The sequence below is a fragment of the Colletes latitarsis genome, chromosome 10, assembly GCF_051014445.1.
Source record: "Colletes latitarsis isolate SP2378_abdomen chromosome 10, iyColLati1, whole genome shotgun sequence".
Taxonomy (NCBI): domain Eukaryota; kingdom Metazoa; phylum Arthropoda; class Insecta; order Hymenoptera; family Colletidae; genus Colletes; species Colletes latitarsis.
In genome coordinates this window covers 24,895,799-25,184,156 of record NC_135143.1, presented here as the reverse complement: position 1 = coordinate 25,184,156, position 288,358 = coordinate 24,895,799, and the positions used below count along the sequence as shown (strand labels likewise).

Sequence of the window (288,358 nt, the reverse complement as noted above, 5' to 3'; positions counted from 1 at the left end):
CAGAGAGTGTCAACGATATCGATTCAAATTTCTAGAACATCACCAATTAGAAAATGCTTTGTAGATAAAATCGTAAAAAGCATGTTTTACGTTTTTTACTGTTTCATGACTTCGAAGAGTTTTAATACGGGTATCTGAGGGGGGTCAGGATTTATCGTTTAAAGAGGTCTGGTTTGAACTATGTTTGCGTTGAACATTACCAGTATCTTGTCGGTGATACCAACAACTTCGTCGACGAACGAGCCTGTGTTCCGTAGAATTCTCGAACGAGGTCGAACACCGACAGACCAGGGTATGTTCTAGCATCGCGGTAATTACTGTCCTGTAACAACAAGGTTCTACGATTCGGCAGCAATTTATGTCCCGACGATATATCGGGTACACAAACGTACAGATTTTTGGTTAACAGTGAAGTCTGTTGTTATAAAGATCGATCCAAGGAGGGTTAATCGCAAACCGAATTGCTTTCACGGATTAACAGGTCAATCGTACGTTGATTTCTTGAGTAATCAATTGTATAAATTATTGGAAGAAGTTTCATTACATGTTGTACGTCGCGTGTGATTTATTCGTGACGGTGCACCGTTCCATTTCAGTCGAGTAGCCGGACAGTTCTTGAATTAACGATTTTCTAATAGATGGATAGGTCCTTCGGGCTCTATTACTTGGTCTAGTCGTTCCATTAAATCTGAATTTTTATACAAACATTTGCTTGTTCAACGTCCATTAGAGTACTTTGGTAGCTGTCCAAGGAATACGTTATATGTATCTCTAAAATTTCAAAATGTTTTTCTTATCGGATCGTTACATATGATCAGAATTTGAGAGAGTATGTATTTTTTAATACTAAATTTTATCAATCAAAGTAATTATCATTCTACACATTTCTCCTAACGTGTTTTAAGTTTTCCAATTCCATTTTCGTAAAAATTTGGATTTCAGAAATTTATAAATCCTTGACAAGTATTCTACACGAAGGAAGAATTCGAGATATTTAAAAAGACGAAAGTCAGTGATAAATCCGGCGAATTTGGAGTATGAGACAAAGTTTTGTGTTTTAATATGGAAAACTTCTACACTATTGAATATACTTGTATGATATAAAAGAAGACAAGAAAGGACGTATTGTCATACAAATGACAAGCTTTAAAATGATACCTCAAGAACATTTACAAACGAAAACGCTTCGAAGAATTCATATTATAAAATCATACCATACGTAAGGACCTGATAGCATGAGAATCATCCCCTGTGTGTACCTAGACTGTAAGTGTGTATTTGTTCGAAAAGGAATGTTTTCTCGATTTTTTCCCCGGACTCGTGTAACAGCCCTCGTGGCTGGGAAGCACAACGACGGTGTCTCTCGAACGGAAGAGCCGTAATACGATTTAACAGTGATTTAATAAGTGGACGGTGTGTGCACGGCGAAGAGAATGCCTCCGATATCGGTCCTCTCTGTTCCGCGTCCTTTTGGAACGTTATCTCCGCCTTTCTTCCAGTTCCTCCTTCCACTCTGTTGCGCGATCCTTCTCGGTAGAACTCCGCTGGACGCCGCCAGATTGGCGCCACGCACTCCCACCCACACTGGCGTGCGGTCCGCTAAAAGAGGTTGCACCCGTACGTGCACACGGCGGCGGCGTTGCTCGGTCCGTGCAAGTGCAACGTGTGCATCACGTACATCGACGATGATGTCAGAAGAATTTGCACCTGGCGGTACGCGCTTGTACGCCGTGGATCGTAACGCTACATCGTACGCGAAGACGAACGAAAGGAGAGGCGAATTCCTTGTCGTTAGAAAGTACCTACGTACGAGCGAGCGTCGTCTAGTGGCGGTTACATGGGAAATCCTGCGCCCGATGGAAAGTCCTGGACGAAACTTACCAGGGCTACGTCTCACTACCGGGGGAATAGAACCGGCCGAATGCAGAATAATTATCGCGGTTGGTTTACGGTGCTCGTGGCGCGGTATCGTTTCGCTACCGCCGGAGATAACAACATGGGAGGCGAATATGCGCGGCATCTGATACGCGTCAGGCATAAGAAACGACGAACACGTACCGTGCGTTCGCGAGAAGCTGCCTAGCCGGAACTACCTCGCTTGCGCCATCTATCCCCACTTTCTAGGTACGGCGCGTGTTCGACCAATAGCAGACAACTAGAGTGGGGGAGGATCCAGGGACCAATCGGACCCGCATTCCTTTAGCTAGCCAACTTCTCGCGGATGCATAATAGCATAGAGGAATGACTCGATGACTAGGCAGGTTGATTGGTTCGGATATTCTCTATTAAGGGCGCGCTGGATCACACATGTGGCCCTGTAACACCTACACACTGTCCTCACACGCATTGTCATGGCTGAGTCAGCATTTATTTGCTAAATAAATAGAACAGAGTTTCGACCTAAGTATGTATTTAATTAATATAGTTTTATAAAACGAAAATACTGTTCTTAGCTTGACGGTTTTCTGCTAACTGAGCTTGAGGCTCGGAAAAAGAACGGAATAAGCGATCTACTCCCCTAGTTTTTGAGTTATTAAATTTGTAAGAGCTTAACCATCGAGTCATCTCACTATGATACGACACTGGTTATTAATAAATCCGGTAATAATCGACAGGGAAAGAGGAAGAGAAGGTAAGAAAAAGGCAAGGATATGGACGCGTGACTGATATATGTTCGCGAGTGCGGTCTGTCGCGACAGGTAGACCGCCTCGAATGCGATCGCGAAAGGGAGACAGGAACGGGAAGAAGAGGGTAAGTGAACGAGATACAGGTTGATCGATTTGGTAGACAGGTTACCGGTTCCTCAGGGGCGGCATCAGTGGATCTTCAGAGGTCCCGGAGAGGCTACTGAATTACTGACAGCCAAATAACAGGCCGATCCCTGGCGCGATGTTCCACGCGTTGTCGGCGCCCTTTCTCTTCCACCGTTCCTCTTGCACGGCCGACGTCTCTCGCAGCTCCGCTCGGACCTGCGGTGCTCGGTTGTCCCAATATGGGCCAACATATTATGCATATCGGCCATCGTGCCTCTTATCTAAACGACGTAAGTACGGGCGCTTCTCCTTTGGAGAAGCCGCCTGCAAATGTTCATCGTGTCCCGGTGCTTATCCGAGCCGCTGCCATTCGTCGGATCAACTTGATTAGACCAGAAGCCTTCGGACAGCTCCGTAAATGAAACGTACCTATCTCGAAACTAGCGAGACAATCCGCCACCGGCTACCGGGTACCTACGCCAGCTAGAAACTAACGGCGGTAATAATTCCAGATTTCAGCGCTACCGACAAATGGACTCGCTCCTATTTCGTCCTGGCGTCGACTCGGTCGTTGCACTTTCCCAGCCACCCTCGATACCAAACGATTCTACGTCAGGAGGGGGCAAACATCTAAAAACTATTTAATTGTAGATCGTCTCTACCTATATTTCGAAGAGAGCAACGGCGTCTCTATTTTCTAGAAATCGCGTGCAAACGCGTGCATCGAACCCGCGATCCGCTGGATCTCGGAGCGTTTGCGTTCGTGTACTGTTTGTACGTGTTCACCGATGTAATTATAGATTGTGTCTCCGCGCGACCTCTGTGCCGGATCTTATCGGAGCATCGTGGAAAAGTATCGCGCGCGATCGTAATTATTGCGCCAACCGTGGTTTAACGAACGCCCGGCTTCAGCGGCCGATCTAGACGCGCCGTTTCCAGATCGACGCGTCGATCGGTTTCTCGCGCGCGTAGGTGAAGCAAGAGGACGAATTCGGGTGCGGCTGTCGAGAGAAAGGTACAAACGACACCGATTATACCCGCGTGCATTAAAACGGATCGTGGCAATTAATCGTCCGCGCTTGTTTTCCTATTTATATGCAAATCCAATTAGAATTAAAAATTGCTCAGACCACTACCGGTCCGATCAGATTCGTGGATCGCTGGCTTCACCTGGCATCGTGGCTGGTATCGAGTGTCCGATGGATGCGTCTTTGCGCGACGTATTTTGATACGTTTTGTCGCCTTGTCATCGATAACCCGCGATCGGTATTGTCGATTCGGTGATTTCGGACGCGCGCCTACAGTTCCTCGGTGACTCCGTACGACCCAGATGTGGCGAGCAAACATTAATTTGTTCCCCGTCGAATGCAATCGAGCCTCGGGAGAGTTTAACCGAGTATGGCAGCTTGTCGTGTCGCAGTTAGTCAACGGTGAAGCCCGGACCACCCCGGTTTGCTCGGGTTGCTCCGGTGCTGTCTCTCCTTCGCTTTCGTTCCTTGGTGCACCGACCTCCGCGCCTCTCCCCGTCTCTCTTGCCAACGTACGCGTTTCCTGCTTACCCCCTTTGTGCCTATCCCTTTCTTGCGCCTATGTGATTCATAGACCGGGCAGAAAGGATCCTACACGCGGGTGTAGATACCCGCGCGGTTTCACCGTCGTGGCGAACGGTCTACCTGCTCCTCTTGGATCGCCTCGAGATCGACTACGATGGAAAAAGATTAGTCCCCACGGTGTGTACGAAACATTTATTTCCGTTCATCGTTAGCGAGCCATCTATCATTTCCATTCCGCGTATTCGCGTTCCCGGATTTTTCGACGTTCGTGGAAAATAAATTAGTCGTCTGGCTCGTTACGACGCGATATTGATGGCCAGTTTCGGTACCGGCTCGTTACATGGAAGGAGACGATGATTGTACGCGGCGAATCACCGAACCTCGCCATCTTAAATTGTTCGTCGCGCGGAGGGCGAAATTTTCTTCGAACAATACATAATCAACGAAACGAATTTACAGGTACAAGTAAAAATTGTTTCGACAGTTGACATCAATTTAAAGAAAAAACATAACAATTAAAAAAAAAAGGACAGCGTAACAGCTAACTGTGCAGGGTTATTAAAACTAGAGCGTTACATGAAAGAACAACGCATCCTCATTGTTGAACAATATTTTAAAAATAATTAGTCACTTTCTAGTCGTGTAATTCCCCGTTTTGGTAATCAGGATTGACCGCCCAGATCATGCGATTTAACCTCGTTGGAGTTTTTTCTTCGAGATTTTCAGAAATCTAAGGTTTATGCCAAGAAGCCCACAACCATCCACGCCTTAAAGAAGGAAACAGAGCGATGCATAAACAAAATTCAGTCACATTTATGCAAAACGATCGTGAAAAATTTCAATAAAAGGGTGCATATGTGTCAGCAAAGCCATGAAAGCCATTTACCAGATATGCTATTCCATACACAACCCTATAGTGTATACTTCGTGAATCAATATAAAATTTACAATGTTTAATTAACCCCTTAACGTAGGTTTAAAAACCTGTGTTTTCTATCAAAATTACTTCTAGCGTGAATTTTGGGGCATCCTCATATCGAATATACCCAGATTATAGTTGATAAATCTATTCAACGTTCGTGAAAACGTTTAACATTCCTGCTCGCGCAAGGCTGTAAATCAAGTAGATCGGTGAGAAACGTCTTCTAAATAGAACAGCGACGCTTAATGAGTTAAGATGATCGAGCGGGACATTGTACGCGGCGAATATGAATTACAAGTTACGTACTGATCGCGAGATGGAATTCGACGGTCGCGAGAGACGGAGATTTCAGTTATCCGGCGTTAATTGATATCACTGTCTTCGTTCGTTCGAGTCGCACGGAGGAATTCACACGTTCGAAATTTGTCACGGCGCTCCCATCAGCACCGATATGGATATTCGCGATGAACGTACCAGAACGTTGCATCGCACGAGGTATCGCGCGAAAATTGGCTTGGTCATCGTAGAGCATCGACAGAAATATCAAGGCTGCGAAAGTACGTGGAACGCGCTAACCAGCCACGATGACAATGTTCTTCTCGCGCTTTCTCGCCACGATTACGCAAATCGCAGGATCGGCACCGTGAGATAACAGAGGCTTGGTTCGCCATTCGGAGAGGACTGGAGGATAGTTAGAGCGTTAAATGCACTCGCTCGAAAATAGAATGCAAACGCGTACTTCCACGAGAAAACGGTCCTAGCGATTTTACGAGATTAACGATACGCGCGAAACATTATAGTTATTGGTTTTATAAATTGAAACGATCAATGTTGTGTGCCTGTCGATGCACTGCACGTACGAGCACGCGTTACCGAAGTTGCGGCGGCGAAGCGAAATGATTCCGTGGCTAGTAAATCACGAGTCCTGAGGTCGATTCTCGTTAAATAAAACTTTTTTTTCCGCCCATATACGCGGAGCATAAACGTAAACATAAACATCTTGAGTGCGACGTTTGGTCCATTCGCGAAAGATAAATCAAACATCGATTCTGCCGTATCCCTTTCGACGAAAGCTATTACGGGCCGTAACGAATAGAAAATAATATAAACGAAACTGTTAATCGTTAAAATACTAATAGCATCTCGTCGGGTATTATTTATTATTTGTATATTCCTTTTATTTACGATAATTATCACCTTGCACGATGTTTCTATAATAAGATTGCAGGAAAATAACGATCATCCCCTATTTTGCAGACCCCTGAAAGCACAAGGCATTAGGTTGTTATTTTTTCCAGAAAATTGTAAAGTTCGAAGCCCTATCGAGGAATTAGAGGAACCGATTCCTTCGATAGGGGGCGTGAATAAATTTCAATAAAAAACTGTCGCTGCATGCGCGGCGGCCCTAAGCGGCAAGGACCAAAAATACAATCATCAGGATGGAAGTATAAGTAGTTAACTAAGTAACAGTCGGCAGGAGATAACAGGGGACAGAAACGCGGTGGCTTAAAGCATCCGATAAGGAGCACACGCACAGGACGCTTAACGATTTCATAAACGAGATAGCGGCGTAGGATAGAGCTAATTAAGCGATATAATCCTTGGGTTCTGATGGCCGTTAAAGGCAACATCAAATGTACACTTATCCACCGCGAAAGATACTTAAGATAACATCATTCTGCCTAATTACCAATGACACTCGTATACCAAATAAGATTATAATGCGCTTCGGTGTCTAGCGCTCTACGTTTTAACACGCTATAAAGTGAGCCATATCTCTGACAGATACATAAGCATGAATACCGCGTATGCACTTTCAATTTGCCGAAGCAATAGTTCCGGCGAAAAACGCAATCGCTGCGCAAAACCAGCAATTACAGTACTCACGACTGCAGGCTTCGTTGCAACCAGTAATTCTCGTTCGACCAGTTCCATCCGGAGACCAGGTCCTCGTTGGAAATCATTCAATAATTAACCGGACGCTTGTGCTCGATAATTCTTCAAATTTCCAGATCTTTTGTCTCGGGTTCCTTTTTTTTTAAAGATCGACGGAGCACCGGATACAGCCTCTGCATGGAACTGTTACGAGTATCGGATTGTTGAATATTTATTTGCTAAATAAATACAACAGAGTTTCAACCCAAGTATGTATTTAATTAATGTAGTTTTACAAAACGAAAATGCTGTTCTTATCTTGACGATTTTTTGCTAACCGAGCCTGACCCTCGGAGGGGAAAAAAACGAGATGCTCAAGGGGTATGTGCGATAAACGAGTGTCCTCCTCAGGTAGTACTGACCTTTGCAAGGGAGGGAACTGCACCAATGGATAAAAATTTTCATTAAAAATACATGCATGCAATGCTTATTCTCAACACGGATCTCGCAAATACGACTATCGTCATTTTGAAATATCGTAACTTTTCGGGATGAACTTGTGCTATCTCCTTTCGTTCCTCCTCCATAAAAGTTAAGTTGTAAGTTAGGAATTAAGTCGAATTAGATCCGAGCGAATAAAATGGTCGATCGAAAGAGTTCGTAAATAAAATAAAAATTACTACCGTGCTCGCCGTAAGCATGCTCGCTACGATAAATAGGCGGAGTCGGTGTTGCGGAGTGGTTGTACCTGCAGAGGACAGGTCCGTAGCCAGAAGTTGATCCACGATTATGGCCGTGGCTGTCCTTGTTCTTTCGATCTGGTCCGATAACCGGGGCACTCGGCACGGAGGATTCGTGGCGCGGTTTTCGGCCAGAATTGTTTTCGATGTCCGGCCAATCTGCCTCGACCCGGAATGTGGCGCGCACTGCCGCGGACTACCCGCTGAGCCACCGATTTTTCGACTCTTAACCCCGCGATCCGCACGACAAACGGCTTCCCGACCGCGAATAAATTCTCCGAGCCATCGGCCGAGCGCAAGGGGAACCGTTCGAACAAAAATTTCCGTTCTGAGTTATGCTCTTCGAGGGATGAAAAAGTGGGTCTGATAATAATTGAGGTACAAACAGACCCATTGTCAGGGGTGAAATCGAAAGACACGCCTCGATGACGTTGACTAGACGATTCTTTCCTCGCTCCGACTACCGAATTTAGGTCCTAGACACTTTGCGATACTTTCCCTTAAAAGCTTTTACTACTAAAACCGAACAAATTTAAAATAGCATCGTACAAGTTCCGCAGCGAGATTGCGTTTTTTCCCCGATTCGCGATACAAACGATCCCATTGTTCCAGGCGCGAATGGGTTGCTTGGACCGTATGAAATCGAAGGATACACCTCGATGACATTTTCTATCGCGGGACACCCACACGCCGATAGGGCGAGCGCAGGTGTGTCCTTCCGTTTCTTTTAGCCCGTTCTCGCCACCGATCGACCACTCTTTTGCTCTACCATGTAGACCACACGGGACCAAGGAATGCAAGCCACTTTCTTCGTCTCTTTATGGAAACGCGAGAAGTGTGCGAATCGGTTCCTCGGCGTTCCGTGGGTCCGAGAGCGAGCAAAGAGAGAAAGGTGGAGCGAAAGAGAACGCGAATTATCGTACGGGTTCGCGAGTGCGGACCGCACCTGCACGATTCCTATTCCTTACATGCAATATCACTGTCCGTGATTACGCTCGCGCATACGTGCGCGAACGGCGAACCGAGCGCACCTGATTACGTTCCACCGACGACCGATCGCGCTTCGAAATAAGCTCGCGTGCCTATATGATAAACGTCCAATTCGTCTCCATTTACTCGACATTCTTTTTCAAACCCCGGACGCCTTTTAAACGAGTTCCCTGCGACGCCTGGCGCGATGCAACTACGCCGTACGCTGCGGCGCTCTTAGTTATCGGCCTGCAGGGGTCCCCGACGCCACGATTGCTCCAGAAACTGGTTTCCCGCGCAAAGATTTCGTATCTCTTAACGGTGATCGCCGCGATCTATACTCTAAATGTCATCGTTTAAAGTTTCGTCGGGATACGGGAGATATTTAGCGATTCGAAGGACGGAAAGTTCCACGGAATCGTCGACTACCGGAACCCCTTGGCTCGCTCGTGGTTAGACGAGGGCGTAGTTGATTCATAGCGCGGTCGTAGTCTCGGAAAAGATGCATCCTGGAAGGGAGATCGAGTCGCTGTCAGGGATTACCGGCCCCGGAGGATCCTCTTAACAACTGCTGACCGATCCGAGGGTTCGCGACGGGTGGATATATCTCGAGCGGACCGTGAATACGAGTCGTGGTACGCTCGTAAAAAGGTGAGCCGGTGACAACCGCTATGACGCGAAATTTACGACGTCGGGGTCGTAGCCCAGGTCGAATCGTGAACACCGCGGGACAAGTTGTCGTTGACGTTGGCAAAAACGTCCCCTGTTGCTGCTTCACCTCTGGCTCGCGCGTCTGTCTCGGAAGGAGACACCGAACGCTCGATATTCGTTTTCCGGATACGAAAGTAACACCGACAAGCTCCGTCCACGGTTGTGTCTGCCGCGATTAAGACATTTTTGTAATGAACGATGTAACAAATCTATGATTTACGGTTCCGTCGTAATAGACTCGAGAATCGATAATTCGTTAGAGTTTCTTGTAGCCATTCACACTGTCGTTCGCGACGATATTAATGCGACCAAGCCCTCGTCTCGTTTATAGCGTTCACACAGATGCGTATACACCACTATTCAAAAGTTTCGAGTCGCCTGTTCCGACGACAAAGGAGATTGATTTGATAAATTAAAACTCTAGAAAATATATAAAAATTTGTCTTCGAGACTTGTTTTTTTTTTTATAAATCTTGAACATTGTCGTTGGGTTTAATAGGTATTGCTGAATCCCACCTGTAAAGTAATCAAAATTCCACGCACTTGAAGAGAACGCAAAAATGTAAACAATACCCAGTATTTGCATGAAGCAATACAGATATATTACTATCGCAAACGATCCGAAACTTTTGAGCAGTGGTGTATGCACCACGTGAGCCTCCATGTTGTCTGACATTTCATTAATATTTCAATTACCGACTCTCGTTTACGATCTGGCAGCGACTCACTGCGAGTATAATGAAATGTGAGTTTATCATTGTGACCGGCGACATCTCGGTCAATCGTAAGCAGCATTCCTATCAAAATTCCGGAATAGATTTACCATAATAAAATCATTACCATTAATGTGCCTTTTATGACAGTGCAATCTACCGCGACGAGTTATCCAGAAGGATTCCAGCGTTAGCAGCTTCATCAATTCCAGCATTCTATTGCCATACGCGCATTATGCCTGGTATTACGAGCTTAATGTGTGTTTACGACTGCTTAGAATGCAAAATCAGCGGCAACTGCTAGAGCCGCGGTAGAAAGAGGACTCAATTCAATAAGTATCGCTACCGGATATTATACGCTGCTAAATGTTTACTCGATTTCCCGGTAATGTTCGATCGGCTAAATAAATTCTCTTGCAACAAAAAAGAAAACAGTTTAGTGCTCGTTATAGTCGTTAATAAGCACTTACTCCGCCCCTTTTATCAATTCCCTTACTCCGTACGTTACTTCGACGCTATCAAAGATCGAAATTAGTTTCGAAGGAGCGTGTTTCGCGCGGAGAGTTATTCCGAGTCCACGCGCCTGGAATTTAAGGATCCTTCGCGCACGAAGGAAACTTTAAACTCACTTCGCCAGCCCCCATGTGATATTTTAAGGTTCGCGCGACATCAGGAACCGTAACCCCGTGACCCCGGCAACGGCGGGAGGATAAATCGTTCGGATGTGGTCGCGAAGAAAATTCGAGGAGGACCCACGGCTGACGCGGAAGACGAAGTTTTTGTCCCCTGCGTCGGGATGCAGGTCCGCGTTTAATCGCTCGGCCGTGTAATTAATTGGCCACGGTAACGAAGTACGTGCACGGACCCGCGGGACCAGCCGGCGGAATTACAAACATTTATCATCTATTAATTAAGCGATTAGTCCAGCGTCGCTAACGAGTGGCTAGCGTGTGATGGAATTTCTTTGGCGTGCGTCTAATGCCGCTGGGTAATTTCTATCCTCCGAACACCGGGCTACGAGGCAATCAAGATAATCGGATTCTAATTCAGTTCATTATAAATGTGGATAGATTATGACTCTGTTTCTCAATTACTGTACGATACGTTACACGTTACTTTACACCGCGAATTGAAGTATGAGAAACATTAACCCTTTCGCAGCGGAGTCCTCCGAGCGTTCCAACGGCCAGTCTATACACCGCTGTTCAAAAGTTTCGGACTGGAAAATTGCAATTTAAGTACGTATTAAGATACGCACATCGAACTTGACTCGTTAAGAATACGCGAGGACTGCTTATATCGAGCATTCGACGAATCGTTCGATCGCGAAACGTACGATTTACCGTCGATCATTTCACAGACAGTAATATATGCATTTACGATTGTCGTGCCGCGGACCGATCAAACGTTTTATCCTTCGAGAGAGAATGACAATCGTTACACTTTATGTCTGTATAGATATTCGAACGGTGAGCGTAGGTGGCAAAGAGAAAAGACACAGGTAGATTCGCGAGGATATACGACGAGTCCAGCGTTTTGCGCAGGTTCATTGTCGGCCAGTTTCATCCACGCGTAACTTTATTAGCGATCGATCATATTTTCGTTGGTTCGAATGTGTATAAAATAAAGAATCATTTGCTTTATTAATACTCGATGCATAAAGCAGGAATAATTAAAGAACCTTTAGCGACTAAATACAGAGGATTTGTAATAAATGCGTATGCAGGGGGATTTCCTCGATTTCAAACAGGGGCCTTTGTATACGCCATCGGCGGTTCTTTTTCGGGGCGCGTGGGTGGCTCGTAATCTGGTTTTGCAAGACACCCGTCGCAATTGTCCGGTGACGCGCCGCCCCCACGATTTTCTCCGGTGTTGTCACATAGGAGGAACCCTAAGGTTCTCTACGAAGAACATTACGGAGCGCAGAATTTCGCGTAGGTTGCATCGTGTCGCCTATGAAGCGTGGCGCCACCGTGGCGGGACAATCCGCGTTTACACCGATGTGCCACGCGCTCGTTTTACAACTCGTGCACGCTACGTGTTTCTACGTGTTACAGTTCCACGCGAGGCGCGTTTATCAAACGGTTGCACAACCCTGTCGCGAAATTGATCATACAAAATACTCCGTTGCCGGCCATTATTCCATTCTTCGCGGAGCGTGGGTCGAGCAGAGGCCAGCGCGCGCTCGATTCAGTAATTGCGAGCAACGGTGCTTTTTTTCATCGATCCTCGCCCGATCGATGCCTCGACGATCGGAACCGTGGCGTTCGCGAGAGACCGATTCAGACTGATAAAATTATCAGAAAGAAAGATGACGGCGATTTCGTCGATAATGAACAACGAAGAGGCGTACCATTGTAACAGCGCCGAGGCAACGCGAGGGGGTGAGCGTGCCGTGATCGTGATCGATGTAGATCATTTCCTCTATCTATCCACGGCAATCCTCGCCGGCCAGCCCCGGTATACCTCCGCCATTCTACGTGTATTTGTGTGTATGTAGATACTTGGCTCGTTCAACGCGATCCGTTTCCGGGTCACGCCATGGCAGGTTGACGCCGGAGGTGCCTATACGTCGTTGTCCCTCCTAGCCGATATCTCGACTCTCTACCATCGATTAGCTGCTTGTGAATTACAGTCTCGGATACGTTGGATAGGCCCGTAATAATAATCATCATTTAATTGCAATAATTTCCGTTCTTTTCTAACCGTTACGACCAAAATAAAGTCGTCCGCCATCTTTCGTCGGTATCGCCCGGGAACGAGAAGTTGACTAGCGAGTCTGATCATTAACGGTATAATCTACTTCCTCCGCAGCTCCACCGGAGTTTGCGGGAAGGAGATTTATACTATAACTAATCAGACCCGACAACTTCTCGACGCTGCGCAACAGTAGTGGACAAAAGTTTTCTGAATGACTAACGAATGAAATTTATGTGTACGCAAATATTGTTTGGTTACAGAATCTGTAACAAGATGTAAAATACATTTACATAATAACACGATTAATGTAAATAATATCTCAGTGGATAGTTTACATCGTATGGATTTTAGAGAATTTCTGAATTCCGAAGTGGGATCTAGAGGCAACGCGGATTCCAGATCGGGAAGTCCGACTTTTATGGTCCGAATATGTCGAAAGAAACTTTTCACCGTGGTATCGCGTCCATTGTGTTCCCACATACATTAAATGGTTATCCAGTTTGCCGTCTCCATACCATGGAGAATACGAAAATGAAATTAGAAAGGAGCATTGTACCAAATAAATAACTTTCTTAGCCGCGTATATAGGTTTCCTTTTGTTGACCGTACAATAAGACCTGTTCCAAAGGCAGCTTTAATTGCATAGAAAGGATTTCTTGTGAACCAGTAAAGACACCTGCGAGCAACAAGAGCTCCAACTAACCGAGTCTTCCAGATTACGTAACGATTCATGCCTAACCGAGTGTGGGACTCGTAGTATTTCAAGCGGTATACGTCGAGACCCTTAGATTCAAATCTCTCTTCGACGAGCAAAATCGTATAAACTGCGAAGATACGATCTACATCGACCACGCCTCGGGACTACTCGCGGAGAAGAGCGAACTGTCTCTACCGTATACGTTGAAACGGTTTTTGACGTATCCTCGGGGAATTAGCATAAGGTGCGTCTCGTGGGCTTATCGAGAGTCAGTACCGCGTTTATTTTGCGTATAAACATGCTGAATAACGGAAGCCATCACTCTGCACTGACGGTAGACAATAGTCCCCCATGGTAGAGTGATACCTTATAGGATCTTGGCGTTCCATGTAGGTACTTCTTACACGACCAATTCCAGAGCTCTCCCGTTACCGTGTTTTAAGGATTCTTCGATGGAAAATCCAAAAGAATTTCGCGAATACGCGCGGGAAATTATCAACGAATCGAAAGAATTTTGAAAAGTTATATGGACGGAACGTATTTTCTTATCGCGTCAATCATCCAAATTGATGTAATAAATATAACAATTCGAATGCAACTTCCTTTTCCTTTTTTCTAGGTTTCAAAACTACTATTATAGAATTAAACTGGAATAAGATCGCAACACTATTGGCGGCAAGAATTGAAACTATGTGAACCAAGAGTTAATTATTGACAAAGTATTACAGATACAAAAGAGATACGTAGATGAAATTTGTAATGTGCTGGATGTTCTATGGAATTTTCTGTCTCGCTACTCGAGTCTTTAATTTATAGTCTTCCTACCATATTCCCGTCATACGCAACGTTATCGATTCGAAACGAAAGAAGACTTCAGCGCTTAAGCGTTAGAAATAGGAACTAAATATAGCAAGAATAATTATATTTCAAACGAAGTATAGAATAGATTGAGGATTCGAAAGTTTTCTAACCGTCGTTTGCGGTATCCTAGAACCCAATTATCGCTTTAGTGTCACGTGCAATTTGACAAATTAAATCGCGACACAGACCGTAACGTCACATACGGTGGGAATTAGAACTAATGAACAGAACCGCGATTTTCGAATATTCGTACGTAAACGAGGTATACGAGAAAACATTACATCCAACGCATCTTTTCGGCCCTCCTTTCTGGGGCTCTAGAGACCCATTATCGTTTTTGTGAATTTTTTTTCGAAAGTGCGTAGAATTTCGGGAGTATGTGTATTCACCAAAAATGATTGTAATTGACCCCCGCAGCCAAAAATAATTTTTTCAGAATGATTTGAAATTTTTTAATTTTGTCGAAACATTGGTCCATCTACTTTTCATAAAAACTCATTTTTGATTTTTAGAAGGAAAACACAACAAGCATAAAGAAAGTTCCGATATTCGTCTAAAAGGTGTTACAATTATTGGCTTCCACAGATTAAGTATTTAGGGAAATTCTATTATTAAAAAAAAATCATAACAAATGGATAGAATAAACAGAGTTTATGAGGGATATCATTCTGGAATCGTTGAGGAACTCGCAAGGAGTGTTGAGAAACCATTTCTTTCGTGTAATTTAATTGAAGAAAGCATAATAAATATGTTATCAAGGAATAACAGTATCTGTACAGAACAGCGTGTAACATTATTAAATCGGTCTCATCCGTAACGAATATAAAATTACATCTGTACAATTCGAGAATAAATAACGTCGCTATATATATTTTGTTATAGTAAAGTTTCACGTGTTTAAAGATATTAGGAAGGATTGTACTGTAGCGGTGGTGCAATGCTATACGAATACGATTTACAATTCTACCGTCTTAAACGAATCGTAAAAGAAATAAAGTTCTCAGACGGTCGTTCAAGCAATCGTTATTATCTACATAATTATTCCCAGCGTAGAAAAAAAAGGAAAAGGATTTTTACTACTATAAGTACTACGATAAGCGTCTCGCTGATCGATGCAGTGTAACATGTAAAATATGGTCGATTTTAGTTTCCCTTACCGTCTTCGGCAGGTAAGAAAATATAATGAACGCGAAACAATCACGACCTGGAATTAACGTGAAAATTAAAAATACTTTCTGTCGGTTGCCTCCTTACAGGTAAATTAATTGTGCTCCACAGTCATCTCGTATAACAAGACGAGTTGATTTAAAGATAATAGTTTAATTATGTCTAAATGTCTAAATTTTAATTGGCCAAGCAATAAAAATATACTCGAGCAAGTATAAAATACTTTCGCTAGAATTGTATATGAAGAACGTACCAACATATACGTTCGCAATAAATACGAAAAAAAAAAGATTGTCTTTTTGGTACGTCGTAATGGAACACAAAAGCGATTGTTGGCCAGCGTAGTTAAAATTCAGACAATCTGTGGACGCGCGTGCGGACTAGAGTTACCAATAAATTGTTGTAGCTCTCGAAGCACTTGGCAAATTTTTCTGAAAATTTCGTACGATTAGGTACGCATTTTCAACCACATTTTCTAACCTGAACGTTCCAACGCTTTTCTTTATATTTTATACCTATGTAACATTGTATAGACATTAACATACATGAATAAAGATTTTAATTAGAATAATATGAACAAGATTCGTTCAACAATCGTTCTGCCAGAACATCGTAGCAGAATTTGAGCTCGCCTGGAAATTGATTGGCCACTCTAATACGCGTTTATTAATATATATTCTTTCGACAGTTTATTTGTACAAGACGTAGAATGTTATTGCACTTAAACAACGCCTCTCTCGCCGCGAGTTATGTTGCTTCGCTATAAATGGACATAAATTGCTTCCGAGGGACGAACCACGCGACGGGGGAGACTCACTACATATAAATATTTTACGAAAACAGTTTTCGATCGAAGTTTCGTTCTATTAAGTTAATAAATAGCAGCTAGATGTGATCACATATAATAGTAACCGTTTTGTTGCATTAATCATAATTCTAGCGAGGATCAAGTTTTATCGAAACTAGCGAACAACTATAGTCGGATCAATTGGCCGTTCGAGGTCATTGACTTTCGCATTGCTCTATTTGTCGTTCCCTCTCCTATTGCGTTTAAGGAACAATTGTCTTTGTTTCGACTAAAAAGTGCAGTTACTCTGTATTTGCATACTGTTTCTACGATACTGTACAGAAGACTTGACAAAATATTTGGAAATGGAAGTGTTTCGCGATAAGTAAAGCCCCTTGGATTTCGCCTGAACGTTCGCGAGGTGTACTCTCGAGGACTTAAATGTTCGCCTAAAATACGCTCCTAATAAATGTCATGGTTACGTAAACTTCGATGCTCGATTATTCCCTTGTTTATAATATTGCTCTATTCCTTGTTTCGTGTAGCCCTAAAATGCGCAATTTCCTCGAAACGTAGCGATTGTCTGGAAACAGCATTGCTCGTTTTCATTTGTTTCGAGAATCGATATTAAAACAGAAAAGAGTTATTTACCAAATTTTGCACGAAATTATAAGTATTCCTCAGTCATTTTCCTATCGAGTACTGTTAAATACAATGTACTACTTATTATTTGTTTTCGACACGAACACAGACATTTCTATAGTAAGAAACAAAATGCTTCATTTTCTATGTATTTAGTCTTTGTCGATTATTTATAACTTTACAGACTCAAAGAATTTTCTCTCTTTGAAATCAACAGAAATTTCCCGTGTAGTCGATCGATTCGAAGCTTATTTCCCCCCTTCCCCAAAGAAATTTCTATCGTTATTACGTAAAAACATCCAAAACTTAATTTCCCTACGTGTATCAGTCTCAAAAGTACATCGAGCGAAAATGTACAAAATCAGTTCTTCCATTTTCATCTTTTCTAAGGAAAATCGCTCCGGTGTTTTGCTTCCTTGCAACAGATACCATTTCGTTCACTTCGCTGGTGCCTATAATATTATTCTAGGTTTATTTATCGTTCGGTAAATCGGCAGGATATTAATCTCCTCGTGGATAAACGGTTCAACTGTACTGGGAGTAAACAACAAACTTATCACGACATTCGCAGGCGAATCTAAGTGCCTGAAGCAGGGACCGATAAAACTATATTTTTAAACCCTAGCCTTGCACGATTTCAAATTTCTCTATAATTCGCTTACTAATACTTTAATTATTATTTATTTGTACGTGTGCATAGTCGAAAACATTTATAAAATCTAACGTAGAATAAATATATTTGAGATTTCATAACTCTTGGATGCCCCCACGCCGTGCCAATGAGTATCGGCTAACAGGGCTTAGGTTCAACCATGAAAACCGTCATAAATAATTGCTGTACGCCCCGTACAACGCGATTCTTTGCTTCGCGAGCGAGGCAAGGTAAATGTCTCCGATTCCAATCAAGGAATATACTTTCAGAGCTCTGTCTATCTATATTTTGTCTCTGTCTGCCTCCATCGATTTGTGAAATTACTGACCAACTAAACGCTGGTTTTCCTATACGAGCTCTTGGCATATTTTCCAAATATGCCGTCGGCGCGCCAACGAAAATGCATCATCGATTTCTGCCTCGAAATCCTCTGCTGCCTATACTGTCAAAGAATCGAGACGTCATCCGAATTTCTATTCCTCGGCAACGCGACGCCTTTTTTCTCCTCCATCTGAATGGACCCAGAGTTCTGGCCCCTCGTAAAATACTCTGACGCCATTCCTGGCTGAACGTTTACGTACCTGTGCGCTTTTTCCTCGTTTTGTTCGAAATTCTGAGGACTGCCGATCAGCCCCGAAGACGATTCTTCGGTGTTCAGCAACAGGGGCCTGGAACTCTCAATGTCGCACACTATATCACCCAACAACGACTCCTCTACCTGTTTATCGTCCTGGCAGTTTATATCGAGCAGAGGAGGATTTGGGATCTCCAAGGGACTCGACGTCGAGGATGTGGTCTGACGCGGCGTCGGCCAGGAAAGGGAGAACTTTCTGATGTTCTCCGTGAGTTGCATCTCGATCTGACCGGTATGCTCTATTTGCACGCTAGCCAAAGGAACGTCTAGGCAGGGTGATAGGATTCGAGGATTGGTCGCTAGGAAGTCCACGATCTCCGGAGCGGTTGGTCTCTTCGTATGGTCCGTCCTCCAGCAAGAGTACATCATATTTTCTCTGGGGAACGTGAGAAAATTTGAGTGCTTCTCTATCGAGGCTGGAACACAGAGTCCTCCTGATTTACTTACAATTGTAGTTTCACGCCTTTAGGAACGACCAGCGATTTTCCAGCTTGCACGTAAGTCAACACCTCGTTGTTGCTCATCCCTTGGAAAGGAAAACTACCGAACGTGATTATCTCGTAAAGTAGAACACCGTAGGACCAGACATCCGAGGCTGGAGTGAATATTCCGAGACCCAAGGATTCTGGCGCCATCCACCTTACTGGCAACATTCCTGAAACGAAGATTTCGTTCGTGGCGCGTAATCGCTGATAACTAATCTATAGTAAGAACTCCATTGGCAGCTAAATTTAATGCAGCTTCGATTCTATACCTTTTCGATTAAACTTGTAGTAATCATTCTCGTACATTGGCCTCGTCATACCAAAGTCCCCGAGCTTCACTACGCGTTGCGCGTTCACCAAACAGTTTCGAGAGGCAACATCCCTGAAGAGAAAAAAAAAGATAACTCGACAACAACGTCAAAAGAGAAACTGCGAAAACGTGGAAACAGTTTCTCACGATACTTGCCTGTGAACATACTTCATTTGCGCTAAGTAGCTCAGCGCCCTGGCGACGTCCAGAGCCATCGCAGTTAATTTTTTGCTAGAAATTTCGTCCGAATCTTCGTAACTGTGGTCGTTCACGAGATGCCTTCTCCCAAGAAGATACGTTTTTAAATCCCCGTAAAGCATGAATTCCATCACCGTCAGCACAGGCTCGCCCTTTATGCACACTCCCAGCAGTCTGATGATGTTCTTGTGGTCGAACCTCTTCATCACTTCCACCTCGCTGAGGAAGTCCAATTTCTCGTCCATGGTGCTTCCCGCCTTCAAGGTTTTCACAGCAACGGCCAGCCAACCTTTCTCGGGGAAGGACGCCTCGCCACCGTAAACTGTCCCGAACGCGCCCTCGCCAAGCTTCCGGTTTATCACCACCCTGTCGCGGGGTATTTCCCATTTGTCCAAGTCGGAGGTGTCGCTCTGTATGAAGTCCAAGCCTAGGGACTTTATGTACTTCTCGTGAAGCTTCACTTTCTCTTCGTACCTGACGAAAAGGAATAGAAAAATCATTCGGAATGTCGACGTTCGATCGAGGAAGCATCGAATCGAGTGGCTTACTTTCTCTTGATAATGATGAAACCTATGACGAGTACCACACCGAGGAAGCCGATGCCAAGAAAATTGACTATGATGAAGGCTATTTCGCAAGACACGTTCAAGAAATCAGCGAAGCCTGCGATCATGCAACGTTGGGGTGGTTCGGAGCCGTCGTCTGGCATGGCGTGCGACAACCACACGAAAGCGGAAACGTTCAAGTCCAATCTACCGCCCACCACTTCGTGTTTCGTTTCCGAGATGTTGGGATAAAAGTTACCGATCAATCGAGTTTCATTGTCGATGTACTGAAGAACGTTTACCACCGAGTACCTAGAAGGGCCACCTAGGAACTTGATTCTTCCCGACACCTAAAACAATCGATCGAACCTCCAATGTTTTTTAACGGATCTTTAACGCTTTATTTTTTACATACCCCGTAAAAATCAGTCTCGCCAATGATTTCCGTCAAGCGGTTGATGGTCTGGTCGTTGTGGAGATTGTAAACGTAACTCTGGTTCTCCTTCAGGAGTCGATCCGTCGCATAAGCGTAGGTCCACATAGCGTCGTACGCAAAACCAGCGTAATTCGAAGGTGGCTGATTGTGATTTCTACAGATCTCTTCGTAACGATCTCGCCAGTGGCGTACCGTTATTCCCTCCTGCATGATGTCGTCGTCCGGGGCAAAATACGCGTGAGACAGACCGAGATAGCCGTTTATAGACTTACTCATCTCCAGGGTGGAGCAAGGCACCTGTTCGCCTTCTTTGTTATAGTGATCGGTGTCGTACCATTGCGGTCGAAGCCAGAGGGGCAGGAACCACACGTAACCCTTTAAATTACATAAATAAATTTGCAATCGTGAGCCAATAAATAAAAAATTACGAGAGATACAGGTATTACGAGCTGAAATATTATAATATTTTCACCTGTACAGCTGTCATTTCCAGTCTATACGCCTCGCACATCACTTGCCGGGCTACTTGGTCGTAAACGTCAGCAATGATGATTTTCGCCTTCTTCTGTTTCAGATCTTGCAAGTACTGCAAGCAAATTCGTTTTATATCAGTTCCATTGCATTTAATCCCTTGCGAAGAAAATGCGTCCGAAAAAGACGTTTACAGTCGAAACGTTACCTTGGTCATCATGTCCGCCGTTCGTTCCTTTGGGAACTTGGCATTCGCGACGAACACGATCCCATTATCCCTGAGCATGTCCTGCATGTACGATATGTACTCCGTGTACTTCTGACCGTCCTCCGTCAGGGACGCCACGCGCCGCCAGCCCAATTTCTTCAACAGCTGCAGATAAACGTGCTTGTACTGATTGTTCTCGCCGATGGTTCTGAAGAAGTACGGATATTTCTCCCGATTGTTGAAGCTGGAGCCTTCCGCGCTGTAACTGATCACCACCGTCTTGTAGTGCTTCGAGATGTCGATCAACGGCTCGACGGTTTCCGAGCAGGCTGGCCCCAAAACGCCGATCAGCTTATGGTAATGCCGCTCATAGATGAAGTCGATGAAAGACTTCATCACCATGTCCGACTTGCACTGGCCGTCGTTGGCCAGCAACGTGAGATTGTAGTTTGGTAGCAAGGTGTTGTTCACGTTGATCGCCTCCATCGCCATAGCCGCGGATACCATGATCGATTTGCCAGAGTAGAATGACGCGCTCATAGGGAATATACCGCCCACCAGGAGGGTATTCTTGTCCGACTTTTCTAGCATCCAATTCTTCAGGGTGTAGTTCAGGTTATCCTTGAGCCAGTTACAGGCTATCTCTTCCTCGTCGACCGTCCCGGAGAGCTTATTGTAACGTCCTATCAGATCCTCGTACATGACATCGGTGAACGACGCGCGTTTGATCGCCTCGAACGCCATGTTCGCGATCGACTCTAGCTTCGCCCAGACCAGCTTGGTCAGCCTGTTCGACTCGTAGTTGCAACCAGATTCCATCAGTTTCGCGGTGCATCGCAGAAAATCGATCGTCACGAAGTCCCTCTCGTTCGGTATCACGCTGCTAGGCGTCCAATGCATGATCACCAGGGACCTGGCAACACACAAGGGGACGCGACTTGTTGTTCGGATCGAAATAAAAAGGTGACGCGTACGTTTGTCTGTTAGACGCGAAAAAAAAACACGATCCCGCCAAGCCCGTGGAGACGACTCGATAATAAAAGAGCAATAACTTGTGAAATATTTAACGACGCAGAATGTTTTCGCGACGGCGTGTTTGCGTTTCGCGGGATACGTTTATCCAGCCGCGTAATTATTCCCAACGAAACGCAGACGAAATAACGAAAGAGCAAACGCTGGACGAAGGACGAAAGCGTCGATGACGTTCAAAGGGACTCCGGAGCTACGCGAGGAAAATTGCTTTCCGCGTAGCCAATTTCTTAATCTAACGAGCATGACTAACCAGAGCTTCGCGCAAAGACGCGAACAAATATTTGTCGCGGCTTTCAAGGTTGAATTTACGCATTTGGAACGGCGAAGGATTCACCTTCGCTCCAAAACTCTGACTGAATTTTTCTGCGCTTCTTCGATACGTTGACGACAAAAAGTACTAACTTACTAATAAATAATTCATTTTTCTACTGTCACAGATACACTCACCAGCGAAGACTTTAACAAATGTAGGATCTAATACACAAAAGATAAGCAACCTGTTCCACGGTATTTCGTAATTTTACATAAGAATCCTTCGTTCGAGCTGCAACATTGAAAGGTATATTCTGGTACCTGTTATCGGCTTTTGTCGTCGCGTTGTTCACAGCCTGCATATATTCCCTAGTCAAAGTATCCGTTAGATGTTTCAGATGGGGCCCGACCCAGGCCACCTTCACGTAGAGTTTCATCTGCTCGATGTCGGGTACCAAGAAATCGGTGACGTCGGGATAACTAGTCAACAACAGAGCGCAAGGTTGCGCATTCTGACACCGTTCTGGAACGTACATTCCCTGCCGACACTCCTTCTTTTCGCAATAGTAGGCACCGGTATTCGAATCCATGGTGAACCTCTGGATCATCGACAACGTGGTCTCGTCCACTCCGAAACGAGCCGCTGTCTCTAACCTGGTGAAGGTTACCCAATTGTCGTCCAGCCTCGATAACGCTGTTGGAACGAACCAACCGAAGTGACCTGGCGGACCAACCGATCCGCATTCCTTCACGTAGTTCATGATTAGCAGAGGCATCGTGTCCATCTGGGGCGGTATCCAAACCTCCATGTTCACCATTGGCTGAGTAATTCTGCGCGACGTAACCGTCGATCAGTACACGTTGTGTTTCGAACAAATAAAAATTGAACTATTCGATCGAAGATAAAATGTTTACGTTTGGTTGCTCGAGTGCATCAAGACTGCGTACGTCGCATTGTTCAGTCTCTTGAAAACGTCGCCCGGAATGAATGTATCATCCTTCTCTATAAGAGCGACACCCGAGTACCCGAGCACCTCTGTCAAGAAAATCTTCATGATCATCGATGTCAGCCTCTGAGTCACTCTGCGGGAGACCTCGAAGTTAATGTTCAAAACTTTACCGTCCATGGCCACCTCTCTTCTCTTTGGATTAATTTCTGTCGAAGAGAAAGAAATCGGTTCGTAGGTATTTCTTAGGCATACGAAGCGCGACAAGAGAATCGTCCCCAAAAAATATTAGTCGTCTGTATTCTCTTGCCATGCTTCGAACGTTTAGAAAAACCAATTAAGTTGTTGTAACGACGATTTACCTTCGTACATAGTTAGACAACGACTAGGTACTACGGCTCTGGCGACAGCCAACAGGACCAACAGGCCCAATATAGATCCGACCCTTAACATCATGATTTTCTTATCCTGCAAAAAACGAAATCGTACCGTCGAAGAACACAATTTGCTATACTTTGATCATACTTTATACGGAGCGAACAATTCGATACTCCGATATGCCATTAGCTAGTTTTTGATAAGAATTATCTTGACTCGGTGTAACGCGTCATCTGGTACGAAAGCAGAATCGTGTGTCGCCTCGGAATTACCATCACAATGCCTGGTCGCTTCCGGGGTTGCGAAAGAAGAAATCTTCCTGACACGCAAGCGGACGAAATCCGCGCGTAGAGAATACCTTTGTCATTCAATGAACACCGATTTAGAATCCTGAGGCTCGCGAGCAAGCCGCTAGGTCTCGGTGGTTACGATCCGAGCTGACAATGCACGCGCGCCTGTATAAATAGCAACAATGTGCCGCGAAGGTAATCCCGCTGTTGAACAGCCTATGGTAAATTTAACCTCGAAACGAAGAGAAACGCGATCTAGGGAAGGAGAGAACGAGAAGAGAGAACCAAAGCAGAGGACTGACGCGATAAGTATCAACGACACTCGAACGGTCCAAAGTATCGATACGGTGTTATTGCTATCGGTGTGTTTCGTTCAGGTGGGGCGTGTGACGGTGTTTGGAGGGGAAGGAACGGTGGATGCCTGCGCGCCTCGACGTTTGTTTACAACGACGAACAGGAGAGCACGAGAGTCGCGACGACGAAGGTGACGAGAAGCAACGATCGCCACGTGCTATTATTAGCCATGGGCGGCGGCATCGCGAACGACGGCGGGCGCTTTGACTTTTCAACCCATGCACGAACGTGGGCGAATGAACTGCGCCGTTTCTGTACCTGGTCACGCGTCCCAACCGACTCCCGAAGTTACTTTTATTTTCGATCGAACCGCTCTTCGGCCGTTCCGGTAACTGGGACAAACGCGCGTATTCCCATGAACGAGATCATGACTAACACGATCGTTCGGAGAACGAAATCTAGCGCGTATCCAGCTGCACGGAACAATGTCGTTCCTGGAAGCAACCGGTTCGATGTTGCTCTCCGGAGACGCTGGAGCTTTTATCGATGACCGAACCGGTGCTTTTGCCCCTTCGAACGATCCCAAACACATCGCGAGAACCGATGTTAAACGATCAACGTTTTCCAAGTCTGGAACACAATTTTCCGGTTTGTCTTGGACAGCGTCTTCCTCGTGACCTTGTTTCACGTAGCTTCAAATGGGTATGTAGGTTCTTTAATAGCTGTTAAAAGAAACTGTTAAGTAAAGAGAAAACTAAACACGTGTTCGACATAGACGCAAATGACCTAGTAAGAAATGTCGATAAGAAAGACTTCGATAGTTATTATTATATGATAGAACACACTAGATATACAAAAAAAAGGTTCGTATTTGGGTAATGATAGCTCAGGATTTATACTTTTAAGTAAAGAGAAAACTAAACACGTGTTTGACATAGACGCAAATGACCTAGTAAGAAATGTCGATAAGAAAGACTTCGATAGTTATTATTATATGATAGAACACACTAGATATACAAAAAAGAGGTTCGTATTTGGGTAATGATAGCTCAGGATTTATACTTTTAAGTAAAGAGAAAACTAAACACGTGTTTGACATAGACACAAATGACCTAGTAAGAAATGTCGATAAGAAAGACTTCGATAGTTATTATTATATGATAGAACACACTAGATATACAGAAAAAAGGTTGGTATTTGGGTAATGATAGGTCAGGATTTATACAATTAAATGAATGCAAGGACTGTATTTAGCACGAGACTGATGTTTTGCTGTGCTTGGGTAAACCGAAGAGAATTTCAGTGCAGTTGTCTGACCCACACTGATTAAATTCACTTCCACGTGCCCCTGGGATCCTGAACCCGACTTGATCGGGGCAACCTCGTTGCACGCATGCTAAGGGGGTCTTTAAACCAAATGAAAGTACTAAAAAAGTTATAAACATGCTCTTTCTATCCGAGGAGTGAGAGTGGGGAGAACCTAGCGAACAAGAATAACACATTTTGCAAATTTGTATGACTGTCCCAGATAAGGAATACGGTAAAGAAAGATATGCAGGTTTTTCACGTGGAAGTATTGTTAGCGTCAATTGTGTTGCATATGAAAACATATGAATTCGACTGGCGCCACTTGACTGATACCACACAATTATTCCGTCAACAAAATAACAAGCAGGTGTTTAACTACAATGCTTAAACATAGAGAAGCAGCCTTCTTTGAACAACGATAAACATTCTAACCGTACAACAAATCACGTGAAACCTATTGTATATAGTAGAATGAAAAAATAAATTTTAATATTACACATTTTATGCGTTATTTTCATTTAGATACAAACTAGACTAGAGCAAACTGTGAGGTCTCGAATCGAGACTTTTGAACGAAACGTGTAAACTGAGAGAAGGATCGAGCCCTTGGACCCACCCACCCTTTCATTTATACCAACCCTGTTTTTGTGGATTGTTAATGCAACATACTCGAGGGTCGACAAAGTCGCATATCTCCCGCGAGAGAATTAGACGCAGCTGGTTTAGGTGTTTGACATGCTATCGTAGTCCGGTAAACTCGAAAACACGGATGACGCTGGTTATTCCACTTTGTGCGTCATTCGCCGCCACTATCGTTCAGATAATCAAATCGTTTACACGTGCTGAACAATCGTTATGCACTTCTTGAAGTAGATGAATTAATTTATTTGGAATGCTTCGGATTCGTTCGAGATATACGTGTCGTTTTTTTTTTTCGAAAATCCTTCGATTTCATGCCTATTGTATCGGTATAATTAAATTCGATCGTTCTAGTTTACTGTCCCTACAAAGGAAACGCCACACGGACGGTTGAGCTTCAAGAATACCCTTTAGGGTCACGACGTACCTAATTTATCGATAGCCGTTGAAGGTGTCATTGTTCTCCAATAAACAAAGTAATCTATATAAAAAAATGTTAAATTTAATAACAAAGCTTCTTCAAGCTTCAAAGCTATTTTCAGATTTATAGATCGATTTTCTATTAATATATTCTACACGGGAGAGCGATTATTTTTACTATCGTCATTATCGTACACATCTGCAGCACGGTACGTATTTAACTCGAGGTTGACGATATTAAATCTTTTTATCCGATGCGTTCCAGTTTCAATTGCGTATGCATATTTATAAACGACAGGGTACTAATCAATACAAGCGACGAGCATCAATTTTATCTCGCTTTCAGGAATTAATCGACGATGCGTGGAATACGCGTCAACCCTTAAACGACCATGCGCTTTTTATCCGCGTAAAGTACCCAATATCTGTAACGAACCCCAAAGGAGAAACTCAAGGGTTGGAAGGCTTTTTCGCATATATTAACATTAACACACTTATTAAATACGCAAATTTCCAGAACTGTTGTTTCGTGGGTTGGCCTTATCATTATCAGGCGTGCCTTAAAATGTGTGGGATCCTTAATTGACCCCCAGAAGTCTAGGTCAGGCTAAATTATTTGACTTCAATGAACTCAACACAACTTAAAAAATCATGATCACGTCATAGGATCGAAGAGATTAAAATGGAGGAGCACCCAAAATGGTACGTATTACTTCGCCTTAAGTGATCGAGCTCTTAGCGAGACAAGGGTTATTTCAAAAGGTGATTTAACTCCACGAGTCAATGACACATCTCTCGAACCGATCGAGTACTCCGAATATTCGATGACCGTGTCGAACAACGTACTTGACAGCGATACCGCAATTTATCGGAACTAGCGCAGATATTTTCATCGATGTTGCGTCATACCGTGGGCCCATCAAGAAGGAACGAACGAAGAATACCGTCAGCATCGACTCGGAGTTTCGAAGTGGGCGACAAATGACGCAGAAGATATCCAAACGTATACCAATGTTATAGCAATTTATTACCTTCGCGGAATAAAACCGTCTCGGCCTACGAGCCGTTTCGTCGTCGATGTATAAAACATTATGGGAGACCGCTTAACCGGTGAAAATAATTCGATTAACCTTCATCGTGAACCAGAGCTCGCCACTTAAATTATTTTACCCTTCTGTACGACTTACGCCCGCGAAGAAAAGGGAACTATTAAAACAATTCTTATCGGCGACTCCTTCTGTTGCTCGCTTATCTACGACGGTTCGCGTAATTCCAAATGTAAACACGTTTGCTCTAGATTTTCCATTGAGACCGATAGACGTATGCAAACAGCACGCAAACGCTCGGAACTTCAACTTCGCACCTGAGTTTCTTTTTATGCAAAACTTACCAAACACCTCGAATCGAATGGGATTTAGTGAGAGGAAATAATTGGGACGTCTAAATCTAATTTGATGCAAAACAAGAGTTGAATTCTTTTGTTTACGTTTGATATTTAATAATGTACGAATATTTAAGTCAGGGCAATTTCAAGGTGTGGCAAGAATCGTATAAAATGTTAAGAATGTCCGGATTGCGGAAACGAGCAGTTAAACGTGCAAAGAAACACGGCGATTGCATAGCATCGTATCATTTATATGTTCGATAAACGATAGTTTAGATAAAAAAATTAATTCCAAGGTCACGCGTGGTACAAGCAGTCGTATGACGAAGTTTGAATTGTAAGGTATAATTATAGAAACAGGTTTGCGCGTGCGGGTCATTGTAAAGCATTCTGACGTATTGGGTACAATGTCATTCTCGATGTAACAAATCGCCAGATTGCTAAAGGCTTGTTGATCTTTATACGTGCCGTATAAAAAATGATCGAAAGCGTTGGAGAAACGATTTATTTAGTATACGTTAATACGTTGGGTTGATAACCATAACCTAACTTAAAATTGGTTAGCATAAATACAGAGGTAAAAATAGTTGAATTGAAATTTATATAACGAAAGTTGTCAGGAAATTTCGACCGTAACTGCTGGATAAATTTAAATAAATCTTCTTACATGCTAATAAGCATCGATGAATTTTCAATAGATTTTCATAAATATTGACAGATATTGATAAATATTAATAAATGTTATTAAATAGTAATGAATGTGATGAATATTGATTGTTATCTTTTATTCAACAGTAATTATTATTAATAAATACTTGTTCGTTAAAAGTAAATGTAGCAATGCGTTCTGTACAAATATGAACAAAATGTGAGAGGAAAAATTCTGCCGAAGATATTGAAAACATGTTTAACGGTTATAATGAAACATGTAGTTTTTCATGAGCATTCGTCGGAGGGTTAGTATCAACATTTTAAAGATTTGCACAAGAAAAAGCTGCGCGTTCGCGATAGTAACGTTGCAATAATAAGAAGAAAGCAATCTGTCGTTGAATCGCGTGGCTCGAGGTCACGTTTCTATTTCTAGTTTTACGACAAAAACACATCCGAAAGGAAGGGAAAACATTCTGATGCCATTGGTTGTGCAAAGACTCTAGCAAATAGATAAATACGTTCATTAAGATTAGCGATAATATGCGCAGGTTGGTTAAACGAAAACGGAAGGAAGAAAAAAGACAGAGCAACGAGCCTACTGAACGTCCACGGTTTACGAAGTAAAACGCACTATGCAGTGTCAGACTTAAGCACTTGCCTGTGACCACCATCGAAACGATGCTGAAATCCCATCGATCGTAAAAATTATTAATTCTTTTATTACAGTTCAGTAAATTGAAATTCAAGACATAATCTGTTTTTTTTTCAATATAGGCATTAAGAACATTCCTGTTCACGACGTATATAACCGATAATTTATTTGTACATGCTCGTGTGTCTTTTTAAATTCTTCTGCTACCAATTATTTTTCCTCCTCGCAACGGGAGGCGTAATAATATTTTCTGCCCGTGGTTGTAAATGGAGCAAACGCGATTCCGACGCCAGGTGTCTTGTTCTTTTGCGCGCCGTGGAAATAAAGATAAACGTGTTTTTTGCAACGTCGGAATCTCGTGTTCGAAAAACAACTCCGCGAAAATGGCGAAACTTTCGGGTGTACGCGTCATAGCGGCTGCATTTTAAGAACGAAGTATGCGTCGTTCCGAGAAGCATGGTGCAGGTTGCCCTTACGAGATTACCGAGAAACGCGAACTAAAAAACTGTTACGACGCAATAAATCAGAGCCGAGAGAGGTTTACGGTTCGCGCGCAAAATTCCACGCCTGTGGCTCGAGGCAACAAGCGAAACTCAAGTGGAAACGCGCTGGCAATGCCATTGGCCTTCTGTTTTTCAATGAGCGGCCAACCAACGCGATCGCTTGGCCTTCCTGCGTCGCTGATAGCGTGGAAAACACGAGCACCTGAACGCGAGCGTGGTCGAGTGACCTAGAACAAACTAGAACATTTCTTCGATAGACCAAAATTATTTAAATATTCAGTTATTTCGTAAAATTCGATATCAAATTATTTTGTAATCGAACCTAACCCAAACCTACTAAATAAACGAAGACCCTGAACCAGACGGAGACATTATTTTTAACTCCGGAATATTCATTAACCCGTCCCCTTTAACATACACTTCAAGGCCATTGATATCGACGAGGTTGTTAACAATGTGCATATTTACCATTCTTCCAAATATAAAAAAGATATCGATTATGTGTTTCGTTTTTAATCTCGAGTGACCTTAAACTTTATTCTGTTGTACGTATATTAATGAATTAATCTTTTGTTACCTAACTAAATGTCAACAGAACGTGTGAATAAAATCTAAAGGAGAACCACCCTTGATATTTGGAGCCGCTGGAGGCTGGAGGATGTCTGAACCCCCTCGAAAGTATCTGTTATTTAAATTGTAACTACTACGAGCAATTTATTAAATATTTAAATATTGAAAACTCATCGAAACTTAAAATTCTAGGGCTAAGATTCTGAAATGAAAATCGTTGAATATCACGAATTAATTGCACACTGCGCTTAGGCGCACCTAGCGTTCGGGGTGGAATAGCGTTGGATCGAGATAAACGAAATGAAAAACGTAGGTGTGACGGGACGAAAAACGATGACGGAGAGGAGAAGAGGGTGGAACGTTAACGCAAAACAACATTCTTATCAATTGTTTTTCCCAACGGCGCGGAAATGCAATACCTCTTGCGCGGCGTGTACGTTGCAGCCGATAACCGGCGATATCGACGACGAGCGGCGACGAAATTATTCCGATAATCGCAAGAGAACGCAGTTTGTGCAGTTCCCGCGAAAGGGGCTGGGCACTTTCGAGAATTTCAATGGTGCAGACCGTTTTTTTTTTTATCAAGGGTTTTAACGTCGAAAACGTTCAGATTGCCGGGGTTCGTTCCGCTCTGTTTACCAAAGATACCGACTGAGGACACCATGAACACGATAATGGCAATCTCTTCCATGGGAACGAGCGCGTTTCAATTTAATCGGTAATCCAATTACGGCTTGCTCGACCGTTCCGGGGTGGTTTGCGTCATGGCAGGGGTTGCACGCTACCGGGACAGCCAATAAACGATCTCGTCGAGCATTCAAATACGTTCGCGAAGAGCCTTTACGCGCCAATTTTAATGAAACTTTCGACCAATTTCACCCAGGAACGTTTAACATATTTTCGAAAAGGAAATCGGGGGATTCCCAAATTAATCCGGCCTTTTCTGATTTATGTATCGCGAAGACAACAACTGTTTATGTATTAGGGGCTGCATTTTTAAAACGTTATCTCGCATTCGAAGGCTACTATTTAAATTCAAATTTAATACCGTGACTTTCTTGCTAAACTCTTTCATATTCGAAAGCCGCACGTGCCGTGTTGTTGCACGAGTCCCGTTGTACGTTTTAAAATAGACGATTTGCATATTCTTATGTAACATTTATCAAAACAATGTCACCAGGAACTTTGGGTTTACCGCCGTAAACATCTCTTGTAAACTTTACGAGACGTAGAATCAACTATTCAGATTTTTACTATTCCAAATCGTAAGTACAACGGGACTCGTACAGCCACGGCGCTCACGGCTTTCGAATATGAAAGAGTTTTGCAAGAAAGTTATCTGACACAGTATTCAAGTGAATTTGTATATTAACCTTCATCCGCGAGATAAGATTTTACAAACGCGGCCGCTGATATACGGGACGACTCTAAAAGATAGGACAAACTATAGGTTCTAAGCAAAGATGCAACGAATTTGCGAAGAAAACACTTGCATTTTTCGCGCATGACTTGAAACTATTATTACGCCGCGGTTGGACGATGTTTGTTTGACGATCGATTGGGGAATGAAGTCAATGCACGGAATGCGGGTCGCCTCGATCGAGGAACAATGCATTAACTAGATAATAGCAAAGTTCCGCGGACCGTTAAAACGCATCGCGTTTTCGTGATGTAATTGGTACGAAAATGCTCGCGTGCCCGGCACGAGCGTACGAGCGAACTATTCATATATGAATGCAACGCGTATTATAGAGGTTACTTTCAATCGCATCGATAAAAGTACGCACGAAACGGCGCTCGACTGTTGTCACTCGTTCGCGAATTGACGTCACGATGACACTTGTTTGTCCCGGCGACCGTGTGTGCACTTAATCGATAACGATAAACAACCGATCGCTCTGAAAATAACCGCAACGATTTCTCAATGGAGAAAGAAACGGACGAGCGTTTCGATAAATTCCTTCTCGCGTGTCTGTGTTTTCGAAAGTGGGGCTGCGAACCCTGATGTGGGCGGCGTCTTGCGATCCAAGGGAGGCGTCAAAGATAATATTTAACGTGGAAAAATGCGAACAACACGAACATCTCTTTCTATTGATCGTAAAACGACCGAAGCTAAGAACGATGTCGGGTGAATATTTTGCAGACTCCTGGGACTTCATAGAATAAAGCTACGATCATTTGCAATTACATTTTTACGCAAAACTAAATCTTGGAACGAAAACGGCGTAGAAACGTTACGTAGAAATCCAATATAAAAGTTTGTTCCGAAACGAGCACACGAACCATCCCTTTGAGGGTCGAATTGACCTGGGGTCCATCATTGGGGTATTACAGTTCGTAGACCGAGGGTTAATCCCCGAATGCCTAACAGCTGTTGGAGAACATCTGGCCAAGAAGGTTCTGTCGAGGCTGTCAACTAGAAATTCGTCAAGATATACTATTGATCCCGTGCAAAATATTCCAAGAATTTGTTTTAAAATTGTGGTATATGTGGACCCCATCAAGGTGGTCCATCCCCTCGATAGAGTTGCTATCCTTGTATCTACTTTGATCGTGGAAATTGAACGCTTACGAAAAAACGAAGCTTGAAGTTCAATTCTTTTCGTAGTGACGCGCATTTACATCTTAAAAAGTGCTTCTTCTGTCTTGCGCAGCATAGCTCGCGAGGTCTTACGAACGAACCCAGCTATTTGACGTCGATCGACTCGACCCAGAGAGAGCTCCGAGTCTCGACGCACGCGCAAGTTTGCTCAATCACTTTTCGACCAAACGAGACGAGACAATGTCAATAATCTCGGATTTCCGCGGCTGGTGACTCTACCCTCTGCGAAAACACGACACCGGGAGTGTCCAAGGTTAAGGCTAAGAGAACACAAGGTGATTGCGCGCAGCTTGATCTCCGGGTCGCGCAGCACAACACGCACGCTGGTTCAAAAGTTCAAAACACATGGCTTGTCTAAAATATGACACGTGTCATCGAGAGAGTCTTTCGAATCTAACGCAATAATAGAATACTCTCGCTTACACGTGGGCTAGCAACTTCAGAATTCGTAGCTGAGTGTTTGTTCAAGACAATCTCGTGTCAACTTCAACTTCAATCTATTTTACGATGAAATTCTCTATAAAAATAATTGCCACTAAAATAACTTTTTAAACCTTCCTTGGATAATCACCTCGTTTCAACGCAGTGTAAAAGCCTTTATCTTGCTACACTGTTTCTTAATGTTATCACTTTGCCATTAATCTTCTTTACTTATTATTGATTACTATTGCGTCTATTTCGTTATCTGTGATTCCCAGTTACTCATTCTGTAAGTGGTTCTTCACCATTGGGAGAGCTTATCTTTTAGTTTTAGTTTTGCATTCTACAAACTTACAGAAATTTGTATTTCACATTGTCACAGATTCACCTCTCTACAGCGTATTGAGACAGTTATGAGTTTCTGATAGCAGGTGCGGAACTTGATAAAACCAGATTCGATCAAATAAAAAGTGGAAACCCCGATGGAACACAATTGTGTAATCACATGTACACAGGAATTTTTATAATTTTAGACATCACACTGATAACATAGATAAGGGTGACATGAGTTTTTACATAATATTATACATAACTCGATTTTAATTAATTAAGGAAGCTCCTTATACAATTTCTCCCTACCACTGTAACACGTGTTTATTTATAATTTAGATCTAAAAATACTACTATCCTTATGAAAGGGACCAATTAATATACATTACTCATGTCGTTGAATATTTTCTTAATGTAAATTACTTCTATTCATAACTAAATACAGATATGTCAACTTAAACTTCCGTGCGTTTAAACGTGCGCACTTATTTAAAAAGTTGTTTTCGCAAGCGAAACCGAAGAAACAAACGGCAATAAAAGTCATCGTAAGAGAAAGAGGCGGAACATACCTTTTTTTTTAATGTATGGAAAGATGTGTTACACATGATCTGACACTGGTTTATAATTCATACTTCATTTGTTTATACGAACATGAGACTTTCTTAAGAGAAACGGTGCGTCACACGTACGTAACGCGCGAAAACGAAAGTTTTAAATAAATTTCACGCGGGGAATCAACAAAATTCCATTCGATTGTCGTGGATGCATTTACGCGCGTTCCTTTAAATATTTTAAACTACCGTAAACAGGTTTAAAGAATGTTCCTTTTCGTTCATAAATTGAAAAAAAGTTCGCCGACACTTGCGCTAAACGTCCGAATGGAGTCTACTTTGTTCTGTGAATCGACCTACGTAATTGTTCCTCGACTTTTCCACGCGCATGAGTTTCTGTTTTTACAATTGGCATCGTACGATGTTTGAATACAACTTAACGCTTCTCGAACGAACGACGTATTTACGACAGCGTGCTTTTACCGGCGCATGTCGTCGGTATATGTCTAGACTTTAGTTTTACGACATTTTAGTAAAAAACCAATCGAACGTGTGTACGGCTGAGGAGTGAAAAAGTCGAAGGACACTGCTGATTTCACGCGTGGCTCGCGAATTGCATATTTGGTAGTTCCGACCGAATTTGCGCCGATAAAAATAGATTAAACATTTAGAGCATGCTTGGTACTATATGCATATGCATTAGGTGAAATACAAAAGACTAGAAAGCTATTTGTGTACATCGCAGTTATGACTAGTTTCAACGGTCACGTGTCTGCCTATGCGACGATGTTCGCATTACAGAGATCATCTACATTTTATGCGCGAAGAAGTGATATAATAAAAGGACTGTTCTGTTTACTACTCGTGCCTGTTTCTGTGTTTTAGTAAATAATTGTACATTCTTTTATCAATTATGATGAGGTGACGTATCTATTTTTCTGAAACCATATCGCGATAAACAAGTCCCATCTGACCTTGTACGTCACTGCATGTCCTTTATCATGCGATAGCTGTTTGCAACCGAACACGTTGCAAAAATACGTCGGTACGCTAATGTTTGCGCTCCAACGTATTGATCTGCGTCCACCCACACTGTAGATAAGACGAATACAACCTAAATAGAAACAACGCTTCGCACGTTTTGCGTCCTTATCTTGTTTCTTTCGTATGTATATCTCCAACAAATAATACCGTGACCTTACAATTACCCTAATTTTATCCCTGATATCTCTTTATTCAATTCGTTCCGTGTATGTTGTTACGATATTCAACTATTGGAATCGATTAACCCTTTACACTCGGTTGTTCCCTCTGAAGGGACAACCAGCACAGAATTTGCATGTACCCTCTAAGGAAACACAACGATATTATTGTTTTGAAGTGATTATACAGAACCAAATACATAAGCGGAGAATGTAAAAAAAAAATATATTCACTTGGATATTTGTTATCTATTTCGTAAGATATTGTGTTTGAGTTAATAGTTAGGTGGTCGAAGAAAAGTCTCCGAGTGCAAAGGGTTAAAGTTTTAACTTGAATTTAAAACTCTGCTCTAATCAGTTAGATTAGGCTGCATCGTCAGGGTTACGAGGAAACTGCGAACGCGACATCGTTTTTATTTTAGAATGCTATCGTTGTACTTTGAAACAACGTTAAATCGGTACCTGTAACTTTAAATTTTGCTCCCCCGATGATTTTACCGATGGAATTTAAAGCTCGATTTCGACACGCGAGGTGCGCGTCCGCGGTAATGAAGTCAAGGTCCTACGAATAACTGCAACTTATTCCACAGAATTGTGACGACGATCAAGTCGCTCTGTCCTATAAACAAGTTTCATATTCATGCTGATGTCACGTAGTTCCCTACGCGGCGACTAATGTGCATCTTGCGTACGTCGTTTCTCAGTTTTTCACACGGTTGCCAGGAACTCGGTAAAGACGCAGAGCCGAATCACGGCGGACCAACTACGCGTCCGTGAACCGCCATATTCGAAAATTCGAGTTTCCTCTTCGCCACGCGTCGCCGTTACACAAGATCCCGACGCGCGATGCGTAGTTGGAGGGATATTTCCGATCGTTCGCGAAAAATATCCTTGAGTTCCTCCAACGCGTCGCGCCGCTAATTTCAAGCGTGTAAATATAATTAGAAACATTATTGCGATGTTGCTCGATGCCGATTCGCGCGGACTACCTTATTCTAAACTCGTCCGCGTCGTACGCAATTTCTCCGTGCGTCGTAGACTGATCGACCAAGTCCCGATTTCGGTAAACGAAAACCGTCAATTACGTTCAAACGATTTTTCATTTTGGACATCGAAGTGTGAGTTTTTTTTACAACTGAGTATACAGAGTGTTCGGTCAGCCCTGGGGAAAATTTTAATGGGAGATTCCAGAGGCAAAAATAAGACGAAAATCAAGAATACTAATTTGTTGATTGAGGCTTCGTTAAAAAGTTATAGAAACATGTCCGGCCACACAGTATATTTTCGGTAAAGAATTTTTTTCTCGAAAGTACGTAGGATATCGGGGATATGTCTATTCACCAAAAATGATTGTAATTGACCCCCCTAGATAAAAATAATTTTTTCACAATGATTTGAAATTTTGTAATAACTTTTTAACGATGCCTCAATTAAGAAATTGATATTCTTGATTTTCGTCTTATTTTGACCTCTAGAATCTCTCATTAAAATTTTTCCCAGGGGTGGCTGAACACCCTGTATATGTTGTACAAAGAGACTAAAAAAAATATGACTACCATACTGTCAAACAGCGAATATTTCTTGTCACATAATGTATTCTTCCTGCAATGTATTACTCTGTTCAAATGTGTTTCAAATTCTATTGACACTTGTTTTCACACACCTGTCTCGCTCTTCAAAATATTTCTCATTCGCGACAGAAAATAAGTGTATGAACCTTTACAATCCACTGATAATACTTTCAAGCAAATGTACTGGAAACTATAAAAATGTAAATTCCCACTGCTGGATGTTATTCTCTATTCCGTGTGCGTGTCTTATCGTTCTTGGCACTAGCCGTGTGCAAAGAAGAACAATAACAAGGATAATTCCTGATTATAATATCTCAAATATTAATGGAATTTCTGCATTAAAGCACTATCAATGGGTTGATATTTTCCTGATAAAAATGAATCCAAATACGACCTCACGCAAACTGTTTTCACTTATACGTGGTTCAAAGGTTCCCAAATATGTTTTGAACAAACTATGCATTGAATCGTCTATAAGTGTCGCAAAAATTTGTTCCGTATCTGTCTCCTAGTAATTCGAACGAGCCTCGACATTATTTCCGAACATAGTTCGAACCGGGAGAGATCAAATTTCTGTTCCGAATAACCCGAATCTGGTCAAAATTTGAACTGCACCATATCGAGCAAAGTGAAATTCAGTAAACTAGGTTTTAATATCCAATCTGAATTATTTCGGAGGACGAAAATGTAACGTAGAAGACAGGTGTACGAAGATAACGAAGAATAGAATTAACGAGTTGAAAGGAACGATTTCGCGTCTTTGCTAAAAATTCCTTTTCGTCGCGACGGTACATGGAATATTGAATAAAAAAAATTGTAAAAAGTTATATTGATTATTCGTTCCATCGTAGCCGGAGAGTAGATTACGCGTGCGCCTGGCGAACTGGCCGATCGCGGGGTGTCAAGGCCAGAGCACGCTATACATTTGCCGCGATGCAGGTGGGTGGATGTCATCGACCTGCATTGTGCATGTGTCTGCGGCGCGTGGAATGGCGTCGGACATCGCGCGTTTCGTTGGGTCGTCGACGTCATCGGGTCGGTGCGCGTGTCAGCTTGCGCGCACAAGCGAGATCTCGGTCGATCGAAGAGCAGTAACCACGTCGAGAACGAGGTAAACGTCCGTTCCACGCTACGTGCACGATTATGGCGTGAACCACGCTCAAAAATGTCTGACGCAATCCAGCGGAGAGAAATATTTGGCACGCGACGCGGGAACTTCTGCGAGCTGCGTGGCGTCGACGCGACGCGGACGTAACGGGACAACACACCCAGACGACAACAGATGCAGCACAAAGGACATTATTTGCGTTGGAAATTTAGAGAAACGTATCTCGTGACGTCTCCGTCATCGCACAATGGTACCACTAAATTGTCGGGAACCCGCGAGAAAAGATCAAATTCGACTGCCTGTGCAGGTAGGGTGACTCGAACTGACACTGGGTGACAGGATGAGAGGGGTAAATTTTTGCCTGTCCAAGGCGTTCGTTACGCAAGTGTATCCCACGTTCTTGAGTTTGAAAGTAGATATCTACGCGTATCGTACATATTACAGCTTGGTACGTGCGCGTCACAACGCCTTGGATGATAAAAAAAACAGTAGACAGTGTCCTGACACTGGTGTAGAAGTTGCATATCTTAGAAAATGTTCCGTTCAAAGGAGGACGAGTACAACGACCTACGATTCGACTCGCACGAGGGAACGAAAGTTCACGGTCAGTGATAATCGCTAAACTCGATGGAGTGGTTCCTCTTGTTGACGTGAAATTCTACGTTTCTTCGTAGGGTCAGTATCTTTAATAACTTAGTTATCGAACATTTAACTGCTCTCTATTATTCTTTTCGCAATGAAAACAAGAGTCGATAAGAATGAGCGTCCATTTTTCTCGCAGTGTTGAGCAAAATAGCTTTTTCTTTGTACGATAGAATGTTGTTTTTTTTTTTAAATTGTTTTTGTTGAGGATCAAGATGAAATAAAAATAAAATATTCAACGACACGTCCGCTACCACTGATTCTCGTCAGAGAACGACGTCACATATGCATAACAGCGATTACTTTATATTTTACGCCCGTATAAACAAATAAAAGTATGAACTGTAGACCCGCGTTACATAAATATGACATATTATTTAAAATATTCACCTAGCCTGTTTAATACATTTCATCTGCACATAGATAAAAGTATGGACTACGTTAACAAATATTTTTTTAAAAACTAGAGTCAGTCAATATTAATAAAAGTAACTAAATTGCAGAATTACGTAAATATCAAGCAAACGTTTCCTGTAAAGTGTGCGGAATAAGTTTCTTAAATTTCGTTTGTTTTGAAGGGGAATTGATTTCGATAATCTCGAAGTACTCTAAATTTCATTTTGGCGGGAAGGTTGACGTAACGTCATAAAGTAGTCACGTTCAGCATGGCAACGAACAAGATTGAGTACCGGTATTGTGTCTAGTATCTATAAAATTCGTTCCATTAGAGTACACTGCTTCTGCCTAGGTCATTTCTGAATCAAGGAGCCATTGTATCGCTATAGTCTCGTTTCAACGCGATTCGTTACGATCGACCGCAAAGCTAAACGCTACGCACAACGATAATTATCGTCGTGCGAAAGAAAAAAGCCACGGTCACGGCAATTTAACGATCATCGTCTTATGGCCAGTGGCATCGAGTTAACGAACGATTCCGACGAGCGTCCAATCTATAGTAACGACGCGTGGCTGTATAAAAAGTGCATATTTCTTCGACGTCGTCGTCGTAATCAGCCAGCAAAAACGTAAGCGTCGTCCCTGACATGCGAGTTCCTCGTCAAAAAGTAGCCTTGTGCTCGCTGTATTCTACTAATTCGCTTCATGCAATCGAATCGAATCGCTAACGCTAGAGGAAAATGGTAGAAATTGTCTAATTTGTCTGGCTGGCAACAAAAATTGTTTACAGGATATATTTACACGAATCTTAAAGGGAATGCAAAACGATTGATAAAATGTTACAAAGTAGCAGTTTTATTTTTATAGATTGCGATGAGGGACGAGTGAAAAGTTTCTTTCACGATCACGATGCTCTCTTTGCTAGATAAGTTTAGAAACCACATTGATCTCCGTTCACTGACTGTTGTTCATGATGCAAACTGCTACCGGATGACAACAAGATCCGTGGATTCTCTCATGCTCTAATCTAATCAGAGGGACGAATACTCGTTGCTTGGCGCATGCGACAACGTCGACTTTATCGCACAGTTAGGTCATTCCGTGACAAATCGGATTCTCTCTTAAGTAACAGTTTGGACTTAGCTGATATTTCGACACATTGCGGGGTTTTTCGATGTTTAAACATGTTTCGAAGCATTTCCCAAAATTTTGAACATCGGTTGATTTTACTCTCGTTACGAGCGTTTCAAAATACCTAGGATCTTGCTTTACGCGCTGGATTGTTTGAAAAACGAGTCCCGAAAAAAATGAAATCCCCTTTACGTTCAAAATTCTTGAACTAAAAAAGGAATCCTACTTTATAGTCGAGCCTCGAACCTCGAATATTTTGGAGACTCGAGCAGTCTTGCTTTTCGGAATTTCCGCAAATTCTATTATTTTGGACAATTTTAATATGTATGTATTACTGTTTTCTGTTTTGTATGAATACAAAATATTCATATATCGTTCTAGCGATACTTATGATGGTAGAATGTGTCTACATTGATTATAAATGTGTTTTATTTATACAAGTGGTGTACCTCGTGGAGAACAACGAGTAACGCCTGGTCCCCACTGGAGTGTCAACAGTGACTATTAAAAGTAAAATTCTATAGTGAACACAGCATCGAGAATAAGGGGGGTTCTTCTACGTGAACCAACCACGAGCACAATTTTATTCGAACAGCGAATTACGTATGAAAACTAACATTAGTATAGAAAATTCGATCGAACAATTTAGTTCTCATTTGTTCGTTGCGATGTATTTAATTTTATAATTGAAATTATTAGAGAAGAAAATTAACGTAAAATAAAAGTCCATTTCATCGTATTTTTTTAACAGATGCTGTTTTGCAAGTAAACGTCATGTTTTGCCCGATGATATTCCGTTCTTCACGGTTCGGTACCATTGCATCAGACTGTTTGCTTGTTTAATGAACACTACCAACTTTAAAATCCGATCTCGAGGATTCTTCCCAGGAAGCGGATTAGCAGTTTGGGAAAAATGACATGCAAGTTCTTGGTTTGTTTACCAGCCTAGATAAACGCAACAGACTGTATCGGCCACGACGCAATCACGATTCAGCATTAATCACGCACAGTCATGAGTTTTGAACAGCCATTCTGTGGTCTGGGAAGCTCGAAAGATTGTCGTGGAAAAGATATAACTTTATGTAAGCTTAAATACTTTTCAACTAACCCAGTGATAAAGAAGAGGTAATCAAATATCGAGAACCCCACTTTTATGAATTATAAATAGAAATAAAAATGTCAAAATTCCAACGATTCAACATTTGTCAACGATGCCACTTAAGGATTGATCTAAACTCAATTTTCCTTCTATAAAATACAATAGTTGCCGTCTTCAAAAGTCTACTTTCACACCGGATTCGCGTTTTATGTTTGTTCAGCTCAAGCGGCCGATGATCCTAGGTGAAAGAGATAAAATTTCGATAAGATCCAATTTCATTTCGCGACGAAAATGAAATCTTTTTATTTGCGAATAATGCTTCACGAGAATATTATCAATGGATTAATGAAGTTTGCCCGATAAAAATAAATTCAAACACGCCGTCGTTGTGAAATAATAATTGTCGCTTGGAATCAAGAACGGACGACCTTGACATACCTAGTTGTCTTACAAATGGTATTCAAATTCTTAACAAGGCTGTACTCATGTAACTACCTATGGCTCGTGAAGCTAGTGCGTATTCATGGAAAGTGGACCGACAAAACTCGACGAACATACTTAACGACGCCATTATTACAGTTTGACGAAATCAGAGCATTCACTGGGTCGCTCGAAACACATAAACTAAATACCCCAAAGACTCCCAAAACAATTTCGGACTAGGGAAAGCGTGTGATATAGACTCAGCACTTACGTAACTAGGATTACGTAAAAAAGAAAAAAATAGTTAACTACGAGATATGTCTAAGAAGCAACGAATCCCCTAAAAAATGTTCTTCTATGTCGTTCTCGGGATTGTAAAGACGCAAGAAAATTTTTAAGTTCAACGATGACGGGGAATTAAAAAAATAGTTCCATTAATCAGCGTCATCGTAATCGTAGAATGAGTCAGTGAACACCGCGAACACGGCCGCTGGTAACTCACGCGAGAATGGCCATCACCTCATGCACGCCGATCGCGAGAATACCAGCGGTCCTTCCACTGCCGATTATCGTACAATAAACCGTTATTCAGTAGCGTAGCTGAAGAGGGCGAGAAATTTTTGGGGGTGATACGTTTGATCGACCACAGTGAAAAGAGAGTTTCGTTTGGTTTCGTTGAAAGTAACGTTGAGGATATAATCCCGAAAATACTGTGTATACGTATTCAGTCTGCATTAGTTCGGTTTTTTAAATTGTCAACGGTTATTCGAGCCGAAGAGACATAAACTCATAACAGTCTAACGTTAGTATTCTGCTTCATTAGAATCGATAACAAATAGTAATCGGATAAAGCTAATTAGTAATGATTTTCAATTTGAAAATGTCTTGAATCGTAAGTAACTAGCACCAGATATTAAAATTAATTCACATAAATGCATGGACGACGATATGCAAACGAATGGACAAGGTCACATCTCATTAATACTATCATGCGAATATTGAATAAGCAACTTTATAATTATGACGCGAAATTTATTTCAAAAGCATTCTTACCTCGCGAGCTATGCACGAATAGGTCGTAGGTTATATATGGCCAGTGATCCGCGGTTCGTCGACTTACGATTTAGACTTTTGCGCCACGAAGAACGAGATGGTTACAGTATTCCCCGCTTATACGCCGCCAGTTCTTCCCCACTTAGAGGGAATACGAACTATCCCCGCGATTGTTATTGTTTACACGCGGGATCAGTGACCCAAGGTTGCGCGATAAGATACGCACGTGCAATCGAATTTTGTCCACAGATGTAAATTAATATTGTTATATTTGTTATTGTATCTTCATGAATATGTCAATGGATTTACGATGTTTCCCTGATAAAGATGACTCAAACGCGATATGCTTTCATTGTATTTCGTCGTATTGTATTGTTTACGAAGATTATTTGTTAACAGTCGTTCCACGTTTCCTTGTTTCTTTTACATCTCGAGAAGCTGTCGTCCGCGATTCCGCTCGATTCGTAAAATAAAACTAACTTGTCCGCGCGATGCAATCCGACTTCGTCAACGTGTAAAAATTTTAATAACAAATTCTTTGGAAAATCCGCCGTGACGTGACGACAATTCAGCGGAACGTCTTGTCAGATAAAGCGACCGATTTCCTTGGTGAACGGAATCTTGACGCGCGGCTACTCGAAGGCGGGAAAACGCTTTTGCATGCCTTCCAGTCAACAGGGGCTGAGTCACCGGGCAACCTAGATCCGATTTTATCTCCGCTGCGAAACGAAACCTCCGAACGCGACTTCCTATGCTGGGAAAACCGAGCACGAACGATTCGGCTGCAGGAAACCATCCATCGCGCTCTAAGTTATGGCCATTTCCCAATTTCGGAGCGTCGAGGACTTCGACCGTCCTGGAAATTGCTTTGTTACGAGACACCGACGCAGAGGGTGGGCATCCTGGCGCGCATACATTGGCGAACACAAGAGGAAGGCACGGGGACACGAACCCAGTTCATTGATAAAAAGAATTCTTCGCGAGTTTCAGTCCATTCTCCAAAAAAAGAGAATAATGGCTTCTCGAAAACACATCCCTCATACAATAAAAATTACGTTTTCCACGCGTAAGTTTTCATTATAATGTCCCAAAGAAGGCCTTCAACGTCGATGGAAAAATCTACGTTTGCTAAAATGTCTCTCGCCGCCAAAAACGAGTCTTCAGGTATTTTTCTCCCCATTTTAGTGACTTAAGGATACACTATGTTCGAGGTATGGCACGGTTTGGATAAAGGTTTTATTGTATTTGCTCGGCCTGAGGCCCATCGAGGGCCTTTTCCTCCCTCAGGCAGCTGGTTTTCTACCTCTGAACAATTCTTGGAATCTTACAGACTTTTTCTTCCGTAATAATTCCTAAATACACTGTATTTCTTTTATTAAAATGTCTTTGACTTTAGGTCATGGTCTATAAAATGAATACTATGTATACATTAGTATATTATGATGTCTACCAAGTCACAAATGTTGTAAGGAAATTCTAGAAAGATAAACAATTGGAATGGGGCTGAGGCCAAAAACGATTGAGAAACACTGTGTTGGAGCACATTCGCAACAGAATAAATCTCCAGCAAGAATACAGATGGTCGTATATAAGAACACGCTTTTAAAGATCATTTATAGCGAAACAATGATACTGGCTATACTTGTTTGTAAATATGCGAGGATAGTTATACAACTGCAACACGAATCTTATCTAATTAACCATTAGGAGATTAAGCTAACTCGACAAAGAACAGAGAAAGAACAATATCCCTTTGAAACGAACTAACAGTCTCTGAAAATTAAACACAGAACTTTAGTACCTTTTTTTTAATTGTTAAAACGCACAATCGAGAATATTGTTCGATGCTTAAAAGTGTCGGTGGTGCGCGATGGGTTGCACAATGCTAAGAGTAAAACGGTGTAAACATGATTTATCGAGAAAGACTTATCGAAATAAAAATAAATCAAATAATTTCGTGATCTATATTAATCTCGTTATGGCGTGACGATCGTTTTCTTTGAAAATAAAAAATACTTATTTTGTACGTGTTCGATTTCCTAACTGTCCCACGACGTTACAAAAATCATCTCCAGTGACAACCGTATATGTCTAGAGTTTCGTTTTAGTTTTGGCCATGGGTTCTACGAACTCATGGTGTTTATTATATAAAGATAAGTGTTCGTCGCTAGGCCGAACTGTGTTTCACTCTTTCTTCTGCGGGTGAACTGCACAGTTCAGAAACAGATCTCATAGAGAACGGATCTCTAAGATATACCTTTACGTATTTAATAAAAGTGAAATTCTACTATTAAATATTATTGTTTAATTTAAATCATACGTCCCATAATCCTACAATTCCAAGAGTACAGACACAAAAAATTGAAAACGAAAAGAAGTTCGGTGTATTACAGCCAATAGCGGATCTAGAGAAATGTATTTTTGAACCTCCTCTTCTTTACCATGAAAACAAACTATTTTCTGTCTATAAAATTGCGCGCTACGTCGAACGGAGCATACCCTGTATTCATTATGTTATTTCCTCCACATCGCGTCCTGAACTTTTCTTACGAGGCGTAATGTATTTTTATACTCGGTGTATAAGTTTAGCTGTGACTCACTGTGTGTATTGAAATTTATACACGCGGCGCCCTGGATTCGCGTAGGTACGATATGCACGCCAATCAAGGTGTTAGAAGATTCAATTTGTGCTCATAGAGGCAAAACACAATGTCAACGACAGACGAGATTTCCATGGAAATCGAAAACAAGATCCAACAGCCACGAGTCAAGACCAGTTCGTGAGCAAACAAGTTCTTTACGTTCACAAATCATTGACAGTACGATCGCAATTCAATCCTATCTAACAGAATACCATGACAATGACTATCGTAAGCAAGGTCGACCGATTGGAGCAGAGACACAGCCTGAAAGAGTGAGAGGAGGCGTCGACAAGGCCGTGCACGACCGATGAAACAGGAAAAAGTAACTGATTCTGTATCGATTATAGAGCAGAGATTCTCAGTGAGGACCTTACGATCCCTCTGGAGAAAAAAAAAATGAAGCAATCCTGATACTACGTTTTTTTCAACACATTCCTCGAGTGTCAAGAATTACGTTATCCACTCAAAGTCCACCGAGCAGATGTCGAGAACTGAGGAAACGCTGTTCAGCGTCATACCTGAACATCACTTAAAGCCTTTGACAAATTCTGGCACGTGGGGTCTTCATACAGAGTGTTCGGCCACAAAATTTCAAATCGTTCTAAAAAAATTATTTTCGGTTGCGGGGGTCAATTGCAATCATTTTTGGTCAATAGACATACCCCCGAAATCTTGCACATTTTCGAGAAAAAAATTCAGTATTGGCGGAACTTTAAATGTTAATAACTTCTTAACGAAGGCTCCATCAACAAATTGGTATTCTTGATTTTCGTCTTATTTAGGCCTCTAGAATCTCCTATTAAAATTTTTCCCAGGGGTGGCCGAACACCCTGTATAAACTGAAGAACACACTCTCTTGACGACACCCCTTTCAAGAAAGATACTTTTACCGTGAAATATACGGTCTCCAAACTTGCTAAAATCAACTCTAGTGTACCGCGACGCTTATTTGTACGGGGCCACGTAGACTTAAGATTCTAATTTTCTATGTAAATTATCTAACTTTCAAAAATTATTTTGATTTTTCGAAAATTCCGTTACCATTTGCGTGGGAGAACGTTATGTACACGAGTTTCTCGTGCGATCAGCTGACCGGGAATACAAGTGGCGCGTGTTGGGACATCGAGAGACTCGAACTGCTTATACGTCGAAAATAAGGCCTAAGATTGCAAAGTGATAAAGAACTTTTAGTTTTCTTTTCGCACTAGGAATGATCGTGTTCCAGTTTGTCTTGTAAAACACATTGTAATAGTAGCATTCTAACATCTTCGAGAATACCTAGATCGAGCGCATTTGTCTAAATATTGCGTAAAGGCTAGAGAAAACAATTTGCCTACCAGTCCTTCAGTCCTTCTAAACAACGAACCTATACCAAGATCTGAAAAGGTCAAATGCCTTGGCATGAACATAGATAAAAGGCAAATCTGAAAACATCATCTTCAGCAAACAAGATAGTAGATGAAAATAAAGTTGAATAAAATTTACTGGCCACTGGGGTCATCGATAAAAAGTTTCGATTGAAAACAAATTTCTCCTAAACAAAATCGTTCTAAAACCGGTTTGGACGAATGGAATTCTACTCTGGGGATGCACTAAGTCGACCAACATTTTGCATTTTCGAATATAAGTATATTTTGTTAAATATCGTTGATATTGATGACTTCTCTCTTCGAGACACAGTCATCCATATACAGATACACTTATTGCAATTATAATTTGCAGATTGTGGAGACCAGTTTAGTCGTAAAAAACAAAAAAGGAAGACTCCAAGAAAAATGCGATGAAAACTGATCTTGGGAAACAAAGAGTCTCTAAAGGCACCGCGCCACGCGTCACGGCTATCAGACGAAAATATTTGTTCGCGCGGGAGATATGGACGACGTGCAGGCGGACTTTCAAAACATACGTCTGAACCGCACGACAAATAAACGCTCGGCGTTCATTCGGGACGCGAAATCTTATCGATCTTCGGCGAAACGAGCTCGATAACGTGTTCTTTTGCAATCACTATAGTCTTATAGCCACTGTTTACTAACCTGCAGACGCGCTAAACATCCTAAAGATTACCTTCCACAAGAACCGTACACTATTCAAACAAAAACACACTGTATAGAGGATGAGGGTGGAAGGTATATGCACATTACCCCACTTCATTTGAATTTTGATTTTCATTGACAAAACGATCATAAAAATGTAATTTTTCTAAAATCGAAAGTACTCTAAGTTTGAATCGTCACAGAACCTCCACCATTGCATGGCAGTTTCGTTTATTGGACGGTGTCAATAAGGGAAGGGTGTGATCGTCGAGCAACAGGTTGAGGGCAGTAACAAGAATAGTCTGTGTAGAGCTATTTCTGACTGAATCGGTTATCACAGAAATTGCGAGCAAGGTACTACTGTATCGTTACGCAAAAATGGAGTTGCTCCGTTTGGTCGACTAGTCGGTTCGCGCGCGAAAGTCGATATTTCGAATCGAAACGAATCGAGGAGACGATCCTGATACTTACTTCATCACGTGTAAATCACTTTGCAATCTCCCGTGCATCCACCGGTTTATTCGCTTTCCAAAAGGCCCATCAAATAGTTGAGAATGGCTCGCACGGCATACCGCGACTCACTGTACGTATACAGTCATACGTACGTGGCTCTGCCCGCGTCGTGTAAACAGAAGCATTACCACCGATGGATGGCTGAACACCGATGGAACGTTCGATTTCCACGCATTGCTCTTCCACGGAATTTCATGCGCCCCCGATTTCCAAGATTCACAGGCCGTTTATCTAATCGCTCCAGCGCTTCCGAACGAACGAACACTTTTACTTTTTCGCGCGACCACTCGAGGGAATTGTTTTGCCCGCGGCGAATCGCTCCTGTTCACTGGTCTCTATGTGTACAATTACTTTTTTTTTTTCTTCGCGGCAAACGGCCGAGAATCGTTTAGTTCGCGAAGTAATTCTCGCGTCGTACGCTTTGTCTCGCAAAGTCAAAACGTCGTCTCGCGATTCGTTTCGACGTTACGTTGCCACGCGTGCACGGTTATTTGATAATAAACAACAGTCGACCGCGTGAATTGGCACGACCGCCGGACGTACACACGTTTACAGCGCGGCTGTTGGCGCAACACTGACGAACTGCGTATCGGTCATAACTAACGGCGCCTTCGGCGGGCACGATGACTCGCGCAGTCGCGTGATCGCTTACTCGACGGAATCGGTCGCCTGTTTACCGCCAGAATTAGACAAAAGGGGCGAGCTCGTGATTAAGGTACTAGTCGGATGGCGAATGGTCGGTTTTATGAGATTTCTACTTTTCTATCGAACCTTCAGGTGGAATTATATTATTTTCGAACGCGTCGAGCAGTCTGAGTCCTTTATTCTCGGATCTGTCTTTGCGAAGAATAAATTCTGCGATACAAATGATAGGTGAAATATTCATCGATTCTATAATTGAACATGATTGGGTACACTGAGCAACAGATGATTGATTGTATCTTTCACGCTAACACCTGAAACAAAAGCCTGTGAATACATTTTGCCTTTGTAGAAAAGAAACCTAACACGATCACCAGTTTGTAACGCTTGAATTGATAATGGAAATCGATCGAATAGAATGGTTTGTCACACAAAGACCCAAGCGTTGGCCACTTTGTTCGTTCGATTGTTCCCCGAAATATAAGAAAATATCAATGTTTGAATGCTATGACAGGTTTGGTAACATAATTAACAGTATCGTTTGAATCTTGCGCTTTATTGGTCATATTTACTCATAAATACGTCTGACAATTGTTACAAGCGTCTCCATATAAACGTACGATGTTGTCTATCATAAGAATGACAAAGAATCGGTTTGATCATTGGAAAGATTGTTAACCTGATTTTGACAAGCTATGGCGTTGAGCAAAAATTGAAATAATATTAAGAGATACATCACAATGGATCCTGTGATCTACAAACAAACGTTCGCTGATGTAATTACCATAAATCTTCACGATATGTACTAACAAGAGAACCACGTGGAATCGTAAAGTTTGGAATTAAACGAAACTTTTATTTTTTCTCGTAAATTATCTACCTCTACTTATGGCAGAATGTGGTAAAATATTTCTCGATTCTCCGTCTATGTTGTTTCGTTAAAATCCGAACATTACACCTCATTCGTGTGATTGTTCTGTAAAAGTCGTTCAGCTATCTCACAAGAGTGTTACCTGCGTAAGAAGCGCTGCGTTCATCGTGACAACTCTCGCAGAGAACGTATTATCTCGCTGCAGCACTTGAAGAGAAAATAGCTCCAACTATAATTTTACGAGTAGATTATAAAGAAATCGACATCGCGCAATTGACAGTGTCGACGCCGTTAAACGATTACCTCGTATTTCACCAACCTATCAGTAGCATTGCTAAAGACATCGTGAATGGTAGCACCGATTTCCCGCGCCTGATTTTTCGCAGTTTCGCAAGCCCAAATTAACATCATGAATTTGATCATGGCGTAGAATGCGCTTGGAAGAAATTGTACATACGAAAACTGTGTCGTCAAATCCACAATAAAATTTTCGTTCAACCGTAGGAGAAAGAAGTACAAGTTGAAAGTGATAACGGTGAACGTCGTAACCGTCAAGATGACAATGTGCACGAGAAACGTTTTATTTAACAATTGAACAACGTCGCTGATACACAGATGTTTCTTCTCCAAATTTTTCACTTTCATCAACAACAAGGTATTCCCTTGTTCGTCACGTGGAGCCTCATCCGTCATTGACGTATTCGATTGCAATTCATCTTTCGTCCAAGGTTTGTTTAATTCTTCAAGATTTTCGTTTACTTTTCTGAAGCAAGCTTTCAGGACGCACACGCAATTCATGTAATACATGTCCAACAAAAAGGACACTGTCACTAAATATAAAAAAGTAAGATGTCGCACAGTAAGGTAGACATTCTCTTTGAAACAATTCGGTAAGTGGACGGCCAGAAATAGGAGGCCAAAAATGTCCTTCGTATGAAAGAGTTTCGCAAGATCGTTGAAATCTTTGGGTGATAATATCTGGGACATTCTGGAGATATTCTGAAGAAGACACAACGTCAACCGAGTAAGGATGTACATTACCACGACGTCGAACCCACCCAAGAATAGAGAAAAATTAGCGAGCAATGTACCGGGTGTGTTGTAGTACATTAGAGAGCCAAAATTTACTTGATAAATTGTAACGGATAAAACAGCTATGAAAATGAGAAGTATGAGAGTCGAGTAAACAAACCGTATTCTCGAGAATACGTATTTGGACGATTCGTATTTGTAGGGGAAAAGTCCAAAAACGAGATTCATGCAGAAGTTAAAGCACATTAGCGACTCGAAGTCCGTGGCTCGTAGTAATCTCCATGTTCTACGTTCTCCGAAAGGTGCGATTCTTGCGAAATTTTCAAACATCTCAAAATTCGAGCCTCGTTTCGACTGGCCACACACTTTAATCGACGAACGTGCAACGCGAATTACCTTGTTAACGACAATGCAAACAAACCGATCGCGTCTTCGTTTATTTATGTACATCAGCCGTTTTTTAAACAAACCACTTAACGTAATAATACATGAGATTATAGTACAGTTTGAAAGGCTGTTACGATGATTTACGGTCCTAGTAAGTATTTAAAAATGTAAGATGAAGATGAATAAATAATGCGAAAGTGGGACATTCAGCTGACAATGAAGAATATGCTGCTAAATCGTCGCCGCTGACGCGATGAGAATGCTTTTAGCGCAATGAAAATTACATGACGTTGTTAGTTTGTAATTTATGTCAAAAAGTCTCAAGTCATCCATGTTAATTAATTCTTCGCAATAACAAAGGATGTGCCATTAGAATAGCAATTTTTGACACTATCGCAGTATTTTCCTAGCCTGGGCATTGTGAGTCTTCCTTCAACGTGATTTGACAAGAAGAAATTGTATCAATGTACCTGTAAGTTAACTTACATTGCAAAACCACGATCATAGCCTGATCAAAACTAAGTTTGTGGGATCAATTGAGCTCAGTTTCAAACGAAGATGCTGAAATATTCCAACTTTGCCACTTGAAAAACACCAATGCTAGAACAACGTCTCGTAGAAGCATCTCGTGGCAGATTTAAGGTGACGTAATTGACAATGTCGTTCAAATCTTACTGTTTATCGATCACATTTATTCACAAATTCGCCTGACGATTGTTATATCTGCACATAAACGCACGTACACTAACTACAGACAACATTATGTTTTTGGAAACATTGTTAATCCAGATTTTTGCAAGCTATAGCGTCCAGCAAAAATTGAAATAATATCAAGAGATACATCACAATACCTCCTGCAATCTACAAACAAACGTTCGTTGCTGTGATTACGATAAATTTTTACGGTACGTACAAGGGAATCAGGCGAAACAAAAATTCAGAACTTAATAAGTAGTTGACCCTGCTTGGCCGTAATCGTAGGGGGTCAATTGCTTATTACGTATTGAAAAATAAAAACTAATCCCCTGAGCTAATCGTCTTTCCAGCTGTACACGATACTTTTCAAATGGAATGCTCTTTCCATATCAGTGGACGATTACGATTTTAATTGATAATTCTCTGTTCTTGTGTGATTCTCTTGTAAACGTCATCCGATTACTCTGCAATACTCTTCGCTTTACCTGCGTAAGAAGCGCTGTGTTCATCGTAACTGCTCTAGCAGAGAACGTGTTGTCTCGTTGCAGCACTTGAAGAGAAAATAGCTCCAACTATAAATTTGTGAATTGCTTGTCAATAAGTTGTAAACAAGTTCATCAGTCTTATATGGCACAATGCCAATTGACAGTCTCCGATTTTGATGAGCCTTGGCACGCAAACAGAACACTGCAAGATACATTCATAGAAGTATCAAAAAGATATCGATACTTTTAATATCTACGTCTAATAACAATGATTTAAATTAATTACTATGTCTAATTACCAAGTATCATTAGAATCGAAGATTGACAATCGGATTATGTACCTTATTAATGATATCAGTAGTCTGATCTCTATCATTGTTAACCCTATATGATTACCTCGTGTTTCATTAACGTATCAGTAGTATTGTTGAGGACATCGTGAATGGTAGTACCAATTTTCAGTGCTTGATTTTTCGCAGTTTCACAGGCCCAAATTAACATCATGAATTTGCTCATTTCGTACAATATGCTTGGAAGAAATTGTATGTACCAAAACTGTGTATTCAGATGCAGATCAAAATGTCCGTACATCCTTAGAATAAAAAAGTACGAGTTAAATGTGACAATGGTGAACGTCGTGATGACCAAGGTAACAATCTTTACGAGAAACGTTTTATTTAACAATTGAACAATGTCACTGATCTGCAGATGTTTCTCCATCAAACTTTTCAACTTCGTCAGCAACAGAGTATTCCTGTGTCTGTCGCCTGGAGCTTTCTCTACCCATGGTATTTCCGAAACAGATACATCATTCGTTGAAGATTTATTCAATTGTTCGAGGCATTCATTCACTTTTTTGAAGCAAGCTTTCAGGACGCACACACAATTCATGTAAGACATGTCTAACAAAAAGGACACTGTCACTAAATATAGAAAAGTGAGACGTCGCACAGTAAGGTAGACATTCTCTTTGAAACAATTCGGTAAGTGAATGGCCAAAAATAGGAAACCAAGAATGTCCTTTGTGTGAAAGAGTTTAGCGAGATCGTTGAAATCCTTAGGTGATAATATCTGGGACGCTTCCGAGAGATTTTTAATAACGTGCAGCCTCGAAAGACTAAAACTGTGCATCATCACAGTCGCCATAACGTCGAAGAATAAAACAAAATTCGTGTCGATTTTCGCAATTAGTGTAGAGTAGGACAAATTGTCAAAGTTCATTTTGTATAATATAAATAGCATGAGCACAACCAAAATAGGAATCGTAACCATGGAACAGACGAAGCGTTTTCTCGATAATACGTATCTGGTCGATTCCCACTTATAAGGGAAAAGTCCAAAGGCGAGACTGATACAGAAATTAGGGTACATCAGCGAGTCGAAGTCCGTGGCGTGAAATAGCTTCCATGTTTTGCGACTGTTATAATTTTCGATCTTCTCTAAGTTTTTGATCATTGTTCGATATTAGACTCGAGCACTGTGTCTCGATCAAGGATCGAGCCTTCTTGCGACTGACCACGTTTTTATGCAATTTGACCGACGAACGTTCAATTCATCGACTTTTCGTTTATTCGTCTACTCTTTTTAAAACGAACCACTTAATGTGATAGTGTATACTCGTAGATGAAGGACAGTTATAATAATTTACAGGACTTGGAAGTACAATTTGAAAGTGTACGATATTCGTAAAAAAATAATAGGAAATTGTGTCATTTTATCGTGAGACATTATCTGACGACGTAGGATATGATGTCGACGTAGCCGCGATGAAAGTGCTTTTATCATAATGAAAGTTACGCGACATCGGTTCGTTTATTCCAAAAAGATACACTGTTTAAGGTGACGCAATTAACAATGTCATTTTAGTCTCACTATTTATTCGTTACACTTACACTCGTTGCTTATAAGTAATTTTATAAATGCGCTCGACAATTGTTATCAACTGCATAAAAACATGTAACTTCGGCAAAATTATCAAGCCTGATTTTGACAAGCTATGGCGTTGAGCAAAAATTGGAATAATATCAAAAGATACATCACAATGCCTCCCGCGATCTACAAACAAACGATAAATCTTCACAGTACTATAAAGAACCCCATGGATTTCGAAATTTAACCGAACGGGAGTATCGAAAAATATTTAATCTGCTATCTTACCTGCGTAAGAAGCGCTGCGTTCATTGTGACTACTCTCGCAGAGAATGTATTGTCTCGTTGCAATATTTGAAGGGAAAATAGCGTCAACTGTTATGTTACGAGTAAATTGTAAGTAAGTGGTAAAGGTATACACAAATTCTAGGAACATCATCCAATTGACAATCGTCGAATTTAGTTTTACATGGATAGAACATCGAAAAACACATATTTGTTTTTCTCAGCTGCTATTCACATTCGACAAGCGAAGAAAAATAGTCAATTGACTGATGTCGTTAGTGATGTTAATATCTTTGAATAATTACCTCGTGTTGCACTAACGTATCATTAGCATTGCTGAGAGCATCATGAACGGTGGCACCAATTGTTAGCGCCTGATTCTTCGCGGTTTCACAGGCCCAAATCAACATCATGAATTTGACCATGAAATAGAACACGCTTGTGAGGAATGGCAGGTACCATATCTGTCTTGCCAAGTCCAATGTCAAACCATTATTTATCCATAGAATGTAAAAGTACAGATTGAAAGTGACGGTGACGAACGTCGCAATTGTCAAGACGATAATATGTATGAGAAATGTTTTATTTAATAATTGAACAACGTCGCTGAGACGCAGGTGTTTCTCCTCCAACATTTTCACTTTCATTAACAACATGGTATTCTTTTGTACGTCGCGTGGACTTTTTTCCACCCGTTGTGTTTCCGTATAATCTATATCTTTTGTCAAAGATTTGTCTATTTGTTCAAGATTTTCGTTGACTTTTCTGAAGCAAGCTTTCAGAACACACACGCAGTTCATGTACAGCATGTCCAATAAAAATGACGCTGTACGGAGATAAAAAACTGTGAGATGTCGCACAGTTAAGTAAACGTTCCCTTGAAAAAAATTAGGTAAGTGGGCAATCAGAAATAGGAAGCTAAGAATGTCCTTCGTGTGAACAAATTTCGCGAGATCGTTGAAATCTTTCAATGATAATATCTGGGATATTTCGGAGATGTTCTGAAGAACACACAACGTCGAACGAGTATGTATGCACATTACTACGATGCCGAATCCACCCAAGATTAGAGAAAAATTAGCGAGCATTGTACTGGGTGTTTCGCGATACATTAAAACACCAAAATTTATTTGATACATTGTAACGGACAAGATAGCTATGAAAGTGATTAGTATGAGCATGGAGTAGACGAATCGTTTTCTCGAGAATATGTATTTGGACGATTTACACTTGTAGGGAAAAAATCCAAAGACGAGATTCATGCAGAAATTAGGATACATTAACGAATCGAAGTCTGTGGCGTGCAACGGCCTCCATGTTTTGCGAAATTCCAAATTTTCAATTTTCGATACATTTCTAATCATCGTTTGATATTAAACACGAAAACTGTGTCTCGATCGAAGATCGAGCCTCCTTTCGACTGAGCACGCTTCACACAAACTAACCGATGGCATTCGACGCGAAATAACTTGATAGTAGGAATCCAAATAAACTAATTGCCTTTTCGTTTATTCATGGACATTTACGCATTTGAAAACGAATCACCTAATGTAATAATCCACGATCATCAATGTAAACCGGTTTGAAATGCTTTTCCAATGGTTTACGATCCTAGAAAGATAATACAATATGAAAATGTAGGATGTTCGTGAATAAATAATGCGAAAATGAACGTCACTTAACCGTCGGGCATTGGCCAACAACGAAGTTTATCGTATTAAATCGTCGACGTCGACGCGACAAGAGAACTTTTAAATTGATGAAATTTACTTGATCTTGTCTGTTTGTAATTTATTTCGAAAATGTACATCCCTCGAGTCGTCCATGTTAATTAATTCTTCGCGATAAAGATAAGTAAATTAAACTGTAGTTGTCGAAACCATCGCGATATTTTCCTATCCTGGATACCACGAGTCTTCCATTAACAAGGTTTGACAAGGAGGAATTGTATCAATATCAACAGATAAGTTGTAACTGTGCTCACTACCTGTAAATAAACTTACAATGCAAAATCGCGGTTCTACGACAACGTTCTCCAGATTTACCTTTGTCAAGAGGGTTGCATCTATCATAAGCCCCTTCGCGGAGAACGTGTTGTCCTGTTGCAAAACTTGCACGGAGAATAATTCCAACTATCCAAAAATGATGAAAGTGGAACATTAATTAAAAATATTCTTCAATTTTTATCGCGTTCTTACGCATAGATCAAATTCAGTTGGCCGCTCATTCTATTTCAAATTGTAGATAAAATTGAAAATATCAATTTTAAAATAATAAACCACTACAGCAACCCCCGTTGTATCATAGCATGTAGATAATAGTCTCGAACGGCTAACTGATTTCGAATCTACTCGATCGTTTTGCCTTACTTCCGTGGTCAATTTTTCGTCGAAAATGGTTATTAGAATTCGATGAATGTTAGAAACAACCTTTTTTGCTTGGTCCATGGCAGACTCGCAGATCCAAACCATTACGATCAAGTTCAAAAAATAAAACGTCACGCACAGGAACTGGAAAGACCACAACTTTGCTGCCTTGCTGTTTTCGATCACTAAACAAGAGTACAGATTAAACGTGATATCGACCAACGTCAATGCAATCGTGCCGATAACTTCCTCGCTGAACACTTGGTTTATTAGCTGAACAACAGCGCTGATCTCTAAATGTTGTCTCTTCAGGGTCCTTACTTCCGCGAGTAGCATAGAATTTTTCTGCGTGTGATATACCCTCCTTAGGAGATGGGGTTCGTCGTTGATCAGAGTTTCTCTCAATTTGACGAGAGACTCGTTTATCTCCCAGAAACTTGCTTTCACCACGCGAACGTTGCTCACGTACAACGAGTTCAATGTTGCGGTCACTACGAACGAATACCAAACAGCGAAATTGACTATCACTTTTCCCATGAATATGAACTGTAGGAAGAGAAATAGTGGAAGATATTTTATTGTATCGTTTAGTAATGTCCATTTCGCCGTTTTATAAAAAATTTCCGAAGATAATGATCGAGCCAAATTAAACACTCTCTGGAGCACTTTTAATTTCGATCGGCTTGAAGCGTAACCCGAACAAATGTTCATGAAACCGAGACCCATAATGATGTTGCAATGCACTCTTGTGGATATGAGATCGACTTGAAAGTCGGTCAAATTGATCTGGTAAATGCTGTAGATAAGAAGACTCGAATGAACAGCCATCACGAACGTAGACCAAATGAACTGTATTTTGGAGAACACGTATCCGGACGATTCGATCTTACAAGGTAAATAACCGAAAAAGCGAAGAAGCCAAACGTAAAAGTGTAACAACAATTTGAAATTTACGGCCCAAGGTAGTCTCCATATTTTATGAATTATGGATGTTTTGACCTTCATTGATCGACCAGACATTTGACAACTGTTTTGTCTAAAACAACGGCCACGCAGATTTTAAGTTTTACTAGCAAACTGAGATTTGCTATTTTAGAACGAAAGGAACTTAATTTTACGTACAAAATTTGCGTTCTACTTAAAAGGTTTTCTTTCCTACTAAATAGTTCCGAGCACCGGAAGTTCAAGACTGTGAAAAAGTTGAATGTCGAAGGCGGACGCGGAATGCAAAGTAATATAATGCCGATGAAGTATGATTATTCTGCCAACGTGGGACGTAAAGTGATGATATTTAATCATTTTTATGGATCTAATTCGATTAAAATGAGAAGAACCATCATTCGACGACGGAAACACGTTTTCCAATTACCATAATTTGATCGTAAAGGTCTCGTATGATTGCAACGAATATTACATTGCAAACTTTCCAGCGATGCATTAACGGCTACATTAAGCCAATTAGAATTAATCGATAGAGAGAATTCGAAATAAATTATTTTATCGGTTCTATCTATTTTTATCGCATGGTTACATCAGCATGTACTGCATTATTTCCATATCTTGTCATCAAAATTTTGTACTATCGATGATCAAATAATAACGACTGGGTTAACGAATTTGGTTATAATAATTTAATGTTTTCGAAAAATTCTGCTGTACTATTAAAAATTCGTCTCTAATCTATAAACTGCTATTATATTTTCAAGTATATATGTATGCCCTTAAGATTGTTATATTTTACGTCAATGTATATCGTGTGTAGATTATTTTATCAATTTCCTGTTGCTTACTGCATTGTTACTAGATATAACGCTTTTTACTTACTTGTATTAATTGTATTATATATATTTTATATCTTTCTATTCACATAAAGAATTTAAGAAATATATATGTATACACATATAGTATAGTGTATCTACAGATATACATGTCGCGTCCCTAGGCCGCGAGTATTTCTCTAGATCGCGTGAGGGCGGGAGCGAAAGGCGGGAGGTACGAACGCACACACGACAGATAACAAATAAAATGTTTATTTCTACAAACACAACAATGCCTAACAAGTAACAAACAACAATTAACGAACAAACGAGTAACAATAACGATAACGAACAACGGAAACTGATAACGATAGCGGATAGTGGAAAACAATAAAATGCAGAGCCTGAGACCGTGACGAAGCAGACGATGCTTTCGCGACACGTGGCAATCTCGAAATAATTCTACGGAGGTTTTTCGCGTAGCAATCACGTCCTCTACGAACAAAAATCGATTGATTAACAATTGCAATACTACCGGATGCGGCTACTGTTTTTAACCATTGCCTCCCTTGCAAGCGCAAAAAAAGGGCGTGGCCGTAGCTCCTGCTTCCGGCTACGCGGCCGCGACAGTGTCGCCACATCTATACATGCGTCAAATGTTTGTTCGAAATCAAATATCACTTGATCGATTGCACGACTTTCTGAAAAAGCCCTAAGAATCGTGGTTTTTCTATCATTCTTCTACGAAAAGAAGGCACAGCGTGTTTACATCTCCACTTCGGTTGCAGTCCGCTGACTGACAGGTATTGGTCGAAAACCATGACGAAGTCGGTGACAGCCAATCAGCGGATTGCAGCAGGAGTGGGGATGTAAACACGCTGTGCCGGCTGTGCCTTCTTTTCATGGAAGGATGATAACTCGTATTGCGTCGCGTAACGGCCGCGAGAATCCTCTGAAAATGTATCGAATTAACGTGAAATAACTTTATTGCATTTAAACGCATTATACAAAAGTACATCATGAGTAACAGTTCCATTGAAAAAGGAATAATTACTTATATTTACTTAGAAAACTTTGTGTCAGTACTACATCTTAATATTTTGTATTAATTTTTTTAACGTCACTAAATAGGTATGTATGTAATATTTATTTGTTTTATTGCAGAACATACAATAAAGTCGTTTTAAAACCTGGGAGGTATTTAAATGTAATTATTGGGCCCAATGGCACTGGAAAATCAACAATTGTTTGTGCAATTGTTCTTGGATTGGGAGGTAAACTTTCTACCATTGGGCGTGCAACTCAAATTGCAGACTATGTAAAAGCAGGTTGTGAAGACGCAACAATTACAATTCATCTTAAGAATGACGGAAACAAAGATATTGTTATTACTAGAAACTTTAATATACAAGGAAAATCATCATGGTTGCTCAATAAAAAACAATCAACCATAAAAGAGATACAAGATTTAACAAAAACTTTTGATATTCAGGTATTTAAAAATAATTTATATAAATGTAGCTTAAAATTTATTGTAATTTTCATTTTCAGATAGATAATCTTTGTCAATTTCTTCCACAAGACAAAGTGCAAGACTTTTCAAAAATGAATGCACAGGAATTGTTGGAAAATACAGAAAGATCAGTTGGTGATCCTATGATTATTGAACGTCACAAACAGTTAATACAGTACAGATCAGAACATAAAGACCTAGAGGTACAGATAGCCCAGAAACAAAAATTATTAGCATCAAAAACTCAGATATATGAAGGCATGAAAGAAAATGTTAGTAGCATAAAAGAAAGGAAATTAATTAAAAATAAAATTGTGAGATTGAAACAGAAAAAGGCATGGATATTGTATGATCATAAACGCAGAGAACTACTTAAAGTAAGAATACAAAATTTTTTAACAAATTTTAAGTACTCCAATACTATTTTTTAAATTATAATGTTCCAATAATTATATATACTTTTAGCTAAAAGAGAAAAAAGAAGCAGCAGCAACAGAAATGATATCTTTAGAAGCTGAAATGAAACCTACATGTGATTTAATAGAAAAGATAAAATCAGAAATTAAAGTACTCCAGAATTCTGTAACGGATAATGTGAGTTTATAGACTTTTTAATAAAAAATAAACTATAAGTGAAATCAGTTTCTTGAATGTCATATACTTTTAGAATAATAAAGTTAACATGAAAGCTGCAAAACTGAAGAAGCTGATAGATGATGTTTTGGATTGTGAAAATAATATCAAAGATTGTGAAAACAAGTGCAAGCAGAGAATTCAAATTGAAGAAGCCAGAAACCATGATATTGATGTTGCAAAGCTACAGAAACACAAACTTGACAATGATTTGTCTCTCATGTTGAAAGATATTGGATGTGGTGAGTTTTACGTTTTAATTTAGATTATAATACTTTAAAGTGGAACAGATATCCGCGGTTAATTGGTTCCGCGTAAGTCGAGACTCAGAATTAGTCTATGAAATATTCTGAAATATATACAAACTATTGTGAAATGTCTATTATCTTTTTCATTTAAAAACATTCATCTATAATTACATATATATTTTCTTTTTAAATAAAATTGCTCCAAAACCGCGTAACTCGAGCATTGCCGCAATTTTTTTCCGCGTAACTCGAGAGATACTTGTATATTTTCTAAATATTTGTTTTATAGAGGAAACTTTAAAAAAACAACAGCAAGAAACAGTATCCAAAATAGAAGAGCAGAGGGGTATTATTAATATGTTAACAAGTAAAAACGTGGCATTGAAACAAGAAGAGGAGCGTATACATTTTGAAATTAGAGGTAAATTTTTTACTTCTAATATGGTGTATAATTCGCATCAACACTTTATGAATCCCGTCTGCACTAGCACGAATTTGAGTCTTATTAATAGGTTATTAAAGACATTTTTGCAACTATTAAAATATAATAAAATATATCAGTATGTATCTATATACAAAATTGTACAATTATATTATAATTATAATGTTGATCAAATTAAAGGCTATTTTTTCGAGTGGCACTCGCGACCGATCGTCTTAAAATTTAAATGGGTTAAAGGGAAAAGGGAATGCATGCTATTCATTTTTAGCTTTGGGACTGATCTGTAAGGCGTTATGAATTATTGTGAATTATATAGTAACATTAAATTTATAGTTCAAGAAACGGAACGGCAAGTTCTTAATATCGAAGCTAAACGATTAGAACTTCTGAGAACAAAAAGTATCGATACCTATAAGGCAGTGCACTGGTTAAGAGAAAACCAAGATAAATTCTCTGGAATAGTGCACGAACCAATATTACTTAACATAAACGTAAAAAATGCTTCATACGCGATGTATTTGGAAAATGTTATCGCGTTTCGTGATTTAGTTGCATTCGTTTGTGAAAATAAACAAGATATGAACATATTACTACACCATTTAAGAGACGAGCAGAGACTACAAGTAAATGCTGTACATTCCGATCCTACAAAAATGGTTTCCATGGTACCAACTATTCCTTTGGAAAATATTAAAGCCTTTGGTTTTACTCATTACTTAGTATCGCTGATCGAAGCACCACCTACTATCATGAAATATTTAGTAAATATGTATAATTTAAACAATATACCAATAGGAACTACTCTTGTTGATGATAATATGGATCATATACCTCCTACTATACGTTGTTATTTTAGCAGTAAGTAGAATGAATGTATGTTTGTATTGCTTCACTAAGCAATTAAAATTACTAGCATATATTCTTTTATATTTTCAGAAACAAACATCTATTCGGTCAGTACATCAAAATATACAGGACAAAAATCGATTAGTATGCAACAGGTATTGAGTACAGGAATGTTATCTATTGTGTTAGATCAATCAAAATTATTGAAGATTGACGAAAAGATAAAATTATTACGAGAAAGAAAAAGTAGCGTTTTCAAAAATATAGAACAAATCGAAGAACAGATATGCGGACAAAATAAAGAATTAGACAAACATAGGGCTAATAAAAATAAAGTTCATCAAGATCTTCAACAAATACAACTTTTGAAATCTAGAATATCTATGGTTCAGCAAAAACTCATAAATTTAGAAAACGAACGAACCAGTATTGATCAAATAAAAGAGTCTTATACTAATGAAATAAAGGTTACACTTTTCCTATTATCCAAAGCAAAATAATAAATGCATATCAGTTTTCATTTAAAAATTAAAATATATAAATTTCCTAGGTGATATTGAATAAACAATTGGACCTTTATGAAAAGTATAATGTTAAACTAGAAGAATGTTCTAAATATATTACAACTAACCAACAAGACGAATTGGCGTTAAAATTGCAAAATCAATTCTTAAGATTGAAAGTAAATGAATCTCAAGATTTAAGAGAGAAATTTAAAGCAGCGGAAGATAAAGTAAGGCGACTTACTTCAGAAATGCAATCTATGAAAAATGAAGTGCAAAGAATGTATGATGATGCATTAGAAACTACCAATGGTATTAGCCCATCCGAGAAGGCGTTCGCGCCAATAAACAAAGTTTTTAATAAATTACCACCAACTCTCGAAGAAATTAATAAAGAATTAAATATTGCACAAGCAAAAGTTTTTTGTATGGGGCATGATACGGATGGTGAAAATGTTAGTATTATATAAATATCTAAGTAAGTTTTGAATTTAATGAATGGATAATACGATGATTAATATTTTTATGCTAGATATTGCACGAATATGAGAAAGTGGAAACAGAAATTCGTAATTTGAAAGATTTTGTTCAGAAGAAGACACAGGACGCAGAAACAACGACGCAACAGATGGAAGCATTACGGGAAGAATGGTTAAAACCTTTGTTAAATGTTATTGAGAAAATAAATTCAAATTTTAGTACATATTTTGCAGCAATGGGTTGTGCGGGTGAAGTTACATTAGCACAAGCAGAAAATACTGTGAGTCATCTTGAAGTAAAGCTAGATCGTATTTTTATTATTTAAAAAGCTATTGCGAGATTAATGCATACTTGTAGATGGATTTTGAACAGTATGGTGTAAAAATTAGGGTAAAATTTAGAGATACCGACCAATTACAAGAATTAACACGACATCATCAAAGTGGTGGAGAAAGAGCTGTAACCACCGCAATTTACATGATTTCGCTTCAAGAATTGTCAAGAGTACCTTTTCGATGTGTGGATGAAATTAATCAGGTAATTTTCACTACAAATAATTATGATTGTGTATGTCTAAATGACTTGTTTCTTTGCAGGGAATGGATGCAGCAAACGAAAGACGCATATTTAATTTACTTGTACAAATGACAGGAAGACCAAACAGTTCTCAATACTTCCTACTCACGCCTAAAGTTAGTATACATTTCGTACTTTTTATTCCGTGCAAGTATATTTCTAACTAGTGTATGAAATTTGTTTTTATTTAGCTGGTACCTGACCTAGAATACTCAGAAACTGTAACAGTGCATTGCGTATTTAATGGCCCATTTATGGCAAACCATACGGAATTTGACATGGATGAATACTGTAAGCACCTTATGGAAACCATGGGGAAAGAAAATTTAGATGACGATTAGCTATTAAAGATGTTTATATATTTAAGTATTACACAATACCAAAATATGTACAACAGAGTTACATAGTTATGTAAAACATAGTTTATATATTTTTGCAAAATATTTGAAATGCAACTAATTATATGGAAATATATATGTTGCCAGTACCTTGTCTTAGTAATATCTGAATTATTCGAAATATTCATTCACTTCCTTCCCTTCTTCTTTTTCTTTTTTTGAGCCTCTGGCCATGGAAAACCTCTGCATTTTAGTACATCCATAATATTATGACAAGTGTAGTAAGCATTTTCCATGACTTCCTCATTGAAGATGTCCATCGAAAATTTTGCCCTTCCACCACTTTTTCGCGATCTTTTTGTTCCCTTGCTTTTACCGCCGTTATTATTTTTACCGTTTTTCCCATTTTTACCGTTATTTTTGGCGTTTTTCTTTTTACCCTTTCCTCGCATCTTTCTAACTGTCTTAGAACGTGAAGAATGGTGAAATTCTTATATCATCGCGCTTATATTCGCAGTGGTTGCTAACGCAGTCGGTTATTTCAATAATTGTTGCTACGTTTCGAAGTTATATCGATAATTTCAGTTCTATTTCTCGCAAGAAGGAATATAAGTTATCTAATGGAAAATTAGAAGATAAATATGCACGCAAGTATTTCTACGATACGACACGGTATACTTTAGTCAGAATTAAATTAAAGTTCGAAGTCCCAGTTTTTCTACGAACCCTTCCATTACTAGGGCGTAATGCAATTATGATAAACGAAAGAACTTTCGTTGTGGATCGAAACAATCAAACTTCACAGATTTCACTAGAAATATCTACTATACGCGTTATAAATGAAAACACGAACCGTAACTATCTTATAGTATTTCTAAATATATGAAACGCGTTCAAGTATATATTTAAATTGATCAACGATCTTCGTGTACGGCGTTGTCTTAAAAATTGGGTCGGAGTAGACTTTAAAGTCGCTCGTTCGATCTGTAGAAACTCGTTTTCAAATCGAGCAACTATCGAAATGTCGATTACGCGAATAGATCGAATGGCCTTGATCTTAACAACATCCTGAAGCATTCTTTCGAAATACTCGCGTGAAATTACAGGTCACTGACACAGGGACACGACATACGTATTTCTGATTTCTTTCCCGAGGAATCCGTAACCTCGAGGTAGATTCGAACGTGTCCCGATTTGAAAAGCGCATGGAAATGCTTTGCCTCGAAATTGCGATCGACTTCGTTCAATTATATTCCTGACCTTCGTGTTAATTAATTGCGTAAACAATACAAAGGACAGTGACTAACGTAACAGGTATAATTAAGGAATCGTTCGGCTATTAACCATTTTTCTTTTTTAATGCGCACAATTGTGGAACTGGTAATCGTGAAATAAATTTACACGCAGCTGTACATTAAAATTGAGAGGCGAACGTGAGAGAGTAGGGCTCTTTGCGTATGCGAAAGAAAGAAACGTTATAAATATATCTACTGCCCCATGGACTCTTTCGTGGCCTGTATTCGAGACATGGTCATCTAAAAATTTCACCTCTAATCGTGTGCCCATATTCTCCCTCCCTCTCTCTCCCTCTCTCTCTTTTTCTTTCCCCCTCCTTTTCTTCGTCCCTCTTTCTCTCTCCATTTGTATTGAAATTTCGAGCAGCGCGGACAGATGGAGGTTTCGCGAACTTAACTATTGATAGGCACGCGCAAATCGACCGTTAAGAAGTGCCGGTAAAACAAACGCGAAACAGTCGTGTACTGTCCCAGTCACGAGTATCTTGTTTCCGTGCACGGGTGAGAGGTAATCGGAGCCCCTTCGTAATTCCCGAGTGCATGTCGCTCGGTACAGTTCTACGCTTCTTTTCGCACATCGATTCCCGTGATCTTAGCACCGTAAGAGACACGCGAATAAAATAGAGAATCCGTCTCGACCGACGAGACGCAAGGAAAAATGTCTACGGCGCTTCTCGCCGTGTTCGCCGTGATCCTATGCATCCTGTTCAGGATATTAAACGTAAACAGTGCACCGCAGAAGCCGTTGATCGTTTGTCAGGATCAAACGTTTTTCACCACGATTCTTAAGATCGCACCGGTCATTGTAGAACCGTAAGTTTCCGTTTTCTTTTACATTTGTTTCTTCGACCATACGCATATTACAGATACGTGTAAATCCCTTCTTTTGTATTACGCCGAGAGAACGAAAGTGAGGTTAGGTCGCTCCAGGACGCCGGATATTTTTTGTACGTACCTATCTATAGATAAATTTTACTTAACTGCGCGTAAAAGCGACAGCCTTTCGTCGATCGATAACTCGTACGCGTTATACACTTTTTGTTTCTTACGACGAAAACGGTGTTGGGAAACGTTTTGTCGAAAATCGATAGTATCCGTGAAAACTGCCAGAAACGATCGAAAGGCGTATAATGATCGCATGGGTGTGATCTAGTTTTCACTAGTAGACGTTAGTAACCCTATCAGTCTTTCTAAATTCGTCTCGAGATATGCGACGTGAAAAATGCAATTGTCAATGCGACGGAGCGTACAACGAATCTTCAAATACCTCAATGTAATGTTTACGTTGTGTTTTATCTTTTGCACGAATAGTCGAACGCGATACATATATGGTAAACCATTCTGAAAAATGTCAGGTAATTTATAATATAATTATTTGTAAGAACTGTTGCGAATTAATCTGTAGTTTGAAGTATCAATGACAGTAAAGCGTATATTAAACAAAATTTATAAAATAATTTTTATATTTCTTTTTTATAAAATATAAAAGAAGAGATTGAGTTCAAATTAGGGCATTCTTTCGAAAAAGACGTGTCTTCAAAATAGACTTCCACGGCGAGTTTAATTGGTCACATTCGTTTGCTATCACTTTAAATGCTAGTTTACGATCACACTACTCACTTGTCTATGATAAATATTATTATTATTATTTCTTATCTTTATAAATCACCTTGTGTTTTCATTCCAAAAGGTATTCGTTTAAAAGGGTACATTTTTCGTCATACTTCACGCGATCAACAAACGATACAGATTGGAAAAGATAGCCAACCTATCATCGACATTATTCTTCCATTTCGGGAATTGCATAATGATTTGTTCTGTTCTTGGCTATGACCTCACTGTACAAGCCTGCATCATGGTTATCGAAAGATAGTGACTAACATTTACGTTATCTTTCAATGTGACAAATACAACCTAAGGTGTCTGACTCATGCTCGTTTGCTAATATCGATTTTTTATAGCTGTTTCGTAGACGGTACTCGAGATTTTAATTTCTACACTTTTCTAGACATTGTTATCTTAAGTGCATAACCCTTCTCACGCATTCATTAACGTCACGCGTATCGATATTGAATAATTACTGACAATTTAGCTAATACGATTCCATAAAGAGACTTCCTGTATTTAGCGAGCGATCATTTCCTAGCAATCTCGATGCTTTCGCTTTTACTTCCGCAAAAAGAATGAAATCCCTTTTTCTAATTGCACGTGGCGTAGTAGAGTCACATTCAACCAGTCGTTGTCGCGTAACTTATCATTTTGCGACAATCGAAAGCCATTGCGAAAATGAAACTTTGCCAAACAAATAACTACCCGACAGAGAAGCTGCGATTAATCAAAGTTTATTTTCTTTCTATTTTAAATAGATCAAATTTTTTATTTGTACGATCATGGAAGAAGTTTTAAAATTACATATACTATGTCTAGCTTTACAATTTATTTATTTGTACGAGTACTGGGTTATTCCTTTTCCCCCCCCAATTCTATCGGACGGCGGTTATGGAATGCAACGGAAATGTCACGTGATCCATTACCGTAACGCAGCGCAAAAGGAAAAACAAGCTGAATGTTCACTTTTGATCGATTGTGCCCTGACCATGACTGTGAATGGCTATAGGTGCTGTAAGAGCATATGAAAGATACAAAAGTCTACGTTTACATCGAGCGTAAACCGAGTCAAGGAAACGTCCGGAGCGATACTGGCGATACCGTTCATAATTAAAAACTAGTGTTATTACTTTATGCATAAATAATCGTTAAATTTTCTTGTCGTCGTCGTCACCGTAGAAATGTTTTCCATCGATTTGTAGGAAGTTCCAAGAGCTTGCAGATCGCATTGTAAATTGAATATTCATGAGAAATGATAAATTTCACTTTTTTCTAGTGCCTAAGAGTGCACAACGAAGAGTTTCACTCCGCACGCTAGTTTACAAATTTTATATATTTTAAAATATTCTAGAATTTTCAGTATTATACAAGCACATTTATATAACCGATTCATACGTTTCGACTCGATGTTCGAGTTTTTTTATTTACTTCGAAGTAAAAATTTTATAACCATGGCACCCTTACTTTTGTTTTCACTTGGAAACAAGACGATTTATCGTTGTCGTTAATTTATCTTTCCTTGTTTGTAAACGCCTCGTGAGCGTTGCGCTAATCATGGACTTCATTTCGAACGAGAAAACTGCGCGCCATTTTTTCGGATCTTTGAACCTAAACCGATCACGGTTATATAAAGTACTGTACACAAACGCAGAAGGAACTCGACGCGATTATCACTTTGCGGCGCGTATGAAAAGATGATGAACGAGCGCGAATGTTGCACACAAGAAAATTTCCGGACGAACATCGTCCATCGTGTCGTTGCACAACGCACACATCGACGTCGGACATGTTAAATGTTCCTCCGTGGTCTGAAGATCAAGATCGCATCCAGAATGCATTGTACTTTATCTTTTGAATTAGTTTCTTTGTCGACTACAAAAACCATGTTAAGGGTTGCGTCACCTTGTTAAAGACGAGATGGCATGTTAATGCATTTTTTATAATAATATTACACGACCATTATGAATGAATTTTTTTATTACGAACGAGACACACGATAAGCTTTAAATTGATACATTGAGCGGAATTCGTATAAACCCACTTCAAATTTTACAAATTTTTCCTCTTATTTGAAAGTAGAAAACTGGCAACATTGTCAGAAAGCTTTGTTTTGTTTACATGGCTTCAATCGTCAACGTTCCTATGTTTCAATTTGTTTAACTTACTTATATAGTCAAGAAACAGAGTAAATTATCCAGAAATTTCCATGGTGGACGTGTAATGATTTGGGGAGCATTTTCTTCAAACGGAAAACCAAAACTTTGTTTTATTAAGAGCAAAATAAATCCAGAAAAGTACGTCGACATGTTGGATGCAGCATTAATTCCATTTTTGAATTTATATTTCAACGAGACAACGCAGCGATCCACGTTTCAAAATATTCCCGCGATAAAAATCATATTTATTTAGGTGCGTTTATACGAATTTCGCTCACTGTATGATTAATGGTACGCGCTTGCCAAAATTGTAGTGGTTATAAAATATATCTAAGAAAATGCATTCTAATATATATATTCTAATAATATTCAGCGAATGTTATACGATTTGAAAACGTCAAATGTCATAAAAAAATATCTACGTAAGGGAACAAACCATTTAGCCTTCGATTGAACCAGTTCCTAGATGTGTATAGTTACAAACCGGACGAAGGACTTATTAAGAATGCATGTCAGAAACTCTAGTCATACGCATCAACACTTCCCGTACAGACTACTATTTTAGGTAACAGATTTTTGACATTACAGTGAATCTTCGGTTATTTCTATACTTTATTTATTTATTTAACTACTCTATATCGAAGTTCGTAAAACGTCATTGACCTATGTATTATTGTCTTGCCTCGACGCTTCTCTTAAGAATGGAAAAAAATGTTAATGAAATTTGTTATTCAAATGTACATAACATAGTCTCCGTGTTATGTCCTAGAAACGGTTTTACGATATATTTTTAATCTACCTGTTGCCCTAAGGCAGACATGTCAAACCTATTTTGGCCCGCGAGCCAATTTATATGTTGCTATCGTGCTGCGGGCTACCGACATACAATTATTTTAGAACAATAAAAAGAATTTTAAAAGCAATTTGTTTCAGTGCTCTAAAAACCGAAGATAACGGACAGGAAACAATTAACATAAAAATATCTAAAACGATGCGTTTAAACTGTATTGACTCAGTTTGATGAATTCTACTCTTAAAAGGTATTTTGATAATAGTATTCTAATAAAGAAATATACACCGTTCAAAGAAAGTCAGGAGTTTGCTATTAGATAATCAGAAACGTAACTAAATATCACAAATGAAACAAGTATATTTATTTTGTTAGCACATCCGCGGAAAATTTCATTTTCATTTCGGTAATTTCGACTTTGATCACTTGATAACTCGAGTGGCAATTTCTACTTATCGCTCTGTGCGGTGATTAATTAATCATTTCATGCGTGACTTGCGAAGCGAATTGTTCGGAACGCAAAAAAATGTGCAGATCAGCATAGAGAAAATTCATAAATCAGTTGGCCTCCGTCAATACGCGAGGTACGCCGTCTAGAAATCGTAAAATTTTACACCCGGTCTACTTTACGCGAAACAAAACAGAAGATAGTCCTTTCTTATCACTTGTTGTTCCCGTTATCGTAGTCTCCTAACACGGTTTATTTAAAGGCTAAAAAAAAAAAAATTATGGAGCGTAGCTTCTAAAGTTTAAACCCAGTTACCAACAAAAGGAAATCTTTGTAAGGAAAAGTCGGGCCGACGAACTGTTCGTTTCTATCGTGTTTCTAATGTAAAAGTGTATTTTACGTGATTTTAATGTTAGTAATCCTTCACGCGCTTATGCTCCACTGATCCACTCTGACTCTTTGCGCACTGCTATAAAGAGAGGTTTAATAATCTGTTACTGACGTTTGATGTTCCTTTCCACTCGTGGGGGTATATTTACTATCGCATAAATCATGGAAATTTTTACGGAAAGAGAGACACACTTTCACGCGGTGAACAACTGTTTCACGACACAATGCGTTAACCTGACTCGAGCGAAATCTGCACATTAACGTGAAACTAGATCGCAAGTCAAAAACTTAATTGTTCTGTGGCCGTGGCGTTCAAACTACTTCAAACGCGATATCCTCCCTAGGGGACGCGTGGCAATAATTAACCCACTAATGCACACATGTTATAAACACGCCGGGCCCCTTTGCCCTATTTATTATTTTTTGATCGTTATTATGCGAAGCTTTCTTACTCTAAATACAGTAGACACAATGGTTTTTACACTGTGAAAGTCGTTTTACTGTTTGGTTTTTTCTTATGGAAATATGTAGTTTCAGTTCAACGCGATATAATCCTGCAATATTTGAGGCCATACAAGGTCAAACATGAAAGAAACACTGTTTATAATAGATAAGGCTATACATCGTATTGAATATGATTCACTTTGCCCCATTATTGGGTGTACGAAGACTTGTTTACCTCAGTGTTTCTCACACTTCACCTTTTCGTGTATCCCCGATTTTATTAGAAGCCAATAAAGGATACAAAATGATATTCCGAATCAAGAGAATATATTTTAGATTAAATTATGTCGTAAATTTTGTTCAAGAGCAATACGAACGATATAAAAAAATGGTAATTGCTTATACCTCGACCCAATAACGTTTCGATCCTATATAGAATGTACTCACTTTGATAACAGTTAATATATATTGCCAGTTTGTATTGCGCAACGTTACGAAATATTGCATAATATTGTTCGTGCATTTCAGATATAAACCAACAAGATTATGGGGTTTCAGTGGCCACGTACAGACTATCATTCATAGTGTTATTGGGCACGTCCGTTGCCCTTGGCCGATTGGGGAACGAGTGTACATCGGACTTCCGGATAGTACAACTCTTACTTACGATCTTTATCAACCATTGTCGAATGATTACGAAGGTCAGTTTTCTCAATCGTAACTGAAGTATTGCAACGATGCGTTGCGAAAGAAATATGAAAAGAATGTTTATTTCTTTAGCTTCTATACGATTTGCGGAAACCTCTAATCCAGTGTTTCTCAAACTGGGATTTGGAAACACGTGTAATTAAAAAAAATGCTTCCCGTAATATTTTATTTCTATTAAAGGAGACTTTTAACCTCGAATATAAAACAAAAATCGGCGTTTCTTTAGGAATTTTTCTCAAACTCGTCAAACCGGTTTTGGCACGGGGACCGATTTGTACTTCGCTACTACCACACGAACCGCAAATCTACAATTGTTTTGAAACGGTAGAAAACATTTTAAAGGCCATTTTTCTTTCATCAAATTTGTAGAAGGAATATAGAGACTAACTGTGAAGCATATAAGGTGCCTGAGAGCTAATCGAGTCGAAGATTTTGTGATTATTTATGATATTTTAAATGAACGTAAATATTTACATATTTCAAAAGAGATTTTTGAATGAAGCGCAGATTTCGTCTTAATTGAATAACCGTACTATCAGTGTCAAGGAAGTATCGAAAGATAAAAGTGTAAAAATTTGGAATAAATTTATGTAAATTACCGAGAAACAACAAATTACAATTCTGTAATCAACGAGATACGATGATTTGAAAGAACAAGCATTGATTGGTCCTATCGGTCGAGGAATGTAAGTCTCGATGGACGTATTCTGTAGCATGGAAATGTACCGAGACAACGACTTCCAAACCTCAGATGCTTTATACGATATAATGAATAATTTATGAGATACTGTACAGTTGGAATTTCGTTAAAGGAATATTGCTTACAAGTATAATATCGCGATTGATTGTTCGGCGAATTCCTCGTGGAATTTCGTCGACATCAAAGGGAAATGACTGTGTATAAAATAAGAAGTAAACAGGCACGCCTATTTACATTCGTTTATCATAATACAAACGCGCACGTTTTCCCACAGATGATATTACGATTGCCATTTGCCCTGGGATCTGCAACAGTTCCGAAAGCGTTTACATCAGAACTTTCGTGCACTTTGTGCAGTGCCATGGATACCGATGCGCTGTACTTAACCACATCGGAGTTCTTTCCAGCGTGAAAGTCACCGCGCCACGAATATTTACTTACGGTACGTAAATAAAGATCATAATAAAGTGGAATGTAATTGTATGCATAATTATTTATATTCGGTTGTCAAGCTTGGTGCCCCCCTCCCCCTCCCTCACCCCCGATATGTTGGAGATAATTCCTAAGCGACTCTGAACGATCAATCCATCTTGATTCAACCAGTGGCGTGGTTAAACTATATACCGCCCCAGCCTTAGGTTTGCCCTCCCTCCTAGTATCCACAAATACAGTACACATTAAATATTATTAAACAAGAAGCTAGAACGTGCTTCGCGATTGAAACTGTTTTCTAAGAATAGTTGGATTAGTGTTTCCAGGCGTTGAAAGTACTCATTCCCCAGTGGTTATCTTTTACATTGTATATTATTGATACTCGAGATACGAAAACACTTGAAAACCTGATATTGCCCGGCGTTGTCACATAATAACTCGATTAATGTTGATGAGAAATATATTGCGTGTTCATGGAATGTACGATTTGAAAGAATTATTATTTTAAAATACATCTCGGATAGTAATGTTATCTTGGTCACTCAGATTGAAATATGTATATGCCTAAATGACTCCATTGGTTGGTATTCAGGAATGATACAATTTGCATCCAAGACCCTCAAGCGATATTAATATCCGAAGGATCTCGTCTTAGCTTTACGACCGAAACGTTAATTGAATTTATGATTAACTTTCTACCCAATCTAAACTTTACAGGACACACTGACGACTACAACGTGATGATACAGAGCCTGATAGAGAAGCACCCCAATACAAAAATAATTTGCATCGGGTTTAGCTTAGGCGGTAACCTGGTAACCAAGTATTTGGGAGAACGAGGCACGAATAAATTACCCAATATTATCGGAGGCATATCGATTTGTCAAGGATATAATGCACTCGAGTAAATATATATATACATTATATTTCATACTCTGTATGTGGTGTATACAGAGTGAATTACCTAAAACAGGTCACATAAATAATAATTTAACAATGGTTAGAACCAAGCAAGATCGGTTTAATGTATTTTTTTCTACCGCTACAAATAGGAAAATTATTCAGATAGCCTGTTTTAGATATCTCGCCTTGTGTAGCCGGTATAGCTCATTTGTAAATGATATTCATGAATGATCTCTGTTCAGAGGTACGAAGTTCCTACTTAACTGGCAAAACTTCCGACGTTTTTACCTCTACATAATGTCGGAGTCGGTGAAGAATATTATCCTCAAGCATAAGAATATATTACTATCCGAGGAAATTAAACAGAGGCATAATTTGAATGAACGAGACATCATTTCCGCAGCGACACTGCCGGAACTCGACGAAGCGTACACGAGAAAGGTAAAGTATATCATAATGAACCTATTGTGTACTTTATGAAATTTGAACGCGAAGAAAAAATTACGCATTTTATATCCTTGTCAACTGTTCAGGTGCATAACTTCAGATCTGTGACGGAAATGTACAAATGGAGTAGCTCTATTTTTTATCTTGAGAACATTGCAACGCCTATGGTATTTATTAATGCACTGGATGACCCCATTGTACCTGAAATGTTGCTGGAACCAATCAAAGAGCATGCCAGTAAGTATAAATAGTTTTCCTTTTTATGTATAGTTACGAACAGTTCCAGGGTACTGTAGTAGTGCATTATATTGTAATACTACTGAATTTAATTACACGAAATTAATGTAGAAAGTAAATCGTTACGACACGCAGTAGTTAATTAAAACTTATAAGATTTCTTTCAAATATATTACGATAGCACGATAAGATCTTTTTTTAATTGTGAGTATAATATTTATATATATGGCATGCCACATTGATTGACCTGTACAAATATTATTGACATTATTATTAGTAACATCAATAAATAGTTCAGATAAGCAGACTTTCAGAAAGGCCATCACATCGCCTTTGGGGTAGGTACATAAATATGTATGATATACATATACAACTATTACATTCATTTGAGTATCATTTTTAAGAAGTTAACAATGTATGCTGTTTTCCTGCTTTCATATGCAGAGTTTCTTATGTGAATTATGCGGACGGTAAGGTGTTAATGTTGTTAATTATATTTTTTTTTTAATTTTAAAGGCCTCTGTAAGCACACCAGGGGCACATTCCCCTTTTACCCTTGTCTTGTCACGGTCCTGCACTGAATGACTAATATTAATTCAATGCCATTGTCGTGTTTTCTGAAGTTACAATAAAAAAAAACATGCGTAAACTGTTATCTATGACCGAGTCATGATCTCCATTTGGTATCGTTTGGAAAACCCAATTAATTTTATCTGAAACGTTTATCGATATCAGTAATAATTGCGATGGTATTTGCGCGGATAGATTAAAATTTTATACCCTAGCACTTGTCGTCGGTATGAAACATTAAAGATGTTAATGCAATGTGATTAAAGCAAAATTAAATTCGTTAACTAAGTTTCGTTCGAAAATGTAGTCTAAAGCAATTTGTAAACTTCTCTCGGAAGTCTTGAATTTTAGAAACTGTTCAGTTCGTCATTAATTATTTTGTATATTGACTATCGTTTTCTATTTCAGAAAAACACCCTAACACTTTGTACATAGAATTGGCTCATGGAGGTCACTTGGGATTCTACGAAGGAGGTCTTTTATATCCAAACCCAGTAACATGGTTGGACCGTACGCTGGTGTCCCTAGTAGGTTCGCTTACATTAGCACACGCGGACAAATCTCTAAAAACCTCTTAACCTAATTCTATATCATTGTCGCGATCGTATTGTAAGTAAACCATTCTAAACTGGCGCAGCTCATACCCGTGATCTTGTTCGATGATCTCGTGTTCGGCCTTGCTTCGGAGCATCGACGGAAGAAATGGAAACATGTTAAACGTGAAATATGGAGTATAACACGGTCTCACGATTCGTGAGATGTTAATTTTTGTAATCGCAAATACAAGCGACAAAGTTCAGTTAAGAGAGAAACGGTATATGTATATTATATTTTTGAAGGCCGCCTTAAAAAATTCATCGTTCCAACAGGAGCGAATTTTATTTACCAACTTTCTAAAACTGTAGCACAACGCTCTTGATAACAATTTATTTTTCCTCGGTGTCTTAATCATTGACGCTTCATACTCAGGGATCTTTAACAATGCGATTTGATAACGAAAAATTGGTAAAAAATCATGTGGTAGATATGATCGATTGTAGGAATGCTCGAATGCGACCATCATCGCAAGGTGAATTAATAAAAATCCGATACAAAATGTAGAAACGAATGCGTCGATGTCAGACTAAGTTTTAGGACCCATGGAAAACAGTAAATCCATTTTTTATAAACCCGAGAAAATTACAAATTTTATTATATTTCATATTAAAACCACTATCTAATACGAACAATCTAACATATATTAATGAATGTAATAAATTATTTTAGTACATTTACAAAAATAATAGAAGGTTTTATTTAATCATATTAATATTATAAAATAAAAACTTTTGTTATTTTTGTAAATGTACTAAAATAATTTATTACACTCTAAATATATAAAACATAGTAAAATATTGTTTTTGAATTTAAAAAGTAGTATATTTTCAGGATGTGCTATCATTTTGTCGCATACCGGTAATATCGTAACATAGGTAACTATCGGCCTCATTTGCTCTAGAAAAATTCTGTTCACATATCTTGTGTTCAATGATAAGGAACTGTCGCTAATTTGTAACTAACAGAATATCAACTTTATTAATACGGAAAATATGTTAAGAAGTATAATTTTTCTATGATTGTATCCTTAATGGCTAGTAGTTCAATTACTTAATAAGGTGTTTGTAGCTCTTTCAGTTGTTTGTTCTACAAAATATTCACTTAATATATTTTCCTATTAATGAAGTTCATATATCAAACGTAATACATAACCATTTTTTCACAAAGCAACATATTTATAATCAAACAGAGAAATGTTCTCTCAATGAACTTTGATATTTTATTGTCTGATTAGATTGACTTAAAGGGGATTACATTGAGCATTGAAAAGAATATACGGCAATTGGTTTAAACAAATTATTTGTGTAAGCGTAGACCGGACAAATGTTGATATTCGAAAGTAAGAACCGAAACTTTAATTTCATATAGAAAATCATGGTCCAATTATAATATTATTAAGCAAAGAAGAAACTTTCAAACTTAGAAACGATCGATGTAACTTAAACTTTGATACTAAGACAAAGCATCGTAATATAAAAAATAATCAGAAATCGTTTAATATTCTCTAACTTTCTATAAATGTCATTCATGGTATACATGATCATCTTCATAAAATAACATAAGACAATAGTCTAACAGACATTTGCGCAGCAAGAAGATAAGTACACAATTACCTAAGTATGTTAAAGATAATTTCTGAATTTTAATTATTTATTCTTAGCGTTAATCCGATGAGTGCAGTTAATTATTATTAAGTCTTTGTTTTGCTATTGTCAATATTTTTGTGAACTATAATTTTGGAGCTATATGCAGCCTTATGTATATTAATGCCAATAAAGTCACAAAAATTGTATGTGTGGCACATTAAAATACTTGCCATACATGGGCTTATCAGTGTTAAATTCACACATCAGCGTGGAATTGGGCCACATTAGTACATTGTTAGTAGAACTCGTTTAATTTATAAAGTACCATAAAATGTATCAGTACGCACCCATTAACATCTCAATGGTAGCATACTGTACAGTGTCGAATAAAAATTAAGTTACTAAAATTTCACAACCAATCAACTAATATGGACCAATCCTGCGCGGGACTGATCCATAAAGTATTAAAAAATGAATGGGATTAAACAGAGAACTGCAAATCACTACAAAATTTAATACATGCGCACATTTGTGAATTTAGTTAATTCTTTGAATTATTATAATTTATTTACCATATTATCATTTTAAATAATATATATGCTTACGTAGTACGCGACATATTCATTATCATGCTGATTACTATACTGTGCTATCGATCAACAATTTGCTTCAGTGATTCTAAACCATCGAGCGTCGAATAAGTATTGACTAGCGACTGAAAGACCACAATTATGTGTATTCGAAACTGAACAGCTATCTAGTTATGTAAACATGAGGTACTTGTAACAAACAGTGTCTTAGGCTAAATTCTGCTAACATAATTATGCCTGAAATCGATTCTGTTGTGTTTGCAAAGTTTTTCCTTCGACAAACAGATTGGAGGAGGACTGAGAAAACCTACCGAGACTATTTTCTGTTAAATTGACGCAATATAACTTGTTAATATATTAGGCGATTAGCGTTAGAGATAGATGTTAAGGACGTTTTATATTTCATCAGTTCAACTAAGATTTGCGACTTTCGAGATACTGCATTTTTTGTCACATAATTTGTCTGCATTGAAACTGAATTGTTTTCATGGAATTTCGTCGTTAATAAATTCGTTCCATACTTGTTTATATATAATGGTTAAACTGTGACTTTACAATATATAACAACTATGAATATTTATTTCCTATTGAAATATCTACCCTTTGTACACAAGTGTTGCTACAAAAGCGGCTACGAAACTTTTTCCCCAAACTCGCGTGCTATTGTTGTAATACTCTAATAATCTATGACCAAATAAATTTTCATTGACATATTGTACAAAAAGACAATCTACATAATTTGATTGTTTTACAATATTTGTTGAATTAATTTCTCCCAAAAATATGGTACATTTCTTTTCTTTCCATTTCTGTTTCTGTTTCTGTTTCTGATATTCTTATTGGAAAGAGGAATTTAGAATAAGAATAATAACTTCTTTAGATGAATTGTCTATTTTCTTTTTCATATTTTATATTTATGTTTACCAACATTACTTAAGTTTTGTATCTAAGGAATTAAGCTTCTAAGTTTTGGTGTTACTTGCAACATTACAAACAAGCTATAGAAAGCAATCATAGTGCTTATTATGATAGGAAATGAAATTACAGGCCAAGAGTTAAGTATCAATCGATTAATTTCATTGGAGTAATCAATCAATTAAAGAATGTAAATGAAAATTTAGTCGTCAGAAGTAAAATATGGTAAATTAGGAACGGCCGTTTCAGGCTGCGGAGAATCACAACCGATGCAGCTAACTCAGCTGCTTTGTGATTCATGGACCCTACTCTGAAAAGCAAACGCGAAAAAATAATCGGAAAACTAAAACCAATCGCGATCAAATCAACGTTACTGCAAACCGAAATTAATGTTTACGCGCAACACTACTCTGAAAAACAAACACGAAAAATCATCCGCAACTCTAATTAGATCTATACAATTAATGTAAAAAAAGTGCAAATTTAATTAGAGAAAGAAACGCGAATAATTCGTATATCGCAACGCTAATAGCAAACCGTTATCAATTTTCATTCGTGACACTACTCTGAAAAAAAAACACGAAAAATATTCATCGTTCGCAACTTTAATATTCATATTTCGTAACACTAATAAAATCGCGTATTAAATAATGCGCAACGCTAATTTTACTAATGAGTACAGCCGTTCCATATTAAAAAAATATTCATTTTCTACGAAGAAATAAAAGTTGGCATGCAACTCACCAATCGTAGAATGCAAATGTACTGGACGACGATGTTACCCTGTAGAAATCAGCGAAGTCATCGAAGTATTCTGGATCCAGTGATGAGATGTCAGGATTCTGTAAAAGAAGACAAAAAATATAACATTCTGTTTTTAAAATTATAGAGACTTAAGTTTTAATAAAAACGTTTCTGATAATTTTCAAAATTTGAAACTAACAATAAGAATTTTTTAACAATGTACGAAGATGCTCACATATTTTGCTCGTGGTCCATCGCCAAACACTCATCTTCAGTGATGCACTGACTCTAATACTTTACTGTCGCGATTCATAAAACACAAAGAGCCACGATGCTCTGGAAAAAATTTACGAACGGACAATGGACACTGACTCGACTGAACCTACTAGACGGAACAAACACAGATTCTACCGATCGCATTGTGCACGATCATCAAAATGTTTGGAAGAAAAAAATCTATTAACTAAGCACGTATGTAAAGTCGATAAAGGAACATAAAAAATTTATATACGCACGCCACTTGAATTTCAAATTCTTCCAAGCATTATGGCGTCGATTGCGTGCCGGTAGCGTGTCATGTCTTTGAACTGCAATCGCGGACTGTAACAAAAGTAAAACACAAATTTCGATCAGATGCATTAATATAAATGTATTACGAAGCGTAATAATAGCGATTAGAAGCGTTTAGAAATAAAATATACGTACCTAATTAGACGTGGAGCTGTAAACGATCTTACCACACGAATTTTCATAAAAAGAATGGCGACCCCGAAGCACAGTAACCGCCAACCGTTGCGAATTAATGGGTGGGGGGTGGGGTGAGGTAGTCACGTAGTCCGTTTCGATTCTCGATGTGTATTTCTGAAAGAAAGAAACACTGATGATACACTTAGAATTTGCGGCTGTAAAATATATACCGAAAAATACCAGTCAATCGATTAATTATTTAATGTTTCTTGATTATTTATCGTTATACTTTTATGACGTCACAATGCGCAGCATCCGGTTTTCGATCATTCGATACATTCGATAGTGTCTCTTAAAGATGAAATATCGATATATTACGCTATTCATAGGTAACTAGATCGATCGAAATTTTAATTAATTCTTTTCATATCAATTTTAATGGACAAAATTATTACAGTTACTATTGTTGTTGACTTTGTTGAATATATTGAATATGTTTGTCAGATTTATGTTTCTTAGACGTAGCAGACAAAAAATATAGAATACACAAAAACTAATACTACTTGTAGAATATTTCTTTGAAATAATTTTATTCTTACCATTGCTAACATAACTAACCTACACTCAGTGATTTGGTAGACTTGTTATGTTTTGAAGGCTCAGCTGTGTTTACATTCTCAGTTGCCGGCCGCGCGACTTCACCTTGGAGCTGGACGCACGAATTCCTTATCTGTGTGGCACGAAAAGCTATTACTTTTCAGGTCTATATAATGCCATTGTCTGTGCCCTTAATCTCTGTGTTACGAAAAAAGTATTACTTGTGACGTCTATTCAATACTTCGTTTATGCCTGTACTATAGACTAATAGCCTGAAGTGCATACAGTTCGTATTTTTTACCATTACTGTGTCAAATCCAACATTATCGACACAGAATCAAGATAGATTTTTATGTAAATCTAGTGACAATTAAAACAAATAACTTTTGAAAATATATTATACACAAAAGGAACATTTATATGAGAAACTTATTGAAATTTTGATTGAAAGTTAATATTTATACATTTTATGTTTCTATAATTAAAATTGTTACATTTCAATCGATCTAGTTATTTATGTATCGCATGACAGATCGATATTCGATGTTCAAGCAGTACCAATGACTGGATGCTTTGCATCGTGACGTCACGAAAGTATAACGATAAATAATAATTAATCACTAAATAATTAATCGATTGACTGGTATTATTCTGTATTTATTTTACAGCCGCAAATCCTAAGTGTATCATCAATGTTTCCTTCTTTCGGAAATACACATCGAGAATCGAAACGTTGGAATACGTGACCACCTAACCCCACCCTCCACCTATTAATTCGCATCGGTTTACGGTTATTGTGCTTTGTGGTCGTCATTCTTTGAATGGAAATTGGTGTGGTAAAATCGTTTACAGCTTCACGTCTAATTAGGTAAGTATATTTTATTTCTAAGAGCTTCTAATCCTTGTTATTACCCTTCATAATACATTTATATTAATATATCCGATCGAAATTTGTGTTTTCAAACACGTAGCACGGTATCGGCACGCAATCGACGCCTTAATGCTTCTGAATTGAAAGGATTTGAAATTCAAGTGGCGTGAGTACATAAATTTTTTAACTTTTTATCGATTTTACATGAGTACTTAGTTAATAGATTTTTTCTTTCAGAGATTTTGATGACCGCGCGCAATGCGGTCGATAGAATCTATGTTAGTTTTGTCTAGTAATTTGTCTAGAGTATCGTGTTTGTGTTTTATGAATCGAGACAGTACAGTATTAGAATCTGTGCATTACTGAAGATGAATATTTGGCGATGGTCCACAAGAATAAATGTAATGCATATTTGTAACGGTCACGTAATTTTAATGGCGTCGGTAGATATGGCTAGAAAATTTGAATTATCTATTTTACTGTATTTTGATGAAACTTTATAAATCTTTCTTTAAATATTTTTAAATTAAATAATTAATTTGCAATAATAAAGAAATAGTATTTCCTATGATAAATGTGGAAGAGTAAAGAGAATAATAGGAAAGTACACGGTGCTTGTTTAATATTTTTGATTAACTTTCTCATTTCTCAGTTGTTCTTTCAGGAATTTTGGTGACCGAGCGCAATGCGGTCAATCGAGTGGTTTTGCGTAGATAATTTGTTGTTCTTCGAAGCACAGTGGCTTCGTGTAGTGTATCCTCTATAGGTTAGGTACCCGCGAAGGTCGAGCCAGTGTCTTTTTCGTAGTAAATGTTTTCCAGAGCATCGTGGCTCTTTGCTTCATAATTCGCGACAGTAGATTCCCTTGTTCGTCGATTTTGATTTTCGGTCGCGTTACTTGACTGTTGTCTTTAATATCTTTTTCAATTATTCTTTGAAAATTAGAATTTCTCGATACCGCGGTTAGAATCAGTGCATCATTGAAGCGGACTTTTGGACGATGCTTCGCAAGCGTAAAATGTAAGTATATCCTACATTTTTTTATGAACGTTTAGAAAAAAATGATATTTACAAATTTTGCTATCAGTTTAAAATTTTCCAAATTATAAGAAACCTGTGATTAGTTTTTAATGCAGAGTCTTTCGTATTAAGTTAAAAATGTCCATAATTTTAACGACAGTTTCTAATTGTTTCTGCTTTTTTACAGCGTTTTTATATCTCATCATTGGATGCACAAATTTAGCAGGACTATGCAGACTTCTCTGATGACATCCACTGGGCAGGATCTTCATCATGGACTGGTCAGATGGGTATTATTTCAACATTGGTGAGTCGCATGTGATTTTTTTTCCTCTGGTCCACGTCATAATAATATCAAATTTCTATATACAATTTATTTGACTTTATTTGTAATATTATTGCGGGCAACTCGCGATTTCAATATGAAGGAAATCGACGTTCGACGCTTCGATATGCTCCCTTGTAAGAGTAATTCAAGGTCTGTACACTCTTAAATTTTACAAAACTTTAGGTAGTATAATTTTCTCTTATATATCAAGAAACAATTCTAAATTTGCAGCCATTAGCTCGGCGTTACCCACGATAGAAAAGCTTTTTTATCGTGGGTAACACCGATTACCAGGTCTCACCACGTGGAGGTTGCTGCGAGTGGAGACCCGAAGGGAGATAGATGGAATCAAAGTTCCATCGATCTCCCTTTTACAGCCTTAGAAACTAGATTAGTCATGCCAAGTAATTATTTTGTTTAAAAAAGGGGCGAAGCTAAATCGTGGGTGACGCGACGCGACGCGATGCTGAACCGTGCAGCAGATCTTCGGATCGAATCGACACTGCCCTTGGTAGATTGATTTCTATTTCTAGAAATCGATCTATCATTGGCAGGCGACTAGATCTTTCGGACAAACTGGACGGCCGATCACATGTTTCGTTCGACGAAACAGCGGTGACCGAAGCAAGAAACGAGAGAACGAGTCGAGAGAAGCTACTTGTTAAATAATTACTTGGCAATATTGGGAGACGCATACAATAGGGACTTAAAATTAACGTCGAAGCTCAAGTCTAGTCAAGTTGAAGCTAAAATTCGGATGATAGAAGGAAACAAAGTTCCTTGGATGTTGTACCAAGCAATTATATGGTTAAAAAGAGGGATGAAGCTAAATCGTGGGATACGCGACGCGACGCGACGCGACGCTGAACCGTGCAGCGGATCCGAGGATCGAACCTACTGCCCTTGCTAACTCGATCTCAACAAGAAAACAGAGAACTGCAACTCCGAATCGAGGTCTCCATTTCTCCAACGCAACCCGCCGGGAGCCCGAAGGACCCGACTTAGGCTGTCTGACAAAGAGAGAGTACCTGAGACAGAGTCGACTTCCGCTGGAAGGTATGCGTTTCCGCAGAATACGGAAACTCCATACCTTCCAGCGAAGTGCCGTTTTCCCTCAATCAAGCTTACCAAGGGAAGGCGATTAGATCTTTCGGACCAGATACACGGCCGATCACATGTTTCAATCGATGAAACAGCGGTGACCGAAGCTAGGAACGAGGGAACGAGAGAACGAGAAGCTACTTATTGAATAATTGCTTGGTAGAATGCGGACATATGTACAATAAAGAAATCTTCGACGTTAATTTTAAGATTCGCGACGAAGCTTAAATCTAACCGACCTAGAATTAAATGTCCCTCGGCGGATGTGGCGTACTCCCTCGATGTCCCTGCGAATAATCTGAAACTAAAATTGATACCCATATTAGTGACATACGAAAGGAAATTTAATAAACACCATGCAAACTAGACGAAGCGATGGAATAATTAGTCGTGCTGATGTACCTAAAAGTGAGAATCTATAAGATTCTCGATGCTAGACCTACCTAAGGAAGTGTACAAAATTTACACATGTTAGGAACAAAGTATTCTACCTATACTTGCGTAACGAGAGTATAAAGTCGAAGTAAAATAGCGAATGATTACAAAAATTGTCCGAAGAACCATACAAACTTCAAAGACGAACAGAAACAAAGATTGAAAATCCAACACAGAATTGAAAATCCAACGATGAAATCAAAGAATGAAAATACCCAAGAATCAAACAAAATATCTTATGTTAGCGAAATAGAATAAGAATAAAAATCTTATTCTAATTAGTGACATCGAAATTCATGAAATAACATACAAACGAAATACATAAAATAATATGGAAACAAAAATGGTACATAATCCAACACAATTATGTCAATTGAAAAAATAAGTCAGAAGTAGAAATAGAGGAGGACAATATAATAACCAGATAAAATCGGACAGTAAAAAAACACCGAATTATGACCAAACAAATAAAATAAACCGGTCAATTTTGTGATAATAATATAAACAAGTAAAGTGAACTTACTACTTGTTGAGCATTAGTTACCATTACCAAGCAAGCAGCACCAGAGGTCCAGCTGTAACATAAGTTAGACAGTTAGACAGTTCCATAACGTTGAATTGGTATCAAACGACAAGATAGAAGTGGGGAGAGCAATTTTAAATAGTTCTTACCAGTGGTCATCACGGTCCGGCACTGGTCAGTAGTGGTCAGTAGTGGTCAGTCGTCGGATCTCCACTGGTCAGCACTGGTCAGTAGTGGTCAGTCCTGGTCACTCCTGGTCACTCCTGGTCAGTCCTGGTCCTCCCAGTGGTCACCGCTCCACGAATGGCCTGACTTCGGCCCGCGAGACCCGATTCCCCTGGATGCTCCAGGGGAACTGAAGAATGTTTGTCCAGCGGTAGCCTTCCAGTGGGGAAGTCGAAGAGTGGGGAGACAATGTCAACGTCAAGAGTGAAGAACCGCTTGGTCTAAAGAACAACGCTATTTCGATTGGTCCCACCTCTTGACCGTTTCTGGATCTTCATTGGACCGCTGACCTTGATGACCTCATTGTTGACCACCAGTGACCATAAGCTAGTCATTGTTGATCATCGACCCATTAAAACTATTACAAAGATTAAAGCTTTCTTACGAGGATCCCCTTACAATTTGATGCATGATCTTTTTTACATTTTGTTCCACTTTGGAAAAGTGTATCTCATGTTCTAAGACACTCATGGTACAGCGATAGCGTTCTTCCCACTAGCGATAGGTCTATTCTTTACCTCGTTTATGTGTAATAGGTCGGAAAATAAAAATGCCTGGGGCAGTTGAGACTCAAAATCGTATGCAGGTTGACACAAATCGGATTTCAGCTGTTTCGAAAGCAAGAAAGAAAGACTCGCATTCGCCTTCTTTCTTGAATTCCCGAAGCTGTCCAAAGCACCTGAGCTCACGTACAGATGGCTGTGAATTGGTGTATGTAAATGGAGGGGTAAGCTTACTCTGGGCACCGATCTGCCGTCTGATAACACTGTTATGAATTAATTTTTAGATTTATCAAGACACATATGTATAACCTCCGTATCTGTAGTATTACTCATTTTCTATTCGTTAATTTTTGTTAATACGTGTCTTGTTGTACATCAGTTCGAACAATTGCCATACCGACCTGAAAATTCGGAGGTGATTTTAGCGGCCTCTTCTCATGGATGGTGGTCAGTTGAGAAATTCACTGAATTAGTGTGATACCCACACAGGCTAGTTGTGTGTAAATGCATATGAATTGAGAAGTACGAATTATTCACGATTCTTTGATTAGTTAAAGTTGTAAGTAATTTGCATGTAATCATCGAAGTGAATAATGTTAACAAATTCAAGAATCCTGTCATCTGCTATTATAAATCGACAAAAGTGTGAGTTATATTTAATTTGTACGTTATATGTATCGCCATCCATCGATATAATTCTAAAGTCAAGGTATTATACGTTGTTCTGGTAGGTAACCGAGAAATTTTATCCTTTTTCCTACCAAGTTGTGAATTTTATCCTCATCCTTCGTTCATTTGTTTGCATTCGTGGTTTCTATCCGAGGCATTCCTCGGATTCGTAATACAAGCTTCGCGAGACATCGGCCCTTCCCCCACCCCGTCCCCCAATTCGCGAGCGTTACCGAGGTGTCGCCATTTGTACTCTGACGATTAACGTAGTAAGACGCGTTAAGACGTACCGGCGTTTCGCGACCGAGGTGCGTAATTCTAACCTATTCATATTTTGTCATTATTACAACTCGCGTTTTAATTACGATCTCTTGTCATACGGTTTCCATTTATTATTTAATTACAATAAACGTTTATGTACTTTAATGGATCTTCATTTCGTTTTTGTTACAGTCTCTTATTGGAATTCGAAATGAAGAAATTCCCTTTCGAAATACAAAATGTGTCGGTGTATCGCGACCAACGAAGTACGTATTTCTAACCTTTTGATATATTGCCTCATTATTATCAATTATTGTTTAATTGTGATTTGATTTGTATTTTATTTCTGTTGCAGTCTCTGATTGAAATTCGACGCCATGGAAACTTTTATTGGCGCGTAAACGACACCATAACAGATGGCAGGCCAATCGACAAATTTTGAAGGGAATATTGGTAACGTTTAAACAATTATAACAAAAATTAACGGGCATATTAATATTTATATATTTTTATTTCATTATTAAATCGTTCGTTGCAAGCATGATCATAATTTTCTAATCGGCCATTGTTAAGATAAAATATAAATATCGTTAACAAACTTTTTATCCGCTTCGATATATATCGAAGTATACAAAAATGGCGTCGGTAGATATCAACGATAAATTGGAATAATTTATATTTAACTGTATTCTGATCGCGATTGAATATTTCCGAGCGTTATTTATTTAATTGATTGTTTATATTTCTTTCTTTATGAATTGTTGTAATTGCAATTTCCATGTATATTTCGATACAAGTCTCAGTAAACGTAGTAACTGCGGAGTTGGAATATGCTATTCAAGCATAAATAACCAACGAACTTTAATTCTTGCAAATTTCGGAATATTTATAAAAATTACGGGATATCCTAACATTCGATAAAGTAAACATAATCATGCTTACAACTCTAATTATGAAATTTGGTGATATAATATTTATAAATTGTAGATAATATTTTATCGTTGAAATTCTCATTGATTGAGAATATTTCGCCTTCGTGGCATTAACCTTTTACGTGACAAACTGTGTAGACAGCAGTACCAAGTAAAGCAGTATTTCTGTTGTCGAACTCTAATAAGAAAAAGAAAAGAGAAAACTGATAGGAAAAGCACACGTGTGCTTGTTGTATTTCTTGTCTCCTGTCCCTTTCTTTCCAGGAAATTTGGTTGGCCGCGCGCAATGCGGCCGGTAGATTCAGTGTTTGTACGTAGCAACAAGTTTGTTTTTCGGGGCGAAGTGACCCTGAGTCGTTTTCGTGTTAGGTTACGCGATAATAGCATCAGTGTTTCTTACGCAGTTTTTAAATTACTTCCAGAGCATCGTGGCTCTCCTTGTTTCCTGAATCGCGAAAATAGAATCATTTGCTCGCCGATTTCAATCTTCGGTCGCGGTACTCTAACTTAATACTTTCTAATCAAATTAATTATTTTTTCAATTTGAAATTTAAACTCCTCGTTACCGGAATTAGAGTCAGTGCATCACCGAAGAGGACTATTGGGCGATGCTTCACGAGCAAACAGTGTAAGTATAAATTTATACTTTCAAATGTTTAATTAGAAATCTCCAGAGTTTTAAGAATAGATTCTAATTGTTTTTTTTTTACAGTTTTCTTACAGTCTCTGGACCTCATTCTGGAAACCAGCAGCAGTACCCGGGGGGTATCGGGCGGTGGACCACGAGCGAACAACGTAAGTATAAATTTATACTTTCAAATTTGTTAACTAAAAATCTTTGTAATTTTAACAATAAATTCTAATTTTCTTGCATTTTTCTTACAGTATCTGGATCTGATCCTGGACCTGAATCTAACCAGCAGGACCATGCTGACTGATGGATGATTTCGAGAACTTCCAGTCATCATTAGTGAGTCGCATGTGACTTTTGTTCTTCTGGTCCCCAATCATGTTGTAGGATGAAAGATCCGAACCAACACGGGTAACCAGTTGTATACTTGCTATTTTTGACGAGTTAAGCGACCACGGGTATGAAAAATACCCGTGAGTAGTAACATCAACTGTTATATTTTTTAGAGTAGGTTTTAGGGTCTTCTTGCACTCGCGTTTCTTAATGTTACAAATAAATATTACACAAATAAATATAACACAATTTTTATAAAATATATAAAATATTTTTATCAACTTTATATGAATCATATGATCGAGAAGAAAATGAATTAATATAATGTGGAAACTGTATATATATTACACGATCGAGTAGACACATTAACATAAATTATTAAATATTGATCGTTTACTTAATTAATACATCGTATGATGTATTTAATGTGCAAGAAGGCATTTCGCGACAGGTTGATTTTTGAGTCAAAGTAACATGCATTTTAATACTAGTTACATATTTTAAAAATTTACTTTGACAAGAGAATCGACATTGAATTTTTTAAATAATTATTTATTAAATTTGTTTCGATAATGAATTTCAATTTTCAAAGTAAATTATCATAAAATCTTAATAAAGTCTTTCATTTTAAATAATTAAATTTCAATTATAATAGTTTTTTTGAATAATAGTATTTTTCAATATTAACGTATTTTATTATTGATATATTACATATAAAAAGTCGAGTCATTTTAACTAAACATTAAATACGAAATACCGTTTAGCTATTAACCAGTTTTTCTAATCAGGATTTTCAGACTAATTTTTCCGTGTTCGTTGCCTAAACTCATGCACGTGCCCAGGTGCTACTTGCATGAGCGAAGCCAATGGGCACGATGATTTAGTTTGTAAGAATTTCTAATAACATTTAGCGGCTGACATTGGTTAGTGAACTGTGCACGACGTATTTTTCACATGTGTGTGTGTGTTTAGGATGTGAAAGTGCGTCGTTTTAAAACTCATAATTTACAAATGATATTGTATTTCATAACATTACGTTTTTATGAAATCTAATAAGAATATAAAACTTTCGTTTGTTATTTTTATAATAATTCTTGAATACTTAATAATATTAGCTTTTGAATTTTACGTAAGTAAATTAATAATATCGATAATAATAATCGTTAAAATAGTAGAGAAACAACAAATTGACGACACAATTGAGATGGGTACAAGAAATTGTAGACAAATACATAAGAGCATATATAAAATATATTTTATCAACTAGTATCTTATATCAACGCATCTATATAAAAACGCAATAGTCATTAGCCTTTGTCAGACGATTTCAGAGACTGGTATGTACATTTAGAGTATGAATGGAGTGTTATGTCCGGGTGTCGGAGGAACCCCGGGGAGTCCTCTCTAGTTTAGGTCGCGCCCGGACATTCAGAATGAGAACCGTGGAGTGTTTGTTTGCTTGATTGAGTTTTGCAATTTTTTAAATATAGGGTTAGGTAGGTAGGTAACTTTCTGGTGTGTGTGCTTAATCTAAGTAGGTAGGGTCAGGGCAGGACTGTCCACATTAGTAATTCGGGTAGGCGCGTTTCTCGCGTGGCAGTTCTGTTCCTGTAGTTACGATTTCGAGGGTAGAAATCTTGCTGATTCAAACGGTGTATGCTGTTTCTTTTGGCTTTATTTTTCACTCCTCGAATCGCGCGACTCTTAAAGTCGATCTCTCGCACTCGCGGTCGTGATTAGGTCCTTTTCGAAACGTTCGTCCCGCTTGAGATTTACCACGTATGCTCGACCAACAATTCGTATATTGTTGGAAGACTACGTATTGCACAAAATCTCGAGCCCGGTCTTAAGTAAGTTTCAGGCATCGGCAGGACCGCCGAAGAAAGAAAAGGCTCTATATGAGCTGAAGAGGCCCTAACAAATTGTTTCAAGAGTGGGCTACAGCAAATGGCTTTTCATCTTCATCTTTGGATGAGGATGGAAAGTCATTCCTGTTACTACTTTGTCACTTAACTCGTCTGTAGTTGTAGTTAGTTTATTTTTCCGGCTGGCTCACGTATGCATGTACTTCGTACATGATTGCACCATACATGCCAGCCATCCCTCCCCTGTATTCTGTTGGCTGGCTCACGTATGCATGTATACATGATTGCACCATATATGCCAGCCATCAGGGCAACTCGCGGTTTTAATATCCATAGTGTTGCGAATGTGGAATAATCGCGTTTGCTTTTAGAGTTGCGAACTGTTATTTTTCGCGTTGCCTGTTTCAGGGTAGTGTTGCGACTTGACACGATACGCGATTGGATTTTTGCAAACTTAGGTACTAAATGTTTGCTTTAAAAATAGCGTTGCGAATTATTGATAAACGCGATTGCTTGTAGAGTTGCGAAATGCTATTTTTCGCGTTTGCTTTTCAGGGTAGTGTTGCGAACAATCACGATTCGCGTTGCTTTTTTACTCTTTTACATATATAATGGATGTCAACCGCGTTTGCAATTTTCATGTTATAAATTAGAGTTGCGATCTTGATTAATCGTGCGATTTTTTCTTTAGCGTTGCGATACTTTAAATGCCAAAATTCGAACCTAATTGTAGTACTAGTAGTAGTTAGTTTATTTTGTGGCCAGTACATGTATATATACATGTACCATGATTCCCCTAATTAAAGTTAGAGTTGCGAATAATATATAATATTCGCGTTTGCTCGTAGAGTTGCGAACAAATATTTATCGCGTTGATGTGTTAGTGTTGCTTATAGACACGATTCGCGATTGATTTTATGCAAACCTAGGAACCGGGAGTTTGCTTTAAAAATAGCGTTGCGAATTATTAGTAAACGCGATTGCGAATTAGAGTTGCGAATTACTATTTTTCGCGTTTGCTTTTCAGGGTAGTGTTGCGAATAATTACCATTCGCGGTTGCTTTTCTTGTTACAAGTCGCGTTTGGAATATTTTCTATTATAAATTAGCGCTGCGATTGTTGATTTGTCGCGTTGTTGCCCCGTAGTGTTGCGATATTTAAAACGTCTAACTTCATCCTCATATGTGCCACTCTATTGTAGTTTGAAGTAGCTTGAAGTAGTTAGTTTATTTTCTGCATGTATGTTGTAGCTGCAACTGAAGACGCCAGCACCAGATCCAGCATTTTTGGGCAACGCGATTTGCATTAGCGTTGCGAAACATAAATATATTTCCATTAAAGATAGAGTTGCGAATATACAATAATCGCGTTTGCTTGTAGAGTTGCGAATTCCTATTTTTCGCGTTTCCTTTTCAGGTTAGCGTTGCGAATTCCATACGCGATTGCTTTTATTGTTACAAATCGCGTTTGGAATTTTTTTATTATAAATTAGTGTTGCGATCTTGACTTGTCGCGTATTTTATTAATTAGAGTTGCGATCCAATGCCCAAAAGCTGGCCAAAACGCTGGCCACTGCACCCAGGATCATCGAGAAGCAAGCTGGGATTCTGCAAAGCCTCGAAAGGCTCAACATTGTTATTAAAATTAGTGTTGCGCATTATTGAATATGGGTGCACGCGATTTAATTAATAAGGGAACCCTGTGTGGTTCATTTAACGAATAACAAGCACCACTCGCGTATACTTTTTTATATTATAAATTAGTGTTGCGAAAGAAAGAATGGTCCACTCACGGATTGTTTGAATTTAAGACGAGTGAACGTTTACTCCAACTATCTCAAATACATCTTTTCTTTATATGTTTCTCAAAAGAAATACTGCTTGAAAGTACTGTTGTAAATAAACCAATTGTTTCATTCTCCATGACGTGTACAAATTTATAACTTTTATGTATATATTTTTATCACAGATTTGTAATGCATTCAAAAATGCTATATTATGATTAATTTTTTTGTAGATTGAATTTATGATTCCAATATATGTATATCTATATCACTAATTATTCATTATTAGAGTTGGTAATTTTTACGGGATATAATAACCTTTGCAACTCAATTGTTATTTATAAATAGTGAATTTTTTTATAAATATTCTGTATTCTTTGCATAAATCAAAGTTTGTTCGCGATCATTGTTTTAATGGAAAATAGAATGCTTGCATCAAAAGGATATGCAAATTGCAATTCGATATTTCATATTGAGAGTTAATTTCCGCGTGGAATCGAAATTTTTGTTCGTTATTGCTTTGTTTTTACCAGCCTAATTTAGTTTTCAATACAGTAAAATATAATTATTGCAATGTATACGTCTTGAAAAATTTTTCATTTGATAAACGAAACGAAAAATAAAATCTACGGTAATAAATGAATAAACTTTTCAATCTATTTCGTATTTATCTTAACACTGAGACGAGTTTAATTTTTCATTCAATTTCAATTGCGTAATATTTATGTTTTTTTAATTTTTTAATATCAATTTTTACTCGTGGAAGCTTCTTTTTTTTCTGTGCCCATTAATACACTTTTATTTCAGCTACTAATCTTTTGGACAAGTTTTTGTTACAGGGTACATAAACATTGAAGAATGAAATTGAAAATAGTAAATGGATTCAGACTTGATCGTTCTTAGGGAAATATTTCGTAGAATTGTATTTATTGTCTGAATTTCTGTTTCAGGGAAACATCGTGGGATTAACCAAGACACCAAGAAGAAAATATCTTTTCATATTTCTTTGTTTTGTATGAGTTGTATTTATTGGATATGAGTTTCTGTTTTAGAAAAACATCGTGGGATTGACGAAGACACCAAGAAGAAAATATTTCCTCGTATTTCTTCGTTTTATGTCGGTTATATTTGTTGTATATGAGTTTCTGTTTTAGAAAAATATCGTGGGATTGACGAAGACACCAAGAAGAAAATATTTCCTCGTATTTCTTCGTTTCTACAAATTGCGTTAGAATATAAGTATAAATGTATATAGATTATAAGATAAAGAAGTGTTCCCCGGCGTTCTATTAAATATTACCGAAGCGTGTGTGCACGTTTAAGTATGAATGATTACTATTAAGGTACATATTGGTATTCTAATATGCAAGGTCCGTATGTGCAGTTGCACATTCCAATTTTGTTTCTAAAAAACATGTGGTGGACTAGCTCACATGTATCAACATTTTGTTAGGTTTTCGATCTCTTCATCAGAGTTCGTACGTGCAGTTGCACATTCCAATTTCGTTTCCAGAAAACATGTGGTGGACTATCTCACATGTATTGACATTTTGTTAGGTTTTTCATCTCTTGATTGAGTAGTTCTTTTAAGAACTCACTCATTTTTAACTTTCCTGTAGCTTCTCTCTTAGATAGGTATTCGAATTCCTCGCCAAAGGTAGGGTGGTTGGGGCGAGGCTAGGGTGGGTCTCCTTACGCAGCAACCTCCGCGCGGTGAGACCTGGGGATTATTATTTACTATGCAATTAATATAATTATTAATTACATAGCAAATAATATGAGCTAATGGCTGCGTTCTTCTTATAGTTTCGCATACCTTCTTCGCCCCGGTTTGCGGTCTGATAACACCGATTTCGAGTCGCAAATACATTTTTACCGAGTTATTTTTTAAATAAACGATACATTACAATTCAAAATAAAAAAATAGAGGATTTGCGGCGTATTTTTCAATGAGGTTCATTCTTACGTATTTTAATAATCTTGATATCTTTAAATAATCTTAATCGATTGGTTACTCCAATGAAATTAATCGATCGGTACTCAATTCTGGACTGTACAGCTTTCATTTCGTTAAAGAATACTAAAATCTCTGTAATTTCAATTTTTGTCTCACTTGCACTTGCGTTTATTTCTAAATCTGTTGGTAACATTGCGAGTGACTCGAAAATGGTAATGGGGCTCTAGAGCCCCAGAAAAATAGGACGAAAAAATACATTGGGTGGAAGGTCTACTCGTATACTTCGTCTGTGCTCGTATACCTCGTCTCTGGTTGATGTATTACAGCTGATGGTAAGGAAGATTCTGCATGTTCCTCTAGCTCGTATGATAAATAAGAAATATAATCGTCGAATGACTAGAAACGAATTAATTTTTAGAAACATAGATGAGGTTTATAATAGACTTAATAGTGTGTAGGGGTTTGTCATTGACGAAATATAAGCTCCAGTATAACTGTTTCTCACTAAAGTAGATAAAGGATCGTCTATGGCTCGGTACTGACTGATTCTTGACGTACAAATTCTTTTCGTTCAATTAACCGTGTAACATCGCACAGCACGACAATTGGATTAATTGAACTAACTGAATTGAATGACAGAATGCATGTTAGGGCAAGTCGTTTTTACATTCCTTCTTTCCGGTCTTCTAAATTCCTAATACTTTTTGAGGAGAATGTATGTTAAAAAATAATACATTTGGCTATTCATAAAAATCTTTTTGCACTATTCATTGGAGTTTGTTTTTACAAATAGTTCCTTTTTGTTTTATACACGGGTTTTGAAAGTTCATGAACAAATTTCCTACTTTGCCATAAACAATATATCTTTGTTTACTCGGTGTTCTTTGGAACGCATCTACCGCGTAAAAAGAGAATTGAATGTATTGTTCTTGTCGCGAAAGATCGTGGTTGGCGAAACTTCTTCAGTCGTGGTACATTTCAGGATCCTCGTCCGAGTTCCAGTTCCTTTATTCGTCGCTTTTTGAAGGGAAGCTTTGCATTTAAAAGGAACGACATTCGGCGCGTAAGAGTATAGGATAAGAGCAACAAACAGAAATCGTTAAAATAAAAGTGTATTGGTTAAGCGCGTTTTCTGTTGACCTAACCGTCGTAATAAATGATTTATTCCACTATTCACGATTCATGCATATTTATAAAAAAATATCGACGACTTTGAAATCTCGGAAAATTCGTACTATATTGAATAGTTATGCAAGCGAAAAAATATATAACTAAGACAGAAAATAAACAGTCTTGTCATGAAAGAAAAAGGAATTGAGCAGCGTCTAGAGTCTAGCGAAGGGCACACGCAATCGAGGAATCCAGCTGTCAGACTATAAATCGTTGAATGGTTCGCCTTGTATTCAGAACATTTATTTGGACATTTTTCCTTGGCTGACCAACTTCGTTTATATTCGCGATGCAGTCATCGTAAGCGAGAATTCTCTACCCATTTTCAGCAAATCTCGACGAACAAATTATATTCCTACAGTTTTTAAATAATGAAGTCCCCTATTTTAACCAGCCATCCGTGTTTGACGACTATATTCGTCGTAGAAAAATGACAGTATTTTGTGTCACAACGACTATAACCGTCATGCGTAAAATTAGTTACCATTTGCTTTACTAGCGAAAATTAAAATATAGTCGTAAATTTCAATATGTTTAGAACCTTTGTAGGTCGAAACGAAATAAAACAAACAAGTGCACGCTCCGAAAAGAGGTCACCACATCTGACTGGTTAAAAAACAGATTCGAAGCGTCCATTTAGTTTGAATGTTACTGACTGAAACTTCAGTCAAAAAGGAAATCGTTTTTGTCGAACTTTCGAGCGGGGAATACTGTAAAAACGACCGCTCCCGGTATATTCCTAATTTTGCCGAACGAGAGCGGACATCAAATGACCCGAGTCTCGCGGCGAGGCGTCTGTTATAATTACTCTGTCTGCCCGGTTCCAGGATCTCTCTTCAAAACGGATGCGTCTTTCGTTGGTCGGAATGGTCATGGAGAAACCGCGAGCGAATATGTAGGCGCGGCGTGGTTGACTCGTTTAAAAAAGATCACCCTCGCATCTGTTGCTGAGCGCAACAGATCCTCGAGTCGGACGGAGAGGCTCTGCCAGACGGGAAAAGGAGGGAATCAGCGTCGGCGAACGCACGCTTGCACGATGCCACGCTATTTTTTTATCCCCTTTTTCTGCCCGAGTGACTCGTCCCTGGTGACGGCCGTTCGATTCTCTTTCTTGCGGATTTCCAAGCACTTGCATCCGACAGTATTTAACCCCTTGCTCCGTCACTGGCGCCACTATGCACGACGGGGCAGAATCGGCGTCAGAGAAATACAGAGGACCAACGATTCGCGACCCTTTTATTTGCTGGATGAAAATTACGGTCGAATTTTGGCAAATAAAACTACGGGACTGTTATTGGTGCACTATCGAACGATTTATAAACTAATTTTCAAAGTCTACGCAAAATTTACAAGTCGGGACTGCGAACCTCGCGCTATTCAATTCGTTCCGAGGCGCGCGCATCCGAAACACCCGCCAACCCCATTGTTTCCGAGTCTGATTCACCGATTATCCCCCTTCCCTCGGTCCCGAATCCGCTAAAAAAGAAAAAACCCGAGGCGTCTCCCATGACATCTCGCCGGGACGCAACAATTCGATTCGTTGCTCATTAAAAAGAGAAATGAAAAAAGGAAAATACCCCGTGTAACCACTTCTCCGGTCCTCCTTGCCTCGTGCGAGCCGGCATTGTGAGGCGACTTTGACTCCCGCGATGGTGGGGGATAGAAAAAGTGCGGCCGAGCGTTCTCGAGCGAGAACGAAACATCGTCGCGAAATACATCCGCGGGTGGGGGAGGGAGCAGGAGAGAGAGACGATTCCGTGGAAGAAACGGGAAAGGAGAGAGTGGCGAGAGGGAGAGAGCGGTTAGGATGAAATCGAGAAAGACGCGCCGTAGGAGACAGTAAAAGCGTCGGAGGGGAGGGAGGAGAGTGGGCGATCGCGGGTGGGGGGGGGGAGGCCGCGAGATCGCGCCATTGGAACGATACGGAGTCGTTGTTGGCCGTTGGTGCGACAGGGATGAATCTTCGACGTTGTCGGAGGGTGCGAGAGAGACCGGGCGAGGCACGCGTGCGAGAGAGGCGAACCGGGATACCTTCCCGCTGGAGAGAGCGGCGAAGCCAGAGAAAGAGGAAGTCGAGCAGCGGGAGCGCGCGAGACGGAACGACGGACCGCAAGGGAACGCGAGTGGCGGCTGAAACTGGCCGTCGGTGGAGAGGGAAAAAGCACCGGGGCTTTTGAAAAAGTTTTATCTTGCCGGCGCGCTCGGCCTTTCAGACGCTACCGAACGCCGGTGCGCTCTTGTACGGTGCCGCGTGTTCCCGGGTCTCACGCTCGAACCAGTTCCACGGAGGTTCTCGTACCGATTTTTCGCCGGTCCCCAGAGTTCGATTTCGCGCGGTCGTCGACAGTGCCCTTGAAAGGGATCGCGGAGAACCTAAAACCTAACCCGACCTCGTGATGCGTTCCCGCTGACGAGGCCCCAAACGGAGAAACCGACCAAAGTGCAACGCGTACGGAATCGAAGAGTGGACGGACGGCGTGGAAAAGGGCGAAGAGGTCGCGGGAATACTCTTCGCCGGCAGACAAAATGAGGGACCTCGTCTCGCCGAAGAGTTGCTTGTTCCTCCTGCTAATAGCGGCGGCCAGCCTCGCGAATGCCTTCGAGGTGAGTTTGTTGTTTCCGTCCTGCTAAATGGGCGCGTCGACGATGATGGGTTCATCGGTGTCCGCCGATTTCGCGGTAGCCTTTGCTGCTCCGGGGCATCGCCTTTATAAAACAATGAAAATCCCGGTATATCGAAGGAAACTCTTGCTCGTGAAATAACTACTATCTTTTAGTGGGGGCGAGACGAGTGTTATTGCGTTTCGTTCCAGATCCACCGGTCGTACTCGCCGGCGAAGCTTATCTAGCCGATCCTGTCTTGGTCGTGACACTGTTAATTGTTTAAACAGTCTTCGATTACTCGATACTTTATTAATTAGTTTGAACAGATACGATCCGCTAGATAAGCACCACCGATGACTCCAACTGGCAGAATTAGAACGAAACGCAGTAACACTTTGCACGGGAACTCCAATTTTTGTGCCAGCCGTATTCACGAGTCAGCCTTATCTAGTAGATTTTAAGTTAAACACTGCGCTATTAATCATTTGGACAGTCCTCGATTATCCGATAGTTCGTTAACCCTTTTGCAGTACAGTATTTAAAAACTACTTTGTCCAATCTATACAATTTTATTTATTGTCGTGTGCGGGTGTTTCTAAAGAGTTTCGTATTGTATATTGTTTATATTATATTCGAGTGCAGTATTGAGTCTTCTCAAAAACAAACGATCACGTGTGTACAAACGTATACGACGGAAAGTAGTGCAACTTCAACTTACTGTAACACTATGAGGAAAGGAAAATATATTTCTATATAAAATAGTTCATCCTAACTGTAACAACGTGTTTAAGAATGGATAAAAATTCGTAATGCGAAGGTCTGTTTCCGAGCCAGCTGATTCGTAAAGATTCTCTCGGAGGAGATGGATGAACACTCGGTAAGAAGGTGGCCGAGTATCGTGGAGAACGTTTTGGAGTCTCTCGAGGGTCCCTGGATCGTCAGGGGACCATAAGTTTCGGGTCGTTGTTTGGAATCTAAAGGTTCACGAATTATTTTTTGTTCGCGTACCTCTGTTAGGATTAAGGAAGAACCAGTGGCTACGTTCTACCTAAGAAGCCGCACGCCAATTGGCACGGGCGACGAATTGAACAGATTTTTTTGGCAACAGCCAAGTGGCCCGCAAAGTTCACTCACCGAGGAACGCGATTATTCGCAGCGTGTGTATCACTGTTACGTGGACCGATAAGAATCTTTGCATTCTTTTCAGTCTGGATCCCCTTATCTCATCGAGTTAAAATTGCGATTTGTTGAATATAATACCGGATATCATAGTTTCCTTCCGATATATCCGATCACCGATAGAACGATGTTCGATACGATTACGCTGAATGTTTTGCGATAGATTGTGCCTAGGAAAAGCAGTATGTAATTTGTTAAGTGTCCAAGAAAACAAATACGTTTATTGACTTTCGTATGGTTAAGGAAACTCGAAAATATTAGAAATTTATAAAAAGAAACAAAGTCATTAAAATACACGGACAGTTTGTCAATAGAAAAGAGTATTGGAAAAATGCTGAATTTACCGCAATATGATCTTAATTTAACTGGTCTTACTCCAACTTTATCTACTGATATTTGCCTTGCAGTTCCAAAATCTCTTCCAGATGTTCTAGTTGTTGTAGACTGAATTATTAGATGCCCTAGTCTAGATCTAATATCTGACCTCGAATTATTTGCATGAATGAATGCCATCGATCGCGAATCGGTAGATACGAAAGCTAATGAGCGATCTCTAATCTAGTCCTGATCAGACTGTTAATCGAATGATTTTATAAAAAATTCATATTTCCCGTAGCCTTGACGAGCTCAACTTTTATTAAAATGCTTTCCGTCTGCGACTTTTCGGTCGTTTTCACTAAAACACATGAAAAATCTATAATGTAAACATAGATGTATAAGAAGTAGGCAAACGTATTTTGTTCCTGTTATATTTGGAAATGAGGGTAGTTCAATTAATAAAAACTTTACACGTAGTCAATTATGAATATGTTAAAATATAAGAAGTTGGCAAACATATTTTGTTCCTGTTATATTCGAAAATGATTTCTTTTAACAAATTAACACGTTTAAACGGTATTTTTCGGATGACAACCTTCGTTTACATTTTGAGTTGTACGTTTTTAAGTTACTATACGCGTGTTTATTAATTTGATCGCGTCTTTAATAAAAGTTAAGTTTACCAAAAGTTACTTCACGAATCAATGACTGAAAACTTTCTAGACCAAAAATGTTGCCCCCGAAAAGGTGCTACACGAAGCAAGATCTAGCCACGTTGCTTATCAAAAGAACAATTGGTCGAGTAAAACTAGGACGAAAGTTTGTTTTACACGCCTAGTTTAGCTCATCGCGAGTCCTGCTAGCACTCCACACGATCCACTCGATCCAGCGATTGAAATTCTGTCGTAATCAGGCTCTTTGCTATGAGTAAACACTCATCCAATACTGATCTGTATGTAGTGTTCTGTGTTAAGTGGTCGATATGTTCGGTCAAGTTTATTAGCACATATGGATTACTATTTTTCTCAACGACTACATCTAGTATCTGTTATTACGTGTGGAATCTCGTGTTTGAGTTGTTAGTGCTGGTATAACTGCAATTATATCTTCTCGCCGCGAGAGTTAAGAGTGGAGGAGAATGGTAAATCGTTTTTCTATATTTGCCAAGGTCCACCGACTAACAACACTTAACCGTTTTAATGGCTGAAATACCATGCTAACGTGCATTTTGCTACCTATAGGTCGACATCTAGAGTACACATATAAATAAGTGAACAAAGTTGAGAATATGTAGTCAAAAAGTAAGGGTTTGACAGAATAATCGATCATGAGTAAATGTATCTTTCTTAAATATTTACATTCTAATTACCGTAACGTGCAAAAAAACGTAATAAAATTATTACGTGAGGATTTTCTTTAGCGTCCGTATCATTTAAAATTGCATCGTCGCGTGTGAGTCAGAGAGTAATAAAAATCGTAAAGGAAATCACGACCAACACCGACGTGATCAACAAGTACATGTGTCGATCGTGTTCCTCATCCCGCGCCCCCGGAATTATTATTCGCATCGTCACGAAGGTTTGTTTCAATACTCGTGCGAATAATTCGCGATTATATTCTGATCACATCGAGAACTTCGCCGAAGTGGATAAGTCCGAACACCGAGACACGGGGCTTGCGTCGGCAGCTCTGCTGAAACTGCCAATCCGTCGAAATATCATCCTTCCTCGGCGAATTTTTGCGTTTCTGCGATTTCATGTTCCCACCTGAAGATCGCTCGATCGATGGAGTTGCGTTAAATATTCATTTTTTCCTTTTAATTTATCTGTCAGGGTTTGATCATCGTTTTTGGATTTTAAGAACCCTTCGTTCCCTTCCCTTCGTCGGAAAATACCGTCTCAGGGCAATAGAAATTCCTTTCTGTTTTCGAAAAGATGCATTTTGCGGCGATTTTACGTGAAGACTATAAATCAAAGCGGTTAACAAACCAGAACAGCGCCTTCAATGAATTTGTGGACAACGAAGATAATTGCAATTACAAAATTTGTATGTATTTCTCGCAACAATTGTAAGCTGCATGACAAAATAATATTTTGATTAAAAAAGTGTCGATCGAAGTGCTTCCATCTTATTATAAATGAAAAAGTAGAAAAAGCTTACAGGAAAGAATTACGGAAAGAGCGAATGGAATCTGGTAGACCACGCTGAAACGAGTGGTCTTTTTTATCTTTTATTGGCCATCGGCGGAATCAGAGAATCGCGCTAGAGTTTTTACGGGGGGAAAAATAGTACTTTTTCAAAATAGATTTATACAGCTACAATATTTCTGCAATCTGTGTTTGAAATTCATACGTTTCGATAATATTGCTGTGAGAACGGAAAGAAAAGCTAACGATAAATTAGCCTCACGCATGGGTGTCACTAATATTTTCGCAGCATCGTTTGACAAAAATGAAGACCAACGTGCATCGAACCAGATTATTTTTTCACAGTCGCTTTAACAGTTTTTAAGAATAGCTATTCATTACAAATTTAAAATCGAGTGTATTTTCGTCGCAGAAAATTTGTCGTGAAATCGATAATTCTTTTGTAATAGTATTACGTGGCATTACGATTAAGTACGTAAGTAGTTATTAATATCTGGTTTTTACTGGCGATTGTCGTTAAAAATTTGCCATCGTAGGAAGATTAGGAGATTTTTCATTCTTTGGCCGTTCAAATTTGTTGGTTCTTAAATTATTTCTAAAAAAATTAAACAATCCTAGTCGTATAAAGTACGTAGGTCGTTGAAGAACTTGGCATTTCTCGTGCGAGAAATCGTATATTTTTACAATTTACGGTTAATAATAATGCAGAAACGAAATAGTTCGAGTGATCGAGTGATCGAATCGGTAAAATTTGGCAACTTCCTGATCGGTAGCCCCTGCACGTTGCACCGTATACCGACTTTCGTTTGTACATTACTCGTTGGCTGAATACCGTGAACAGAGATAACGCAATCACTTCAGAGTTATCGCGCGATAATTCAATAGGACATTCACGATCTGTGTATCGATCGGAGACGCAATTTGGTTAACGTTCGCGATAACGAACTCGCGAACGAATACCTAACGATACATCTTATTGTTAGGAGCGTTGGCTACCTGGTAATAATCGGTGGTCGTACGCTCAAAGTCGACGCTGGATGTATTTGTGGCATAATTCGTCGAGGATACAGGAGGATTCGGAGGGGATCATGGAGCATCTTGAATATTTGATAAATGGGAAGATCAATGAACAAGGGGAGGTTCTATTTTAGAATTTGGTTTATGACATTCCGGCCCAACTATCGAACGTAATCGAGTTTTCGTAGATACATATTTATGGCTTTCTTCGTTGAGAATTCTGCAGAACATTTACAATTATCTTGAAATCTTGATCGGCCGGAGGAATATCCATTTTCGACCGAATCGTGTTATATCTTAAACAAATAAACGAAAACTGACGCATTTCATAGATAGACATTTACGACATTTTTATATCGAGACTTTAGTCAGTTTTGGAGAGTGTCTTAAAAAATAAATAAAGGAATCTTTCCTGGGAGCGTTTAGTATTTAAAGTTGTTGTAGTTCGATAAAGGTTAATCAAAATTCGGCGAAGATCCTCGGGTGTTTTAAAATTTTAATTAACGATCGGCAACGGAGACGGAAGCCTGATATAGACTATCGACGATTGTATTACCGGAGGTAGATATCGAAAGCGACCCTCTTTATGCTAATAAAAGATACGTCTAGCTGCGTTCAATGAAAGTTTAGCAAGATTCGGAGCAGATCGTATGGTATTGTGAAAATAAATGAGCCTGGAGATGAACTAATGAAACGAGATCCTATTCTGAACGATGTACCCTGTCACTGTGCCAAAATTCTTAATGCTTCGGAAATGAATGTAACATCGACCAGTGTTGTCCCTACGGTATTATCAAAGATCGAACTAAATTTAATTCTGTGGCAGGACCACCAGCGATCTAGGATGATCAGTTAAGGGAAACGAAATGTTTCGTGAGCGAAATATAGTCGTTAGATAGTATCAATTAAATTTGTAAAGTAGTCTTATAATCTGTACTTCCGATATAGTAATCCTTGTCTCAAGAATTGAATCGCCGATTACTTAAGTTCGTTAGTTTCCAATTAAGTCTAATTAGATATTGTCGTAGACGCGAGCGAAATCTATTTAATTATCATTTGCTTGTCCGGAGTGGCGTTTCATTTTCCAGCAGTATTTCACGTATTCGATAACGCGTTACGGTTACGGGTTATCAGTCGCGGTCTTGGAGCGATTCCTCCGTTTTGATGATCTTGAAATCGGCTTATTATTTCAAGGAACTCGTATCTATGTCCGGTGAAACGTAACACGGTTGAAAGAATTTTTGCTTGCCACGGCGCTTCGATGGACGAGCAGACTGCGAAACCGATGTATATTGAATTAAAATAGTTATTCCGGGGTTATTGTGACGGTTACGGTTCACTGATGATTCGATTATCTCGAAACGGTCTCCCCTGATTCATCATCAACTTATACTTCTATGCAGTCAACGCTCAAATTTTCATAGCGTCTACAATGCTTCCGATCGTGATCTTATTTGTAACATGATCTTTCATTGACCAGCAATCAAAGTCCATTATACGCGATCATCTCTGCTTTTCATTAATTTTCTAGATCTTTTGAACTTTTCGGTTATACAGTCTTCTGTAGATTCTTTGTTCAACAGTAATTTGGCTTCGAGGACTCGTCACGATTTCTATTAATCGCAAACTGTTGGTTTCCCATCAAACACCGATCAGTATCTAAACTTCACGGCTGATACCGATTATGTCAGAATTAATAAAGTCATTGTATGTATTGATTTTCAGTTGACTTGTAAATTTGGTTTTACGCGGAAACAAACATGTATCGTTAAAAAAAGTAATAAGGAAAACATGATTACCATATCTGGGTGTAACTTTCCACTCAGACCGATAAAGTAGAGGCTAACAAAATTATTAACGAGCTTCCCAAATTTTGGGAAAGACTGCTTGCCGGTAATTTCTACAAGAATGTTATTATATTACGTTCGATGTTAGAAAATCTCTGATTTCATTTATTTTTAATTTGTAACGCGAGCAAAAGGGGCGTCCAAATTGGAAGTTGCATCGCCGAGCTAATCGCTTTAGCTTTGTTGAAGTGGATACCATTGGAGTCTGGTATCAATTTTATTAAAATTAATAAAGTTAGTGCACTGTTTAACCTCCCATTAAGTTGTCAGATCGTTAAAATATTTTAGCAACACAATTTTCTGAACATTTATTTTTAACTACTTTCGTTGTCCGTTGTCTGTCACGATCCCGACAATGGTATTCAAACGGAATCTACTATCCATTGTTCGTACCAAAACTAATCACTGTAGTAGCTCAGACTTTCATTAGTAAATTAACAAATACTTTAGGAATCTATGTTCTAGATCGTTTGGATATTTTAGTAATACACACACAGCCGGAAATTCATTGTTCATTTTCCACGTGAATCTGATATCGATAGAATCAAACGAAGTCAATAGATCGTTTGGAATTTCATTAACCCCGTAATACTTAAAAGGCTAGTTCGAGTTTCAAAGCCTCCCTGTTCCAACAGCTGTTTAGACGACGGCAGCGCGGCAAAATAGCCAACATTATTACATCGACTTTTAACGCAATCTTGTATATTAAACACGAGCCTGGTTACCCTTATCAACGATCGTTCCATCGATAACAACCCAGCAAGATTATTTTTATCGTCGACTCAGCATTGAAATCAACGCTAGGCTAACCTATTCTCGGAGCACTCGCCAAGGCTAATTCTCACCTGTGGGTTACTCGATTCAGAAAAAAAGTCGCTTTGCAGCTTATTAAACGTTGCACGTAAAATATATTTTCTTTTCAATTATTTGTAAAGGACCGTTCACTCTTTTTTATTTTCTACCTAAATTCAACCTGTCTTTGTTTTGTTATTTGGTACTTTAAAAGGTACGTATGTGGACGATGTAAGAATATATCATATTGTTTCGTCGAAAATACCAAGTAATCGTACCCCTGCATTCGCAGAGGCCTCCGATTGCTATCAAGAAGCTCCACAAGCGTAACAAGGTAACAAGTTTATAACAAACTGATGGGGGTTAAAGAATGGAATTTTCCAGCATTTGTACGGAATCGGTAACTTTTCAAATTATGCCCTCTTCGAACGAAGATTCCTCAGTTTCCCACGGAAGCCTTAAAATCTTGCAGTCTTCTCCGACCAACCTTCCCATCCTACGCGAAGAAACATCATATATTCGCGTATAAATTTTCGCGCGGAAAGGACCAACTCGTATAGAACTATCGCGTGTCCCTGTGCATTACCATATTTTTCATAAGGTACAAATCTTTCGAGGCTTTTTCTCGGCCATATCCCCGGCTATTCTAACCGAGAAATGGTCACCGGGATACGGACCAACCGACAAGAAAAAGAGATACAAACGCGGACGATATTATGCAGGGTAAACCATGTAACGCGATCACCTCGGTTAGAATGTTCCTTTGTCTTGGGTAATACGGTTCGGAAGCAGCTACAAACTGATAACGACACAATTTTTACGAGTCGTTCTCTTCTCGGTGTGATTTTTTTTACGGGCACCGCCAATTGTTTTAGGGGAATGCTTGTTTTCTCGGATAAAAAATCGATTTTCACGTTTACTAAACGCGTAGAAAAATGTTATTGGCCTGGCCAAGATAACGATTGTCCACTCGACATTGACCACTAAAAATCATTCGATAAAAATTGATAAATTTTATTGCTCCTCCGTGATATACCCTTCTACGTAAAGTTCGACGAATTATCGTGGCTGATATTTATTCGTCGATACTTGTAAAAACGTCTGCAGTTAAATTCTTTTGGTTTCTTTTATTAGATCATATGTAGGCCATCCGTTTCTGAGAATATTTTCTTCCTTTCCAGACTGGGTGTATTTCGGTTTTTTTCTCGATATACAAAATCTATTTTGTTCTGCACGATGGAGTACACTCTACGGAGTTTATTCGCCAATAACGAATAGAATATTTAGATTTATTTTTACTCGTACTAGTTCTTCCTTTAATGATTTTCATTCGTCTCGAGATTGATCGTATTATTCGATAGTTTTGTTGAAACTTACATGAAATCAGTATAGATTTTTTATATTACCAAAAATCCAACTATCAAAAAATAAGAATGAAAACATCCTTTTTTAAGCAACGATATGGAGAATGCGTTATAATGTATTTATGTGTATTATTTTTAAATTATTCTATGACATATTCTCACGTATTGATTTTTATTGTTTCATTGAAAGATACATATTTCTGATAACTGCTTAAATAGCAGAATTCGTTGTTCGGTGACGTGTACAGGTTTCGTATCTGTGTATTTTATATTCTTCCCTGACCTGACTAAAAATCATTTCATATTTCATATGGTGTTCATCGTAAGTGTCTTATCTAAGCAATTAAAACAGTCCTGTAATGATAAAAATGATTTATTTATGTTTCTTGGATGGCATACTGTTAGTTAGGTCATCGTTGATTGTGGAACATAGTTAATGTCGTGGTTCACATCGTGCGAACAGTTTCAGTCAGTAGTAGGGACAACGACTTGACAACTCGAAGAACAAAAATATACCATAGACGTTTTATAAAAGTTTGTCAAAGCTCAGAAATAGTATCGATTATACTTCATAAAAATTGAATATTGTAGACACACCAACGAAGGAGAATAGGTATTTGCACAGACACGCGTTTAATGGTATCGAAACATTGAAAGATTCTTCTAATTTATTTTTATATTGGAAATTTTCCATACGATCTAATTTCCATTATATCCTGTCATTCATTATTAATGAGCCGTTTCCATTTATGTGATGGTTCATCGATTTCTTGCATAAACGCTTGATAATCTTCTGCTTCGTCCAACTATTAAATAGCTACTGTTAAGTAGAATTTCATGTTAATTCAATTGTATTGAATAAAATATACAAATAAGAAGAGTGAGAAATTCTGTCGATAGACTCTTTCCAAGTTGCAGAGAAAACACATGCATCTAACCTTCTATAAAATGCAACAGAAAAAACGATCAGAAAAAGATGATGCGTTCTAGAGTAGGGTAGATTAATCATATGCTTTGCAATGTCGATTGATGTTTTTCTATTTTCCTGCCGATTATGTAACACCCGGTACTAATTACGATGGTGGGCCGTAATTTCATATAGTTTAGCATTACGAAAGTTCTTCGTCCGTATCTAAAATAGATTTATTATTAAGATTGCGTTGTTAACTACGATAGTTAACAACGTAATCAAAATACCAAGATTCTTTAATTTTTCTGCAGCAAAAACAATTCCTTTCTAGATCCGATGAATAGTACGGTTGCGTTAAAAGTGACTATTCAAGTTCTACAATTTTTTGCTGCAAGTGATTTACCACACGTGGCCTTGCATCACTACGTAACATAACTATATCTTTGATACTCACGGATATCGTCAAATGCAATCTGTTTTTACAATATTAAAAAAAAAGTATGCCAAGCGCCCGATAAATGGGCGACATTTCCGGTTTACTTAGACACCTTGTCATTTCGTTTCGAAAACTATATTCCGAAGTTTTAATTTCTCAGCAAGGGTTACAGTTGCGTAGATCAACTAGTGTGCCATTTATTCGAGGTTCCGAAATTTCAGAAGACTTCGAAGTCGAAACTTAGTCTACAATGCTCGGAACCACCTTTAGAGCACCTGATTGTCCGTGCACAAAGCGCGGGTCTTGACAAAATCTCCTTCACGGATCGTCCAAGTCGTTCAAAGCTTTCAGCGCGCGCGCGTCAGAGGATTCTTTAGCCCCCTGTAACAAATAATGACAGTAATCTTCGTGTTTAACTTTTCCAAGGTCTCGGCAGACGAATCAGTTCCCTCGGCAATGTCACACAAATCGCATTACCCTCGAAAAGGCGGCCGAGTTCCCGCGAGGCGGAATCGATCTCTCATTGCCAGCCTCGTTTCGAGTTCTCGAAAGACCGCGAGGATTCGTGGCGGAAGTGCCCCTTGTCCCTGAGTACCGGTACTCGACGAGCTCGACGAGCGCAGCCTGGAGTGCCTTATCGCCAGAAGGGACCGACTTCTTGACGCCTCGATTCAGTAGCGATTTCACTGACCACTTTTACACACGTTCACACGGGGAGACCAGGTTCTCCGTTCCTTGAAAATTAATCCAACAGCACTTGGGATTCCTCCATTCAGCGTTTCGTCAAAATTATTTGCATTTCGAGCGACGAGGATCGAAACAGCGCCGTTAGGACAGTTGAATGGAAGCGTGGTTGTAGCGATAGTCACAATCGCGTCGTTTTCCACGATGATTCCGAACCGTTACCCAATAATAGAAAAACTCCCTAAACGACAGTTATTAGCGTTCCCCGCCGCCGCGTCCGTCCGATCGAATGGCGTAAATTTAGACGAGAGACTCTCGAATAGCCACCTAAACATCCACTCGAGTCAGTAAAGAGGACGTCAATTGCTCCCGTTTAATTAATTTGATCCAGCTGCGACGAAATAATTAAGTGCCAGTTCTCCCGCTCGGACGACGCTTAGAACCCGATCTCTCTTGCTTTCTTTATCGATAACGCGGATGGTTCGAAGCGGTCGTGTTCTTCTTGCTTCTCGTATCAAGAATTGTTTTTCCTCGTGACGCAACCGCGGAATTTTCTTTCGCGTTCGCAAAGCTTGGACACGAGCGGAGAAAAATAGCAAGCATAATTGTGAAATCGATACGGGAAAATTGAAGTCACGAAAATTAGAACATACGATTAAAAATTTGAATAATTCAGACTGCTTTTCATAGAACATCGTTTCTTAATAGCTGGTTGAATTACGAAGTCTTCTGAATCTTCTTTGTGTCTTTGCCAGATTCAAATCTGCAGAGTTACGCGTCTTTCAACGATCGACAATAGCGAATCTGGTACGAGCAAACGAAGAAATAGTACAAACGATTGTTGAGTCTGCTTTTCGCGAAACAAATCATCTTTACGACTCGGTTCTATAGGTACTCTGTCGAGGCTTATCGACCAGGTGTCGCCATTTGCAATCTATTGAATTTTGCTCGGAAAAATTGATCTCTTTGTGCTTTTGTAGAACATTGTCGAGTACACTGTGCCTCGAAAATAATATTATCAGTCTTTCTCAATCTTTCTCAGAAGAGATTAATCTCTTTTCATAGGTCAAATAGGTTTGTTGCAACAGTAAGACCGAATGTACTTATTTAGCCAATTAGTTGTGTGATTTTTCCTATTGTCGTATCTCGAACGTCAAGAATTCGCGATGTTTGCATTTCGAAGTAATGTTATCCGTGGCTACCGTATCTTAGCTGCTATAGTTTCGTCCCGTCGCTTCGCCTTGCGATTAATGGCTGTTTATCTGTAAGACGAGGGAACATATCGGTGACATAAGAGTTTAGGATCGTTCGACGCGGTCTCCTTTCGTTGCACTCTCCTGGCTGAGCTAGTCGATCGTTTCGTGATTACGCGGTTCGATTTAACGCGCCATGACGCATCGATAGTATTTAACAAAGACTGGTCGATAGAAAGCTTTCCACGGAATCGTTTAGGTTTAAACTGCACCCCCAATTCCCTGGAATTACAGTAACAAGGTGAGCAACGGCGTGTTAACGATTCGACTTATCAGACCGTCTCTCTAATCGATTTTTCCTATAATCCTTGTCGAGTTATTAACGCTGCTAGCTTTCTTCGTAATCGCCCCGACGAGATTCGTGTACACAGAGATCATGTCTGCAACTATATAGAGCCTTTCAATCCATACTTTTTATTAATCTCCTTCGAGTGGATTTTGAGACAATAAAATTATACTGCTTCCTTTTTTTTTTAATAGAAGCATATGATTTCTACTCATTTGAATTACTGAACGTAGAAAAGTTGGTATTCGAAAACGATTATTTTAATTCGTGTTTGGAGGTTTCGTTTTTTCTTGACTGTCCAAAATCGGTTAGGCAGACGTTTTCGTTCTAATTTCGCACGATTGGTGGAACGAGGGTCTTTGTTCGGGGTAAATCGTTGCTGCGCGTACAAGAAACTATTTTCGTCGCGGCCCTACTCGACCTGTTACCCGCGAATGAAGTAACTTCGACGCCCGGACAGGTGGGATCCTCTCGAGCCTTTGGTGCATCTGTACGCATGCACTGGTAAATAACGCGTTCGCCTCCTTTTCACCGGCCCATCGTATCGATTCGTTTCCGCATTGGTTGCTTCCCCCAGTTTCCCAAGTTTTCCTGCGGCCTTACGACTACCGATGGGCGTTCGAATCTGGGTCTTGCAACAGATTCCAAACTTTTAACGTTCCTAGAATTCGTATTGCTTTGAACGTTGCTCGAATTCCAACTGTCTCGGAAGACTTAATTGGTCTTGAAAATGTTTTGTTGGGTTTCGAAAGTTTTGGTCGGTGAAAAATGAATATTTATTAATACGAACATTAAGAAGTTGGTTGATATTCGTGGGTTATTTCGTTCAAAGTTAATGTTCCCGATCGATGGATCGATCGTCGACGTTTCTGCCTCTGAAATTTTGGAAAACACTACTTTTATCAGAACAATCACATGGTCCAATATTAAGTGTGCTTAACAATGATTGGCGGATTTTAGATTTCTAATATAGATTCAACCTTTCTTTTTTAAATCCATTAATGGAAAAAAGAGGCATTATTTATTTTTATTAAAGCTTGTTTACTTTCACGTGTCATCGGGACAGTTTAGGAGAAACCCAATTTCCCACTGTGTCACTTATAAAAGTAAATACGGGGCTCTCGACTGAATTACTCGTATCGTTTCCTCTGCAAAGAATTTCGTGAATTATTTGGATTTCTATTTTGATTCAATCTTTCGAGAGTATTTCATTGCAGATGATTTTGTTTTGTGCAAATTTTATCCAAATAAACAAATTGTTACCGCGTACGAATCATTATTTTGTTAAGTAGAGTCGTGACCTCGTCGTGAAGGATCGATCGATCCGAGTCGCGGAGGATTTACATCGAAACGATGGACAAATCGCGACGCCCCCGATTGTTTCCTCGCCGCGAGGCTCGAAGCGTACGTTTATTTCTGTCCCTACGTTTTCTCGTAAAGAAAGACGAACAAAGAGATCTCGGTCCAGTCGTGTATAAGATTCGATGTCACAACGAAGGGAAAGAGGGAAAGAAAAGAGGGACGTCGGAATAGTCGCGTTCTGAAATGCGTGGGCGGGTGAAACTGGTTTCCAACATCGCGTGTCCCTCTTGAGATGTGTTCGAACGAAAGGGGAGAAGCAAAGGTGAACAGATACGAACGCGTACGGTCCATTGGACTTATCTGTGCATAAGTTGGGCGTTTAGGCGAAGAAAGAGTATCCGATCGACCCTAAAGTTGCTCGGTCCGGCTGACTTATTAGTCACCCAACTGTCTCGATGGTTCTTCAAGAAATTTAGTCCGGAGTGTGTTTTAAAGTTGTGAGTAGGAAAATTTTGCTGGTTAGAAACTGAACCAAGGAAGAGTATGTCTATAATTGCGGGGATTAAAATACCTAATTATTAGAGGGGGATTTACTCTCGCGGCTGAAATTTCGGTAGATCAATAACTCGTTTGGAAAATTTTATAGAATTTTTAATGAGGTAAAACCTGACCCAAACCTGGTTCGGATTTAATATAAATCTAGCACGATTTAATGCAGATCGTAAAATGATAAAAATGGATCAATCTTCTTTCTTTATTTATAGCTGTTTATTTATAATTCAATGAGTTCAACGAACGATGAAGCGTTGTACGCTGTTATCATTCCTGGTACCAAAGTACCTAGGCACTAGGGACATTCTCCAGTTGACTCGAAAGCACATGGATAGTTGGAGCCCAATTTGAATCCAGACTTACACCAGACATGCCTCAGACATCGAAACGGGGATACTCGTGTCTAGTTTAAACCTGGATCATCTCGAGATGATGTTAGTTAGCTGAAACCTAAGTCAGAGGTACCTGCAGTGTAGTCTAGACTAGAAGGTGGTGGAAATGAAGAAATTCCAGTAAATGCATAATGGTTCCAGTGTTGTCTGAGCACGCCGGTCGATGAAGTTAGCCATTCCTGGCACGGAATCGTTTCGAGCTGTCGAATCTCACGTACAGAGCGTACCTTTGCATCGTCTCTTTATTTAACCACTTGTCACGGTACCGGCGTTATCTCTACGAACCGAACGACTGCAAAACAGCGTTGCCAGATCTTCTCGGAAACCATAAGCGCGTCATGGTCATCCTGGCGCGGACACTTTCTTTGCCGGCGATCTTTGAAAGCGTCACCGTTACGTCGAGAACGTGTTTCCCAAACGTGTCTGGATCCGGTGAAATTTTCGTACGAAATTAACTCCGGCGAGACAGCGGTTCAAAAATAGTGATCTTCACCCAATCCCAGGATGATTGATCCCATTTTCGGCTCGTTCTCAGACTGATATCGCCTGGATAGAATAGCGGCACGAGTCGAGAAGAAAATATATTCGGAAACTAAATTTTTACCGAATGACTTTAAGACTTATTGTCTGCTACGCGTATAGAAAACATTTATATTAAAAAAGACAAGTGTAATGGGAAAACGAACATCGAGCTTCGAAAAGTATATTGCTTTACGCGTTTCGATATATTTGCGGAGGAACGAACAGGGAAGTCGAAGCTGGATTGAGTAATTAGCAGTTGTCCCAATTCTCGGTCACGCGCATATTCTTGTTAATGGGTTCAATAATTCATTAATTAACGAAATCAATCTGACGTACGGCAGTTAGATCGATGATCCTCGATTCGATATTGACAGTAATTCATCGTTGATACTTGCGGTGAAAGATTTGATGAAGGTTCCAGGAGGCTGCAGCAAGGGTCGCCACCTTTAGTTGCGCGAATTAATAAAAAATAAAAACGAAGTTACGATTAGAAGACGAATTCTTTGATTCTTCAAGTTTTTATAATGTATGCTAGTAAAATGGTTGTGCACTTCTCTCACGTGGAACGTGTTTAGAAGTCGGTATTTCGTATCGAACACGGAGAAGGAACTTCTGAACGCCGTAGGTGCATCTTAAATTGGAGATCAGGTGCACCGAGGAGCCCTTCTTTCAGATTCACTGCCGCGATCGGTCGCTTATTGTTGCCAAGAATTTTCCTCCTTAGCACGCACGTATTTTGTCACGGCAATCTCGAAAGGGCTAAGCTCCCGTGGCTTCGATCAGACGGAATCTCGAATTCATAGGGCTTGAATAATGCAACGTGAGAACGTTCGGACCTAAAATTCAACCTTGATGCCGTGTGTTCGATCCTACATCTTTTTCTTTTTTATATCCGTCAGAAAAATGTGCGCATCGTTAAGACGCTTATGAGCCTTGCTTTTAATAAAATATTCGATGCATCGAGACTAAATTCAATCTTCGAAATAAAGTACGCACCAAACTCGAGAGAATTAGGCCCCGCAATTGCAAAAACATCGAGGACCCGAGTTATCGAAATCTTGATAACGCGATGTGCTCGAATCAAACGATTTTCTTGCAACAGCAAGACTACAATGATATCTTGTATAAAGCAAATGAGTAATTCAAGAAAACTTTGATAGCTCGATAAGTAGCACGGTTATCTGCCATCGTCTTGTATAAATACATTTTTTTTCGGGTGTGTATTCCAAGGCATTACGGCATGCGATCTATTTTCGATAGGAGCTTCAAATTGTTTCGACGATTCATATAAGAGAGAGAGTCATCCGATAGATTCGAGTCTGAGGAAGCTTGTATTTGCGAGGATAACAGGAGCGTTTTATAATCAGCGCGAAACCGTTTTAACGTCTTTATTGACATTATGGCGTAGAGGTTTATGAGAGTTTTTGCTGGTCGAACGTATACATATCGCTCTCGGGTTAAACAAGATCGCTGGACGCGGGGGGAAAAAATGAGGTGGCTCGTTCGTTTCGTCGAAATCGGCCGTTTCACGGGATTTATGGCCGGATCGAGTTTATGGGATGCGTGATTTCGCGTGTACAGTCTCTTTTCGCGTATTTAGCACGTCTTGCGTCATGACCACGTTAAAAATTGGATCGCCAGATGGTCGGAGTCGAATATGGTAGGAAGAAAGGGAGAGTGGCGTGAAACGGGCTTCGGGGTCGCCTAAATAGTCGAGAGGTTTCCGATGATGACTGATGCGAAATATTGTACAGAGGATAGAAAGGAGTCGTTATGCCAATAACTGTTCCATTTCGTGAAATTTCGTCGCAGATCGCAGTCAGAAGGCTCGATTTCAAAGTCGCTCGTTCTCGAGGGGTCTACGAAACTGTGAATGGCGACTGATTAGGATCAGAGTGTGGTCGTTGTTCCGAAGAGGCAACTGCTTATCGCGCGAACATGCCGTCGCGTTGCACGAGTGCCTTCAAATGATCTTGCGCGCTTCACTGCATCTGGAGAATAAAAAAAGAAACATCTAGTCTCCGATTGTATAGGTCAGACGTTTCTTTAATAAACGATAATGCTTTTCAAGCTCACAAAATAGATCCGAGTCAGCGTGAAAAAAGAGTTTCGAACAGCCATCACGTCATTGATTCATTTTACAGCGCCATCTAGACTCGCGATCTTCCCATTGCGTGGTTCGAGTTGCGCAATGGGCCCGGTAGCTATTTTGACGCGATCAAATCGACGTTGCAAGCGCTTCCTTGAATGACTCGTATTGTAAATATCATTCGAGAGATGTCGTTCGAGAGGCATGTGGCATTGAGTTACTTATCGCTCTTATCAGCGAACGCCTGCTATTCTATTTCCGCTTTATTTAGATACGCCGTGCGAAACTCTTTCTATTTCGCGACATAAATATCAATAGATTCTCATACGAAAATCTGCTTTCGATTAGTCATCGAGAGTCCAATTACTCTTTTTGAAATATATTTTCGTTACTTTAGAACAACCGGAGCGTCTCCAAGCCATTGCTACCTGTCGATTCTCCGTCAAGAGATGTTCAGATCGATCACCGCGAGACAATAGGTTGTTCGATAAGCTTTTCGGGGACGATGCACGTGGTTCTACGTTTACGCAAAAATTTCCGTATTCGAAAAGAACACGGTATCAATAAATTTTTCCTTATCTACGACCATAAATCCAACCTTTGAGGCTCGATGAACCATGCAGGCCGCATTGAAGCCTGCGTGCGTAGGCTCGTTCTTACCTCGAACGGAGTTGCCTAACCGTTGGCCCCACAAAATAGTTATTTATCTGGCTGGAACTAGAGCTGTGCCTTTTTTTTAAAGAAAATTCCCATTATTTATGGAACGAACCGATACGAGCCACGTTTCGAAAACAGAAACAAATCGATTTTTCCAAAATGTCGAACTAGAATAAATCGATAAGCGATCGTCAGAGGTGTGCCATTGATATTTTTGTCTCCTTCGTGATTAAAATTCGTTGGAGGCTGAGCGAAAATGTGCAAATAAGTTGTCATACAAACGGTGGTCGCCTGGAATAACGTAATCGCGGCTTGTCATTTTCTTGTCCAATTAACGCTTAATACAATCTAGTCGCATGAAATATAGCAGAACCCATTTATTTCGTTACGAGAATAATGTTGTGCTTAATTGTTTTTTAACGAGTATCATTATTATTTACCACAAAAAAATTTACACAGCACACATTTATTAATCCGCAACGAGTTTAATAACATTGAGTTTAGGTTCGAGAAGCTATTTTTAATCATCTACAAAGTAACCAATCTAGTCTCGAGAAAAATGAATTGTATTCTGTTATCGAATAGAACCTAATTAGTCGACTAAATTTCGTCTCTAATCTTGTTTCGTGTACCTAAAAATTTTTAGAGGTACACTTAGAGGTAGCTAAAATTCGTTGCACGTTGATTTGTACTTTAAATTTTGCTCAGTTTTTGTTCGATTTCGTTCGAGTCCATCGCTGGTCACTCGAAGCGTCGCTTTGAATATGCGAAACGCGTTAAAGCCTTTCAACAAGAAATCAACCTTGCGGTCATCCAATTAGATGCGTCCGTGTCGACTGCGTTTGCTTACGCATTAGCGGCTACTCATCAAAGCACAACCATTGAAATAAACCGTTTCGCGTAGCGAATGATTTACGATAAATATTCGCGCCTAGTTGGATAAACGTGATCTTGTATTTTGTAATCGTGAATGTAAATCAACTTCCGCACAACGTTACCGTTCACTAATCCAATCTATCTCCTCAATTAAATTATTTGTTAATCCAGAAGCATACGAAAAATTCTGCCTACCGACGTGCGATAGGATTAATTCCAAGATGAAACATTTTTTCTATAAAATTTACAAACTTTTGAAAACTCGTAAATTCGCAAACCCTAGTTTCATAGAAGAATTAATTTTCGATGATCTATCTTATTCAATAAAATGTACTTGTTACATAGCTTGGCATAGATATATTCAAACGATCGAGATAAGTTGTTTATGATAGAACCGTATGGATGTTTACGTAATTAAGAGAAATCGCATACTGGACGTACTATTTATGATAATTTTTGCATCTATTTCAAGATCTGACGGTGATACGCCTCGTTCAGCTTAACGAGATATTCCATGTCTCGCTATGAACAGTTAACATACGAGGGTTGATTGATAACTAAGTTCTGTTTCCTGTGTCGCTCCGTTGCATAACAGTCATTTATCATGAGTAGATTATCAAGCAACAATCAGTGATAGAATTTTTCACGTTGAAAAGTTACACTCTCTATAAAATTCCAATTGAGAATGTTTCTTTGATAATTATTTCATTAATATCTCTTATCTCAAACGTATTTTATAGGATCGGAGACCTTAGTTATCAATCTATCCTCGTAATTAGATTTGTGGCGATTGCAAATGGTTTCGTTTATCCGTTTTTCACTTTTTCAGGATGTTAACTACTAAAAATACTTACTTTGTACCTAGCAATGAGTATTATAATATCAATACCGAGCGCAAAACGTCGCAAAGCCGTCTAACAATAAACCTTACGACATTCATTGAATCGTCGACGTGACACTGCATATGCATTTTCATTCATTTTCGATGCAGGTTATAACACTTCCATTTTAATACTATGCGATGACGCAACGACCTGATTTAGCAATCATCTAACGCGACAGACGAGAGATATTGTTTCGTCATTTTCATTCGCAAACGGAGATTCTGTTATCAGAGAAGACGTAACAATACTAATTCAATGTTTCCCAAACATTGCATGTTTCTAGAACTAAACGGGGTGCTTCAAATTTTTGAACGGGAATCTATATTTGTACCTATCTTTCACGGTTCAAAGATAGAAGGACGGGGTCGTAACCCTGGCCAACGTTTCTCGTTAACAGTTCCCGTGGTAATTGCTTGGAACGCGCTCGGTTTCTATCGGTTGCACTCATTCCGTTTCAAATTAACGATAATTAACGCGCTTTTTGCGCCTTGATCGACGACTCCGAGCGATGTACACTTTTACATCAGCATCGTTGTCGATCGTCTTTGTTAATTCTCGATCCTCGCCGGAGAACTTCTGCGCAGAACCAATTAGCAAGCTTCTGCATACACATCGAGAAACTTTCGGTTCATGATCAGAGATTAATAAAAATAAAAAAATAAATAATTTTAAAAAGCAATCGTATTAGGAATAAATATCAATCGATTATCCAAACTTTAATTTTCTGCGTCGTGCTCTTGTAAATCCGCCATTGGGAAGCTTATACCAGAATCGATCGAGTTGTTAATTTGTTTAGGTGGCAACTTTTCAGCTTCGCGCAGTACAAGAGCTGAAAACTCATTAGTCGCGTCCATTCCATAGCGTGTAAAGATAACATTACATCTATAATATCTATTGTCAATTTTATTATATTATGTTACCGTAATTAATGGAATATTCCCGTTTATTCGAATAAACATAGAAATCGACTTTCAACTCGATACAAAAGACATCGATACGGTATTGTCTCAATTGCGTAAGCGCCTTCGTCTGGAAAGATATGTAAATTGCTAGTTGCACAGGATGCTTGCAGCGATAACTCACTTAACTTGGTATTCCCTTTGAAAGAATCGAATGCCGCGCACGCAAGTATCACACATTCCCTATTTTCCACGCGATTTTTTCCATTTCGAATCGCGTTTCTCGGTACGGATCTCAGAGTCCGATGGATTTCCGATCGGCAATTGTCGACGCATTTCCATCGCGCGCATGCAAATTTCCGTTTCTACGAGGATGACATCATTCTCGATGCAGGAATCGAAAAGAATAGACCGTGTAGGAAACTTTTTTACAACTAGTAAAGACGTCTGGCGACAGGTTTTTTGTTCAGCAGGACATTACAATACACCTTGGCTACGCGAACTCGCGTCATTTTAAGTTCGACGTATCTGTATTGTGAATTAATTTCTTTCGAACTTCGAAATAAAAATGTCTAACGTCCAAGGGCTCGAGTTACTCGTTAAATAAAAGTTCGACTATTGTTCGAATAAAATTTTGTCCTCTGGAAAATATAAGGAATACTTGAAGCAAAGTAATTATTACATTTATGGGTTGAGAACAACCTTCTACAAGGCTTCGATTTCGTTTCTATTAATAAAAATATGAATTTGCATAAAGATTTGCAGTCTATCGATAAGAATTAGAAAACTTGAAACAATCATCTTTCATTTGCATAAGATTTTTAGGGCAATTTGATCTTTAACTTCGACGACATTAGCGAATCCGGACACGCTTGACGCGGATTGGGTTAATCGCGTTCGATTGGAAGTTAATTATCGCGATGGCGATTCGCCGTGAATGCTCGATGCTGGACACACGGTGAGCCGGAAAATTGATCGAAATCGTGGCCGGGGAAATTGTTGGCTAAATAGGAGGCAGGAATTACAAGGTGCGAGCCGGTGGACTCACTCTGTACTTTCTATCTTTAGCTCGCCGTCTATAGGGTGTGTTCAAAGGAAGGGACACTGATTCAAATTTTGGCGAAACAGTTCCTGAATTTGAATAGTCGAACGATCTTCGCGTTGCAATCAGCCTCAAAATTGACGAAGGGATTACAACGCTTCTGGAACAGTTTTTTCGATAACCAAAAAATAGAACTGTTGAAAATCAAGATATGCTTTGGACGGGCATTGATGTTACAGGGTCGTTTAATAGCCTTTGACTGTCATCATTAATTTTCAGTCGTACGATTCGGTAGAGCGGTAATTACAGGCTTTAAATTCAATCTTACGAGGCGTCTCTTCAGCTATCTGATATTTGTGTGTTTTACCTGCTATTAGGGCGTATCTCTCCGACTACCTGTTGTTTAGATGACTCTGACACTAATTTCTCCGTTATCCCTCCGAGGCAGTGACCTGTTTCTTTTTTCTTTTGATTCGTAATGTTTAGCAGATCTAAAATAAGAAGTCACTCCTCTATTCAGAAATCAGGCTACTCTGATACCTGCGATCGAAGTTTCCGAAATGCGCGTAAAGCGAATAAGGAATAAGGCATAATGTTTTCGCTCGGTTACTCGAGTGTTCCCAAAGGTGTAACAGTATTGAAGATTGCTCGACTCGCCGGAAGACGAACGGGGGTGGATCCTGTTCATCATTTCCCCGAATCGCACGCGTCGTTTGCTCGAACGCTTCAGTTAAAGTTTCCATCGCGAGCAGACGTCATTATGTGGCAAGACACAGAAACAGAGACTGAGACAGACGGAAAGAGCGAACGAGATAAATAGTCGAGACGGCGTGTGTGTGTGTGGGTGCGCGGGCGTTTGAAATTTATTCAGTGGGGGACATCTTCGCCGACTGGAAGCCGTGCACGCTTCGCTCGGTCGTTGCACGTACAGTCTTTTTGAAAAAAACGCATTCCCGATACTCGACGGGTTGCATCCGCGTGTGCATCGACACGTACAGATGCGCAGACGGCATTCAGACGTGCGTGCGCTCATTAACGCGCGATGAAATCGAAAAATAGAGTCCTGCCGTCTGATACTATTACGATACGTTATCTGAGCGATGCCCTGAAAACACTTGGAGCCGCTGTAAACGCGCGACAAGTTTCAAGGATCAACGTTGTGTCTCGATACACGTTTGCAAAACTATTCGAACGAGTCACGAGACTCGAAACGTTACGTAGATTATTTTTCTTTTTACGTTTAAAAGGGAAATTCTTAAAAGGGAATAATCGTTTCTTATTTTTTAAAATTGCGTTAATGACCCCGTAGACGGAAGTCTTCGTATTTCGCGACGCTCTGATAAACCGATTTCGAGATCTCAAAATTCCAAGCGTACGACATACCTCGATATCTTTCTGCTTCTTATCAGATTTTGTCAAAAATTTAAAACCACCGATGTACGTGGTAGTCATCGTACCGAAGCTCATGATTTTCTGATAAACCACTCGTGTCATACGCGGCAAGACAAAGGCTAACATACGTAGCAAATACAGAATGTAAATATAATAAAATTTTTGTCCACGTTCCGCCTCCGTCGCATAAACGATACCTTTCTAAATTATAAATCCATCGACGAACATTTTTTCAGATTTTTCACGAAACTGGAACCGAGTCCATCGGCAAAAAGTAACGCATTACGTAATTGAATATTACTCTCGTGGTTATTAATACTTTTCACTGAAACTTTGAACGTTCACCGAATATGGAACAATAATTTTAGAAAATGTAGTCATTCGTTTTCTAAAAGCGTAAGGTTAAAGAAAGATCAACATTTTAAATTTTAGAGCATTCAAAAATTAATTGCAGTGGTATTTCGCGTTCGAAAAGCTTGCGCTAAATTCTTGTGTGTTTTGGCTATTCTAGTTTCTGATATAACACTTCTGAATTATGTGCGTGCTTTGTCGATGTCTTAAGCGACACCACTAGCATATGGACCCATAACTAAACCCATCGGCACGCATGATATTCGAAACCTACGCCAAAAATGCAGTCAACAACTTGTGCATTCATTCGAATAGTTTTCGTCCTACTGAACTATCATCCAAACAAACACGGTGTAATTCATCATTATTTCGATGACATTCTCCTAAACGATGCTCGAAAAGCTCATCCAGGAATTCTCATGTATAGGATGAACAGCTTTTGCGACTCGAGTATCTAAAGCTGGCTTCGTGACGGTGCAAGCGTGTCGCTTTCTTCAGCTTTTTACACCAGATGCTCGTTTATCGGTCGAACATTTTTGCAAATAAGCTATGCATTCTTCGTATCAATCACATAAAGCACGCAAAGCGATCCTAATTTTGAAGACTCGGACTATTTATCAAGGCAATTCAACCAGTCCAAAGAGATCTCGCTTGCCGAGTTCTTGTCAGACTGGTCGAAGGTTGATACGTAGCTCGAGTTCCGGTGGTTCTCGGGTCTTTCGAAGCGTCGAACATGGTCGAGACAAAGACGACACCGAGATACGTGTTCGGGGATAAGTGAAAATCTTGGACGAAGAAGGCGCGAGCGTTTCTTTTGTCGAGGTCGACGAAAAGCGAAAATCCGCGAGTCGTGGAAATAAAAAAAAAATTTCCTTCTTCTTTCCTTCGGTGGTGGTATTTGGGTCGCGCGTCCCACATACCGCCCACGTCAAAGTTAATTGCAGGTGTTAACGACGATTACCGCGCGACGTCTGTGGCCTCACGGTGTTTATGTCCGTGTGTCTGGGCTTTTGTGCGGCCAGGTCGAGCGGGATGAATCAAATTTCTCCCCCTTTGTTATACAGCCACCGCTGTAATTTCGTCTCCCTTTCTTTTCACTTCTCTTTTCCGCTGGCAAGTTCGCGGCGCGTGGATCGTTCCCTCCCCCGTCCGAAGAATGGCGAATCGTCGACCTGGTATTTCTCGAGGGTCTTGCGAAGTAACTATCCCCGGCCGTAGGACGCCGCGGTTCGAACCGAATTGAAAGCTCCACGAGTGGAACGCTGCTGGTAAAATGTGGATCGAGTGAACGAGAGATCCTTCCATCTGGCTTTCCGCGCGCGTCATGCTGATTTCAAGTATCGGTGAATCGTTTTCCCGGTTCTCGCGTTTTATAGGCAACGGTTAAGTTTGCAGGCGATTTTACAACGAAGGTTGCTCGAACCGTCGGAGGTAGACGCGTTATTGTTTGAAATTTTCTTGACATTTTTCGAAACCCTCTGGTGAACTTTCGAAATGTTTTTGGTGGGCGCGAAATAGGCTGTCGAAAAGGACCGCGAAAAATTGGAGCAGGAGGTTCGCGATAAAAGCGTAGAGCTCGACGTGCGTAATCTATTTCCAGCAGGTTCCGTCACGCGTTCACCGAAAAAGTTGCGTTGTTCGAGTAGACAGTCAGACAGAGAGAGAGAGTAAGTTGCTATAAATACGCACTTACGGAGATATGGCTCGAGTAAAGTATGCAACGAAACGGGTGCTCCAGTTCGGGGAGTGAACTCACTCGGCCAATTAGTCAGCATCGTTTCGACGAGGGTGATAATCGCGACTTTTGCTCCGTTCGATAGAAAAGGAACGCGTTTCGGAAGGTCTTTTGCTAGGAACGAGCAGATAACGCGTTATCGGCAACTAGGTAGACAAATAGGATAAGTGGTTGTCGATTGCTAGGCGGTTTCTGTTGCTTGTTTTTCTGTTAAACTGCAGCCCGATAGACCGTCGCGGGACTGGATACTTTTTGTCGGTCTTTTTATCTGGCTTCCGAAACGTTACATCCTATTTGATAATCCTAAACGGCATGTTACACGATAATCGGACTTTTTATTAATCGTTATATCTGTTTTGATACTTTTTTTTCTCTACTACGATCGACGGAGCTAAATATAGCTCCTCGGAAATTAATCGAAACAATTATCAATCGTTTATCGCTCGTGCAACAACTTATTTTTACGTTCGGAATTAGCGAAAGAATATATCGTTCTATACGAAAGTTCCATAAGTCGTAAATCAAACGTAACAGTGTTGTACTTTAGTCTAATAAATAAATAAAATTAACGAGCAATTAATGTTATTTCTTTTTCAGCTGCGTCACATTCAATCGCTTACGATAACGTGATTTAAATTGGCTTATTTATGCTGTCATCGTCAAAAATGGTTGAATATGGTCAACCTAGACGGAATGCATATTGTTTTATGAAGCCTACGGATATCGTCAAATGTATCCTGGTTTTTTAATATTAAACAAAATCTATCAAATTTCCGATTATCGCAAATATTATTAGAAAGTCTAAAATTATCCTTGCAATGTATTGTAAATTAATATATTTTGTTAAAATTTCATAAGCGATAATGTTTGGCTATGTAAAATCCACATTTGTAAGGGTTTATTTCCGTTAATAAATGATTAATAATAATACTAATAATAATATCCTTTGCTTATTTATGACTATCGTTCTTTGGAGAATTGCAACGCACTTAAATAGAACATTCGTCGAAGATAGATAAGATTTTTAGAACCAGCGTCGATTACATACACTCCTATCCATTATCAATAATATCCACCTGTCAAAAATATTTGAACTCTTACGTGATAGAACTGAATCAGAGTTTCTTTGATTCACCTCTTCTCTTGAATTGCCGATCAAAATTTGTCAAGGCCCGAGGCAAATAGTGATGAAAAAATCAATTTTTATAAGAAAACGGAATATTCTTAATATTCATCTTTGGCCAGTAAGATTTTGCTCAACTCTCGTGCAAATAAAATCATTTGTTTTCAAAATTCTTGTTGTCTTGGACTAAAGATGACATTTACTGACCAAAAATACGTCGATCTCTTCTTTTGCGTCGAATAGTACGATTAATTCTTAATGGTCAGTATTTTCGGCCGCAAATTTTATAATAAAAAACCGATAATTAATTTTTCTCGCAACGAAGTAGTTTGCTCGAAAGTAAGTGCAATTACTTTATCTTTGTAGCGTCTCGATCTGCGCGAAAAACAAACATGTTTTTATCGAAGCTTGACCCCATTTCAGTTTGACGATTTTACGATTATCTCGGTATATCTCGAACGTTGCGAAAAGGAACAAAAATGAAGTAAGGACGTTCCGATACGTGCTTTTATGTAATTCGTTGTATTATAGAAGAACACCGTACGAAGTGTTGCGAAACGCTGACGATTAAAAAATGCAACGTGCCGGCGATTAATCGAATTTTCCATGCTTCCGAAGCACGGAACACCGAGAAAAATACACACGCGAGGAACGATGTTCGTGGAGAAACCATCAATTTGTGTTCTCTGGAACATGAAGAAACTTTTTGCTTAAAGAACCATTTCGAATTTATAATTGACCGATGATGTTCGCCTCTCGCGACGATATATTCGGTTGTATTCGCGTTTTCAATGGCTGTACAAGTTGTTGCACCTTTTCGATTCTATTCACCTTCGTAAAATACAATAATTATGATAAATATGAAAGTAAATTTCATATCGGAGAATAAAGGATCGAATCGCTCGCTCCATTTCCTATAGAAACGTGTCTCGATTCATAAAGAATAATTAAAACTAAACCTTTAACGAGTATTAGGATACTGTACTACTTTTATATGAGGTTGATCGACAGATCGTACGAAATTGACGAGGCTTTCAGGTTATTCAGACATCTCAGACTCGTGAACAATTCATATTCCTTCAGGAATCAATTTCACATATCGAAAATTCCCCTAGACAGTAGCATTGAAATATTCTTTGGCGTAGCGATGGTTCCACGAAATTTTTGGTGGCCGCGAACGAGAGTTCTTACGACGTTCGTAGACCCGGGAGCTCTCAAGTGACTCATTATGCCTCGCCTTGAAATTAATTTCACGATAGGCGTTGAATACGAGTTCGGCTAATTTCGGTTAACGTACAAATATTTGCACGGCTGAAAATTTGTGTGACAGACCATCGCTATAGATAGCTCTTTCATCTCGTGCCTCGGCATTCTGGGGAACATCCGATTGTCGCGCGCGTTGTGCAATCGTCCTCGCCTTGACGTGATACCGATTTGCTTGCCGTAGAGAAAGCGTCGCGAGCGCACGCACACACGTACGCCGAGCACGGCCACGCATATTTCATAATCTACCGATGCATAATCTGCCCATTTACGGTACACTCGGAGTCGCCCCGAAAAAAACATGACTAACTCGCCGGAAGGACTTTCGTTTTCTCGCTTTCGCGTGATCTTTGCTATCCGATGGGCACGGAAGACGAAGCTCGATCGTTGGGGGATCGATAAAACAGGGATTTACGGAAGGGTTAATAATTAGTGTCGCGCGAACGTAACGCGATTTCGTTGGAAACGTGGAATCGTTCAACAGGTGCGATAGAATTCTGTCGAAACGATACGACCGTTCTCGGAGGAAGCGAAACGTTTCGTTCTGCGCGTTAGTCGCAACACCCGGTATCGGACTTTTTATTTCGCGTAATATCTTGTCTAACACGGACGCAGATAAAGTTTCCCACACGGCGCGAAAAACTGGGTTACACTTGGCCAATTGGCGAATCGCAGGAAGGAAACGGTTCGCGTGTTACGAGAGATTAAGTTCGTCGAAAACGAGAGGTCCTACGGTTTAATGGCGTTCCCCAGCGACCACGTACTTGATCCTGGATTTAAAAAGGATCGTCGAGCGTCGTTTCTTTCCTTGGAATCCTAGCCTTGATCCTCGACAGATTATTCCAAAATGTTTTGACTCCTTTTCTTAAGAGGGCAGTCTCATGTGAGATCGCAAAAGATCAATTTCTTTTTATTTTATATTTTGAAACTATACAGTTAACTATACAGTTAAATCTCTATCATGTAGCAATGATTTCGTGTCAACTTGTTTAATTCTGCAAGATGTCCTTTGACCTTAGAGCTTCGTAAACTTCTGAATCGCGTAATCGTCAATCGTAGAATAGACACGATTTGTTTGGATTTTGATTTTCCACATACGATCGTTAACAAGTTCAAGTGCTCCGCGTTGCATACTGTTGTACACATCCCCTCCAAGTGGCCGAGCTTTTAACGCAATAACAAATGGAAACGCGTTGACTTGGTTGACACGAAGCCGGGAACGGATGCGCGATAATGTCGCGAGGAAACGACCACGCGTGACCCTGGCATTACGCGCTGATTTATCATTCGTTGCATGGAATCGTTTATGTCTAGGAATTCCCGCGATCAACTTTGATCGCTTTGCATCGATGTATCTGTCGAAGGAAACAACGTTCCCAGCGATACAACTATTTGTGCCAGTAATAAATAAAAAGTAACGTTTTTTCTTTTAACACTAGAACCACCGACAATTATAGTGTTTATTTGTACCAGAGGGATTAAAACGATAGATACTCGAATAAATATATAATGCAATGGAAATATGTGTTTAGTAATTCTCTTATAGAAAATTATGGTAAATTTTCAAAAATTCAATCGAGTAAATTTTAAGAGTAACAGATCCAGTACTAAATAGTTTCGGTTAAATAGTTTTATTGCTACGTTTATTGCTACGTTTATTGCTCGTATTAGAAGTTGAGAAGAGAACGCTGCCTCGCATACAATTTACCGCCTTCCATCGACGATACCTACCGATCCGAACCTAATAGCGAGTGAACCTAATATCCTAAGGTTATCGGGTTTCCAATTAAGCGTCAATTATCCTAACATTTTCAGCGCCACATCATCATTACAGTGCTCGCCAGCGATTGATTACGGGGGAGAATGCACGCTTGCAAATCCACCATGTCAAGAAATCCCCGCGTAAATTAATAGAACATGAGTTTCGAGTGCATAAACCGTTTCCTCGGAGTTGGTCAGCTATATTAAAAGCTTTCTCTTGAAACTGCAATTAGCGACGAGAGAAAATAATTTTAAGCACACGTTACTTGCGATAGGGGTTAGAAGCATAAAATTGGAGTGGTATTTTAGACTTGGAGTTGCGGCGAACTAGCTCCAACTTAGACCCCAGCTCGGATGTACCTATAGATGTCTAGACACATAACGTAAACCTATTTTAGTATTAACGATACACGTACGTAACGTACTTCTACGTGGACTCAATATAGATCTAACGTAATTCCACGAGCCTTAATCTAAATGTGACCGTTTGAAAACTGGGTTCGAACAAGCGTTGTCTTAGTTCCTATTGAAAAAACAAAGTCTATGCTTATCTGGTAAATTTGTATAGATTATGAGACTAGACTTATATTGTATCTATTGTAGAGCAGACGATAGATGCACATATCTAGCTCCATTAGATCCGAACTAATCTCCACGTAAAACTATTGCACCAATCAGAGATTTCCTAAAAAATTCTCGCCGGAAAGTAAACAAAGGGTGACGCAACGATTATGAGGACACGAACGCGCGTTTAAACTGGCCGACTTTCCTTCTCAGCGATTTCCTGATCACAGACACGGTTCTCAAAGTCAAGAACGAAAGGCAATCGAGCGTCTGTCGGCAGCTATGGTTCGTTACGCCCGATTCTATTGTTTGTCTCGCGTGTGGTTGAGCAACCTAATCGGAGCTCGAGTAAACACAAGCGTGTAGAAAATTCTAAGGCGAAAGAAAAATGCATGGTACGCGATCCCTGAGCTTATAGTTTCCATCGAAAAAAAAATAATATTTTCAGTTTGTCGTGGGACGTTCAAAACTAGCTATGTAATATTTGGACAGTTGAACAAAAATGCTTGATATTAAAATTTGTAAACATCCCATTACGACAAAAATTGAGCTACAAAATAGATTGCAAAGGGAATGACGAGAATCAAAGAAAATTCTTAAAATTCCAAACAGTCCTTTCTTGTCGTCTGCAGTTTGTCGGTGTGTTGTCGTTTGAAGACTAGCTAAAAAGCAACGCGTAATAGATTGAAAGAGGTTTGACGAGAACCAAAGAAAATTTCAAAAATTTTAAACGGTCCTTTCTTGTTTGTCGAAGTTTGTCGGTATGTTGGATGTCGCGTTGCATGGGCGTTTGAAGGCGCGGTAAAAAGCGACGCAGACACGCGCCATCGAAAGAAAGGGACAAAGAAGCGACGCGTGAAAGCGATTTACGATCGCGTAAACGCAGCTCACGCAAGGGAGAAGGGTGTCTGCGGCTTTCGGGCAGTTCGCAGCCGCTAGACGAGTTGTAAACTCGTCTCGGTATGAACGAGCGTGTTCGTTTAGTCGCGGAAGCGACCCCCGGGCCTCCCACCCTACCAGTCGACAATTGACGTTAATTGTGATGCGTCGCGACGCGGTGCCTTCTCGGCAAAGGGGAGCGATCATTTTCTTTTTTTATTCCTCGAGGTCTGCCCGAGCACCCCGACACACTTTCTGCGACGTCGCGAGCGTGTTTCGAGGCGAGTGAGTCATCATTGAATTCTGGTTCTGCTCGGGGGCCGGGGTCCAACGAGATCAAACTCGTTTCCCACTAAACACGAAACCTTCAAGCAACATTCAATTTTACATTCTACGCGTACACGTCTTGTTTAAAACGTTTCGTAATTAGCGTCTGTGCCATGCTGCAAACATATCGCGACGGTACTACATTTCGATGTTTAACAGCCGGCGGTTTGACAAAATTGAACATTGTCAGGCGATGATCTCTTATGAACACCGTTTAAGCGTAGAAAACTCGGTGTTCGAAACGATTAGGAACTGTATCTTTCGAGAAGACGATTCGTAAGAGATTTATTGCCGAGGGACGATCGACATTCGATTCGGTATCTCGCTCGCCCGCGCGATGTATTTTTGGATAATGACTCACTGCGTTTCTCTGCCACGTGCTTTCTCCGTCATTGAGTCACGAACAAGAAGACGGCATTCTACGCTGCTTGTACAGTGTGCCCGAAAATTATGGGCGTTCGTTTAACCGGTTAATAGATAAAGAGGAGCGAAGAGGCTCGAGTGTAAGTTGACCGGTTCAGAAGCGTTGGGTCTTCGGTTTTTAGGTCAAACGAACTAAATCGTTAAACCAATTGCGACGAGTGTCATTTACATTTTGCGTGACAGCGTTTAACGTGGATTTATGAATAGGTATGCGTCACTAAGGATCGGTCTGATAACTTTTAGAGAACAATTTCCAAGGGTTGGCGTGCTTCTCAGCCCCCTGAACCCTGTTGTAATCCCTCAAGGATGAGCTCGTTTCGTGAATTCTGATCACGCACCGCCGGAAGCATAGATCGTTGATACCGCTCCGGTAACCTAAATTTCGTAGGCCGGTCGTCGGAAGTATCGCGGGATAATGTGATTCGTCGGTGACACCGGGTCACGATCGGCGAAGAAAAAATTCTCGCGCGTCTTGGAGGCGACGAACGAGATGACGCGGTATAGAAACGGAGGATTTGTCGCTGGGACGTTAGACAATGGACTATTAGGGCAGTTTCGCGGTAAGCTGCTCTGCGAGCTTTCTCCCTCGCTCTTTGTGCGAGGAAAAACCGAGGACAGAGGTAGACTAGGTGGGAGAAGAGGGTTGTTGAGAGTGCTTGGCGCACACCCACGCCCCGGTACTCTGTGCTCGTTCCTTTTTCGTACCTATTTGCTCCATTGCTCAGACCGTCGGTTGTTTAGTCTTGGCTGCTTTGTGGCTGAAAGACCGTCGAATTCCTCTTTGTACATCACCCCGTCGAAATGTCTGTCTCGGACCGAACTTTTCCCTACGGTTTGGTTAACTCGAGGACGTCGTCGATAACGACTATCCGTTATCGCGGAGAAATTACCACCTCCCTTCGGGGTCAAAGCTGCCGGAGTAACACCTTAACGATTGGAGTTTAGAGTTCGATTCGATTTTCGTCCTGGTTGTCTTAAATTCGAGCAGTGGTGATTTATGTAATTCTAAGTCTCGCGAATTAGGTCGTCTTCGATTCCTTTGGCTTGTGATGAAGAAAGTAACGAGAAACATGGCTCCTTAGGCCGATCGAGACACTCGCCGCTTCGAATCGTAAGGATTCCGCGTTCGAAATGTCTGAAGGTCGAAATTAACGATTCAGTAGAGACGTGCTTAGCATTCGTCTTGACAAATGACGATAGTTGCACAATGGTCGATGGATTACAATTTGATTTGTGACGTAATTGCACGTGTTGTGTCTTGAACGCACGTGCCGTCACTTGGATCGATGATAAAATTGCTTTGCGTCTTTATGCAAAGTGGTCCAAACTTTGGTTCAGTAATTCCGAGGAAAAGTTCGTCCACTTTAACTCGAAACTGTCAGATTCGATGGGAAATTTGCCTTAAAACGATCTAGCAACCACAAGTTTAGATTGCGATTTAGGAAGTTCAAAACCACCGGATGTAAAATCCAAATTAAGACCGTGTTCATTTATTTTTTAATTACAGGATGTGGTTCCCCGATTCGAGGATATTGATAGTCCTCTAGAAGCTTCATTTTTGTTTCCAATTTACAACTAACGAAGTTAACAATTGAAATTGACACTATTTTAATCGAAGATAACGATTAATGCAATGTAAATAATTTTTAGTTTCTCGTTCGAACATGGTCAAGGTTTACGTGAACAAAGCTGGTCTTGTCTGACGTTCGAATGGAATAACTACTTAAAATTGCTTGATCGGAAGTTACACGCGCAACATTCGTGCCTCTGATCTATTCAAGGGACAAAAGAGCAAGCGAATCGACGTTTTTTTGAGTCTCTGAAGACACCAAGCTGGTCGATCTATTCTCGATCCACCGCGAACCGAAGGAAATGGGTTTCTAGACGAATTGTTTGCCTCGGCCAAACAAACATGCCCTGCTTTCTGCTGATACGTTGCAGCCTGACCAGACGACTAACGTTCGATCTGAAAATCATTAATCGCGTGTGCATTTTTTCCTCTATTTATTATTATTCGCAGTTGAATTTAGTACGCAGCGAGATGATCTTGCAGATCGTAAAACATTGAGGCTTCCTTCTGATGGACAGTTCTTGTCGAGGACTCGAAGGACTGTTTGTACATGGTCGAGTGGTTTCAGCGATTTGGTATTCATTTTTCAGCGTTTATAGAGGCCCCATTGAACACGAATCGCGTTTCACATTCGATCAATGTTATTTTCATTGAAAGCACGCGGCAAATCTTGAGAGAAACACTGCGCTTTTGACTCTGCGATTGCATAAAGATTCGTCTGGCTTTGCTCTGTCAGCGGGTGTGCCGTCATTGAGGGGATCTCGAGAATTTTGAACTGCGCGTAGAAAAAGTCGGACGACGATAATGGACAACACGAGGCCCCTAAGTGGGTAAGCGAGTCTCGTAATTTGTTGAGTCCGCCACTCGTCGCTTCGGATTTCACGGCCCGTCTCAAAGATAGGGGATAATATTGGGAAAATGGGAAAGAGATTCTAGCCGTGGGGCGTACAACAGGGAGGGAGGAATGGTGTGGATCAAGCGCGGTTAACCGACGTATTTAGGCAACGTGCACACGTTCCTGCTTGTTTGCAGTAAAAACAAACCAATGTCGATGCTCCGATCGATTCATTGATCAACTGCTACTTCGCGCGTGAGTGCTCCAATTTCTTCCAACCATCTCTCGCGAATGATTTCGTCTTAATTCATCAAACGAAAACCGACAGACACTGTGTATTATTCATTCAAATTGTCATTATTATTGTCGAACAAGAAAATTAAAATATGTGTCAAAGTTTTCGTTTGTTACAGTGTATGGGAATGTGGTGTGGAAATTGTCATTTAAAAGCGAGCAAAAATCTCGAATCCGTTCATCGGGATATTAAGCGTGTTCAAACGTTTGCGTCATAACGTATCGGTCGAAAGCCCTGATCAGTTAAAAATCTTCCTTCGACAGACTGATGGAAAGCTCGAACGGAAGCGGTCTGGTGATTTTTTAAATTTTTTTGTACCGGAACACGGCGTAGAATTTCTCCCGCATAGACGGTTGACGTCTGACTGGCAGATCGCAGCCTGGGGGGTCAGAACATTTCTATTAGGAAGTCGGACCACCATGATTTCCGCAATTTCACCCTTCTGAGAGGATTGTCCATGGTATTTGCCCGTTCTCTCTCCCCTCCTCCCTCCTCCCACCGCCAGCAGGGGATATGAAAGTTCATATAAGATGATCCGCTTCGGGATCTCGTCGCGTCCCTTAGCCGATTTGGGACCTGAGAATCAACACGTGACACTTTGGATTCTTCGTGTGATATTGTCCAGGCAATTTTGTGGACAATGAACGAGCAGAGAAGCGGTTGAAGCCAGTAATTTTTCGAGGTGCATTCCACGCGTCGTGGGGTAAAGCTTATATTTTCAAGTTTCCTCACTTTCAGAGCTCTTAAAAACCTATTGCATTCCTTCAGTTTTCAGTTCAAGTTTAGTCCAGGATCAGTCCCAGTCACGTAGAAACTTGTTATAATTGTTAAGAAATAAACGTTCGTAAATGAACTCGTAGTTGCTTTTATTTCTCGTGTCCATTATATAGGCTACCGATCCATAACCATCCTAGGTATATAAAATTCTGTCGAAACATGGCGATTCTTGTAGAAGACTCCTCCACGGAGGAGCGGATAGAGTCTGTCGAGAGTTCGGAGGAGTTCTTTCGTTCACGGAGGTCGAAGGAGGAGTCGTTTCTCTGTGAGAGGCAGTTAAAATGCAAAGGCGCGGTCGAACAAGACCAGCGCCCCCTATGCGGCCACCGCACCGGAAGATTTGGCGGACGTGTGTGCTCCTTTTTAGTATTCCGTGCGCTGGCGGCCCTCTTTTCCGCGCCTAGCTACCGTCCCACCCTCCTTTCGCAGCCTATTTCGGCGTAGCATGTTCTTCACATTAATATACCGCGGCTTAAGACAAAGGACGATCGGCCAGTGGCGTCGGTTCCCTCTTTTCTTCCAGGACCAGCGCCATCTGCCTTTCTCCAACCTGTCATACGTGCTCCTTCGACGTATATTTTCGTTAAGTCGAAGCCTCCGAGAAGTCTCTCAAATTGGGGGATTTCTTCCTCGACGCTTCTCGAACCGACGTGCCAGATCTTGACCTTTGAGGGCTTTCTTCGGGGCTCGATGGACCGTGATTATGACGGGCATTCGCGAATAAAGACGTGCTTCTCTTACCTGCCCGGTCTAGACAGCCACTTTGAAAAATGTTTGGTGATTAGTATACTTAAGGTAGAATAGCTTCCTGTCGGCGTTCGAAGCATCGGGATTCTTTGAGCTTAGGTACAATCTGTCTGGAGTACTCGAGTATTATACACACCGCCTTTGATTGTGTATTTGAATTTTTTAATTCTTCTCACGTATCACAGGTGGTTGATGAAAAGAAACCAATGCCCCAGATAATATTGCACCTTGATGCAATTAATATAACTTGTTCGCGTTGAAAGTAAACGAAGGTTTAAAATAAAGCACTGTAGAACATATTTTGCTCTATTGTGTACTCTAAAAAAGTACGTAGATCTTAAAAATACCACATAATAACAAGTATTGGAGTATTTTCTTTTCTTAAATGTAAGTCTTCCCGATAGATTTGCTAATTATAGATTTCACGGTCATTCTACCCGATTATCTGCGACACACTTTGATCCAGACACGAGGGATGACGCAAGTATGGCGATATCCTTCGTGCACTATCTCGAGATTATCGATGAAGATCGTCGTTACGTAAGATTTCGATAGTTGTCGAATTCTTGGTCGAAGACTGCCGCGACAACGCAGACGGAACAGTCGATAAATTCTGTTTCATTCTCGTTTGGAGGAAAGTTAATTTAGACGCCCAAGAGGTCCAAACCGTATAAAGCGACTTTGCAAGTTTCGTTGCCTTCGAATATGCGGTTCGCTCGTTATGCAACCAACACGTGCGCGCAAACTGCACGGTTTAACGACGCTGAGACGGCACAGACGCGGGACTTATTTTTCAGGACCAGTTCCGACGGTGAGTCATCGGTCTGGACTCATTTTTGCACGGAGTTTAACGACCCCATTTACCTGCCTTCTCCTCCTGCTGTTAATCGACCCCTTTTTCGCTCGACTTTCGAGCTTTCCTTCTTCGAAGATTCTAGAAATAGGCTGCTCATAAAATTCGTTATCCTTCCAGCATCTGCTAATCAGATTATTCGAAGCTTTGGAACACATCGATGGATTGTTGTTCGTGTAAGAAACCAACGCGAACATTATACAGGCCGTCTCAACATGATCGTGCGATCCACTTATGTCCCCAGTCAGCTGATCGTTTGGCGCCACGTGCACTCACGCGTGAAAACCTTAACTTTCTGTATCTCGATAAAATATACCAACAATATTTTATGACAATGTTTCGGTAATATCTGGCGATTAAAAAAATTAAAAATTCAAGGTCCTCGACCAGCCAAATTACGAAGACTTAAAGGCTCGCGAACGAAACTTGACTGAAAGGCTAGCCGAACGAGGAGGAGGCTCGATGTTTGGTGCAAGTTTGTCCGCGGGAAGCCTCGAAGTTCCGAGGACGAATTTCTTCCCAGCCACTTAACCTGCGCCGACACGTATTTCCCATGCATTTTAAGGATTTCGGACCGCAGGGCCGGTGTTTTGTCGAAGTATGAGCACGTAGTTGTCGTGAAAGGATCATAGAGTGGACTTAGCTGGGAAATCCCGTGTAAAACTTGCCCGGAATAACAAAGTTTTGTCTCGAAGCTCGTTCGTGCCTCCGTACCTCCCCCTCCTACGGACTGATTCTTCGTCTTTTCTTTGGGGCACGGCGTTACCGTGGCGGTATCCGCGATTTATGCCCCAGAAACCAAGCACGCTGACCACCTTACTCGCGTCTCCAAAGGATCTTTCGTAATTTCTGAGGATTTCGGGTAGTCGTAGATTTTCTACCACGGTATAATTCAGTCGATGAGGCGAAGGAGATATCAAACCCCTTTTTTTCTTAAAAAGAATCGTAGCAGGCGTGCTCGATTTCTATGAAACTGTTTTCATCTAACAGGAAAGTCGATAGTTTGCGCCAGACGGATTCTTAAGTCACGACGCAACGGGAACACTTGCAAGTTACTTGTTAGACCCCTTTGACGCGTCACAAACACACCCTAAATTAGACGCGGAAGGTTCCCTCTGGTGTAATCCGATCGTATATTCGTGTTTAAATGAAAGAAACGGAACATGGACGACCTATTCGGAGTCCCCCAAGCAGAATAGCAAGGAATTCTCAACAAGTTTGTTGAAAAGCCGCGCACACACAACGGTTTTCCTTTTCCGGTTAAAGTAGGTCTTTCAGTTGCTCTCGGCCAGAAGTTTCGGCGTCGATGAGGTCACTGAATCGTTTCATAAACGAAAATAGCACGCTTACAATAATTTGTCGAGCGCACGATGCGTGTTGCGTGTTATCGTGATCCAAAACGGCCGTTCACGGTGCAGTTTTATCGCGCCTGACCGAGTCTGCGCTTCCGTGATTTTGTAAAAAGAACGGCCGCGCGGCGGACGAATGGAAGTTTAGATAAAAATGGAGAAGCCTTATCGACGCAACGGGGTTACATTTCGTAAACAAAATCTACGCGCGTTGCTCGGAAATTTGAACCAATCTCGAATTAAGATTAATCTCCCTCTGTTTAATAATTTAGATTTTTCTCCACGTACAGATTTCTGACCTTTTAATCCCGTCGTCGGTGTGCATTTAGTTATTGATTTTCTTGTTACACTATTTGATATATTTGAGGATATAGACGCGCTTCAAGTTTCTCCAGTAGGAACGAACCGTTCTAAATTAAGCTCATCCTCCGAACCACGTTGGTGCGTCGAACAAATATTTTGGTATCAAAGAATTCTTTTTCTCCTTTAAATTATCTTCGATAGAAATACCATGGTGATACGAACGCTAGCGAAACATCACGTTTGTTTTCACGTAAAGCCAGCTTTTGGTCTTGTAACGAGCATCGCGTCACGATTTTTCGCAAAGCGTGGTTCGCGATTGCGTAATGTTATGTCTGCGATACCCTTTTAAAAAATTGGAACCGCGCGAACAACAAACGAGTCCTGAAACGTAATAATACGTCCCGTCTGGGCCGATTTAAGCTTCATTAGCGCGACTTCACGGGGCTCCGTTTCCTGCAGAGAAAAACCGCGCCGACGTTTCCGGTCACGTGTGCCGCGACACGCTGCACGCGCCGCGGAACTATTTTGCAGCGAAACGCGACACCAAACACTTGCCGCCATTAGGGAGATCCGGCAGATGGTCTATTTCGCGCGGATGAAATTTTTTCCCGCTCTGATTGGGCGGTGAACGGATATCCTGCGTGGGTGGGAATTGTTTATACGATTCAGCTGATATAACATTCATTTTACTATACATGCTTGACCTTTCGATTCACGTAACACCGAGACAATGGTATGCAACGTGGCAAAGTCGATTAAAATCAGATTATAATCAATTTTGTATCAGATAGTACTTAATTCGTCTCCATATAAGATGGCTCCGATTAATAATATATTATTTTTCGAAGTAATTCTCCAATGGCGTTCGCTGGAAGTAATCCTTCGCTTTCTCTTGCGCTGTGGATTGATTTATATTGGCTGTCTGACTTTTAATTACGCGAAATAATTTTAACCAGAAACCGTCGGTTTCGCGGGTAGACGCGATCCACCAGGTTCGAAGATTCGTTCGTCGTCGAAGAGATAAAAGGAGAGTTCATCCTCGTCCGGGGATCCTCTCGATTCATCATCAAACTAGGGCAGCGGGACGTAACGAGCCGAAGAGGATGCTTTATATTCGTTCTGGTGCTTTTTATTCGCGACTAGGGTCACGTAGACGGTCCCAGGAAATACCGGGTTTGTTATTCCCATCGCGGGAACATAATATCGATGCTCTCTTGCATAACCTCGTCAGATATTTCCTCGACCGTAACGATACTTTATTTTGTCGGGTTCGCCGTGGACGGTGTTGCCCTCCTCTATTCTGATCTTGGGGGAAGCTCGTTGGCCAGCGACGTTTGAATCCTGGCCAGTTTCGGAATCACGACCAAGCCGCGAGAATGGCCCGCCGATCCTGAATTTATATCGCGTGTTTAGGTGAGAATTGGTTCTTTATGAGCGGCGCGTGACGGTACTCGACGATACACGGACACACACACACGTACTTGGTTATATAAAGCTCGACGTTTGTAACGATCGTTCCGGTGAAATGTCTTCAAGGTGCATCCGTGATTTCGATCACTCGGTGTTCAAGACTGTTGATCTTCCCGAAGTTTCTTTATCGAGATGGACTATTTTTAGTTTCTAATAAAGGAAATTGCCCCCCTCTCGGAATGGATCAGACATTAATTCCCCAAATAACCATTGTCTCTCTTTCCAAATTTTGAGGTAGACGATCCCGTCATTTTGACTAGAATTTTAAATCAGCCTATTTACAGAGTTGCTTTACGGCCAAAGAAAGATCTGCCATTGGATTCCTAAAGCTCATCGGGCCTATTTGTAATTTTCAGAATGACGACTTGGTGTTCGATCAGGAGGTTAGACAATCCTCCGACGAAACGCCTACGATCGTGATCCATCAAGAGGAGTCCTTTCTCCATAGAATAAAGCGAAGCGTGGTCGACTTCTTTGCCCCAACGACAACCACGACCGAAACGCCACCAGGTATAGCTTTTCCCATCGTTCTACGTAACGACAAGAATACTGTTTCTTCGCCCGATAATTTTGTCTTCGTTCGTTTCATCTTCCTTTGCAGGCCAAAAAGAGGACGTAACGAAGGACGAGCTTCAAAATGAGTCGCCGGTCGAACTCGACGATGACATAGAATCTCGAGCGGCCAACGACAAGGAATTGGCTAATTTGAAGCGGCTGACTCGCGACAGCGGGGAGGAAAAGGAAGAAGCTGACGAGGTTAGAGGTCAATGATTCGATAATAAACTTTCTATCTGCGACCAGCCAATAACTTTGTACCGTATCCAGCATAACAACGAGATCGGTAACGCTGCCGAGAGTCGGAGGGATCCACCAAAGTTTGGAAACACGGACGATGAAGACTTGGCTGGGTCTGGGGAGGTCGAAGGCAGCGCCACGGAAGTGACAGTACATTTCGATCCACCAAGAATTTACGGAAGTGAGTAACACGTGGTGTGATTGTACATCGAGACACTTTAAACAACTCGAAGTTTAATTATTAGAGACTCTTTCTCCAGGTTTTGATTAATTTTTTTATTTGACCTTTTTTTAAAGTCAAAGTTGCCATCCTCGTTTGCCGGAAACGACTAAAAAAAGTTGCTAGTCGCTAGTGTCTAGTTAATAGATAAGGTGTAAGCTCGATCGTTCGTTACTAATTCAGCCATGATCTCGCAGGATATTACCGGATAACCTTGACAGTCGGTGAACCGTACAAGCCCAAGTACACGATCAGAAATAGTCGGGAATACAAGGAACTGAGCACCAATTTAACGCAGGCCCTCGAAGAGTTATTCGTCCATCACATCCCCAACCAGAGCCATCATGCCAATGTCGTCAAGATAACGTGAGTATATTGCTTCTTAGGCCATCAAGTTTCTTCCGTTCTAAATTGTCCAGTCGATATTTAAATTTAGAGCTAACTCGAAAGATCGAAAATAGAGGAATTATCGCGTAACGCGTCGAGTCAATCTGACTCAGCTAGTACTTGACCGAGGAATAACAACAATTTTCTGGCTTTCTCAGGCCGACGCCCGACAACTTCAAGTCGCAAGTTACTCTAGACATTGGCACGTCGTTCTCGAACGACCTGGAGGTAAAGAACATCCTCGTCGAACACCTGCAGAAGTATCATTCCTTGGGCAGCATCCAAGTGTATCCCGACGAACTCACCTTCAGAGCGTTCCCAGGTAACTTGTTTCGACGTCTGACGACGTGAAAATGATCGATTCCGCGCCGAGGGTTTCCAGACATTGATTCCCAATTCGTGAACTTTTACGCGAACGCATTTGCCGAGGAAAGATCGATGGACGTCGTTTGTCCGTGCCTATTTGGGTTTCCGCGAAATCGATGAAAACCTTCGACGAATGAGTCGGTCGTCAGAGGTATCCGCACGTGGAATGTTATCTTAGAATCGATGTCAAGTATACACAATTTAATTGCAACGTCGAGATCGATTGTTTCTTCTTTTGACCCTTAATTACGAGATAAACAAAGTTCCTGATTTATGGAGTCGCGCCAGGTTGGAGCAAAATAATAAAAGGCGTTTGCTATCGTCACTCTAATCTTGAGCGACTTCCAAGTTTCAAAATATGTATATTACGATGGACAAATTTTGTTCGATTTCTGGGAACATCCAACCTGGTCCGGCTCTTTTCTCTCGGTTGCACCAGTTTCTGTTTGCATAGCTTTTCTTACGTTCCACGATTTTATGTTTATCCTTTCATGTTGTATTACTTTTTCCCTCCGACACGATGACACCACCCAAACCTATCACACACGCGAAACACACTATCAGTCATGGATAAGAGCAACGAACAGGAATGCGACTCCACCGAATTGCCATGTAGAAACGGCGCATGCGTTCCATTAGACTCCAGATGCGATGGCATTCCTCAGTGCGAGGACGCCTCCGATGAAATCGGCTGTCCTGAAACGACACCGCGTAAGTATTCGAGCGTTATTCTCAAATATAGCCAAACTCTTGATCTTCGCTCGATTCATTGTACAATAGTCATCCGTTCAATGTAATTACCACTCCATTGCATGCCCAGTTTCGCATTGAACAGTTTATCTACTTGTGCGTCGAGTCGGTTGTTCCGGGCTGTCCAGTTGCGTCTGTTTCTACTGCGTAAAGATCAGACGAGCCGGTACTATGAACAACCGACTCTAACTTTCAACGAACACTACATTTGTCTGTTCACTTGTTTTATTCTTGTCCTTCACTTCTTGTTTGTAATTTATAATCTTCTCACTAACTACCGCTTGGTAGCACCCGTCCGAGATAACCGATAGTCCTGGTTAACGAAAATGTCGTAGATGTTGAGTTAGTGACTGAAACGCTGTTCAGACAAGAGGGGATCGACGAAGGATCGGATGATAATACGGATGATAATACTTTAAGACCGACACTAAACAAGTGTCGCGCTGACGACACGGTGCGCTGTCGTGACGGAAGTCGTGACATTTGTTCCGTGCAACAATGTGACGGTACGCCAGATTGTGATGACGGTGCTGACGAAGAGGGCTGTCCCCATCCAGGTACAAGTCGTTTGTGTTCGCCTCGAATCGGACGTTTCACGTGTCTTAACGGTTCGCATGTTGTTAATATTAAATGTATATATGTACATAGATTGCATGCTATGTTCATCGTTTCTGTCGCTTTTCTTCACGAGGAGAAAAATCAGCGGTCGAGTTATAAATTACAATTATAGTTTTAAGAAGGGAAAATCGCTGGCAGTTTGAAAACCACTGGGGATTTAATTTCAGATTTTCTCCTCGTGAACATCATCATGTTCGTTGTACGTAAAAGAGGAAACATTCCGGCTGATTGGTTTGCTGTTCGTTCGGTTGGTACGAAAACATTGATTTCATTTTATAGGCTGCAGTACTGGGGAATTCGCTTGCGACGTCTCCAGATGCATTTTGGACTCTCAGCGTTGCAACTTCATCGAGGAATGTCAAGATGGAAGTGACGAACACGACTGCAATTACCCAGGTGAGTTTCATTTTTAATTTTAACCAGGAGTTCGTCTCTTTAGATACAGTGTGATGAATAATACAGAGTTGCCAAACGAAGGATGGAAAGAAACTTTACAAACTCGTATTACCTGCAAATGGTGAATGTGCACTTGTCGAGCATCTTTCAAGCCAGAATCGCACATTTTCTCCTTAAAATCTTATATAAAAACTGACTGGTTATACAGAGAAACAAATTATGTTTCCAACATGGGATACTTTCTCTCAAGAAAGAGCAATACCGACCATAGATAAAGTAATACCACAGACGAGGTATGCGAGTAGACCTTACACCTTATGGACTTTCGTGGCTCGATCTGACTGCCATACCGACCTGAAAATTCAGAGGTGATTTTAGCGTCCTCTTCTCATGGATGGCGGTCAGTTGAGAAACTATTCACTGAATTAGTATTGATGAGCTGATAGCTGTAGTGTGTGCATAAACACATGTGAGTTGATTATGCAGGGATTGAAATTCATTTCTAAATCTGTTGGTAATGTTGCAAATAACACGAAAATGGTAATGGGGTTTCGAGACCCCATAAAAATGAGCCGAAAAAATACATTAGGTGAAAGACCTACTTGTATACCTTGTCTCTGAGAATACTCTAGAATCTTTGATGAATCAATGAGAATCAAAACTAATCTAGTGAAGAAGCTTTATATCTATGATGACCTATGCAAGGCGGATCGCAGCCAATTTGCTAATATTATTTAGTTTTTAATTAATAATTGCATTACCCAGCTAAGAGCGATACGATTATTAATTAAACGGTAAATAATATTACCCAGGTCTCACCACGTGGAGGTTGCTGCGAGTGGAGACCCGAAGAGAGATGGATGGAATCCAAGTTCCATCGATCTCCCTTTTACATTCTTACAAGCTAGATTACTAAACTAGAGAGATAGAAGGAAGCAAAGTTCCTTCGAGCTTCTAGTTTAGTTATGTCAAGCAATTATTTCGTTTAGAAGAGGGTTGAAGCTAGATCGTGGGAAACGCGACGCGACGCGATGCTGAACCGTGCAGCTGATCTTGGGATCGAACCTACTGCACTTGCTAACTCGATCTCTATGGAAAAATGGATGCTGCATCCCTGAATCGAGGTCTCCATTTCTCCAACGCAACCCGCCGGGAGCCCGAAGGACCCGACTTAGGCTGTCTGACAAAAGAGAGAGTACCTGAGACAGGAACGACTTCCGCTGGAAGGTGTGCGTTTCCGCAGAATACGGAAACTCCACACCTTCCAGCGAAGAACCATTTTCCCTTGATCGAGCTACCAAGGGAAGGCGATTAGATCTTTCGGAACAGATACACGGCCGATCACATGTTTCAATCGATGAAACAGTGGTGACCGAAGCTAGGAACGAAGGAACGAAAGAGAGAGAAACTACTTGTTTTATAATTGCTTGACATTATACGGAGACGCGTACAGAGACGAGGCTTATGTCTAATCGATAGAAACTAAAATTCAGAAGATAGAAGGATACAAAGTTCCTTCGATCTTCCGATTTAGTCGTACCAAGTAATTATTTTGCTTAAAGAGGATGAAGCTAATGTAAGGGAAACGCGACGCGACGCGATGCTAAACCATGCAGCAGATCTTAGGATCGAATCGACATTGTCCTTGATTGATCGATTTCTATAGGTAAACGGATACTCCGCTGAACGGAAGGTATGCGTTTCCGCAGAAAACGGATACTCCACACCTTCCAGCGAAATACCATTTTCCCAGGATCGAGTTATCAAGGGAATGCGATTAGATCTTTCGGACTACTGCATGGCCGATCACATGTTTCAATCGATGAAACAGCGGTGATCGAAGCGAGAAACGAAAGAACGAGAGAACGAGAAGCTACTTGTTTTATAATTACTTGGCAATATTGGGAGACGCTTACGATAGAGACTTAAAATTAACGTCGAAGCTCAAGTCTAGTCAAGTTGAAACTAAAATTCGGATGATAGAAGGAAACAAAGTTCCTTGATTTAGTTGTACCAAGCAATTATGTGGTTAAAAAGAGGGATGAAGCTAAATCGTGGGATACGCGACGCGACGCGACGCTGAACCGTGCAGCGGATCCGAGGATCGAACCTACTGCCGTTGCTAACTCGATCTCAGTAGGAAAACGGATGCTGCGCCCCTGAATCGAGGTCTCCATTTCTCCAACGCAACCCGCCGGGAGCCCGAAAGACCCGACTTAGGCTGTCTGACAAAAGAGAGAGTACCTGAGACAAGGACGACTTCCGCTGGAAGGTGTGCGTTTCCGCAGAATACGGAAACTCCACACCTTCCAGCGAAGAACCATTTTCCCTCGATCGAGCTACCAAGGGAAGGCGATTAGATCTTTGGGACCAGATACACGGCCGATCACATGTTTCAATCGATGAAACAGTGGTGACCGAAGCAAGAAACGAGATAACGAGAGAAGAAGCTACTTGTTTAATAATTGCTTGGTAGAGCGCGGTGATACGTATTATAAAGAAATCTTCGACGTTTATTTTAAGATTCGCGACGAAGCTTAAATCTAATCGACTTAGAATTAAATGTCCCTCGGCGGATGAATCCCTCGGCGGTTGTGGCGTCTTCCCTCGATGTCCTTGGAATCGATCTGTAATAGATCTGACCTGAAACAAAAACTAATACTTGTATTAGTATCATATTAAGGAAAATTTAATAGACCCTATCCAATTCATCTGTGATTCGACATGTGGAGGAATAATTTGTTTAGCTGATGTATCGAACAAGCTAAGAAATTCTGAAATATTCCTATGCAGAATACCAGTTATTTTATGCAGATAAATGTTTCTCGATGTGTAGACCTACCTAAAGAAATGTACAAAATTTACACGTGATAGGGAAGTGAAAATATTAATAAATTAAACAATGTTAATCTCAGTCAAAACGACAGAACAATTTCACAAATAAAGTCGAAATAAAAATTCAGATTAATTGATAGACGATGCTAGTGAACTTAGCTGATCAGTAAAAATATTCTACGAAATGAGGAACATTTTACCAAGTCAGATTCAACTAATACCACAAGTAGTAAAATCGACGAAGCAATTTCGCAAACGAAATCGAAATAAAAATGCAGATTAGTCGACAAAGACAGATACGAGTTTAAGAAAGAATTGGAAACAGAAACAGTAAATGATCGAAGGAAATACCTCATAGAGAATCATTTTCTTTCGAAGTCATATATGGTCAAGATATCTCAATAATTGTCAAAATAATAGAAGAACCAGACAATAGAATATCTCATTGTATGTCAAAATGGCGGACACATCCACAGTAACGTAACGAAAACCGATAAATTCAACAAACCCAATTATTCATCAAACGATAGTCAAAAATGAACGAGGAAGCTTCAAATCAGAAAAATAAGAGAGAGAGGGGTTATTTAAGCAAGACTTACTACTGGTCAGCAACTGGTCACTATTGGTCATCGTATGCTCACCACTGGTCAACTGGTCAGCAGCGGTCAGCACTGGTCAGTAGTGGTCAGCACTGGTCCCCCCTGGTCGCCACTGGTCAGCCTAGGATGATCCCGGGATTCCCACCAAGCCAGAAGGTCCGCCACCCTTGGACTCCCCCGCGAGAATGAGACATGTAGGTCTCCACATGAGCCTTTAATGTAGTGACGGAGGAGTGGGGAGAGCACAGCGTGTGTCAGCCATCTCAACCCGTCCGGTGAACAAATTATTTCGCGAAAAATTATTATTTACGTATACTGATGGGCCCTTTCATTATTCATACACCACATATTGTTAAGAATTGTTTAAACTATTGCGTTGGAATGTTAAACAATGCTAAGTTTCATTTATAATTGTTTAATTCACACCATCGTCGAGTAAGTACTCTGTATAGAGTTCACATACAGCGATTGATATTCTCGTAAAAAATTATTTTAATATTTGTCAAGATTTCGTATCGCTCGAACCAATGAATTTCATTTTCTGTCTCACTTCCTCTTGTGTTTATTTATAAATCTGTTGGTAACGTTGCGAGTGATACGAAAATAGTAATGGAGCTCTAGAGGTCCAGAAAAATGGGCCCCAAAAATACATTGGATATAAGATTTACTCGTATACCTCATCTGTGGTTAGGTCTACTCGTATACCTCGACTGTGGTAATACTCGTGTAGAGTTTACCCTCGAAAGCTGAGTTACCTACTGATGGATGCAGTCAATAAAGCTCCGAGCGGGTGGGAAACATGTGGCTTTGGTTTACCGACAGAGAAATCGATCGACCGTAACTCGGTCTTCGTTCCCCGAAAGTCAAAATTGACCAAGTGAAGTTGACCGCACTCGACGCCTTTACTTCCGGTATACGACAAACTAATTAAAAGTCGTTTCGTCGCCAGCTCGTCTAAGGAGCTTGAGGAGTCGCAGCAAGTCTCGAAGACGAGCCGGAACGTGCCGATTTTTCCGGCAGAAAGAAGGTCAGGTGGTAGCCGACCAGGATGTGCCTACTGAATATTCAAACCTTGAGGGCTTTTTCCCTCCTATTCTGTTTTACCGCGTTTTTCTCGTCATAGTCGGGGCGTCGAGTGGAGAATGATTGTGGTCAACAACACGAAGGCAGCCGCGGAAGTCGGCCAAATGGTGTCGAACCACGATTGCGTCTACACGTCCATTTCTGGGCTGACTGATAGTACAATAGAACCATCTACCCTCGTCAGGATCGACGCAATATTTTATATCTTAACCCTGAGGTGGCGGGAATCGCGTTTGACTACGTTTGACTACGAGGATTATTTCACCCCGTGTCTTGAATCCTGGATCCCTTGGATCCCCTCTGTCTCTAGAGGAGTTTTTACGTTTCCATCACCTTTACTATATCCCTATGCGAATTTAAACAAAATAATTCACATTCATGGCATCGATCAGTACAATTGTACTCGAATATATTCGACGAACAGCTGTGGGAAGGGAACCGTTTTTGGGTCGTGTTGTAAAACTGATAGATTTACAGGAGCCTTAACATGTGATATGAAATTCATAGTATGAATACGAATCTCTGTCATTGAAGTGGCCGTGGCACAGATGATACAAGTGGGCAGTTGATCTGCTTGAATCCCACTCAGTCGATTTTTGTTTTAGCCGCTTTTATTTACAACGATGTCGAACGAAGTCGAAGTGGACATGTTTCGAGTATCGATTCAAGCATTTCTCTAGATAAGATTGCAGTCTGTTTCATCCGGCATAATGCATTCCTCGACAATCGGCAATCACGCGTCACCAGCGGACACTTCGCATTTTTCGATCGGCATTTCAAAGACGATGATGTCTCTCGCGGCACACGAGTTCTTTTTAACCTACTTACCGTTGACGAACTCATTGTTCTGATCGTCGGAAAAAACAGATAACTGCCTGTTACTTCTATTCGACTGATCGTTGGTATTCACCGGGTTGCAATGTCGCGTTCCGAGAGATCGATGACGTAAATTTCGTCGCATGGTACTCAATGTATACTTTCAGATGTTTGTTCTTAAATCTATCGAAAGCGTTCTCCAAAATTTTCACTCTGTAAATCTAGCCGTGTCTGACAAAGAAATACCCTGACTACTGATCCAAGACCAACGATAAGTTTGTTGGATCGGATCGATAGAACGATTTCTAAATGGTAAATGTAATCAACTGCATTTCGAAAGTGAATTAGAGTCAAAGTCACGCATAATAATGCTCCGATGAACCGCACCTTTAATTCTTTGTTCTTGAATATTGATCGATCTCCGACGAACTTGAACTCATAAGCCAAGCCTGTCGAAGTTGGTTGTTGAATCTGGAACGCAGTATACGCGTTTGGCCGAGCCCCAGACGCGGCGACAAAGGAGACTGTATTTCATCTTTTAAACGGAAGTGCGAGTTGCCGATCTGGAAGTAGGCCAAACCGCGGACAGAACAATGAAGGGAACGGTTGATCCTTCGAGGCCCGATCGAATGGTACGCGAATGGTCTCATCGTTCAAACGTCTCATGGCCAGAGACATCTCAGCCAGTGTCTTCCGGGAAACGTTTTTCCCTACGATGGGAGGTAGATAAAGCGAGACAGGGACAGGCCAACGTCCCGTATAAATATCCGCAGACACGCAGCCCAGCTAGAAGCGCTTTTACCTGCTTCCAGTAATCGCGATGTGCATGCTTAATCAATATTCAAGTATTCAGCTGCGATGCACAGGGGGACGATCTACCGTCCTCCTTGTCCACCCCCTCCTGCGCGACCCTCATTACTAGCGATGGGTATTCAATTCACTGTGTGGCGAGTTTTCGAGCAATTCCCGCCGCGAATACGCGCATTTCTCGAACTTCTAACAGTTCTAGCATTTTTTATCCGTCGTTTAAGCGAAGTAAGATTATTCTATAAACTACCAAATATTTTTAAAGTATTCACCGTTCGAATGTTGTGTTTAAGAACGTTTGGCAGGTTTCTGTTTTCTTCTTGAATTTTCCAAATCTTGGTGGATTCTCGGATGGTTTGATTCGTATTACGATACGAGGATCGTTCCTTTGTCACGAGTATGGGATATCTTGAGTCCATCGCTACTTATTACACCCCATTACCTGTCCTCCCTCCCACCACTTGGCTGCCTCTGATGCTCCTCCACGGTGGAAAGGAATGCGCATAACCACTTTCGTGTCCCTCGGTTGCTTTCGCGATATGCCAGCGTGGACGACGACAATTATGAGTCCTGGCGGGCCGAGGGCAGCAGAAACAGGGCTTCGAAAGGGAGAGAGAGGACAGGGCAGGGGGTTACGTTAGGGTAGTCGGCGGAACAGCAGCACGCTAGGCACCGCCACGACAAACGTCAACCCCCACTGTCCTGGAACATTATTCAGGTGCGTCCTCACAGTCTACACAGGGTGTCGCATTTATCATGAACGCTTTAAATATTTCCCTTACTTTGAAGCCTGGAATAACAACCAATCCCTTACCGTTCTCCAAATAAAGTAAAAAACCATTCTTCGTACGAAACAAATTATTCAAATACACGTTCTTGGTATCGTTCGTCGTTTATTTCAGTATAGCTGAACTGAATAGTTTCACTTTTGTAATTATGGAGTCTGAGCCTATTGCATATACTCGTAATAATAGTTTATCGTAATAGATATTTTTGTGTATTTCGAGCGAAAAAATTTGTCGATCGCGATCAAGAGTTCAAGTATATACGATCTTTAAATAGCCTTCGGGAAAATATGAAACATCACATTTAATGTTGTTAAATATTCAGAACGATGATCAATACTATCGATGCACATTCGCGGTCGTAAATGAACGATCGCTTTGCATTCTTCGTGGCGCCAGGACTGGACATCTCGAATGCATTCTTGCATGATTTACGACGTAAATAACGAGTTGACAGAAGCGAAACAGTTTTTTAATTCCCGCCACGAACGCCGCGCGAGCCTTTTTCGAAGCAAGCTCTACTCTCTACCGTCGCGGAATTTTCTAAAATTTTCGGAATTTTCGAGTTCGCGATGCGAGTCGTATTAAAATTAACACGTTCGAAGCGGATATGGCCGACCGTACGCGTTCGATACGAGAATCTACGCGTGGCTGCGAATATTTCGATATCGAACATACGAGGTTCGAGCATAGTTCAGTATTCTTGTATATTGTCTGGCGTGGCTATCGTAATAAATGATCATTTCTAAAGTTCCACGCAGAAAGAAATCTATGGTTGATAAATTCGTACGAACGAGTCGGCCAGTAATTCCGACCTGCTATTAAGAAATATGTTGTCTGTCGCTAAATAGTTCGAAGTTCGCGTGGATGTAGATCGTCGAACTCTAAATTTCAGCTACGACGGGTCGCGCGAATAAAAATTTATGGCGTCATTTAAGAAAGCTCCGACGATGAAGAAATGGCCTCGAAAATAATCCTGAGGGCGATGCTTTTTCTACTGCTTCCGCCTCGAAACCACGTTTTTTCTCTCGAATAATGCACCTTGATGAATTTATTTTTCGCGTTTTTCGTCTTACACGAAATAATAATAATAATAATTCGTAGTAAGTTCGTTTTGTTGTTTGATACGAATAAGTATTGTTTCTTGGTCACCCTGTACATGTGTGCCCCACTCGAGCATCCTCTGCAATATGTATTTGCTTAAGCGGGATAAATACCGTCGAAACGATCCAAGTGGGGGTGAAATTCGAGCACGAAAGATCGTTTCACTTGCGCGTGGTTCATAGGTTACCCTCAACGTCTGACCTAAACAATCCAAAAGACCGATGTTTAATAACTATAAAGGGAAAAAGCTTCGATCGCGTTGAGAAATGACAGTATTTTCAGGTCCTCGGTACTCGAAATGATCCTCTTGCTATTTTTACGAAGGCATCGTAAGTTCGAAGTCGACAGCGACGAATGTGGCTGTAATCGCGTTAAGTGGTCAAAGACCTTGCTCGATTCTACTTCCGAATTTTAATAGACGCATTTTGCGGTGTATTTTCTATTCTTATTAAAACGTTACGTTTCACCAGGCTCGCCCAGTTACGTTCCTGTTGTTTGCCCAGGACCCTTTTCGTCGAAGATTTTTTTCCAGGGGAGGAAAAACATACGATCTATTGACAAAATAAGCGTATGCAAATGTGTCGTGAGTCGTCGACCGTCGCGATTCGTTTGAAAATTCGCCATACCCGCGATCCCATTCCTTCCACCCTCGTAAAACAGTCCGCGCGCCGAATTGTTTTGAGGTTTCGAGGAAATGGGTTGAGGTTTACCGTAGGTTTGTCCGCAGATTTCATCTTTCTCGCGAAAATGACCGAAGGAGAAAGACGGTCGACCAAATCCGGATAAACCTCCGATAAACCTCTGCGTGTATAAGCTGCTTAAATCGTAACTCGAGCTTCGGTCGCGTGATACTTCATCGACGAATTAACCTCTCCTTTGTCCCGTGCGCCATCTTGGCGAACTCCACATAATTCTTACATCGGTCGTAGAAACATTTTCCGTTGTCGGAAAAATGTTCCTGAGGGCTCGAAAATTCCTTTCCGTATACGTCTACGTATACTAATAGGTAGAATGCGGATCTTTTATATTTTTATAAATTATATTTTTATAATATACAATTTTTTTTAATAGAATTAATAAAATGGTAGCTTCGTAGAGGATTGTCTCAATTTCTTATATATTTGTATATTAAATTCATTATGTGGTTTTTTGAAAATTAAAAATTCCCATGAATGCATAAACATCCGCAGTTTACTACCAAGCGAGATAAAATTTGTGCTAATCTAGTAAAGTAGCGAATCGATATTAACGAAACTGTTATCGTTCTTTATTATCTCTAGATTAAAATGGAATAAGTAATATCACGCTATCGTTGCACAAGCTAAAGAAAGATTTCTATCGAATTATATACAGGGTGTCCCGTAACTTTGTTAACTGTGTCTTTAAAACGGTCGAAGATGGTTAAAAATGCCATTATTATTCGAGCAAGGGTTAACAAGACTGTTGACTTTCGTCTCGTCATGAAAAACATGCGAAGATTCGAAGGGCTTCGGCTCGAGCCGCGTTGTATCTTTTTTATTTTTAGCAAATGGAAAAACCATCGATCATCGAGAGGCGCGCTATGACGGCGTACGCGATCCCATCGATGGCGTATCGACGTCTCGGGGCAGTCGATTCCGGCGCAGACTAGTCGTTTTCAGTTATTATGGTTGTTTGCTAGTCCGTATTGTGTTCTGATCGCGAAAGCTTTTTCCCTTCGACGTTGTTTACTTTCATTCGTACAATTTATAACGTCAACCGCTGCGGATGTTCACTGCACTCCATCGTATTGTTATATTTTTACTCCACTTCGCTACGTTTCTACGATAAATCCTAGAAATCATTTTCCTACTTATTTCTGCTCCAAGATCGATAATATTTTTCTTCCGTATTGAAATTTGTTCGCGTCGAGTCTTCACCGGTTGCTCTTTACTTCCAAATACAGTTTGACATCCTGCTAATTCTTATACTTATTATAGTATTATTACAGCTAACGAAATGCAAGATCTTCTTAACCAACTCTGTTTTGAAACGCGCCAAGTAGATCTTTCACCAACAGTTTGTAGAACTTTTCTTTCTGGAGTTTCGTCTACTCCCGTAGTTTATTTAGTCTGCCGTATGTTTAATTATTTGTTTTTGTTTGTGTAATAACTCAGAGGTTTGGTTTAAAAGCAGCCTCTGGCCGTGCCTCTCCATTACGCAAATTATTCTCTGCATCAGAATATATGTACACCATACTTATGTGTATGATAAAGACATTTAATTATAACAATAATAATAATAATATTGATACAGTATATACAGTATACATACGTGTATCTGGTGTTTCGAGTGTTTAACTTTGATTCTTATTGTTTTCCTATGTACAATTTGTAATCAACAAATGACTAGGTCGCTTTATATCTTTGTCGTTTGTTTATTGTGTACGTAGAACTTTATGGCGGAAGTTATGTTGGATTTTGTCGTTCCACGGAGGTTTTCGCAATGGCTGGGGTATGTCGAAATTTTTTAACTTCTAGATTTTTTCATTATGCGTTTTACCGACTTGTTTACCGACAGTTTATTCATTGTACCATTATCCGAACGAATTATAAAAGAGCAATGACACATAGGAGGAATTTATATCGGGGACACGATCGCGCCACCGAGATCGCTTCAAGAATCCTAAAAGCAAAATCACATCTCTCGAATATTAATTGATTAGTTTTAGGATTTGGTACACGAAATGAAAAAGGGTACAAGTCGTTAAATCAAGCATCATATTGAAGGTATGGTTTGCTCCCGGAGCGTAACTCTTGAGAATTGCCGAGGCGCAATCATGTGTTTCCAATATAAATTGCTCCTATTTGTCAAAACTCCCCTAATTGATTACTTTTTATTACAAAAGGAGCAACAATAGTTTTTGACGGTACATTAATTCTGTCAAAAGCTTTCTCTAAAATCTCAACAATTAGAAGTTAAATTAATTATGAAATAAATTCAAGAGGGCTTTTACGATTGATTGGGGGGGGGGGGGGACGAACGAATTCGATTCATTGATCGGGCAATCGAGGTTGGCTCGCAATGAGTTGTCCAATATGATACTCTTGTGTCTGCTGAATAATTCCCGATCGGTCGCTTGGACTCTCAAGAGCCGTGAAATTTCGTCGACGCGTTAGCCTACCGCCGGCATATAAGTTTCCGCGGGCACACAGCTCGTGTGCTTTGAACCCATTTCATAAATAATTAACATCGTAGATAATGGCTCGGTTGTCGGGGCCACGATCAGCCAGATACCAAGGTAACGTTACCAAACTACCACCCTTTCGTTTCGATTCAGGTTATCATTGCGCCGACCTTCGTTTCTGCTCCAAATTTGTACGTAATTTGTAGAATTCAGAGTTTCAACGTTGACAATCGACAATCTGCCAAATTCCATGAACAGTTCTCTCGTTACTTGTGCAACAGTGTTGTCCACTTGTCTCTGTGGTCAAGTCCCAGACACTGTCTAAGAGGTCCCACGATTTCCAAGGGTAGAACCCTGCTTGTAACCCGGATTAAACGAACAACATCCGGGGTCGCGCAGACGCGTGGCGGGGGGCGGATCGTAATTCTGTCGGTCGCGTTCGTATTGTCGTAAATTACAAAAAAGCCCCGAGAATTGTTCCCGCGGAATAACCGGGCGGCTGGTGTGTTGCGCATCGCGCACAGATCCCGCGGTTCCACGCAACACGCGCGAGCAAACGTACACAAACACACACACACAGGGACAGGAACGAAGGGTGGTTCGCGCGGTTCGTTCGTTACCAGTGGACCCCTTAAGTGTACCAGCAAGCACGGTAACGCCTACCAATCTGCCGTTTGTCCCCCGACGAGCCACCCCCGCGGCACCCGGCTTCATTCTGGCCGCGCGAGAAATGAAGCTTAAACCCGAAAATGAATTCTAAAAAGCGTCGCTGATGAAAGCGCGTACTGGTCCGGCGTTGTAGCGCCGTTCGAACGAACGGGGTCTGCGAAAGGGATTGCCCGCGGTATCGTAAATCTGGTCAGAGTGTCGCGGATGGATCATAATTGCGACACGCTCGCCGACGATAAATCCCGAGTTTCCGGTTTTTTCGCCCGCCCACTCTCCACGCTCGTTCCGCGATTAACGCTCGACGCTCGTCTACCCCCGTTTCCGTTCGCGGTCAAGGAAACTTTCCCGAGGAATCGCGACCATCGCCTTTTTTCGCCTTCTTTCGGGAGGGGTGGTTTTTCTCCGGGTGATCCTCGACTTCTTGGAATTAGCCGCCAATTACTTTGGAGTCTAAAACTAGATTTGCCTGGATATTAAAATATTCATTTATAGATTCTGATTTATGGATATCTTTGAAACATAGATAGAGGTTTATGAATGTAAGATGGTGAATAATTTTTGCCCAATTAACCAGAGCGAGACTCGTGTATTTTTCAAATGTAGATTCGACCCTTTTAGGGTAGTGTCAGTTTGGGAGCACAATGTACTGGAAATCGAACGGTGAGCTAATAATTGTTTTTGAATCGAATGCCGCCAGTCAAACGTCAATGTAACGAACAAGGTTGTCGATCGGCTCTAAAGCGTATCCCCTTCCAGTTCGTTCGGTTCTCGCCTTCGTCGGATCGAAATAGGTTGTACAAAGTTTCGGTAATTCCTCCCGAAGCCTCCAAGACGTGGATAATCTCGCGACGAAAAGATAATCCGGGACGACTGACGTAGAAACGCTGGTTGCCCGGCGTGCACCGTGTTCAGGGGCAAAGACGAAGTTGAAGAAGTCCATTAGTATGAAAATGTGATATAAGAAGGGTTTGAATAAACATATACCCCTACCTACCGTCCGCGGGAACGACGTGCAACAGCTTTTTGCCCGGCTAGCTTGGCCGAGAACAGCCGTCATATCGCGACCGCGCTGAGCACGAACTACGATTCTGAACTTATTTTATTTAAAGTTTTATAATCCGCCTGGCCTGAACGTGTCGACGTCGCGTTGTATGCGACGGTACAGTTTACGATGGTTAAGACGCTTCACGCTCTGGTCGCTCGCGATTGGCCCGTTTGCGTTCCTTCAAAGTCGATAGATTCTTCGAATGATTTTGGAAATTGTTTTGGAATTAATTTTAAATTTGTTCGAACGAAGTTTTCTAATCGAAAAAATCGAAAAGAAATTATTGTGATTTAATTTGAAATAAACGAAAGGATCCGTAACAGCGACCAAGAAGCACGAAGTTCGGAAGATTTTTCTATAGAAAGATCTATAATTTTTAAGACGATGCTATGGAATTTAGAAATCGAAGTTCAACGCTTCTTACAAAGAACGAAAATACCTTTGGTATTCGGAAAACGTTCGAGATATTACATATGCATTGAAAATGACAAGAAATACAACGCGACAGAAAGTTGCGACAACGTATTCCTAATGTTTATGCAAAAACTTGAGACAAATATATGCGTGCAGTGTACGTCATTAGAATAAATAGTGCTTATTTATACTTTGCAAATATATATTCTTCGGGTGTCATCGTTATTTGCTATTACTTCTTTTGAAAAATAACTTCCATGACAAAATAGTAATTATGTAGGAGTGAAAAATAGTTATTTAATTACTGTAATTCACAGAGAAAACGACGCTTAGGAACGTGAAATTTTTCTTTCCTATACATGTATTTTTGAAATCGACATTTTCTGATCAAATATCAATAACTACAAATTTCGTACCGGTTACATTCAACCAATAATCTGTATGTCAAGTATAATTACTTCGTTTTATAAATAGTATTTAATGAATAAATCATTCAAATTAATTATTTATATTCCCATCCCTCTACTTATTTTTCCTACGTTATAAACGTTGAAAATGATCCTGTCGAATAAATAAATGCAATCGAGGGAAGGAAACAAACGTAATGTTGATAATAATTGTACTGAAATAATGATTCGCGATAATTTGATACTTTAGAAATGATTTTCCATGGTACAGTTCTATTTGTATTATATTTCGTTATAATTTATATAGCAATTACTCAAAGAAGTCACTGTTTCGTGAAAAAAATTAAAAATATTCATCGGGCGAAAACGTTTGCAAACAGTTCCAACTTGATCTCTCTCTCTCCATTAGTCTCTCCAGCTACTCTCTGTTGTAGATAATTTCAGATGTCGCGAAACAGTGTCTACGCGAATCATCAAACCATTTAGCATTCAATTAGACTCGACCCTTTTAGATATTGTACGGTTACAAAGCGAACGAAGGTCTTTATAACCCTGGTGAACCAAGATGGCAGACGCCAGTCGACAAATTCTACTTTATAACTATTAAATGCATAGAACCCGATGCGCGAACTTCAGTATACGTTTCAAGTAACTCGCTACGCATGTGTGAATGTACTGCAAATGTCTTCCGAGGCCGTGTATTGTACTTATTGTGTAGTAAAGAGACAATAGAGTTTGTGGGACGCCACTGAAGCACCGACACGACTAATTTTGATAAATACATTCGACACTATGGTCGAAACACTTAAGAATAATACTATAAACAAACAAATATACGAGGAAAATTCATAATAAAATAATAACTTCGTTATTTTTTCGAAATTTAAACGTTTACATAATGTAAAAAAAATGGTGGACGTTCATAAATGGGCGTTTAGCAGAAAGAAGTTGATAAACTCTGGCGCAGACAGTACACTTTTATCCTCATTTAATAATTTCGTTCATATTTTTAGCGCAGAGAAAAAGACATCCGACGAAGAAATATTAATTATTGTTTCCCCCAAACTTAGCTGACTTATAAACAATAGTTTAAAATGGCTGTTGTTGTTCCATATAATTCTAAAGTACTCGTGACATTTTCAATCTCCTTCATTAGTGATTATTATAGCTTGGCAACGTCTCGACGTGTTTTCGATCATTATTTTAGCGCACGAGACAGATAGCAAGCTCAGTATTTTTTAAACGCCAGAGCTTTTAACGTCATTATAAATCATACATTTTTTATTGAACTTACATCGAGGAAACCATGTGTCTCAATACTGATCAAATTAGCGCTTCATTGATGGTAAAATCTCCCTTTTGGAACATTTGATTACCTTTTGCACAATCAAATGGTTTATGAAGACGCATAGAGTCTCGAAACATAGTACAAAACAACACCAAATACGTTTATTATTTAATAATTCCAAAAGCAAGAATCGTCGATGAACACTGCATTATCCGAATTCATAGTTTATTTAACTTATTGTTTGTGAGATAACGGTCAGAGAAATCAGACAATTTGTAAAGTGCTGTCTGAATGTTAATTAAAGCTAAATTAATAACATCGCTGCTTCGCAAAAGAAGAAGGCTCTTTTTCATACAAAAAATTCACTTTTCGTGATGAACTATTCATCGAAACAATAATCTTCCAAGGATGCAGTATCTCTTTTTATTTATGCGTTTTAATAATGGTTCCCTTACAGTTGCACATTCGCGAAGACCGACTTTAAAAATACATATGTCGTTTCTCCGTAGCTACACCGATTAAATTCGGCGACGATTTGCAACGCGGATAAACGTCTATCGCGTCTGCTGATATTCCCAATACAGCGATTTTCCGATGTTGTTTTCCTTTTCGTCCCGATTTTCTTTTTTACGAGCAATCTTCGCCACCCTCGTGCCTCTCGATAATGTCATGCACCGTCGACTTTGGAATCTTCGTCCTCGCGTGCAATTTCCTTGATCGAATATCCTTTCGCTGCAAGAGTAATAACGCCAGCGCGTTTTTCTTCGAATAATTCTCATTTTGTACCTATATCTGGACGCAGAAACAGCTAAAGGCGAACAGAGACACAAAAGGCAACTTTGGCTGCATTTATATCTCCGTGGAAAGTTTCCCGATACTTATTACAAAGTTCCTAAACACCCGATGCGTTCGGATCCTTATAACTGACCCCAGACTTGAAATATGGAACAACCTGGAAACAAAAACCAGGAGAATCAATTCGAGAGGCATCGGGGATGATCCAGTCACGATTGAGATAATTTCCAGCGCAGGAAATATTGTTGAAATGAAAAATTTCAATTGAAATTCAAGATCCTCAAGTGTTAGAATTTTGGAGGAACGAGGACTAGGGTGGTCTTTACTTTTCGACTTTCGATCACTTTTTGACCTACTCCCCTCTCCAAATTGTGATACTTGGTGAAAAAAAATTCTGATTAGACAACAGGAACACGAGCCACATTTAAATTAGAGTTTTGAAATCTTTTAGCACACCTACGTTCGATTTTAGTTTCCATACATAAGGAAAAGCCACGAATCATGACTCCCTATGTTATATGCGATGTTTAATAATAAATTGAACGATAGTATTGGAGATCACACGTAATGTTATTATTTTACACTAAAGGAATTATAATTTCACCAAAAAATATCGGTTAATAAATTTCGAATAAGACGATACAGGTACATTCGACTCTAATACGAAATCGTTATAATTTCAAAACTTCAATTCAAACGCAGCACGTGTTCTAGTTTTCACGCTAAAATTTGGCATAAATGACTTCTTCGTCAAGTGTCACGATCCATGGGGGTACGTCAAAAAAAAAAAAATTAAAAAAGAAATCTTGACCACTGTAGCTAAGAACTGAGACGATTTACAACGCAGGAAATATTATCGAAATGAAAAATTTCGATTAAAATTCAAGATTCTCAGATGTTAGAATTTTGGAGGAATAAGGACAGCCTTGGTGTGGATCCTGGTGGGATTAGGGTTCGATCGGGGTGACGAGGAACCCGTTCGGGATTTGTAGAGCGATAAAACCTTGTAGCTGGTCGGAATAATCGAAGGGTTTTCCATTTTCCTGTCGGTTTGCCTTTCCCTTCCGGGCGGCCGCGCACGAGGTACGCCGAGCGTTTCCGAGGCAGGTCGCGGAAAACACCGACGAGCCGGAGCGCGGCAAACGCCTGACGTCGCGACGCCTGATATTCCCATTACGCCACGGAGCCGCGGTACCTGCAACACCTCCCACGCTTCGCTCCACCGACAGTTACTCGCTCGTAACACCGCGGGTCGGTCGATCGTTCCCTAGCTCTCGCACGTTCGCCGATTCGACTCTCGAGGATTCGAGGCGCGAGTTCGATACTCTTTTGAATTTCGAACTGGGTATCGTCGCTCGAAACGGTAATCGCGGATCCACGGAGCGCAGTGATAAAATCGGATTCTCGAGCAGAATTTTTTTTGGGTCTTACTCTCGTTGGAAAGTTTTCTAGATATTGATTTCCTTGTTTTAGCGATGGTCGTACCTGGAGATCGATGTGTTTTCGTAGAGCTGGTGCGTCGAATGATACCTCGGTCCAAAGCGCGGGACAGTGGGCTGGAAATTTCAAACTCGGAATCGCGGATCGATGCGTACCCGTAACGAAAATTTTCTCTGCCATTTTGATTCCCCGTCGACGTCGAAGGAAGTCTGCAAGCGTTGCAAATCGTTATCGTGTGGTGTTTCATCCCATGTAAGATCTTCTCGTATTGCGCATTCATGTCCCTCAGCGGTTCCTCTTCTTCTGCGATGAACTCTCCGCGAATCGTAATATTTAACAACAGCGATGAAAAATTTACCCCGTGACAGAGTAAAATAACGCGAATCGTGAACGTTTCGTCAAAGTTCAAAGTTCAATTCGACACAGAGTTCTGTCGGAAATAGGCCCAACTTGCGCTCATGTCTGTAGGCGTCTTCCGAAGTTAGTGGCCAGGAAGGATGCAGTCGGTTGTCTTAGGTCCCTCTATTTTTCTCCCACGAAGAGTGTATTCTTTTTCTTCGTCGTCGCTCTATTCATAACCGGTGTCGCGTTACAACTTCCGCGCGGGCGGACGAAAAGGAGAGTCATTCCCAATCTCCTGGAGCATTGGGCGATCACGGCTCCGAGGCAAGACAAATCCTTCGAACCGCCTGCCGTCCACAAATCCCCGCTCGTTATAGATCGAGGAGCGCCTGTTGCGTTCGTCGGTCCAGCAGGCGTAATCCTCTGGATCCCTCGTGGATCGCTCGATCGTGTCCATCAGGTCGTAGCCAAACGATTCTACCGAAGGTGGATTAATTTCTATTTCTATATTCTGCGATATTCTGTATCGAGGAAATTATATATTTTGTTTGCTTCGGGAGGGCAACAAGAAAATGGTGTAAATTCGATCCATCGTAGAGACAACAACGATTATATGCTCGTATAATAGTTTTCGAATTATCTCTGATCTCCGAAATATTGCATAATTATAACGCATAATTATCCAGATACATAATCGGTGTTTGTGCCGCCAAGCTTTGCCGTTACAATCTGTAATTTGAAATCCGAGATTTCAGTACATGTTGCAAAACAATTGCAATACATATTAGTAAATAGAGGCATTGACTTATAACATCTCGCTGGAAGTTTCGTTACTCTGTCTAAACATTAGTACACCGTAATAATCTCATTCGCAGTAATGTATTATACGCAGTAACAGAGATTAAATGGAAATAATATTTCCAAGATAACAAGCTCCCTTTGGGCCAATTCTGCCAGAGCTGGATTAATTTCAATTCCTGTATTCTGATTATGTTTTTAAAAAGAAGATTATACTACCTTATGATCGGTGCTTTGTAAGAGTAAGTTAAAATAATTCTACTATTTTGATCAATATAAACACGTTGTCTTGAAAACTTACAGATTCAAAGAAATACACGTCTTAGTTTATTGATAAATAAATGACGACTAATTATCAATTCCACAGTATCTATTTTTATCGATGTTTCGTCTCGTACATTCTGGACCTTCAGAATAAATATAATTGTCAAAATAGGAAAGAAACGAGAAAATACTAATAAAAGTAGGTTAAATATAAATCGATGTAACATATCGATGAACACATAGAATTCTATATAATTGTGTCGAGGTATCATTGGCTTTAAATATTTCGAGAATACTTTAGAACACAAAAGTTTGGACGCTAATATTTAAATAATATACAATGCAGCTATTGAAAGAGTTTTCTATAAACATCATGTTTAAAGTTAATCTGCTTGTCTGCGAGATGCATACGTGAAAGATAAGAGGATTTGAAGTCGTTCGTTTGCAGGTAGAATCACCCTGTTATCGTGGACCTTTGCATAAGAGCACTTTGTGTTTAGGCAAATTCATAAATTTTTAATATGCTCGTGAACGAGAGACAGCTCGTCCAAAATTCTTTAGAATTTATTTAACAGAAATCTATCATAAATTTCGATTCCTCCGGAGAAGATTATTATCCTTTTTCCGCTAATATAATTATGAATAAGATCCTTTGACTGAGACGCGATTCGAAACTTCGTCGAGAAGATCGACGGCGATCGATTTTCGATTTCTGATCGGCCGATGGATCGAAGAGCCTAAATTTCCCCGCGCTGGAGCGAGCGTGGAAGCCGCGTCCGCGACGGGCAATGCGGTTCGGTGTCGCGACGTTAAGCGTCGACGTAGTCGGGGAGGAAAAAAATCTAAAGTACTTAGCTTAGTGCCTCCCACGCTTCCCTTGTTGACAGCAGAGGTGGGGTGAACTGTTCTTCGTTCGGTTGATGGTGACTACCAGTTTGCCAGTCTGTCAGGCACGGGCAACGCGGTATCTGCTTCGAGCTGCGTTCGCGTTTCGCGCGTTCTACGAGGTCTTCAGGTACGCCGTGTTCGCTTAAAGAATTCTGCTCGAGGATCGTACGTACGCGGGGAATACCTTCTTCGAGGACCGTAAGATTTACTCGAACGCGTAACGAATCGAACGAGTTCTCCGTTATTGCGCGCGGCCACGAGATCCGCGGAGGATCCAACCGCGCCGCGGCGAATCGATCGTCGCCGCGCCGCGAAACTTCAAGAAAGTTACACGAATTTCAAGAGCATTCTTTTCCTTTGAAATGTTCGTTACCCGATAAGAAAATCGAAAACGTTTCGCGCGTGTTCCGGAATCTTTGCAGTGCGTTGGCTGTACCAGTGTGCATTTGTTTCTTGAAAGTTTGTACTTTTTCTACGTACAAAATCGAAGAATTTCTGGATAGATCGTAGAGTCGTGAAAGTCTTGAAAGTTCTGGTGTTTCGAAAGCCTTGAAAGTATTCGAAGTTCCCGGGGAGTTTCGAAAGTCCTGAAAGTTTTACATCGATAAAAGACTAAATTGCCCAGAAAAGTTGTGGCCAGCGAAATCCGAAACTATATAATTCGATTTCGATGGATTGAAACTTTCTGATTCGTCCAAGAATTCTATTCGATTCTATTCGTATCCGTCTACGACATAATCCTCGACTTCGTTGAACTCGAGTTGTCAACAAACGTTGTCTAAGCGGTTAAGATAAGAACATTTCCTTCCAGTAACTTTCGCGAGTTTCTAACGCAATTCCAAACGCTATGATATTCTTAATATAAGATAAATATATTTCCATACGGTAATTGCAGTGTTTGCATCATAATTTCCAACTTCGAGGCTATTCTTCGAGAACCCTCCGACCGAACAGTCCAAGAAGTCTCGATTCCGACTTTCCTGAAAGCTAAAAGCATTAAATACCGTTGGTACCAGAGGATCTATAACGCAGTTTGCGATTTCATCGAGGGGGTACAGGAGTCATCGAAACGATCGAGGCTCTCGTAGCTCGAAGATTTCGTTCTCCAAGATCTTCGTCGTGATTCCGTGGCATCGCCGTCGTTCGGAACGATTCAACGCTTTCGTCGCGCGTTCTCGAAGGGATTTCAAAGCGGCCCCGAGCCGTCTTTGTTCGTCGCAGTGACACCGAGGCGGACTGTTAAATTGGACGTCGACGGTGGTAGCGTGCACTCGGGTCGGAGTAAAGGAGAGATCGATATGGAAAAACGGCGGGCGAAAAACAGAGGGGAAAACGACACGAGCGAGTGCAGCGTGTGCATCAAACGCGGTCCCGGCTTTCAGAAAATAATTAAAAATAATTGAAAAACACAGCGGGTCGCAGCGGGCCGCGCCACCGACTATTGTGCCCCGCGCGCTGCACAATTTCCTTGCCTTTTCTCCATTTTGTTCCGTCGTTGCTGCTTCCTCGCCACACCTACTCTCACCACTTCTTCCACTTTTTTTTTTCTCGACCTACGCGCGTACACAATCCGTCCCGTAATCCCGCGAAACAAAAACCGAATTGTCGACCGGTTAAGATGGAAAAAGGTCCGGTAACTAACGAGAAACGGTTCGCCTAGACGCTAACTTCGAACATGAAACTCAGACTCGTCGATCAGGTTGACAAAAACTCTTTTCCGAACGCTTCGTGACGACACGATCGGATTCCGTAGTTCGATATTCATTTACCTGTTGGAGACTTCGACGACGGTGCCACGTTTGGATCTTTGTAACAGCTAAGTAGAGTTCGGAAGACATTGTTAATTGCAGATTTATCCTGCTATTGGGATACTTAGACAAGTCTCGTAGCTGAAGAACTATCTGGTTTATTCTTCTAAAACAGATTTCATTCTCTCAATACTCTCGTCTGATAAGCGCGAGCGAGATGAACCTGATAAACTTGCAACAAAATACAGAAGATACGCGAAGATGGTAATTTATTCTAGAAGACGCGAGGTTTCGACTTCTTTATTACATCGTCATCGTGTAATACGTACTTACTTTCTTGTTTGCTGTAGGAAGACATTGACGTGATTTAGTAGGTCCAAGATCGAGTCCCGGTTACTCTAAGGTAAATAATGATAATGTGCAACTGGTAACTCGAGTGTTGATTGCATATTCATTCCTTTCGACGCTTTTCCGCGACGCGTCAGATATAAATCAACTATAAGTTGAATCTTTACGAGCGTTGAAAAATCCGCGAGGAGTCTGGAGATCTCTGGAAGTTCGTCTCGCGTCCGAGGTGATTTTCCGGTTCATCAAACTTTTCTTGTATATTCGTCCCTCCTGCGTTCTTCGAAGAAGGTGTTCCCCGCGTCGCGAAACAGATCGATTAATTCCGTGAAACTGAATTTAGTGACGAAGACGTAGCAAAGAAGATTTTCGCGCGAGAAAATCGGTTGAAGGTCGATCGTGGCAAATGAGACGCTAGTAAACGATACTCGAAAGTGCAATGGGACTTCCGGCGAGGAGATTCCTCGTGATCCTTTTGCTACTGCTCGCGCTGGTACAGTCGAGTCTCGGCCAGAGACAGAGAAGACCCTATCGACCACGATACAGAGGTAAATATCAAAAGTTTTACAACGAAATTTATTTACGACGAACAAGGTAATGGTCTATGATTTTTCAAAGCGGAAATGTCTTGTTCGGAAATAAATTCCGAAAAATCTGTTTTTGATCTTTTTAGAACACGAATGTCGTTTTATTTAATAATTCCTAAAGAACGAAATTAATGGTTCATTCCGTGTTGATGCAACCATTTATCATTCGCAACGAGCAAACAGTTTCTATAATACATCGGTCGCTCGTTTCGCGAATCGACCCTCGTAGTGTCTGGTAATTTTCATCGCTGCGGAGTGTTTGTTTTGTTGAAAAAAAGATCAGTTCCATTGTTTTCGCGGTGAACGGCGAACGGAGAAGCGCGCGAATTAACTCGAGGGCGGGTAAAGCACGCGGACGGTGATTTTCGAGAACGAATTTCAATGTAAGTCTCCGAGGTGTCACGTCGAGGCGAAACAATTACGCGCGATGTACGCGTGCCAACGCGTCAAATTTTACTGTACACGCCGTTTCTGGTTGCATTCGTTACACGATTGTTCTCGCGGCGCCCCGAACTCCGCGGGGAGATTTTCCCTTAAATTCATTTGTATCGCGAATACTCTTTCGCGCCACTCGCGTTGCCCTTTGTTCGCCGTAGAACTATCAGAACGGTTGCGTCATCGATCATCGAGGTTAAATTCCACTGTAACCTTCGGTTGTGCATCGCCTTTGCGTCATTAAACAATCCGTTATGACGCTCTTTCCTAATGAAACTCGCTTTACCAAGTTTCCCAGAACATATAAGGAATATTTAATGTTCGCTTTTGCACATATTCACGAATGCAAGGTTTTGTCAAATGTTAAAATACATAGTTTACTTTACTTGGCTTTCTAGTAATTAATAACCACGAAATTGGGTCGAAGATGGAGGAAGATTAAATGATCGATCGAGACGCTGCTAACGATTATCGATAAGTTCCCGGTAACTTGTTGATAATTATTGATGTATCGGCAATATCGTTAAAATATCGACGAGGCGAGTGGAAGCGAGCGAAACGAAATAACGCGTAACAAAATCACTCGGATCAATTTATTCTTCTTTGAACTTATTACGGAAAGTATGTTAGCGTATAAGTTCATCCATCGAGAGTTTTATTTTCGCGAAGAATTGCAATTCCTCAAAACGTTCTCGATGTTCGTCTTCGAATTCTTTATTTATTTCTTACTCACGAAGAAAACATTTCTCAGCGAATCGTCTTACGAAAAAATGTTATCTATTTTTTCGCGCGGATGAATAAATCGTCAATGAAAATACGGACTTTCGTTCGAAACGGTCACGAAATAAAAAGAGCGTAATGTTGTCCATCTTTTTTCAAATTGACACTAGATTTACGGATGTCGATTATATGTATACTTATTTTTATTGAAGTGAGCAAATTTGATTCGTACAACAAAATTCAAGTTGTTTGCAAAAAACAAAATAGTTCCAAGTCAATGTAAATGAAAGATTTATTATCAAGGCACGTAATTTAGTGTAATGCGTGATCTCGGTTGCGTTCGCGAGTGATTCCTACGCGTCATCGAGGGAACAGCCTCTGCTTAACGTTGTTCATCGCGACGATAGATTTTTCTACTTTTTTCCCCTCCTCGTCGTTCCTCCTCTTCCCTCCCGCGTCTCAGTTTCTCTCGTCGGTCCTCTTTCTGCTCGTTTTCCCTCCCCTTTTCTCGCGCACCGACGTACTCGCGTTTAATTGCATGATGCCGGGGCCGCGATATATTTTCAGGGTAAACCTTACGCTGTTTCTCTTGCTGAAAAATACGACAGCGTGCCCGCGCTCGTGCAAGGAAGGCGGAATGCGGAAAAAGAGACGGAACGCGAACCTGGGAGCTTCCGAGTCCTTTTACGCGGCGCGGTCTGGCGGCTCGTGAATATCATTTTCGGGATGAAACAATCGTTGCTACCCGCCTAAGGGTCATGCATTATGTCTCTTTACAGCCGGTGCACATTCGCCGTACGCGTGACCTCGGCTCCGGGAGCCAATTGTACGCGGCCGAAATTCTCATTGCGGAAACAGATTCGAAGCAGACGAACGTTTCTCGATTTCTGGCCAAGTTAAATCCAAACTTTACAGAACGCGAATCTCCTATCTTCTTTACGAATCATTTGTTACAAACGTTTTGTAATCGAACGATTCAAGGTTTAACTCGAAACTTGCGTAATCCCTTAACGGGAAATCTGCTTGACAGAACTTTAACTTGAAGTGGAATAAATGTTCGAAGAAATGAAAGTTCTGTATTTATGCAAAAACGAAGGAAAGGTTTCGCTTCGTTTTATAACTGTTCTTTTTTTTTAGGAAAGAGACTTAAAGGCAAAAATTGAAAACCTCTGAAACACTTAATTTAAAAGTCTATTATATGTTTATGGTAAACGTAACAAACGTCTAACCTAGATCTAGACTATCGTAATTTGAATCTGGTCGGAATTTGTTTGCGTTTAAATACTAAAAACAAACGTGATTCTCGCGTAATCCAAGTGTAACGTGATTCTATTTAAAACCTGACCTAGATTTCTATCCGCGTTAAGTTTTAAATAGGTCTATGTCGTACTCGATGTATCGGTTCCCCAATCGCGTTCGATCGGGATCAAGAATCGAAACAATTCTACTTGTTCCGGTTACTTGGAATTGTTTAAATATAGACACGGGATTAGGTTATCGCTATAAATAATCGAACAGTTCGAAAGTGTACGTATGATTCTGTCAACGTGTGGTAGTAACGCGAAGCCTGGGAGCCGGCACTTACACTTCCACAAACTTGCCGTCGCTATAAAATGCATGCAATATAAAAGCTACACCGCCAGGCCAGCCCGTGGCCGTTTTCGCGGTTCTCCCAGGGAGTTTCAACCCCACTTATCCTTCCGCTTGCAAGTGTGCAACCGAAAAACCAGTTCGAGATGAATATCCAAGGAGGGAGGAAAGGGTGAAAGAAGAGAGAGCGTGGAGAATCTTCCGGCAGAAAGGGATGAAACAGAGGTAGACGAAGAGCTAAATGGGCAAAGTGGAGCTAGTAGAAGGGGGACGAAAACAAGTATAGGGGGGAAGAGAGAGCTGGATAGAGTCGAAAAAGCTACTGAAGAGGGATGGGAAAACGGGTGTACGAAAGACGGAGAAGGTATACGAGTCAAAAGGGAACCAGCAGAAGACAGAGAGCTAGATAGAGCGGTATGAAGAGGATAGAAGGGGATGAAAGCAGATAAAAGAGCAGTAGAGGGAAACCGTGGACCTGGCAGGGAAGGGCAAAGTCGCGTACAGGAGGAACGATGCTAGAGTAAAAGTCTGCTAGTAGCGGAGGATAACGCAGGGAAAAGGGAAAAGGATGGAAAGATCCCCGTGCAGAACTAAATAAGAAACAGAGAGGCCAGCAGTAAAGAACGAAGATATGTTAGGGGGAAACGTAGTTAGATAGAGGAACGGACAGGTAATAAAAGGGACACAGGTGTAAGAGATACAGGCAGATAAACAAGACAAAGTGGAGTTAGTAGAAAGGTAGGAAATTAGCCGAAGCTGGAATACGAGGAGTATGTAAGGAACTAATGTAACGGAAAAGGACCTAATAGAAGGGGATGAACGTAGGCGTAGAGAAGAAAGTTGAATGGGGTAGAACTGGTAAGAAGAGTCCTCTAGATATGGTGTACAGCAGAAAAGGACGAAGTTAGGGTGAAATATAGCACGATAGATCGATAATCAGCTAGAATAGAAAGTGAAACAAAGGAAAATGGAGGTAGCAAAAGGGGATGAAATAGGTGACAAGATGGAGGATAAGGGATGGAAAAAAAACCAACGGAAGAAATGCTAGACAGGATGAAAAGGATGAACCCATGGAACAGGTCTGCGAAATGAATAAAAGGGGCACCGAGGGGAGAATCCGGGTTATAACGTGGCTAGGCGGAAGCGTCAGTTGGTTGTTATTTATTAATACGTTTACGATTGCGCGATAAAATAGGCTCCGAAGTCCAGGGAACGGCAACGATGCCCCTAATGGTCGACGAGCCACAGAAGATTTCATAACCGACGTTAACGACGCGGTGCATTTATACATTCTTTCCGATAACCTGCCTATTTTCTTCCCCCACGTTCCTCCCTATGGTACGGATAATTCGATTTGTCGCGATCGGTTTCCTTCTCTGGTGTTTGATCGACGTCCGCCCTGGTAGAAGCATCGATTTTTCGTTCGTGATCAAAGTGGCTGCAACAAATTTCAAGAAGGGTGGCGGAACCGGAGGATCCAGTGGGCCAAGTGGTAGCCAACAGAAGGGACGAACCCGCTGTTGGCGAAGGGCGGAAGATTAGGCAGTGCAAAGGGGAGCTGACAGAAAGGGAGGAAAACAGATAACCTAACGCGATTAAGTGGTTAGTAGCGGTAGGAAAATCGATTAGGGATGGGAGTGGCTGTACTTAGTATTCGAAGACTTTTTGAAGCCTCTTAATTGACATAGCACGTTTGTTTGGTTACGGGATAACCGCAGATTTCTATGTTTTGAACGTTTGAAAATCTGTACCCCAACGACGAGGACAGTCGAGAAAGGCTCTACGATTCACAGGTTGTCGATTCGATGCTCGAAACTGAATCGCGAACGACGAGAATTTACGACGTCCGTTAACGAAACGATTCCTCGATTCGATTTCAATGGGCAGGAATCTGAAACGTGGACGGACGCACGATTGAAATCCATCTTTATTCCGAAACGATAGCCATACGTCATCAATATTAGTTCGACGTCTTCCTCGACTAGAAAACGTCGTATTAAGCTTCATCTCGAGATTCGTCCTGATCTGAAAGCCTCGAAAGATCGTCTTTGCGAATTTATTTCTTTATTTTGGATTTAACGATTCGCAAAGAACCGTCCAAACCTCTGTTTTCGTTAAAACTTTTTGTTCGTGGTTCTATAAACACCGACAACGAACGTTCGCGATAGCCATGATTCTTTTAATCTTTATTAACAAATATTAATGTCGAGTAGACGAATAACAAAGGAGTTCCTGGGGTTGTTTCAACTGTAGTTTCTTCCAGGACGGCAAAAAAAGAACAGTTCCTGGTCTCCCAATGACCGCGTTCACGTATTCTCTGGGTTGTAAACCCGTCGGTCACAGATTGGCCGCGGTAATTCGTGTAGAAGTCATACAGGAACCGTCGTCCCCTTTCTTCTTCCTTTCGCCCCGTCGTGTTACTTTCCACCCCCTTTTCCGTATTCTATCTTTCTTCGCGCGGGATTGAACAGAGTCCGTCGACGGGCGAAGCTGAGAAATCTAGGTTACCCGTGAGCCTGAATAATTAACGTTGGAATGATCGTTTTTATTAGGTCGTAAATTTTTTAAATTCCAGTAAAAAAATGGGCTGCGTATCCGATCCAGGTCGGTTCCCTCAACGCTACGCGATTTAACGATTAACACGATAGCGTTTCTGATCATCCACCGCCGACAGGCAAAGGAGCTTTCCTCCTTTTTATGCAACTATTATCAGTTTATCTGGCAGTATTGTTTGATATTAGCGTCATTAACGGGACGGGTGCAGAAATTTCTTAGATTACGATTTCGATGCTGCGGATAACTACGGAATAATCGTTTATTTATTTATTCTCAACGTCTTATTTAACGTCTCCGTTTCACAGATCTATAGTCTGAACATTCATTAATTGCCATGAACGAGATAGAAGAAAAATAATCCCTTCCGACAGTTTCTTTGTTTCTGAAATTCTTCAAAATATTTGTTTTCCGGTGGTCGGGAAAATTGAAAAAATTTAATTAAAAAATACCTTCGATGGAACGAAGCGCACGCCCGCATTCTGTTCGGCGTGGAAAAAAAACGCGTCGAAACGGTAGGAGCAGATAAATGGATAAATAAAAGGGACACGGATTGATGAAGCGGCAGAAATTAGGGGTCGAATAATCAAGAGTCTATTAATTGACTCGATTAAAGTTATGATCGATGGAGGCCGGAGGAAGGAAGGGGCGTTGGAATTACTTTCGAGCGACCGCGTAGCCCCCGAAGGTTTACATTTTAAATACCATGGAAATTCTCCGACGAGATTGTTCGCGAAAAACGCGATTTATTCTTTCTTTGGTCCTTTCTTTCCCTTCTGGTCACCGCCTCACGCCACCCTCCGTGTCCGCGGTAGGAAAAATCTGCTGATGCATATTGCACGGGCGAACGAATCGCCGAAGGATTTAATTACTCTGGCCGCGACGCGATTGCAGAGACCGCCCCTGGATCCGTGAATATTTCGTGCATTTCGTGGAATTGTCCTTTCGTTCCCCCCGCAATGTCTTTTCGTCGCTTAATTTAGCCCTGCCGCGGCTCTCGTCCGAGGACGTTTACCCTTTCGGGACGAAAACGCCTTTGGGGAAAGGCTATTGTTAAAACAACGTAGTTGTTTCCACTTATATGTATATGTTTCATTTTTTTTTGTTCTCCTTTAAACTCCAGCTTTCGTAAAAGAGGAAAGAAACGCGTCGCGGAAAGTGATTCGCTTTACCGTAACGAAAGCACCTCTTTTGTATGCGTTCTTAAAGACGCGAGAAGAAAGAATGTTTGTTTGTTTATTTGCCGACGAGTGAACGCCTTTTAGCGCGTTCCAAGAAAGAATTGAAACATCGGCAGACAAAGCTTTGCCGCCGTTTCGCCGGGACCGACTCGAGAGTCACGTACGATATTCTGATTACCAAATTATTATTAAAATCGACGCGCGTACCCAAAAATAACGGAACGAAATTTTCCACTTAACCGGAATGCGTCCCGTTATTTTGGAATAACGTTCCCGTTTATTCCGTGCCGTTACGAAGTTCACGGATATTTCCGTATCGGAGTAACTGGTTTTCCCCCGGCGCGGATCCCCCCATCATTTTTGACGAGAACTTCGAATTCTCGTGTCAATACGCCGGCACAGTTTCGAACTTCTCGTGCATTATGAACAATTCGAGAGCCTGCCAGATCCTCGTCGAGGCATTAACGAGTCTCGAAGACCATTTAAGTTAGCGCCCGGACCAATCGACCGGGCCTCGGCTTCGCTTCTAGTGTTCCGCTTATCCGTTTCAGCCGCTCGTTGTTTTCCGATAACGACAAATTGTTTTGAATTTCCCGCGACGCGGACCGTTCGCGCGGAACGAATTCTCGTTCGTTGGCTGCGATAGGCGCGTCGCGAACAACTCGAGAAGTTCGCGTCTACGGATTTCCCGTCGACGGCGGGGGAGAATCGTTAAATTCGAGCCGAGTCCAGCCAGGACGAATCGCGTTTAAATTATGCGAAACGGTCTTATAATTAAACGACGCCCGATTGTCCCTTGTTCCCTTTTGCCATAACTTTATCCGCGTTGGGCTCGTCACGCACGCCGGGCAGAGGTCGCTGATTGCGCTTGTCACGCGATCCAGAGATAAATAGATACAACATCTACCTGCGTTAATATAAAATAACAGAGTATAAACCGAATGTAGATTAATAACAGAAACAGGAAAATTGTATATTAGGAAACGTATCTTTGTTCGCGTCCTCGACGGTCTGGATCATGAGAGAACATGGCGCCCGTGACGTACCACTTCCGTGGACCATCGAGACCTTTTATTTATAGCGCTACGAACTCCTTTTATCGACTTCCTTTTCTATTTTCTCGATTTCTCGCAAATACACTCCGGCTCCATAGATTCTGTCTCGAATTCAACGATCGTCTTCCTGCCCGGTACAGTAGATCACCCCGCGTCAAATCGGACATTCTGCGAAGCAACGTTTCGAATTTTACCCGCGAACGAATCTTTAAATTATTTATACAATCCCAAGTACGAAAGAAAGCATGCGCCCTACGGGCCACAGATTTTCCATCCCCCACACCAGCGATATCGCCGACCCTAACTCGTCGAAACGAAGTTGTCTGAACCGCGAAAAAAATGTCAGGAACACAGCCGCCAGGTCGGAACCACGTTCCTCTTCGCGTAGATATTTGATCTGAGGAGTTATTAGATTTGCGACTGGCTTTCGCCTCCTTTGGAGCAAACATACTTTTCGAGCGTCGCACATGTAGCCGCGGTTCCTTTCGTGCTCCATCGAATTTTATTTCTTCGGCTGCCTCCGCCTTCGATCCGCGTTCTCGATCGAAGGAGGAAACGAAATATAGATCCGGGGAGACCCGACGACAAAGAGATATTTAATTATTTGGTATTGGTTCGGCGATGTTTGTCGCGTTTCGACGATAGACGATTGGACCGCGCACGAATCTCAATATATAGAATAAAAATATCATCAGAATCGTCGTTGTTAATTACCTGGCGAGCTTTGACGGATCTTTTTATCGGTTCTGGTTATCAGACGTGTACGAAGAAGCGCGAGAAATGACAGGATCGAACCGTACTACGTCGACGGTATTGTGAAATTATTCAAACGAACTTACGTAGGGAACTTTGTATTTCAATGAGAATAATCTGCCGCAAATGGAAAACTGTGGTTAACCGAATTAGCATTGGAAACCAATAGGAACTACGGTGGGGGGGGGGGGGGGGTCAAGAATATCTCTGTTTCTTATTTTACACCTTAATGGAAATTTCTTTCGCGTTGCATTATGTTAAGCCGAAGACAGCCGACGTAAACATTCTTCGGACTATAATATTTTTACGGCTTGTTTTCATTTCGTTCGAGATCGGGTTGCCGCGAAATAGTCTATCGGTTAAGTAATTATTAGAATTCTGTTTCAAGGAACATTTACGAAATACGAATATAGACTTCCACAGACGTATTTATTTTAAATTTCAATATTCTATGGTTATGTTTAAATTCTGTTTGCTGGATGGTTAATAATAGAACCATTTTTTTATGACATGTGTGATCTAATATTTATAGAAACAGGAAATCTGTTAAACAAATAATTATATTATACCGGTATCACTTCGGTCTTGTACTTGTTTAAAACACGATGAACTGCGGTTTTGTACCAGTCTGGTTGTCTCTCCGTTTTTGAATATTTTTCGAAGGCGTCGTTAAAAGAACTAACAGATATAAATCTGACTTTATTAATCGAGGAAAAGTAACTTCCATAATTTCATCAGAATTCTAGTAAAATATTCGTAATTAAATTTTCCGGTGATATACTAAATTAATATCGTTGCAAAATGGACATATATCGTAACTTTATTTCAAGAAAAATAAAGCATCTCCACAAATACAATAAAATATATTTTATCGTACATTTATTATTACAGCTTCATGTTGCTCCATAAGTAATTGACGAATTAAAACATTTCGTTTTCGTAATCCACATCTCCATGTAACTTCCTGTCGTTGGGCTGCCAGTTCAATTTATTCTTCAACATCGGTTACCTGTTGTTTACATGCCGCGCAACAGGAGCAAACCGCTATCTTTTCAAGTAAAATAATCTCAGGAAGATTGATATTTCCAGTTCGCACTCGAAACGATAACAAACTTATTTCAGTAACCCTCGAAGATCTGTCGACGCGTTACGTACACACCTTTTAAATTTATACTCGATTTAGAGATACCGCCAAAACTCAAAAACAATTATGCTCTGCTAGAATTATTCTCTTTTGGTGAAATATTTCCACATAGAAGAAGAAACAAATACTATCGTTCGTACTCCTAGACTGTGATATAGTAATTAATAGATCGTAGGTGTTCAGTTCCAAGTGTCTTCTGCTTGAAGTAAAATATTTCATTTATTTTCCTTTTAAAACTCAGTAGATTTTGAAACGAAGAAGTATAGTTTCTTTTATACCAAGAGTACAATATTATTGTCTTGATTAAAATATGAAAGCTCTTTTTAGTTTGCCGAGTAAACGTACAATGGCATTCGTTTCGACAAAGAATTTATGTTTAATCGTTACGTTTGCTTTTTCGATGCGTGATTTTAGACAAGGAGGCATTAACTTCGCACCTTACATTGGAAGAGATTAGGCATCGAGTACACGTGGGATGGCGTAATTAAATGCAGTTACTCCTTTCATTAAATAATCTGACTGTGTATACGTTGTATACGTGCGCGGCGTTCGGAAAATCGTAGCCCAGTGGGACGCCAAGGCGAATTTAGCGTGGCAGTCAACTTGTTTAGGGCTATACCTAATTTCTAGCCCTAAAATATCAACGCAATTTAAGATTCTTTTGTCCAGAAAGAAACGCTAGAATACCGCGTCGAGCGGTTCTTTCAAACGCTTGGGTTTCAAATTTTACATTAAATCACAGTGATTCTAAAAATCATATTTTCAGAAATGCTTTTCGCGCAAAGGTTTTAGATATCCACAGAAATTTCGCAAAGGATTTAACGATTTTTCATTTCTGGATCACGGTCACAGAGATCCACGGAGTCATCTCATGGAGTTCATGGTTGGAAATTCGTTGAAAAAGTGCCCTTCGGGCGACAAAAACGTTTTCGAGCCACTTTGAAGCCCCGAACCCCTTGGACTTCCATTTTGGGGATCTTTACAAAACCACCGGACGAAACGTCGAGCTGTATTTTTCCGATTATCAATCCTTAGAATCCTCTCTCGTCGGACAACGCGACCGAACCGATCTTTTGAAACCCGATAATCGACCGACTGCTCTCTGTGTCGGGCGAAAAGCCATCGATCAAAGGATCGGTTAGCTGATTCGTGGCACTCGAGCCGCGAATTCTTGCTGGTTCGACCCGAATGCCGTCAGTGATGCGCTAGTTAAGCGATTTTAAATTGCCACTAGAGGACAGAAGCCCGCGACAGACGCTTCGGCTGCCTCTTGTCGTGCGTATCATCGACCTCCCGCGATGGAATCCGCCATCGCGGCTATCGTTGCCCGCGATCGTTTGAATCGCCATATTTACGACCGACGGCCGCCGACCCGTGGAATCTCCATCGAACGTATACAGAGCACTTCGTGCAGAACACATCCAGTCAATTTATGACGAATTGACTACTCGTCCCCGGCCGCGTTTTCGATTTTACTCAAATTACCTTGTACTTGTTAATAACGTTAATGGAAGGAATTTTAAACGTTCATTGGACACGATATCCTTTGATAACGCGTTCGTTATAATTCAAAATGCTGTTTACTTATATTCTTCCAAACCTTGCGTTAATTTAAACTAATGTTACTTTAGTGTAAGCGATGTTTAAGCCTGAGAGATTTCGGAAATTCGGAAGCGAGCGTTTTGCTGAAGTCAGTCGAATAAAAACCATTACGAGAGAAGCAGTTCACCGCCTTTAGTTTTTCACTCTTCTGCCTGCCATATTAGGAAGAAACGATCTTTCGAAAATACACATCCAAGATCCGGTAGTTTTAATAAAAAATTCTAAACATAAGGAATCAATTTATTCGAGCGCTGTAGCGGTTTGTCTATTTTCTGTACCTTTATTTCCGTGATCCTAGAACGTTGATACGTGTAATTAGAAAACGGTTTCGCGAAACCTCACCCATCGAGTATTATTTTCGACGAAGTGGTTAAAAATATTCCGTCTAAAAATTTCAACGTGACACGTACGTTCGAACGTAACTTTAGACCTGGGGCGTTCAGTTTCCCGTTTGCTATTGTATAATGGATCGAAACAGGGGAACGTGGCTTCGACGTGGAAAATCGACGCGCGATGGAAGGGATCTCGTTGGCGTGAAAACGACACGCACCGCGATGGAAATACTAAATGCAGGACTTGGAAGATCGCGCGCACGCGCTCTCCAGCCGTGAGGTTGTAATAAATTATTCGGTCGTGTTCACCTTGGCATGTAACAGCGTTCTAATGCATATTGGAACAGCTTTATCGTGGGTGTGTGCACGCGCTTCGGATACGGTTAAGATGTTTCTCCCGTGATGCAGTCGATCTACTTTGTACGCGACATCTGTGCGGCCCCAGCGCTTCGATCCTACCCATCGTTTCCATTCGCCAAATGTGTTTCCAATCTCCGAACAACGGCGTACTTCTTTCGATTTGTGGTCTTCTTCGAGCTCGATAAAGTCCACTTCCCGACCGCTAAATAAACAGACTGCAGTCCTTGATTCCGTAACACTTAAGCGAGTCCAGAGAAATAGTACTTCTTTCACCTTCGAACAAAGTTGTTCCAGTTTTCAAATTTTTCCCATTTCCAACTAGATGATTATGAAATTTTCGCCGACGGTGAATTCGAGTGGCACGCATCACGGTACCGGTGTCGAGGAATAAAAACGTGGCGATCGAGTAGAAAGTCGCATAAACGAATCAACGAGTCCGACCAGCTGGAAACCACACATTCTGGAACTGTTTTAAATACCACGGTTTTAACGGCAATTACGCGCGAACGCGCCTGGATCTGTGCCAGCAACTTTTATCGCCGCGACTCTAACAAGCATGGACTCTTTGAGGTTCGATCATTGCTTATAGTCGGCGACAATGCCTCGCCATCGCGTTAAAATTAATTAGGCACTCGTCCTTCGAGCTAAAGATACCTACACGATCGATCTCGTTGAATGCTCGTTTATTGCTCATCTCGGAAGCGATACGATGAAAAGGAAGAAGTCGATTAGGATATTTCAAGCGGAATCGGATATCCTACTAATAGAGTTTGCATTAAGAGATTGAACAAGGTGAACTTTGGACACGTATTCTATAACGAGTATTAAGGTTTCTCGCTACGTTCGCGTCTATCTATAGCGATGGCGTACAGGTACGTTAATGGATGTACTCGCAAAGAAAACAACGACTCGTTTCTTGAATTCCGTGTAATTCAGGAACAGAGATCACGACACGCGTGGACGCTCGTGCTCGCAAAGTGTTCCTTTGTCTCGCGCGAAGCTCGTCATTCCTCATCAGCACTTCCGCCTGACTCGAACAAGCTTCCGCCGCAGTGACACACCGAGGTCGCTATCTGATCGGGAAACTTGCTTCCGTGTTCGTAATCCGGACTCTAACGCAACTAGTCCCGCTAAAGATGAACAGAATCGGCTTTGGACGATTGAAACTGCTAAAAATCTCGACCTCTGCTCTTTGACGCACTCCTCATAATTGAAGATCGCGATACGACGAATGTAAAATTAAACCAAGACGTCTTTTTCTTCAGCACTCTATCTCGTAAATTATGGTAATCATTAAAGCGACTATCGATTGTAGTTCCCGAGTCCGTACTTCTTTTCTCGGTAGAACAGCTTCAGCCGTGGAGCGTTTGTGGTTCAAATAGGTCGTTAAAAACGTTACAAGGACTCGCTTAGTCCTGAAACGAAATGTTCGTCGCGCGAGACGAGCGCGAGTAGGTGTTACGTTCTTCCGTTCCTGGAGGACGGGATTAGAGTTCACGGCAATTCGAGTGCATAATAACCGTGCACTCGGTTCTCGGTGCAACGGTGGGCGCTCACAAAGGTCGATCGAATTTCTCAGACTTAACGCGTTTATCCTCGGCTCCGATCCGCCGCTTCTTCGCGGCGAATGCAGGCCAACGCCTCGGTTGCGCTTAATATTTTATCGAGGCTCTTACGACGATGAAGCTGTGGAGGTTCGGCGGCTGGAAGTCGCGAAAATGCACGGCTTAATCGCGTTAAGTGAATTCCAGGAATGCTCAAAACGGAGAGAATCCTTCAGACTGACGTTCGAGCGCGAACCACATCGCGATTAGTCCAATGGCGTACGAGAAATACAATCTTTGTTCCTTGTTCTGTTTTGGTAATCCAATTTTAGAAGTCTCGAGTCGAAAGATGCGAGAACGATCCCGACGTTTCAGACGGTCCAATAGCAAATTGATTTTAGAAATTTCGAGTTAAAATCTTGATGAAATGGCCCTAGATTCCGTATGGTTGATTCAATTTCGAATCAGTCTAGGATGTCTCTTGAGAGTGTAACGTTAACTGTCGTTAATCATTCCCAAACTATTGCTCCCAAAATAAAAGATATTGCTGATCTGGTTTCTATTTACAGTGCGGTTGCTTATCGAGCGATACGGTCTCGTTATCGCGTAAACAAATTTCGCAATAATTATGCGCTTCTACGAATGATTATTCTTCGAAGTGATCGCTGCTATCGAGGGTATAGCAGCAAACGCAAAACAAACTTGCGACAGAAGTCTCGTGTTGCAAAGTGTGGTAGGTTCGACCTCGCGCGGAATTGGTTGCAAGAATAGAAAAAAGAAAAAGAAAAATTATGTTAAACTATCTTCGGTAATTGACAGACATTTAACGATGCAAATACGATTAAATTATTTCTCGGACGCGTCAGATATCGATTATAAACGCTAATAATTCACTCCTTGCGTAAGACAAATGCGATTAGTGCTCCTGAGTCTGGACGATCGGTGATCATTAACGTCTTGAATGTCAGTTGATCAAACGAACCACGCTGAATGTTATCTAGTGTCCTTGATCGATCGATCCGCGTGCTTTTGAAATGATAGTCGATTGCCCGTCTCGCGATAATTCTCGGTTCCTTTGTGCCACCGACCACTTTTCGTGAAAATCTCCAATTACATCGCAATCGATTAAAAAGATTCGCGAAAATGCTACGCAAAATCGAATTTTGCCCACGAACTTTTCAAAAGCTGCAAAATAATAAGAAAATAGGGATTCTATAATCGCATGTTTAATCACTCGAAAATAAGAACGAGAGATCACTGAATCTCTTCAGTTTAGTGGACAGGACATCTACCTCCCACCCGTGTGGTCCGGGTTCGAATCCCCGTTCTCCCGTAAAATATTTTCCACGGCTTTCATGGTTCTGTTTTACTTTGTGCACGTTAACGTCAAATAAATTACCGGTCAAAATATAATTTACACAAGATCGATAAACAATGTTTTCTGGTCAATTATTGTTTGTCGTTCAAGCGGTTCACCACAGCAATCGGGTTTAATAAAGTGAACACGGTAAACAAATAAATGGATTTAAAAAGAGTGTGTGGTGTTAGACAAAGAAGAGGAGAGGAATTCCAATAAACGCGGGTTTTCTCTCTTGCCAATTATCCACAGGTAAAGAATATAATCATACTGCTCCAAGGTGTGTGAATTAAAAATTCGATAAAGAATTGGAATTGTTGAGAAGAGAAGCGAACGCGCGCGTGCGCGTCTTCAGGATGATTTCATTGATAAATTTAAAAGAATCTCGAGGCGATACGCGAACCGTGACGAAGCTCAATGAAAGTGACCCCGCGTAATCAAAGCAGCAAAGTGGTTGGGTTCCTTGTCCCAGCGAGAGTTTGTTCTCGGCGCTAAGTACTTTGCTCTCCTGATTGTTGACACTAATTGTTGATGACTGTGGGGGGAGTTCGATTTGAATGAATCTGAAGATCGTTGTCCTCCTTGGAGAAGATAGATGGTGCGTGACTCGAAGCTGTTTTAAGTGTTACCGAATGCCTCTCGTAACTTAGCGATGACTCTGCGCGGGTGTGACGATAGCAAAGCTTTCGTTGATTCGGTTATACTCGCCAGTGAAGAATAGAATCCTTGCAATAAAATTTCTCTTTACTGTATCAAAATTCAGTTGTCCACGTTAGGTATATCATCCGGGAGAACCGTAACTCTGAAGTAACCAGTGTGTTCGCATGCATATCGGTTAAGATCTGAGGGATCCAACAGCCGCGTGGAATCACTGTAGCGTTTACGGAGGAGGCCCAACAACTGGCAACGTGGCTCGTCCACACCCGGAACAAGAAGTCAAAGGCCGAGATCCCAAGTAGCAGATACCCTCAGCAAGGAGTAACGAACTCCCGGCGACGTGTGTTCATCCAGAACATTTTTGCCTCTATTTCCTGTCCAACGACTCGAAGACCTCGAGAATCGCAGGAATATTAAATTGTTCATGATCGTCGAACATTTATAACAATGGAAATTGTCTTCAAACGAACCTGAAGATAGTTGTCCTGGACGGAGAAAATGACACGTGACTCGAATCTGTCAAGTGCCTCGACACTTTTAATAACTTCGCGATGACCTGGCCAGGACGAGACAACTTTAGTGGATTCTTTATAAGGAACCTTCTCGGTTGAATGTTGAATTAGTTCTTGCCATCAGATTCTTCGTTCTTCTATACATAGTGACACCGAAATAGATATAGACACGGAGCTTCGAGCTTTCTACTCTACTTAAAAGGATCCTATTTTCTGATTTGAAGAAATTAGTAACTCTTGGGTTGAAATATGAATATATATATTTTGAGCAAACAATCGACGGGCGTTAATCGAGTTTGACAGCGAGACAGTCAAGAATATAATGATAGTTCTTGCATATTTCCTAAATCTTATATGCTAAAGCTAAAGAAAGGGGATGACGAATCTAGGTGAACTCTACCCTTGTTAAGGTTAGAGTTTAGGCAACTCAGGGGTAATGAGCCAGAGTATACATTCATAAAGAGGTTGGTCATCCGACAGTACCAATGTCGTATATCTAAACGAGCTTCCCTGTGCTGAACACTTGTGGCACCGATAAGAAGAAACACGTGCTTCTGGAACGCCTCAGCGCGTTCTCCGCACGGTCAGAATCGGTACGCCGGACACGCGAGTATCGAAACGTGAAAACGATTGATCGCAGAGTTGAAAAAAGGCACGATCCGATTGCGTAACCGAGCGGGGCTGATAAATAATGAAACAGGAGGCCGACGAGTCCGCGGGAAGCGCACGATTTCCTCGTACGGTGTAAGTGAATTCAGCCGAGCGGAACACCCACGATTCGCGGTAATTAAAACGCAGCTCGAGTCGGTTGATCTCATCGCGGCCGTGGGTGTCAACCAGGCGCATTCGTTAGAACTGTCAACGAGCGGAAAGGGATTAGCGGTTCGCACTGATGTCACCGCGAGATACGACCGACGTGACAAACAGAACGAGAGAAAGAATAATCCAACGAAGAAGCGTAACAAAATGCGATCGTAATTAGAGGCTGAGCACGAGCCTGCCGTAAAAGTGAATCGCCGTAAGACAATAGAGACGTCGTGGGTGGAGGAAACGCTTAACGTTGTAAAGGTTGACGTTTAGCGATTTTTCAAAGCCTGGCTATCCAGGGCCCATTAGAGGTCCCCGAGATGCATCGATTAGCTCTAACGAACAGAAGGCTCGTAACTCGTCTCGTAACGCAGCAATCTTGGAAGACGTTTCGAGCGAGAACGCGCGAAAATGAGTAGCAATGACACGAATCTCCGGATGACTCGGTGTTTGCATACTTGGTAACTCGAATGTCTCATGGAATATTCCTCCTCCGCTCTGTTAGAACCGTCTGACTTTGCTAATAATAGTGCCGCACGTAGGATTGATACATTTCATGCGAGAACGTTGAAATTACCATGGCGCACGGTCACGTTCTCGAGAAAGGGAGAAGCTTTCTTAATATTCCACCACCGGGAGGATACCACGGCATTGACACAGTAACTTTCCGCCGTTTCTTGCCTCTCCCACGTAGCCACGAAAAAGACATCACAGACGACTGGCGCCGACCACGACATCTCGTAGGAAACCCGATCCGCCCTCCGATTAAGAGATGACAAATCATTTCCAAGGAAACGCGTGGCTTAATTATCAATTAGCCTACAAAGTGCTGGTTGAATGTCGCGCTTCGATTAGGCTCGAAAGGAGTTTGAGTGTCGCTGACAACCAACCAAAAGTTACAGCCTCGTTGATTGATACGAGTTCTCATTTTACCATCGTACTATTGTTCCTTCGTTTGAGTATAATTACTAGCGAATAGTTGGAATCGTAGATAGGAATATTACTTAGAAAAACCGTGTCTAAGCGTAATTTCACACGTTGCAATTTTTGGTCGAGGCATCGAGTGCATCCGTGACTCGGTGTCCACCGATCCGTCAGTGAAGAAAGTGAATTCCTCCGGGTTGTGCTCATCGAAGATCAGTGGAAAGATGAACCGATGAGTGATATACGCGAACAAAAAATGACATCATCGTTTTCCGCGAGATAAGTCTCTCCGTGGATCACGATGAACTCATTGACGCGGAACATTCAAGTCCGTGACATAACTCGCGATGCACGCGTCGTTATCTGTCCTCTATCCCTTCAGCCAGCCATCGATTGGCTAAAGAATTGGTATTTTTAGTGACATAGTCGCGAGAATGTGCATCGCCTCCGGCTGGAATGGATGATCGCATAGCGACGTTACGCGACACGATAATTAACGTTATTGTCGAATGAATGAGAACGAAAAGCAACAGGAAATTCGATATACATCGGGCGTGGCGGGCTTATTTGACGCTGTTTTCCGACAATTACACGAATTTCGCGCGATCTGCATGCATAGAATCGAAGCCGAAAATACCGCACGACGGTGACCGAAATTGCTGAATAAAAATCGTCACCCCGTCGATCGATGAATGAATTATTCACGAGATCGAGCCGCGTTTTTCGTAAAGTTCCTACGCGAGACCGTGGATGAAAGTAACATATTATAGTGTTTCGTCCTTCCCGACTCGATCATTTTTCACTGTACACAACTTGTAGGGTTTTTATTCTCAACTTCGATGAACGTGTAACGATAGATTTCGAAAGCTCGAACGTTTATTCTTACCCACCTCTGCTAACAAATTCGAAAACCATTAACCTGTTATTTTCAACCTTCTGAATACGTTCGACGGAATAGAAGTGTTGCGAAGAAATTTAATATCGTCGAATAAGTTCGGGTATTTTCGCGAAATTGACGAAATGGATGGTCCATCGAGACGTACGGTTATTTAAAGCAACGTTGATATTATACTGCAACTCTACTTCGTGCTGATAAAAAATGGATGCCGCGAACGCGGAGGAAATCGCGGGCATGAAATGATAAATGGGCACCATCGATTCCATTTCCAAAAATAAGAATCCCCATTTGATAATTCATCGTATTGTGGAATCGAGTTCCGCTCATTAAGTTTTCTTCGAGCGTCTATTTCCGATCGACATTCTGTTAGAAGTGTCTTGGCGCGTATAAATAATAATAAATGCGATGTCGATTTATCCAGTGTCGAAGATCGAAACTCTAAACGAGTACGCTAAAAATATGCGGAGAAGTCAATATTCTATTATTCTTTCCGTCAACCGGATACAATTTGGGGCAACGATTACAAACAATTCCCAATTAAATAATATCAAATTCATAAGGGCGGTGATATTATCTTTGCACATGAGCGGCAAACGACTCGGGAACGGTTGGACAACGGCCATTTTATCGCTGCAGGACATCTAATTAGGACTTGGCGTTAGACGAGGTAATCGCTTTCGGCTCGAAGCTACTATGATTCTGAACGCTTTATTAGAAATTGGTTTATTAAATAAAATACTCAGATTCAGCTTTCCAATGATCGTTACACTTTATTTTCTACGCTTTAGAAGAGACACCCCTTCACTATGACTTTTACAAGAGAACTGAACTGCAATCGAACAGAAAAACTGAAAGCTAACGAACTGTAGCGTTGGAGACTAATATCTCCCTTGTGTTTATGCAAGGTTCTATCGCATCTTTGTATAAACAGGAAACCGAATCTTACGAGGGAATATAAGCAGCAAGATATAGCATCTCTCCATCAGAATAGGAGACCAGTAAATGATATTAATTTTTGTGCTTGGTTTTTAGTTGAAAACCTAACGCGCTTTTCGAAGCCACGAATTTTCCAGCGATTTTAATCGTCAGGCGTGTCGGTAATCTTGCGACGCGCGAAGTCGCACGGATGAGCCATCTTCTTTCGCCCGTGTTTGCTGCGGATGCAGTAAAATATGATGCCCCCGTGTAAACTGCACCGCCAAAAATTCCTGAGGCGTCTGATAAAATGATATCGCGTGGTTGCGTCGTCCCAGGCCGCGTTGAACGGAAACTTCTGCCAGACAGGGCAGCTGAACCCTTCGAGTACAAAATATCTACCAATCCGCGGACTTTTATTAATTGTCGACGCTTCGCCATTTACGAATCAAATTTTATCGCTCGAAGAGTCATCGAGATAGGGTAGTAACATAACCACCGTGTCTACGATTAAATTTAGTTTATTATGGTTAGTTGTTTTAATCGTTCGCGATAATAACGAGCAGATGCATTTCTATTGCACGCACCCAATGCATAAATCATGTCGGTTATTTGATAGAGACTATTAGCTCGAGCGTACGTTTCGGGAATAAACGTATTCTGATATAGTAAACGAGCCCTAACATTGTACCATATTACGCGTAACTATCGATTGCTAATGAAGTGCGCATGTATCGATAAAACGAAGCCTCCTACGCAATTTCGTTATTTTTATATCTGGAATCTACCTAAGTTAAGTTATATGTAAGCGTTAAATCGTTTAAAATTTGTATTTTGCACATCTATTACATCGCTGCCGTACAGTGTATGCAATAAGACGAAAATCAAAAATATCAATTTCTCGATTCGTTAAAATCTAGTGAAATAATTAAATTAAAAAATTTCAAATCATTCTGGAAAAATTATTTTCAATTGCGGGGGTCAATTACAATCAGTTTTGGTCAATAGACATACCCTCGAAATCCAAACCATTTTCGAGAAAAAAATTCTTTACCGAAAATATACTGTGTGGCCAGAAATGTTTAAAAAAGTATAACTTCTGGACGGATTGAAGGATTTTAATGATTCAAAATTCAAAAAATGCGTATTAATGGAGATTAATGGAGGATACAGACAGAACTTTAAACGTTAATAACTTTTTAACAAAGCCTCAATCGACAATTTGGTGTTCTTGATTTTCACCTTATTTTGGCCTCTAGAATCTCCCATTAAAATTTTTCCCAGGGATGGCTGAACACCCTGTTATTCACTTATAATTATTTTTCTTTCATCGCGCATCCCTTTCACCGTTTAAATTTCCCTACATATAAAAATTTCGCGCAGAGCAATAGAGACGACGAGAACATAATTCCAGCGTTCGCCGGTGTAAACTACAAGCCTTGTATCGTTTGAGATTGGAAGTTGCGTCGCGCCCGGGGGACTAATTCCGTTCGATTCTTCGTGGAGTTTCGGAGGATCGTTATCGATCTTCCCGCGAACTTAGGTGAACCGTCGTCGGGGCGTTTCAGGGGTCAATCAGCGAGGTGGACGAAGCGAAGCGGAATAAACCGCACGTCAGTTAGCAAACGAACAGGGGAGGACTCTGTCGGTGAACGAGCGATAGCGTGACCTGTTATGAAATAACGATCCAGCCGGCTCCTGTCCGCCCACGCGTGACACGTATCCGCGGGTCCAGCATTTATTTATCGACAATTCGTTTTACCTGGATGTTATTTACGACACTCGAGGGCGGAAAGAGGCTGCGCCGGTTGCCGTGTCGTTGTCGAAATAGAGTCGAAGCTGCCGCTCGTCGGGCAGCTATCGACGATTACTGCCTCGGCGAAGAGCAGACTGCGCGAATCCGATCGTCTTTGGTGCATACGTATCCCTTACGATACTCTGTCTATCATAAATTAATGTGATGGGGCCGCGATAAGTACGTTCGCATAGAGCTACAGTGTTCAGGTGGGTTTATTTAGAAACTACGGCGATGTAGATATCATTTTTCCTACTGTAAACGATCTTCCGTGGTTGGGCCATGGACTTTCGGACCTTATTGTAGCTGAGTTGTGAAAACAGTGGAGTATAAAGACGGTAATACGGTCAAGTACGAGGATTTAAGAACGCTTGAGCCAAACGTCAAGTTGAGCCACCTAAAACCACATTTCCGTTTATGCTTGTTATTCTTTCGAACGGGACAAACTGTGTCGACGACAAAGAGTCGCTTGTGTTTCGAGGATGTATAGTTAGTGTTCGGGAATTATACCGAATTTGTACTATCGATATCAGACCGTAAATTATATTCCGGTATCGAACTGTACGAAGCAAAATTGATATCCGTTCAGGATGCTTCTGACAAAACTTTCGATACGCGTTTCATATTTTCTTCTACGAAAGAATAGTCTGTAAATTTAAAACGAATAAAGATGCCGAATAAGACTAAGATGTAAATCCATATTTCGATAACGCCAGGAAATGCGCAGAGCTTTTCGAGGGTCTTTCTTAACTCGCTGGTTAGTCAAGACATTCCCTTGTTCTAAGAAAGTCCCCTTTGGGGGTGGCACGCTGCAATGTCCTCGAGGACCCTTCGTTTATGGCCCACCATGACCTAAGCAACCTTAGTTTTTCTTATAAGTCTGATTCGATATTTAAAAGAAAATTAATTTTTTATACGATTCCTCCAGCACGTTTTTCTAATTAAATTTAATAGTACTATTGTGATTTTAATATAATAGTCGACTAACGATTTGTTTACAAGGTATAGTAAAATTCGCCTATCAAATTTATATCGTTCAATTTCTCTTGACTTTTGTATCTTTGATTTTTCAAACGTCTCACACGAGAATCTCGGTAACTGTATAATGGATCCTCTGTGAGGATCTAGATAAAATTTTAAGGGTGATTCGAGAATTCTAGTCATTTTTCGATGGAAATTGCCAAGGTGTAGACATCTTTTCGAGCACATCTCGATTCACCTGGCAGCCTGACGATCGAACGCGCGAGCAACACGGTCCCACGGGGAGCACAGAGGGAACAGAATGGTCCCGTTGTATTCTGGATGAGTTTGTAGCTTGTAGGAATGCGGATTATGTCGCGTGAGGATGGCGCGATAACGCGACGAGCGACTATCAAGTACGTGCACGACGCTGCTTAGCTGGAAGATTGTTAGTTTGGCGCACGGTGTTTGATTTCGCGGCGGCTGCTTGGAACGGGAAACGCGTTGACGCCTACGGTTGGCCGATTTCACGTTCCAGTGGCGCGGGTTTTAAGAATTTGTCGTTTCACCATCTGGCAGAACAGTGGAATCGATCGTTGCATCGATCTTAAGCTATTCTGATCCGTTTGCTTTGGGTCAAAACGATGCATCAGCGTCTGAAGCTGCTGGGGTGGTCCATAACTTTATTTAACAAGCGATTGACGAAGACCCAGATTGCAAACTAGTGAAAGACTTTTCAATCTATGTCTTCGTGGTTGTCCTATAATTTTGTTCGCATTAAAATAAAACCTATATCCTCGGTGTTTACGTAGTTGCAAATGCCAATTTAATATCGTGTGTATTGGTGGAATGTTTTCGAAAAGGTTGAGCATCACTGACGTGCAAAATGCTTGGAATGGAAGAACTCTAGCGCGGCGACTTTCGTTCAAAGCGCGGCATTCTGGTCGGAAAAGTATTTGTCATTCCGGGTAAAATTAATTGTAGACGAGTTATCGATTGCGGCACTCGGTGCGCCGGGGATTCATTGTACACACGATTGAACAGTCGACGATTTATTTGTCGATTTTGTCGCGTCATCTGTAATTTTACCATTTCCATCCATTAAGTTCCGCTCGTTCTATACTTTATTGTCTTTCGCTTTTCTGTCACGCGTTCTTTTCTTCGCGACACGCGTTGGTTTTTATCATTCAGACTAATTATAAATTGAACGTTGCGTACGGCTAGTTCATAAGGAAACAGAATTTCGGGTTGTTCGATGTTTCGGAGAGAATTCTCATATTACTACCGGAATTTAATTCAACTCGTAAATCACCTTTCGAAGCATATTAATGATGGTACTCGACTATTGTAGTCGCGTTGTTGGTTTCAACTAACGTAAAAGCAAATTAATTACAGTAACAGCGCCCCTGTATGTTTGCTAAACGAAAAGCAAGACGCGCGCGTTTCGGTTTTACCGGACACTGTAAATATTAATTATCTAATTGGTCAATTACGACTTCTGTTTCATTTTTTTTAAATTTTTAAAGGTTTTAAAGGTTACTTTAAGGGTTAGGATTCTCGAATTTTGATCAAGATTTAATATCAACTCAGGGTTAGGTTTGGGTTAGGTCTATTTATAATTCTAAGGGTTAGGATTCTCGAATTTTGATCAAGTTTTTATATCAACCCTGGATCCGTTCGAGCCCCTCGATATCCTCCATTGCGGAGGACTCACGAAAAAGTACCAAGTTCGAAAGAGGAAGAGAATCTGTACCAGATGATACGAAACCTTATAAAAGCTGTCCTGAATAATGTCCTCTCAATCCTGACAATTGAATCTCGACAATTATCGCGGCGTTTCTCGCGGCCACCCCTTCTCCACCCCTCATCCGCGTGGGGAATTACTTTTTCGTCCGTCGTTGCGGCACGTTCGCCCGCCGCGACAGGACGTCATTAATTATAACGTTTAAATTGCAAATCGGCCACTAAAATATGTCGAATCCCTTGCGGACCACGGAGGTTCACGTTTTACATCCCTCGAACACGATGTATGGACGCGAATATATTTTATACGCGGCGTACGTACATATGTGTTCGTATATCTGCTGGGTCCGCTCGGAATCGTGCGCTCGTTAGGACGCTTATCGCGGAAAAGGGGGAGTGGAGAGGGAGGATTTTTCATGCAAATTTGTTTATAAAATCGGTGGTAATTTTTTCGAAAAAAAAAAAAAAAAAATCATTGTCGTTGAACGTTCCGTGCGATAATGTTAACTAAACTGGCTGTCCCGGTTGGGGACTTCCGTTAATCACCATCAGATGCGCAATCTGTTGTCAGATCTTGTCAGATATTGTTAGTCGGAGGACACCTAATCGATGAAACTCGTACACGCTATAGTCGTTTGACATAATTGCCACGAATTATTAGATCAAACTATCAAATCGCGATTTATTGTTCCTGAGAATTTGGCGGCACGGCACGCGAACCGTTAAGATTTATTATCCGCTTGGAGACGATGAATTAGTTTCTTGTCTGCTATTATCCGCGATACCGTCTCCGAAATAAAATAAAAACGATTTTTAGGAGTCGTTTCGCGAACGACGAAAAACGCACGAGGACGTGAGCCTAAGTCGCTTCCGTACCTCGAAGGGAAATCACGCCTTTTTTGTTTCTGTGTCTCATTAGGACGAACAAGCCAGAACTCGTTATCTCCTAAATCACGCGAGTGTTCTCGTGAACGTAGTCAGTATAGTTCGTTGTAGGACTTTTTCAGTAATACAACATATTGTCCCTTCTGTTCGACCAAGTCCGGCGCGCGCTTTTTGCATCGATTACCGTAAATGTTCTCGCAAACTCCATAAATTAAACAGTTGACGATACGAATCGACGACGTATCTGTTTTGCTACGACGCTGATCAACGTAAATATTAACAGTAAACCTACCGACGCTTTATGTATACCCATTCTTGTCATAACCGATCAAATGACAGTTTAAAATAATTAAATAATAATTTAAATTCTCTTTTACAAGGCAACGTTTTTTAGTAGTACGTTTAGTAGTTATGCAAACACCCTGTATACAAATTTAAATTCATTTTCAATTGAATAAACAACTTGTAATCGAGTTTTATCGCACACCAGTCATATAATCAATAGGAAGTGCTGAAACTACTTTGGGTATGTAGCGTCAAAGTAAATTTCAAAATAAACATAGAAGACAGCATAAATTATAATAGTTGATATAGTCATCGGACAGAGGATGAAATGCCCTTTAAAATGAGCGTTTGTGAGAGTCGATAGCGTTATTAGTTCCGGAGATATAGCGATTTTAGTTTCGCGTCGATGCGGTGGCTAGTTCCGGAGATAGAAGGGTTCGAAGCGTTTGTTTACGTTTCATTGAAATCAATGAACTCGCGCGCGTGAAAATAGTAAACAGTACGTAGTAAATTCTTGGAAATACTACGCGAAACTAGGTCACGACAGTCACGACTCACGAGCGACAAGGAGGTACGACGCGACGCGTCAGACGGAGACAGAGATAATCAAATTAAGAAAAATACCCTTTTACATAAATTACGATATCTCGAAAACGGAAGGTCGGATCGACAAAATTCAAAAACCATTTTAAAGGGGAAGGTTCACCGCTGCTAGTGATGGCTCGATTATAGATAAAGTACTGGTAGTTTCAAAACTGCACGTGTCTAAAGTTTTTAGTATTTTTAATACGCGTTAATGGGATTTCGTAACATAGAGAGCGGAATTTTAAAAATTACCTCTTTACATAAATTACGATATCTCCAAAACGGAATGTCCGATCGATATAATTAAAAAACCACTTTAAAGAGGAAGCTTTCCCGCTTCTAATAGCGGCTCAATTATAGATAAAACACTTATAGTGTTGGAACTGCATCTGTGTAAAATTTAACTATTTTTAATACGTATTGTCAGACTCTCTAAGACAGTAGAAACTGAAGGTTCTCTTCTTTCATCATTGCTATATATTTTTTACAAAAAAAATATATAATCGTTCAATCAAACTACATACATTCAAGGCAGGCTACATATTTTTCTCAGGAAACGAACAATAAGAATAGAAGTGAATATTGAAAAATTCATTGTATGTATACTATAAGAAAAGTCGTGAAGTTAAATGCCGCTAAAATAACATTGTATGTTAGAAATTCTAAACTTCTAAAAACGGTCGTTTGACCGGTCGTGGTAGGTTTAGTGTTATAAAACTGCGGCAGCTTCAGCTTCCCTCCAAAAAAAGACAACGCGAATCCCCCAATAAGATTATGCTTTCGGAACATGGACGAGAAAAAGAAGGTGGAAGCTTTTCTCGAGGAAATGAATATACCGGGAAGAGCAACACTTTCCAGGATGTTCAACGATGCGTCCCCCAGGCCGCGCTTCCGCGCGAAAACCATACATCAGAAGCGAAAGAAAAACTCGACTCGATATAAAGCTGAGGATATTAGCATGACAGGCAACCAGCAGCATCAAATTGCTGGACCTAAAAGCCGGGCTAGAAAACCGAGAGAGCAGCTTCTCTGCTAAATTGTCCGTGTGCTTCTAATGGACTGCCAACGGAGGAACTTTAGTCCCATGGCGTGCGTTTCCTTCATCCCCCTTCCGTGTTTTACGCCCTCGATCCCTCTCGACGCGGTGACTCTTACCCAGTGTTGCAAATTCCACGGAATCTCAATCGTAGAAATCTCCGTTGCGACTATCGATAGATTGTTTACTCGATAGCAGTTTTATTTTGAATTAAGATTTGTACCAACGGAAACTATTTCGCCCAAATAGGCTAGGTTGGAGTCTGTGCAAGCAACGGGTCCTTGCATGGCAAATTAATTCGCGGTTTTGATACGCTCAAGACGATTTCACGACCGCTCTCTTCGAGACGAAAAAGCTGCAAGCTGCTCTTGAGATCTGCACGGGTTGTTGCACGCGATACTAATGTCCTCGTTACGACAGTCGAAAAACCGCAGTCTGCTGGAAGAAGGAAGCACGCTGTGTTTCGTGGCCCCCCTTCGTTTTTCTTGGCTCTATGAAACAGGAACATCGATATCAGAGACTGTCGAAGACATTTTTTAATCATTGAAATTTTGTTAGACGTAAAAAAACACGACCAATCCCTAGACAAGAACTCTTCCTCCATCGTGTTTAACGGTAGGTCGTAAGTTTTTCGTTTACGACACACCGCGTTAGCGAAAATGGCGTCGTTGCATTTCTAGTTTATAAATAAAATCCTGCCGGAGGTTTCTCGCCGATCCGTATGCTGGATCGGGACAAAAGTAATCGAAAAAGGACGAAACGCCGAAGGACCGTGCTGTAGGGTGTTTCAAAGGCAGAAAATGGCGCGATCTTAAGCAACGAAGCGCTGAACTTCCGCGTCAAAGTGGTTACACGGCGAACAGCAATTTTCAGAACTTCTCGCGCTTTAAATAGTTATGATCGAGAGAGGAAGGTGGATAGAGAGGGATACAGAGAGTAGGTGAGCGATAAGAGAATCGCGGGTGTAAAAAGGGGCGCGTCGTAAAGATGGGCTTTCTCCGTGCATCTTTAGAGCTTGAAAAAAGGAAGAAGGAACCGCGCAAACTTTTCCATCCACCTTAGTTCACGCTCGCGACAGGCTGCTTCCTCAATATTTCACTTTCGCGGTTCGCCATCTCGTTTCCTCGGTTCCAATAAAAATGTTAATGTCGAATTTCGATGCGACTCGATTATCCGAAATGTCGGGACGAACAGGCGACGAACGGACGTCAGAGCTTCGACTCGACATGAAAATCGACGTTCGCTATTATTCTCTGCTACTTAGCACCTTCTCGAGTGAACTAAACCGAGCTTGTTAGTCTCGAGAAATCTTCAAGACTCCACGATAACCCTAATTGAATCTTGACACTCGGGTATCCTACTATTTTGAAGTTCTGGTATCGTTGCACGTCGACGTGGCTATCGGAGTAACGCGAGATCCATAGCGATCCACCCATTTCATGCAACATCGACGAGAGTCAAGTAAAATTCTCGTTGCGGTGGAATGGCGGTTTGAATGGAAGCTGCGACGGTGAATGATGAGCTGGAGTCCAGTAGGAGGATCAGATGTCAGTCTCCGGTGTCAAAGCATACTTGCTCCTCTTTGGCAAACGCTAGCTGATCTTATCTTGCGTTCTCCGCGTTCTTATTCCTCCCTGATAAGCATCCTTGACCGTTTCAGCGAGCCAGAATGTTAAGCGGATCGTTCTGGAATGTTTGCTGCTTCTATGGTGCAAAAGAGTTAATTTGTAGAGCAATACCTGTACGCATCGGTTGTCAGAAACAGTGAATAGACGGTCTCATATGCAATCAATCTAATAATCGCTTTTATAAAAATCATCGAAGATAGGAAGCTTTCGAACAATGGCCAAAATCTTTTATCTTTTCTACTCGTTGTTCGAAACATGATTGGCTGGCTAAGGACGCTGGTTATCCAAAGGTTTTCTTTTGCTCGAACAATCTAGGCATTTGTCGTGAACAATATCGAGACGAGTCGTGCCAAAACGAGCCGGGGAATCGGTTCGATCTGGGAAACGCGACTCCTCCGCTTTACGCGTCACTGTAACGTTACCCGAAGCGCGGCGAACGGCTTGTCTCGAATGAACATGACATAATTGTGAAAACGAGATAGCCCAGCGCCGATCCAGTTGCTGAAACAACACCGTGGTCGACGGACTCATATCGTCCGAGTGGAAACGGACTGGAGCCCGTTGAAACAGGACCGCTCTCGGCTAGTGTTTATTCGTAACGCAATACACACTGGCCCGAGCATATTTTTCCCTTTTTTTTTTTTCTTTTTTTTTGACAGTTCTCGAGTGTGGCGATTCGATAATAAATCACTGAACGCGAAAAAAGTCGTCGCTCGGTGGGAAACATTTAATCGACGCGCGCGTTTTCTCCTCCTCCCACCTCCGTCGATCGGAGCGAATTTTTGCTATTTAATCGCGCGATTTTATAAGATCGCGGTAACAAACGTTTCGAGACTTTAATACTCGAACGTCTCGAACTTTTTGTTAGCCGTTCGTCCGTTCGAGCTCTTTTACACAATCGAGTTCTCGGCTTGCACGTCGTCATTTTATTAAACTGCGCGAATTCTAGGATGGAAATCTGTCCGATCGAGTCCAGATGACGTCGAAAATCGACTCGCTGGGCGTTCGATTTCGTCTTTGAAATTCGATGGCACCCTTCGCGGGAGATAGTACGAATTTATATTAAACGCCGAGCAAGTGGCATTATTGGATCGCGCGTCCTCTGTCGAGTGGATAACGTCGAAGAAATTCGAGTGCAACGGGGTCTTGTTGCACTTGTCTGTGAAAGGACAAACAACGAGGACCGTGTCAGTGGGGTCGAGAAAATTACGCGACCTTTTGGTCATTCATTTTAATTGTCTTTTTATTTATTTCATTGACAATAAATTGTAACACGGTTTCAGGGATTTAAATTTATAGCTATTACGACTACGTCCAACGATCTTCAGACATTTTTATTTCGCGTGAAATAATTACACATCTGTAGCTCTCCGCGTGGTAACAAAGCACGAATTGTTCTAAAGATCAACACGAGTTTGACGCACCAGACATAGAAGTTAAATAGACGCGTCTAAAATTGAAATGTGCAGCATTGAAGTCACTGCATTTGCGCAACGTCGCAATTTTCTATACCTCCGTGCCATTTAGGTCATTTAAATCCCCATTTACTGATCTATAAAGAGAAACAGTGTTTAAGTATTGAAATATTTGTCTAGATCGATAGAGAGTTTTCAGACAAACAAAATGCAGTAGAATTTCCAATTTAACCAGACTTCGAATAATGTAACAATCTAATTAAACATTTTAAAATTAGAAACCTATGAAACGATTTTTTTGTCGACGGTCATGACCTACAAATTGAATGAACGTCGCGATTTGATGTCTAAAACTCGTATAATTTGACATTTATTCGTCGACTCCACTTTTCGAAATCTACCAAAATAAACAGAGAACTTTCGATATTAATTAAATGTCTGAATAGCGCAAGAATTGGTCGTCATTTTTACAATGACCAAAGTAGAAATTAATAGCGAAGGAGCATGTTCTGTTTCTGAAATCTCATTAAGTCGAAACGTTTGCAACAGAAGGTTAAATTTTTCTTTCCTTTTATGCGTAGCTTGCACCCCGACGCAATTCAAATGCAAAAACAACCAATGCATCGACAGCAGCGAGCATTGCAATGGCGTCCAGGATTGTCACGATGGTTCCGACGAACTCAACTGCCGTGAGTATATTAAAGGAAATGAATTATTATTCGTCGCTATTGTTGTATCGCAAAATATTACAACGTTTCTTTTTTCAGCTTGCATTGTTGCTTGAACGCCGTGTGCGTCCATATGTGTGTGCGCGCATTCGTCAATGGCGCGCATTCGTTTCGATTTTGCATGCGGCGCGCGTTCCACGGAATTATGTCAGCTGTCGCGCGGTTTTTAAAATTATTCTCGCGGAAAGGTCGAAGCTTTTTGTAATCTCGCTTAATCGTGCTCGTTCCATCGACAAGCGTCGTTGAAACTAATTTTATTCGTTTGCACGTTAAAATGTTAATGTACTAAATGCTTTAAATTAACGGTTTCGCCTATCAAATCTCCCTTTTTCCATCGACTCCTAATACGTAAATGTCGATAACCAACGATGGATTCGAACTGTCCCTTGTTTTCGTACAGTCTGTAAATTACATTCGACTGGCTTGTTTATCCGTACGATGTGAATATCTCAAGGAGCGATGGACTCGATTTTTCGTCTTGCATAGGAAATTCTCGTTCTAGAGGTTCGTAAAAATCGTTCGTTGTTTAGGTATTTCTACTGACTCGTGTGAATTTGAAAAATTGAAAAATGAAATGTTACGGTCGATCGATCATTTTTAACAGGAAGTCGAGCATGATCTGAGCTATTTACAATAGACAATTTGAAGCTATAATATGCAGGGTGGTCTCGCCAGTCATTCTATCGCGGGCCATCATTGTGCTTGCATGCGACTGCGACGGAACTAATCGCGAACGAGGAGGTATTACGATGAGCTCAATAATTGTAATAGCTGTGACAATAACAATAGCGTGCACGAAAAAAGAAGGGGGTTGGCCTCGCGTTTTCAGGACGTTGCACTTGTCACTCCCCCACACCTTGCCACCCTCCCCTGTCTTTCTGTCCTCGTAACCCCTTATTATTTCCATCGTCCCTTCACGTGACTAGCTCCGATGCTCAACTTTGCCTCGCGACTCTTCGATTCGTTTACTTTTCATAAACCCGGCAGGAAAGATTAATGTCAACCAGCGACGAAACGGGATAAGCGATCGTTTACTCCTTCGTTGAATAGAAATTAGAAATCCGACCGTAGAATCAAATATTTTCCAAACGAACGGATGAGAATTTAGCCGCTTCCGTTTGCAACGTTCGTTTTTCTTTAGTTCTTCCACGGACGCGTCCGTCCAACGAAAGTTTTCACGCAGCAAAAAAGTTTTTAAATTTAATTTCAAACAAACTACGTCATAAATGCTTTTGCTACGAGAGGAAGTACAAACGAGATATCATACATTTTACACGTGACGTCCTCGACAGCCGACCTCCAGGCAGTAATTCTGTGATGTTGCATAGCTGATATTTTAACTTGGTCTACTTTTGGGTTCCGTTCTAAATTTCATCGCGATCCCTCCAGCCGTTTTCCCAGTGACGCGGTAGCAAACAGGCAGACGCAACCGCGTTTTACATATAATTGTTTATTGCTTATCCCCGTTCGGTAGAGGCACGATGATAAATAGCCGCACAAACTACCTGATACATACAGAGTAGAGCACTGTTTAATCAAAATCGGTTCGCCAGACTTCCAGTTACACAGCAGACAATTTTATTCGTATACACGGCGTTTCAAAACGATTCCCCTCGATTATATTTCGTACAAGAAGTAAAAGTTTACGATAACCAGCGAAATCTGCCTCCGTACGTTCCCCCTTCGTCCGAAAAACGACTCGCATAAAAGCGAGCGTTCGCGGGCAACAATGTTGCGTCGAGCAGAGAAATTAAGTTTCATCCCCGGTGGCGGGCGGGAAAAAAATTTACAACTCCCGCCCCCCTCCCCCTGACCGTCAGAGTTTACGTCTCCTTTTGCCACCGGGCGACAAAATAATTTCAAAAATTAAACACAGGTCGTGTCAACGCGTCCATTTCGGTACGAATTAGTCGGTAATCGCTCGACAAAGTTACGTTCGCATCTACGCGATGTTCGAGGGGAAAAGCAATTTTCGTCTGCACTCCCGTTTCGCGAACGCTGGGTCGAAAGATTTTCCGCGATTTTTTTCCCCATTTTTTTAATTCGTCAACAAACTTCATTAGCGGCATTAATATCGACGCCGCGGCGCCGAATTTAAAGGCAGACCCCCGCTCGACGAACGAGATTTACTCGCGTTTATTAAGCCGCCCTAATAACCGGCTGCAATTTTAATCCGACGTTAATCTCCAGCGGATCTGCTCCGGGGCCCTTTCGCAGCCTCGGTCGCAGGAATTTCGAGCGTTTTCGCCGGTTTAATCCAATTCTGATTCACGACCGGTGGCTCGGCCAGCCTCCTCCGACAGAATCGCGCAAACATCCGTGACACGCCGATTTTTCGTTCGCCTGACGGTTCGTTTGCATACAGCCGCGGGATTTGAAGCACTTCGGGTCCTTATTTTTCAAATAATTTCGTAGAGCTGGTGGTTTCGGTGTGCCTCGCGAAAAAAAGCTGCTCGTCTCGCGTAAGTTTCTCGCTGTTTGCAACGTTTCGATCGATTAACGCATCCAGCACTAATTACGGTCAGTGCCATTAGCACGCGCCACAAATATTTAAAACGCCACGTTCGTTGGTTGATATCGGAAGCCACAGGATCAGTTTGGGTTCATGAACGAGCCGGTGAATAACACCGAGAACGATCAGGATGAAATAGACGAGCCTAGGCGACTTTCTGCGCGTGGTCTGGCTTCGAGCAACGAAAGTACATTGTCGGTCAAAACTTTGGGGACTGTTGGATATTCGTGGAATATTATTTATGCAAGGGTATTATTATTACTATTCATTTATTAACGGGAATGAACACTTTATGTGTCAGGAAGTACGAATGTGGATTTTACATAGTCAAACGTTATCGCTTGTGAAATTTTAACGGAGTAAATTAATTTAGAATACGTTGGAAGGATAATTTTAGTCTTTCTAATGATTATTCAATTAAGTTTTAGTGTGCATAATCATCCTATTTACACAATTATGAGATCTAAATAGTAAGTGATTTCTTAAATATCTTAAAGGTACATACAAAGGAAACAATTGAGTAATCGTTGAACAGGAAATATGACCCAAAAGTTTGATTAGCTTACTTACAAACATAATATCTGTGATTTTTCTTCTATTATGCAATGTTCGAAGATTAGTGTTATTAACTAAGTCGTTATGATTATATGATTCAAGAGAAATTTGTGCTGCACTCTGTCAATGTTGTCGATATATGTTTTGTAATAAGGAGATCAAATTATGCTGCCATATTCTAGAATAGGTCCTGTCAAAGCACATTATAGGATATTGAGTGTATTAATTTTACTAAAGTATCTGGAAACTCTATGAATAAGTCCCAGAGAGCAAAGACTATGCGAAATAATTTTCTCATAATGAACTTTGAAAGATAAGTTAGAGGAGAAAGTTATACCGAGATCTTTAACATGATTAAGCAAGGTTATTACGATACCATTTAGAGTATAATTATAAACTATATTATTTTTCTTATTACTGAACTTAACAATATGGCACTTATCTAGATTGAGGGACAATTTATTTAATGAGCACCAATTCTGAAGCCTGTAAAGGTCATCTTAAATTGATTGAGCACTTTCCTTATTATAAACGCATTTATGGATCTCAAGATCGTCATCGTGTAATAAAAATTTAGAGTGTTGGAACACCTTAGAAATGTCATTAATATATATTATAAATATAAAAGATTCTAAATGTGAACCTTGTGGAACACCAGATGTAACATTAATTTCTCTTGAGTAGTTATTATTGAATTTAACTATTTGAACTCTAAAAAGCTGGATAGCCAAAAAAAGATACAGCTGTTTATTCCTAATGCCTTCAATTTGAACATTAAGATTGAATGATTAATAGAATCAAAGGCTTTAGAAAACTCAATGTAAACAGTATCATCCTGCATAACTTAAAGTTATATAATTGCGTAATAATATGTAGAGTTCATGCCAGAGTCAATATTCCAAAATTGATTTTTTAACGTATTTTGCCAAGTACTCCTAAAACTTCGATTTGAAACGATTATAAATCTAAAATTTGTCTTAGTACTAATTTTTATAACCTCTGCAAGTTTATTTCCATGGACGACTCAAATTGAGAATTGCTTCAGTTCCATAGAGAAACGATTATTGGGGCAGACGCGTAGAAAAATTGGCAAACGTCGAGCAGTTAGAAGACCGTTTATTTATGAACCGCCGAATACTTGAATCGTCGAGGCGATCGAACGTTCGATTACGGAAAAAGACGGAGAACGGTCGCTGCCTTAGGGTCGAAACCGAGAGATCGTATCGCGTACGTAGTAATTTGCAATTCTGCCGTAGAATGGGCGAGGCGAGCCTTGAACTCGGGACGATGTCAGAAAATCGCAGAATCTGTTTGAACTTCCTGTTGCGAGGCGTGTCACGCGTCGCGTGCCTCGTCGCGGACACGTTTGCCAATTTCGAGGTCGCGATGCCTCGCTTTATATTCGCCGATCGAGCGAAAAAGCACGCACTTGTCCCGACAAATCGCGTTAAACCGTAAACGGATTTCGATCGGCCGCCAGAACGGGCTCACGTTCCCTTCGTTTCCGTTGATTCGTCGAAATTCGATTAATTTAGCCTTTTTTTACTTCCCTTTCCCTTCCTCTCCCTTTTTTTTTTGGAACGTTCATGGAGAAAACGTGATCGCAGATTTATGAGGAAGAACCTTCGCCTCGCGATTTCGACGATTTCGTTCGGTGACCTATCCGATACAATAGCTGTCGCATCTGGAACGACGATACGAGAAATAAATCCGAGTAGGACACGCGAATTTGAATTTGAAAAAATGGGTTAACCCGGTACAGTGAACTCACGATTATCGTTCACCGAATTACACGACCTTTCGAAATTTCTAAAACATTAATGAGCTGTTGCGTCGTTTCGCTGCAGAGACTCGATAAAATTTTCATATGAATTTCGAACGCTGAATAAAATATAAACAGCCGTATATTCGATTGTTGAGTAAATATAGAATGTGCCATCGAAGATTAACATTTTAGGAGTGAAAGTCATCCGTTTTTAAACGTACTCCAAATTCGAAATCCATCGAAGCAAGGGTACAGACATTTTTCAGTTTGGTGATAGTTATATTTTGGGTATTAGGCGTTTTCTGAAGATGCAAAAGTAAGTTTGAACGTTATTTCACAATTTGCATGAGAGACTTCGTCAAATACAGCCTCCATTGGCCGATGGAACGGGACTATACTACTGCATGACAGCACCCGACCGCATATCTCGCACAGCACGGTCCAGAAACTATCCTAGTTGGGTTATGATACTTCCGGTTACCCGTCACACACAACGTGTTTTTAAAACGCTTACAATAAACAAACGTTAATAGTTGTAGATTCTGTAATAATGCCATTAGGAATACTACTCATATAATTTATATTTGTTTCATTATAATTTGAAAAGGAAAAATCTGACGAGTTCACGCGACAAATATTCCTCCCATTTTATTTTAGTTTCTTTTTGTTTATTTCTCTCTCGTAAAATCTGTCAAAAAAAAAATAGTTAAATAAAGGTCGAAACGTCAAAGTAAACGCTATGCTTCATACATCACCGTCAATTTAAAAAGCCATTATTTTTCCACATTTAATTCGAATACTCGTATTCGCGGTAAAAACGATCTGATATTTATCTGCCTCGAACGACGATATTTTTTTTTCAATATTCATCCTATACAATATCGCTAATGGTCAAAATTTAATAACCCCAGCCTTTTTTGCATCCTTCGATTTCTCGAAGTACCAATTAATCGAGCCTGAAAATGCAGTAAAACTAATTACAGTCAAACGCACCTACCCTAAGCCTCTTTGCTTTGTATCTCAGGAGTGGTTTATCAGAAAATAATAAAATTTTATATGGAACATTTGCAAGTTTTCATCTTGTTTGGTACGTTATTCCGAGAAGATTAAAAACCACTGTTGTACACGATTGAATTATTCTCTACCTCAATCTTGGGATTTTCTCATCCGCCTAAAGTTTTTTAAATTCTATTTTAAAAGAAAACCCGACGTTATTTGGATGATGCTGTTCGGTTATCTTGAATAGATCGTTGGAATAATAAACAGCTTTGGAGTGGGACGGAATTAACAAAAGTGTGATTCCGAAAACGTCGCCGATTGTCAGGATGTTGTCGGGGCATCGATCTTTCGAGGAACAATGCGCGTCGACCGTGGCGGTAACTCGATTTTTACAATACTGTATCGCGGAGAACGGAACGCATTGTTCGTCGATGTTGTCGGTGACCTATTTCTTTGTCGCGCGTTCGGTTACCTTGATCTTATCGGCGTGATAACTTACACGTGCATTTTTCGCGATCTAATCGCCGCGAAGGAATAATTTCTGCTGAAAATTCCGAACTGAGGTCGTAAACTATGCGCGACGTCAGATTGCGGGACTCCGTTCGTCGAAGCGCGGTCAAATTACGATTTCGAACGACCAACCAATTGGACGATTCCTCGACCAAAGTCTACAAAAATAGCAAAATACTTTTCTTTATCTCTCCGAGCCTCCTTGGGAACGGAACTTCGAGGTTACGAGACCTTTCAAGGCGCTACCAATTTTTACTAGTAAAGAGAATATATTTCCAGCGTGTTGTAGACTATCGTTACGGAATTAGAACATTCTAAAATCAAGTTACAAACATTACTAGGTGAAAAATAAATCAAAAATATAGAGTAAGATTTGTCGGTCGGATGTTTCGTTTCCAAGATAATTGAATTCGAAAATTACTCTGCTACGCGTGCGGTCGAGTACGATTTGCCTGGCGCGTCTGACTATTGTACGCCATTTCTACTTGAACTCCAAGTTGTACTCAGAGTCGATTTCTCCGAAAACAAAGGCTCGTACGAAACATATTTAATCTACCTTTCTCACTTGCTTTTTAACGTAGAATCGTTAGAGTAAAATTATCTTAATTTATTTATTTCCAAAGTTCGAGTTACTCGAGAAGGATGCTCCGTACGGAAATATGTTACATCGCAGCTTTTAATTTCCCTCTCGATCGTGCCACCGATTGCAAAAACACCCTATACGGTAACACGCTGTAGGCGACACGAGTTTCACGTACCAGGTGTCCAAAAAGTACACAACGAGCAGCCTCTTGGCGCGCGAAAAATCGACGAATAAAACCTTATTTTCTCGGCGGGTGATTCGCGAACAGTCGCAAACAATTATCGAGAACAAAGGTGGCCCGTCGTTTGAAAAGAACCATTTCAATGTTTTTTCATCGCTTTGTTGAAAGAGTTCGCTTTTCTGGTTTGCATCGTCGACACGCGAGACGTGCACGCGTTATGTAGCCACGGTAATTACAGCACCGTATCCCCGCGTTTCCATTAAACGGCTACGTTTACGCGATACACCTCCAGCCTTTTTTTCCTGAACGTTGACTCCTTTACATGCGAAAAAATGGCGGCACGCGATCGGGAGGAAACGCATTACGAGCGCGGATCTGAATTAATCCGACTGATCGACGTAAAGGAGGGAGGGGGAGGTGGGGGGTGGGAGGTAAAAGGCGAACTGTTTTTCTCTCGTTATCTTTCGATCGACCATTTCATTTCGATTGTTCGAGCCTCCGAAACAATCTACAGGCTGTTCCAGACGTACGGAGAATTAATAATGGTCTTCGTATCGAGGATTCTTATTAACGTTCTTAACCGAAGGGTTGGAAATTTCGTCTAAATTTCGCGCACGTAGAGAAACTTTGGTTCCACGGCGCAGTCCAGGGAATTCATTCTTTCGAGTGCACTCGGTTCGACGAATCGTTCATCCCCGATCGTTAGCTAATTGCTGCCGTAAATTAGAGCCGCGCATTCCCTCCCCCGCCGTACCACCTTGTTCATTTATAATCTCTTCCGCGAAATTTCCTTGGGTGCGTGTTAATGAATGGGCAACCCGTGGTTCACGGTGCTCCACCATCCAGTCGGTTAATTAATTCTCTACGACTGATTTTCTTCCTTTCTCGCGGCGTCTAGCGTCTTTTCGCCCGTCGGAGCCGGAATTCCGTCCGACATCCGGCCCGCATCGTCGATACCAGACCGTTACTCTTCCGGAAGTCGAACGTTCTACTCGTAAATCTGCGGAACGCTTCCCGGAGATCCGTTCCCCCTTCAAAAAAGGAAGCATCGGCCTCGTGGTGCTTCATATAGGGTCGGGAATCGAGCTCAATATGTATCACTGCCGCGCGAAACATCGATACACAGAGTGTCTCGCGCGACTCGTAAACTATTTCTCCAATTTCTCATACGTTGTAACGGCGTTTCGCGTAGTTTGAGATCTCCGGAAATCTTAGTATTTCCAAAACGTTATACGTCAACGTTTCACGGACGAATTATCGAATCGTAATACGATAAAGGACCTCTCCAATTTCTGTTTACAATCAGAATTAAATCTCTGTTCCAAGCCATTGTTAATAACGAGATATAAGACGTTAAGAAATTTGTTAGATTTGTAATACTTGGATAGGGGAGTATCGATTATCAGTAGTAGAAACGTTTGAGTCCCATCGCTCCGTACTCGGTTCTTCTGTAGAGGACTCGTCGTCCTGGGCGAAACTTTCGTGTTCCGCATCGACGATCCGTGTCGCTGTCAGTGTACACACCACCCGCATTAATTGTGCGCCTCTTTGTCTCTGTGTGCCTTCGTCGAACCGTCATTTCTGTATATCTTTCATCGAGCTTTCAACTTGCGTCATCTCCCTGGGGTCTGCTCGATCGATGGAAATTGGCTATCGTTGTGTGTCGTCGATCGTTGAAACGTCTACGGCCTATCAGATCGAATTGTTACGATTCTTCCAGCCTGCAGAGAAGACCAATTCGAATGCACGCCGGGGTATTGCGTGTCTCTGACCAAACGATGCGACAGGTTCATGGATTGTAACGGTGGCGCGGATGAGAGAGATTGCGAAAATATGAGTACGGGACTAACGCACTATCACATAAATAGGACACTTCGAGGAGGAGCATGTCAGAATGTTTAGCTTCCTTTTGCCTGGCGACGCATGAAAATGAGGAGGAAGCATGCTTAGAATTTTTGGTTTCGCAAGCAACCGATGGAAATTAATCGCGGACGATCGCTTTGGCATTCGACGTATTATAGAAACGATACCGATGGAATATTAGATTAACTTGTTACCAATTCTTGACATAAGTTCGCTTGGTTCTCGGCCTACCCGTTGACTCTGTAATTTTGCTTTGAAAAAGATGATTTCAACTAGGAACCGTGCGAGAAATCTAAAGTCGAAGGAATCATTTTATTTCTGTGAACTAAAAGACGCATAGTTAGTTTAATATTCCAGCCAGTTCGTCATGGTATAATACATGGTATAGGAAACGTCGATGGTAACTGTAATACAAATCTGAGAAGCTATTCGTTCGTGGTCATCGAAAGATCCATAAACGCGAGACTCGACTCTCGGCGTGCACCTTCGCGTAGGTGTAAAATTACTTTCTCCCATGACGCGGGGATCCTGAATTATCCTGCGTGTCCCTCGCTAACCCCTGTTCGATAAATTACGCCCATCGAACGAGCCACGACAACAGAGAAAACTAATTTTGTTTCAACATTCTGAACGTTTTCAACGCTCGGAAAGACCAGTTTAATCCTGACGTATTACTGCGAAACGATTACGTACCGGGTGTCCCACTTATCCACACCACACGTTACGTTTCCAAGAAACTAGAGAAGTACTCGGTAAACCAACGAATATCAGAAACGACTCAATTTGCAATTTCAAGCATCAAAAAACTGTCAATAATACAAACATTCTGTTTCCTTGGAAGACTTGCTTTCCATTTTTATTTTAGAAATCTAGCGAATTTCGTCACAAACAAATCAATTTGCAATTTCAAGGATCAGAAAACTGTCAATAATATAAATTTCTTTCTGTTTTCTTGAAAAACTTCCTTTTTTAATATCTGGCGAATTTCGTCATAAATCCGAGAGGGATAGATGAGAAAAAAGAGTCCATGGAATAAGCAAACGTTCGAACGAAAATGATAAAGTGTATAAGGTGGTGAGGTTAAGATGGACACCGTTTGTGTTAGAAGAAACGAAAAGATGGCGAGTCGAAGGGCTGGAATCGTTTCTGCGGAAAGGAAACAGCAGCGACGCGCAGGATTCGATTTCAGGATGAAACGGGGAGGCTCTTCGGGCGGTTATTCGTCCGAGTAATCGCTCGTCGAAGAATATACTGCTCGATCCCGATAATGGACGCTTGTTTCTCAAGTAATTAATCGAACGGTGCCCCGAGAGCTCGTAGTCGATCGTTTCTTTTGAATCTTATTTCCTTTCCTTGCCGCGTCGAAGGCGAGGCGCAATGGAACTCGGCGCGAATAATCTGATTCATTACGATCGCCCGACCGCCTAATTATCCCCTGTGAACAAGCGCCGACCGATAAACGGACGTTCCTGGCTCCGTTTCGCCTCTGGTCACCGATCAATTCGCAGGAGGTACCGGTATCTGGTACTGGTACTTCGTTCGTATTATTAAGATGGGTCCTGGAAATATTGCGCGTCATAAATCCTCGTTTTATTAAACCCTTTAAGTCTCGAGCGTTTCGATAAAATTGTAAAGAAATCCGACCAGAAAGTACCATTCTTTCCCGTAAATTATATGGGTTTATCGTTCCAAGATAAAACAAGTTTAAACGTGGTAACGATAAATGAAGGTTTTGAAACGCGCAATATTTTCGCGGACACTCGTAACATTTCCTAGAAATCCAAACCGCGAACGTTGCTCGTGCTTTCGTTTCGATCGGGGTCGGAAACTTTTATTGGACAAAATTTTCTTGCGAAACTTTTTTAGCCACGTTCGTGTTCTTCGGAACTCCGGGTCACCTGATTTTAGTGCGAACACAGGAATCTATGAACGCACGACCTAACCCAGATCCACTCGCGAGGGTAGTTCACGACATGGAAACGAAGATTTAGAATTTTTGCAAGAAATATGCATTACGAGACGCGAAAGTTAAGATTAAAATCCGTTCGGTCGTTCGTACCGCGATTAAAAGTTTATTTATTTCTAATAATCGGAACACGATCGGGTCTCGAAACGTGCAACTTTATAAAAACTGTTTGCACAACACAGTTCCTTTCCTCGTGTGTCTGAGAGCAAAAATTTATTTAGTCTTTGTCGCGTTAAACTATTCATTAGTGCCTCGTTTGACCCCGTCGAAAGAAAATACGAAAGTTCTCGCGCACAATGAAATTACAATTAAAAAGTTTACAGCTGTTTCGCGTTCGCGGTGCCCCGTAAATTTGAATTCGATTGTAGCATTGAGCTTTTGAAATGTTTTAAACGCTTTTTTTTTTCATTTCTCTCACAATGGTTTCGCTCAAGTTTTAATCGTTGCGCCCCGCCGTCGACCCGCGACGCTCTTTAATTTATAATTTACTTTTCAATCGTTTTCTGTTTATGGTGTCATTTTGTTTATTTGTTTTTATTTCGTCTCGGTGAAACAGCACGGTGTCGACCGGACGAATTCGAGTGCTCCAGCGGAGATTGCGTCAGCCAGAGCGCAAGATGCGACGGCCGTTCGGACTGTTTGGATCGTTCTGACGAATTCAATTGCAGCGGTATTTTTTTTTCATTTTACGTTTCTTTTCGTTCCGTCGTCGCTGGGTCACGGGTGTTTGGACGATTTTCACAAATATTCCGATCTTGAAATTGTCGCAGCACGAAGATTAAAGTGTCCAGTCCAAGCACCCGTGGCCCAACCTGATCTTTCGGTTCCTTTTCGTTGTACGCGTTGCAGGAACGTACTCGCAGAAGATGCAAATTAGATTTCGAAGGGAACACGTGCCAATTGACGTCTCGTTCCCCGGTCAAGCCGTTTCTGGAGAATTGATCTGCTTTGCTTGTCGGTGTTTTCAGTGACCACGTGCAGCTCCGATCAGTTCCGGTGTATCGATGGGACTTGTCTGAGCATGGACAAAAGGTGCAACCACGTCGCCGACTGTCGCAATGGAGACGACGAGAACCAGTGCGGTAAGTGAGCCTGTTCTGCCGGTCCGATTCGAGAACAGTTTACTTTGTTTATTCCCAAGCAATAGGTTCGAGCAAACCCTAAGTAACAAGAGGATCGATTTACGATCCACGTCCACGATTGTTCGCGATGCTAGTTTGGTCGAAGACGTGCTCGGCCGATTCCCAGGATTTCTGATCAATTATGGTCTATCGAGCCAGCGACAAACGTTTGAAATTCCCCTTCGACGCCCACGCTCGCCGTAAGAGCAACAAGTTGCTCCGAGCAACGAGCAACCAGTTGATGGAGATTGATTCGCGTTGTTCGTGAAGTTGTCCGAAAGATTCCGACATCGAGCAGAGGACACCATTTCTACGCGAGATTCTGGCTGCGTTTCAGCCATTTATCCCAACCACGTTAATTCTATCCCCCGCAGATCGGTTCATCTTCCTCTTTTTCTCGTTCGATCGGACTCCTCAGTTACCTCGATGCTGGAATCCGTCTCTGGACAACTTAATGGATATCGCGAATCGATTCTAATCTCGCCAATTTCGAGGAGTTCATCGAAACGATTTTTTAATTTATCCAAATATTCCTTAAAATTTTTTTTATACCTCCCGATGTGTACTACCCGTACGATCCACGATGAAAATATCGGCGGAATCCGGTTTCCGTCGACGTTCAATTTACGATTTTCCATGCTGACCGAACACCGCCCGGAAGTGGCTTCTTTCCCCCGTGCAATTTTCCGCCATGGCACGCTTCGCCAAATTTTCTTCTCGCGCAAGAATCATCATCTCCAATGAGTTTCACGTTCTTTCCCGATTCCGTTTAACGACGAGCTCGATACCATGTCGCTTCGAATGTTGTTTAAAATACGGTTCCCAAAAAATGGACGACAGGACGTTGCAATTTCCATAGTCGTTCGCTGTATAGATACAGCAATTTACTATTATAACAACGAAGGGCTATTACTATATTTAATCTAATATTAATCTCGAAGCTTTTTAAGCTCGTTCGGATTTTCGTTTAATTTTGAACGACGCTCGAAGCGACTCGGGTCGTTTCATTGATCACTCACGGAGGATCCCACTGCCGGGTTCTGTCGTCATTTCGCTGAACAGCGCGATAATGAGTGCACGGCTGATTTCGCACGGACGAGAGGGGAAGGAACACGTCAGAAACGACGCTTGAATCCGTAAGCCGACGCTGCGTGTATTATTCGCGGAACAGGGGCTGCCTGCGAGCAGCGGGCGGCTTTGCTGCACTTTTAACCCTTTAATGGCGCGATCGATCGACGAGAAAGGGCTACCGTAATTATTAGCGTTCTAAATTACGTCCCCGATCCATGATATTCGACGCTGGTCGTGGCCAAAGCGTACGAGAAATTGTCTCGACCGTCAAATTCCTGCCAGGAATTCCTGGAAGGAAGTCAGCCTCGAACCCAGAATTAGTATTTTGATACGTAGAACTGCAAAAGAGATCGTTGATCTTCCTTGAAACTTATCGACGTAATTGTGGTATTCCTGGACACGCGATGTGAAACTAATTATATCGCGCGAAGGCTTAACTAGAAAAGAGGATCAGCGTACGAAGGCCATTAATTTTATAATAAAGCTTGTTCCTAGACGAATTTATCGCTCAACCCAATTTCTGTTTTAATAAAATTAAACACCGGACCTCGGTTTCTCGGCCTTCGATGCGATTAAACGATCCTCTGTCGTTCGAGGTGTTAAAAATTACTCGACGCACAGCGTGCCGCTTGCAACTTGTTGCGACGTCGCGGTTCGTTTATATTTTCCTTTGGAAATCGGTCGGTTCCGTATCTCCTGAGAGAATTGCCGGTTAAAGGGTTAAATGTGCATGAGTGTGGTGTGTGGAGCAGGTTGCGGAGAAGCTGAGTTTCGCTGCACGGATGGCCGGTGCATCGGTTACGAGTTGCAGTGCAACGGGATGGAGGAGTGCTCTGATGGCTCTGACGAGAGGGACTGCGGTAATTATGCCATTCACACCATCTACTCGTTCCCTACACTAACACCTACACGCACACACGTAGATAGTCTTATAAACACTGTGTTACGTAGTCTCGAGAATCGGGACGCCGCCGCTATAATTGATCGACACGATCGCGGTGACGTTAATTATATTTGAAATCGTCGTTGAAAGGAAAAACGGGATAATTGTTTCTGAGATCGAAAGTCGACAGTGATTTTAGTGGGGCTGGTTGAGCCGACGCTGCTCCCCTTATCGATTGTCTGGCAATGGAATTTCAAAGGTTTCGTTTTAAAGAGTTCGCAGATACTTAAGACTTAGGGAAGAGGAAGAGGAAGAAGCAATCACGAAAGAGTGGATTGGAATTAGATACACAATTTATTTAGAAGTGAATATTTTCATTGGCCATTCCACCATTATCGATTAAAGTTGAATATTTAAAATCGTACGTGAAACAGAAATTATTTGTGTGAATTGTAATTACTTTAATAGATGTATAAGCGTCCAATTCCCTTAGGTTCCATCCACTCTCCAAAATAACCTGTATTCATATGGCATGAGGTCGTTTTGAGCAACGCTGATCGTAACAGATTAAAATCCTCAATACCGACACCAGCAGCAATAGAGACACAAATGTTTTGCATTTCATTTCCAAATAACCGACCAAGTACAAAGCAAACTTGAATACTGTGTAATTTTCCTTCGCTCAGTTTCAATGCGATGTTATTTTGTAATACTATATCGCTGTAACGTGAGTTTATTCCGTACTCGATTTGTACAAGAGTTAATGTCTATACAGGCAGAATATACCCAGGAATAAATAGTGTTTGGCATACGATCGGGATCAAAACTGAACACGAAACGTAAAAGGAAAAACAAATTATTAGTAGAGACTCTAGATTCAGATTTCTTTGTAACCGTTACAAAATTACTTAAAAATTCCCAAACTCTACCGAAAGAAATAAGAAAATATCGCAAATATCGAAACAAGAAATTTTATTTACGATCAGTGTACAGTACAATTCCGATTATCCGGCCTCAGTTGTGTTTATTAAAAATCAAAAAAGAATTTTTAAGAAAAATCAAAATTTTGTTGCGAAAAAAAAATTTCAAATCGTTCTTGAAAAATTATTTTCGGTTACTGGGGTCAATTACAATAATTTTTGGTGAATACACATACCCTGGAAATCCTACCCACTTTCGAGAAAAAAATTCGAGAAGTTGTGAAGTTTTTCGGTGAAATTAAAAAATTTCAAATCATTTTCAAAAAATTATTTTTAGTTGCGGGGATCAATTATAATAATTTTTGGTGAATACACATATCCCCGAAATTCTACGTACTTTCGAGAAAAAAAATTCATTACCGAAAGTATCTGTGGCCAGAAATATTTCTCTAATTTCATTTTCTGTTTCACTTTCTGTTTATTTCTGTAACCTGTCGGTAATGTTGCGAGGGACACGAAAATTGTATTGGGGCAGAAAAATGGGTCGAAAAAATACATTAAATGTAAGGTCCACTCGTATGCTTCGTCTGTGATTATATTCTTCCTTTTTATCACTTCATATGTAGATATAGCCCAATTATCTGGCATATTTGATCTTCAATTTTACTGTATAACGAAAAACAGCTTCGATCGATCGTTGATCCATCACTCCACGACTCTGTTCGTTTCCCTCCATTCGCCATTTTTCACCCTAGGCCTCCTCGAATGGCCACTTCTTCTTCTTCCTCTCGCCGGGACGAGAGCAGGATTTACGTCGCGATGACGCGTCTGTTTTGCTCGTTTTTCCACTCAACCGAAGCAAAAGGGGCCAAGTGTCCCGATCATTCATCGCGATCATCGTCATCGTAGAGAAATATACGTGGCGGTACGTGTACAACGATGAACGATTCGCGAGGAAGTTTAATACCTCGAGGCCAGACGGGAGAAAGAAGAATTATGGGAAGTCGACCATCGAACAGGATTCGGTTAGCCATGCAAAGAAGCGAGGAAGAAAGAAACAAGAGGGAAGTTCGCGAAATAGGATCGATCACGATTCGTCTCCGAAAAATATCACCAAGGAACCCGAACCCTATTATATTCTTAACGAGAATGTGATCGTCAATTCGATCGAGGAAGCTTTTCCCGAATTGGCAGAGAGGACGTCGAAGTCGAAGATTTCGAACATTTTGTCGGGAACGATCTTAAAAACGATGGATCGAGAAGATAAAAAATTTCAACGTCTGTTCAAGAAGACTAGAAAATCCAACGACACCAACGTGAAAAATTCACGCGGCAAAAAGAGGAGAAAGCATCCGAAAAAGTACTCGAAGAACGATAGAAATTCTGATGCTTTGGTCCAGGTTTCCAGGAACAAGATTACTACGAGTCCTTGGATTTCGTTCACCGCAGACTTTTCGTCGACCACGTCGACGATGGACGATGACGAAGGGAAACCAAGCACACAGAAATCTGAGCCCGAGCCTGGCTCGTTGTTCAAGGAATACTACGAGAAGCATCTTAAAAAATTGAGAACGACGCCAAAAATCGACACTTCGACCACATCGAACGTATTCTCTTCTTCGGTTAGTCCTGATTCCTCGGAGAATGAAATTGTTTACGAAGAAAAGCTGGAGAGAAACACGGAGAACTTTAGTAAAACTTCGGAAGGTGGTTACACCGACGAAACTATAAGGTGGAATTCAAGAGAAAATACTATCATCGACGATTGGACTGAAAAATCAACAACCGAATTCTCCGAAGGTGACGATAACAATTCGACGACCGTCGTTGAAGAAAACTCTACAAAACCCAGTTCAGAGGAGGATAAATCGAACGTGTCGAAGATCGAAATATTCTCTAAAGAAGACCGGACTGAAAGTACGACGAGCATCGAAGAATCAACGACGGAACTAAATTTGGAAAAAGAGTCCGAAGAGCCATGTCCGTGGGACGAAACGCCAGTTGATAATGCGATCGAGGACTCCAAGAAGAATTCAGTCAGCAAAGAGTCCATCGACGACTCTAACTTGTCCGTCCAAGTGGAGAACGTATTGTACGAATCCAACTCGTGGAACTCCAAGGTCGACGCGAATCTGCTCAGCAAGAGTAGACTTTCCAACGAAAGTCCAAAGAACTCTTCGATGCTCGCGGAGCAGACGTTAAAAACCGAGGTCGACAGATGCACGTCCAAGTGTGCTGCATTTTGGAAAAAGTACGCGATGAAAAACAAGAAGAACGAGATCCTGAAAAGCGTCGAGAAAATCGATTCGGGATTGATCGGCTCCGAAGAAAATGTCGTGTTTAATTCCGACGAGAAACGAAGCGAAGCTCCCTGGTACAGCGTCAAACCGACCAGAGGGACGGAGTCCACGGATCTGGTAGAATTCGTCACCGATCCTAGCACGAGCAAGCCCAAGGCTGGCAAGAAGAGGCCAAAGGATGGCAAGAAACGCAAGAAAGGCAGGAGGAAAGAGAAAGAGAATCGTCGCAGAAATCAGACGGACGTACAGTCTACTACGCCCATGCAACGCGAAACAACGATCAGCTTCGAGCAGACGTGGTTGAGCCCCGAATTTACATACACCACTCGAGCTCCGATCTTCGAAGAGTCTACCACCTACTCCTTGTCGACGGAAAACGTGAAAGAGTTCCTGTCGAAGGAGACGGTGGATCGCGAGGGAAACGAAACCGAGGAACGGATGTCGTCCTCCACGTTGGAAAACACGGTGTCCACGGATTTCTCTACCACCGAGGACTTTTTTCTGACCTGGAGGTCCGAGAAGAGAGGCAAGACGACCGCCGTGGACCCGGATACGACGTCCGAAGAAACGTCTACCAAGAGTTACGTGGAAAGATCTTCCACCACGGATGATTCTATATGCGGCGAGTTGTTTTTCTATTGCGAAATCGACACCTGCATCCCGCAGGAAATGGTGTGCGACGGGATCGTGGATTGTACGGATGCCAGCGACGAAATTGACTGTGGCTATTACTATCGTCTAATCGTGGAAAACAAATTGAGAAAGGAAAAGGAAACTAGAAGACAGTCGGTGACCTGCGGGAAGTTAGAGTTCCTTTGCGACTTTGAGACTTGCATCGGTATCAACCTCGTCTGCGACGGCGTTAGAGACTGTCAGGACGGATCGGACGAGGCCAGATGCAGAACAAAAGGTAGAGAAAAGCTGCGTGAACTGGTCGTTGGTGTCCACTGTCGAACGTTTCCGCTGTACAGACTAGCTTCTCCATTCGTGGGATCGTCAGACTCTGATCGACAAAGCCTCGCGACGAACGGCGACGAAATCTGGGATTATGTTCGCTTCCAAAGACGTTGGTACCTGCTGTATAAAGTGGTGGCTTCGATACGACCGGATGTCGTTGGACGAAGAAGATCTATGTGTCGAAACTTTTACCTTGTGACGTCTATTTGTGCTGTACAAAGGCCTTGAAGGGAAGACAATGAACGTACTTTTAGGGGTTGTGTTTTTAGATCGTCTGCAGGCCGACTGCTGGACGACGCGTTTTCTATGCATTCGCTAAATACCGTTGTTGCAGTCTTTTTTCTCTTCTTCTGGAATAGCAATGATTTCCATGTAACCTTCGTGTCTCCAGAAGAAGCTGCAAAGTCGAAATTGTGAATGCATAGAAAGACACAAAAACTTTTTGATCCTTCGGAAAGGTTCGCGACCAAAGTAATGGACTGTTCTACGTAACATGGACAACAACGCGATCGGTTTGTCAGTACTCGATCAGTGAAATCGGTTATCGTTTAATACAAGAATTAAACGTTCGACTAAAACGTGTGGTACTCTATTACTTTTCCTCGTGAAGCGTCGAGGATCTTTCTTAGTTAGCATCAAACAGACACAACAAAAAGTTACACGTTCACTCTATACCGAACACCTGTACATAATCCATAGAATATTCTAACGTTTACCTTCGAGGGGCTTCTTCAGATCGCTTTAAGTGTTAGTCAGCTTCGAAGGAATCCCGTGTAAAAAGTTCCACCGTGGTCGAGGAGTCGTGTGCTGTGAGCTGCGGATGCCCCGGCAGAGAAATACTCGCTTAATTGCGCGTAATCGTTGGTCCTGGAATGCTGAATATGCACTATTTAGCAACTGGCCTTCCATGCTGTTGCGAACGCACACGCGAACACGGTCCAAGTTTCCCCCCAAACTTTTTAAGTAAATTTTGAATGGAGGCAAAAGGTCACGTACCACTTCCCAGAAAAAGGACTCCGTGTCGACTGTTCAAAATTTAATAGATTTAAAAGATACCTGGACTTTCAAGATGCACAGACCATTCTGTATTTTCAGTTCACAAAGTAAACACGATAGTAAACTCTCTACGTCAGAGTTTCTCTCCCACTGTAGTAATTTTTCTTGGTCTACGTACATTTGTAAATTGAATCGAATCCAAGTACGAACGTTTTAAAAGTAATTGCAAACTTGATATTTTAGTGATTTAGTCTCGACCACGTTCGTTCAGCGCTGCAGGATTAACGGTTGTTCTGCTAGCGAGAGTATCGCAGATTCACAGTATGCCACGTCATTCACCATAATAACTGCTTTCAGTGCATCAACGTCCCATGTCGCTTTAAATGTGTTCCCACGTGGATAGCTTGTACATAACAAATCTCCGCCTCGGCTCGAGCTTTTCGCGATCAGACTTCCCGTCGACCTTGAAAGAGGATCAACGAGTCCTGAAGAGCTGGAGCTCGAGGCGATAGGGTTCACGAAACAGGCTGTTTGTTTTTGCCGGTGGCGCCCCATAGATTTGGCCCCGTGCCCTTCTTCGGACTTCACCTGCAGCGACGGCTCTTGCATACCGGAGAGCACGGTTTGCGACGGATTCGACAACTGCCCGAGGGCAGAAGACGAGCTTCACTGCGGTATATAACCACTTACGTTTCGTCTCGGGTCTCTCTGTGCCAGGGACCCCCTCGTGAGATTATCTGTTTTCATTAAAAACAGTCGCGCGAACCTTTACAAAACTAGATTACTCCGCGGAGTCTCCGGCACCGATGATCCTTGCTTCTGCTTGCCAAATAACCCCGGACTCGTTGGGTCCTCTGCGCGACTTTGCTCGCAGCTGGATCCACGTCGACGAAAGTTTTAACGCGTCGAAAATGTGAAGCGAACGACAGTCGCGCGGAAAAGTTGAAATTTGTTTCTATCGTAAAATGAATAATCGTGGAAACGTTCTTTAAACTTGGGTCTAACGCTTCTAAAAATTGTCCTTATATCGGTGCAAACGCGATGTTATTTTCCTGCGACACTCGAAAATAGATTTATTTCGACGTCTGAGATATGGAAGGCTATATCACTGCAAACGAGCAACCCCGTAATTAACGAAGATAATAAATGGAAAATGAAGTAATTGTTGAATCAGAAGGGATTGTTATTCTACTCTTGATTCCCCAGAATATAGGTTGATGCCCGTTTATTGTATCGAATCAAAAACAAGATTAAAGCAGAGACACGCGAATAACAATGAAATTAATTAGCCTTTTCAGACAAATAAACAGCGTTAAAGCTTTTGTCGCCCGTCATCGCTGTACTTGTATATTGATAGCTTCACCATTTAAACCTTCACACCTCCAATTGATCATTGATTGTATATATTACTCGCTCTTCCCAAGTACATTATCAATCCCACGTCAAACGATAAAGTCGCAGGCAACCAAACTTGCGTAATACGAAGCTCTGTGCCTTTTAAATGTATCCTTTTAGAACGGTCGTTCCTACCAATTTGTAAAAAGCAAAAGCTTTTGTACCGTTGTTCATCGAACGCTTTCATTGTTCGAGCTTCCAGCTTTCGTGATGAGAAAAATAAGTCCAGAAATCGTCCTCCCTTACCCCCCCCCCCCCCTCACCACTTGATTATAGAATAATTATGCTCCGTTGAGGCGACGAGGTAACCCAGAATCGAAGAAGGAACGCAATATTCGTATCTTTTCTAAATAAAGCGATAAAACTTTGGTCTCTTTAGAAGGATCCAACTTCTCTCTCGAGAGAGAGAGTTATGTTGCACAGTTGTATATTCGAAATATTTGAATAAATTGCCTAGTACTAGTCTTAGTTCTAATGCAAGTCTATGAATACTCGTTGAATATATAAAATATTCGATTATTTAATTGTTCAATTTAAAGTAGAAGTTGAACTCCCAAGCTTTGAACTTAAATCTCTGAGAATTAAAACTCTTTCAACGATATATCGGAGACCAAGTTTTCGTTCGATATCCTTCTTGGACTGGCAAGACCGAGTTCCCTGAACGAATAATTATCCGCTTTTCACCAGCGTTCACCGTCGACGTATCTGTACATAAATGTGTGTTCTCTGCGCATATATATATTCCCGCTGCGATACAAACGACCGCAACACAAAACAAACAGAACGGAAATGCACGCCCACCCAGTTCAAATGCCTCACCGGAAACAAGTGCATCGAGGGTGTCTACAGGTGCGACGGCCATCCGGACTGTCCAGATCGCAGCGACGAAGATTGCGCAAACGAAACCATTACACACGCCACTCAGCCTACCAGTACGCCTATTTTTCCCCATTTTCATTTTCTTTCATTTCTTTTCGTGGATGCGCCAATGGCCATCGCGCGGACGAAACTCCTCGATCGGTGTCGAATCGAATACATGTCGTCGCGTATCTCGATCGACTCGTTCGATAATTGTCGCATCGGTTCAGGGAGTTTCGTCCATCGAGGGCACATTTGTTGACAATTGAGGAACGTTGGGTCGAGACCAAAGTGCCAGCGATCGAGTCACAAATGCTGCTTTAATCGAAATGTCGAACGACAGAACTTTGCTCTCGACACACCGGTGAGACTTTTACCGCACATTTTGCAATTCTGCTTTCGACTGTGTACGACTCCTCTCCATCTGTGCTCCCTTTCTCTGTACGATGCACGACTTAATGCACCTCAAAGAAACGAGTTTACGCGTCCCTCTGATATTTCGGACGCGCTGAAGTCGACGTAGGTAAAAAAAAACTTTATTGTTTGGCTAGCACTTCGCGACGGGGACGACGACGCTGGTTGCAAGGAGACTCGGCCCTAATTAATTCATTAGCTTGATAGAAGAAATCTCGTTTTCGTTAAACTTCCGAAAGTCGTTCTCCCCGTCGTCGAAGCATTTTCCACGTTTGTACCCCGCTGGAACGCTTTGTTTGAAGTAGCTTGCAGTGCGCCTTGTCTGTGTATGTACGTTCAGATCAGCACTGGCCAGGCTTGCCGACCAAGAGCCCGAGGGAATGCGATCCGAGCAGGGAAATGCGTTGCGATGACGGCATGTGCGTTCTACTTCGGCGCAAATGCGACAATGTCTTCGATTGTCTCGACGGCAGTGACGAACGTGGTTGTGGTAAGAGCTTCATTCGCTCCTTTCAAGGTCACTCGGGAGATCCAGAGACTATCAGGAATAAGACAAAGTTGAACGAAATTTTATTCAAATTTTAACACGGCGTTCACCCAGGTAAACAGTTTATAAAAACGCCTCTTTGTATACTTGGACAAGGTAAAACTTAGATCTGGACCTGGACGAGAATCGAGTCTAATTAGTTTGAGACGTTTGAAGGTAGATCTGGGCACAAAGATCGAGATTTTAATCAAAAGGCATGGATTAGTTTGCACGCGGAGAATCTAAGCTAGTTTGAACCTAGATTTAGAGAAGTTTATATCTAGACTTTGTAGATTGGGCAGGACCACGACAAAGAGTACGCTCGAGAATAGAACCGACGCTTCGGAGTGACCTAGAATACCATGTCCATCTCCCCGCCAGCCCTCTCTCATTTGTAGCCAGCAATTCTTACCAATCGACTTCCTCGTTTAAATTGCGGAGAAAATAGCCCGCGTTGGTGGAGAAGTTGAACAAAGTCGATTGGAACTACCTCCCCCCCACTCACCCCCCCGAAAAATCCTTGAAATTCGAAACCCGCAACGTTAACGCATTTTTCGTGTGCTTTACACGTGTTCGTACCGCCAAGGGGTCTGTTCACCAGCCGAATGGAAATGTGCCAGTGGTGAATGCATAGCAGAAAACGAGAGATGCGATGACACGATCCACTGTGTCGATGGATCTGACGAGACTGGATGTGGTAACTATGTGTCCTACCTGACCTATATCCCTTACGTGACGAAAATTGGCCGCCCACCCTCTCCTTTCTCTGTACGAATGGTTTCATAAATTGTTTCGAGATCAAACAATTTCGATTGGCCATTCTCTTTCTCGAAACGTTTCACGGTGTTTGACGATGTTCGACCGACACAAGATTCGCTCGTTAAAATAATACATCAATTAACGATGGGCATTCATTATCCATGGTCATTCGACTATTTCATTAACCTTTGAACGACTTAACAGCGCACGTCACATTTTTTACGAAAACAACCCTGGCAGCGACCAATTCACTATCGTTTCCCGATCCTTGCACCCGTTCCTGCGTCGTTCGTCTCGAATCTCGTTTCCATCATTCGTTTTGCACGTATCATCGCATACTCTCGTCGGGAATCGCTGTGTCTGTGTCGCGAGAGTCATTGTTGAGCCGCGTTGACGCACGTATCTGCATGCGTATTTCTGTGTAACAATAAAATTTCGGACGCATGCGTTGTTTTTGTGCCACGCTTGTTGCGACAACTCGGAGCAAACATGTGAGTATTCTTTTGGAATCTCTGGATTGGACGGACCAACGTGCACGCAAAGGAGCCCGAGGCAAGGGTGGTAGAAGGGTTGAACGTCCCTTTCAACGATACGCGTCGTTTTGACCCGCCTACCTTGGCACGAATTACACTTTTCGAATCCATCGATGAAATCAGCCGAAAGGGACGCGCATACCCCGCTGTTAAGGCCATTTCTGCCCCTCTCCCCGTCCCCTGCATCCCTTATTTCGCATTAATGCACGATGTTGTAACGGAGAACCACCTGGCCATTTGGGGATCACGTTGTAGTGAGCGAATGTCCGGCTGGAATGTTTCGATGCGACGACGGATTGTGCCTCAACAGTAAGAGACGTTGCGACGGTCAGCCGCATTGTTTGGACGGCTCGGACGAGATCAATTGCCGTACGATCATTTATTTCTCTCTCTATCTCTCTCGTTTTTCTCTCTGTCTTTCTTTGTACTCTTTATTAAGAACGGATTTGCATTCCACGTCGAACCATAGAAGGACGGTCCCTGATTGGTTTCAGTTTCTAGCGGGCTGGATTTATCGTAGGTCTCGATCGTGGACAGATTGATCTTCGGGCTTTCACAACGAGAGGAGTCTATCGAGGTCTCCTGGACGCAGTGGTTCTCAATATGAAAATACGAGACCTTCGTAAACGAAGAACAGACCTCAGTGACATCGATCTTCGGCTAACTAACCGAGAAAACAGTCATTCATTATAGAATAAACTAGCACGTATTCGTGTAAGACTGGCTACAGAATCTATAAATCGATAAATCGATCGTGGTGGTTTTGACTGAGAGATTCCGAATCTTTCTCAACACTAATTTTATATTCGATAGTGATAGATCAGTGAGAATATTGACAATCAAGAGTTGGATGGGTCTTTCCACCCTCGTTGAAAAGTTGATTAAACGGTTCTTGAATAATTTTCGAGCCGCGAAATAGTCATGGATAATTGATACAACTCGATTCGAACACGATTAATTTCATTATCGGAATATCGATATTCCGTAAACGGGCCCTGAACTTGAATGAAAAATTAATTGTGATCAGTCTTCGAAAGTATTTCTACGATTGTCCTTCCACGATCGAAAGGCCACGTATATTTATGACACCGGAAACTCGAAGAAATTTTCCTCGAGCAACTTTTGAATCAAAAGACCTCTGATCGAGGGTTCGACGTGCAGCGCGAATCAGCCATCGCTCAAATGGCCGTTCTTTTTTTTCATTCTCGACGACCTTTTATCTGCCTATCTTTCTGCCTGTTCCCCCCGCCCTCTCTCTCTCTTTTTTCTCATTTTCGCGGTTCTCCCGTTTCCCGTTCACGCGTAATTTCTTCGGTTAAGTCTAACACGCGGCTGATGAATTATTCTCGCTACGAGTTTCGACGTATCTCTCCCTCCAACCAGTCTTTTTCGGATACTCTCGCATGAAGGGCAACGCGATAGACGGGAAAAGACGGAATCTTCAAGCCTGCTTTGATCCTACAGCGAACATTCCCTCTTTTTTCAACGATACATACTCAAATAGCCTCTATTTAAACAAAAAGAAACGCTCGATTCCTTTGCCATCCGCCCACGCATTCGATCATTGCAATTTCCCCATGGAATAAAATTTCCAATACTCTCGAACCAATCATACAAATTACTAGTAATTACTAGTAAAAGTTGGAAGCAACGTAGAATCGAACGAAGAATAAATCGACTTATTTTTTAAGTTGGATCGAAGAACCGTATTGCTCGTTTTTTTTTTTCGCGCAGAAAATAAACCGCGATAGAAATAGCGTTGTAGTTCCGTGCAGTTTTCGAGGAGCATCGACCGACTCCTCGGTAATTTTTATCTTGGAGTTGGTGGAGGCATGCTGGAACGTCCTTCCCGTAGAAATAGAAAGAAACCAGGTATGGATGTTCGAGGAAACAAGTTCGAGCGTGAAAAACGAGAAGAAGCCAGAGAATGGAAATCGATGCGTGCGCGGATCGGTTCGGGAACGAGCCGCGGAGCCGTTCGAGCGGCTCCTGCTCGCGCGTCGGTCTTCAAGGCGGCAATTAAGAAGCTGTAACTAATGCGAGTGCTCGCCCTGCCAGACGTGCGAGCCGTTAATCTCGTTTCGTCATTGTATCGACCGTGTTTCAACCCCGGACGTTGACTGCTGTCGACTTGAATACCGACGACGCGACATTACGGCCGAAGCCGTCTTTTAAAAAATCGACGCTGCGCGGTGTCCGCCATTCTACATAGAAATTTCTAAACGAGACCGCCGCGACCGACAGAATTTCCCCAAAACGCTAAACTCCGACCCAAATATGGCGAAACGATCCTTTCAGTCCCAGGACGGGCGATTTTTTCGTCAACTTTTCGGGATCGTCAATTCTGAGACCATTTTTTATTTTTTTTAAGCTTGTCAGGAATATTACTTGCAGGGTAAAAACACTCTTACGGTTTTTTATCCTAGTAAAACCATTTCAATGTCTTTTTTTTTTTTTTGCTTCTCGCAAGGGTGCAACCAGGTCACGGCCCTCAAGAGTTATTATGATTATTCATTTATTAACGGGAATAAACCCTTTAGTAGAAAAGATGTAATATGTAAGGAACTACAAATGTAGATTTTACATAGTTAGACATTATAAAATTTTAACAAATAAAATTAATTTAGAATACGTTGCAAGGATAATTTTAGACTTTCTAATGATTGTTCGATTATATCTGTTTTATTTACACAATTCTGAGATTCAAACGTTGTAACTTTCAGAATGAAATGGAAAGTGATTTTTTAAATATCTTGATGGTACGTACGAAGGAAACAATCGAGTAATCGTTGAACACGAAATATGACTCTTGATCGGTTTGCTTACAAACATAATAAAGTCTTTAAAAAATTTATTATCGAGAACGTAATTTCACAAGTTTCACGGACTATTCCTTATCTTCCCGCGTAGTTAAGATTACGTAAAATCGTGATGATAAGACCATACGCGATTATCGAAGCGAATCAAATATTGTTTCACCGCGGAATCGTTGTATTTCGTTGGTTTGCTCGCGGAAAATACAGAAAAATTGCAATAAGCGAGCGAAAAAACGGAAATTTCCTTGCGGAGAATCGCTGTGCCTCGCCGAGAGCACGCACTCTCGACCGACTTTAAAGTCGTTTTTTTTCGAAAACGAGAACCACAACGTAAAATCTTGATTCCACGTTTAATTACAATTACACCGCGTCTGGTACGAGAAGCCCATATTAATCGAATTTTATACGGTGGTCCGTTCGATCGTATGCAAAACACTCGACGCAGAATATATTTTTTAAACGCATTATTATTTGGCCCTTTGGCCTGTGCAAATTTCGTTAGGGCACTCGACCTACTTGGGGCATTTTTGTCAGAATAATTTGAGAGATGCAGCCAGCGAGAGGCTCCTAGTCCGCTTTTCCCCTTTTGAGAACGTTACGCCATGTTTTTCTGCGCTTTTCCAACAACGTTGTCGGTCGCGCGCCTCGTTAAATGAATAATTACCGATCTATTTCGATCGCAAATGCACCGAGCAGCCTCGATGTATCGCGCGAAAGATCTATCTTTGTATGTTTCAGCGTGGCACTTTTTTCAATCTTCCTTCACTTTTCACGTTTTGGATTATCTGATATACTTTTTAATGAATCTGAGAGATGTCTAGAATAATGTTTGCAAATGATGATGATGATATATATATATACATATATATTCTCTGTTTGTTTTCTTCTGCTCGATTTCTCTGTCTTCCACCCTCTGTCACCCTGTTCTTTTCTTTTTTCTTTTTGTTTGTTCTTTCAGCTGAGGTTGCCTGAATCTTGACATGTATATATTATGTATTTCTCTGACTGTCTGCTGTGTATCTTTTTTACACTCTAATGTTTATTATAATTGTAAGTTTCTTCGCACAGCGCACGAACACGTACACGATCCAAACGAATCGAGGGATTTTTTATCGTTGTCTTGCGCTGCTGGTTCGACAACGCACGCGTTAATCTGAAAATTATTTTTAAGTTTCGCAAGATATATACCCTTCGTTAGACGTTAAACTTTTCCGTCACCGTGCAACGAACGCAAAATAATTTAAAAACGGCTGGAATATTGTTTCAACGAACAAAGTTCTTTTTAATCAAGGTGTTTACTTTCGCCGTGTAGCGTTAGTTATTAAATAGAAACATTACTTTTACTCGTACGTACAATTGTCGGGTCTAGCGCGAAGTCGCTACTGCGCGTTTAAATTCGTTAAATATTTGATTACGGTGCTTTGTTTTTTTTCTTTTTTCCAGTTGACCAGCAGTGTACGATTTCTTCGTTTCTGTCTCACTTTTTGTTCACGATTCTCTTCACTTCTCTCGAATGATATCATAGTCTTAGATTTACGAGGCATCGCCTTTTGCCTAGATCTTTCTGTCTGATACCGTTTAAACGTTCGTAGCTTTTGGGGAAGTACATTGCGCTCTCATCCTCCCCAGGGAGGACGTAGTTCACGGAGTTATCGTGGCTGCAACAGTAGAATTTTCGTACTTACCACTCTTCCAATAACGGCGTCGCTCTTTATTGGAATACCAATTGGAATATCACGCCAACGCCTTTGGCGTAATGCTAATTATCGACTCGATTCGACCGCGATTAACGACGGAATTGACGTGGCTAGATAATTATAATGAATTGCGTGCCCCTTTTCGCGGGGAACAGACCCGTTCATGTAACTATTCTAACTGCAGTCTATATTTTTGTTAATTCGTACTACTCTAGAAGTAAGTAACAAATCAATCACAAAGCTGTACCTTATCATTTAGAAATTAATTCATATTTTTTAACGAAGAAGCTTATCGTCTGTACTCCAGATCCTCCGCATCTAAAATCTCAAAGAGTCCGTTCTGCCACTTCAATTCCAAGATTGAAATTCAGGAAAGACAAAAATACCGTGGTATTCCAATTCCATCACACTATTTTCTGCAAACACAGGAGTACGGTGTGTCCACACGACACACAGATGGACACTTTCGCCATGGAATCCGTGTACACGTGCGCTCGCCGCGTTTTCTTAAAACGTCGCATGACAGCCGGCAGTGTGCACGCTATTCGCTCGACGATTCGATCAGCTGGGTCACATCCTCCTTCTATCTCGTTTAATTTCATCGTCGGATCGTGGAAGATCAATCCGTGGCGATCGTCTGCCCCTTTCACGGACTTTCCTCCAAATTTTAACAGCGATAGATTCGTCGGAAGCGCGCACACTGCCAGCTTTTTTTCGTTTTTCTTTGGGATTTCTTTTGGAACTTCGAAGCCCTGCGGTTTCAACAGCTGACGTCCGGTGTACCTTTTTTCAGACTGTCCCAATGGCCAGCTTCCATGCGACAACGGCATCTGCATCAACAGTAACTTCTTCTGCGACAACAACGTCGATTGCCTCGACGGCAGCGACGAACGCGACTGCCGTAAGAACGTCTTTTCATTTGACGCAACATTCTATTCGAATTATTTTCTGTTCTATTCTCTTACTCCTTTGAGTGTTTCTACGATCAATTCGCTCTGAACGCTCTAAAGTTACGTTTAAGAAAACATCTAATGGAAATCTAACACACTCTGAGAGTCTTATCAGCTCCTTAAATCCCATAGTTGACGCAAAGCAGTCGAACAGTTCTGATTTTTAACGATTCTCTTCAGTTTATTAACTCAGACATAATCTAAAACCTAACTCGGAGTATATACTCCTCTTCTATTCAATAATACTGCAGAACAGTCTGATCGAAGCACTGGACTATAATTTTATTTCAACCTGGGTTCTATAGAACCTGAATTCTTCTCTGGAGCAGTCATGTTCAATTTAAACTCCAAGATAATTGAGAAAACTTGAACCCCCATGCTGGACCATGCTACAAATTAACTCAGACATAATCTAGACCTAACTCAGACTTCTATACTTCTACTCTAAAGCACTGGACTATAATTTAATTTCAACCTGGGCTCTATAGAACCTGAATTCTTCTCTGGAGCAGTCATGTTCAATTTAAACTTACGGATAATCCAGAGAACTTGAACTCTCATTCTGTACCATACTACGAGTAGCTCAGAAAATTTCGTCTGGTAATTCCAGTCGAAGGCAACACTGTCAAAAGGGTCTTTTAACGCGCGATCGATTGAAATTGCAGACGATACTGGGGGTGGCAGAGTTACAGATTCTATTAGATGTCGCCAAGACGAGTTCACCTGTCGGGATGGAAGCTGCATTCCAGCGTCCGCCGTCTGCGACGGTCGTCAGGACTGTCCTCACGAGGACGACGAGTCGAATTGTCATCGAGGTGAGTCGAAAACCGTGCAGAGAAACGATGCTTGGAAGGGGCGAAACGCGAACTGGGCGTTAGAAAGCGTCGTAGCGTGGCCCGAAGTGTGCGACAACTGCTGCAAGAATTGCGATTTCAATGTAAATAGTATGTAGAAGAAGCAGAGTCGATCATTCCTCCACGAAGTAATATCGAGTTCGGAGTGTTCGCTAGAGATCCTTAATGCGGAGAACACGTTCAACCACGTCGCAGCCATTCTCACTAACTGTAAATACACGCCACAAGACCTTGCACATTTGATTCGTTAGATCACGCAACGCACCAGGTGCCTACACAATGTTTGGCTGTGACACGTCCGTCCACACCGCCTGCTAGAACCAACGAATTCCGTCGCACCGTGTTTCCACGTCCACAGATTCGAGCTGGACTTCAGACTGCCGGCAGGTGATCGTCGCCAGAAACGCGAAACGGGTGTTCCCGATACGAATTGGAACGATAGCTCAATATTTCTCACGAGAAAACAAGCGCAAGGAACTCTAAACACTAATTAGTCAGTGCTTCGAGCACTTGCATTAGGTCATACGTTCGAGCTTTGTACCGAAACTTAAAGCAATTAAATCCATTATCGTTTAATAATTTTGAAAAATTTGAATTGGAACGTTTCGTAATTGTTTGGGCCTGCTGTCAGTCTGAGGTGTATCACGAGACGGTGAGAGCCGATAAACCGGTTGTAAGTAATTCCTCGTGTTCAGGATTAGTCGCAAAGGCGAGTCAAGGATCTAGAGAAACGCCAAACAATAAAGCTCATCCGCGAACAAGCTGGTTCAGTTTCGGTTACTTCTAGGTATAAACACGTCGGATAAAACCTCCTCGAGGAGACATCCGGACACCCTGGTGGGGCTAACCCACGAGAACCAAGCTAGCAAGGGTTACAGTCAACCATCGGCTAATCCGAGCACGCCAAGGAGTTGTGCTCCGGATGATTTTGTTTGTGCTGACGGCACTTGCATCCCTGAAAATCATCACTGCGACCAATTCTACGATTGCCGCGACTTTACCGACGAACAATATTGCTTCGGTTAGATCACACGTAGATCTTGAAGATCTGTTGGCGTCCTGTCTTTCCAATCTAATTTCCCACGTTACCCGTATCCTTTCCGTTCGCCTGAATCCTCGAAACGCAGACCAACACTCGTCTAAACGATCGTTTGCAATTGGACGCCACAGATTCTCTAGGATCTGCACTGTTTACTTTCAGTTTATGTTAGCAGCCGAGTAGACAGTGTGTAGGTTGACCATGTAGAGATTTACACGCCTGTAAATCTTAGTGCATCCATTGCCTGACACGACCGATTAAATCCCTGTTAGTAGTGATTTAGTGTAAACCTTGTCACAGCATGAGACCAGTTTTTTAATCTTCGTAGAAAGTGTAGAATAGAAGGACACTGAGACGACACGATTGGAGCACCCGAACGAACTAGAAATGTTTTTAAAATGCTAGAATTAGATAAGAAAGTAAAAAGCGACAGGGGTCATATGCTGGCCTCCAATCCGTCTGTAAAGTTTTAATAAAGCAATTATTGAAAAATATGGATAAACGTGGACTCGTAGGGTCAAGGTGTTTCCAAATCTTGCAAATGTCCTTCTTTTCGACGAATTTATGTTAAACACTCTTTCTAGGTATCGTAGATATTAGTAGTTTCTGGTTAATATTCGTGTCTTCGTGTACATGCACAGAAAAATCCGAAGGATTTAAAGAATCGTAGTAATTCCTAGGATCTGTGTGTTGAAAATAATTCGACGAGAACCCTTGGCTGTTTTTCTGTGCGTGGATATTTCTATACATTTTTACATGTACCGACGGTGCTAGTTCTAGGTACTTTAAAATCCTTGATCCATCGTTCAAAGAGTAAAAATAGATCCTTCGTTCCATGACTGATTTATATACGTTTTTATGCCTCGATCACGTTTTTCAAAACTATGTGACGACTTCTTTGACGCGTTATATACAATCTTATCTGTTACAATGCGCGATGTACTTGCAGGATGTGGAAAGGATCAATTCCAATGCACGAATGGGGTTTGCATCAGGTCTGAGCAGAAGTGTAATGGTTATATAGACTGTGACGATGGGTCTGACGAGCATGAAGACTGTGGTATGTATTAATGCCGCGATATATATTGCATACAATGGTTTCGAAACGATAAGTGCACATAATTAACCGATCGTTATCCATTCTTTTTAAATCGAGGTGGTAAGCACCCCATGCCTGGACGTTGTCCAGCTGGTTACATCATGTGCGACAGTGACAAAAACTGTATTCCTCAGTCCTCCATGTGCGATGGGGTACCAGATTGTAGAGACAGATCGGACGAACAGAATTGCGGTAAGCGAATGCACCGTGGAACGAACACTTCCGTACATTTTATTTCATTAATTTTCATCGATGTATAGTGTTCTTTGTATGTTATCTGCAGATACGTCTAAAGATGCGTCGCACCTTAATCTCAAGACATATCCCAGTGAGCAAGTAATCAAAGAAAGTACGTATTCGTCTATCTTTACACCAGAAATTACAAAATTATCGAAAATAGAGTTACTGTGCGTTACACGGAAAAATATATAGTATAATATTGTAGATTGATCGTAAAGTGTTGAAGGGTTTATTAATAAGAATTCTCGTTATTTTTTTCTTGCCTAGCACTGGCGAAGCAAGGTAAGATTTTCCTGTGAAGCAGTCGCAAAAATAATGCTGTTTAGAATTTCGCGCAGTTTCAATTTACAAAGTATAACAAATATCAAGGGCATAGTAGGAATTTTTTCTTCGACGGGGTAAAAATGCTTGATTAAAACTTGATTACCTAAAGTGCCTTTTTTACCCTATTCTATCTACGCCCTTGAAAAAATTGATTAACGTTCGACCATGTTGCCTGTTTCACATCGAAACATTTCATATATTCAAAACATTTAACGTTTAACGATTAACGTTAATTAACTCACACGATATTAACAACACTGCAGATGTTTGTTACGAATGAACAGGGCGATCTCGTGCGTGGGATGCGAAACACAGAGAAACTGAACAGTGAACAGTTTATTTAAACATATAATATAGTCAGTGTTCGAGTATAAGTATCCAAAAATATTTTAGGTCACCACTTCATTACTTTCAAGTCTTTTAATGGTACTAAATACTGAACAACCGCGTTAACACTAAACCTATAGACACTTTATGTACATTCCTACTTACTTTCTAATTTTTACATTATATGTATAGAAAGTTGTATTTTGAAGTCCTGAGACAGTGGAAACTGAAGATTCTCTCCTTTCATCCTTGCTATTATATTTACATCGGAAGCTAACTAGAATTTGATACCAAATATTGTCCGGTTTTTTACAAAAAAATATAAATCGTTCAACCTGTCGTGGTAGGTAAGACTACATATTTTTCTCAGAAAACCTCAAACAATAAGAATAGAAGTGAATATTGAAAAGTTCATTGTACGTATGCTCTAAGAAAAGTCGCGAAGTTATATGGCGCTAAAATAACATTGTATGGTAGAAATTCTAAATTTTAAAAACGGTCATTTGACCGGTCACGATAGGTTTAGTGTTAACAAAAGCGGTGCTTGGAAATGCGGTGATATTAATACGCTGGAAGTAAACAAGATCATAATACTGCATCGTTAAAGGAAATTGTTTACAGAAAATATAAATTTTCCTTCGATCGTTAGGTCGCGAAGTCGTCTTCCAGTGTCGAGACGAGAGTCCTCTTCGGGCCCGAGTGCGCTGGGTTCGTGGTGACGGTCTTCCTTTACCACCTGGCAGTCGAGACACCGATGGACGTTTGGAAATGCCAAATATCCAATTGGATCATGCTGGGATCTACATTTGCGAAGCTATAGGCTACCCTCCATCCGCGATAGGCCGGCAAGTCACCGTTCACCTCGACGTAGAAAAGTGTAAGCGTGTAATTCCTAACGCTTGAACGGCCATTGTCGCGTGTACGTGACTTCACCGACCACCCGTTACCCGCCACTTACTTGATTCTAGTCCGAATCGAATTAAACCGGATTGAACATCGCCTGAAAGTCATGTGTTCTTTGCAGTCGATCCACCAGTGACCAACAGACCCATTTGTCAATACGAAGAAGCAACTTGCAGCAATGGAGACTGTATCCCTAAATCGTACGTATGCAACGGTAGATTGGACTGCACCGACGGATCGGACGAAATGCGATGCAGTAAGTCTTCTCTTTCGACGCTCTGACATACTTCCGGTACTTCCATATTCGTTCGTACGGTTATATTTTTGTGTACACGTGGCAGGCCCCCATGGTTGCCAGCCCAACGAGTTCCGTTGCAACAACACCGAGTGCGTGAGCAAACTGTGGCGTTGCGACGGCGATCAGGATTGCGCCGACAGAAGCGACGAAGAAAACTGCGCGCCATCACCGCCGAATTCCCCCTGTCGTTACTCCGAGTTCGAGTGCGCCAGTGGCCAGTGCATACCGAAAGTGTACCAGTGCGACCACGAGAAAGACTGCTTGGACGGCAGCGACGAGATAGGATGCTGTAAGCGATTAAAATTTATTTACCTCGGCTCGTTGCAAACGGAGGGAATATCAAATTGTCGTTTTCAGCTGGGGTGTACATAGTACAGCCACCTCCACCGATGGTTCAAGTGGTCGAAGGGGCAGATTTGGTGCTCACGTGCAAGGCGATCGGCGTCCCCGTGCCAGTGATCAACTGGCGTCGAAACTGGGGTCACGTTCCTATAAAGTGTACAATGACGTCGGTAAATGGAACAGGGACTCTGACATGCCTCAATATAGCCACTGAAGATGAGGGGGCGTACTCTTGCGAGGCGATCAACGGCGGTGGCTTCGTATTCGCGGTACCAGACGCGACCGTGATCGTGACCAGGCCTGATTCCATTTGTCCCAAGGGAACGTTCAACTCCGAGGCGAGAACAGCGAACGAATGCATCTCCTGTTTCTGTTTCGGTGTGGCGACCGAGTGTCACAGCGCGAACCTGTTCACCTATCAGATACCTCCGCCTTTTGACCGTCATAAATTTGTGGCCGTCGCCCAGTATCCGGCTATTCAATTGCTCGGAGATATTGGTAGCCAAACGATGGACGTGAGAAGCATAGGTCGAGACGGTGTTCAGCTGTCCGCGATGGAGACGTTGTCAAACGATGTGTTCGGGGTGAGAGCCGAGGACAGAGTTACGTACTTCGCGTTACCCGAGAGCTACCACGGCAGTCAGCTGAAGTCTTACGGGGGCTACTTGAAGTACAGAGTCCGTTACAATGGCACTGGTACGCCAAGCTCGGCGCCATCGGTTATCATCAGCGGGAACGACTACGTGCTGGTTCACAGAGGCAGGCAATTGGTACCGAGTTACGACAACGAGGAGTCCGTCAGGTTCTTCCAGGGCGAATGGTACAAGCAGGAAGGTCACCACGAAATTCCTGCATCTAGGGGAGACATCATGATGACGCTTGCACAAGTGGAAAATATTTTGATCAAGTACGTTTCGCTATTGGATGAAATCTGTTGACGAGGTTCTTCGAAACTGATAACGAGCTTTTCCTACAGGGCCCGATACGATGATTCTCCGCACTTGGACATCCGAATCACGAACGTTGTAATGGACACCGCCGATGCGCGTAATACTGGCTTGGGATCCGCGTCCTACGTCGAGGAGTGTCAATGTCCTTCTGGTATATAGAAAACCTTGTGCTTCCATCCAGTCCAGAATTTCATATCGTTACGAAACACAATTATTATTTAGGGTACAGTGGTCTGTCGTGCCAGCAGTGTGCTCCAGGATTTCTAAGGCGCGAATCCGGCCCGTGGCTTGGCCAGTGTTACCGAGACGAACAACCTTGTCCACCAGGGTATTACGGTGATCCCATGAGGAACATTCCCTGTCAAGTTTGCCCCTGTCCACTCACCAACCCGTCTAATCAGTAAGACGTCGGCCATTGTCTCGCAACGAACCATCGTAGTAGCATTTTAAACTTCTCACCGTACTTTCACGGTTGTCTTCGAACAGATTTGCTCGTACTTGTCACCTCGGATCGGACGGACAACCGACCTGCGACTGTCCACCCGGATACGTTGGACGTAGATGCGAACAGTGCGACATCGGATATACAGGCAATCCTCTCATACCTGGAAACATGTGCGTTCATGCCGGGCTATGCGATCCCGATGGTAGTCACAGCGTGATCGCGGATCCTAATACCGGACAGTGTCGATGCAAGGTACTAAACCTCAAATACAAACATAAAAAACAAACTCTCGTACTTGGTATCTAGTCCGTCTTCGTAGTAAATAAGATTATATAATATATTTGATGTCGTTAACGCTATCGTTTACTTGGGAATGTCCCCACCTGCCAAAAAGTAAGTGCGATCCACGATATACTAAGACACAAACATTATAGTTATCTTTATCACGGTTATAAGTAACATAAGAAATTTTTAGGTACATAGCGTCAAAGTAAATTTCAAAATAAACATAGAAGACAAGATAAATTATAGTAGTTGATATGGTCATCGGATAGAGGATGAAATGCCCTTTAAAACGAGCGTTTGTGAGAGTCGATAGCTTTATTAGTTCCGGAGATATAGCGATTTTAGTTTCGCGTCGATGCGGTGGTTAGTTCCGGAAATAGAAGAATCGGAAGTGTTTGTTTACTTTTTCGCTACGGCCTTGTCAAGGCCGTTGACCGCGCGCGCACATTGAAAGTAGGTCAGGCGCCAGACGGTCACGAGTGTCACGTACGAGACAAGGAGGTCCGGCGCGACGCGTCAGACGGAGACAGCGATAGTCGAATTAAGAAAAATTACCTTTTACATAAATTACGATATCTCGAAAACGGAAAGTCCGATCGACAAAAACCAAAAACCATTTTAAAGAGGAAGGTTTGCCGCCGCTAACAGTGGCTCAAAAATTAATAAAACACTAGTAGTTTCGGAACTGCACGCGTCTAAAGTTTTCGTATTTTTAATACGCATTAATAGCCTTTTCTAAGGCGACACGAGAGATCACAGTGAAAATTGAAAAAATTACCTTTTACATAAATTACAATATCTCGAAAACGGAAAGTCCGATCGACAAAAACCAAAAGCCATTTTAAAGGGGAGGCTTTGCCGCTTCTAATGATGGCTCAATAATTAATAAAACACTAATAGTTTCGGAACTGCACGCGTCTAAAGTTTAACTATTTTTAATACGCGTTGATAGACTGTTTTGAAACAGTTATTGGACGTGGTGCAAAACCGAGTCAATGTACTCTTTTTTTCATTACCAAACGAGAAGACAGTAACTACTAAAAAAATTTCCTATGTTACTTCTAACTGTGACAAAAATAACTAATGTTTATTATTTAATATTCACTTACATTCTTAGCAATAAATAATAATTTTTTACAAAATTTGTGATTATTGGTTCAGTTGTGCTCCTTGCTATAACTGCGTTACATAGAAAAAGATTTTTCGTAAACGTTCTACCTCGAATTGGTTTTCAGCAATACGCGACGGGCCTCACTTGCAACCAATGTAAGGCAAACACATTTAATCTGGCTTCGAAAAACCAATTCGGCTGCATCAGCTGCTTCTGCATGGGTATCACCAACCAATGCGTGTCGTCTAACTGGTACAGAAACGACGTGAGTACAATTACTATCCGTGATTATTCGGTTCTTTTAAATTACACTGTTTCACAGATCCGAGTCTCCTTCACCAATTCCGTTCGAGACTTTACTCTCATCGAATCGAAGACCCCGGATGCACCGCCTATCGCAGACGGCATTCGTGTAGATACGATAAATCGCGAAATCGTTTACAAAGACTTCCCGAGTCGTGGAACCAACGATGTTTACTATTGGCAGCTGCCCAGCATCTTCCTAGGTGATCAGGTCACCTCTTACGGTGGAAATCTTCAGTATACGATTCGATACGTTCCATCACCCGGTGGACACAGTTCGAGAAACAATGCTGCAGACGTTGAGTTGATCAGTGTAAGTAGATCGAGCCGCTAGGAATTACTTCCCGTAAAGTTACACGATCCGAAACTGATTGTTTGTCACGCAGGCCAACGATATTAACTTGTTGTACTTCTCTGGTAAATCTCCGGACCCAAACACGCTGCAAAACTTCACGGTTCCTTTGTTGGAGCAATATTGGCAGCGCAACGACGGAACGCAAGCCGACAGGGAACATATGCTAATGGCTTTGGCCGATATACGCGCGATCAGAATCAAAGCCACCTACACGACTCACACCGACGAAGCCGCGTAAGTTCTAATCGCTGCATCCTCAACGACATCTCAACGAGTAAAGAAATTATTTTAATTTTCGTTCCGTTAGATTGTCCTTAGCGTCTCTGGACACGGCTGAGAAGCACAACACGGGAAGGAACCGTGCAGTCGAGGTAGAGGAATGCAGCTGCCCGGTCGGTTACAAAGGACTATCCTGCGAGGATTGCGACATTGGATACACTAGAACCAACGAAGGACTCTATCTGGGCGTCTGCGAAGCTTGCAACTGCAACGGACACTCCAGACAATGCAATCCCGACACTGGAACGTGCGAGGTTGGTCTAGAAATATTGGGGAAAAAGATTATTTTCACGTTTATTTCAACATAGTTCAGATTACGTGATTTGTGTCAAATATGTACCGTTTTATTTTATAATTTGTTGCCATTCGATTTCGTTTCGATCGAGCTTCTTTTTGAATCCAGCTTTATACAAATGGTTTAAAACTGTTTTATGGTCGATCTTTAGCTCCTGTCTACTTCGATCATTTCAACATTGGCTGTGACAGAATCGAGACCAGGAATACCATTCACAATTTCAGCCTTCTGGCTTGCATTTTCGCCTTCGTCAAAGCAAAATTGTAAAATATACCGAACTTTCTCTTTATTGACTCCCATCTTTTACACCTTGTAACTCACAACTGAATCGATCGACCAGAAAACTGTAAAAGAATTTTTTTTAGTATGGAATGTCACTTTTCCAACGACCACAATATATCAGCGCAGCCATCTAAGTGAAAAATAGTGGATTTTACTAACAATCACTATCGTTTCTAGCGCTGTGAACACCATACTACCGGAGACTTCTGCGAAGTCTGTGAATCAGGATACGAGGGCGACGCGACTCGGGGAACTCCGAGCGATTGCGTGTACAGAAATCCGGGACCAAGAACGTGCAATTGTAACATGGCCGGATCGTACAGCGACGCGTGCATCGGTGAACGATGCAATTGCAAACGAAACGTGGAGGGTCCCGAGTGCAACCGATGCCGACCGTCCACGTTTGGACTGTCCGCGGAGAACCCTGACGGATGCAACGAGTGCTATTGCAGTGGCGTAACCGATCAGTGCCACGAGAGCTCGCTTTACGTGCAACAAATACCGATCTGGGTCTACGACACTCACCACGGATTCACTCTCACCGATTCGTAAGTATCCGTGTTCCGATTCCACAGAACCGGAATCTGTAGACCATTTGGATAATTCTGATTCGCAGCACGAGGCACGAGGTAATCGACGACGACGTCTTCGAATTGAACATCGCTATGAACGAGATCGGCTACCGCTATCCGGACAGTCGAGGACGCAGTTTGTTCTGGTCACTGCCAACTGTATTCACTGGCAACAAGGTCAAAAGCTACGGTGGCAATCTAACGTTGACCCAGCACATCACCGCGTATCCTGGTGCTCAAAGCTACAAGGACCAAGACATCATTCTGATTGGAAACGGAATCACTCTGTTCTGGACAAACCCTACGGAAATCCAACCTGATGTACCATTAGTACGTACCGGGACGAACGATAAGAATGTCCTTGTCTCACCCACGAGTCTAAGGAAAGCTATTTTCTATTTTATTTAGACATACTCGGTGCCACTGAGAGAATCGGAATGGAAACGTCTTAGCATGGAAGGGCTCCGCGTAGCCTCTCGCATTGACCTTATGACCGTACTCTCCAATCTCGAAGCTATCCTAGTTCGTGCTTCTCACAGTGAAAGAATGACGGCCACTTATATTAGCGACATCAGCCTCGATACGGCTGTAGAACATGTAACTGGACACAAACGAGCGGTCCAAGTAGAAGTTTGCCGCTGTTCACCTGGCTACGTAGGAACGTCCTGCGAGTCCTGTGCTCGAGGCTATTACAGAGACATCAGCAATCGATCTGTTAGTTACTTGGGATCCTGCACTCCGTGTCCTTGCAACAACAACGAAGAAAGCTGTGACGTATCCAGAACCGGTCAAGTAAAATGCCATTGCCAGTCGGGATACACTGGCCAATATTGCCAAGATACCGGTACGTTTATCTCGAGCAAAATTTAACATTTTATTAACCCTTCTTCGGATTAACGAACTAACAAATTGGTAGATGCAAATAAATCAAGTGAAGCAGTCAAAATTAGTGGCAGTACAGAGCCTCGCAAAAGTGTTCTAATGGCTTCCATGATTCCAGCTTGTTTGTCTAAGTAAAATAAATGAAAAAGATTCTTACATTTTTTCCAGACGGTACTAAAAGGGCAGAGAAAAATTAATAATTCAAAAAATGGCAGCATTTTGAAATTGAAATATCGTTTTTTTTCTTATTTTTAATTTTAGCAGGCTAAAAAAAAAAAATAGAAAGAGTAATGATTTTGAAGGTACACGCCACCATGGAAGCTAATTCAAAAGACAGTTTTGTGAAGAACGCATCTAAACAGAAGTGCTTTTGCGCATATATTTCTAAAACTATATCCCCTGAGAAAATGCACAAAAAAGACCCCCCTTAATACATATCAATGCATGTATAAAGTTGTGCCCGTATAATCCGAAGAAGGTGTAACGTATATTCACACGTGTAAACTTTCTAGTTCCCAGGTTTCAATAACTAATATCCAAATAAAATGTTTCGAACGTTGTATGAGTTAGGTGAACTGATGGTAAGTCTAACGCCAATGACGGGCGAAGTAAAGCCACATACGTGGACACTGTTTACGTGCAGTTACGAGTCCACGGATCCATTGTATATCTATTTTAAACTATCGCCGTTTCGTGACTCGCCCTTAACCGCATCCAGTGCCACGCCTAACCCCATGGTGAGGAGTAAAACAGGAGCCTCGCGTACCTGGCACGTTTACGTGCAGGAAGACCCCTGCAACGTGGAGTGCTACATCCAGGACCCTAACGGCAAAGACCTGATCAAAGTTGTGACGTCGGTTACACCAGGTTTGACGGACCACATCAGACGAATACTTCATTTTTGTCCGTCCCTGGGAGACGAGGGCGTCGTGGTTGTTATTTTCATTCACATATCTCGACTTAATATCCTCATCAGACATCCCCCTGATACGTCTGGTGTTTGTTGTAATCCCATAGCAACGTCTGTTCGATAAGGTTCTCATTACGAGCATGATAAAGCTTCCATCATTCGTGTGGGGTTTAGAAGCTTAATGGTTGTGTGATATCGACGCTGGTGTAGGACTTTTCGTTCATCAAACACGATGTCTCCTTGTCAAAAGAATCGAACAAGAATTCTTTCATAAAATTTTTTTTCTCTTCCATGTTTCCATTCTATGTTTCTGTGTGATCCAAGTCTGGTGTCTCGAGGCATCGTATTTTAAAATTATCGCGGCGCATTTGCAGGATATCCCGTAGAGACGACCCTGCCACCCAACGTACATCCACCAAAGATTATAGTGTACATCAAGGGGCCGGAGATCCAAATCGTTGAAACAGGAAGCACAGTTAGATATCACTGTTCTGGAAGGGCTGTGGACAATGTAAGTGAAAACGAAGTATATCGCTAAATATACCGGCTAAACTCATTTTGTGACAGGGATCCGTGCACGTTAAATGGGAGAAAGAAGGTGGCTACTTGCCTCCTGAACGAAGCGTGGACGACAACCGTGGTTTACTAATTATTCGAGACGTGATAGTGTCGGACAGTGGTATCTACGTTTGCCAAGTTAGCGATGGCGTACACGTTGCATTGAAAAATGTCACCCTTACCGTTGGAGGTAAGCTAATTCGTATTTGATAAATTAACGAGCCCCTCGAGTGCTCGGTGTATTAAATTATGCGTTATTTTTCACGGACGCAGCGTTTCCGAAAAGCTTATTAGAGATCCCAGGTAGATGTGACACGCGTATTTAGTTCTAGAAACAGTCGCGTTTCCTACGTTTGGCTGTGAAACTAACAATAACAGTCCACGTTTCTTCAAAGGTGCACAGCCAACCGCGCCAAGGGCCACCGTTATGCCGACATCTTTGCAAGTGATAGAAGGGGAGTTCGCAGAATTCCGTTGCGAGGCAGACGGGTATCCGTCGCCTCAAATTGACTGGATTCGAGTCCACGGTCCCATGAATCCGGAAGTGATCATCGATAACGGAGTCTGGACGCTTCGAGCGGTGTCGAAGAACGACGAAGCCGAGTACAAGTGCATCGCTAGGAATAACGTGGGCATAGACGAAAAGACAGTTGTTCTTTACGTGAAAGGTACGCAACGACTAATGAAATCACTAGACTAACAAAAACGATCCCCAAGTCGGAAATTAACGCTCAAATACTTACATAGAGACACAACTGGGTCTGTTTTTCTATTTATATTAATTTTATTTATTCTTACTTGCTACACAAACTTTCACATCACAAATAATTAATTTCAATTATACTTCGAGTTTGTGTTTTTCGCGACACTGATTTTCTGACGTTCAGAACCACGTTTATGGTTGCGGTCTTACAAGAAGAGATCCCGAGGTCTAATGCTTACTTTTTGATAATATTTCGCTCAATGATAGATATTTATGGTCACGAAAAACGAATACGGATCCAAATACGGCGTTCTTGAACTCTAATTCCGGATTGGAGATCGTCCCTCGTAAAATATAATCTCTCTAGACTCTTCGAATCGACGTTTCATCAGCAGATAATCCCAACAAGCCACCGCCAACCGGTATAGCGCCCGTCATAAATCCGCCAGAATGGACCGGCTCGGTCGGAGAAGTGATTAGGATAACGTGCACCCAGTCTCAGGCTGCCAACGTCACGTGGTCCAGGAGCGAGTACTTGCCTATGCCCACCACGGCCAGTCAAATCGACGGTGTGCTCACCATCATGCATCCAACTCAGCACGATTCGGGCATTTACGTGTGCACGGCCACCAATTTCTTCGGAATGGAAACGAGCAGCTTCATCAACATAATGGTGATGCCCCGCAGACCAGCGCCCTCCGTCAAAGTGATGCCCGATATGCAAACCGTTCCGCAAGGTAGCACAGCGGAAATACGATGCGTCGTGAACGGAGAACCAGGAGCGCAAATCACGTGGAACAAGTACCTGCAACAGCTGAACCCCAACGCAGAACACATAGGCGACACTCTGAGGATTCCCAACGTCCAGATTTCCGATCGTGGTGTCTACATCTGCCGCGTAACCGGACCGAGTGGTAGCCACGAGGCTAGCGGTATCGTCGAAGTTGAACGTGAGTGAACATACAGTTCTCCGATCTACGAGGATCGTCTGAAAAGTTTTGAGCCTCATTCTGGTAGTACAATGGTATATGCTTTGACAAGTACCTGTGAAAATTTCAGCAGTCTTCAACGCTCAGTTGTCGTTTGGGAGTCATTTGTGCCAGTCGATGTCGGTATTTTTGTAAAGATAGACCAGCTCACACTTTCGCGGTTCACCAAAATTCACGAATTGCGTTTCGAATTGGTTATCCATCCACCGTGTTCGCCAGATCTGGCTCTCAGCGACATTCTCCTCTTTCCTAAGCTTAAAATATCACTTGGAGGACAGAGATTTCCATCGAACGAGGAGGTAATCGCAAACGTAAATGGCTACTTTCCAGGGCAAGACACCCTATTTGGAAGGGTCAAAAGGGTTACAGCATCGCTGGGAATAGTGTACTGTCTTAAGAGGAGACTACGTTGAAAGATAAAGCTATATTTAACCGGAAAAATACTTAGGCTCAAAACTTTTCAGACGACTCTCGTAGACAGTAAGGCTAGATCGAACGACCGTTTGATTCTTTGAGCAGCTCGCGAGGTTCCGCTGCTGGAATTGTATCCGAAAGACCCGCAGACGGTCATTCTGGGCGGATCGGTCGATTTACATTGCCGAGCAATAGCTGGAATACCGACACCACAGCTGCACTGGTCACGTCAGGATGGCAGACCGTTCCTCTCCAACGTTAAGCAGCTTTCCGGCGGTGTTCTTAGATTCACGAACATTACGAGCACCGACAGTGGGGCGTACGTCTGTTCCGCGGCGAATTCGGTTGGCTCCACGTCGGCAGTAACTTACATAGAGGTGCAGTCCATGCCTGAGATCACTATTTCGCCCACGTCTGGAATGCTGAACGTTAAACGCGGCGAGCTGGTGCGACTGGTTTGCAGCGCGACCGGCTCCCCTCAGCCCAAGGTCGAATGGGTTAGACACGTGAACGGAATGATGCCGTAGTAAGTCGTGTTTCGATAATTGGCGTAATCCTATCGTGAAATATTGGTTTGACAACGAATTGAGAATTTTTTCGTGGAACGAAATAACTTTATTTTGTAACGTATTGTCCATTTTTGACAATGACCTATTGCCATCTTTTGCCTCACGAAAAATTCTGGTTTTTATCGGCAAAAAACTGAACCAAGTGTGATTTGATATCATCATTATTGAAATTTTTACTATCGAAGAAGTTTGGAAAGAACGAAACAAATGATAATCTGGCGGTGCAAGGTCAGGACTATATGGTGGATGTGGCAACACAACCTAAACAAGCTCCAATAATTTTTGTCGAGTGACCAAAGATGCGTGTAGCTTTGTATTGTCATAGTGGAACACAATACCTCTACGATTTACCAATTTCGGTCGCTTTTCTTGAATTGCATTTCCTTTGCTAAAGTAATATAACGAAAATGCTCCTTTCCAAAAAAAAAACTGACAATCGAAGTACTAACAATCGGACAACAATATGGATTTGACGTTTCGAATACACACAAATACGTAAGAATTCAGTTAAAGCCACCTATCAGTGAAACCCGCAAAGTTGCCAAACCAATACAATTCACCGATGCAACAAACGGTTTTCCCGAAATCTTTTTAACCAACGATCGTTATTATCGTCTCCGTGGTAGCCCGGAGTTTAGAATGGTCAAGGATACTCCTCTGAGCGCCGTTTATGAAATAGCCTCTATCTCCGACGACGACGAAGGCTCGTACACTTGTCACGCGATGAACGCTGCAGGAATAGTCGAAGAACGGGTTCATATTCGTATAGACGACGACAACGAGGTTTACCCGCCCTGCAGAGGAGACGTGCCATGCCACAGAAACCCTGAGCATCCGGGCCGCTATCCCGATAACGATAACCGCGTATGTACAGTTATCCATAATAAAATAGCAATAAAAGCTTAGTTGACCCCTTATCGTACGATTTTATTCCAAGTAATTTGTCAAACGTATACTATTTAATTTTGTTTAAATTTATTCGTACAAGGAATGGCCACGAAAAAGAATAGATTTGTTTCATGAATACCTCGTGAATGTAAAAATGTGTTGATTTTAATATATAAGACTTGATAACGACTGAGTAGCCTCCTGATTGTGAAAGACATCAAGAATTTGTAACGAGTCTGACTCGTTATTGTTCGATAAGGGTTTAAAAGTCGATAGGATAACGTTGAACGTTTTGAATCTATGTTACAGCGTGATCCTAACGGAGAAGCCTTGATCCCGGTGGATGAATCCAAAATACCCATTGGTGGCAGAGTGGAGATGCGCTGTCGAGTGTACGCGTCGAATGGTAACGATATTCGCGTGGATTGGAGGAGGAGCGACCATCGTCGCATGCCACATGGTCACACGGTTCACAATGGTCTACTCATCATTCCTGACGTGGATAAGAGCGCCGCTGGAGAGTACATTTGTCTGGGCATGGATCAAACTGGAAATATCCTGTTCAAAGCGAAGTCTCTTCTCATAGTGCAGTGTAAAGAAAATGTTTTGATCGTTTATACAGGGTGTTCGGCCACCCCGGGGAAAAATTTTAATAGAGGATTCTAAAGGCCAGAATAAGACGAAAATCAAGAATACCAATTTGTTGATGGAGGCTTCGTTAAAAAGTTATTAATAATTAAATTCAAAAATTTCAAATCGTTCTGGAAAAATTATTTTCGGTTGCGGTGGTCAATTACAATCATTTTTGGTGAATACACATACCTCCGAAATCCTACCCACTTTCTAGAAAAAAATTCGAGTAAGTGCTGAAAGTTTTGGGTGAAAAAAAAGACTTTCGAATCATCTTGGAAAAATTATTTTTAGTTGCAGGGGCAAATTACAAGCATTTTTGGTCAACAGACATACCCCCGAAATCCTACTCAGTTTCGAGAAAAAAATTCCTAACCGAAAATATACTGTCTGACCATACGTTGATATGTTTCACTGAAATTTCATGCGAATCTTTAAAACGTCATAACTCCTGAACGGATTGGACGATTTTAATGTTTAAAAAAGCAAACTACGCGTATTTTGGGGGAGAATACGTACAAATTGCAAAAATATTCGAAAAGTTGGTCCTTGACCCCGCAAAATGAGAAAAAACCCCATAAAAATGGTCCAATTTTCAAACAGCCATAACTCCTACAATTTTGAATATATTTCAATGAAACTTTTTTCTGAAGTAGAGCCCATGGATACCTACAAAAAAAGTATTAGACAACTTTTCTGTAGGGCGCCAAACAAAATTACTAAAAATGAAAAAGGAATTTTTAAGAAAAATCGACAGGGGGTAGGTGCCGAAAAACAAAAATTTCAAATCGTTTCAAAAAAATTATTTTCAGTTGCAGGGATCTATTACAATCACTTTTGGTCAATACACATACCCCCGAAATCCTACCCACTTTCTAGAAAAAAATTCGAGAAGGTGTGAAGTTTTTCAACGGAAAAAAAAAAATTTCAAATCGTTTTGGAAAAATTATTTTCAGTTACGGGAGTCAATTACAATCATTTTTGGTGAATAGACATACCCCCGAAATCCTATTCAGTTTCGAGAAAAAAATTCAGTACGGTCGGAACTTCAAACGTTAATAACTTTTTAACGAAGTCTCCATCAACAAATTGGTATTCTTGATTTTCGTCTTATTTTGGCCTCTAGAATTCCCCATTAAAATTTTTCCCAGGGGTGGCCGAACACCCTGTATATTAGACGCCCCTAACTAAATATTCTTTACGCGAATAATTGATACGTTTCAGCGCCGCCCAGAATCGTGTTGAATCCGCCTCGACAGACGGTTGGTCTCGGTGAAAATCCCTCGATCGTCTGCAGCGCAACTGGAGACGAACCGATAACCATCGAATGGGCAGCCATAGGACGTAGTCTTCCACATGGTGTTCCCCATAACAGTAGCGTATTACAGTTCCATGGAATCACCTACGACGACGCTGGAAAATACGTCTGCAAGGCGATGAACGCTGCAGGAACCGCCGACGCTGTGGCTGAGGTTCTAGTGAACGGTGCGTGCAAGTTTGAGCCTCGTTCTAACTTTGGGGGCTACATGTCCATGACACTTCGTATATACCCATTCCTATCATGACCAGTCAAATGACTAGTCTTTCTTTTTCTCTTTTACAAAGCATCATACTTCTAATTTTTACGTCGTGGTAGGTTTAGGTAGATTTAGGATGTAATCCAAATGTGAATTTGTAAGGTATCGATGATGTACAATGTACTTTATGAGTGATCCACCTTGCGTAGGAACTCTCTGTTCAGTTTTGTAGTAACTTCACGGGATGAGTATCCTTCTTTTAGAGAACTCCTACGAGGATATGCGCGTTCAAGCAGCTCAGAAGGACGTCGTCGCTTATGTTGGTAACCCTGTACATTTGCGATGCATCGCGCGAGTACAAGCGGAGATACACTGGTCCAGGGAGGGGCAGCCATTGCCTTCGAACGTCAGGAAAGGAAAGGATTACCTGGAGCTGCCACACGTCAGGCCCGAGGACAGCGGAAGATACATCTGCCAGATCCAAACTCCTCACGGAGTGTCCAGCGATTATATAAACCTGAATGTCTCCCGTAAGTTCGATAAGCACGCTTCCACGATTTGATGGCTTGTTCTTCATTGTTCTTTCAGTTTGAATTCACCTCATCACAGTTTGAAAAGTTTCTTTCGCTGTACACGTTTTTGCACTTTACATTCACAGTCACCCCAAATCGGATTAACCGATAAAAGTAAAACGAAAGAAACTTCAACGCTGAAGCCAAAACGTAGGAATCCTTCGTGAATCAAACTTCCCACGATCAGGGGTTTACACAGCGTTATTCGACTTCGAACCATCTTTGCGGTTTTCGATTCAGTAACTCGTCACGTTTCGCGCGGTTCGACACTAAACCAACATAACTCACTACTAACAACAATCGTGCGTGCAATCATCATCGATCAGTCGAGCTCTTAAAAATCAACGTGTACTTATAGTGGTCGCGTTATTATTTAGTAGTTAATTTGCCCCCGGATTGCATGCGAGCGAACCAAACGCAATGCGGGCAAAAAAAGTGCGTATGCGGCGATCGAGGATGCATACTCTTGGATTACTCTTGCTACGATATTCAGTACTTCAACGAAAGCAGTGACTACTACTACGACATCCTGAAAAGCCATTATCTTCAGCAACGACGTGGTTTGTTTTCAGATATTATGTGCTCCTGTGACGTCTTTTGGGATTAACGTTTACTCCCTGTTAATCAGCGTCGTTTTTGTTCAAATTTTTCGCTTATACTTCCACCTTGTTCCGACTAAAATTCTTCGTGCACAACGATCGATCAATAATTGTTGCTAATACGGTAGAAGTGGCATGTGTTGCGTCGCTCCAGGCAGCTTACACGTGTATACTTTCTGTATCAGTGTCCTGCACATCATCTCTTTGTTCAACCATTCACTTAACGCCATCAGTGTTGGTCTGCCCAGTAAACTTTTGGCCAATAGTTATGAGACAAATCTAGAAACTAATCTCGTAGAACGTAGCACAATGGAGTTAGGTTTTCACTTGTTCGTTTCTAAGCTGATTCTTAGACCTTTGCCGACGTGAGCGTCTTCGTTTTAGCTACCAACGTACCTAGGATCAGCGTCGAAGTGTCTCAAGATCCGGTTAATATCGGAGATACCATCGCTATCCGTTGCGACTATTCCGGCACTCACACTCCTCGTTACCACTGGTCCAGAGCAAATCATCCCAGTTTGCCAGCGAATTCACAACGACACGAGAACATTTTAAGACTGACCGACGTCACCGTTGACAACAGCGGATACTACACGTGCACAGCAGAGACGCCGGAAGGCATTTTCAAACAGGACTTCAACCTCGTCGTCCACGGTAACATTTTCCATTTCGATTTGTCTTGTATCAATCATCTAACTGGGGAACCAATACTAACTAATTCGATGTTCGTTTTATTTACGCTTACAAAACTGCGCTCGATGTGAGTATATATCAAAACTAGCTTGCGGAATGAAGGAATTCTTAATTGTACGCGCTGCTTCCTCAGGTGGACACAACGACGAACCAGCGATTGAAACCAAATACGCACCTTACGGATCCAGCGTCGAGATGAACTGCCGTCCTAATCTCGATCCGCCTCTCAAATTCCAGTGGAGCAAACTTGGCGGTGTTCTACCACGCGACACATTTGAGGTACAATTTCACCTTTTCGTCTAATTTCTGTATCTCCAACATAAGTGACGATTGAAAATAGAGGCAATTCTCAAGAATTTTTTGGGCATATCTATGAAACTTTTTCTGATAAACGTTCAATGTTCTCGAAAGTGCATTTCTTGAGCTACTTCTTGTAAAAATTTCGTATGAAAATACTAATTATTATAGCCATAATAGGAACCAGTGTGAGAGGCCTCCGAAAAATTTGTTAGTTGTGAAAAAAGAAATTATGCAATTTTCTTAAACTATAAGACAGTAGCTTCGGTTGCACGAAAAATCTCAAAAAACGTAACTTTGTCATTCTTAAAATTCCAAGCATTAAAAAGAGATAAAAAAAAAATTTCGATTTTTGTCAATCCCTCTTAATAATATCCGAAGAATCCTCTGTCTTCCGGAAACTTTGCGTTGCTTAAACCCGCGTCGTTATTCTTTCAGAGCAAATTGAATCTGACTAACGTAAAGGCCGAAGATGCAGGAACGTACATCTGCACCGTGAACAACGATCTCGAGAGCATCGAAATACCGACTGTGCTGGTCGTGACAGGGGTGGTTCCGTACTTCAGCCAGGCGCCAGAGAGTTTCATTGCCCTGCCACCTTTGCCAGATTCCTACTTGAAGTTCAACATCGAAGTGTCCTTTAAGCCTGAGAGCTACGACGGTATTATTTTGTACAACGACGAGTCGAACAGCGAAGACGGCGACTTCATCATGCTGTCACTGGTGCGAGGATATCCGCAATTTAGGTAAATGTTTCCATTTCTAACCAGAGACAATCCTGTCCATGCATTAATATGCCTTTATTGCAGTTTCGATCTTGGCTCTGGACCAACTGTCATTCACGCGGACGAGCCCGTGTCCTTGAGCGAATGGCACACGATCAAACTGCAACGCAATAGAAAGGAAGGAACGATGCTGGTCGACGGAGACGGTCCATACAAAGGCGTAGCCTCTGGCAGAAGGCAGGGTTTGGATTTGAAGAAGTTGCTGTTCGTGGGCGGAGTCCCCAATTACAATGTAATCAACAAACACGCGGAGATCACCACTGGTTTTGTCGGCTGTATCAGTAGATTAGTTATTGGGAACAAGGAGATAGACTTGAATGGTAACCAGGCAAACAGCATTGGAATCACGAACTGCGAAACGTGCGCTGAGAATCCATGCAACAACGGCGGAGTCTGCCAAGAAGCTGCTACCAAAAACGGATACACGTGTCTATGTCGAGCTGGCTATAGCGGGAAATACTGTGACTACGTCGGCCAGTCCTGCTATCCAGGTAACAAGTGCAGTCGATTAAGAGGGTACTCTGATCTAGAAGTTTGAAAAAATCGATCTTCTCTCGCTTTCCTCGAGTCTGTTACTGATGAATTGATTTACGGTAGGCGCTTGCGGAGAAGGCAATTGCGTAGACAAAGAAACGGGCTTCGAGTGTTATTGCCCGTACGGGAAAACGGGCCCTCGATGCGAGAACTCGATGAAAATCTACGAGCCAGCTTTCCACGACGATAAGTCTTTCATCGCCCATGATACCCCGAAAGCCCTTCGACGGTGAGCATTTGGAACGATGCACGTGCATGATCACCATATAATTCAGTAGTTTATTGCCAAAAAGTATTAGTAGATTTATTTAGTTAAAAATTTTCGTTCCTTATATATTATTTTATCGATAGACGATTAAAAAATTTCACGTTAGAGTTCCCTATTAAATAACATTCTAAGTGTGTTGTAGTAGCATTCGGTGGATGACACAATTAACACAAAGTCTCCTTAAATGATCCTCATGTTTTAACTTTTGATCTCGAGTTCGAGCACTAACCCGTGTAGACCCGGTGGAGTGGAATCCCGGTCCTAATAGAAACAATTGTTTTCAGGGCAAGAATGAGCACTACACATAGTCGATTACGATCGCGCAACGCACAAGTTAGAAAGCCACGATCAAGGCCACATCACCACAATAATCTGCACCACACGAAACATTAGTCCCTTCACCAAATCAATGCACATATAGAAAAAGAAGTCATTCTGATACTTGACGAATGTAATAATTGTAGAAACAAATCAATTTTTTGTGTAACTGCCTATTTATAGTTGTCAGTCAGCATTATATGCATATATTATATATTATATATATATATATTTTTTATGAGAATTTTATTTACATTAAAAGATCTTTTTGTTTCCGCCTCGTACGTGTCGTAGATTATGTGGATGTTACGCATTTGCAACGAGCCTGTATAGTGAGTAATTCCTTGGAATGAACCTCATGGTGCTGTAACATTAGATTATCAGTCGATATACTTATTATATTTCAATCCCATGCAGCGTCTGTCGATATTTTGATAGACGCTCTTCTTCTAGAATTGTCGAGCTCGCGGAAGAATTTGGGATTGCTTTTAATAGAGCTATCTTTCGTGCGAGGAAACTGTTTATTTTATGCTTCCAAGACCGCAGGGTCTTTTTTTTTTGTACAGCTTTTTAAATAATACATTTAACGCATTATGTTAGTCATTTTAATTATTATTAAAACTAAGGCATTAATTAGCACTACTAAACACATACACAGACCAGGGCACGTGTAAAATGTTTGTACTTACCTGTAAGAACCTGTGTGTACGTGCCAACAGTGTGTTCCAGGTCCAGAAAGACCTTTAATGTATTTGACAGGCTTCAAGCGATGTTATAAATATAAATATATCTTCAAATGCAAATAAAAATTGTTTTAACAGGAACCGCTGCAATGTCGAACATTTATTTTTATGGCTGCTCACCTGAATGTTGTTTCTTACTTATAAAATAGTTGAAAGCGAAATTACAAAAAGGTGAGTCCCAAGATATAAACGATATACCTATTCGCATTATTTCTATAACCAATATTTTCTTGCTCCTGCTAACAAGAAATGGATTTTTCCTTTCATCCTTCGTCGCGCGTTAAAGCAAAATTATTGCTTTAATTTAGCGATTTCCTCGTAGGTTGAAAGTGGCGCTAAACTTTAACCCTCTGGACAATAAGGACGGCATCCTGATGTACTGTTCTCAAAGCGACGAAGGACTCGGGGATTTCGTGGCGCTGGTCGTCAAGAACAGACACGTCGAGTTCCGTTACGACATAGGTTCCGGTTTGGCGATTATTAGGTCGTCTCACGTCCTTCAACCTGGCGTGTGGACACACGTGTCGGTGAACAGAGACTTTAAAGAAGGGAATCTGACCGTAAACGGAGAACCCACCGTCGGAGGCAAGTCTCCAGGCACTGCACGTACCATGACACTTTACACACCACTGTACATTGGTGGTGTTGATCGCAGAAGAATCACAGTGAATAAACATGCTGGCGTCGATCGTACTTTCCGTGGTTGCATCAGTGATGTGAGTTCTCTACGAGCTTGCATGATCTTATTTCGTAATCTTACGCTTACGTTATGGTACTCGTAATGCATGAGTTTTCTTGTTAACGTTACTCCCATTATACTTTTAGCTTGGAGTATCTTCGATGAACGTCGACATACTAAAGTCGGCGATAGATTCCGCCAACATCGACGACTGCAATGTTTTACACCCAAATCAAACGAAACTGGCTACTTTGGTCACTACACCGCCGTCCACAACAACGCCCTACAATCCCTGCACTTCGAATCCGTGTGTCCACGGCATGTGTCAGAGCACAGATTCATACGACTACTCCTGTACCTGTGAATACGGATACGTGGGCAGAAATTGCGAAAATATCCTGAAACAATGCGAACTGCTCCTCCCCTGCAAAAACGAGGGATCCTGCACGGATCTCCATGGATCCTACAAGTGCGACTGCCGACTCGGTTACAATGGACAGAACTGTGAAAAATGTAGCTATTAGAAACGTCTCTATTAGAAAACGACACTGTTAATGATCGAGATTGCGTATACCAAAACATTGTTTTAACGTTCTTGTTGATTTGCAGCGGCAGAGATAACGTACGATGTCGCGTTCACGGGAGACGGTTGGTTGGAATTGGACAGATCTGTAATGAATCATAACGAGGAACGTGAGCTCATAGGCTTCGAGATCTCCACTAACAAAACTAGAGGATTGATCATGTGGCACGGACAATCGCCGAATGATCTGAATCCCGATCATTACATGGCCCTTGGAGTCGTTGATGGGTAACTACAACCGACAATTGCTAAATTACGCATATTTCTGAATGTTAGTATTCGTGACTTGATTTTATATGCCGGATAATTGGACTACATGTGCATGATCTGAAACTTTTCAATTTTACTGAAAAATTTAGACACCTACCCCCTGTCGATTTTTCTTAAAAATTCGTTTTTCATTTTTAACAAATTTGTTTGACGCTGTACGGAAATGTTGTCTAATACTTTTTTATAGGTGCCTAGGAGCTCTAATTCAGAAAAAAGTTTCATTGAAATATGTTCACAATTGTAGGAGTTATGGCTGTTTGAAAATTGGACTACTTTTATAGGGGTTTTCTCATTTTTCGGTATTAAGGAACAATTTTCCGAATATTCTTGGAATTTCTACTTATTCTTCACTAAAATACGCGTAGTTTGCTTTTTTAAACGTGAGAATCGTCCAATCCGTTCAGAAGTTATGACGTTTTAAAGATTCGCATGAAATTTCAGTGAAACATATCAACGTATGGTCAGACAGTATATTTTCGGTTAGGAATTTTTTTCTCGAAACAGCGTAGGATTTCGGGGGTATGTCTATTCACCAAAAATGATTGCAATTGACCCCCGCAACCGAAAATAATTTTTTTAGAATGATTTGAAAAATTTTTTTTCACCCAAAACTTTCAGCACTTACTCGATTTTTTTTCTCGAAAGTGGATAGGATTTCGGAGGTATGTGTAATGACCAAAAATGATTGTAATTGACCTCCGCAACCGAAAGTAATTTTTCCAGAACGATTTGAAATTTTTTAATTTAATTGTTAATAATTTTAATTTTTGTCTTATTTTGGGTTCTGGAATCTCCCATTAAAATTTTTCCCATAGGTGGCCGACCACCCTGTATCCACTGATCCATTAAAAACTTCTGGTTAGCCACGAATACTAACTTAAATTTCAAGTGTTTCGGAACATGTTTGCCAATCGCGCGTACTTTTTTCAGATACGTGGAATATCAGTACAATTTGGGCACCGGGCCAGTCAAGATTCGCGTTACTGCTCAGAAGGTAGACGACGGAGAACGGCACAGAATAATTCTGAAACGCCGTGGTAGCGACGGTAGCATCGAATTGAATGGCGAACACATGGAAAACGGCGCCAGCTACGGTACCGAGCACGATTTGAACACCAGGGGCAACGTTTACTTGGGCGGAGTGCCTGATTATGCGATGACCTACGGGAAATATCACGAAGGCTTCTCCGGTTGCATTTACACTATGGAAGTGCAAGATTCCGGCGCCATCGACATCGGTGAAAAAGCTATACGAGGAAAGAACGTTTCACCGTGCACAAGGTAAACAATAAACGTCCATCGTTCCCTACCGTTTTATAGGAAAAATTATGCTTGTTTCAACGTGAGATTTTTCGCGCATTAAAATAACGTTCGTAATGTTTCACGCTACTCAGAGCAAGATGGATTCCGTCTTCCTTGGTATTTACCGACGCAGACACGGACATCTTCGACGCGTTTGTCCCTCCACCCCCTGTAAACATTATCCACCCGAAGCCAGCGGCCAATCTGGCAGCTTATAATATCAAACATTACTCGTTGTTGATCCTACTACAAAATCTGCTCGCCTTCGCTATGGACGTGCGGGAGCAGAGCTTGTTTTTTACAGTATTATGCATAGACACCATCAATGCTATACATTTTGTATTAAGTTAAGTGTTGCGTATCGAATAGCATCCAGGGAGTACGCGTCTCTTCGTGCACAGCGTACTCAACAGCCTAAAACAAAGAGACGCGTGTTTTCCGTGAGTCGACGAACGGTTCTTGTAATTACTAAATTTGTTAATTATTTAATGCTTCGTTAATGTCTGGAGCAAGGTAAATTGTTACGGTACGTTTCTGAAGTTAAAAGTGAACGTGGATGTCATGGACACGGCGGTATAAGTTCAAAGGATCTTTAAACTTTACTTTTGCAAACTTATACCGCGTAGTTCTTTAAACTAAAATGGGTTTCAGTTTTATGGTTTTGTATATTTGTTTGCTTCTTTTGTTTTACAGCGACCTGGACGACAGACTTCCGACGCGTGGGGATCTTGGAACGTTTCAGTAGGAGGCTATTTAGTATCTTAATTTGAAAGGAATATTTGAACGGTGGCAAAAGGGTATAGAAATTTTCTGAAATCGCTAATTTAATTAAAACGACAAATAATATACATATAAACAGTTTTATATTTATAGACATACAGAATGTATCTCCAGCAAAGTATTCATATCAACGTTTTATAATTGAACTAACTACATTTTATACAGCTTCGTTTACACCGAACACGAAAAAGAATATCACTTTAATTTACGTAGAAAATTCTGTTCTCGGACGTATTTGCCCGATCCTTTGATTTGCTTCTCTTTTTAACGATACCTTGCTTTTCAATTCAACTGCTACAATACGGAAACCAAACACTTAGATGACTGCGACGTGATACAATAATATATCGAATCACTTATAAGTTCTCGCCGCCATTGTCTGATTTTTTAGTCACACGATAGATATTTTTAATCTTTTGCTAAGCACGGAACAGCAAATGCCCTGTCTGCTTCTGACTCCTGTCATAATGCTCCGACGACTTGTCTTTGAAGTAGTAAAGAAAGAAATAACTTTGCTACGATAACGAATTCTCCATTTCATCGACGAGCTATCTTTCATACACATCGATAGATATTAAAGAAACCTTGGAAAATGTTGACTTGACAAAAGAACATTAAATAAAACGCGATCATTGCCGCCAGTGAACAATTCGAGTTCTGTTTGGAAAGCAACATTTTCTTTCAGCATTTGCCTGGACCAGCGATAGGCGATTGCTCGTGACTGCATTCATATTTCGAACGAAACCCCGGTGTTTATCGCATACAAGTAAATCAACACGCAATACTTGATTTCAACAAGGTACTGACTAAATATACAGACTTTTTTTATTGGAACAGTTCAAATTCCATTTATGTGATATTGAAAGAAAGTTACTTACAAAATATTCGTATAGTTAAGGTCGGTGCTAGTAAGATGCGTTGCTAATTATAATGTGATTTCTATCAGATATGGAAACATCGCGACGAACGTATGTAAATAATTACAATTAGTCTTGCAACCTTGTCATTTCTTACATTCTATGTATGCTATTTCTTAAACAAGACGATTTACTATCGATAGTTCTATGATAAAAATAGGCAATGGGTATAGGATGTTCGAATGGATTTTTTCTCGATCATTATTCATTTATTAATTAAAAAAACGTTACAATTATATATATTATAATACTGCTGCGAACCAATTATGTAGAAATTTATTTTACATCGATGCATCTGTCTGCTAAACGAGTCGTTGTCAATTACAAGTACAGATTATCTCGCGTTTGAAGAAACATTATCGCGAATATTATTTAGATTAGTATGACGGACGATGCAACATTTCTGTTTCGTGTAATCGATAAAGAAGGAAGACTAAAAGTCCGATGCAAACAACGGTAACGATCGAACATCGATCGGTTTTCGTAGCCGATAACACGTGTTAATAAAGCTTCTGTCGTTTTATTATTTTGCCACTTAAAGTCACTTAACCTTAATTAACTCGCAGATATAAGAAATCGGCCGCGAAATATTTCTGTAAATTACGTTGGGGCAACGCTAACTGTGAATGACGTGTAAAATATTTTTAAACGTATTAAAACTTTATTGGTGCATTATAAATATAATTGTGTACAGAAAATTACTAGGATGCAATTGTAATTATATTACTCTGAATTTGGCACCTTATTATCCGACAACGAATGAATGCTTTCTGAATGTTGATGCAAGCATTAGCTACAGCATTACGCGATAATGCGGAACATATGTATTCATTCTTATAAATACGTTTCGTATATACATTTAAGTATAAAAGGAAAAATGTATAATCATCAACTGAAAGTATCTACCTTATCATGAAAGTGTAGCGTATTGTTATATAAATAATTCTTCGAAGAAAAATGAGACAATAAATATAATTTTGTTAAAAAGCCTTCGTTTCGTTGCTATTCCCTAATTATTAAGGATGCAGTTACCGTAAGCACTGCTGTATCATATACCTGAGAAATTAACATGACTTCTATTGCTTCGTATTTCATTCTTTTTTTTTTTTCTTTAAACGGAAACTGGCTGCTATAAATTGACTTTATAACCAGAAATGAAGGGCAGGCCAGTACCTACATTTTTTTGGTACTCAATATAATCTTCCCCAAAGAAATTAAGTAGAGTAATCTCTTCTACTAAAATGCGATCGTGGAAGAATTTCCAGGATGCCACCATGTACGCCAAAAAGCAGAATGGATTTTGAAGTACCAGCTACAAATAGGAATGTAAAAATTACTTAACTTTTCCCTTATTTAACACAAAGTTCCTTGGCATAACAGATTATTACCTGTGTTCCTATGGACCAATAAAACCAACCTACGTAACTGGGATGCCTACAAAGTCTATAGACCCCACAGGTAACAAGTTCATGGTTGTCCATCCTCTCTCTTTGTACAATGTGATTAAAATTGTGCTTTGCTGTAAACATTGCTAATTTTCTCAATAACTCTCCACAAATGCATAATATTAAGCCGAAATATGATATGGACGAAGACTCTTTCATTATTGGAAAATATTGCCTCTCGACAACAAACTCTATCCAACTGGACACTGCTGCCACTGCATAAGCTATAGTGTCATTCAAAATGAAACTGTCGATGGAGAGAGTTAATGGATTTACCCATGCTATGCTCAAGAATTCAGAGAAATGGAACGTAGCAAGTATAGTAATGTATACACCAAACATTTGCCATGAAGGCGGTGCAATAAGCGATACTAAAATGCCAATTCCAAAAACATATCCTAAAAAAGTTGCTCTCACTGCAACCTGGAATAAATGTAAATATTATTGTTATGCATATCACTATGAATATAGTAAACACGATTAGCTATCAATTGCCAGTGTATGTAAATTACCTGATAAGAAAAACCACGAAAAGCGAGGAGTAGTAGAAAATTTAAGAACCCGTATTGAAAAAAGTGTGTTAGCCAGATATTACTGAAATATGTACTGGGAATTTCGAATTCTAACCTCAAAAATATTTCCGGTAGGACCGCGATTATGCCAGCCAGAGTAAAACAACATAAACTAAGTTTTCCATCGTAGCACAGCATTTTTAGAGTTTGGCTTAATTAGAATAATATATATTGAAATGTCGAAGCAATTCACCATTGCTGTTGTACTTCATCGAAACTACGTTTTTTATCTTCGCACGTACATAGTTCATGAAGACCGTAACGCGAACAACTTCAATTTGTTTTAGCGAAAATCCCGGCCGGTTAAGCTGCTTACTGCTGTTTTTAAAAGCATTTATTTCTCAATTAACCCTTTGCGAGTAAAACCATTTTGCACATTATTCTAAAACATTTGTGGTATTCGTTTTCAATGCGATTTAAGTAAGCATGTAATGTATAACTTTTCTAGAGAAGATAAAGAAAAAATTTATTTAATTTTTTTTTACATAAAATTGAATTCTTCCCAAGATTTATATGAAACATTTAAAAGATCTTTTATAAATTACGCCTATGTATCGGAACAACTATGAAACAAGAGATATAATCATTATTATCCATGGGCTGATTATAGTCAAAGGCTAATCGAACTCTGAAATGAGAACATAAAACTTAAATGTAAAGTTCCATTTAAATTCATTCAGCCATTTATACTCAATCGTATTAATAATATACATATGTACGCTCATACATAGGAATAATACAAAAAAATTTCTTTTCGGTCGGATTTCAGTTGTTAAGAGCAAGAAGGCAAATATGAGCCTTTCGGTGCTTTTCTGGCATCTCTGCTGATACATACTTTCTTTCTCGATTCTCTAAAGCTACCCGAAGAAATTTCGGACCGTCTCGTGGGAGTCGAGAGAGCCGCCCAAGTTTGTCGTGTAATAGTTCGTAACCTCCAACGCTAGATGGCGTTTATTTCTGGACCTCAAACCCTCTGGTGCTAAAACTCCCAAGTTTGTCGTGAAATCCATCTAGCGTGGACGATAAGAACTATTACACGACAAACTTGAGCGTTTTAACACCAGAGGGTTTGTGGTCGATAAATAAGCGCCATCTAGCGTTGAAAGTAACGAGCTATTCCACGACAAACTTGGGCGTTTTAGCACCAGAGGGTTCGAGGTCGAAAAATGAGCGCCATCTAGCGCTGCAGATAACGAACTATTCCTCAACAAACTTTGGCGGCTCTTTCGACTCCCATGAGGCGGTTCAAAATTACTTCGGGTAGCTTCGGAGAATCGAGGAAGAGAGCAATGTGTCAGTTTGCCTTTGTCGACTTTCCGAAACTCCACGAGCTCACGTACGCGTGATCTGGCATAGCGTGAGAGAGTACTTTTGGTGCCTTTCTGGCATCTCTGAGAGACTCTTGAAGGAGAGCAGTCAGTTTACCTTTGTCGACTTTCCGAAACACTACAAGCTCACGTACATACGCGTGATCTGTCATCTCTGGTATAAACCTGAAATCCGACCTCACGTCAACGGCATACGATTCGGAATCTCGACTGCCCAGGTATTTTTACTTGCTTTTCCTAGAGTTCATTACTGAACTCTGCAAATTACTCCTGGTTTCTATATGCCTCTGATGACCTCCGATGACCAGTGCTGGCAAAAGTACAAAACTCCCGACAACTTTTTACACCATACAGCCACTGTTACTGACTGCTCCTGATTACTGCTTGCCACTGCTGGACTCTGCTGACCATCGCTTATATTTCTGGCAACGTACAACGATTACTACGACTCCTGCCTTCCTCTGTTGGTCTTTGCTGATCTCTGTCAGCGTGTGCTTGTCTCTGCTGAACTTTCCTGGCCTCTGCCGAACGCTACTGACCACTGCAGGTATTTCTGATAACGTATAACGATTAATACTTACTACTGCATGCTCCTACAAGTCTCTGCTTGCCTTTGCAGGTTTCTGCTTGCCTGTGCATGCCTTTGCTGGCCTCTGCTGAACACTGCTGATCACCCCTGATGCTTCTGACATCGTATAACAATTACTACATGCTACTGTTCGCCCCTGCTGATCTCTGCTTGCCACTGCATGCCTCTACTCGTCTCCGCTGACCGCTGCTGACCACCTCTGATGCTTCTGACAACATATAACGCTTACTACTTGCTACTATTCGCCCCTGGTGATCTCTGCTTGCCTCTGCTGGACTCTGCTGACCATTGCTTATATTTCTGACAACCTATAATGATTACTACTGACTTCTGCTACCCTCTGTTGGTCTTTGCTGATCTCTGTCAGCGTGTGCTTGTCTCTGCTGAACTTTCCTGGCCTCTGCCGAACGCTACTGACCACTGCAGGTATTTCCGATAATCTATAACGATTAATACTTACTACTGCATGCCTCTACAAGTCTCTGCTTGCCTTTGCAGGTTTTTGCTTGTCTGTGCATGCCTTTGCTGGCCTCTGCTGAACACTGCTGACCACCCCTGATGCTTCTAACATCGTATAACAATTACCACATGCTAATGTTCGCCCCTGCTGATCTCTGCTTGCCACTGCATGCCTCTGCATGCCTCTGCTCGTCTCTGCTGACCGCTGCTGACCACCTCTGATGCTTCTGACAACATATAACGCTTACTACTGGCTACTGTCAGCCTCTCCCAGCCTCTGCTGACCTCTGCTGACCACCCCCAATGCTTCTGGCAACGTATAACGATTACAACTTGCTACTGCTTGCCCCTGCTAGTCTCTGCATGCCTCTGCATCCCTCTGCCGACCTCTGCTGGCCCCTGCTGACCACGCTGACCTTTGTTAACAACTTCTAACATGATGTACATGTATTAAAACTTTGTATAATGTAAATCTATGACAATAAATGATATAATTTCAAAGAATTCTATGTGTTCCTATCACTTTTACCTTTCTTTTCTTCTCCCCATTATTCCTTTAGTTATAAGAAACCGTTTCTCTACTTAAAACTGGAATTCCAAAGTGCCCAGAGCGTTTTCTGAAATGCCGGTGACCTTGACCCACTTACGAAACTGGGTCAAGGCCAAATCCTGATTCCCAAAGCGCCCGGAATTTTTCTAAGATTCGTTGGCCTTGACCTACTTTCGAAATTGGGTCAAGGCCATCCGGATTCTCGAAGCGGCCGGAAGATTTCTGAAATTTCGAATGGCCTTGACCCACTTTCGAAATTGGGTCAAGGCCATCCGGATTTCCAAGTCGGCCCGAAGATTTCTAAAATTTCGAATGGCCTTGACCTACTTTCGAAATTGGGTCAAGGCCATCCGGATTCTCGAAGCGGCCGGAAGATTTCTGAAATTTCGAATGGCCTTGACCCAATTTCGAAAGTAGGTCAAGGCCATCCGGATTCTCGAAGCGGCCGAAAATTTTCTAAGATTTCAAATGGCCTTGACCCACTTTCGAAATTGGGTCAAGGCCATCCGGATTCTCGAAGCGGCCGAAAATTTTCTGAGATTCGAATGGCCTTGACCCACTTTCGAAATTGGGTCAAGGCCATCCGGATTCTCGAAGCGGCCGGAAGATTTCTGAAATTTCGAATGGCCTTGACCCACTTTCGAAAGTAGGTCAAGGCCATCCGGATTCTCGAAGCGGCCGAAAATTTTCTAAGATTTCAAATGGCCTTGACCCACTTTCGAAACTGGGCCAAGGTCAAGGTCAAATTCGGATTTCCAAAGTTCCCGGAACATTTCTAAAATGCTGGTGAACTTGCGAAGAAGGTGGTACGCATCTTATAATGATTTGGAGAGGAAAAGGACGGTAAAAAATGATGAGAACACATTGAATTCTTTGAAATTATATCATTTATTGTCATAGATTTACATTATACAAAACTTTAATACATATAAACATATAATATATTACATCATGTCACGAGTTGTCAGCAACGGTCAGCAGTGGTCAGCGATGGTCAGCTGACGTCGGGAGATGTTGGCAGAGGCCAGCTTAGGTCGGGAGATGCTGGGAGAGGTCAGCAGAGGGTGGCAGTAGCCAGTAGTAATCGTTGTACGTTGCCAGAAATATAAGCGGTGGTCAGCAGTGGTCAGCAGCGGTCAGCAGAGGCCAACGGAGGCCAGCAGAGGCATGCAGAGGCAAGTAGAGTCCAGCAGGGGCAGGCAGTAGCAAGTTGTAATCATTATACGTTGTCAGAAGTAACAGGAGTGGTCAGCAGCGGTCAGCAGAGTCCAGCGGAGGCAGGCAGAAGTCAGTAGTAATCGTTATACGTTGTCAGAAATATAAGCAGTGGTCAGCAGAGGCTAGCAGAGGCTGGGAGAGGCTAACAGTAGCCAGTCGTAATCGTTATACGTTGTCAGAAGTAACAAGAGTGGTTAGCAGCGGTCAGCAGAGGCCAGCGGAAGCTGGCAGACGTCAGTAGTAATCGTTATACGTTGTCAGAAATTCCAGGAGTGGTCAGCAGCGGTCAGCAGAGGCCGGGGCGAGACTAACAGTAGCCAGTCGTAATCGTTATACGTTGTCAGAAATTCCAGGAGTGGTCAGCAGCGGTCAGCAGAGGCCAGTGGAGACCTGTTGACGGGAGGTTGGATATTAGTTGTTCAAGATCGAGAAGGGAAGTGTGAGCCTTTCTCTCTCGACTCCCATGAGACGGTCCGAACTTACTTTGGGCAGCTTCGGTGAGTCAAGAAAGAGTGCATGCGTCATTTTGCCTTTGTCGGGTTTCCGAAACTCCACGAGCTCACGTACGCATGATCTGACATAGTGTGAGAGAGCACCTTCGGTGACTTTCTGGCATTTCTGATAGTACGGTGTAGAATCTTGGGAATATTCAACATTTCATGTATATTTAAACAGTTATTAGTAAATATTGAAAGTTACAATATTTACGACTGTATTACTATCTGCTTTAATCGATTATTAAGTTTCCTACGTTAATTTACATATGTATGCATTAACATCATTAAGTATACATTTCTGACAATATTCAAGGAGCGATTTCTTAAAGATTCTCGTTAGAATAAATTAGTTATAACCGATCATTGGAAGCGAAAGTTGCTTAAAATGCAGCGCTAAAAGTTATGGGATTTGGATAACTGTTTAGTAGTTAGAATCCCCTATTACAGATGACGGCAGGCGTTTCATCCTCAGACCATAACGATGGTTTGGTTTCTTACGTTGCCGGTCGTGTTTCCGTTCGAACCATCCGTGGATTCTCTGTCACACGATCGATTTTCATTCAGCTGCAGTTGCACAGGGGCTTCGGTAATTAATTCGCTGAATCTGGCGGCAACTTGCTTCCATTTCACCAGGTCAGCTGGCTGCAATGGGATCCGATCGATCAGTTGCACGAACGATCTCCATATTTTAAATCGTTCGCGTTTCGCGTCAGGCGATCGCGCGTCTCCCGTACCGGGATTTCAAATTTTTCGAAAAACGTCCTTTACATCGTCCCTTATGTTAAAAGTTAAAATAGTTAAAACCAGGATACACCTCAGTGTCTGCAATAATGTTAAATGAAGTTAGAAAAATAAGTACCGAGGTAAACTTTAAGTTAACAGTGCTTTGCAACTTAAGGGGACCACTGTGACGGATTGAAACAATCGAAATTTTTTTTATCTCCTTTAAATGTTCGGGGGTTTAAGAATAGCCCCCTAAAATATTAAATAATTTCGGACCGTCTCGTGGGAGTACGACGCTCTGGTCTTTCTCGCAAGCGCTCGATCGAGCCTCCGTTTCTATATGTACCCTCCTCGACCAATTTCTAAATGGGCCATTCGACGAAGGACCGACCTGGGAGCAACACTTACCGGATGGAGAGCGGGTGGAGTCCGCTAGCAGAGAGAGGGAGGCTACTGAGGCTAGCAGAGACCAGCAGGAGCAAGCAGTAGCAAGTAATAATCGTTATACGTTGTCAGAAGTATGAGTGGTCAGCAGAAACAAACAAGTAGCCAAGTAGTAATCGTGATACGATGTCAGATATATCAGCAGTGGTCAGCAGAGGCTGGCAGAAGTCCAGTAGTAATCGTGTTATACATTGTCAAAAGTATCAGAAGTGGTCAGCAGCAGTCAACAGAGGCCGGTGGAAGCCAGCAGAGTCAGAGTAGTAATCGTTATACGTTGTCAGAAATATCAGGAGTGGTCATCAGTGGTCAGCAGAGGCCTGTAGGAAAATTGAAAAGTACATGCTACCTTATGATGGACTATACCGCTATCGACGACCACAATACCCAAGCTTGTCAGGAGGGTAGTTCGTTCCATACAGCGGTAGATGATGAGGTGCCAGATATAATAGATCGAAAATTTTGTTAGCTATTTAACTGTTTCAAGAGAAAGGTTCAAATGTGAGCCTTTCTCTCGACTCCCACGAGACGGTCCGTTACTTCGGGCAGCTTCGAAGAATCGAGAAAGAGGGCATGTGTCAGTTTGTCTTTGTCGACTCTCCGAAACTCCACGAGCTCACGTACGCGTGATCTGGTATAGTGTGAGAAAGTGGAATGAGGTGTCCCCGGTGCAACCAGGGGCTCCGTCTGGCATCTCTGGAAGGGACGGATCGTTGTCCTTACGTTCTATCAATCCCCGCGTTTAACGTTCGGTTAGGGGCTTACCGTTAAAGTGAAAAAGACTGGAAGTAGCGCTATCGGAAGTGGCGAACCGCGTAGTTCCGATCTCTCGGATGGAGGGCCGGAAAGAGTCAAGTGTCTCAGTAAATCAAGAAGCCCGGCCAGAAGCTCCCCGTGACGGCCGCCGACGTCCTGTCGTATTAAACCCCAGGCGTCCCGTGCAATCACGTGGGCGGTCACCCCAGGATTGTCAGCTGGTCGATGCAAAATTACCATTTAATGACCGGTCGTTCTTACTTCCCTGACGGGTACGAAAGGAATCACAATTTACGCCGACTATTGGATCAAGAGCTTTCTATTATGCGCGATTAGATCTTTGCGTGTTCCCCGTAGATGAACCCGATATGCTAATGCGACAGGTTCAGCGTTTCAACAGTGTCCACACGTGTCACTTGACCACTGTGTTGCTTTCTCATTCTACGAGGGGACTCTCGTGCAACAGCGTTAAAGTTTAATGTTTCCTTTCTTATTTTTTTTCGCACAGAATTAACAGCTCTACTGTACTAAATTCTTAGGGGCGCGAAAAATAATTTTTTAGTCCATTTTTTATTATCTTCTATCAAATAGTAGCTAAGCATAGTTGGTGTAAAAAGTAGCATCCATCATAGAGATCAGAACGCAACATTTTCTTAAAGCTGGTTGGTTTTTTGCATTTTGAAGAAAAAATTTCTATAACAAAAAAAATGTTTTCTTCAAAATGATATAATCTTTTAAATTTTCCGTATTTTTTGCTTAAAATAAGTTCAGTAGCAGTGAAAACCAACCAGCATTAAGAAAATGTTGCGTTCTGATCTTTGTGATGGTTAACATCGTGGGATAGGATTAAAAGACGTAACTTCTATTTAATAAAATATACAAAATTTACTAAAAAAATATTTTCGTATAGTTTAAGGGTCTTTCTTCGCGTCCCTAAAAGTCTAACGCAACAGAACTTTTAATTCTTTACGCAAAGATAAGAAACTTTAAATTTTAACGCTGTTGCACGAGAATCCCTTTCTAATCGTCTAATTTGACGACTTAAGATAAGGAATTTGTGCGTATCTCTCGAGTTCTATTATTTCAACGACCGATACAAAAGTGCAAATCAGTTTCTTCGGTTCTCGAGTACCTAGAAGAAGTTGTTGCACGTGTTGGGGCATCACAGGTTTCTTGAGATGGCCCAGGAAAAGCTGCAACGCGGCTGCACACTCCAGGGCCACGTTGTTGTTGTCCAAATGCGGTCTTTCCCCTTTCTTCAACGAGTTTAGAATCCGTCTTCTGAGATCACGGCGACCCGAGCGCCGGAACAAACCCTCCTCTCTGGCATCTTAACACAGAAACGCGAAACTTTTGGCGAAAAAACGTCACTTTCTGCGCGTACCACCGACCAACACCGAATTTACGTTTACGTGGCATAAAACGTGGACAAAATATATTTTTCGTCGACAGATTGAAGGTACGATGCGAGACAATAGTAACTTGAGTGCTCGGAAATGAAATATTATTCAATAATTTTAATAAGTTTTTTTAATTACGCGCGACGCGTAGCCGTTCGATTGGTTTTTCAAAAATTAATTTCCACACCATCGAACGAACGTGAATTAATCCCGGAAAATAAAACTCATGTGTTTTTCATTCGCTTCTTAAATAAAATTTTAATACAAAATTCGTCGTGCTCTAATCTTCCATGCATTTTAATTATTATTTCTCGGTTACGGTTTTCTTGTTATCTTACGTACGTTCTTTCAGGAAGTTTATGATTTGCTTCACCGACTGCAATGACTTCTTCGATATTATATCGTCGTCTGCGTTCTGCCTGCGAAGAAACGTTTGGGAAAATAAACCTCTGAGAATATTTTTTCCACGGTATTAAAGCAACGGTATGACCTGGAAATACAATCTGTGTCAAACAACCATTTTACAAATATTTCACACTAGTGTATTAATGAAAAAACTATCGTATAATCTTTTCCAGAAGCCAATCATAATAGAAGATCGATTTATTTCTTCGCCCTACAGTGTCCATTTGAATCGCGACTATAAATTTGTAAAATAACGTAATAAATAGAGAATTTTACAAATAATTAGTAACCTCATACGCGATGAGAAGTATGATAATAAAATGAGAAATAGGAGCCATGATTGTTGTTAATTTCGTCTAATAATTTTCTTGCGACATCCTGCCATACGATCAGCCTCGTGTGGCTAAAAGGGGCTTTCGAACCTAATCCCAAAGGGCCTATAAGACGTTAGAGATTGTTCTTTATTCCACGGTTCGATAGGTAGCTCCAGTAAACACACGAGATTCGTCTCTCCCGAGTGTTTTCGTCAGAATTTATTCTTGTCGGTAGCAGACGATGCGTCGGTTATTCTTCTCCCGGCATAAATTATTCATCGTTCGGTTGCTGCGAACTTGGTTGCTGGGAACACGTTCGAGTTAGATCCTCGAGCGTATTCGGATCGGCCTTTGAAGTGGAAACAACGAAGAGTGCAGCGTTAAGGGCGCTGCGAGAAAAGCTCTGTTGCTCGACGGGATGCCACGAGTTGCAGTCCAATGATCATTCCATCGCGAAACATCTGTATCGAGTAAATGGTAAATGGGAAACCACCCCCTTGCGGTTCGTAACCGGGCCTAGAAACTCCCATAGACTGTTGCGATACGTGCTCTCGGTGGGTCGAATGCTCGTTGGACCGTGGAACACGAAATTCCTATCGTCCTTGCTTTTAGTGAATATTAAGCCGCGTTTGGAAACATTAGGTTTCACAGGAGTCGGGCAAATTTTCAATTGAATTTATAATCGAGTTTTATCGCACATCAGTGGTATATTCAATAGGAATAACTGAAACTTCTTTAGGTATACAGTGTCAAAGTAAATGTGAAAATATACATAGAAGATAGCATAAATTATAATAGTTGATATGGTCATTGAATAGAGGATGAAATGCCCTTTAAAATGAGCGTTCGAACAAGTCGATAGCTCAATTAGTTCCGGAGATATGACGATTTTAGTTTCAAGTCGATGCGGTGGCTAGTTTCGGAGATTTTGTTTTGTTCGAAGCGTTTGTTTACGTTGCGAGGTGAATGAACTTTCACTACTTGTCAAGGTCGTCGACCGCACGTGCTCGTAGTGAATAGTAAACACTACGTCGCTTGGTCACTCGGTCACGTACGAGAGAGAGTGAGGTCCAACGCGTAAGACGGAGACAGAGATGGTGGAAATTGAAAAATTACCCCTTTACATAAATCACGATATCTCCAAAACGAAAAGTCGGATCGACAAAAACCAAAAACCATTTCAAAGAGGAAGCTTTGCCGCTTCTATCAGTGGCTCAATTATAGATAAAGCACTGGTAGTTTCAGAACTGCACGCGTCTAAAGTTTTAGTATTTTTAATGGGATAATAGGAGAGTGGATTTTTAAAAATTACCTCTTTACATAAATTAGAATATCTCCAAAACGGAAAGTCGGATCGACATAAACCAAAAACCGTTTCAAAGGGGAGATCATACCACTTCTTATAGTGGCTCAATTATGGGAAAAAGTCTAGTATTTTCGGAACTGCACGCGTCTGAAGTTTAACTATCTTTAATACGCATTCTAAGCCAATGGAAACTGAAGATTCTCTGCTTTCATCTTTCAGCAATACTTGCAATGCCATCAGACGATTAGGCAAAAGTGTCTCGGACCGAGTATCGGTTAAAAAAATTCGTTAACAGATCCTAATTTATAAATTCCAATATTTTCAAGGGTTACGTGAATGTAGAACACCGTATAAATCGAAACGTATGTAAACTGTACGTAAAACGGGAGTCAGATTTGCTTTGCATGCGTAGATTCCTGTGTGGAAACAATGATTAGTGTAATTGCACCGGGCGCGCAAAGTTGGTTCGAAACAAATATGCTTGGGGAACGGGGAATGGAAGTTCCTCGTATATCGCGTAACAAGTTTTGTCAACGGCCGAAAACTATTGCTCGCGTACCCATATTCCAGGCAACGACGTTGTTATTTATTATTGTTATTTCGCACTGTAACTCGGGAATCGATATTTATTCTTTCCGTGTTATTGCGTTCTACCAAATTAACGAAACGAAAGCGAATTACGCGCGGAAATCTGCAAACAACCAGAAACGTTGGGATTCGCGGAGCCCTGTGCCTAATCGCTACATCCCAGACTGCCCGATTTCTCGTCGTAATTGACAGATCGGCTCGAACGATACGCGAAGTGGGAAACAACCGAACAAGACGTTCGCAAATTTCATTTGCATCGTAATCTCAACAGTCCCTGAAGTTCCAGCAAAACATCCGAAAGTGGATCAAGGTCCGCGGCGAGTCTTCCCGGAAGATCGTCTCGGTTTCCTCTTGCATAAATTGCAGCGCGCGATTATGATGCAACCGAGAGACTGAAAACAAATCTACACGCTCGTCCTTGTCGCGTGTCGGGGCATATAAAGAGTCGTCGATCAACTTTGTGCTTAATAACAACCCGATAGCATGGTCGGGAGAATCGTTTCGGAATTTATTCTGCTCTGTCTGGTCGTAGACGCGATCCTGGTCGCTGGATCGCCGCGGATTTACGATCGACGAGCAAGGAATCCTAGACATGCTTCCTGTCCCTCGTGCGCTCGAGATCGCCCAGACGCCCTGGCATCCTGGTAAGAAATTCGATATTCTCTACCATAGTAGAATATATTCTGGCTCAGTGTCCGGGAGAATTATTACGTTTGCCACGATTTAGTAACCGTGTAATAAATTGTTAATATTTAACTGTGGACTGTCGGACCATAATCGTGAAATTGCGAGACCGAAGCTTCGATAAATGTGTATCCTAGGATAATAATGTATCCAAGAATGGTCAATATTCTTTGAAAAATATTCTCATTATTATATTTCTGTCATAAAAATGATAAACAAATTTTTATTTTACCAATTTCAATTCGAAACTTCGATCTTTTAACGCTAGAACTACCAACGATTATAGTGCATTTATTTATACCAAAGAAATCGAAACGATAGATACTCGAAGAAATGTGTAGCTTAATGGTAATAAATGTTTATTCATTCCCATATAGAAAACTGCGATAAATTTTTTAAAATCCAGTCGTATAAATATTTTGCAATTTCTATTAGAAATTACGAATGGGTCATTTTGATCGCTTCTACTGTTAAGAAAATTGCAATCAGTTTCCTCAAATAGAAGTTTAAAAACGTTTCTTTCAGGTCTATGCCACCATCCCCGAGGGAGTACCGTGGCATCGAGTCGGAGATCGTTCACAGGTCCGGGAACCAACCCTTCGAGTCTTCACCCTACTCTTCGTACCCTTACGGTCCGTACAACCGAGCCCTTGGAGGCAGAGAAGCCTCGTCAATCGTCAACAGAGCCGAGAACACATGCAAACGCGAGAATCCCTTCGCCTTCCAGAGAAAATTCGATTCTAATGTGGCTTCTGCACCGTCCTCCTCTCTTTACAACGTAGATGCTCCGGTGACCCCTTATCAGCCACGCGTCTCAGCCTTCGAGAGGACTCCGTACAGGAAATCGAGCTTCTACGACGCTGTCAGACCTCGATCCGACTTGTCGACTCAAGACCAATACTCAGACTATTATTCCCCCGTCGAGGAACCCTATTTCGAGGGCGTCGAGAGGCTACGAAACGCTTACGAGGCCCCCAAGAAGAACATGCACACAGTCTACAGGGCGGACAGGTTCAACGACGACTCCGTGGAGGACGAGTACCCTAACGCTCGAACCGAACAGTATTCCGGATGGCAGGTTCGCGATTTAGGCAGTCCAGCAGGCTCCAGGATGCCAGGAGCGGATCGATCATTCCAATCTCGAAGGGATCAATCCGGAGAGATCAAGCACAATGCCTACAACCTATCGCCGGAACTTGATGTCCTAAGGACGATGCAGAACGTCGCCAGAGACGGAATCGTGGGAGGCAATGGTAGCGTATGGCAGGATCGAAAGGAGCGGGAGCCTGAAAGGAGTCCACTAGGAGCTGTCGAGATCGTTTACGGGAGAGATGCGGCCGTTAAAAAGACGAACCACGACGATCGTGGCAACGGTGGTCGCGATCCTCGCGAGGACCAGTCGCAGGAGGAGTTTAAGGGGAAAAGGGACGCTGCTGGTAAAGGTACTCCTGCGGAAGATTCGAAGGAATTCAAGGAGAGCAACGCGTCGCAGGAGGAGCCTCTCAAGGAAGAAGGACCGCTGGAATCCATAGAAGTACATACCGAGCCCGAACCCGTCGAGATAAAATTGGTAACAGGGCCTCGAATGCTTCCTTGATGGAATGGAGACGATGACCGATGGCACTCTTAAGGGATATCTATGGAATTATTATTAGGAAATTGGTGATCGTTCTTTTAGAACTGAATTTTGTAGACTGTTTCGAAATAAATATTCTGGAAAACTATGATGGTCGTCCTGTATTTATGGAATATCTGTGGAATTATTTTTACGAATTTGGCGATTGTTATTTTAGAACGAACTGAATATTGTAGGCTGTTTTGAAATAAATATTCTGGGAAACCATGGAGGTCGTCCTGGAGTTATGGAATTATTTTTACGAAATTGGTGATTGTTATTTTAGAACGAACTGAATATTGTAGACTGTTTTGAAATAAACATTCTGGGAAACCATGAGAGTCGTCCTAGAGTTATGAAATAACTATGGAATTATTTTTACGAATTTGGTGATTGTTATTTTGGAACGAACTGAATATTGTAGGCTGTTTTGAAATAAATATTCTGGGAAACCATGGGGGTCGTCCTGGAGTTATGGAATATCTATGGAATTATTTTTGCGAATTTGGCGATTGTTATTTTGGAACAAACTGAATATTGTAGGCTGTTTTGAAATAAATATTCTGGGAAACCATGGAGGTCGTCCTGGAGTTATGGAATTATTTTTACGAAATTGGCGATTGTTATTTTAGAACGAACTGAGTATTGTAGACTGTTTCGAAATAAACATTCTGGGAAACCATGAGGGTCGTCCTGGAGTTATGGAATACCTATGGAATTATTTTTACGAATTTGGCGATTGTTATTTTGGAACAAACTGAATATTGTAGGCTGTTTTGAAATAAATATTCTGGGAAACCATGGAGGTCGTCCTGGAGTTATGGAATTATTTTTACGAAATTGGCGATTGTTATTTTAGAACGAACTGAGTATTGTAGACTGTTTCGAAATAAACATTCTGGGAAACCATGAGGGTCGTCCTGGAGTTATGGAATATCTATGGAATTATTTTTACAAATTTGGCGATTATTATTTTGGAACGAACTGAATATTGTAGGCTGTTTTGAAATAAATATTCTGGGGAATCATGGAGGTCGTCCTGGAGTTATGGAATTATTTTTACGAAATTGGCGATTGTTATTTTGAAACAAACTGAGTATTGTAGACTGTTTTGAAATAAACATTCTGGGAAACCATGAGAGTCGTCCTAGAGTTATGGAATATCTATGGAATTATTTTTACGAATTTGGCGATTGTTATTTTGGAACGAACTGAATATTGTAGGCTGTTTCGAAATAAATATTCTGGAAAACTATGAGGGTCGTCCTGGCGTTATGGAATACCTATGGAATTATTTTTACGTAATTGGCGATTGTTATTTTAGAAGGAACTGGAATATTGTATACTGTTTCGAAATAAACATTCTGGAAAACTATGAGGGTCGTTCTGGAGTTATGGAATACCTATGGAATTATTTTTACGTAATTGGCGATTGTTATTTTAGAACGAACTGAGTATTATAGACTGTTTCGAAATAAATATTTTGGAAAACTATGAGGGTCGTCCTGGAGTTATGGAATACCTATGGAATTATTTTTACGAATTTGGCGATTGTTATTTTAGAACGAACTGAATATTGTAGGCTGTTTTGAAATAAATATTTTGGAAAACTATGAGGGTCGTTCTGCAGTTATGGAATACCTATGGAATTATTTTTACGTAATTGGTGATTGTTATTTTAGAAGGAACTGGAATATTGTAGGCTATTTCGAAATAAATATTCTGGAAACTATCGATCCTGGAGTGCCTGTTTTTAAATAATCACCGGTACAAATGAATTTTTAAGAATATTTTTTTATTCATACTTTAATGGATTTACTTGGTTAATTTTTAATGGGATCGTCTCTCTTATTTAAACGTCATCGATCATTTCTGCGAAGCGTCGCGCAGCGTGACGAGTATATGGACGCTCGTGACAAAATTCGTAACTTCTAAATGGATTACCGCTCTCGATCTAAGGCTCTTAATATTCTTTTAAAGGATTAGTTAATATTATGGAGTGCAGTTTACGAGGAAAACGTTCACGAGCTAGCGATTTCTGTTCGAAGTTTGTCCTCCTAAAAGACATCATTTTGAAAAGATTTCAAAGTACGTTAATGGTTATGGTAATTAATGGTAATTTAACCACGCCTTGGTATTTATTCGGACGTATATTTCTTGAGGATTATAAATTTGTTTTTTTAATTTTAACTGAAATCAACACGCTTCGACTGTTAACGCGACCTATAACGTGCTTTCTAATACTACGATAACAAGTTCAAAATGTAATTGAGGTAGTAATATTTTAAAACAACTGTTGCATTTATTTATCGAACAAATTTTTTGCTTGGAAACGAATGTTAAAGTATTCAGCAGAATTTATAATAAATGTAAAAGGTTACGTGATATATCAATTTATAAGTTCGAAAAAGGTTTCGACAGAAAAAGCATCGATGCACCGCGTTCCATTATTGAAAAAGCCGAAACGAAAAACAATTTTCCAATTTAGAATACACAGGTTTCGACACAACTGACTCGAGCCATAGCGTAAAAACAGTAGGAGATAATACAAAAACTGTAATAAGTTGATCGTGTAAATATAAATGTAAATAAATCTAAAATTGCATGTTCGGGATTAGAAGTGTATTTGAAATCAAATAGAACCATAATGAAATCCTAAATCGATCCTAAATAGTACGTCCAATCAGAATTTGATCGGTGGACTATTACGTTACTGAACGTATCTCAAATTAGAGCATGGGAAATCGGAATCGATTCCAATTAGAACCCCTTAAATTTCTCTCGATTATTCCTTTTGGTTGGTCAATGTGAAAATAATTGCGAAGTAAAGAAATCGAGGCGTGAAAACCAAAGCTAAATATAATGGAATCGTGTTCGAAGAAATTGTTACGACATGATTCGGAATCTAACAATAATCGTGTCCGTTGGAGGCAAAGAGATTAATATTATATCCCCAGGGAACTTCATCTGTCAACACTTGTCGAATTTAGAAAAACGTTTCGAGTTCTACATTTTACAAAGAAGATCGATGGGAATGGTTGATAGAATGGATGGGTCGGAAATCCATTTCTCCCATTAAAAGATGAATGAACTGTCTCTATGGAGGATAAATTGTTCAACCTGGTTGCTGACTAAGATTTATAGATGATTTTTTATGACTACGAACTCATTGGTTTCCTTTCGGACAAACGTGCGAGTGAAATACCTACAGCTTGTTACGATCTCGACAATAAATTCTATTAAACTAAATAGACAATCGAAATTTATCTGTATTCTATATATTTATTATGCCGTTTATGGGTTCCTAAAAATTTTAAATAAAATCTTATTTTTCATTTTGAATATATTTTTAAATATTTAATTAGTTTAAGCGCCGTCTGTCTTTTACAGGGATTCTAGTTAGCCTCGTTAGAAACAGAGGGTGGCTACAAACGCGTGCACGTGTTTTCTTTATTTCAGTACTCTCAGGAATAATTTACAGTAAATATTATGAGCTAATGGTTGAATTATTGCATTATGTTTTTACGTGTAGCGAATCATTGTTTGAAAACACCATTTCGAAGCCTGTCCGAGGAGGACGTAATAATAGTCATAACGCTGACGATAACAAGACCGAGTTTTGCAACTCCCGACCGAAAGAGTCCTCAATTATTTTGTTTCTCGTGGCGTAATGCGGTGCAACGTAAATACAAGCTGAAATTATAAAGTTATTATGGCCGTAACGGAAGGTCTGTAATGGTCTTTACGGGACGCTTCTTTAAACAAATACATTCCAGAATAAAATGGCATTCTGGACACCTGAGTCTGCCTATTCCTGACTCCTCGTAAACGTTATGCGAAAGATATGGTTAAGACGTATAAGTCAAGAACACAAACGACTCCGAAGATTCTCGAATATTGCAATTTTCCATTTCTTTTCGAGGATTTGAACAATCATTAACACGGAAGGGATATTTACTATCTCACGACACGTGGAGTCGAGACATGCACCGAGAATTCTGTAAACAATCGACGCAACAATGTCGAAATTTAGCACGGTCAGCGACGTGACTGAAGAATTTCGACATTTCACAACGACGTGCAGGTATCGCGAAGTGCGTGCACGTTGCTTTAAAAACCACTCTCGTCGGATGAATCTTCAGTACAACGTTGAGTTTCGCTGTCTCACGATGCACCTAAACGCCAGTTTCGCCCTTCTGCTGCTGGCTCTGGCGGTGGTCCAGGCCGTACCAACGACGAGGATCGAGAAGAAGTCGCTGGTCGACGAGGAACCGAAGATCGAGGAAGCTGGCGACGACAAAGACAGATCCAAGAAGTCGACCTTCTGCGTGAAGATCGGCCCCGAGGCTCAACAGAACCAAGACTCAACGAACGTCCAATCCTTCAATCTGGTTCCACAGCAGTCCCAAACAGTCCCACAGATTCAAACCTACAACTTTCAATCGGCTCCTCAGCCTGTCCAGGCTATGAGCGTGATCCAAAGCGCCCCGGTGGTTTCGCAACAGTCATACGTGTTTCCTCAGCAAGTGGTTCCACCGGTCCACACCCTGCAGATCGTCCAACAGCCTCAACCTTGCCCCCAACAGACGTCTGTGAACATCATCGAGCGTCAGATCGAGGCAACTGCAGCTCCGAAAACCGAGATCGTCACTCAAGCGCCAGCTCCTGTAGCAAAACCTGAACCAAAACCAGAGAAGATCATCGCCCCGGAACCTCAACGGATGGAAACTATCAACATTGTTCCTGTGGAGCGTCCATGCAACGACAAGTTGGTCGTCGTTCCACCAAAGCCAATGGTCGTGATCCCTGAACCCACAGTGGTCAAGGTTCCACATTGCCCTCACCACTCTCACGAATGCAACTGTGTGCTGAGCATGGGGTCCTTGAAAAATGTCAACACGGGGGCCAACCATATGTCCTACATGACGATCGGCGAGTACCCGTACGAAGTCATGTATCGAAACCACATGCATCCTGACGAAGTCATGCGTCGACACCATGTGCACCCTCACCACATGGCGAAGTTGCACTTGAAAATGCAATAGGAGAAAACAGGTGGGTCGAGAGTCGATCAGAATAATTGTACAGGTGTATTTTTTCTGAAAATGAGATAAGATTCCAGTGTTTTTAACGGTAGTATTCATTGGGCTAATTATATGGAGCTCTCAGAAGATGATACTACGGTTACTCACAGTTTTATTTTTCTTTTGTTTAACAGATGCAATCGGGAGATTTGCTGACCTTCGCTAAGGCATCACGAAGAGGTTATACTAGTCCTGTGTAAGCATATTCCACTGTACACTCGAGTGCAAATAAAAAATGATGCAATTTAAAAGTGTAAATTTTTCATTTTCAATCTGGCCATTTACCACCTGGGATCTCAGTCCTGATCTCCCTGAAAATCCTATTTACTTGTACTTATCGAACTGTGACAATTAAACTGCGAATGTGTATGCATTTATGGGAAATTTTAATTCTCGAAAAACTATAGAATGCACTTAATATTCAAAAATATAAGAAATACTTAGAGTAAGATACCCTCTCGTTTTATTAATTCTATAAATAGGAATCTGCATTTGCATGAAGATCCGCAGTCTAGTGATACTTGAAGATTCTTTGAATCTTTAATTTAACACAACAATTTCCCTAGTTCCTTAAAAATTGTTGATAGCGCGTATTCGAACAAAGATTAAGAAATATTTCATAAGGATCGTATCGCAGATTTGTTAGTGCACTCCAGCGCGGTTAGGCCATGCCATTAGGGATATGTTGCAGGCTGCTTGAAGCACACTGTGGTAATACGCGAAGCTACGCGATGAAAAATACATTTGGCTGTTTAACCTTCCTTCCAGAAATCCTCTAAGGGCACAAACTCCTGATGGGACTGATACTTTTAGGTATCGACGTGACTCGAACAGCTTGGTACGATAGTAAGTTCTTACCAGGAAGCGCTGAAAAGTATCGATAGCTCAAGTACTTCAATTTCATGAGTACTTGATGGATGTCAAAACCATATCGCGTATTAGTCGACACTAAAATACCAAACTCGGATGTTGTCGATAGTAGTAAATATTAGAGACAGTTGTACGTTCAAGTTTTGAACAATTTAATACAAAATGGTGCGTGCCAAATATGATAAAGAGTGTCTATTATTGTAATCTATATTGTCTAGTTCAATGGACACGAAGCAAATTTTTTACAACCCATTCACCCTTGTTTTTCAAACGAAATGATTCTGACGTAAGTTTCGTACGGAATTTGATTTTTGAAAAGGATTGAAAAGGAGAACATGGTGGTGGAAAGCCCAACGAGATCACGGTGCTTCAAAACAAAAGGTTAGATTTAGGAAAAATTGAATTTGGAGTGCAAAGTCTGTACATAGGATTTGGTAGCGTGGTCGAAGCATTGGTTAGCGAATAAAGGGAGTGGAAATCTGGATAAATGGCGGATGGGGACTGATATATGTAGTTGGGAACGGATGTTGTCGGTGTGAATTGGACGATAAAAGTGGTAAACACGCTTGCTATCGCCGTTCAGGTGGAAAATAGTCCACCACAGATCGCGCTAGATTTGCAGTAATTTTATGGAACGTGGATTTAAATTATACGTTAAATAGGCCGATTGAATATCGCGAATGTGGCGTTTCACATAACGCGACAATGGTCGATAATTCGTACTTTATTTGTTCATACGGATAGGAGATAGGACAATAGTTTCCCTCGCGTATGTAGGTATGTATGCACGCTTGCGTGACACATATGTGCGATGCATGGTAGAAACGTGCTAATTAGGATCCAGTTACATAGGTAAAGCGAACAGTATTTAGTACGTAACGCACCGCATACAGAATATCTCCGTTTTGTATTATTCAAGAAATATTGTATTTAATAAGCAGAGAAGCGACGTTATTAAATTCACGTGAACAAAAGCGAAACAAAGACAGCAATTTTGGGGAGAAAATTGTATTTCTCGTGTATCAAAAGTTTCATTATTTGGCGAGTTGAGAGTGGTGTCCAAATTTTTCAAATTTCAGTTAACCCTGGATTAACACTGAACAAAGTTAGCAAACCATTTCGTTGTTAAAATGTTCGTACGTTAAAAATTATTATTCATTAAAACTGTATTCATTATTAAATTTTCACTAACTGATATGTTTCTGAAATTTCACTTCAGAATTTTAACATCCTTCAATTATTTTTATACGCAGATATTTTTTAACACTTTTCTACACTTTTGGATGTGTTTTTGTAACGTTAATATTTATCTGAAATCTCTTTAATCAACGATTGCGAAACAGCTAAAATGTAACTTACAGTTCAATGGTTATTTCACTCCAGAATTTAAACATCCTTCAATTTTTATATACAGACATTTTATAACACGTTTCTGAGTTTGTAGAAGTGTTTTTGTAACTTTAATATAAGTCTGGATTTTTTTAAGCAGAATAGCTAAAATGTGGCTTACATCATTATGGTTCTCAACCCATCATTTAATAATACTTTCGCTGAGAATTTGGAAGAGAATCATCTTCTAATCTGGTCTGCAATAATACACTCTCCTAATAGAATGCAGAAAATGTATCCAGCCTTAAATCAACGAGTCAATTTCAATTGCAACTGATCCACGCTTGCACCGATCGTTCTGTCAACAACTTGCATAACCGCGACGAAATTTAGCGCGTGTCAGCAGCGTCGAGTGTTTTGATGTGCGTGCGCGATTTCGACACCCTCGCGATAACGAGGCACCAGGAAACGCATGCTCATTCCTTTAAAAACCAGCTCTGATGAACGAATCCTCAGTACAACGCTGAGTTTCGGTATCGCACGATGCATCTAAACGCCAGTTTCGCCGTTCTGTTGTTGGCTTTGGCAATGGCCCAGGCCGTGCCAGCTACGAGGATCGAGAAGAAGTCTCTAACCGAGGACGCGATAGAGCTCGAGGAAGTCGACGATGTCGACGACAACGACAGATCCAAGAAGTCTACCTTCTTGGTGGATGTTCGTCCTGCAGCAGAGAACCAAGAATCAGCGAAAATTTCGTTGCAATCCGAGGGGCAAAGCGCGGTGCAAACCTTCAACTTGATCCCCCAACAGTGTCAAACGGCACCACAGATTCAAACCTACAACTTCCAATCGGCCCCTCAGCCTGTCCAGGCTATGAGCGTCATCCAAAGCGCACCGATGGTTCACCAGCACTCCTACGTGATCCCTCAGCAAGTGGTTCCACCGGTCCACACCCTGCAGATCGTCCAACAGCCTCAACCTTGCCCCCAACAGGCGTCTGTGAACATCATCGAGCGTCAGATCGAGGCAACTGCAGCTCCGGAAACCGAGATCGTCACCCAACCGCCAGCCCCTAAACCAAAACCTGAACCAAAGCCAGAGAAGATCATCGCCCCGGAACCTCAACGGATGGAAACTATCAACTTTGTTCCTGTGGAGCGTCCATGCAACGACAAGTTGGTCGTCGTTCCACCAAAGCCAATGGTCGTGATCCCTGAACCCACAGTGGTCAAGGTTCCACATTGCCCTCACCACTCTCACAACTGCAACTGCATGCAACATGGTGCGAGCTTCTTGCAATCTGTCGACAACGGAGACAATCATATGTCCTTCATGACGATGGCGGAGCGCCCGTACGATGTCATGTATCGAAACCACATGCACCCTCACCACGTGGCGGAGATGCAATCCAGAATGCACTAGGAGATAACAGGTGGGTCGAGGGGCTTAGTGAATTTTTTTAACGATAGTAGTATTTATTGGGCTAATTATAACAACCCTTAAGTGGATTATTGGGCCCTCCACAAGTTTAAATTAATTATTTGGAAATTTATGTACTCCTCCATCGGTTCATTATTTTTCAAACGCTTTAAAGGGAAGTTGCTTTCCATTTACCAATTTGGTAAAAATCAACGTTAAGTTATTCACTCGAAAGTCCACTTAAGGGTCAAGCTTGCAGAAACGAATATTATTCGAAGACTGTATCTTCCTTTTTTTTTTAACAGATACAACCAAGGGATTTGCTGACCTTTGCGAAGACATCACGAAGTTAAACTACTCCTGTGCAAGCATGTTCCACTGTATAGTCGAGTGCAAATAAAACGTGATACAATTTAAGAGTCTGAACTTTTACTTCGTGAAATCGCCCGATATCTCGGTTCTAGTCTCCCTAGGAATTCTATTTAACTATTCTCGATGATCGTAGATCCTCTGAATTTTTCATTGGAGACCTTACGCTCACCTTTTCGAATTTTGCACGCCCATTGTTCGATCCTGTATGATTGAGATACCAATTTCTGCGGGTCGTCGTTCACGGTGTCCAGGGACAAGCGATCGATCAAATAATTTAAACGTCCATCGGGATCTGAAGGTTACATTGCAACGCGAGCATATTTTCCTGCCAGCGACGCGAACGTATCAGATTAACGCGGCAACCGTTCGTCGACGTTCCACCCGTCGAATTGCACGTGGAAACAGTCTTCTGTTTCGCTGTCGCTATTAAATAACGCGGAACGGGCTGTAACCGGAAATTTACTGCTCGATAGCATGATCTTTCGATTTACTCTTCGCGGTGGAACCGATACACGGCGAACGGAAACGATGGAACGCGAGGGGACATATTGTATTTCGCGTGCCAACAGAAATTGAAACGTCCCTTCGCCAGTTTACTGCATCGAGATTTTACATTTTAACACGTTCATCCGCGTGCCAGTTTTCCACATCCACCGCGGGGATTGAATACCGTTATAAAATCGATTTCGACCCTCAAGACAGTTACGTGGAATCGAAACAGTGTTATGAATGTTATTGGAGCAACGGTTCTGATGTAACATCGATCTTGGAATATTTTCAACGTTATCGGTGCTAAAAATACTTGCAAACAAAAATAGTGTATGGAAATTGATATTATATTATCTTACGAAGCTCACAAAATCCATTTTCCAAATATTCATCTTTCCTGTACGAATTCAATTCGGAATGACCTTGCAAGATTAAAAGGGTGGTGCAAATCTGATAAGTTATATATTAATCTCAATAAATGCAATCGTATATGAGGAGAAGCAAATACCTCAAAATGTCATAGAAATTGTCATAGAAAAAAGCAATAAAATTCAAAGTAGTTTGTTTTTTATTTAAAAGAAACTTCCTGTAGTCCATTTTGGATGACCCTGTACAATCACGAAAAGAATTTATAGTTTCTCATGCATGTTTAATCGCGGTATAATAACGTTCAGGAAAAATTTAACGACGAATTAGTTTTTCCAAAGGTAAGTATCAACTGCGACACAAATGTAATTGGACCGACGGACGAGGATTCTAAATGGAAAATAAAATTGGTACCGAGTGTCGTCGGTGGCCGGGTTCGTTAAATTTTCTTCGTTTCGCGCGCGAAGATTTTCTTTTCTCGGAAGACGCCATCGTTTAAATATTCTTTAAAGCCGGAAAGAAATACAGGCGACGATTAACATGTTCATTTCCATTTCCATTGTTCCAACAGCGTGTAATTACAAGGCGAAATAAACCGAACGAAGGTATCGCGGAATTCATAATGGTTTTTCACGGGATCGTAGTTATTCTTTCCGTGATTAATATTCATGACTGTGACGAATAAGGTATGTTATGTTCTTCGGGGGCTGCGAGCTTCGTGGAAACCGGTCATCGTTTCCAGCGAAAAACCGCGATTTTCTCCGCCTCTGGAATTGAACACCGTTCCGGGCGACTAATTTGAAATATTTATTCACGGAAATTACGTTTCTTCGCGGCGATATGCGCGGTAGCCGTTTAAAAAGATTTTAACAAATTTTTATCCGACGTGTCAAATTCAGTTTGGCCCGAGGGCCATTTTGCATTTCGTTAAATAGTCGCTGAGGTATTATAAAGGCAATTTTTCAGTCGTAACCAACGCCAGGCGTCACGAAATGCGAGATGCTAATTATTGGACGCGTTTAGAGCATAGTTGGTCGACGGAACCCCGACTCGAAGGAGTTCCTGTTGGTCTTCGAGGAAATTCGATTCAATCGCCAAGCCCTTTAGCGGTCAGCCGTCTTAATCGACTAATTTACATCTAAATTGTTAATGTTCGAGTAAACCGCGAGCCTCTATGTACGCATTACGCTGAGGAGAAGCACCGGATATTGCGCAGACGATGCTGGTAATCGACAGGAAGTGTTCAAAATTTCATTCGTTGATATCTTAGTACATACGTTTCGAGCTCCGATACACATAAATAAATCTTAGACTTCCTTCTACGAGTTCTCCTTTTTTGAACCTACATTTCAGACAATATACTGTGATCTTTTACTCCTGAAACTACAATTAAACCATGCATCTCACAGTGTGCTATATTTAAATAACAGGAATGCTAATAATTTGGTCAAACACATTACAATGTTATCAGAGTTGACGATGACTCGAATTCCAATATCGAAAAATTTTTAAATATTGTGACCATTTTATACTAAAGAAAGCACCGAGTCAGGAGGGTGGTGAGGTAACAGAAAATCATTGGAACGTCAACTTTTGTTCCTGCCCCGAGTCGGCCGGCGATAATCAATCCCTCCTGAATTCGCTGAAATCCGAAAGCAAACATTCCTGATCAACGAGAGACAACGAACCACTCCCACGTCCAAGTGATCGATTCTTTCCCGTTCGAGCAGAAAAATCCGCCGAGTTCCTTTCGTTCCAATAACAAATCGTCGCTCTCGTCGAACAAAACCCCCTACCGCCCTTGCCTCCTGGTGTACTCAACCCCTCGTTTCCATCGTCGCGTCGACGAGTACAAACACTTCCGGAGCGCATCGTCCTGAATGAGCTTCGAGGGACGACCGTAACCTCGGCTGTTATACTTGTTCGAAAATAAACGGAACGCTGTAACGCCGCGCTGAAGATAGAAGCAGGAGCAAAACACCCGGGGGACATTCCGGTGTCCTTTTGTACCATCGATTGTTTCCAACGTACCCCCTTGGCGCTGTCGAGACAGGGACGAAGGGTGTCAGCCACCTCCTTTGGTCAGAAAGTCATTTAAGAACAGCATTTTAAACGAGAGGAGAGACACGGAGAATTTTCAACCCTTGCGACGGACTGCAAAAATGTTATCTTAGTTTCGACGATATTGCGCGTTAAAAATCCGTGCAAAAGGTTTCTATCTGGATGGAAGACACGTTTTTTTTTATGCGCGATTCGACTCCATTATTTATCCGAACAATCAGCTAGAGGCGGCCATGAACTCGAGCGCCATCGTAGAAACGCTGCGAACGTCGGAATACAAATTTCCTTTCCTTGTCCCCCTCCCCTCGTCCCGCGGTCTGGTGACCTGTCTTGCACATTCCCACTCTTTCTGCCGGTTCCAGGACTTCCTATTTCCTCGGGAGCGTGACACTGGAGGAGGAAGGAATGCAGCAACCCCCGACGACTCGTCTGTGAACGGATTCCCGATCCTGTGAAATGAATTGGACATCGGCGTTCCGTCCGTGAAATCGACGGGAATCGGCAGTCCATTCGACCATAAAGTTCACCGACACGCCAGGCTGGCAATGTCGATCCTCTGCGTAAGCGTCACCGCCCGGGACCGTTTCTATTTTCGCTCGTTTCGCGACGCCCCGGCCGCCATCTTTTCTACTCTTTCGCGCGAGTCAATTCGAGTCCGGTTATCCTTTCGGAGGTTATGGCGGGGAAATGATTTACGACGAGGAAAGCGAATCGGGAAGGTTAGGTACGGTCAACGACTCCCGAGGAAGTTGTTCGCGCACAGCCAAGGAACTCTTCCGAAGTTTCTTTTTATTTTCTACCCTTGTTCGGTATTCTCGTATCGCGAACGAACGTGTAACCGATGGACGACTCGAAATAAAAAATAGCTACTCGAAACGTTGTCGCGACCTTTCGTTTCTCGGGTGGATTAGTTTGAAATTTATCTGTGACGAAGGGTATTCGACAAAAAGGGGTAGTTCTCCTGGTACTGGACCTGGGACAAAAAATATAATATTTTATGCCTTCTATAGTGTTTCATTTATAATTTAACGATGTTAGAAATCAATATAAAAAAACAAATAATATTATCATGATAGTTATCTGAAACTTTGGTTAAATTTTGGAATAGGATCTAAACAGATCATTAGGTGTCCTCTAGCACCGGAAATCTATTAAATTACAAATTTTATACTCGCCGTTAAAAAGTTATGCAAATAATAGAGGTGGGTCGAAATTTATTTGCTGATCTTTTAGGCGGTAACGAGTCTCTTCCAGCTTGTGATATTCGTGGCGTTAACCGGAATCTTGGTTTCCGTTGCTGCTGTTTCGCGTCTGATGGAGCTGACCATCGGCTTCATACATCCGCTGACTATCTTTTTGCTGCACCAGTCCGGCAGAATAGTCATTGTGAGTACATGAACGAAGGTTTGCAGTCTATGTTTTGAAGAACCTCTCTATCTTACTTTCTTTTACATAATAAAACACTCTCTGGTTTCTTTCGTTCTTCCTCTACCCTTTTCAAATTTTTATGAAATCTGATGAAAAAAATAATTAAGTAAGAGACAGGGCCAGAAAGCCCATGGCCAGTTAACGTTGAATGCCCTGCTGTCGATAGTGGTCGGTGAATCAGAGTGCAAGACTGACGTCACGTGCGTTTAAGCGAATGTGCAAAATGGATTGCTACACAACGCCGGAGATCGGTCAATCGACGGCGGAGATCGATGATACGGCGGCGTCGGAAGTCACAGATCCTACGACTGTGATACCTGACTCGATAGAAGAGATCAGCCCCTTAACTAACGGCGAAGAGGCGAACGATGTGGTGTCCATCGAAACTTCTTTCACAGGACCTTCCTTCACAGATCCTTCCTTCGTAGATCCTTTCTTCGTAGATCCTTCCTTAACAAAACCTTCTTTAACAGAACAGGAAAATGGCGTCGAAACTGTCCAAGCATCCGAACAAGAAGTGAAATGATTTTGTGTAAATTGTTGATCTTTTCTCGAAATACATATATTACAAAAAATATTTTCTATTATATATTCGTTCAAATTGAGAGACTCTTCTGGTTCTACTTTTTCCATGAATTTTTTCAATTTAGTTCCGATTATTTTTCAGCTTGCGCGTACGAATGAGCGTATCTTTTACATTTATCGCGTTAACCTTCGGCTGGAATTACGCAAGACAATTCGGAACAAGTACGAAATTCATCAGGCTCAGCAAACTCTGACTTAGTAATAATTAATAGTTTGCGTCAGCAGTTTCGTGCCCGAATTACGAGTCTGTCGATCATTAAGGATACCATGTTGGCGGATTATCACGGCGGTTTTTAAGCAACATTGTTATCTCCCACCTCCACCACCCCTTCCTACGATGGTTCATTAGAATTAATTACAGGAAATCAATTTGCGGATTAATAATTATATTCCAGTTTAATTTCGAATTTCTCGACTTCTATCCAGATTCGAATTTTTATCAGTTGAGAAAAATAATGTAAATGCTGTTACGCGATTGAAGTCATCTTTAAGAAAAGCTTTCTTTAACTATTGGACAAGGAAGCATACATTTTCCCTCTTTGTATTTTATAATTTGTTGTCCAATTTTCCGTAAAATTTTACCGAAACGGACGTTTCGCGTTTTGCTGGGAACGCAAACGTTTGCGGATGAAGAGATATTTTTTATATCACCGCGGAAGCTTTTTCATACCCGTTATGAATGTCCACGAAGTTGGCGCCTCGTTGCTCAACTATTTTCTCATTTTAGTCATCTCGAAACTCGACGTCATACGAAGCCCAGAATTAGCCACAACAAAAAAATTCCATGTACTAGAATTCAAAATACGAGTCGCGCGGCATTCAAGGTAAAATAATTTCAGGGTACATGTAATTTGTTAATTAAACTTCGAGAATCCTACTCGATAAGTTTAAGTAGGGTCAAGTGTTTACCTATTTATCGACGATTTACAGCAGAAAATGAAGTGACGCAAAAATGACCGTTTCCTCGCTGCTGGTGACAAATTGTGCATAAACGAAATATAAGAAATGGATGTAAGTATACAATTGCTCGATTTAAATAATTTAAAATTAAACATATTCTCGGATATTAAAAGTTTCTTCTGCTTTTACGAGTTGAAACTTTTTTTCTTTTTCTTGGTGATGATTTATAGCAGCTTTCATTTAAAAACAATTCTTTGAGTAATAAAAAAAAGCTTTAACAGATACATTAAAATACGATTTTTCTTTTAATTAGCACATACAGGGTGTCCCGTAGCGTGTGGGATCCACTTCAGGGCTAGATTCTACACATGAAAATAATAAAAAAAGATCTTATGAACATACGTCTTACTGGACCTTGTTTTGGTATAATTATTTCGAATGATATTAATGAATGTTTCAACTTTGTATTCTGTGACTGTGTAACTTTGTGACAGCAGTGTTATTTAAAAATACTAGAAATAACTCGAAAACAATTTTTTTTTTATTGTTTTTATATGTTGAATCTAATCCTGAATTGGGTCCCACATGCTACGGGACACCCTGTATACGTACCGCTCCATCGACAAAAGTCAATGTTAATTGCCGTGAAATAATATTTAAACGTTGATATTATATGTAAATATTTATTTATCAATAGATAAAAGAATAAATTATTGATTAATAAATATTTTATACATAATAAATATGTTGCAAGTCCTGTAATTTTAATTATGGAAACTAAAACTCGAATTGACGGGTTTTGTAAATCTCGTAAAGTTTTCAACAAAACATTAGCGTTGTGTTTTTTTAATCCATGGTTTCGCGAGTTTCGTAAATTAACAATGGGCTCGAAATAATGCGACAGGAAACATTTTTGTAGTCGGACAAATTTGGATGCGTTATACGTACGTACGCGATGTTTGCGATCGAACAATAATCCGTAACTGGCGTTTTGGCTCTGTGCGGTAAAAATTCACTCGATCAGATTTGTAATTCTATTTTACGAATGTTTCATGGATCCGGTTGACGCAGCTGGAAGTTATTCTGACAGATTTATGCGGGAAATTTCCGTGTTTGCAATATATTCTGCAACCCCAATACGCGCCGTACTTGAATACAGCCGGCATGGTATTATTAGGCTGGTTAATTGTATCCTGGATATCTTACGTACGTATTAACATACATATATTTACACAGACCTCTTTGAAAAACGTTTCCGTATATACATTCCATTCGTTATTTCAACCGTGTATATTTTCAATTCGCCCGTCGCTCAGCGTTTGTTAACGCGCGAAGAGGCTTTTCGCGCCTTGTATATCATCGCGACGAACAGTCCAATTAAATATTTCCAGCCAATTAAACCGTAATGATCGTCGAGTTATTTTACTTCGTTACGAATTAATATTCGAGAATATTTTTATCGAATGCCGCGACTGTTGGTGTTCGCGAGCAACCCGTGAAATATACCAATTGCACACGTTACACAATACTAGGAAATTTTGTTCCGCTAACGAGAAAGGAAAGTATAGTAACGAGAAAAATATTTTATGCCGAAATTTCTACTTAGATGAAAATTACAGTCGGTTAGCGTAAACGATGCTCGAGGATTGTTATTACTTAACTTTATCCACGAAACATTCCCGCGAATATGCTAAATATATGCGGAATATACGTGCACTTACACACGGAATATGTGCGATTTGCTGACACATGCAGATGAAATTACTTCAACGATGACGATGATAATGATACCTGCATATTTGCGTATACCCCGCGTGTGTGTAAGTGTATACGTTCTGTATATCTTTGGTAATTTTTACAAATTTAGACATTTCATGAATATTGTTTATAACGCTCCTAAAAATATTTAGATCTTCCCATTTCAAGTACTAAAATTTTAAAATCTTTTCAATCGACGATAATATTACTTTTTAGGTGTTCTGGGCATTGTTCGCTCCTTTAACGATAGCTGTCATCGCCATTATTCTCCTGTGTCCGATGACGACAAGATGGTGCCTCGAACAAACCGTCCCCGAAATGGTTATCAAAGACTTCTGGAGAAACGTCACTTGCTTTAATTCGAGCACCTATAAAAATTGGCCAGGAAAACTGTGACCATTTAATTCTTTTCTAAACGTATAATATAATTCGGTTCTTTATTTGTATATAATAAAACTGGAAGAAGACAAAGGTTCCACGTTAAAGGAATCATTTTTCGAAGAGAACTGCTCAAAGAAATGAAAGAATTAATCGGAAACTTTTTCGTCGTCGTTCGATAATCGAGAATCCGATATTAACGATTTACAACACCGGTGGATGTGTAGCTTTCCAGCGTTCGTGCCCCGCGAAAGTTGTCGAAACAGAACGAAAATACGAGCTAACGGGGGATTAAGTAGGGTGTGTAACTGTTTTAGTCCAACGTATTTACAACAACGACGTGATCCACCATCCTGTAAGTGAATTTGTAACGGTCGTTTACAAAGTTGCAACTCTCTCTTCGGGAAGACGTTGAGCCTGGATTACGAGCAACGCTTTACGAACATATGTCTGGTAAAGCAGGTTAAGTTTAATTGCTATTTCGAAGACCGGTGCAATGATAAGAATTCGGTGTTGTAACTCAACGAATTTTTAAAAATCGCACGGTGAGATCGAAACTTGGACATAATTGTGGATTTTCTATGCGCTACTACAATATGCAGTTTTCGTAAAATATCGTCGGAAATAACAAACGTATCGAAGTATCGAATGTTTCTAAATTTCACTGCGTGGTTCGAATAAATACTGTGAGTGGCACGGAACACCTCTGTAGTGTTTGACGCAAACGAAGAGGCACGAAAAATGGCACTCGTCGTGCGAACAATTTCACGCAGAACAGAATAAAGAGAACCGAATGCTAAATTTTTTTTTCACGTTTTCACTATGCTCGCGAAAAAATTCAATCGCGGAAGCGGATCGGGGAACATCCATTACCGGAAATTCCATCAGCGGGAGGAAATGACACGAAAAAAACGGTATCGAAATCCCGCCGATACTATCCATTTTCTAAATTCAAAATTTAATCGGAAATAAGTAAAACGTTATATATCGAGACGCAACCACGGCGCTATGGTCGAATATATAAAAAAGAAATGGAGGAAAAAATAACTATGATTCTCCGCAGTCCATTGAGTGGTCGCGAAACCGCGTTCGATCAATTTCTAAATGACACAGGATAGACATTCGACCGCCAAAAAATTGATCCCCTTCGCGAGGGCGGGGTGGGGAGTAGCCAGTGTGCAGAGATTTACGCGAACGATATTTCACATCCGCTCTCGTAATGAATGCAAACGCGCAGGTCAGTTCGCGGCCAGAAACACCCACGCATTTTGCACTAAATTTCCATAAGAACACGTTTCAAGAATTTCAAGTGATTTCGTTCTTAACTCGATCACCATTTTGATGTTTGCGTTTCTAAAACGTAGAAAACACGCTATTAACGTGTATTTATAGAATGAATAAACTTTTGGTAGTGAATCATCTTCTTGTTTACGTGTCGCGAGACTTCTTGATGTAATGATCTTGTGGCGTCGCCTCCCATGCTCGCCGCCAGAGGGATCGCGATCTCACAAGCGCTCGACCGATCCCTCGGTTGCTATATACAGGGTGTTCGGCCACCCCTGGGAAAAATTTTAATGGGAGGTTATAGAGGCCAAAATAAGATGGAAATCAAGAATACCAATTAAATTCAAAAATTTCAAATCGTTCTGGAAAAATTATTTTCGTTTGTGGAGGTCAATTACAATCATTTTTGGTGAATACACATACCTCCGAAATCCTACCCACTTTCTAGAAAAAAATTCGAGAAGGTGTGAAATTTTTCGACGAAAAAAAAATTTTTCAAATCGTTCTAAAAAAATTATTTTCGATCGCGGGGATCAATTACAATCATTTTTGGTCATTACACATACCCCCGAAATCCTACTCAGTTTCGAGAAAAAAATTCCTTACCAAAAATATAATTTCTGGCCAGAAATGTCTGCCCGAATTTTCATACGAATCTTTAAAACGTCATAACTTCTGAACGGATTGGACGATTTTAATGTTTAAAAAAGCAAACTACGCGTATTTCGATGGAGAATATATACAAATCGCAAAAATATTTGAAAAGTTGGTCCTTGACCCCGCAAAATCAGAAAAACCCCATAAAAATGGTCCAAAATTCAAACAGCCATAACTCCTACAATAGTGAATATATTTCAATGAAACTTTTTTCTGAAGTAGAGCTCATGGGTACCTACAAAACAGTATTAGGCAACTTTTCTGTAGGGCGTCAAACAAAATTACTAAAAATGAAAAAGACACTCCTCGACCGATTTCCTAATATCCCAGTCGTCTAAGGCAGGGCAGAGCCGGGCAAAACGCGCCCTTTCCTTTTCTGCCCTCCTGCGATTCTCACGAGTTCCTACCCACAGCGAAGCAGCGCCACAATCCCTTTCGGTCTGTTTTTCGGTCCAGTCGCCAGTTGGAAAATTCTCAGCGATAAATTATCAAGATAATTTAATAAAGAGACAAATCTATCGATAAAAAAGATGCATTAATTTGGGGAGGAGTAGAGAGTAAATTAATTCTGCTCTGAGAAGGGAATGGGAGAAAAGCTCTCGGTTCTCGGTCCCGTAAATTACCCCTGGAACTGCACACGGTCCGAAAATGCAATACGCCCCGAATAATCCACAGATTGCTGTTCATAAGAAATACAGGACGTCGGTACTATTCAGATTTCCCCTCATTTCCATGCCACGAATAATATCGTCGGCTTTTCCGCGTGCTGGAACCGCTTCCCTTTATTGTACGGTGTCGGATATGTTCAAAATACGCTCGTGTTCACAGCCACGCGTGAATATGCTCGAGGAGGAGCAATTCAGAGACGGGGTTTCTCCTCTATCGTCGCCAACCGAGCCAAGGCGCAAGCTCTCGTTTACGCTTCGACTGTTCTTGCGTGCCTCGTCCTGTTTCGGCAGAGGCATTAGGCTTGAGAGAAACGGAGTAGCAAATACTACCGAGTGTCTACATTCGACAACATTTGTGAATTAGAATGGGAACAGAGAAATTATAAAATCGATGGACGTAAAAAATGGCGAATACGATAAGTTTCGACGATAGAGTCGAACAATTGCAAATCCAGACACGCGATACCTCGTTTCTAGCACATCTGACGCTTCCGGGGAAACAGGGAGACGCACACTAGAAGTTTCGAAGCGTGTGCCTCGAAGAGGCGCGAGCTGGGCGACAAAAACGTAGGAAACTCGTCTCTGAATTGCCCCGGAGCATATTCACGCGTGGCTGTAAACACGAGCGTGTTTTGTGCACGACGCGGCGTATAATGCCGGGGAGTGGTTCCAGGACGCGGGAAAAGCCGGCGATATTATTCGTGGCATGGAAATGAGGGGAAATCTGAATAGATCCGGCGTCCCGTATTTCTTATGAACAGCAATCTGTGGATTATTCGGAGCGTATTGCATTTTCGGATGCCGGTGCAGTTCCAGGGGGAATTTAAGGGGCTGCGAAGGAAAAACTTTTCGATTGTTCCTAGTCCTTGCCCTGAATTCTCACGCTACCACGTTAAGTCCAAGGATAAATAAGGAACAGAAAGCTTGTGGTCGATTTTACACGAACGGTCGCGCGAATTCCAGATCGGTGGAATTTAATCTTGGAAAAAATTACTTTTGTTTACCCCAAAGGCTTCGTATTTATCGTTTTGTGATGATGCAAAATTAAGTTCCCCTAGTACCGGGCACTTGATGTTCTTTATGCCTTCTACACTGTTTTATTAATAATTTAACAATATTAGAAATCAATATAAAGCAATATAAAGTAAATAGTATTATTATAATAGTTAACTGAAACTTTGGTTAATGTGTGGTATAGAATCTAAGCAGATCATTAGGTGTCCCCCAGTACCGGACATAGCATACGTTCAGAATGTAACTCTAAACAGTTTCAAATTTCAAAAATCCCCTGAACTGACAAATTTTATTTGTCTTCTATTATTGCAGACGAAACGTATATGTTAAAAAGTTATGCAAATAATAGACGCCAGTCGAAATTAATTTGCTAACTTTTCCTAAAGTTTCGTTCCCTGAGCCAACGTGGATTTCAAACTTCGAGTTTTGACATAACATCTATTTCATTCAAATTTCTATAAATCGTTGATGTTAGTGTATTTAAAATTTCAGAAATCCCCTGAAATGACAAACTTCGTTTGTCTTCTATTAAATTACGAATTTTGTATTCGTCGTGGATTATTTTGTTTGTCTAAGACGAAAGGTATCTTAACGCGAAACTTGATCGTTGTTTATTCTATCCCCGCTATTATTTATGCGAAATAACGATCGTATAGCGTTTCACATTCGAAAGATATCGCTACTGTCCAGTATTAGATGCCATCCTGTTGTAGAACTTCCCCTAAAGATTAAAACTTCGTCGCTAAATATGTTCATTGTGTTTTATAGTTACATCCTCGCGATTTATCGGTCGGCGTTGTTCCGGTTCCGCGGAAAACGGAATAAATCGAGCGTAAATTTTGTACCGGGAAACGGACCTTAATCCGTCGAATTAGAGAACAGTTAGACACGCTGCTTAATAGTTAGAAACAGCACGTAACGTCCAGATTACGCAGTACGAACGTAACACGCGATCAGGTTGGCGTGCACCGCGGATATAAACAGTACGATTCCGTCTTAAACTGCGAGCAACGCCGTCCCGCTTCGCGTAACTTCGTGGCTTTCGGTCTATCCCCGGATTTGCACGATGCACGGGCGGGCTTCGTGTGGTTCTGGTGCTTCGCGGGACCCGAATTTCCCCAGATTCGTTGAATAATTACACCGAGTTAGGAATTGCGCGCGTGATACATCGAATTTAATTAACCTGGGAGCTCGTTTGCTTAAATTACAGGGACGGTTTCCCCGGAAACGAACCTATGGGATATGTTTCGAGACCGCTCCGCGGTCATCTACGTTTCTTTAATCCTGGTCCACGGTCATTCTCGGTAATCTGGGTGCTCGGATTACCTCGGATAAATTAAATATACAGCGTGAATTTCGCTCCGTGCATTCCTGAATCTCTTCTGTGGTAATTTTATGCTATAATTCTTGATTCTTGTCGCATCTTCGTGGAGACTAAACAGTTCGAGATTACGGATTTGTAGTGACGAAGTAGGTGCAATCGATAATCTATGAGATTCTAGTGTTCCAACTGGGATCTGTAATATCCACTTAGTGCTCCAATTAGGGATGCTAAGACGTCTTACTGGTCTGAGACCCCATTGCTCTTAACGATCCCAGGATTTAGATACCCTAGTGTTCCAATTAAATTGCGCTAACAGTTGAATATCAACACTGTTTAGATGGAAGATTGGAAAAGGATGGAAAAGCATATTTTAGGCACCTATAGTCCTTCGTAATTTTGCAGGGGACCAAGAAGCTCACAGAGTGGACGGAATAGAGTATATTTGGATGTGACCCTGGCACTAGTTGCGACTTGAGGAGGAAGTCAAGATCGATGAAATTCTAATGTCACTTCCCCGATGTCAGGGTGGGTTCATCGAGCCCTTTCTGTTGCTCCCAGCGCTGGTAAACTGTTACACGACGGTTCCCTCTCGCTGTCAACACCTCGTCGAGGTGGGAGGGTTAAGGAAAGCCCCGAACATCACTAACGAGGACATAAATCCTCGTTATGTCGAGTCGTGTCGGGAATATCGGGGGCTGGATGGCCTGCAGATTAAGTTTGACAGGCGCTTGTCCTTTTCGGAACGCCAAACCGTGACACAAAGATACAGACCTTCGTTAAAAATCGCTATGTTGCTTTCGCGTTTCGATCGGTTGCTGTGCGCCGAGTAATAGAGATTTATGAATTTTTTACGGGGGAAGAAAAATTTCCCCAAGGTTTCCGCTCGTATTAAAAATTCACAGAGTGCAAAGCGTTAATGGAGGAACCCCTATAAGACGTCGGAGAGTTTCAGCGAT

The 288,358-nt window shown here is 41.1% G+C and overlaps 12 protein-coding genes across 42 annotated transcripts; 4 read left to right on the top strand and 8 right to left on the bottom strand.

Moving 5' to 3' along the window:
- Positions 1-15,201: 15,201 nt before the first annotated feature.
- On the bottom strand, positions 15,202-48,643 carry LOC143346666 (uncharacterized). Its single transcript, XM_076774985.1, has 12 exons — positions 48,028-48,643; positions 23,624-23,729; positions 23,230-23,470; positions 22,636-23,145; positions 21,031-21,943; positions 20,824-20,937; positions 20,331-20,726; positions 19,919-20,265; positions 19,329-19,844; positions 19,132-19,244; positions 18,825-19,032; positions 15,202-18,753 (listed from the first exon to the last, which is right to left on the bottom strand). The coding sequence occupies exons 2-12, from the start codon at positions 23,715-23,717 to the stop codon at positions 18,189-18,191; spliced, it is 4,017 nt and encodes a 1,338-aa protein (XP_076631100.1). The 5' UTR covers positions 23,718-23,729; positions 48,028-48,643; the 3' UTR covers positions 15,202-18,188.
- A 1,066-nt stretch (positions 48,644-49,709) lies between these two features.
- LOC143346096 (uncharacterized) lies at positions 49,710-50,944 on the bottom strand. The gene is made up of 2 exons (XM_076773854.1): positions 49,886-50,944; positions 49,710-49,811 (listed from the first exon to the last, which is right to left on the bottom strand). The coding sequence occupies exons 1-2, from the start codon at positions 50,942-50,944 to the stop codon at positions 49,710-49,712; spliced, it is 1,161 nt and encodes a 386-aa protein (XP_076629969.1).
- A 774-nt stretch (positions 50,945-51,718) lies between these two features.
- On the bottom strand, positions 51,719-53,799 carry LOC143346093 (uncharacterized). Its single transcript, XM_076773851.1, has 3 exons — positions 52,579-53,799; positions 52,183-52,269; positions 51,719-51,724 (listed from the first exon to the last, which is right to left on the bottom strand). The coding sequence occupies exons 1-3, from the start codon at positions 53,635-53,637 to the stop codon at positions 51,719-51,721; spliced, it is 1,152 nt and encodes a 383-aa protein (XP_076629966.1). The 5' UTR covers positions 53,638-53,799.
- A 434-nt stretch (positions 53,800-54,233) lies between these two features.
- LOC143346792 (uncharacterized) lies at positions 54,234-55,271 on the bottom strand. The gene is made up of 2 exons (XM_076775267.1): positions 54,642-55,271; positions 54,234-54,426 (listed from the first exon to the last, which is right to left on the bottom strand). Exons 1-2 carry the CDS (start codon positions 55,143-55,145, stop codon positions 54,331-54,333), a joined length of 600 nt encoding a protein of 199 aa, XP_076631382.1. The 5' UTR covers positions 55,146-55,271; the 3' UTR covers positions 54,234-54,330.
- Positions 55,272-56,257: 986 nt separating this feature from the next.
- LOC143346092 (uncharacterized) lies at positions 56,258-57,589 on the bottom strand. Its single transcript, XM_076773850.1, has 3 exons — positions 56,706-57,589; positions 56,382-56,468; positions 56,258-56,323 (listed from the first exon to the last, which is right to left on the bottom strand). Exons 1-3 carry the CDS (start codon positions 57,528-57,530, stop codon positions 56,258-56,260), a joined length of 978 nt encoding a protein of 325 aa, XP_076629965.1. The 5' UTR covers positions 57,531-57,589.
- Positions 57,590-59,344: 1,755 nt separating this feature from the next.
- Positions 59,345-64,187, top strand: Smc5 (structural maintenance of chromosomes 5). Of its 2 annotated transcripts, none has more exons than XM_076774005.1 (13): positions 59,345-59,537; positions 59,624-59,951; positions 60,011-60,349; positions 60,438-60,566; positions 60,640-60,847; positions 61,143-61,274; positions 62,091-62,153; positions 62,232-62,608; positions 62,692-63,099; positions 63,177-63,404; positions 63,482-63,661; positions 63,721-63,816; positions 63,892-64,187. In XM_076774005.1, the coding sequence occupies exons 1-13, from the start codon at positions 59,479-59,481 to the stop codon at positions 64,039-64,041; spliced, it is 2,697 nt and encodes an 898-aa protein (XP_076630120.1). In that variant the 5' UTR covers positions 59,345-59,478; the 3' UTR covers positions 64,042-64,187. The 2 variants fall into 2 exon arrangements, with proteins under 2 accessions (XP_076630120.1, XP_076630119.1); XM_076774004.1 differs by having other exon boundaries at positions 61,629-62,153.
- Positions 64,188-64,194: 7 nt separating this feature from the next.
- Positions 64,195-65,580, bottom strand: LOC143346177 (small lysine-rich protein 1). The gene has a single exon (XM_076774007.1). The coding sequence runs from the start codon at positions 64,488-64,490 to the stop codon at positions 64,227-64,229; it is 264 nt and encodes an 87-aa protein (XP_076630122.1). The 5' UTR covers positions 64,491-65,580; the 3' UTR covers positions 64,195-64,226.
- A 213-nt stretch (positions 65,581-65,793) lies between these two features.
- Hydr2 (abhydrolase domain-containing protein 2) lies at positions 65,794-78,474 on the top strand. Its single transcript, XM_076774006.1, has 7 exons — positions 65,794-66,146; positions 71,698-71,870; positions 72,852-73,019; positions 73,727-73,913; positions 74,155-74,353; positions 74,446-74,596; positions 75,575-78,474. Exons 1-7 carry the CDS (start codon positions 65,992-65,994, stop codon positions 75,742-75,744), a joined length of 1,203 nt encoding a protein of 400 aa, XP_076630121.1. The 5' UTR covers positions 65,794-65,991; the 3' UTR covers positions 75,745-78,474.
- Positions 78,475-97,476: 19,002 nt separating this feature from the next.
- Positions 97,477-251,513, top strand: Trol (terribly reduced optic lobes). Of its 30 annotated transcripts, none has more exons than XR_013080464.1 (61): positions 97,477-98,093; positions 137,915-138,068; positions 138,160-138,314; positions 138,384-138,534; positions 138,771-138,939; positions 139,119-139,282; positions 139,891-140,037; positions 140,412-140,633; positions 140,974-141,090; positions 193,547-193,654; positions 202,519-202,635; positions 205,184-205,297; positions 205,596-205,709; positions 207,572-207,679; positions 213,433-213,549; positions 215,053-215,202; positions 215,883-216,032; positions 216,655-216,765; positions 217,616-217,729; positions 222,667-222,774; positions 223,489-223,638; positions 225,666-225,776; positions 225,873-226,007; positions 226,099-226,164; positions 227,356-227,583; positions 227,731-227,865; positions 227,951-228,196; positions 228,265-229,156; positions 229,226-229,350; positions 229,422-229,599; positions 229,686-229,896; positions 231,165-231,305; positions 231,363-231,656; positions 231,730-231,932; positions 232,006-232,231; positions 232,732-233,102; positions 233,171-233,456; positions 233,535-233,970; positions 234,579-234,875; positions 235,293-235,429; positions 235,486-235,666; positions 235,750-235,779; positions 235,872-236,144; positions 236,572-237,129; positions 237,688-238,108; positions 238,778-239,015; positions 239,349-239,631; positions 240,894-241,154; positions 241,450-241,716; positions 242,136-242,318; positions 242,742-243,011; positions 243,205-243,329; positions 243,786-244,093; positions 244,157-244,623; positions 244,730-244,895; positions 246,318-246,711; positions 246,821-247,187; positions 247,284-247,485; positions 248,458-248,808; positions 248,922-249,355; positions 249,523-251,513. XR_013080464.1 is itself a non-coding variant. In XM_076774981.1 (60 exons), the coding sequence occupies exons 1-60, from the start codon at positions 98,016-98,018 to the stop codon at positions 249,572-249,574; spliced, it is 12,954 nt and encodes a 4,317-aa protein (XP_076631096.1). In that variant the 5' UTR covers positions 97,479-98,015; the 3' UTR covers positions 249,575-251,513. The 30 variants fall into 30 exon arrangements, 3 of the variants coding, with proteins under 3 accessions (XP_076631096.1, XP_076631097.1, XP_076631099.1); XR_013080466.1 differs by having other exon boundaries at positions 97,478-98,093; positions 231,201-231,305; positions 243,184-243,329; XR_013080463.1 differs by having other exon boundaries at positions 97,478-98,093; positions 242,139-242,318; positions 243,184-243,329.
- Ste14 (isoprenylcysteine carboxylmethyltransferase ste14) lies at positions 250,714-252,809 on the bottom strand. Its single transcript, XM_076774986.1, has 3 exons — positions 252,484-252,809; positions 251,915-252,394; positions 250,714-251,838 (listed from the first exon to the last, which is right to left on the bottom strand). Exons 1-3 carry the CDS (start codon positions 252,679-252,681, stop codon positions 251,656-251,658), a joined length of 861 nt encoding a protein of 286 aa, XP_076631101.1. The 5' UTR covers positions 252,682-252,809; the 3' UTR covers positions 250,714-251,655.
- A 4,843-nt stretch (positions 252,810-257,652) lies between these two features.
- On the bottom strand, positions 257,653-261,247 carry LOC143346089 (uncharacterized). The gene is made up of 5 exons (XM_076773846.1): positions 261,207-261,247; positions 260,847-260,953; positions 260,237-260,434; positions 259,114-259,322; positions 257,653-257,826 (listed from the first exon to the last, which is right to left on the bottom strand). The coding sequence occupies exons 1-5, from the start codon at positions 261,245-261,247 to the stop codon at positions 257,653-257,655; spliced, it is 729 nt and encodes a 242-aa protein (XP_076629961.1).
- Positions 261,248-269,585: 8,338 nt separating this feature from the next.
- LOC143346088 (uncharacterized) lies at positions 269,586-274,530 on the top strand. The gene is made up of 3 exons (XM_076773845.1): positions 269,586-270,458; positions 273,216-274,131; positions 274,424-274,530. The coding sequence occupies exons 1-2, from the start codon at positions 269,586-269,588 to the stop codon at positions 274,119-274,121; spliced, it is 1,779 nt and encodes a 592-aa protein (XP_076629960.1). The 3' UTR covers positions 274,122-274,131; positions 274,424-274,530.
- Positions 274,531-288,358: the final 13,828 nt, after the last annotated feature.

What these genes read in the sequence shown, in the direction of transcription:
- LOC143346666 (XM_076774985.1), bottom strand. Translation starts at nt 23,717, where the DNA reads ATGATGTTAAGGGTCGGATCTATATTGGGCCTGTTGGTCCTGTTGGCT. An exon ending in TTGTCTAACTATGTACGAAG is followed by an intron (nt 23,471 to 23,623) that starts GTAAATCGTCGT and finishes TCTCTTCGACAG; the next exon opens with AAATTAATCCAAAGAGAAGA. An exon ending in TTCATCATTATCAAGAGAAA is followed by an intron (nt 19,845 to 19,918) that starts GTAAGCCACTCG and finishes CCTTTTCGTCAG; the next exon opens with GTACGAAGAGAAAGTGAAGC.
- LOC143346096 (XM_076773854.1), bottom strand. Translation starts at nt 50,944, where the DNA reads ATGTTTGAAAATTTCGCAAGAATCGCACCTTTCGGAGAACGTAGAACA. An exon ending in ATAGGTTGGTGAAATACGAG is followed by an intron (nt 49,812 to 49,885) that starts GTAATCGTTTAA and finishes GTAAAATTATAG; the next exon opens with TTGGAGCTATTTTCTCTTCA.
- LOC143346093 (XM_076773851.1), bottom strand. Translation starts at nt 53,637, where the DNA reads ATGATCAAAAACTTAGAGAAGATCGAAAATTATAACAGTCGCAAAACA. An exon ending in ATACGTTAATGAAACACGAG is followed by an intron (nt 52,270 to 52,578) that starts GTAATCATATAG and finishes ACAAATTTATAG; the next exon opens with TTGGAGCTATTTTCTCTTCA.
- LOC143346792 (XM_076775267.1), bottom strand. Translation starts at nt 55,145, where the DNA reads ATGCTGTACATGAACTGCGTGTGTGTTCTGAAAGCTTGCTTCAGAAAA. An exon ending in ATACGTTAGTGCAACACGAG is followed by an intron (nt 54,427 to 54,641) that starts GTAATTATTCAA and finishes GTAACATAACAG; the next exon opens with TTGACGCTATTTTCCCTTCA.
- LOC143346092 (XM_076773850.1), bottom strand. Translation starts at nt 57,530, where the DNA reads ATGGCTGTTCATTCGAGTCTTCTTATCTACAGCATTTACCAGATCAAT. An exon ending in ACGAAAAATTGACCACGGAA is followed by an intron (nt 56,469 to 56,705) that starts GTAAGGCAAAAC and finishes ATTTTTGGATAG; the next exon opens with TTGGAATTATTCTCCGTGCA. An exon ending in ATGCAACCCTCTTGACAAAG is followed by an intron (nt 56,324 to 56,381) that starts GTAAATCTGGAG and finishes GTTTATTTACAG; the next exon opens with GTAGTGAGCACAGTTACAAC.
- Smc5 (XM_076774004.1), top strand. Translation starts at nt 59,479, where the DNA reads ATGAGTAACAGTTCCATTGAAAAAGGAATAATTACTTATATTTACTTA. An exon ending in ATTTACTTAGAAAACTTTGT is followed by an intron (nt 59,538 to 59,623) that starts GTCAGTACTACA and finishes GTTTTATTGCAG; the next exon opens with AACATACAATAAAGTCGTTT. An exon ending in AACGCAGAGAACTACTTAAA is followed by an intron (nt 60,350 to 60,437) that starts GTAAGAATACAA and finishes ATATACTTTTAG; the next exon opens with CTAAAAGAGAAAAAAGAAGC.
- LOC143346177 (XM_076774007.1), bottom strand. Translation starts at nt 64,490, where the DNA reads ATGCGAGGAAAGGGTAAAAAGAAAAACGCCAAAAATAACGGTAAAAAT.
- Hydr2 (XM_076774006.1), top strand. Translation starts at nt 65,992, where the DNA reads ATGTCTACGGCGCTTCTCGCCGTGTTCGCCGTGATCCTATGCATCCTG. An exon ending in GCACCGGTCATTGTAGAACC is followed by an intron (nt 66,147 to 71,697) that starts GTAAGTTTCCGT and finishes CGTGCATTTCAG; the next exon opens with ATATAAACCAACAAGATTAT. An exon ending in ACGAAGCGTACACGAGAAAG is followed by an intron (nt 74,354 to 74,445) that starts GTAAAGTATATC and finishes TCAACTGTTCAG; the next exon opens with GTGCATAACTTCAGATCTGT.
- Trol (XM_076774981.1), top strand. Translation starts at nt 98,016, where the DNA reads ATGAGGGACCTCGTCTCGCCGAAGAGTTGCTTGTTCCTCCTGCTAATA. An exon ending in ACACGACTGCAATTACCCAG is followed by an intron (nt 141,091 to 193,546) that starts GTGAGTTTCATT and finishes TTTTATGCGTAG; the next exon opens with CTTGCACCCCGACGCAATTC. An exon ending in ACACGCCACTCAGCCTACCA is followed by an intron (nt 215,203 to 215,882) that starts GTACGCCTATTT and finishes ATGTACGTTCAG; the next exon opens with ATCAGCACTGGCCAGGCTTG.
- Ste14 (XM_076774986.1), bottom strand. Translation starts at nt 252,681, where the DNA reads ATGCTGTGCTACGATGGAAAACTTAGTTTATGTTGTTTTACTCTGGCT. An exon ending in TTCGTGGTTTTTCTTATCAG is followed by an intron (nt 252,395 to 252,483) that starts GTAATTTACATA and finishes CATTTATTCCAG; the next exon opens with GTTGCAGTGAGAGCAACTTT. An exon ending in ATTGGTCCATAGGAACACAG is followed by an intron (nt 251,839 to 251,914) that starts GTAATAATCTGT and finishes TCCTATTTGTAG; the next exon opens with CTGGTACTTCAAAATCCATT.
- LOC143346089 (XM_076773846.1), bottom strand. Translation starts at nt 261,247, where the DNA reads ATGGCTCCTATTTCTCATTTTATTATCATACTTCTCATCGC. An exon ending in ATTATCATACTTCTCATCGC is followed by an intron (nt 260,954 to 261,206) that starts GTATGAGGTTAC and finishes AAATATTCTCAG; the next exon opens with AGGTTTATTTTCCCAAACGT. An exon ending in CGTGCAACAACTTCTTCTAG is followed by an intron (nt 259,323 to 260,236) that starts GTACTCGAGAAC and finishes TGCATCGACCAG; the next exon opens with CTGACAATCCTGGGGTGACC.
- LOC143346088 (XM_076773845.1), top strand. Translation starts at nt 269,586, where the DNA reads ATGCACCTAAACGCCAGTTTCGCCCTTCTGCTGCTGGCTCTGGCGGTG. An exon ending in AGTTGCACTTGAAAATGCAA is followed by an intron (nt 270,459 to 273,215) that starts TAGGAGAAAACA and finishes ACGAATCCTCAG; the next exon opens with TACAACGCTGAGTTTCGGTA.